Raw genomic sequence first — 288,358 nt, forward strand, 5'->3', positions numbered from 1 at the left:
CTCCCTACTAGAGTCTTGGGGCTCCCCTTCCCTGTCCCTCGTCACACTCAGCCAGTGTTCACAGCAAGTTAGCAGCTGAGGAAGAATGGATTTTAACTTGTCCCTAAACCTTCCCTTCGTCCATCCTCACTTTGCCCTCTCCTCATCCCCAAGACTTACATCAATCTCTTCCATCTGACAAAGTCCTCTTCTTCCATCCATGCATTGCCAGCTACTGCTCTGCCTCTCTTGTCTGTTTCCTCACCTCCCAGGAACTGCCTCAACCCCCCAAAACCCGCTCCTGCCTTCTAGCTCTCCTGACATCGCCTATGGCCACAGGCAACAGAAGCCCCTCCTCCCTGTGGAGGACCCTTTCCAGGCCCCATCCCATTGAAGCCAGCCGCCGCTCTCTCCTGGCTTATTCCTCGCCTCCATGGTGGTTCCTCTGCTGGTGCTCCAGGCTTCTGTCCTGGTGCCCCTTCTCTTTTCACTCTATCATCTCTCCCAGGCCAATCGCTCCCGTCTCCTGGCTTTAGTTACCACCAGCAGAATAACAGCTCCCAAATCCTCATCTCTGCCCCAACTTCTCCCGATCCATAATATACCCAAAGGCCTAGGGGTATCTCCTGATACTCACCATGCACTCAGCTGGAACTTCTGGGTTCTCCCTGGTCACCACATGAGACACCAGAATCATCCCTCTCTCTCTCAGCCCTACGTTCAGTCTGCCATCAGCTCCACCTTCTCTTCTATCGCCATTGCCTCTCTCCTGTCCTGGCTGTTGTCGGCCCTCACGTGAATTCCCACACCAGCTTCTGATCTGGTCTCTGCCTCACTCCACCACACCAATCTTCACCCAGCAGGCAGAGCCAGCTTTCTAAACCTCAAATGTGCCTCTTCCAGACTCCGTGCATCCAGGATGAAGCCAAAATGATCTGCTGGGTGTCAGCCTCACCTCCTTTGTTCTTTGCCTCAGACTTTCTTATCCAGCAACAGCAAGTTGTTTGATTCTCCCTACAACATGCTACTTTTCATCTTCCATGCAGCTGTCTCTTCCTATACCATCACCCACACCCTTCCCTCCCTCCAGCTTTTCTTCTAACTCCTGCTTATCCTTCACAGCCAGCTGCAGTGTTCTCAGTCTGGGCAGGTCTGTGCTTCCCACAGCCCTGATGTCATAGCCTCAGCATTCACAGTGTTGTGATGCCTCATCTCCTCCTGAAGACTTTAGCTCCCTATGGACAGGCAGGGCCGTGTCGGTTCCTTACACTGCATCAGTGGTTTAGCATAAGGCCAAACCCAGAGGAGCTTGGAGAATTTTTTATGAATGAATACATGGAAGGGGAAGACCACAACTTGGAGAGGTATGAAACCATGGAGAGTTGCTTAGAGATTCCACCCTTGTATTTACACCCTGACGAAGGTCTGGACCAAAGTGAGGAGATGCTGATGTGCTGCACATGCCTCCCGTGGTGGCAGAGGTTCGGGGAGAGTATGACAGGCTTCAGATAAGCCCATCGGAGAAACCAGGAAGGCAGATGGCCTGCAACACCAGGAAAAGCATACAGGGAAGTCCATTCCTGTCCAGAGGCCCTGGAGCTGTCTCTGATTAGAGCCCTGCCTCCAAACTCCTTCTCCAGCAGAGGGGAGGGGCCATTGCACAGGGTGCAGGGGTGGGGTGGGGGTAGCAAGGAAAGCTTCGCTGAGAGGAAGGCATCTGAGCTAGCCTGAAGGATGACGAGAGCTTACCATATGAATGACTGAGCTTTCAGATTCCTATGTTTTAAATGCTAGATGCTCAGAACACATCCCCAAGGTTCCAAATTAATCCCACGTAGTGAGCAAACAAGGCCAGAATGACGAGTCTTCTCTAGGACGGACAGGCAGAAGCTGTGAGGAGCTGGATGTCTTCTGACTCGGAGGATGAGGGGGTGATTCTAGCCATGTGCCTCAAACTCCAGCCTCTCAAACCAGGCCCTTGGGAGCTGGCAGAGGTAGTTTAGGGAGGGCTACACCAGTCCCTGCTCAGTGAGGGCAGCATTGGTAGGCTGCTTAGTACCCTTCCCCAACCTCAGTCACCCAGGTACAAGACTTGGCTCCAAAGACAATAGCCAGAACCCTCTAAGTTGCTGCAGGTGACAGAACTCCAGCCAACAGGCCACTTTCACCATCTCTGTGTGGCTTCCCATCAGGCTTGGGGGTGGGGGGGAAGGTCGTGGCTATACTGGGGAGAGAGTAGGGGCCTGGTAGCCGGTAAGCCTAAATTCTAATCCTGGATTCACCACTCATCACTGTGAGGCTTTGGGTATGACATTGGCCAATCCTGAGCCTCTGTTTCCTCCTCTCTAAAATGGGAGTAAGGGAGGTCCAAGATGGCAGCCGCATAGGATGACACTGAACTCACCCTCTCCCGTGAGCAAACTCAAATACATCCATATATAGAGAGCAATTACTTCTGGCAGACAACTGAGGGCTAAATGAAGAGCTTCTGAACGACAAATGAGAGAAAGAGACAGAGTAGAGAAGGCTGGGAAGATGCAGGAGCCCTCCGGGAGCTGTGGAAACTCTCTGGCCAGAAGAGCTGGTAAATTTCATTCCCCTTGACTTTGATAAAGCAGGCTGGAGTCTATTGGGGTGCTTTGAGCTACATGCAAGATCACTGCAGCATTTCCCAGCTACATTTCCTGGAGCCTTTTGCATTGGAACAAAGGGAGCAAGCAGGAACAGCAGGGTGGCACCACGTGCCCCTGGCCTCCTTGCTGGGAGCCACTCCAGCCTGACAAGCCAGTATCCCAAGTGTTATATGCACCTGCTAGGCTGCAAGCAGCTTCCCCAAACTACCTGGCACATAAAGCCTACACAGAGGTCACGTCTACACAAGACCATGTTTGGTATAACAATCAAGAGACAGATTGTATACAGAAGGCTAGGGAGCCATGGGAACCCTCCAGAAACTGGGAATTCTCAGGTGTCTGAGGTACTGGTGAGCGCCACTGTTTACATCCCCCTCCATCCATAGGGTGGGCAGGGGCTCTATCCAGGTGCTCTGTCCTGCCTGCGAGGTCATTGCAGTGAGTTCCCAGATGTATCACCTGAACACATTTCAGCCTCAAACAAAGACAGCAAGCACAATCAATAGGCTATTACTACATGCACTTGGCCACCCCACCTGGAGACACTCTGGCTAAGTAGGCCAGTGCCTCAGATGCCTTAGGCACTGCTCAGCTCCTACTAGCCAGTCAGAAACACCTGGCCTGCCAAAACCACCCAGCACACACAGCCTATACAAAGGCCACTTCTATATAAGGCCACTTTTTCAAGACGGGGAGAGATGGCTACTTTGTCTAATTCATATAAACAAACATAGAAAGTCAAACAAAATGAAAAGACAGAAGAATATTTCTCAAATGAAGGAACAAGAAAAATCCTTGGGGGAAGGGGAGAACTAAGGAAACAGATAAGTAATTTGATGATAAAGAATTCAAAGAAATGGTCATAAGGATGCTCACCAAACTTGAGGGCATTATAGAGGAACTTGGGAGAATGTCTACAAAGAGAAAGTATAATAAAGAACCAAGCAGAGATGAAAAATACAATAACTAAAATGAAAAAAATATTCCAGAAGGTATCAACAACAGATTAGCTAATACAGACGAATGGATCAGTGACCTGGAAGACAGACTAGTGGAAATCAACCAATCAGAACAGCAGAAAGTGAAAAGAATTAAAAAAACAAAACCAAAAAAAAAAAGAGGATAGTTTAAGAGACCTCTGACATCGTGCTCAAACATTCTCATTATAGGGATTGCAGAAGGAGAAAAAAGAGAGAAAGGAATGGAAACTTTGTTTAAAGAAATAATGGCTGAAAACTCTAACCTAGGAAAGGAAAGAGACATCCAGGTCCAGGAAGCAAAGAGCACTCCAAACAAGATGAAACCAGAGACCCAAACAAATGAAACTGAAAACACAACTTTTTAAAATTTATGGGATATAGCAAAAGCAGTTTTAAAGAGAAGTTCATAGCTATACAGGCCTACCTCAAGAAGCAAGAAAATTCCCAAATAAACAATCTAACTCTACACCTAAAGAAACTAGAACAAGAAGAACAAACAAAACCTAAAGTAAACAGAAGGAAAGAAATAGTTAAGATCAGAGCAGATACAAATGAAATAGAAATCTAAAAAAACAGTAGAAAAGATCAATAAAACTAAGAGCTGGTTCTTTGAAAAGATAAGTAAAATTGAGAAACCTTTAGCCAAACTCATCAAAAGACAGAAAGAGAAAGAGAGAGAGAGACAGAAAGAGAGAGAGAGAGAGAGAAAGAGAGAGAGAGAGAGAGAGAGACCGAATAAATACATAAAAGCATAAATGAAAGAGAAATTACAACTGACACCACAGAAAAATAAAGAATCATTAAAAAATACTATGAACAATTACATGCCAACAAATTTGACAACCTAGAAGAAATGGATATATTTCCAGAAGTATATCTTCCAAGACTAAACCAGGAAGAAATACAAAATTTAAACAGAACAATTACTAGCAATAAAATTGAAGCAGTAATCAAAATACTCCCCCAAAACAAAAGCCCAGGACCAGATAGCTTCACAGGTGAATTCTATCAAACATTCAAAGAAGAATTAATACCTATCCTTAAATTATTTCAAAAACACTGGAGAGAAAGGAAGGCTTCCAAATTCATTATATGAAGCCAGCATTATGATGCCAAAACCAGACAAAGACATTACTAAAAAAGCAAGTTGCAGGCCAATATCCTTGATGAACATAGATGCATAAATTCTCAACAAAATATTAGCAAACCAGATTCAAGAACACATTAAAGGGATTATACACCATGTCCAAGCGGGGTTCATCCCAGGGGAGCAAGGATGGTTCACCATCCATAAATCAATCACTGTGATACTCCACATTAACAAAATAAATGATAGAACCCATTCGATCATTTCAATAGATGCAGAAAAAACGACAAAATTTAACATACTTTTATGATAAAAACTCTCAACAAAGTAGTTATAGAAGGAACATAACTTAACAGAATAAAGCGTATATACAACAAACCCACAGCTAATATTATATCCAATGGTGAAAAGCTGAAAGCCTTTCCTCTAAGACCAGGAGCAAGACAAAAATGCCCATTATCACCACTTCTATTCAACATAGTGTTGGAAGTCCTAGCCACAGCAATCAGACTGGAAGAAGAAACAGAAGGCATCTAAATCAGAAAGGAAGAAGTAAAACTCTTATTATTTGTAGATAACATAATACTATATATAGAAAACCGTAAAGACTCCACCAAAAACTATTATAATTAAGAAATGAATTCAGTAAAGTTGCAGGATACAAAATCAATATATAGAAATCTGTTGTGTTTCTATAAATCAATAATGAACAATCAGAAGAAGGAATTAAAAAAAACAAAACACAATCCCACTTAAAATTGCTTCAAAAAGCACAAAATGCTAAGGAGTAAATTTAACCATAGAGGTGAAAGACCTGTACTCTGAAAACTATAAGACACTGGAAGAAAGAAATTGAAGATACAAATAAATGGAAGGATATACCTTACTCGTGGATTGAAAGGATTGATATTGTTAAAATGTCTTTACTACCTAAACTAATATACAGATTCAATACAGTCCTTATCAAGATACCAATGGCAGGGTGGCCAGTTAGCTCAGTTGGTTAGAGTGTGGTGCTAATAACACCAAGGTTGGTTGTTCAATCGATCCTCACATGGGCCACTGTGAGCTGCACCCTCCTTAAAAAATAAAATAAAATATTTAAAAAATAATAATAATAAAATAAAATACCAATGGCATTCTTCTCAGAATTAGAACAACTAATCCTAAAATTTATATGGAACCACAAAAGACCCCAAATAGCCAAAGAAATCTTAAGAAAGAACAAAGTAGGAGGTATCATGCTCCCTTATTTCAAACTATACTACAAAGGTACAATAATCAAAAGAGTATGGTACTGGCATAAAAACAGGTATATAGATCAACTGAATAAAATAGAGATCCTAGAAATAAATCCTGGCTTATATGGTCAATTAATCTACAACAAAGGTGGCAAGGATATACAATGGGGTACAGACAGTCTCTTCAATAAGTGGTGTTGGCAAAACTGGACAGATACATGCAAAAAAAGAAATTGGACCACTTTCTTACACCATGTACAAAAATAAACTCAAAATGAAGTAAAGATTTAAATGTAAGACCTAAAACTATATAACTCCTAGAAGAAAACATAGACAGTAAACTCTTTGACATCATTCTTAGCAATACATTTTTGAAAATTTCTCCTTGGCTCAGTTGGTTAGAGTGCGAGCTCTGAACAACAGGGTTCCTGGTTGGATTCACACATGGGCCAGTGAGCTGCACCCTCCACAACCAGATTGAAGACAAGGAGCTGCAGCTGAGCTTCTGGAGGGGCCTCTCAGCAACAAGGTTGCCGGTTCAATTCCCACATGGGATGGTGGGCTCCACCCCCTGCAACTAAAGATTGAAAACGGTGACTGGACTTGGAACTGAGCTGTGCCCTCCACAACTAGATTGAAGAAACAACGACTTGGAGCTGATAGGCCCTGGAGAAACACACTGTTCACCAATAGTCCGTCCCCAATAAAATTGAAAAAAAAAATTTGAAAAATGTTTGTATTAATACATTAAAAAAACAAACGAAAAAAAAAGAAAATGTCTCCTTGGGCAAGAATAACAAAAGAAAAAATAAACAAATGGGACTACATCAAACTAAAAACTTTTTGCCATGAAAGAAACCACCACCAAGATGAAAAGAACCTACTGAATGAGAGAAGATTTTTGTAAATGATACATCCTGTAAGGGGTTAATATCCAAACTACAGAGGGTGACAAAAAATGTATACACATTCTAACAAAGGAAAAAACGGTATTAAAATTGTAATAATATATACCGATAACAAAAGATGAATACAAGTCATGTTTGACTTGTGCAATTACAAGCGGTGCTCAAAGTGGTTACCATCAGCATAATTTTAATACAGATTTTTCCTTTCTTGAAATGTGTACACATTTCTTAGCACCCCCTGTATATAAGGAACTCATACAACTCAACACCAAAAAAAAAACCCCACAATCCAAATAAAAATGGGCAAGAGGACCTGAACAGATATTTCTCCAAAGGGGACATACCAAAGGCCAAACAGACATATGAAAAGATGCTCAACATCACTTATCAACAGGGACGTACAAATCAAAACCACCATGAGATACCACCTCACTCGGGTCAGAATGGCTATCATCAATAAATTAACAAATAACAAATGCTGGTGAGGATGTGGAGAGAAGGGAACCCTCGTGCACTGTTGGTGGGATTATAAATTAGTAAAGCCACTGTGGAAAACAGTAGGGAGATTCCTCAAAAAATTAAAAATAGAACTGCCATATGATATAGTAATTCTACTTCCAGCTATATTTATTTGAAGAAATCAAGAACACTAACTCAAAAAGATATTTGCACCCCTATGTTCGTTGCAGCATCATTTACAAAAGCCAAGATGTGAAAGCGTAATGTGTGCAACAATAGATGAATGGATAAAGATGTATATACATATACACACACACAATGGAATATTACTCAGCAATGAAAAGAATGAAATCTTGCCATCTGCAACAACATGGATGGACCTAGAGGGTATTATCCTAAGTGAATTAAGTCAGACAGAGAAAGACAAATATGTAGGATTCCACTTACATGTGGAATCTAAAAAAACAAAACAAATGCATAAACAGAACAAAAAGGACCCATCGATATAAAGAACAACCAGGTTTCCAAAGGGGTGAGGGGATAGGAACTTTAAAAATTAATCTTTAAAAAAATAAAATAAAACGGATAATTTCTACATTGTTCACCTTAAGTGGAATCATGGGCATTAAAATGTCTTTGAAAGGAATTGTACATGTGGGCAAGATAAATTATTGATGTAGTCTTTAATTGTAACCGTGAGGCCTACTTCCCAGACCGTGGTGCCAGGGATGGCAATCTGACTGCCAAGTCTTGGAAATCCTCTGAGGTGAGACTATTTGGGCTTAGGACATTGGTCATGGTGGAATGGGAGAGGAGTGCTAGCCTGGAGGGAGAGACCAGGCATCCACTTCCAAATCTGCGCCGACCCTGCTGCCTGGCTGCGAATGATTGCTTCTCCCTCAGCTCAGCTTCTTCATGGTAAAGTATGGCTGACCGTTGTAAGCATCCCGGGATGATTTGCTGGGAAAGTGCTCTGAGGCTCCATTCACCCCTCCGCTGGCTAACTAGAGTCGGTCCCCCTTCTTAGGCTCAGTGCCAAAATGCTCTAGGAGGGGGGCTGCTCATAAAAGCTCGAGGTGCCATAGCCGGGGCCCAGGGTCAGAAACAGTACAGTGCAGGGGAGAGGCCCTGGGGGCAGACAAGGGCCTGGGTGGGGAGGCTGAGAGAACTAGCCCTGGCTCTGGGAACAGCTCACCATGAGGACAGGGGACAGTCTCTGCCCCTTCTGCCTCTCAGTTTCCAACCCTGTAAAATGGGAAATTGTACATGTGGGCAAGACAAATTATTGCTGTCGTCTTTCCTTGTAACTGTTAGGCCTTCTTCCCAGACCGCGGCGTCACGGTGCAGTCACTGTGAGAACATGGGGAGACGACATGAACTCAGCAGACAGGGCTGAGGGGTAATGCACCTTATTTATTCATATATAACACCAAAAACGATACAGCTCATATTTGCAACTGTTTAGGTCTTTGTTATAAGGTCTTGATTGCTTTGTCTGGACTGGCCATGACCTTCAGCTCTGGGGTCTGGGCTAGGAAGACGTTCCAGTGACCTGCATGGAGGAAAACAGAAGACTTGTGTGTGTGGTTGTGTAGGGGTGTGTGGCGTGTGCGTGCGTGTGCACAGCAGAGGCACAACACCTGGTATGGGGAAAACAAGGTGAGAGGACTGTGTGGACCTGGGCTGGAGCCCACAGGGAGGAGGGGGTGGGGGTCCCCATCATACTCCCATATCCAGATCCCCTCTGGCACATGACCCAACCTTCAACCAACCCACAATTGGGGGCTGGGCTGGTTTCCTGATGCCTATTTTTGACCCTCCCATCTGTGACTTCCTGCCCCCCCCCCAGGCCCCACCTGGGTCCATCTTCCTCAGTGTAGTGGAGAGCAAATGAAGGGCATCAGAAGGAAGGGCTAGGAGGCTTTCAAGGGGAAAGGTTCCAGTAGAGGAGGAGGCAGCACTAGTGTTTGGGGCTCAGACCTCCCTCTTCTACAGCCCAAGACTAAATCCAGCAGGCTCAGCTTCACCCTCCTGCTCTCAGGCACCCGAGTTGAGAAATCTCTGGCACAGACGCCCACTGGATTCCTGTGCCGGGAACTGACGTCTGTGGCTGACAGCCCCCCTTCCAGGCACCAGTAGCCTGGAACTCCCCAAGAGGCCCGGGCCTCTAGCCAGGCTCTCTTCCCAAGCCCTAGTCCCAGACCGAGGTCCCACCTTCGTGGGTGCCGGTGAGCAGCCGGAAGTTCTGTGCCTCTCTCTGAAAGTCTTGCTTCCTGACTTTCTTGATCTGAATCAAGTGGAAGATACCTGAGGACAGAGACAAGGGCATGAGCAAGCGAGGCAGGGCCATGCACCAGGGAAATGGGGTGACAGACACGAAAGGGACCCAGTTACTTCCCTCCCCTCCCCTGTGCTGATCAGACACCAAAGCCTGTGGACTCAATATCTTAAATATTTTGAATCTGTTCTCCTGTCCCACTGCCACTGACCCCATTCAGGCCCTGTCATGTCGTGTTTGGGTCACTGCACTAGACTTCTGATCACTTTTATTCCTCCTCTAACCTGTGATCATTCGAAAATATACCTGTTACCCTGTCATTCCGCTTCCCTGACCTCCTGTCACCTCTCTGCTAGCCCTGCTCCGGCCACCATCACCATCCTCCTCTCACAGCACTCACCTGTCCACAATGTAGAAATGGAGTGGGGAGCAGGGAAGGGAGGGAGGGAGGGAGGGAGGGAGGGAGGGAGGAAGGAAGGAAGGAAGGAAGGAAGGAAGGAAGGAAGGAAGGAAGGAAAGCTGCCAGGCATGTACGGACTGGTCAAACTTTTTTCTGGGCATAGAACGTATGCTAAAAATCAATCGGTGTGCTTATTCAGACACCAAAACACTAAGCATCAGAGTTGTAAGCCCCCTTTCAGCGCAAGGCTCAGTTCACCAACCACGAGGGGCGTTGCCCGTGCTCCAGCCCTAACCAACCAGTTGGAGCCCTGAGGGGCCAAGCCTTCACATATGCCACCTCCTCTGCGGGAACTCCTCCTATTGCCAGCTGGGAAACTCCACTCATCCTTCAAGCCTTAGCTGGGAGTCTTCCTTGATCCCCCTCACCCTCCTCCAGGGAGTTATAACTTCCAAGAAGGAAGTTACAACTAACTACCCATAGCTCTTGGCATCCATTGGTGACTGTATCTATTTGTATTGTGTTATCATTGTGTCTGCTGGGAACTCCTGGAGGGCTTTCCTCTCTGGGTCCCCTGCATCTGGCCCACATTAGGCATGTAGAATGAATGAATGAATCCCTGGATGGGTGGATGGATGGATGGGTGGATGGATAAGCAAATATATGTGTAACCAGTCTAGGCCAGGCCCTGAGCAGGGATGAGGTATTAGTTGGATCTCCTGATGTTTGCATTCCATGGGGAGCTGGCCACGGGCACCACACATGGTGCTGAGGCCCTGAGCACATGGGCTGTGAGGTCGCACCAGCTGTTACCAGCAGGGTCTGTGGCCAGAAAGAACAGATGCGAAGGCAAGGCTTCAGCTAGGCCAGCACCACCCTCAAGGAAACCAAGAACTGGCCTCGCTTGTGGGAATCTGAGCGGGATCCCACAGAGGGAAAGGGACAGCACAGGTTCCGGGAGTGAGGTCCAGGAGGCCAGGAATGTCCCTGGGATCCCCAGCCCAGGTGCCAAAGACCAGATTGTGGGGGAGACTCACTCCAAAGACCCAGGCTAAGTCACAAGCATGAGATGGGGATGAGTCCTTCTGCCACAGGCCTGCCATTGCACATACCCCAGAACACAAATTGGACAGGAAGTGACAGGGATGCAGGCAGGTCCCCACACCGTAACCTATAAAACATGATTGAAAGGACTGGCTCTTGGGCCTGGAATCAAGAGCTAGACGGAGGGTCACTGTTGTGCCTCCTGCCCTCTTAAAGGCATACCAGGTCTGGGAGCAGCTGGACTCTATGGCCCCTCAGGGCAGAGGTGGCGCTGGTGGGTGCGTTCCAGGAGATAGGACAGGCTCAGCTCAATGTGAAGACGAACCCTCTCTGGACAGAGCCATCCAGTGTTGGAAGTCAATCACCTGTCTGGAGGTGGGTGGGAGTATGTGCACTCAGGGGCTAGAGACCCTCAGTGAGGCCACAAGGGTACTTCCTTCCTAGGTTGGGATAGGAATTGAGACCCCTAAGTCCCCTTCTACTCTGAAACTCCAGAATCAAAAAGACTCTTAACCCTAAGCCAACTCTCTGCTCAGCTTCTGGGCCCCGGAGCCGCTCCCTGTGGTGTGGCCTCACTTAGCCCAGGTTTCAATGTCCAGCTCCTCACTTTGTCTCCAAGCCAATTCTCCCCTTCCTCTCCCAGCGCTCAAGGCCGGCTGCTTTTACTCCTCTGCGTGAGGAAACAGTGCGGGTTTCCCACTGACAACTAGGAGAGAATGGGAGGTAGAGAGGCCTAAAGGCCACCCAGAGGGTCCGGAGACACAGAAGGGGAGGTTTGCTAATGACAGGATAGCAGGGCCTGGCATTGGGAAGTAGAAGAGTCCCCGCCACCTTATTTCTTTTCTGCTGGGCTTGGTGGTAATGAGATTGACCTTGAGCTATGATGTCCCCTCTGCACCATCCTGGGCACACTTTGGCCTTCCTCAAGCACCTACCTAAAAGCGTAAGGTCACCTCTGTGGAGGCAGCATTGGGGACAGTGAGAACTGGGTTTGAGTCTTTAGTTTACTGCTTAAACTGTGTGACTTTGAGCTAGTCATTTTACCTCTCAGACTCAGTTTTCTTTTTTGCAAAATGGGGCATTAATACATGCCCCTCAGTTTTCTTACGTGGGATAAATGAAGCACATTATACGTAGTGCCACAACACACCAATCACAGAGCACAGGACATGTAAGCATGGGCTGGGAAGCCAGAGTTTGAGGCTGTCTCTGCCAGTCTGCCAGCAGTGTGCCAATCCTGCCGTTCTAGCCCCACGTCCATTTTCCGTGAAGACTTCCCTGACCAGCTCAGCTCCCAGGGAGCTCCTACTGCACCCAGGTCACCTAAGGACAGAGGCTGGAGTCCATTACTATCTGTGGTCCTAGCATCTGGTGGGGGTGGGAGAGGCCCAGAGTAAACCAGGAGCCAGCACCTGTCTAGGGACTGACGGAATCTCAAGGTGCAAGAGAATTATAAATGTTACTGCACCTAACTCCTCAGCTGCTGGCAGAATCCCCAGCCAGCCCTTGCTGACACACTACCATGAATGGAGCTTGCTACCTCCCTGCATTACAGGAAGGCTCATGAGAAAGTGCTTCCTCTCCTTAGCCTGTTTCTCTGCAATTCTAACCTATTGATGAGGTGGGATGAGAAGGATAGTGACATTGTCAGCATCTACTATAGGTCAGGGGCTGTACCTGTTATTTCAGTTAATCCTCCAAAAACCCTCCTCCCCAATTAACAGAAGAGAAAACTGAGGCCCAGAGAAGTCAAGTGATTACCCAAGGCCACACAGCTAAGAAATGGCAGAGCCGGGATTCAATCCCAGGTCTGATTCCAAAGCCCCTGCTTGTTGTTCTGACCCCTGCGGTCAGTCAGAACACAACTGCTCCCTCTGCCTGGGGCAGTCCTTCAGAGCCATGAAGCCAGCGGTCCTGTCCCCCTGAGTCTTCTCTTCTCCAGGCTGAACAGCTCTGCTTTCTTCGTCCATTCCTCCTACGACAGGAGTAGAGCAGGGGAAGACCGCGAATGACGTCACAAGACATGGGCTCTAGCTCCTCCACTTACTGGCTGTGTGGCCTTGAGCCAGGGACTTCACCTCTCTGAGCCTCAGTTTCCTCATCTGTAAAATGGGGATAATAACGCCTAACTCTCAGGATCGTTGAGGATCAAATGAGATAATGAATGTGAAAGCACTTTGTGAACTCTAAAGTGCTTTACACATTGGTTATTATCATTGTATCATTTTTATTATCCCCTTACTGTCCCCTTCTTATCATCCCCTCTTCCCCTCTTCCCCTTACCCCCCAACCCCAGGCAAACCCATCAATAGAGAAAAGTGACCTTAGCGCTAATTCACACTTATAGGAGTTAGTTTGTTTTACCCTACCCAGGGGATGTATGTTTCTCAAGAAGAGCCAGAAAACAGAACCCTCGGCCAATTCCCTATCAAGGAAAACTCCTCTTGACCTTCATTTGGTGATATGAGCAGCCTGTTGAATAGGGTGTTTCTCAGCATGAGAAACATATTTTGATGTCAACTTACCTTGGAAGGATAGAATCTACCATACAGCAGAGGCTGAATGAGACTAGCTTCAGGCCCTCCTGCCTGAAAAGCTCTCTCCTTACAGAATACTGCAAGTCCACCAGTACACATCTCTAGTTCATCAGGGTAGGCATTCATTACTGTCCTGGCTCCTTGCAAGGTGCAACGACCCCTTCCCCCAGGAGAGGGAGCACTTGGAGGCCCTGGCATCTCAGAGTAGGTGAGCTTATCAGAACTGTCAGAGCATCAACAGAATCACTGTCTCCCTCTGTCTTGGAATCAGGGACTCCTAAACCTGGAAGGGTGGCCAGAGGCAGGTCTTCCTGGGCTAGAGGCACTTGAACAACAAAACGCTCCTAAGGCCCCTGGGGGGGCCAGGAGCACAGGAAGGGGGACAGATCAGAGGTATGCCCAGCTGGGAGTGGGCCAATGCTCACCTTTTACCAGCTTCCAGAGGTAGATGTCCACCTGTTCAGAGGCCTCACGCTCGAGGGCAAAGCGACGCAGGTTGTCTGGGCTTGGGGATACAGACGTGTGGACGAGGACCCGGCCTGGCGCCTTCGGACACCTGGTGGCACTGATTTCCCTGTGGCCAGGGTCTGCCTTGTCATCTGGGAGAGACAAGGAGCTTCTGAATGCTATCTCACCAACCCTGGTGGCTCAAAAAGAGAGACCTGATATCCCCCTCAGAGTCTTTACGGTACTTGGGAGACTGGTACTTTACTGGTGCCCGTAAAGACTTGGGAGTCTTTACGGTACTGGTGCCTTGGGAAGAGAAGGCAGTCTCTAGGGAAGGGGGTATCTCCCCCTTCACCTCCCATTGATTAGCATATCAGAAAACTTCTCAGCCTTCAGGGCCCAGCTCACCTTCCACCTCCTCTGGGCAGCCCTCTTGGAACAGCTTAGCCCACTTTGTTTCCTCCCACTGGTAGCTTCTAAAATCCTGCTTGCTTATGCCTCCCACTCATGCCCTTAATCCACACTGCCTTGCATTGCCTTGTAGTTGTTTCACCTGAGTATGTTTTCTCTTTAAAAGAGACCCACAAGGCGAAGGGCAGGAGCCATGTCCACCAAGTCTTTTGAGTCCCTCACACCAAGCTCTTAATGAACATACATAGAAGGAAAGGTTTGAGGTGATAATGATAGTAATGGTAGTGATGGTCGTGATGGTGCAAAAGGTGGTGGCAGTGATCACAGTGATGGCAACAGTTGTGGTGGTCGTAGGGCTGGTGGGGGTGATGGTGGAGATGGTGGGGATGGTGGGGGTGATGGTGGAGATGGTGGGGATGGTGGGGGTGATGGTGGAGATGGTGGGGATGGTGGGGGTGATGGTGGAGATGGTGGGGATGGTGGGGGTGATGGTGGAGATGGTGGGGGTGATGGTGGAGATGGTGGGGATGGTGGGGGTGATGGTGGAGATGGTGGGGATGGTGGGGGTGATGGTGGAGATGGTTGGGATGGTGGTAATTTTTTTTTGGTGCCAAATTAGATCCAGTCCTAAAGCCTTGACATCCTGGAATTCCAAGGACATTCTCCAGAACTTTCCCTGTGCCAACATTCCCTGAGTATTTTTCAAGGACTGAAGGACCAAGTCCCTATACACACACCCCCTTCTAGACTCTTACTTGTTATGAAGCACTTACGAGCTGTTACAGTCTTAACATTTTTAAGGGGAAACGGACTGGGGTCTGGTGGCAGAACCCAAGACCAGGCATGTTTGTGAAGGAGCCCAGGAGGGAGGCTCAGCCAGTCTCATAGAGAATTCAAGTTCAGCCCCAACTCCTCATGCGTTCTAGGCACCAGCCCATCGTGCTCCCTCCCTCACCCTGTCCTTATAGCTTATTACACTGATAAATAAGTTATTGCTTATGTTTGAATTTTGATTTACAATTCATAAAGCATTTTCACCAACTCTGTGTCTGAGGCTCAGAAAGGTAAAGAAACTTGTTTAAGTTCACAACACTAAGTAAGTAAATAAGTCAGTAAGCAAGCTAATAATGCAAATTCAAATTTCCTGATGTTAAATGCTGGGGTAGGTGGAGACGTAGGGTGATTATAGCCACTCAGTTATCTCATTTGTGAAATAACTGCATTGTGAGGATTAAATGAAATATGTGAAATCACCTGGGACTAGTAGGTTCTCAAGGCATGTTTCCTTCCTCTTTTTCTTCCCTGTTCCTCTCCTTTCAGCTTTGCCAACCCAGCCCTCGAACCCAATGTGGTCAGGACACAAGCTCCCCTTGCGTCTTCTGCCCCACCTGCCTTCTTTCCAGGCTGCGGGAACGGGCCTGACCCTCGCACCGGCTACTATTGATGCTCACAGGCTGTGCTTCTCAATCAGATACTCTGACTTTCCCTTCGGCATACTGATTAATCTTAGGGTCACATGACATTGTTGAAAGAACTCAGCCGGCAAGTCTAGAAGCCTGAGTTCTAGTTCCAGCTTCACTATGACTTTGCTGTGTGACTCAGGAAAGTCCCTTCTCTTCTCTGCGTCTCAGTTTCCCATATATAGATGACAGCTGAAGGAAGACAACAGAGGTCAAGAGCTTGGTCTTTGGAGTAAGAGAGACCAGGGTGCAAATCTCAGCTCTGCCACTTACAGCTGTGTGACCTGGGACAAGGTACTTATCTTCTCTTTCTATAAATGGAGCTAGATACCTGCCTTGTCCATTGTGGTGAGGATTATATGAATTCGTGCAGACAAAATACCTACCTGGCTCATAGTAAGTGCTCAATAAACAACGGTTATTTCTCTTAAAAGTCCTAATATCCTAAGATGCTATAACTTCATAGAATCCAGAACATTATTTGGTTCTATGTAGATACATCTGAGAGCCTCTGGATCTGTCCCTGTAACATAGATGGTTCCATAAGTAGTATGTATTACAAGTCTGGCATTTTCCACTGCTGTGCTCCTAACTTTCTGTGTACCTAAACACCCTGCATCCTATATCTCTGCCCGCGGCCCCATCCATGTTGGAGATGCTCCAAGCGTCTGTGCGCTGGGGAGAGAGACCCAGGGCTCACTCTGGCTAGCGCCCTCCCTGCCCCCAGCATCTCTTTGTACCTGGGCAAATCTTGCAGCACTTCCCGGCCACTTTCTCGGGGTGATGGCAAGGGTACTCAGTAGGGCAGGTCACCCGCTGGCAGTCCTGGTGGCCGTCCTGACAGGTGCACAGGATGCAGGGCAGGGGTCCGAAGGAGCGGAAGGCTGGGTGCCACACCTCCCCATGGGAGTACGTCTTCCCACCATGCACGCAGGCTGGGCCAAGGAGGGCAGGAAGGGAGGAGGGTCAGTGCCTCGGACTCCTGTCAGAGTCCAGGGGGCTTGAGGTGGCCCTGCTGCACCCATCTGGCCCAGCCATGCTGCCTGCAAATTGGAGGCCAGGGTGTAAAACTGGCCCCATGGCCCTGACATCCTGCCTATCTCAGCGCTCAGGACAGAGATGTGCCCAGTGAGGACTTGCTGAGATGGCGAGTCCTTCTCCTGCCCTCACAGCCCCTCTGGTAGAGCAAGGAGGGGCTGCTCTGATAGCAGGAGAACTGACATCAAGTTCTGCTGGCTGTGCACGTGCTGTCTGGCAGGCCCCTTCCCCTTTCTCAGCCTCAGTGTCCCATCTGTACAAAGTGGCTCTGGGACAGATGCCTCTGCAGCCACCTCCGCTCTACCAGCCAGGGTGCCCTGCGTGGGGCCACTGTCCTCCCACGCTGCTGCTGTCTCTGCCCATGTGGCCCCTTCCCACTCCATCCCGACTGTCCTCCTGCAGCCCAGCTCTGCTCCATCCTTCCCTTGTCAAAAACTTGCCCTCAGCACTTCCTTGTATTATAGTAATTTGTTTACATGTCTGGAGCCCCTCACGGACGGGGACCGTTTTTCATCTCTCTGTTCTGTGCCCCTCAATTCCCAGCAACGATACGGCAGGTGCTTCAAAAAAATATTCTACTGACCCGCAGTCCTGGTTCCAGGACGGGTTCTGTCTCTATCTCAGTACTCTGAAACTCAGTGTCCTCATCTGTGAAATGAGGGTTTAGACCTGATGCCGTTTCAGGGTACCTTCAGTTTTGATGGAACTAAGCCTGGGAGAGGATGAGAAGGAAAGGGGATGGCCTGGCTCTGGTCCTGAGTCCACAAGGTCATGGCCACGTTGAGATTGGAGAATCACTGAGTTGGGGGTACAGGAATGGGAGGTGGGAGCAGTCGGAGCCCTCCTTTCCCACCTCAGGGGTTGGAGGAGGTTTCAGTCCCCACCTTTCTTATGTTTCTCCTTCAGGACAATTTTGACTGTCGTGCTGCCTTCTCCCTTCGGTCGGAAGTGGCGAGGGACGAAGCCCCGAGGGGAGATGAGCCCACTGGGGGCTGGGGTGCTCAGGCTTCTCCTTCTCCCGTCGTCCCCTGAACACGGATCCTGGGAATGTCTCTGCAAATGGCAGGAAGGATGAAGATCACTGATAGGCTAGCGAGATGGTGGCTGTAGTGAGAAGCCTGAGGGCAGACACTCACATGACCTCCCAGTGAAGAGAGGGCACAGGCCAGGGACAGAAAGGTAATCCGGATGGGGTCTAAGACATTCTCAGACAAGGCATCTTGGAAAACTCTTCGAGGATAATGGTTTGGAGATCCAGCTTCCTCTAAGCAGGGCTGTCAGAGCCAGGACTTTGGGGCTGGAGTGAGCAGAGGGTGCTGAGGTCTCGATCTGGGAGACATAAGAGATCAGGGACCATGGGGACTTAATATTTAAGAAATAGAAGGTGAGAATGTAGCAAGGATGAGAGTCAGGAAATTCTTCTTTGTCTGAGAAGATTTAGGTGATGGGACAAGAGGACGGGCCCTTGACAATCCTACCAGACCCCAGAATCCCACAGGGCAGGAAGAAGAGCAGCAGGCCCCATCCAGAGACGGGGGTCTCCGGAGCTCAGGCTCTCTTTCCGGAACCCCTAGAATCCAAGATCCCATGACCAGGTCTTGGGAGGGCTGGCAGTGATAACAAAGGGTGTGTGGTGAGGGCAGTGTAATGTCATAGGAACTTTGCAGCTCATAGTTTGGGGATTGGCCCTCCAGGTTCTGGGAAAGGAGCCAGTGGGCTGGGGAGCTTTTTCTCCCCTTTGCTGACCAGAAGTCACTCACATTCCTTCTTCAACAGCCCCTTCCTGCCCCGTACATTCTCAGTCAGTCCTCTGGTGGCTGGACTAAGCCGACAAGAGCCCCCAGAGTAGAAACTGTGTCCCAGGACCAGCACAGGCCCAGGCACATAGGAAGCTCCCAGGAACACTTGTCAAGTGGAATAGAGGCAAGAAGGAATCGAAGAGCTCAGTCCCCCAAATGGCAACTTGCCCACATCATCCAGTAAGCTGCTGCTCAGGGCCTGGAACTAAGCCTGGGAGAGGATGAGAAGGAAAGGGGATGGCCTGGCTCTGGTCCTGTGGCCCAGAGGCCCCCACCTGAGAAGGCACAGCCTGGGAAGGGAGGATAAGCTGCCAGAGGAGAAAGGAGAATTAATTAGTTCCGCCTCTGGGGAATCTCTGGGAAGGGACGCCTCCAATCCCCCAGGGTCCAGGTGACCCAGGCCGAAAGAGCAGGTGGAATTGTTCATATTGTACACATGGCCCAGGTGTCTGTGTGTGAACTCGTTCTCCCTCCTCTTTCCTCTCCAACCACAGAGGGCTTGGCAGTTTAGCCCATCTTAATTCCAGACCAAGACTGAGAGGGGCCAAGACAGAGGGGGGAACAGAGAGTACCCCCTAGACAAAGAACTGGTACCTCAGGAGCTGGGTGGGGAAGGCTGACCCCAGTCAGAGGCCAATCCCCCTGGGGAACGTGCTGCCCAGAGGCGACCTGAATAAGGACAGACACGGGCTCTGGATGGAACAGTGTCAAAGAGTTTCCAGGGAAGGAAATCAGTACGTCTGAGGCCTGCTCCTGCCTCTGTGGCGCTTTTCCCCAGGCCCCTCCTGGCTCTTCAGTCAGGATGGCAGCCATGACAGGAGGCTAGGGAGAGGAGCGGGACATGGTGGGGTAATGGAGCTGACCCAGGGGACAAATGAGAAATGAGGACAATAACTAGTATTGCCTGCTCCAGAGTCATGGAGACTTAGGCCCTGGATGGCAGCCCGCCTCACCTCCTCTCCCCACCCTGTCAGTAAAGCTGTGCACTCACCACCCCACGGTGTGACTGTGTGGTGTCCTCTTCAGCTGATTTCTCACTTGACCCATCTGGAAACCCAAAGGGAAGTCGGGTCAGCCTCTGCCTCCTCAGCCTTGCTGGCTGGAACCCTGCAGGCCTACACCTCTAGGCTCTGTCCCTCCAAGACTTGGTGCCACTTCGGCAGCCCCCGCAAACCAGCAGGTCCCTTTGGCTCAGTGGGGACTTATTTCCCTTCTCATTGGGTTGCTGCTTCAGCTTCCACACACCTACCTCCTGGTCCCCATGACGACTGAACTGCTTGGCTTAGGCACGGCCTCTTGTTCAGCGCCCATCATGGATGGCCCCAAATCCCATCCCTGCAGCCTGATTAGCGCGGTCCTCTGGGCAGCCACTCTGCCCAACCACACTTGAAATCACCAGGCCTTGGTCAACACATTATAGTCCTGGGCACCCCCCTCCACCTTTTTTGCCCCTCCAGCTGGGACACCCTAGGACTCCTCCATCTCCCATCCCCTGAGGCACCAGGACACATGGCCCATTGGAGGCCTGGGACTTCTGAAAGCCCAGAGTGGGCTTCTCCCTCCCTAGCCCCTGCTTCACATCCAGTCTGGCTCCCCCCAAGCATTCTTGGTTCAATGACCAAGATCACTGCAATTAGACTGTCCCTTAGGAATCCTTGAGGCCAACCTCTCAGTGCATGTGTGACATAGATGAGGTCCACAGAGGGGAAGGACCCTGCAGGAAATAACTGGAAGAACCAGGACAAACTGGAGTCCCCTGGCTCCTGGTCCAGTGCCCTTCCATAACACCAACATCCAGGGAACATTCTACTGGGGTGTACACCCCTTCCAGAGTCTTGCCTCCTCCGGGAAGCTTTCCTGGACTACCCCAGCCCACAGAGAACAACAGTTCCACCATCTGTTCACTTCACTCTGCTTAAGCCTTTTGCCCTTCACAAGCTGATATGTTGGCCTATCTCTTTTCAGTACAGGGATTCTACCTGGGTTTTGCTTGACATGCATGCTCTGAGCCCAGTGAGCCCAAGCCTGTGCCCAGCTCTGCTGTGAGGAAGACAGGAGGAGACGGGTGCCTGCCTGTACAGACCTCTCTCCTGTGCCTCTTCTGATCCTCTCAGCCTCATGTGATCAGGGGGCCTTTGACCACTTGTTACAGGCACTGCAGCAGCACCCTCTCTTCACGGGCTCTAGCCGGCTTCCCTCGGGCTCAGCCTGCCAGCACCTGTCCTCATGCCTGTGCCTCCCGCCCCTGTCTCCTGCCCCCCACTTCTTATCCCACCTCATTTCTGCTTCTGCTCTCAGGGCAGCCTACCACCCATATAGGCACATACAAGGAAGGACCACAACGGAATTTCCACCCTTGGGGTAAACCTTTGACCAATGGGAGTTGGTGGCTGGTGGACAAATAAATTCTTACTCTTCCTCTACCACTACCAGACTTTTATGGGAAGCAGAAGATGACTTAGGGCAACAGGTCACACTTGATAGCAAGCAGAAACAACTCCCCAACACATTCTTGAGTTGCTTCTCCCTTCTTCCCTGCTTCACTCCCTTTTTCTCTCCTTCTTGCTCCCTGGAATTGCAATAAAAATGCACATCAGCCTCTGCTACAGGCTCAGCTTTTGGGGGGGGGGCGGGGCAAGCTAAGTCACAACCCTTGAGGAAGGAACGGTCTGCTATATGCTGGGTGTTCCCCAAAGTCTCCCCAGCTCTAACCGTCCACGGCTGAGTCCCTAGGGTGGGGAGGTGGGCACTGCCAGATCTAGGGACAGACTCACCTTTGCAGGCCTGGCAGCAGGAGGCAGGCAGCGGGAGGGGTGCGGGGCAGCCTGGTTCTGGGCACGTCATGAGGCCGCAGTAGATCTGGCCCTCCTGGTAGACAGAGCAAACAGGAGCTGGGAGATGAGCTCTGATGAGGACCAGCCTTGGGGCTAGGAGAGTCCCCTGCCCTGGAGGCATGTGGCCTTAAGGAGACCCTAAGGTAGGGGAGGGAGGGAGCAGTAGAGCATCCTGGGCAAGGGCCAGCCAGCTCAGAGGAGGGGTCTTTGTACCCTCCCCACTCTTACTCCAGGCCCTGAGGTAACATTCATCCTTTAGCTTCTAAAGCATTTTCACAGGCTCTCACAGCCACCTGCTGAAGTGGGATCTTCCCGTCATACAGATGGAGAGCGCCTGCAGAGGGGCCTGGGCTGCCTGAAGTCAGACATAGTGGGGCAGAATGGACTAGCGCCCAGTCTTCAGACTTTTCCTACTGAAATCAACATCCTTTGGCCTGCAACAGGGGGCCCAGCATAGGGGACAGGGATGGGTTGGGGACACCCGGGGCTCATCTTGCTCTTACTGAAAACCCTAGGTCCCCAACTTGAGAACCCAGCCTAGAGAGGCAAAACTTCAGGGTAAAGGGCCTTCAGGGAATCAGGAGGACCAGATGACCTTAGGTGAGTCACTTCTCTTCTCTGGGCCTCAGTTTCCTCTTCTGTAAAATGGGGACACTCCTGTCTGGGCTGTAAAGATCAAGTAAGGGGACTGTGTGAAAACCCTTTTTAAACTATAAGGCACACTGTACCTGGGAGGAAGTGATATTACCTAGAGTCTTTTCCCTATTCCTTTTCCAATGAGTCTCAAAAATAAGGATTCTGATCCCTCAGATGAGGCCAGGTGTCAAGCCAGACTCATATAAACAGGGATGAGAACAGGGAAGCAGTGACCCAAGTATCCAGGGAGAAAAAACAATGCTCTCACCACTTCACCACCATTCTTTCTGTCTCTCTCCACAACCCCCTCCTAATCAGGCCCTTGTCCCTTTATAGGAAGCAGCACAATGCAGGGAAAGGACCATGGGGTTTGGAGTCATGTGACCCTGGGTCTGAATTCTGGCTCTGCCACTTAACTAGCTGTGTGACCTCAGGGAAGTTGCTTAACTGCTCTGGGATTCACTTTCCTCATCTGATATCCTTCTCCTAGGGTCATTGGGATGCTGTATATAAACACCAGGCATTGGAGGCCTGGGACTTCTGAAAACCCAGAGTGGGCTTCTCCCTCCCTAGCCCCTGCTTCACATCCAGTCTGGCTCCCCCCAAGCATTCTTGGTTCAATGACCAAGAACACTACAATTAGACTGTCCCTTAGAAATCCCTGAGGCCAACCTCTCAGTGCATATGTGGCATAGATGAGGTCCAGAGAGGGGAAGGAATCTGCAGGAAATAGCTGGAAGAACCAGGACTAAACTGGAGTTCCCTGGCTCCTGGTCCAGTGCCCTTCCACAACACCAACATCCAGGGAACATTCTACTGGAGTGCACTCCCCTCCCGAGTCTTGTCTCCTCCAGGAAGCTTTCCTGGACTACCCCAACCCACAGAGAACAACACTTCATCCATCTAGTAGGTACAATGGACTAGACCACTGCAAGAGGCTCAGACCCCACAACAATAATCACTCTTGGGGTTGACTTCTAAGTCACCCTCATTATTTGTAAGTTGTTTGCAGCACAGATACTGTAAGGTTAAGAGCTTGACTGATGGGTCCTCTCACTGAACAGATTGGGAGGCAGGCCTGAAAGAAATGACTCGCTCAAGGTCACACAGGAAACCACGGCAGAGCTGGAGCTCAAATGTGGTGTCTGACACTTAGTTTAGTCATCCCTCCCTCACATCACTGCTAAATCTGATTATTTTAAACAGAGAGGACGTTGGAGACCATCTGGTCAGACTCCCTACACACGCAGAGGAACTGGCACCCAGAGAAGTTTGGTGATCAAGTAGTAAGGACATCAGGATGGCAGGAGAAACTCCTGCCAAAGCACAGATAAGGAGCTAAACCCAAGGGTAAGGATGACATGCTGAAAGCCACCTACAAACCTATAGTGGGGCCACACCTAGGACCCAACCCCCTACTGAGGAGGAGGGAGAAGACTAGTTTCTAGGTCAGGCCTTGTTTGGCTTCAGTCTCTCTGTGCCCTGCTAACACTGCAGAGTCAGCCCTGACTGTCCCTAGGCCCAACTCTGACCACAGCAGGGCGAGCTTAAGTAGTTTCAAATTAAATTCCATTTGCTCCAACAGTCTGGCTCTGTCTCTGTGCCCTAGGGCTGGAGTGCAGAGTCTACTGGGGGAAACAGAAATGGGCAAATGCCAGTGCGAGGTGCCGGGTACTATAACAGGTAGCTCAGGAAGGTGCAGAAACCCAGAGAAGGGCAGGATGTTCCAAATCCCAGAAGTTCCCTTCCCCCTGAGCCTATTCACTCTCACTTTGCTTTGACCAGGAAGAACACTTTCCCCCCAGTCCCTGCCACCACACTTTGCAGGCCGGGGCTACAGGGAAGGTAAGAGGTCTTACGGTACAACTGCAGAGGACACACTGGTTGGGCAGGCGGGAAGGGAACAGCTCATGGGCACTGAAGATCTCTCCATGCTGGTACATGGTCCCGTTGTGCTGGCAGGACTTTGGGGGGGCCCGGAGACCAGAGGGGGTGTGAGGTTCTGCAAGTGAGAGGAGCAAGGGGAAGAAAAAAATAAGGTTTCACGTGGACCTCAGAGCTTTGCCAGAATGAACTGGGCCACTTTTCTAAAGATTTTGCATTTCATCTCACCTTGGCATTTAAACTGTGCTCTGGCCTCAGCCTTCCCAGACGGCCCCCATATCAGCTAACCAAGAAGAGGTCCTGCGGACACCTGCATCTAACTTTGTCATTCCCTCCCATGGCCTTTCCGCACCTCGGGGTCTGAGCTGGTCCTGACCAGAGCAAGAAGGCAAGACCAGAAGCTTCAGCTCCTCTGAGCCTTACTCCGTGGGGACCTGCATTCATTCATTCAATGCTCAGTGGGCATCCATGGAGAGCCTCCTGGTACCAGGCAGTGTCTAGGTGCTGGGGACACAGTAGTGAACAGAACAGAGTCCCTCAGGGAGTGACATCCCAGGGGAATCAGCTCAGATGATGACCTAGTGCTTGGTGTAAACTCCTGTCATTTACTGGCCATCACAGCCTTCCCCCCCCCATCACCTGCCCATTAGCCAGTCCTCTTCCAGCCTTGTCGAGGGCTAAGCCTCTAAGCTTCTGGTTCTGAGAGAACCTAGTCATTCTCTCAAGACACGTTTACTAAACACCGTTACTGTACCAGGTACCATGTGCCGCACAAGACTCTGCTCCTCCCATCAAGAAACTCACAATCTAACTGGTAGAGAGACAAGCCATGCACAGTGACACTGTCACATATAAGGGCTAGGGCACCGAGGAGAGGCCCTAACTCAGCCGGGACATGGGGGTGGGGTGTGGTCCGGGAAGGCTTCCTGAAGGAGCTGATGGCTGAGCTGAGTTGTGAAAAACATGCAGAGCCAGGCAGGCGAAGGGGCAGGGCCAGGAAAGAGAGCAGGAGACAGGAGCATGTGAGGAAGACGGGGCCTGAGCCAAAGCACAGTCAGCAAGGAGCGGTCAGGACTCCTGGAGTCAGCCTCAGACGGGGAGGAGGCACGATGCCCTCTCACTGGGCAGGATGAAGTTCAGAGCCCCAGCTCTGGGAGGGAATCCTGAGCCAGGCATCTCTGTGACCCAAGGCAGAGCCACGGTCAGATCCTACTGGGGTCCCACTTGGAAAAGGAGCCCCTCTATACCCACTCTACACAGGTCCCCAGCTCACAGGAGAGCCTGGTTCCAGAGCCTGGTGGCTGAGGCCACAATCTGAGCCTCCCTTCCTCACCTTCTTGACGCTTCTAAACATCGATTCTTCACTTAACACCCTTGCCCCCCACTCTTCTAAGTTGGCCTCCCCACTGGCTGCCTCTCATTGGCCCCGTGGTTGTGCCAGTTTCTTCTCAGACCACCTCTCCTCTCCTCCCTGTCTCTTATCTTTACTCCCTAGAATGCCAGTCGTCAAGGCTCCCAGAATCGTAAAATTGTGGAATCCTAGACCTTTAGCATCAGGACACACAGCGTCTCTGAACCTCAGCACGGGGAGGAATCTCGGAGTACAAGTACTCCGGCTCCTTCAGTCATTCCCAGTCCCAGGGCCGTGATCCGGGGTCTCCGGCAGGTCCTCCTAGCTCCTGCCCACTCATCTCCACTTACACAGACACGTCCGCTCCCTCTGGGTCTGGCCAGCCAGAGACACTGGGGCCCAAGTGTGCCATCAACAGGCCTCGTATGCCCCTCTTTCCTTCAGCTACTTTCCACGTTTTCTCTCTCCCTCTGCCAAGCACAGCTACTTACGAATGAGAAATGTGTTTTTACCCCAGCCCTCCTGGGGGATCCAGGATGTTTCTTCCCTGGAGCACGTTTGTGTCTCAACACTTCTGATGGCTAGAGACTGTCCCTGTCATTCCAGGGGCTTCCCCCTGCCAGAGGCCTGCATCAGGAATGGACGAAGGGTCAGCGAGGCTACTCACCCACACACCGGGGACAGCACTGCTGGGGCTCAGTCACAGGCTGGGGGCAGTGGACAGGCGGGCAGTGCAGGCGGTAACAATTCACATGGGCACTCTGAAGGGGACACAGGGGTCAGTCTTGGTTCCAAAGAGCCATTGCCTCCCACCAGAACCCCCAGCCCCATCTGCGGGACACTGCGCTCGTTTTAAGTCTGTGATGGGATAAAAACAATCAACTCATGTGTCCAGTCTTTCCTCTTCCCCTGCTCCCATCCAGGCGCACCCATCCAGGACCCTCCCCCACCACGGAGGAGGGCACAGTGTGCATGGGTTGGCACAGCTCTTGTGTCCCCTTCATGGTGTGTGAGACATATAAACAAAAGCTTTGAGTTGTATTTCAACATTGATCTTGATTGTGCTGTTTTAACGGCAGAGCTTTGTTCTTTGTCCTCGGGGCCTGAGCTGCATGTGACTCATGAGGGTAGGTGACAGGAATGGGTAGGAGACTAGAAACCTGATGTGGAGAAGACTCAGGGTTTCGTGATCTACTCCCTACATCCCTGGGACACTTGGGTGACTCTGCACAAAGCCCTTGGAGTTGGCAGCAGAAAAGGAGAGGCCACAGAGTTCTTATGCTTTTTCAAGTAGAGCAAATGACGGAGAAGGGAGCAGAGAATCCTACGCAGGAAAGATGAGGAGCCTGACGAGAGAGGCTACCACCCGTGTTGGCAGTATGTCGGCCTGTCCGAGGCTTCCACGCCTCTGTCTCCCCTTGGTTGTAAGGGTCGTTGCACTGTGCCGTAAAGAACCATTTACTTCTGTCTCATCTATTCCACCACACGTCCCAAGAACAAGGACCAAGCCTCACTCTACTCATCTCGGAATTGTCAGCACAGGGCCTGGCGCCAAGCTACTGCCTGCTACAGTTTGAATGAATGAATGAAGGATGAATGAGAGCCAGGAGAGGACGGGCAGATGGTCTCTCTTAGATGAATGGAAGCAGCTTTGTTTAAACTTTGAAGCTGGCAAGTTTGTTTCCAGCCTCCTTGTCCATCTGAGTGCCCTGACAGCACTTCTCCAGCGACAGCTGCTTACCCGGTGGAAAACCATGGACCAGGCCCTAGTCGTTCTGGAGTCACTGCTTCCCAAGACGGCCAGAGGTGGTCGCAGTGCTATAGGGCACCATAGAGGCCACAAAATTGGTCTGAAATCCAAAGGGGCCTTCTAGAGGCCTGGCACACGTGAGTACCAGATAAATGTCCAGAGGGCGAACTGAACCCCTCAGATAAGAAAGCAGGATGGAGTGAGGGCCTGAAGAGTTAGAATCTCTCGATTCTTGGCCTTGAAGGAACCCAGGGATGAAGAAAATCAGTGACATACAGTAGGAAATAAAATGGAGACAGGCTAAAGGGTGAACAGGCAGGGGGCCTTGCAGCCACAGGGGGCCTCTCGGGAAAGTCGTAACGACCGTGCATTGATTGGCACTAGCTGGGCGCTTTATGTGATACAGAAGTGCATTGTCTCATTTCATCTTTTCAACAACCCTAGAGGTAGATACTATTACCCACACTTTCAAAATGAGAAAAGGGCCTCTGAGAGGTTAAGTTGCCTAAGATGACACAGCAGGTAAGCACTGCCTCCAGGGCTGTGTACTTTCCACCAGGCAGGGCTGCCTCTGGCGGGCTGGGCGGGGACACAGGCAGTCACTCAGGATTAGCTGTATGACTATTGGCTGCCAGGGACCAGGCAGTGAGTGACACTGACAAGGCATCTGCTCTCAGGAGCTTACCTCCTCACCTGGGGAGACAGACCATAAAAAATAAACAAGTAGGAACAAGACCATTTCAGATGTGAAATGTATGATAAGAATCAAACAGGGCAATGTGACTGAGTTAAGAAGGTTAGACTATTTTAGACACCGCAGTCAGAGAAAGCCACATGAGGAGGTAACATTTCTGTCATGAACTGTGAGATGAGAGGAACCATTTGGGAGAAGATCCAGGGGGAGGACTTTCCAAGTGGAGGAACGACAGGTATGAATGAGTTTGATGAGTTGGCGCAGGTGAGAAATGAGGTTGGGAGATCGGGTGGAGGTCAGGTCACGCAGAGCCACAGCAGGGAGTTTGAATTTTACTTTAGGTGCAACGAACAGCTGTTGGAGGGTTCTAAGAGCTTCCAGAATGACACAATCAGGTTCATGTTCAGAAAAGATCCCTCTAGCTGCTGTGCAAAAGCTGGATTTAGAGAGGGGACAGGAAGGTTCAGGTTGGGGAGACTCAAGCAGCATCCAGAGGAAGGTGGCTTAGATTAGGGGGACAGTGATGTTACGAGAAGTGGGATTTCAGGGTATATTTTGGGGGTACTGGGATATCAGCTACAGCCCTTTGGATTGAGGAAACTGTATGTGTGAACTCGGGAGGGAGAAATGAATTAGCTCCAGTGGATCACAAAACTTGGACTTGGTCAACTGGACCACATGATATGTCTGGAATTTTTCTGTTATGGTTTCCTTCCTGTTCTTTGGCTATATTTCATAAAGTTCTTTTTGAAAAGCAGATTGGCCTCAGATGTGCTAAGGAAAACCAAGGGGAGGCAGTCGCAAGGGTTGTGTGCCCGTGGCGTCAGTGTTCTACCTGGGGCCAACATGGCAGAAGTGGCGTGGAATCAGAGGGAAAGGTCCCAGGAGGAGTGAGACCCCAGTGGTCAGAGGCAGGAGAGGGACTGACCCATGCCCCCTCCACCTCCCAGTGTTCCCTCAGAAGCCCTTCTCTGCTCCCGCCGAGCTGAAGATTGTTGTCAGAAGGGAGGCTCTTACTGGCCTTCGGCATTCCTCTCTTGGCTTTGCGCAGGGAAAGAGGGGGCTTAAGGTGCTGGTTCTAGTTGGGAGCTAAGTAGCCCCTCTCCCCAAGCAGCAGCACCAGATAGATAGAGCTGAGGACGTCATGCCAACCAGGATCGGCCTCAGGCAGTTGAGCTAACGGCCAGGGCGCTTCACTCCTTCCTTCCCCACCTCTCCTACCTCATACCTGGCCTGCAATTCTGGACCACGTGGGGGCCTTATTGATTCCACCCAGTTGATTATACAAAGCCCTCTGGAGGGTGCTGGGTTGCGAGTGGAGTGGCAGGAGACAGAGATGAACAAAAAGGCATGGTCTCTGCCCCAGTTCATTCAGCCTTTGGCAGGACACCAAACAGGACATGAGGGAGTGCCCAGGAAGACACATCTAATAGGTGTAGCAACTGACAGACACAGATAACTATTATAGTTGGCCAACAGTGATCAGGAGAAAGGGACAGAAAGACTCGTGTGGGATCCCAGAAGAAGAAAATACTTGCAGATGAGGGACTGAGGAAGGCTACCAGTGGAGGTGGCATTGGGCCAAAACCTTAAAGAACAACTCTGTGGGCCAGAGGGACTGGGGGAATGCATCCTAAGGCAAGGTGGCAGGAGAGGGCTGGAGGAAACAGTACGAGGAAAGGAAGGCATGGGAGGCCAGGTCAGAAAGGCTCTGTCTTCTGCTGCACAGGAGACAGGGAACTGGCACCAGCATGGGTGGCAAGACGGCTGGGATGAGAGATGGGAGAGCCAAGTCCCCAGCACGGCCTGGCCCCTGCCCTGCAGTGTCTTAGCTCTGAGAGGTATTGAATACTCGGTAGTGAAGTTGCATGGCCCCAAGTCCCTCAGCTATCGCTAACAGAGTATAATTCTAGGAGGCCTGGTTCCAGAATGCCGCTGACCTCTAGAGTCAGGCTGTCCTCCCTACCTCTGGGTGACTGCTCCCAGACATACCTGACGCAGGTGGCCATGTGGCCAGAGGAACCTACCTCAGAGCAAGTGCAGCGCAGGCAGTACATCAGGCCCTGTGGCTCCAAGTAGGGGTGCCAGCTCTCGCCGGGGGAATACCTCTTCCCATGGAAAAGGCAGAACATGTCTGGGCCTGGCAAAATGACCAGTGCTTTGTCAGTCCCAGGATGCTCCAGTTCAAAGACCATCCCTCAACCCTCCTGTCTGGTTCTAGAAAGGATGTTATCTGGACCACTCAGGCAAAAGTGAATCTGCTGGATGTGCTCTCCCAGTTAGGGGGCCAAAATGTCTAATGAGTTTGAATCTCAGTTTGACCACTCACTTGCTGTGTGACTTTGGGCATGTTACTGCCCCACTCTGAACCTTAAGCAGTTAAAGTGCTTTACGGATTTAAACTGTGGTATAAATGTTAGTTATTATGATTAGATGAATAATCTGAGGCCCAGAGAGGATAAATTACACCTCTAAGGTCAAACAGCAAGTCAGTCACCAAGCGGGGGTGACAGCTCAAGTCTCCTGACTCACAGTCCAGTGCTCCTTCTGCTCTCATAATCACACTTCCTTCCTCTTCTTCATCTCATTTTACTTATTTATTTACTACATCTCTGTACCCTTCCCTCCCTTGGTCTCTGCTGTTCCTTTCGATTCTCTCTCTCTCTCTCTCACCTACCTTTTGAATAAAGCCACTCACAGCAGCTTTCCTGCTTTCACACTGTACTGTGTCCCTATATCTCATTCAGATGGAAAGTGCCTAAATTGGGAAAACAAAGTGTTGCCTAGTGAAAGGTTAGAAAACTGACTTTTAAATATCCTTAAAAATAGTGAATAGTGATTGCACGGTCAATTGATTATTGCGTATGTGATTGCACATCAATTATTTTTGTAATCTGCCTATCAGTTGTCAAGGTGTAGATGAATATTTCTAAGAATGACTGAAATAGTTTGTTTTGTTTTGTGGGTTAGATACCACTCCTGCAATCCTGCTTACTTGAAATCTCCACCTCTCACCTCCCATAGCCAACCAATCGCCCAGCCTTTTGGGTTCTCTCTAGGACACACCTGCCCTCACCTCTTATCCACTCGCCACCTACCTGTAGGTCGAGACTCCAGGTCCAGCTTGCAGCCCCTGGTCCCACTGCTCTGCCTCTTGTGCTATCCCTGCCCCTCAGATACCTGGTGATTTTTACCACCCGGAAGGGATGGTGCTAACATTCCTATGGGAAAACTCTCCATTATCTAAAGAAAAATCTGAGCTCTTTTAAGAAGGAACTGGGAGACACAGCCCAAGTGAAGTGTCCACAAAGGTTTGTTGAATTAAATGAGATTGAAATGTGGAGAAAGGAACCAACACTATTGACTATCTTCTCTGTAAATACATTACTTAATTATCTCATTAACATTATTGTTTTGAGAATTAAGTTGAACGATGCTTGTAAAGTGCTTACTTAGCCCAGTTCCTGACACGTAGTGTTGAATGCTGTTATTATGCTAATCATGATAACAATGACCCTGCAAGATGGATATTATCATCTTGAATAGACATTTAAACTCAGGGAATCCCAGAGCACTGAAAGCAGCACACACACAAAGCAGGAATTGCCTCTCAGAGCTGGGGGTGGGCTGGAGCTCAGCCCGTAGGCACACAGCTCCAGAGCTGAGGAGCTCGAGGGCCATTCCCAATTGTCAGAAAGTTTCCTTTGTAAGAAGCTGAAATCGGCCTCCTTCTGGCTCCTGCTCTGCCTCTTGGGCCTCCCAGAACAAAGGTTTGAGGCCATGGTTATGTCCTCAGAGTCTGTGTTTCAATGGCCACTTGGGACCAAGGGACACATGCTTAGTTCCCTCCCCACCCCCTCTGAGCCCCCAAAGTAGAGGAGGGGAACAGACAGCAGATCCCATTCCCAGCAAGGCCCCGGCTGGCCCGTATCAAATGAGCTGTGTTTATCTCTCAGCCTGGGCTGGCAGAGAGGGCGGGACACAGTCCCAGCTGGGGTGCTTGTCAGAGCCAGCCCAACTCTCCAAGGATTGAATAATGTCTTTCTTCTTCAGTCCCCTCCCCCCACCAGGGAGCGGGGGCGATTGCAACACTACCATGGCCTTAGGTCTCAGCCTTGTTGCTGAAGAAACCCTGTCCCACCTTCCTTGGGACGGCCTGTAGCCTGGCCCCTGGGCCAATTGGCACCCCCTCCCCCTCCCCGCCTGCTCAGAGCATGAAGACAGAGGGAATGCCTCAGCCCATGGCCAGGCCAAGAGGCCCCTTCCCCCTACCAACAGACCTGGCAGCAGTTGAGAGTGTGGGGGGCCTGGCAGGCCATCCCTCAACCCCAGGAGGCCTCCTGAAACCACAATCCCCACCTCACCACGCCCTCCTAGGTGAGAGGCACAAGGAAGGGTGGCATTGCCTGGAGCTCCCTCTTCCTCTAAGGAGGTGAGTGCCCACGGCCATGCCAAAATCAGGCCAGAGGAAGAACTGCCAGGCCGGCGGGGGTGTAGGGGGCCTCTGCCTCTGTCCCTGCAGTTCTGGCAAGAGCCCCAATACTTGCACTTGGCTGGTGAATGGAGCACTGGCTCCTTATGCCACAAATTCACTGTGTGACTTTGAGGAAGTCTCTTCCCTTCTCTGAGCCTCAGTTTCCCATCTGCAAAATAAGTGTGTGTGGGGGAGGGAGAACTTTGATCTTCTAAGGTTTTCTGCAGTTTATGAAACCATGATTTCAAAATTCTAAGACTCCAAGGTTCTAAGTTTCTAAGATTCAAGATTTGAAAATTCTGTTTCTAAGAGCCTACACTTCATTAGAACATGAAGCTTCTAGAATTGTATGATTTTGTGGTTCTGAGATTTGATCATTTTAAGCTTCCACCACCTGGGATGTGTTTATGGTCCCATGCACCCAGACTTTTCAGAGGCTCCCAGGCGGGTGGATAAGGTTCAGGGAGCCAGTGGGGCCTATCTTGAGTGACATGGAGAAGGAAGCAAAGTTTGTCTCCCACATCCCTTCCCGTCCCTTCTACTCCCTTTGGCCTTCTGTCGCCTTCCAACTCCTGCCCTGGCCTTGGGCCTGCCCTGCTTCCTCTCCCCACCCTACTACTACATCTCATCTCACCCACCTGTGTCTACATCTTTCTCCTCAACTCAGGGGGCCACGTGGGCCCTCTGTCAGAGGTCTTTCAGAGTTAATGGCCCCTGGCTGTCATGTCTAACCTGCAAAAAAGACTGCTAGTGAGGGAAGTTTTTTAGGAGGACTGTTGGCCCTGTTCCAGGCTTTACAGAGATAGAGAAGAAATGAAGTTGGACAGGCTTCATACCCCTCAAAACCCTTCACTCAGTGAACACGTCTATTTAGTCTAAAGATCCTGGCTTTGGAGTCACGTAGGCCCGGGTTTAAATGGGATCTGCAGTCTGAATTGAGATAAGTTACTCAGCCATTTCAGGCCTCTGTTTCCAGATCTGTTAAATGGGATTAGTGATGATCTCTATCTCTTGGGCTATAATAGAATTAAATCAGATAATATATGTAATACGCCTAGTGCCTGACACATATTAGATGCTCAATTAAAGGGTAGGTAAAACAGACAAAAAGCAGACAAAAAGGCACTGACCCCAAACTTCCCTACCAGTCTGTTTCTCACGATATTTCTTTCACTCCCAGAATTCAGTGAACAGCCACCAGGCAGCTATCAGGGCATGAATGTCACGGTACCTGCCACTGATGTCAACCCTCCCAGGTCATGTGTATAACCTCAGCAACGCTGTTTCCTGTGGCTCCCTGCTCTCTCCTAGCCCCACTCACCAGCCAGACTCCTTCAGCCCCACCTGGTGCCTACACAGACCTCAGTCCTTGGGCTGGGATACAAAGAGGAAAGTGGGCCAAAAAGGTTGGAGTAGAGAGTGGGAGGGTGGGGGTGAGAGGTCCCAGATAAGGTTAAGAGAGAGGCAAAGGCTCAAGAAGGGCCTCGAGAGCCCAAGGGCAAAGGAAAGCCATGGAAAAGCTTTATACTGAGGCGTGCCAGTTAGCACGTTTGCATTTTAACACGGTCACTATGGTCACAGGAATAGAAGATGGATTGGAGGGCAAGACTGGAGGCAGGAGACCAGCGGGAGGCTGTGGCAAGTCAACTGTTTGAGCTAATGCTGGCCTGGACCGAGATAGAGGCAGTGCCCATGGGCAAAAGTGCAGGTCTGAGGAAGAATCAGTGGGTACGGTGGGCAGGCTCTGGGACAGACTGGACACGGATGGACAGAGGGAAAGAGCCGTCAGGATGGGATTGAGCTTTCCGGCTGGAACACATAGGTGAGCACGGGGTACTGATAAGCAGTAAATGTACTGATCATTAGCGATGATGTTACCATCATTAGTAAGCGTAATGTTACTTCCTGCTAGTTACTAACTGAGTTTTCAGTAGATCGAGCCTTATACATGTCCATGGGCCTGGTCCATGGCTAAGGAAGACACAGTCACCACGTCAAGGCGCTCCCAGCCTAAGGAGAAGACAGATACATGTAATAGACACAGTTTGAAAATTCTGATAGTGGAAACATAGGCTCTTCAGGGAAGGCTTCCCTGAGACGATGCCCAGCCTGGATCTCGACAGAGCTAACAAGGTGCCAAAGGGCAGCAGGTGCTACATGCAAAAGCAGGAGTAGAGTGACCATCGTTCACGCAGGCCACTGCAGGTGGCGGGGGTGGACTGGGTGCCAACTCCTCGTCCCACAGGAAGCACCCACTTGGGTAGGCCCCAGCTAGAGCTCTTTATCTAGCTCGACACTGACTTTAAGTGACTGGACTTAGTTGGCCTAACCTGAGTTCAGGGCAGCAATATTTACCAGACACACTCCAAATGTTATCAGGTCACCTCAGCCTGACATAAGCTGGCTCCCGCCTGCTTTTCCAGAAAAACGCTCTGCGATAGCCCTGTTCTCAGCCTCACTCCTCCTGCTGAATTTCTCACGCTTCCACCACCCCCACCAGGCTCCTTCACACTTCTGTGTCTTCGCACATGCTGTTTCCTCCGCTTGGAAGGGGATTCCCCATCTCCATGGTTTGACCTTCTCCTTCTCATTCTTCAGAAGCCTGTTTAGGTGCCACCCTTTCTGTGAAGCCAATCCAACCTTCCAGGCCACGGGCCAAGCCTTCCTCAGGGCTCCTACAGAACTGAGTTCAGCCTCTCTTATGCCTCTCATCACACCGGATTAGAAGTACTTATCAAATGGGTTCTTCTTCCTTACCCAACTGTGAGCTTCTTGAGAGCAGGAACCAGATCTCATTAATTTTTATATCTCCAGGGCTCCACGCAGAGCCTACATAGAGGTGAGGCTTGATAAATGAATGTACAATGAAAGAATGGAGTCAAAGAGAGGGGAGGTTCTGGCAGAGGAGGTGATTGATAGCTCTTATTCCTGAAAACCGTTTTCTTTAACAAGAAAAGAACTTCACTATGTGATAAGAGAGCCAAATCCCTCTTAGCACTTTGATCTGGCCACCTAATAGGAATTAGCCTTTGACCTCCCCCTTTCCAGATCTTTCCATCAGAACTCCCAAACCAGCTGCCAAACCAAACACTACGTACAAAATGTCAGGAGCCTGGGCAGGTAAGGGGATGAGCAATTCCATGATCTTCACATGTAAGTCAAAACTTCCAAACTGTCCCACCCAAGGTCATCCCACCCTCTGCCTTGAAACTCGCACGCTGTGATAAAGGTCTCGTAGCGGGTAGTTAGGAGTGAGTAGTGTGGCTGGGAATTCTTTCAATAGGAAGCAGAAAAGATAACCAGAAAGATGCTCCCCGTAGGGGGAGGCTGGAGGGGACCAGGAGGGGCTGGGGTGTGAGAAGAGACATCTGGAACTGTGGCTGCCACGTCCCCAGCCTGCAGTAACTCAGGACACCTGAGTGAGCCAGGCTGCCAGGCTGCGCAGGCATGTTTACATCTTCCCCTTGCGCCCACACAGCCATACTTTCTTTATTTATAGTCTCCTTTTCACCCAAACAAACTTGCTCCCCTCTAAGACATGAGCTCTGCTCTGGGCACTGGTACCCGATGTGGGAGGCCTCCTAAGGGAATCAGAAGTGCAAACCTCAGCTCCTCAGTAGCTGAGCTGTGCAACCTAGAAAAAGGGTCCTCCTTTCTTGGAACCTGACGCCTCTTATCTGGCATGTGACAGATGTTCGGGAGCATAGAATGACCTCATCAAAATCAGAATCATCAAATCAGGAGAGGCAGCTGTCACCTGACAAGGGTCAGGGGGCAGAGAAGAGACTGTTTACATTCTATTCTGCCGTGGACATATATAGATTCACAGAATCTTAGAAAGTTAGGGACTGAGAGATAACATTCAATCCTCTACTTGACAGATGTGAAAAGCGAGTCCCAGAAAGGGACCGGGACTTGCCTAAGGTCATCGAGACTTGCCAGCACAAACTCCAATGCCAGTCTTCAGATCTGAAGGGGGTGCTTATAGAAACACCCATCCTCTCAGGGACAGGATCAGAAGCAGTGGCTTTAGATGGCAAAGAAAAGGACTCAGGTGAGACATAAGGAAGAATCTGGACGCTAAGAATGGGTAACAGAAGCATACTGTGGAACAGACTTTCGTGGGATGGGTTCCTGCCCAGAGGCAGGGGCATGCCTGAAATGCTCTCCGTACTGCACCTCCCAGGGACACGGCTCTCATGCCAGTCCTTTTATTTGGGAGTCCAAGGGATTCAACGTCCCTCTCCCAGAACCCGGCGCCATGGCCAGTGGCTGGGGGAACTTGAGAGGCCAATCCTGGAACAGGTGCAACAGCTGGAGCAACTGCACAGCTGTTGCCCAGCTCCCGCTCAGCAGTTTGTAAGCGAGTGAGTGAGACAGAGACCTCTACTGGTGAGAGAGGGGAAGTGCAGAACCACCCAGACAAACCCAGAGAGGGGCCTGCCTGGAGCCAGATGTCCCGCCTTTACTCAGGCGCCGGCCATCCCCTCATGTATTTCTATCTGGACAGGTGGATGGGGATGCGACCAAGCTGAACAGCAGGGCAGGGTCCCCACTGGCGGGTGTCCCTTTACATCCACTGTCCCAGGTACTTTCTCCTGGTGTCTGAGGGTCTATCTACTCTTCCCTGGGGCTCTGGAGGAGTGCCAGGCTGCAGATCCACAGCCCCCCAACTCCCTTTTCCAAAGGACTCAGCAGACTCAGAATCAAGGCAACAGCATCTTTGGATCTTAGAGTCTTAGACTCATAGGATGTTAAAGCTAGAATGGTCCTCAATGATCCATCTGTGTCCAACCATCTTGCTTTATGGCTGGGGAAACTGAGGGGGCAGATGAAGGCAACTTGCCCCGCATCACGGTTGGAATTGGTGGCAGAGCCAGGGTGGGAGACCTGGCCTTCTGATTCCAAGTGTGTCCTTTGCACCACATCGTACCCTAGGAGCTCCCATCCTGCCCCAGCTCTGTTTCTGGGGTCTGAGATTCTGTCACCTGGGAACAGAACTTCAAGTCTCATAGTCCAAGCTTCGAGTCCTTTGAAGAAAGAATAGAGAGATCAACGTTTTAACTTGATAACGGACTCTCCTCAAAGCAGGATCGGATGGGGGGAGGGGAGAGAGAGCAGAAGCATGTTTAAAAGGTAGAGGCAATTAGTAAGGGGAGGGCACACAGGAGAGGAGCTGATATGGGGACAGGGCACTGGAGAGGGAGTCAAGATACCAGGCAGGTTCTTGCTCCATAGAGGGATGAGTGCCCCAAGTGGCCGACATCCTGTATGCGCGCGACTCCACCTGGGGCCGGAATCAGTACTGCTAAGTGACCAAGTCAGGGACCTGGAATTGGGGTTCAATCTGTGGTCAGGGTTTGAGGACCAGGGCTCAGCCTGTCACTGGAGATTCAGTCTGGGTTGGGAATCACGACTCAATCTGTGGATGAAAATAGAGCCAAGGATAGAATAACCTTTGTTTGAATAGCCTTGTAATTAAACTGAGAAGCAAGCTGCCAAGCGTGCTCACAGGCCCTTGGCATTTGCAGGGCTGGGCCACCTCAAGAGTCTGACCCCACACAGACTTGAGAATTTCCATCTGTTGGCACCACTTCTGAAAGCACCTAAGATATCACCAGGAGATTTCTTACCCACAACAGGCCTGAGGTCTTATTTAAATGAAGTCAAGCACCTTCGTAAGAGACTTTCAAATAGGACCCTGAGAAAGAACTATAGTATTTACAGATTGTCATCTGTAGACAAAATAAGTCTCAAAGAAGGGAAGTGATTTGTTCCAATTCATACAACCAGGAATTGACAAATGAAGAACTACAAGCCAGGTCTCTATTCTTTCCTTTAATAAATTTTCGGTGTGAACTTGGGCAAGTCACTCACCCTTTCTGTGCTTAGTTTAATTATAAGTATAGGAAAATTGAGGGGTAGAAGCAGATGACTTTCAAAGGCTCTTCCAGCTCTGACATCTCAGAATCTTAACACACCTCTCTGGAGGCCAGTTCACTTCAGCTTAATTCAACAAATCTGCTCCAAGTTATTTTCTTGTGTGTCTGGAGCTAAGCTGCAGACTGTTGGAGAGCCTGAATACTGGCAAGACCCAGTGAGAGGTATGACCCGAAGGCCATTGGAGGCACAGATCAGAATGGATAGGGTGGCCAGGGCAAGTTTGCTGAGAGGTGTGTCTAAGCAAGGTGAAGGGCTGACAAGGTATGGGAGGCAAAGAGGAGGGGTGTGGGTAGGACATGAGCAATCCTGCATCACGATCTGATTCTAAGGCAACTTTCCAAGATGTATCAAGGACAAGGATATCTGGAGGAACACCTTGGGGGCTAAGAACAATGTGCCAAGTGGAAGGAAGGCAGGCATGGAGGGCATCCTGTGCTAAATCCCTTTTAAGAAACAACAGGTAACTGTTAGGCGGAAACCTCTAGGGCTCAAGGAGGGGGAGGAGACATTTACTGAGTACTAGGCATTGTGCTGGGCACTTGAACACAGTCACCTCCTTTCATCCTCCCAAGAACCCTTTGGGTTCCAGGTGAGTATCTGTCTTGGACAGATGACGACATGGAGGCTTAGAGAAGTTGTGACTTATGAAAAGTCACACAGCTACTGAGGGGCAGAGCTAGGACTTGAACCCACACTGAACTCTTTCCATTACTTGTTCCTAAGGGTTTCTATGAGTCTCGTGCTGCTGGTAGCCCACAGACGACCAGACACACAGCCTGCCTTCTTGAGCAGAGACAAGAATGAAACAAAACCCAGCCCCACCAGCTCCAGAAAGTCATATGCAAAAGAAAGGCAGATATGGGGGAGGTGAGCTGTGGAGAGGAGAGAGCACTAGGGTGGGAGCTAAGAAACTGGGGTCTTTATCCAGGCTCTGCCCAGTGTAACCGGGAGCAAATCACTGCGCCTCCTGGGCCTCAGTTTATCAGGTGTTTCAGGGTTTGAATCAAGCTCCTTCCTTCTTATTAAATTTTGGCTTTGTTTTCCATTCTAAGAGATTGGCAGGGGATGGGGAGAGGGTCTACCAGACTATTTTGGGGGCAGTGAGGAAACTGAGGTCCAGAGAGATTATATAAAGTGTGTGAGGTTATGCTGTGTCCAAGTGGAAAAACATGAATTGTGGAATTGATTCTTTTTAAAGAACCTACCATGTACCAGCTAGTTGCTAGTGCTAGTTGTTTCATGTTTTCTCTAATTCAATCCTCACAACAGTCCTGGGATTTTTTTACTCCCATTTTATAGATTAGGAAACTGAGGCTCAGAGAGGTGCCATCCATGCCTGCCTCCCACCAGCCAGTATTCAACAGATCTGCGATAATGAATACTTGGCTTTCTCACTGTGCCCTGCCACCTCCCAGGGTCTCACAACTCCAAATCAGGGCTCCTCCCAGACCCTGTGGGGCAGGGGGGTGGAAGCACAGGATTTGGAATTGGAGAGTTCTGGCTTTGGATGGCTTACTAGCTCTGTAAACGTGAGCAAGTTTCTTCTAAGTTTTCTCATCTGTAAAATGCAAATGATACCCACCTCTAGGGAGTGTTGTGGGGATCAAAAGAGATCCAGAGTGTTATACTAGTTAGCTCTTCTTTCTTTCAACGTGCTCTCTTTAAATGCTGTAGCCTTTTCCTCTTCATCCCACTCTTGCAACCAAACACATGGGACTCTCTACTAGAATAAGCGCCCTCCCACCCCCACCCCCAAAGCTCAGTGACCTGCCCTCCCTCCCACTGCCTTCAGTCCTCCATCCTCAGGTCCAAGGCAGCAGCCCCCATGGCTCTGCCAAGTTCCCTCCAGTCTCCCAGCCCATACTGGTCCGCAGAGGAGCTCCACCCTTCCCACACAGGTGCTGCCTGGATGGCAGTCAGTACACTTTGGGGCCCCAAGTCCTGGTACTTTCCTGCACATCCCAGGGGCTCGCATCCCTCCCTCTACCCACCCAGCGCCACCCCCCACCACCTACTTACGGGCTCGAGCATGGGAATCCAAGGGAAACCAGAGCAGCGCGAGTCCCAGCAAGGAGGAGAAGACCCTGCCCTCGGGAACCATCCTTCCTTCCCCCAGGGTCAGGCCACCAGGCGCTGAGCCAGGAGGGGAGTCGGAGACAGTGAGATGAGGGGGACACTGAGGCACAGGGGCACAAAGCAATCCACAGCCCCAGGGGAGGCTGCTGCCACAGAGAAGGGTCGAGAAGGTGTTGAGGACAGAAAGCGAGCTCTAAGGTGGGAATAAGAGGAAGGTGGAATGAGAACAAGAGGAAAGGAGGAAGAGAGATGGAGAGATGAGGAAGGTACGGCAAGGGGGAAAGGCAATAAAAGCGAAGGAGAAGGTGAGAGGGAGGGCAGAAGAAAGACCGGGGAGGACAGGGGTCTGCAGAGCGCTCAGCGTTGGGCGAGGCGCGCGGGGCCGGCGGGCTGCTCCGGGCGCGCGGGCTAGAAGCGGCCGGCGCCCCCTGCTCGGTGGGCTCGGGGTCGGGCCGCGGGGTCCTGGGGCCCGGCGGGGCGGCGGTCCCGGCGGCGGCGACGACGCGGCGGCCACGGGGGGAGGCTGCACTGGGACCAGCTGTGCACGCCAAGGGCGCCAGGCGCCGCGCTCGGGCGCATTTGTACTTTGCCGCGGGAAGCAGGCAGCCCCAGCCTGGCGCTGGCCTAGCACTGGCGCCTCCTCTGGGGCACCGCGGGCTCGGTGGATTGGCCACCCGAGAAACAGGCCCACTTTTTCTCCTCCTCTCTCGTGCCGGTCTCCGGGACCGACGCTCCAGGCGCGGCGCCGAGAGGAGGCGAGGGGGCTAGGGAGGGGGAAGGGGCCACCCGGGCCACGGGTTTTAACCCCTGACTCCCCGCGACGCCCAGAGTGCTGGAGGACAAAACCCAGTTAGGCTTCAGGTGGAACTTTCTGGTGAGGAAGGATGAGACGTCGGGGTCGCAGAGGGAAAGCCGGCGGTGAAAGGACAGGCGCTCAGGTTGGGGCGCTGGGTGGTGCGTGCCCAGCACTCAGGGTCTGGATGGAATCAGGACACTTGCTGTTCTTAATTCTGTTTGTGGTCTTGGCCACTCCACCTCAGAGCCTGTTTCCCCATCTCTAAAATGGGGATCTTAATATCGTCAGTACCTTTAATACTTTTAAAATACTTTAATACTTTATCTTCCCACAGTTGTTTGGCTCCTACTTACCATTGCCACCTACCTTACACCAGTGAAACGAAATGAGATAATGAACGTCAAAGCACTCAGATCTGGAAAAGTAGGATCATAATTCCAAGCACCTAGAACGCCCTTACCAGTTCCTCCTCTGTACTCACACAAGCCATGACCAGGTTGAAACCAGCCCAGTTGGATCCTTGACTCTTAATCTGGAAGTCTTCCTCTGTTTTCCCCATTCCACTCCCAAAATCAGGATACAGTCTCTCGTTTGCCTTTACAGATAAGGCCTGCACCCTTCTGAGAGTGTGGTGCATATTCAGTGGACTTCAGTAAGAGCTGGTTGTCGAAGTGTTCTTTCCCAACAGGTGAGCTCCCTGAAGGCATGGCCCCGAAGCTCCCGCCCTCAGCCTGCGGTTGGTGCTTCCTACTTGTGTTGAATGTGTGTGTGAATTAATAGGCTCCTAAGAAGAGAACAACCAGCTGTCCAGACAAAAAACACCAGACTCAGACATCAAAAGGGGAGCGTCCTTGTTCTGGCTCTCTCCCTGATTTGCTGGGACATTTTGGGTAAGTACATCCATCCTTGCTTTAGACCTCAACTTCCTGTGAGTTTCTCTTGCAGAGTTGCTAGAATTCCAATGAGGGTTAGAGAGATCACTGGAAGGAGTAAGAAATGAGATGGGATGTTGACCCACATCCCACTTGGGTAGGGAATCACATCTCCACGTTGAAACACTTCTGACTTTCTGGATGTAAAGATGTCTTCCTGATCTAAGGCTGGGGTCCCCACTCCACTGTGCTACCATTCCGTCTCCTCCAGGACAGAAAGCGTTGGCAGCAAACAGTGATCCCAGAAACGGCTTCCCCCACGCTCCCAGGATCAAGGACAAACATGACCTGCCCCGGGTGCCCTTCAGGCTTGTCTTCTCCCATTCCAGCCTGGCCAGTCTCGTTGTCTCCCTGAGTATACTTCAACAGACAATGAAAGCTATGTGTGCCATCATGCGTCCCTTTTTGCCTTGGCTTTCAGGGAGCTCAGAGTTAACTTAAGTGCTTAATTACAGGAAAAAAAATCTCATCCCAAGGACCGGGGACAAAGGTCTTTTCTCCATCTTTGTTTAAAGTCTGCTCTACACAAATATTCACGTCTTAGGTATAAGGGGTGGATAAAGATTGGCCTCCCCTACATCCTGCCCATTCTGCTTCAGGAAAGGTCTCTACCATGAGACCAAAAATGGTCTCAACCCTCCTCTTCATTTTTACTAGAGTTCAGGCCATCAGCCTACCTTACCAGATTTTCCTAACAGCCTCTTAACAAATCTTCCACTTCCCATCTAGGCCCCTCCAATCTATTTTCCTCACACCTGTCTTAGGAATTATGTTGATCATTTCTACTGACAAATCTGATCGCATCACTTGTCCACTGAAAACCCTTACTGGAAATAAAAAATAAATAACATTAAATGCAATGTGTATCCTAGATGGGATTCTGGGGGCAGTAAAAGGACATTAGTGGAAACACTGATGAACAAAAGTCTATACTTTAGCTAACAGTAATGTACAAATATTGGTTTCTTAGTCTTGACGAATGTGCCGTGGCTGTGGAAGATGTTACCACTAGGGGAAGCAGGGTGAAACAGGTACGGTTCTTAGATAAGAACTCTGTACTATGTTTGCCACGTTTCTGTCAATCTAAAATCCTTCCAAAATAAAAAGTTTATTAAATAAATAACAGGGGGAAAAAATTGCCTTTCTATCATTTACAGATTAAAATCCAAAACTGTTAGCATGCCCATTTTGCCTCATACTTAGACCATCACCACCTACCTTACACTTTCACCTAACACTCACCTCCCCAAACTGGCCATTACATTTTCACGCCTCTGTATCTTTGTATGTTCTTTTCTGCTTGGACTATCTTTCTTCTCCTTTTGTGTAGGGAATTCCTTTTTACTTTTCAAAAGTCAGTTCTCTTCATCCTCCCCCCAAAACCCTTCCCTTTCCTTCTGGTGAAGTGGGTCAAATATATGGTGACATAAAGAGACTAGACTTCCAATGGTGAGCACACAACAGAGTGTACAGATGTCGTATAAAAAGTTGTACACCTGAAATTTATGTTATTAACCAATATTATCCCAACAAATTTAATAATAAAAAAAAGTTGGCTCTGAGTCACTTCCTCTCTGAGGCCTTCCCTGATTCCCCTTAGCAAAGCAAATTCTTGGTAGCACTTTGCATTGTAAGCTATTGGAGTGTAAATATTTATTTGCATTTTGGAGTATAAATATGTATTTGCATTCCGGCCTGGCACTGTGAGGACAGGGGTCTTTTTTCATTTCTATCTATATTTGCAGCACATAGCGAAGTCCCTGACGCACAAAGATACTGAATAAATAATTATTTCTTGAATGAGTGTAGACCTCAGTGATTTGAAAGACATTATTCTTTCATGGGAGAACCTTCAGCACCCCTGTTGCCCTCAGCTTTAATCAATGATTGACGTAAGAAATAAGCACTTGAGGAAAGTGTGTCTTCTGTACAATTGCTTTTGAAGATGGTTGTCTGTATAGTATTTCATATACTTTAAGGAGACTTGATAAATTCTTCCAAAATCTTTTCCAGACATAAAAATGTATCTATCCAGAGTCATTTGTTGCACCAAGTTTGTCTGGCACCTGCTTGCTTCCCTCTTAGGAAACTAGCTCACTGCCTTCCAAGGCAGCCCATTGCGCTGTTGGACAGCTCTGTTAGAAAGTTCTCTCACTCACAGAAGTCTGATTCTCTGTGACTCCCTGCGTCGCTCCTAGCTCTGTCCCGAGGGCTACACAGAGCAAGCCAACTCCTTTTGTCTTTGGAGAGCTCTACAGAGAATCCCTCTTACTTACTCTCACCCTTACCAGTTTTGGCACCTGGACCCTTCATGCTGGACTCTTCATTTCTTTAGATGAACTTTCCCTTTCTTCAGATGTGCTGAGCTGTTTCTCCCCACACCTCTGCACATTCTGTTTCTTCTAATGCCCTCCCTCTACCCACTCTTATTTGTCTAGCAAGCTTATTTTTCCAAGGTCAAGGTAATTTCTACCTGCTTCGCTCATCCAACAGTTACTGAGTGTCAACCCTGTGCCAGGCTCTATGCTAGGTACTAGGGACGACAGACACTGCTGCTTATAGTCCAGGTTCTTGCTGAAGTCTCTTTCATGGCCTCTGAGTTAGCTTCTCTCTCCTCCATGCTTCTGTTATCTCCATTATAGCACTTATCATATTGTATTATCAAAGGTTACCTCCTCTAAAGTGAGTTCCTCAAGAACACAGACTACTATTTATCTAATACTTCCCTAGCCTTCAGCACACCGTTTTGCACACAGTAGCTACAAAATAAAGGTTTGTTGAATAATATCCTTGTTTCTTCAAATACTCCTCCAGTGACATTATTTGTGGTTAAAGGCCTCCTCCTGGGCTGCAGTTTGCTTTATTATGTAAGATTAGGATAGCATTAAAGATCATAGAGATCAGTGTCAAGGAAAGCCTTAACCCAGTCCACTTAATTCTGTAAGATTCTAAAAGCAGATTCACCATAAGAGAGTTAATATGAGAGGTCTACATAATAGAGATGCTACTTCAGTGGTATGCTGGTACATGTTTAACAACCTGCTCTCCAGGAGGAAAAAAGCCCTGTTTTATAGCAGTTGCCAATTTCCCTGGTGTAAATACTCCCACCATGGCCAATTTCAAGCTACCAAGATGACATCATTGAATGTAGGTTTGAGGAGAGAGGCACAGTAGGACACGATTTTGTAGTATTTCCATCATACAGATACAACAGATGTAAAAAATTTCAAGAACATTCACAGTAAAATGTAGTAAAATAATTAGGTGATGAGTTTGACTGTTTTATTTTTTATAATTAACTGTATTTTAAAAAATTTTATCTATCTATTTATTATTTATTTATTTATTTATTATTTTTTAAGGAGGGCGCAGCTCACAGTGGCCCATGCGGCGAAAGAACCGGCAACCCTGGTGTTATGAGCACCATGCTCTAACCAGCTAAGCTAACCAGCTACCTGAGTTTGACTGTTTTAAATATAACTCATTTAACTGTAAGCTCATATAATTGCATGTTTAGTCATAACTGTGTTTAACAACCAGCTTGCAAAATTCCTGAAAACTTAACATTCTGCTCTCCTGAGCCCGTACAAACCAGTTCTAGTACATTGCCTTTACTCTTTTTTTAACTGAGGTATAACTGACATACGACGTTATATCAGTTCACATGTACAACAAAATGATTCAATATTTGTATATATTGTGAAATGATCACCACCGTAAGTCTCATTAACATTTGTCATCATATATAGTTACAGAATTTTTTTTCCTGTGATGAGAACTTTTAAGACCTAATCTCTTTCAAATATGTAATACAATATTATTAACTATAGTTGCCATACACTGCCTTTACTTGATAATGTCCTGAAAGGGGTGAACAAACTGATTCTTTAAAGCCGGATCCAATTTAGATACATTAGGAGGAAAGTCTTATTTAAAGGAGCCGTCAGAGTTAATTTATTTGTAAAGTGAACAATCTCCATTCTACTCTCGCCCTTCAGCTGGGTCAGAGTTATTTAGCCACGTAACAAATATTTATTTATAACCTATCGTGTTTCCCTGAAAACAAGACCTAGCCGGACCATCAGCTCTAATGCGTCTTTTGGAGCAAAAATTAATATAAGACCCGGTGTTAATTTAACATAATATAAGACCGGGTCATATGACATGATATATGATATGGTATGATATAATGTAATATAATATAATAAATATTATAGGACCGCATCTTATATAAGACCGTGTCTTATATAAGAGTCCAGCGTGAAGGGTCCAGGTGCCAAAACTGGTAAGGGTGAGAGTAAGTAAGTAAGGTCTTATTTTGGGGGAAACACGGTACTATTATTTTCAGACATCTTCCTTTAGATTTCCAGATACTGTACATATAGTTGACCTAAAAAATGTTTGTAGCATGGCTGAGTGAATCCTCAACACCCCCAAATGATGCCGGGTAAATTGTGGGTGCTCAATAAATATCTGTGTGAATGACTGAATAGTATGAGTGAATGAATGTTGATTAGTACGGGTTCTTGTGTGGCTATGTAAACATCCCCAAGTCTTTTTTCTTCCTCAGTGGGTCCTCTCTTCCTTAGACAGCCAGCACACAGAAATTCTGATGAAGAAGGGAAAAAGAAACCAGGATAGGGGAACACATAGCCCTTAATTTCACAGAGCACTCCTGAGGGAAACTGAGCGGGGACAAAGTGTCCTTCAGTAGAAGACACTGAATGGGATCATCCTTCATCCAGGATGATTGGTGGCCTAAGTTCTGCCACCAACCGGAGGCCTCTGCTATTGCAGGTGTCATCACTAACCAAGCACCAAGGAGAATGGAACTTCTGCTCCTGCCTCCTCCACGCTCAGGGGGACTTACGGAAAGCAGTGTGTCCTGAGACTTCTTTCCACAGGTCTATGAAGATGTAGCAAGAGTGCCTGAGAACAGTGCCAAATAACTTGGGTCCCACAGCCATATGGCAGCAGGCATTGTATCCTCTCAAAGGTGGGAATGAGGAGCCACCAGAGTTAGCTTTTAAAAATGGAAATCAGATCATGTCACTTCCTTGTTTAAAACCTCTTCATTGTGCTTAGAATAAAATCCAAACCCTGTACCCTATTTTATAAATCCCTCTATGACCTGGTCTCTGCCTCCCCTCTTTCTTCAGCCATTCTCCTGGGGCTGGCTCTGCTCTAGGACATGGGCCTTCTTTCCGTCCCTGGGTATAGCACGCTGTCTGGACCCTCTGCAGGGACTCTGCCCTTGAGGTTTCTCCTGCTTGGATCGCTCTTCCCTCAGCTTTTCCCCCAGCTGACACTTCATTCAGCTCAAACGCCACTTCCTCAGTGAGGTTTCCCTGTTCCTATCTATCTCATCATATCCCCCTCTAGTCATATTCTATCATATTGTCTTGTTTTATTTCATGTCACTTAACATTGTCTGAAATGTGTCTTGTATATTATCTGCCTCCCCCATGAGTATGAAAACAACATGATAGCCTAGACCTTAATTCCTTTTTTTTTTAAATTTTCTTTTTTATTGGGGAAGGGGTACAGGACTTTATTGGGGAACAGTGTGTGCTTCCAGGCCTTTTTTCCAAGTCAAGTTGTTGTCCTTTCAATCTTAGTTGTGGAGGGTGCCGTTCAGCTTCAAGTTGTTGTCCTTTCAATCTTAGTTGTGGAGGCTGCAGCTCAGCTCCAGGTCCAGTTGCCGTTGTTAGTTGCAGGGGCCCAGCCCACCATCCCTTGTGGTAGTCGAGGAATCGAACTGACAACCTTGTGGTTGAGAGCCCACTGGCCCATGTGGGAATCGAACCGGCAGCCTTCGGAGTTAGGGGCAAGGAGCTGTAACCGCCGAGGCTACCTGGCCGGCCCCTAGACCTTAATTCTTGATCACCGCTATATTCCTAGTTCCTAGAACAGGGCCTAGCCCATAGTAGAGGCTTACTGAATGTCTTTTTTTGTGTTTTTTTTTTTAAATAAATGGAGGCTAGAATATTTATCTGGATTATCTGATTCATGTGAGGAATGAATGAACCTTAAGCTCAAGACCCTGAATCCTTGGCATTCAAACACAGTAGTATTTTCATCATTATTATTACTACCCTCACTTTTATTCATCTCACAACCATCATTATCAACAAGTGCGGCATGGCACTTGGCAGTACTTACTGTCTGTTGAATAAATGAATGTATGAATGAATGAATGGACCTCAACTTTACTGCTAATCTCAAACTTCCTTTCCAGTCTTATTTATTATAGTTGTTTATTGACATATCTGCCTTCTCCCTTAGATAATGAACTCCTTGAGAGCAGGGACAATACATTTCCATCTCTTTATTCTCAGGAATCATTGCTGGGCCCGTCACATAGCGGTTTCACAGTCTTTGTTGAAATGCTCCATCTGGTATGGGCATGGACCACCTGCAGAGCCTTGGTGCTAGGTGCTGGAGGAAAAGATATACAATATTAGTCAAAACATGGTCCCTGGTCCGGAGGACTTATAATCTAATTGGAGAGACAAGTCCTTTTCACAGAAAAGATGTCACTGAAAACCAGTGTTTTCTGGAGTTAAATATGAGACCGGAGAAGCTGTAGTCGAACACACGTAAGGACTGGAGTAGCCAGAAGACTTGGTTTCTGGTTCCTACTTTACCATCAACTCACTACGTGGCTTTGACAAATTGTTTCCCTCCTTTAGACCTTGGTTTACTTCTCTGTAAATGAAGAGGTTTGATCAGAAGTCTTACATGATTTCTAAAGCTCGTTACAGCTCTTGACATTCTGAGTGTGACTCCATGGAAACTGGGTGGAAGAGCCCTTCGGGAGAGCTCAGTAGTCTCGGTTTGCCCCCTGGTGGTCACTCAGCGACATCACAGTCCTGGGAGCCGGCTTTTCCCAGGAACGCAGATATCAGAGCTCAGAGTCTAGTAAACAAAGAACTGTGGGACAGTGGCCATTCTAGAAGAAAACCAATCAGGCTTCTCACTGGATAATTGGTGTAGAATCCTATCCTCCTGCAGGACAAAGGAACTTGGGAAATCGTGCTCTCCGTTCTCAGCCTCCAGCAAAGCCCACCTCATATCTGTTTCTTTCCAAACTAAAGGAAGTCAATCTTTGGGACGCTGTTTTGTGGCCCGCTGGCTTTTTCTTCTGCTTCCATCACAGTGCTCTCGTCTGAGGCAAATTCTCCATTCTGGCCATAAATAACTATCCATTTATTTATGACATATTGGGGGTTGGAGCAGGGCCATGAGCCTCTCCTCTGGGGTACTTGGTCCAGGCAAAGTGAAGGTAGTAGTAGAAGGATTTCTTTGGTGAGATGGGAAAAAGAGATAAGACACAGCTAGAATAAGACATGTTCTTTCTACTGTGAAAGTTGATCAATACTAGCTGAGAAAGGCTTGTCTTTTAGGTGTTTCACTCTGAAATGGGGTTAGGGAGGGCCATTTACCCAGTTATTTCCTTATTCTCTATATGTTAAACTTACAGGACTTTTTTTTTCTTTTATAAGTATGATCTTTGAGAGCTTAAAGGACTTCTTAAAGTCACCTCTATTCCCTCAAATAAAAAGAACTAAATCAAAGAAGGAATTGGTTGATTGGAATCGTGGGCCAGAGTCTAGAAGAAGAAAGATAAGGACTTTGGGGATAGAAAAAAAGAGAAAGAAAGTCCAGGGGAATGGGAGGGAGGTATAGAGAGATTCTAGGGGAATTTATAGGTATTTAGAGGGTAAATTTAAAGAAATTAAAGAACTATTTTTCTCTACCAATTTGCTTGTTAACCAGAATTTTGTCCTTTCTGACAATGCCCTGTACTTCGAAACTTGCTAAACATTAAAAGCATATTTAAGGGGATAACACTCATTCATTCCACAGCATCTGGAATGTGCCAAATATTGTACCAAAAGCTGGGCCCTCCAAAACTGGCTCAGCATCCATACCTTGCCCATCTTGTTCACTGCTGAATTCTCAGCACCTATATTATCCTGCCACATAGCAGGTACTCAATAGATTGTTGTTGAATAAATGAATGTTTCTCCAATGATATCTCCACTCCATTGGGTAGGATGAAGTCTGCTTAGATTATTTTTGTTCCTCACTGGTAATTATATGATTGAGAGTAAAATTCTTATAAAATACAAATCCATAGCATTCTTGTAACAAAAGAGAAGGAACTGAAGATAAGCGTGATAGTAAGAATGTAGCAAGAATCTTTAAGGCAAAAGGGAAGGGGCCAAATCTCAAGGGGAAATCTGGCTTGAGGGAGGAGGAGGACAGGAAAAAGATGCCACCAGAAAAGACGAGGAGGGTAAAGGAGAGGTGGTATGGTGCGGTCTGAGGGATTGAGCCTCCTCCTTCCTAGATGTGTGAGGTCTCAGGATGGACTCCGTGCCTGGAACGAGGTGGAGATTAGCTTCACATCTGAGTCTTTCATTCCAACAGGAAGAAGCTGGCGCCTCCAGCTGGAGAGATAGAAGGAAGGTTTGCAGTGCTGTGGATGAGGAATGCTGGAGGGATAGTGGTGGTATATGGACCATGGAGAGCTCCCTAGGTAGACACACTATGATAGGGATGGCAGGGAATTTTGGCAGCGATGCAGTCCTCTGAAAGTATGGCAGGAGGGGCAGAGCAAAAGCAGCTGGAGAGGAAGCCTTAGTAGGTGGGTGTGGCTATATTGCTATCTGGTCCAGTTGGCAGCCTGGAAGACTGCATTAAATTGAGTCTGTGAGCCCCTCTTCCCTTGGTACAGTTGGGGGATTAGAAATAAAGCAAAACATGACACTCGGGCTTGTTCTACTCTAGGCTGTCAGACTAAGCTTCTCAGATCGTTTTATAACTTAGAAAGCAGCCTTGACAACCATTTTCAGGTGACACTTTAAAAACAGCAAACCAACGTCTCAGAGTACTGTGATACAAACAACAGAATTTGTGAGTAATCTAAGAAAAAAGAGAATTTACTGAAAGGATACAAAGAGTTGACAGGAAGGCTGGAAAGTCGGATATGGAAAATGGGTAGTAACCTAGGCAGGGCAGGCAGCAGGCACCACAACCAAGTTCATGCCTCAGGAACAATCTGGCGTGGTCTCCATCACCATGGCAGGGACACCACTGTCCCATCCCCAACCCCCAAGGGACCCACTGTGGTTGGACGATACTGTCTCTGTTGCTGTGAATAATTCTAAATTCATGAATATGTCTTACGTCATTCCCTAAAGATTCAAAGTTCAGAGAGGAGTGGCCGGGTGGCTGAGCCTAGGTCATACGTCATGTTTGGACTGCTAGAGGGCAGGGAGAAGAGTATCTCCCTGCTTCAGCTCCCTAGCCAGCAATACCGCATAGAATAGGGCATTCACGAAAATAGGAAGAAGGTTTGAGTGATGACAGTAAACAAAACAAAATAAAATGTCCACAGTGCCCTCTTCTTTCAGGCTGCTTTTCTTTCTAGTTATTCTTTTTTTGTCAGTTGTCAGTTGTGATCAGAATCTCAGGATCCTAGGCGTGACACTTTAGAAGCATCCTCTTCTCCCTCATTTTCCCACACAGCGAACAACTCTCCAGATTTCTTAGATTTGCCTTGCCTTCTGTCACTGCTACTGCTTTAGTAAGATTACTTTGTCAACAGCAAAGGAGGAGGACAAAGGGACTGGAAATTGGGAGTCAGACTTCTAGAATGTCGGAACTAGGAGAGACCTTTGGATTTATCTATTGTAGTGGTCTTACCTGGGAGTATTCTTTAGAATTCACATGGCATTAAAAACAGTACACATGCTGGCATCCCATCCTCAGTTTTGGGGTTCACTAGATCTGAGGTAGGACTTTGGCGGGTGTATGGATGGGCATGTGCAAGGACATGTGTTTCTGAGGTGCATCCCAGGTTGAGAACTGCTAAAGTCAAATGCCCTTGTTTTAAAGATGAGAAGACTGAGCCCCAGAGAAAAGTCATCTATTTGAAATCACATACAATGAGTTAATGAAAAGGGGAAAAGGGCCAGGACCAATCCCAGATCTCCTGGCTTTTGGTCCAGTGCTATTCAGACCTCTTGCTTTTTTTCCCCTCTGCAAAAGGAAATTTCCTGTCTTTATTTGTATCCAAGAAAGCATGCTACACTTCTGTGGTCCAGCTCCTCCAACAGTAAATAGGCTTCAGATTAAGAGCCCCAAACTCTCAAGAGTGAACAGCCCACCCCAAGAGCCCTATTTCTAATGGTAGTTGGCTTGATCTCTGGAACACAGGCCTCCCTTGTCAGAATCTGGGCAAAGCGTCCTAGAGAACCGCAAGTGGGGAGTGAATGAGGAGGACCCCTGGATAAAGGACAGTCTAGCTGAGGCCATATTTCTGTGTCTGCCAGGATTCTGACTGTGTGGGCCTCTGTAAACACAAGTCCTTGTTTCAATTACTCATTGACCCTTCTTCAATCTTTGACTGTTCTTTAGCCATCTGGTTCTCATCTTGGGAATCCACTTCTTTCTTTTTTTCTGCTCTCTGACTTCCACCAATCACTCTGCCTTGGATTGGTTTACCACCACCTCAGGCACTGTTTCCAGGCGATCTCATGGAAACCAACTCAGGGCCTCTGATGCCTTTTGTTCCATTATGTTGCTTTTTTGACTTTGCTCTCCTTACAAAAACTAGTGTTTTCCTAAAGATTCCCAACAGGAAATGCCATTTGCTTCAAGCCTTCCTGCTCCAAATCTACCTTAGCGCAAAGAAAACAAAGGATGGGAGAATTGCTATAGCAGAACTATCTATCAGAGGGGAGCCATTCCTTCTCCCATACTCTCTGCCTCCAGAAAGGGGGATGGCATCAAATTCTCAGCACCTCACCTGGTGACTAGCCCAAGTAGGGATGACATGGTCAGAGCTGTCCTTTAGGAAGCAACTCTAAGAGCTGTGGAGGATGGACTGTAGGAAGAGAGGCTGTGGGTAAGGAGACAATCCATTGAAGCTACTGCAGTAATCTAGTTGAGAGATGATGACACCTGAATTGGGCAGTAGAGGAGAGGGTAGGTAGGAAAATAGTCATTTTGGTGGGAGAATTGATAGGACTAAGAAACTGACAGATGTGGGAGGTGAGGAAGAAGTCAAATCAGTAGGTTTGGAGCTTGATGAATTGGGGAGATAGTATCTTTAACAGAATGAGGAAAATAAGAGCTCTTTTGAAGGGAGGATAGAAGACAGTGATTTCAGTTTTGTACATGAGGGATGCAGACATCCAAGATGTTGTTTACATCAGGCAGTTGAATATGCACGGTTGGATTCAGAAGGTCTGGACTGCAGGTATCAATTTGGGAGTTTCAACTGGAAGTGTGAGGTGGAGGTGGGGGGAACAGGCAAAGTGAGAGAAGAGGCTTGAGGCCTGAGCCCAGAGCACCCATATTTAAGCACAAAACAAGGGGGGAGGGCTCAAGGAAGGAGCCTGAGAAAGAGCTGTGGGGATGGGAAAAAAACCAGGAAAGTATGGTTTTCCCAGCGAAGGGAGGGGAGTTTTCAGGAAGGGATGTGAGAAGGATCGGAAGATGAGGACTGACAGGAAGCTGTTATTTTTTTGGTAGTTAGTTTCTGGTCACAATAGGCCTACTCTCCGTCACAACAGCAACCCTCACATCAAATGAAGCACCCAGACAGGATTCTGGATGATTTACATACTTCCCACTCTCTTTAGCCTCTCAGGGCCTTGCAGGATAAATAAATGTAATTACTTCATGAAGTTTAATGTCGCTCAGATTGTTCCAAATAAACCCCCGTTCTCAACTTCATTTGATTCAATAGAGAAATTACAAAGACTGTAGAAGGAGACTGAAGACGGATAAATAAAGTATAGCTAACAAATGTTAATAAGGTTTCACCTACCGCCAACCAGGTCCGGGAAGAAGCTGTAGCCCCGCCCTCTTATGAATATGTAGATAGCGCTGCCCGCCGCCCGCTGCCCCGCCCTCTACTCTTCTCCCTCGCAACGGACTCTCCCCTCAAACGGGAAACAAGATGGCGGCGGCAGGTCCGAGTACTCGGGCCTCTTCCGCGGCGGCAGCAGCAGCTCTGAGTCGGCGGGGCCGGCGGGGCCGCTGTGACGAGATGGCGGCAGCCAAGACTGGGGCCCCGGGCTCGGCCTCTGGCCCCGCAGTGCTGGTGTTGCAACCGCCGTTGCTGCAGCCGCCGCCACCGCCGCGGCCAGAGGAGTCGGGCTGCGCCGGGTGCCTGGAGACCCCGGGGGAAGCAGCGGCCCTGCCTTGCGGCCACTCGCTGTGCCGAAGCTGCGCCCAACGAGTCGCCGACGCAGCGGGCCCAGGTTGCCCGCGCTGTCGCGCCCGCGGCCCGGGTTGGGCCCGCCGTCGGACCCGCGACGACGGCCAGGCCGACGCGGAGGTGCTGGGCGAGCGCGCCCGCCGCGGCCCGCCGGAGCGCTGCCGCCTGCGCCGGGACGGGGGCGCGGCCGCCGCTGGGCCCAGGCCGGAGCAGGAGCCGCGCGCCGTAGCCGCGGAGCCAGGTGGAGCTTCCCCTCCTCCCCTTGGGGTCCGGAGCGAGGCCGAGCTTGCCCGGCCCGGCCTGGTTCGAGGGTGGAGGGTCCCAGGCCCTGCTTGAGCGGGTGGAGAGTTCTCGTGGGGTCGGAACCGGGCTCTGCCCATGTACATTATCTGTTTCGGAATTTTGAACTTTGGAATGAAGTACGGGCACGATGGATTTGGAGGGGCATTGAGGGGATCCTGCGCCTTATGTAAGTCAGAAGTTGGGAGAGAACCATGGCATTCTTGTAACAAGTTAGGGCCAGGTTGGAATTGCTGTGTGGAAGGAGGGTACTAAACTTCGTTCGCATGGGGCCCTGGAGGATCAGAGAAGTGCTTGGTTTAGTGTTGGGTGAAGAGCTTGGGGTCGAATTGCTTGTGGGCCTGAATGGATCGGTGAGACGTGTGGAGTATCTGGAGTTTAGGGAGCAGGTTGAATTGGAGGATGTGAAGGGAGCTTTTCAGACTTGAGGGTAGGGTGGATTGAGGGAATGAGCTCACAAAATCTTAAAGAATGCATGCTTAACATAGAGCCTGGCACATAGTGAGGAAGCAATAAATGACGGCTATTTATAGTTACAATAACTAATAATAAGCTACAGTAGTGCTCGACCAAAAAAAAAAAAAGTTGGATGGGGTTTAAAAGTTCAAGAAACGGAGATTGGTTGGCGGGGGCTGCTTCTATCTACATGGCAGTGTAAGTTTCCTGCTATCATCGTAGCAGTTAAAAAAGTTTCAGGATTGTTGCCTTCAACTTCTTTGCCTTTCTCACCTCCCGCAGCCTGCCACTCGTGCTGCTAAGCTTGACATAAAGTGCCCTGTTTAAAATACAAAACTGTTATAGCTTAAATTGGGACTCTGAGACACACCCACTTAACACATCTACAGCTCTTTAATAAAAAATGCTTACCTAGGTTTTCAAGAAACATAATCTTTAGGGAAAGACTAGGTATATTTACACCTTTTGTGTTGGGAGTTCTGCCATGTGTTATTTTCAGTCGGGTGAAGGAGGCATTGCTTGTTGATGAAAGTGCAGTCCCTAGAAACTACAGGTTCCAGAATGCAGTCTGTTTTGATTTCAAGCAGACACCTGCCACTGTCCTAGGATATCTTACTTTTATTTGTGGCTTATTTTCTATGCTCCTTATTATTCCTTTTAAGCTTCACAATATCCTTATGAGATAGGCACTTTTATTTCCATTTTACAGATGAAACTGAGGCCCAGAGAGATTAAGTAACTTGCCTAAGGATGAAAACCTAATACCACCTGATTCCTGCTCAACTCAGGGGTGAGGGACTCCTCAAACATCATCTAATTCATGGATGCTGTGTGATGATCTCAGGTGCTATTTAATTTGCTTCAAATTCTGAGATTAGGCCAAAAATTAAGAATATTTCTCTGGTCTCCTTATTAGTACTATTGATTATATGGTCAAATTGGATAGAAATTCGTATTTTTATTTCTAAAGCCTGGACTGCCTGTGAAATGATCGGGTCTGAAATTTGAATCATGAGAGGGAGTATCACTTGATGATTTGTGTGAACTTTTCCCCTTGAAGAAATTTATCATAAAGTGTATCAGTGATTTAGGAAAATCTATAAAATGAGATTCCAAATTAGGGTCTATTGAGTCACTGAGTATCCACTGAGTATCCAATTACTTTTTATGTTCATATGCGGACCATAATGAAAAATATTTTTCTTTAAATGTTCTTGTGTTTGGGTCATTAAGTGTACATAATTGTATGCTTATTAAGTCAAAGCATTATAGGAGAATATTGCTGAACAGGGCTTGGGAATTATCTTCTAGCTTCAGTGGGTTGTCTGGGCCTCTTGAGGTTATATAAATATTTTTTTAATTTAAAATTTTAATTGGTAATACATTCACATAATTTAAACAAAAATATAAAGTATACAGTGAAAATATTCGTCCTGCCCCTTCATTTCTCACTCCCACCAGAGATTCTTGTTTATTCTTCCAGTTTATTTATGCTTATACATGAAAATTAAAATATATTTTACTTATACAAAAGGTTTTATATTACACACACTGTTCTGTAACTTGCTTTTTTCATGTAACAATGATGGAAGTCTTTTCATTTCCATGATGGAAATCTTTTAATATATGTACATAGAAGTTTTCTTCATTCTACTTCATAATTGCAAGTAATTTCATTGAATGGATGTAACATGGTTTACTTAATCATCTATTAGTAGGCATTTAGGTTGTTTCTAGTCTTTTGCTATTAAAAATAATTGTTTATAAAATTGTTATATAAGTGTATATGTGCATTTTTATGGAGGGTCACCTGTAGTTTTCACCAGATTCTCAAAGGGTTGTAAAAACATTAAAAGAACCTTTGTTTTAACTCAGGTCCCTCATTCTACAGAAGAGAAATGATGCCCAGAACAAAGTAGAGTGACCAACTAAAGGTCATCATCCAGTTAGTAGCAGATAAACAAGAGCTGAAAGGATAATCCATTAATAAGGGCCTAATTCACAGTTAAATGCTCATATGGCTTTTAGTAGGGAAAACTGAAAATACCACTTTCATAAATATTTACATTGCACTTTTAAGAGTGGGAAACAGCAACAGAATGAGCAATTTTAGGTATATTTAGAAGTATATTGCTTTGCAGTAATCTTTTGGCATAGTTAGGTCAACTGATGAAAGGTCAGGCATGCTTTATAATACTTGAAATGAAATTCTGTAGTAAATACACTGGCGTTTAAGTGAAATTCTCACAATTTTTTTTATTTTGTTGAAGCCCTCCAACTCTTTTGGAATTGAATCATATAAAATAAGTGCAAGAGTCTGCTTGCTGAAAATTTTGGTTGTGCCCGTGACATTTTTATTTTTTGCCAGCTTCTTGGCAAGCTTTAAGGTTCAGAACCTTAATGATTCCTGTGTACAATGTTTTATTTTATTCTTATATGCATCGTCAGTTTGCTTTTGGATGTAGTATCTGTTGATTTGTGCAAGACTGTGTGAAGGCTAAGTCGATGATCATTTCAAGATGAACCCAGATTTCAACTTTATGTTCTTTCAGTATTTGTAGCTCATTGTATGTATTGACATATTAGGTATTTGGACCATCTTGAGCATTATTCAGCAAGTATGTAATAATGCCAGCTGTGTGTCAGGCACTAGTCTAGGCCTTTGGGAGACATCAGGGAATGAAATATTCAAAGATCTTTCCCTCTTGGAGCTTACATTCTAAATTTAGAGACAATCCTGGCCCATTGATTTTACAGAAAAGAACATTTTTGTAAAATCTGCCTACACGCAGGTGTATGTAGGTAGATTTGTGTATCTGTACAACAGCAATAATTAGGCCTCATTGATAATAATGATTGTTAAGAATTCATTTAGCCTTATGATTTGAAATCAAGTATTCTTGATTATTCTAAATTACACTGCCTTTGAAATTGAAACCAAGACCTTTTTAGGACAGTTTTCTCCTACCATGGGTGATAATTAAAGAGAAAAGCTAGACATAGGCTGATGAATTTTTTTAAATTGTCAGTTTAAAATGTTTATTTGTAGTATTGAAAGTGCGTTTCAAAAATTTAATAGATCAAAAAAATTGAATAGTGCCTCATTTATCCCTTCCCTTTACCCCACCCCAGTCTCACTGTTCACTTAGGATTAACATTTATACATTTAAGAAATTTCCTCTTTCTGTGAAAAACAAGTAGTTCTGGTTTATTACTCATTTGACAGACAACGTTTGCTATGTGTGCAGCCTAAATTGCATTTAGGACTAATGAATAATGAAATCATGTGATTGTAGTGTAAAAGGACAAGAATTTCCCTCACCTGTAAGGATTTGTTTTAAAATGTATAAAATGACTCAACTTTTTATTTTTAATGACACATACTCTAGAATTTGAGAGTGTCCTTATGTGTTATACTCATGCAGGAAATATTTGCCATGTGCTTATGTTTTTTTTTTTAAACTCAGGATGAGATTACTTCAACAAGTAAACATTAATCACCACTGAAGGAATAGTTCCATTCTTTAGAATTCAGGATTGAACAGCAGGAACTTAGGAGGTATTTGTCTTTGTTCATTCATATTTCCACTCCATGTCAAAGTGAATTCATTTATATCTTAGTTTGTGTGCATGTAGTATGTGGAATACGTTTGTCAGATTTCATTCTACTACTTCAGTGAGCATTTTGGGGGCACACATTGTGTAAGATAATACAATAAAAGAGATGAATAAGAGATGGTCCCTGTTCTTTAAGATTACACAGTCTGGTTGGGGAAACACACCTTATCAAATAACAATACAAAGTGGTAAGTGAGGTAAATGCGTGATGCCAACAGAGTATCGGAATGGGATAACTGACAGTCTGGAGGAAACCTGAGGAAGGCATTTGAGCTGAATGTTGAAAAGATGAGTAGGAATTCACCAGGTAAGGGAGAAATGAATGGACATTTCACGCAGAAGAACTTATATATACAAAGGTGCTTGGCATATTCAGGGACTGACTAGAAATTAATTAGAGATGGAGTGGGGAAGAAGAGAAGAGACTGCAGAAGTTAGATCTTGAAGGGCATGGTGTGTCATGCTAAAAGAATTTGGGACTTTATTCTGTAGACAGTGTGGAGCTCTTAAAGATTTTTTAATCAGTGGAATTACATCATCATCATGTGCTTTAGAAAGGCAGTGTTGGTTGGAGTGTGAAGGAAAGATGTGAGTAGAACTGGAGGAAGGGAGTTGAGTGAGGGGACTATTTTAGTAGTTCAGGCAAGAGGTAAAGGGGCTGGACTGGACTAAAGCAGCAACTGTAGGGATATCTCCCTTCAGTCATTCATTAATTTAGTAACCACTCAGACGGCCTTCTGAGTGCTAGGCACTGGCGCTACAAATAGAAAAGAACGATTCTGTTTCTTAAATGCAGTGTAGTTGGGAAGATTGGTATATAAACATGCAACTGAAATGTTGTATAATAAATGCAATTGTAACTAATGCAAGATATAATTGTAGGGCCAGCCCAGTGGCTCAGGTGGTTGGAACGCCGTGCTCCCAATGCTGAGGTCGCCAGTTCGATTCCCATAGGGGCCAGTGAGCTGCGTCCCCCTACAGCTAAGATTGTGAACGACGGCTCTCCCTGGAGCTGGGCTGCCGTGAGCAGCCGGAGGTTGGTGTGGGCTGCCGGGAGCTACTGTGTGCTGCCAGGAGTGGCCGGTGGCCAGTGTGAGTGGCCGGCAGCTGGTGAGAGCTGTTGTGAGCTGCTGTGGGCGGCTGACCAACAACCGGCGACCGACTGCCTCAGCTGGGGGCCAGGGAGCTGTGTCCTACACAACTAGACTGAGAAACGGCTGGAACTGGATTGGGGGGGGTGAGGCAGAAGAAGGGGGGAAAAGACATAATTGTAGAAGGCAATATAGTATAAACAGAGCAAGTTCTGAGACGGACTATCTGTGTTGGAATTCCAGCTCTGCCATTTATAGTTGTGCGTCATTGGGTACATTGCTTAACCTCCAAGTACCTTAGTTTTCCCATTTTGAAAATGGGGATAGTGTTAGAAAAATTGAAAGGTTGTTGTTAAAGACTGAATTTTCAGAATGCTTGAGGCAATAAATGTTATTTTCACAAAACGAGAATGCAGCTTCAGTGAAAGGCAGACACTTGTCCATGAGTATTCAGTAGGTGGATGAGGGCAGGATAAGGATGAGGGAAAACATTACATTTAAAGGTATAGGAGTATGAAATAACAAGGGGATCTAGGGATTATAAATAGGAGTGGATGGAGTATAGAGTACATGAGGGAGCGTGGAAGGAGGTAAAATTGGCAGAAATAAGCAGTTACTGGATAATAGTGGTCTTAGCCATGCTAAGGAGTGAAGACCTACTGAGGAGTTTTAGAGTTCATGTTTACATTTTAGAGAGATCACTCCTAAGGGTATAATGTAGCAAATGGATTGGAAAGCCCAAATTCTCTTTTAGCAAGATTGCTAACAGATAAGCTGAAGACTCTTCTGCTATAAATATCCAGAAAAGCTGGATGATATGAAACAACCTTTTTTTTTTTTTTTTTTTTTTAGTTTCAGGTGTACAAAGCAACGTAATAGTTAGACATTTAAACCCCTCAAAGTGATAACCCACCCTGCAAGCTACTACCCCTCTGACATCTTATACAGCTGTTACAATACCATCGACTGTCCTCCCTATGTTGTACTCCACGTCTTGTGACTATATACACTTATATATTTAGTTGTAGTTGACATTCAGTATTACTCTACTTCAGCTCTTCAGGTGTAAAGCACATTGGTCAGGCATCTACACAGTTTGAGACGTGATCCTCCTGATAAGTCCAGTGCCCATCTGGCACCTTACATTGTCCTTACAACATTGTTGGTTATATTTCCATACTGTATTAACTATCAATTTATATTTCTTAATGCCTTCACTTTTTTCACCCTGACCCTAACCCCATTCCCATCTATCACCCTGATAGATCTAGTACCTATCTGGCACCATACCTGGTTATTACAATATTGTTGACTATATTCCTTATGCTGTAATCTGCATCCCCATGACTACCCAATTTGTTCTTCTTAATTCCTTCCCCTTTCATCCATCCTTAACTCCTCTCCCATCTTAAAGAAGTCCCTCTAAGAGTCCTTGTAATACTGGTTTGATGGTGATGAACTCCTTCAGCTTTTTCTTGTCTGGGAAGCTCCTTATCTGTCCTTCAATTCTAAATGACAGCCTTGCTGGGTAGAGCAATCTTGGTTGTATGTCGTTGCTTTTCATCACTTGGAGTATTTCCTGCCACTCCCTTCTTGCCTGCAAAGTTTCTGTTGAGAAATCAGCAGTCTTATGGGGGCTCCCTTGTAGGTAACTAACTGCTTTTCTCTTGCTGCTTTTAAGATTCTCTCTTTGTATTTAACCTTTGGCATTTTAATTATGATGTGTCTTATTGTTGGCCGCTTTGGGTTTATCTTGTTGGGACTCTCTGTGCTTCCTGGGCTTGTATGTCCATTTCCTTCACCAGGTTAGGGAAGTTTTCTGTCATTATTTCTTCAAATAGGTTTTCAATTCCTTGCTGTCTCTTCTCCTTCTGGTATCCCTATAATGCGAATGTTGGTATGCTTGATATTGTCCCGAAGGCCCCTTAAACTCTCCTCAATTTTTTAGATTCTTTTTGCCGTTCTGGTTGGGTGTTCTCTGCTACCGTATCTTCTACATCGCTGATTGGATCCTCTGTTTCATCTAATCTACTGTTGATTCCCTGTAATATATTCTTCGTTTCCATTATTGTATCCTTTATTTCTGACTGGTTCTTTTTCATGGTTTCCATCTCCATTTTTATGAGATCATTGATAGAATTCTTTTAAACAGTGTTTGGAACTCTGTGTCTGAAAGATTGCTTATCTCCATTTTGCTTAGTTCTGTTTCTGGAGCTTTGTTCTGTTCTTTCATTTGGGACATGTTTCTTTGTCTCCCCATTTTGGCTGCTTCCCTGTGTTTGTTTCTATGTATTAGGCAGGGCTGCTTCGTCTTCCAGTCTTAGTGGAGTGGCCTTATGTACTAGGTGTGCTGTGGGGTTCAGTGACACAGTCTTTCTGGTCAACTGAGCCACGTGCTCCAGGTGTTGGTTGTGTGTGCCTTCCTCTTGTAACCTGTTTTCCTGAAAATAAGACCTAGCCGGACAATCAGCTCTAATGCACCTTTTGGAGCAAAAATTAAATTAAGGTCTTATATTAATGTTTGCTCCAAAAGGTGCATTAGAGCTGATTGTCCGGCTAGGTCTTATTTTCAGGGAAACACAATAGTTGAGCTTTGATTGATAATTGCACATCAATGTGAGGGACTGACCCTCGGGCTCACTGGTTGTGAGGACTGGCCTTGACTACAGCGGAAGGGTTGTTGTGCAGGGGCTGACCCTACTGAGCAGGATCTGCCTCAGCAGGACTCTGATGCCTGCCCAATCCACCCCTTAGGTGTGTCATACTTGGAGACAGCTAGGTGATCTCCAGCTCATTTTGAAGCTGGCCACTAGGGGCGGCAGCCCCAGGACCACCTTGGAGTGGATCCACGGTAGGTCTACTTCAGCCACAGCGCATGCTCCACCCGGGGCCATCTAAGGGGAGTCTGAAAGAAATCGCAGATGGCGGCTGCCTGTGTTGTGCTTGGAAGAGCCTTGAGAGGCCAAGCTGCGAACCAAGGCCAGCTGCCGCTAGTGCCGGCTTAGGGCTGCTCAACCAGAGAGACAGGACACGCTCAAGCCAGATGCTGTCTGTCTGGGTTCCGCGGACCTTTGAGAGACCCTAGGAAAGTGCCGCTTGAGCCAAGGCAAGTGGTCTGCATGAAAAAGCCACTGAAAGCAGCCTGGGTGTGCCCGAAAGTTGGGCAGGGCCAGGTCTCAAATCGCCAGGGCCTGGAGAACGAATGGCAGAGACTCAGGTCTGGCGGCCGCCTGTGTTCATGCGCCGGGAAGGGGGAGAGCTCAACAAAGAAACAATGGCCTCTGCTAGCTCCTCCATCCAGGAGAAAGCCACCTCTCCAGCCCCCATCCCAAAGCCAGACAACTCAGTTCCCCACTGTATGTCCCTGCCGCCTTTCCAGCTGCTGCCCCAGCGCTGGAGCTCAGAGCCAGTGATTCTGTTGGTGGGTAAGTCCACATGTAGTCCCTTTAAGAGGAGCGCCTGGGAGTGCAGCCACACTCAGTCACACTCAGAGTCCGTCTCACTCAGTCACAATCTCCGCTGGTTTTCACAACCAGAAATTATGGGGACTTCTCTCGCCAGCACTGGAACCCTGGGCTAGGGTGGGGCTGGTATCTCTCACTGTTTTAGAGGAGGGGGACCCCCACAGTCGAAATAGTGCCCCCATCTTTACTGGTCACGCGGATGTGGGACCAGCCCGTGCTGCGTCTCTGAGCTGCCTACCAGTCCGGAGGTGGCTTCTTCTACAAGTCCTTAGTTGAAAGGCTTCAGTTCAGCTTGATTATAGGTGATTCTCAATAATGGTTGTCTGAAACAATTCTTTGAAATGTATTTCTGAGCTTGTAGACAGGAAAATCTACAGGTTCCAGAAACAAAATGGAACTAAAAACCAAAACTGTAGTAAGCCCTTAAGCTCACATGCTTGTGTTGCCCTGGAGCAGGGCTGAAGGGTAGAGTGAGGGGTTATTTCTGGTTTTCTATTTCTAGCTGATTACATTTTAACCATGTGGAGGGAGGAACCAAAACTAAGAATTCTGCATAAAGCTGGGCTCTTGATCTTGATGTCCTGCTTTCTGAGTGAAAGGGTGGGCTAGAGAAAAATCCTCCCACTGACACAGGCAATAAAAAGAATTCTTGTGTTGATTTGCCTGGGTTCTATGCAAAGAAATGGGGAAACAGCTTACCTGAGAAGTATAAGACTTATACTTTGCTCATATTTGGGATCTGAGTTTATATTATATGATTCATGTATTCCTATGCTGAGAAATTAATATAAAAGCTGGCTTCAAGCTAGTGATACCCCTGGGTTACCTGGAGAAAGGAAAGAAAAGCGAGATTCTCAGGCCTCAAGGGATTCTTATAGAAGAAATAAGCCCAGCTGAAGATGAATTTATAATTAAAAATAACACACAAGAAAACAGTTTTTTATCAACAATGAGAGCAGATAAAACGAGGATGATAGCTCCAAAAACTGAGATAGTAGAATGGCAGTTTGAAAGATAAATTAGTGTATTTTAAGTGATTCAAGAATTAATTGACATTCTAAGAAATGAATAATACGTTATGAAACAGGCACATTTGAAAAAGATATAAACATAATGAAAAGTGTAGTCAGGTTAAAATACTCAGTAAATAAGCAATAGTCTACACAGATGAAGAGAAAATCAGTAAGCTGGGAGTTAGAGATGAGGAAATCCTGAAAATGCAAAACAGTAAGATGAAGGAAAATATGAAAGAAATGAAACATCAGGAAGACTCAACATCTATTAATTCCAGAAGGAGAAAAGTAGAACGAGAGAGACATGGAACTTAAAGAGGTGACGGCTTGAGAATATTTTGGCATTAATAAAAGACATAAATCCTTAGGTTTAAGACTCATGAATCCTTGGCAGGAATTAAATGAACAGAACAAAACAAATCTCAACAACAAAATGCATTACAGTGAAACTGCAGAACAATAAAGACACTTCAAAAACCAACCAGAAAGGAACGACAGAGGAGCCACAATCAGACTGAGAGTAAACGTCTCTTAAAAGAGAGACCAGAAGAAAATGGACTGCTGTCTTCAAGTGTTGAGAAAGATCTGAATTTCATACTCAGCTAAGTTATTCAAGGTTGTGGGCAAAATAAAAATATTTTCAGATAAGTAAAAATATAGAGAATTTACCACAGTCTCTGAAAGAACTTTTATACTAAAGAATGTACTTCAGGAAGAAAGAAATGTAACTTAGGGTATTGAGTAGTATATAAAAAGAAGCCTTGGTGAACAAAGAAATTGGTAGGTAAACTAAGACAACATTGACTGTATAAAACAAAAATAATTATGACTAATTTGTGGGAGCTAAAACCAAAGTGGGACTAACACACCAGAGAAGGATAAAAATGTAAGCTGGGAGGAAAAGTGATCGGCATTAAAGAGTTCTAAGGTTCTATATATAGTTCAGGAGGAGGATAGAGATATTGATTAACTTTAGGCTTTCAGTCAAATGCATATTAAAAATTTAAGGGTAACCACAGAAAGAAGAGAAATACGATGTATAACTTGATCTGTACAAATACAGAACCATACACCTCCCAAATTAGAGAATATACATGCTTTTTAAACAAATGTGGAACATTTACGTAACTAGGTACAAAGAAAGTTTCAACAAATATCAAAAAGTGATGTGTATATATATATATATATATATATATATATATATATATATATATAAATCATGTTATCTGACTCAATACAATAAAATTAGAAATTAATAGCAAATATAGCCAATTCTCCCACCTCCAATCCACGTTTAGAAATTAAAAGGCATAAAACAAAAACAAACTTCTATATAATGTATAGATGAAGAACAAAATCATGGAAATCGGAAAATATTTACAGTTGAATAACAATAAGAACACTGTCAAGATCTGTGGAATACAGCTGAAGCAACACTAAGAAAAATTTAAGTGCCTATATCATATTTCATTGAATCTTAAGATACCATCATTATAAGATACACTAGTTCCAAATATAATGCTTTTTTATCACTTAGATTTGTTTATACTTACTGAAAGAGCTCTTATAAATTTATGTAAACATAGATTTAGCATATTGTGTATATATAAAAGAAAGTCAAGTAAATTAGAATATTTCTGTGACAATTCAAAGTCTGATTCTTCTAAATCATTTTTTGACTGAATCATAGGGGTTTGTGGTTTTCTACATAGTATTTCTCACTATGTCTGAGAGTATTGGTGGTACAGCATTTCTTAAAAGAGTACTCCACCGCCATCTCCAACATTTTCTTTCAAACTGCTGACACCCATAAAGTTTTGAGGCTGATACTTTCTTGAGTTTGTGAGAAAGTATCAACAAAAGGTTTTCAGATGAGACTCATAGTTCTTCCCCACATGGTCTGTAATACTCGGTTTGTTGGCTAACTTGAGAGGTTACAGTTGTCCAGTGACACTACCAGGAATAACCACCAAGTCACTGCATTTTTTTTGCAAGCTTATTCTTTGTCTTACGTTCATACATATGTAAGCGATGACAGTGGCATTATCACTGCTGCCTGGCTGACAGTGATAGAAGATTCCAGTTGAAACATCCCAATTTCAGAGATGTTAATATAAAAAAACTAAGTCCTAGAATCTATAAAGTATTTGAATAGAAGAGAGGCTGAAAAATTAAGTGGCCAACCGAGAAGTTAGAAAAGTAATAGCAGATTAAACCTAAAGGAAGTAGAAGGTAGGAAAGAATAAAGATAACATAATGGAATAGAAAATGAGAATTAATAAAACCAAAATCTAATTCATTGATGATATTAACATAGGATCTATATTATAGACAAAATCTCTGGCAAAATTCATCAAGGAAAAAGCAAAAGCAAGAAGGCCTAAATGTTAGAAGTGAAAAAGGGAATACAACTACAGATATAATAAAGATTTTTAAATGCTTATAAATGTAGAATATGGAAAACTTTATGCCCATGAATTTGAGAAATTGTATAAAATAGTTAATTTCCTAAAAAATATATCCTATCACAGCTGACTCAAGAATAAGTAGAAAATGTGAATAGAAATGAACTAAAAAACAAATTGAACAGATAGTAAAATCTACCTACTGAGTAATACATGGATGCAATGAGCAAAATCCAGAATATGGAAACTGCAGGAGAGATGGCCATTTTCTTCCATAAATATGTGAAGAAGAAGAAGAAGAAAAAGCAATAGAAAGGAAACCTGTAAAAGACAACCAGTTTAACTATATGAATTTATTTGTTTCCTGATCTGTAAAACTATAAAAACATTTGACAGAAATTGAAGACTGGTTGGTTGGTTGTTGGTATTAAAGGGTATTAAGGTTTTAGTGTGACAATAGTTTTCTGGTTGCATATTTTGAGTCCTTATCTTTAAGAGGGATGCTAAAATGTTTATTAGTAAGGTGATATGAGTCCTGGGATTTGTTTTAAAATCATTCTAGCGTCGAGGGGGCAGGTAATGATTAAGGGAATAGATGAAATAAGACTGGCAGTGAATCGATTGTTGAAGCTGGGTGATGGATATGTTGGCGCTCATTATACTGGTTTCTCTAATAAGTATTTGAGACTTTTACGTAATAAAAAGCAGAAATTTCTATTAAAGAAGCAGATGGTTTTACAGGTTACCCAAATATTGCAGGACGGATAATCTTTGTGCAGACTATTCCAGGGGATAAAAGAAAAAAGTTTCCAGACTCACTTGGGCAGCCTTTACAGCTTGATACCAAAATCACCCAAAAACAGTACACGAAAGAAACGAAAAATACAGGCCAATCTCATGAATGTAGACTTCTAAAATCCCAAATTAAATATACACAAATTTAGTGTATTTTTTAAAAAATTGCAATCAAGTAGCATTCTTGGAATGGGAGTTCATCAGAAGCTAATGTAATTCACCATATTCATAAACCAAAGGAGAGTAAAACCATATGATCAGCTCAGGAGCTACTCGAAAGAGCATTTGACAAAATTTACCATCCATTCATTATTTAAAAAGCTAGAACACTTGGAATAGAGGGGACCTTTTTTTTTTTTTATTTAAAGTGGAACTTGTCAGTAAGGATGATTAGTGGCTAAGAACAGTAAAAATTTTGGAACACATTGCTTTATCAAATATTAAATTATTGTAACTATTAATTAAAACAGTAAGGTATTGGTATCAGGATAGTTGAATAACCAGTATTAAATAACTAAAAGAGTACAAAACAAAAATAGAGTCCTATAACATGCCCTCGTATATTTGAATTTGGTACATGACATTGGCATTGCAAATCAGTGGCGCAAAGGTTATCCTTTTCAGTTGTGGGTAGTTAGCTAACTTACAGAAAACAGGAAAAAATAGATCTTCAGACCATCCGCAAAAAGATGATACCAAATGGATTCAAGATCAAGCTATAAAGCTTAGAAAATAACGAGGAGTATCTCTGAAAATGGAGTAGAGAAGGATTTTTTTTAATACAAAAACAAAACCCCAGACAAACAAAAAACAAGGCATAAAAGATCGATACTTTGGCCACATTAAAATAAAAAAATAAAAAACTTTTGTATGATAACATGATATGAAATAAGGTGAACTGCAGGGTGGGAAAAAATATTTGCAATGAAATAACTGACAAAAAAATTTATGTCCAGAATATATGAAGAACTACAAATCACTCTGACAGACACCTCACTAGAAGTGATGAGGGGATTTGAATAGACATTTCACAGAAAAGGAAAACTGAAAGGCCAATAAACATTTGGAATGATTCTCAAATGTCATTAGTAATCAGAGAATTGCAAATTAAATGATGAGAGGCCATGAGACTATCGTAATTTATGATTGATTGATTATAATTAATGGAACCTACATGTTGCTGGGGGAGTGTTAACTGTTGGTATAACTATTTTGGAGAGCAGTTTGGCCATACCTAGTAAAGCTGAAAAGGTACGTTCTTTGCTATGTGGTGATTCCTTTTATAAGTGTCTGTCCTAGCAAAACACACACACATACAATGGGTTATTAAAAAAATATTGCTCATTACAGTACTATAGTACTGGAAAAAGTAGTAACAGCTGTCTGATAGGAAAAGCAATAAAGAAATAAATTATGGTTGAGAGCAGTATTATTTGTCTCACCAGAGAAAACCATTGTTAGTAATTGTGTACTTCCTGTCAGCCTTTACTAGTTTTTTTTCTATGCGTAAATATTATATGTGGCTTTTTAATTATTAGAATTAGTAAAAGAAATGGTTTTACTTCAGATATGTAGGGTCAGGTTGATAGTTAATCACTTAGGTGTTTTTAGAGACTGGGAAGTTTCTGTTGCGTCAGGATATCTCACATGTATCCTGTAGTATCTGAAATTCAATCCATATTCTCTTTAGGTCTCTTATTGTTGTTCTTTTAAGATGTAGGTACTTCTGAGAGAGAAAAATCAACTTGTTCTGTAGGGTATGAAGGATTTATCAGATATATGCATTGTTCCTTAAACTTGGGAGTTTTGGAGAGAGGAGAATTAGTATTTATGGAATTTATTTTGTATTAGATCCTATATGTTAGACCTTATAGTTTGTTTACTATACATGTATATAGTGCCTACTGTGTGTAAGGCATTGAACTAGGTGTTTAAAAAAGATGGACTTGAAAAAAGCAAGACTGTATAAAAAGGAGGAACATTGAAGGAAAAGCGATCTTTCATACTAAATAAGTGCTTCAGTCCATTTTAGAATAGGTTAAAATAAGTGTTAGACAATTGTGATGGAGATATGAAAGCAAAGCATAGTGTTTGCTGATTATTCATACTGATGAAGATGATGCGAGGCGGTCCAATTTCAACATCTCACTATTTCTGTATTCCAGAGGAAACGGACAGTATTTACTGTGACGGCAGGTGTGCGCTCAAGCTGAGCAGGCTTCTCCCAGACTGATGCCTTCAGTTAAGACTGTATTAGCTGTTTTGATTCGAAAGATCCTTAGTTCTTAGGCTAAAGACTCTGTTTATCATATTACAGCTACTTATTGAACTCTTTTGTGCCTCCATTATAAATTAACCCTGGGGTACCGTGGAGGTCTTGCTTGGTGACTTGATGAAGAGTAGTTTTGGTAGCGTGGTGGGGAAAAGGGCCCTAATAGAGTAAGTGGTTTGAAGTAAGAAAGTAGAAACAGCGAAGGTATAGACTATTCTTTGAAGGAGTTTGCTGTAAAGAGAATGGGGTGGGGTGCGGGGGCGGGCAGAGAAATAGGTCAGGACCTGCTGGGGGACAGCAGCTCAGGAGTTTTGTAAAGATGATATTAAGTCATGTTTGTGTGTTAGCTTTGTATATTATCACAGTAGAGAGGGAGAAATCGATGGTGCTGGAGAGAGTGGAGAAAACTGAAAGAGCTAAGTTCATGAAGAGGTGAGAGGATGAGGTCTGGAACACCAGATATATAATATCTACAGAGGGGTACTTCTCCCATTCTGGTGACTACTCATTGCTTCTGTTTTTGGACAGTTTTAATTGTTTGAAAGTTAGGTTTTCTAGTGACTCAAAATCTGCTTCCCTAGTTTCAGTGTTCACGTATTTCAAGACCATGATTATTACTATCTAAAATTTTAGGTTAAACTTCTCAAATTCATCTCTCTGGTTCTCTTTCTCCTTTTCTCACCGTTCTGGCCATACTACTCCATTATTTAGAGTTCTTGGAATGTAGTATGCTTTTTGAAACCTTTCTGACCTTTTGTCACCTCTGATTATTCTACCTGAAATACTCGTCTCTCTTATCCTCCTGTCAAATCATACTCATCTTTTAAAGCCAGGTGAAGCACAAGTGCTCTGTGACAGTTTTTCTCAAATAGGAGTCAGTTACCTGCCTTTGTGCCACCACGTGAGTATGTGCATCCCTCGTGTCACTGATTTCACTTCTGTGTTTGTCTATCTCTGGTCTACGCTGAACTCTTTGAGGTCAGGGATTATTTCTTTGTGTATTCAGCACTTAATATGGTACCTAGAATGTATTAGATACTCAGTAAATGTTTAATGAAGGGAAGATTCCTAACAAAAATCCTTTTAAAAAAGTTTCTGGTCACATGTCATGATTCCTTTACCATTTTGCTCATCTTTACATATGCCTCTCAGAACTGACCTTCATAGTACTTTAAATCATGGCTGGCCAGGGCAAAATGTCGCGGGGCTGACTGTCTCCCTAGGCTAGAGGCTAAATTCTTATTACTGCTACCAAACCCTGCATTGGCCTAGCTCATACTGAGTTTGTAGGCAGCAAAACTGCTGAGTTTGTAGGCATCAACTTCTCTTAGGCAGTCGTGCTTACCACATGTATGTATAATTCAATTTTTAAGCCTGAAGACAACTTATATCCAATTTTGGTTTTTATTTTTCTGAGTAGCAGTAGACTTATTGTTCCTTTGCTTCCTTACATTTTGTTATTTCTCTTGTGTTTTGTCTTGTGTTTGGTTCTGTTATAAAGCTATTATAATAAAACCTCAAAAGATTGGGTTCCCTTAATTTGGAGTTTACTTGGACTTTGCTAAAGTTTACTTTTGCCTTCATTAGAAAGAAAAGCTTTACTAAATTCAACTCCTTTCAGACAACAAACTCTTGAAACGACCTTAGTCCAAAATGGTGCTGCTATTAAAGCACTTTTGCATTGATTCATTCAACAAAAAATATTTTTAAGCCACTGAGACACATACCTATCTTTAACGAAATCTAATTTGGGGAGGCAGAGGCAGAGATAAATAATTGTAACACAGGTAATAAATGCTGCTACAATTAAGATAGTGCAGAATGCTATGAGGGCCTACAGGAAACTAATGTAATTCTGAGTCAGTGGGAAAAGCTTCAGAAAGGAGAGGGCTATAGACAGTATTTTGAACTAATCATCATATAGTGAAAGGAGAAAAAGCACTCTGGGCAGAGGAAGTGGCATATATAAAAGTCAGAGGAAACACAGGGTATGGCATATACAGGAATATAGTAAGATGTGTGGACGCTGGAGAAGCACAAAGTATTAAGGGAATGGTAGAAAAGGTGGCTGGAGTGGTAGATTGGTTCCTGTTTTTAAATCTTGGAGGCAGAGGAAAGCCCATGAAACTTATTAAGCAGGAGGATGATAGGGTCAGGTCTCTGTTATGAAGAATTAGGGAAAGTGTTGGAGAGAGATGGAAAGACAAGAGTCTATGAGACAGAGAGGCCAGTTAGGCTACCATTTAATACACACACAATCTGTACCAAGTAGGTATTGGAAGATTAGATGAGATAACCCTGTTAATGTAGGTGTTACTCCCATTTTATGGAGGAAGAAACCGGCTTAGCAAGGATAAATGCTGGTGGATACAAAGCTGGTGGGTGGTCGATTTGCACGTAGGTTGGTATGGTTCCAAATCCTGCACTCCTCATTTTGGTGTCATTCCATCGTGTGGACTATTGTGAATGATGCTTTGCCTCATACCGTGCAGAAATAAGTTCCATTGGAACACAGCCAGTGAACACAGGGTTGTGGTGGATACAGAGAGGGTACAAGCACATGGTCTCGGTCTGCGTAGGTCTGCAGGCCTCCATCTCTGCAGCATTCCTGCACTCACATTTGCTTCTGTGACCTTTTGTTGTGTGCCTCATTTTGCTTTGACTGTAGTGATCCAGTGTGGGCTGCCTAAACTATGCCTTGTTGTTTGGGCCATTTCTGGATTCAACAAGGAACCTTATTTACTCTTGTTGAATTACCTGCTTTTGTAAATCCCATTGATCTCTATTCTCTTACTTTGTGTTTCTCTAATCCAGGTGTTTTCGTCAGTTTAGGCTGCTATAACAAAATACCTTGGACTGGGTGGCTTATAAACAACAAACATTTATGTCTCACAGTCTTAGAGGCTGGGAAGTCAAAGATCAAGATGCTGGTAGATTTAGTGTCTCAACAGGGCCAACTTCCTGGTTCAGGGACAGCCGTCTTCTTGGTGGAAGGGGCAGGGAAGCTTTCTCGCGTGTCCTTTGTAAGGGTGCTAATCCCATCCCCGAGGGCTTTGCCCTCATGACCTAATCATCTTTCCAAGACCCACCTCCACATACCATCATATTGGGGATTTGGTTTCAACGTGAAGTTTGGGGGGACAGAAACATTCAATTTATAGCACCAGGGGTTGGTAAACTAGTTGGCAGGCCAGATCCAGCCTGCTGCTTCTTTTGGTAAATAAGTTTTATTGGGAACACAGCAGCCATACACATTCATATTGTCTGCGACTGTCTTCATGCTACAACAGCCAAGTTGAGCAGTTGTGAAGAGACCTTATGCTCTACAAAGCTGAAAATATTTACTATCTGACCATGAGTCTATACAGCCTCAGACCGCTTAGGACTCCTCATTCTTTCTAGATCAAAGTACAAATCAGGTTAATTCTTTAAGCTAAGGGAGCAAGATGCAACTTGGAATTGGAATATTATTTTTATTAGCAGTTAATTTAATAAGTAAACACCTTCCAGTTGCCCCACTAATATATAGAAAAAATATCTGGCACCATTTTTTTTCCATTGAATTCTTATATTTTCTTATAATTCTGAGAAATTCTATCCTTGTAAAATTTAAGTAGAATTTTTCTTTTTCCTTATAGGAAAATATCTAACATTTAATGAGTATCAGTTACAAGCCCAACACTACCAGGCATTACATTAAATCATGTCATTTAATCATAACCATTTGAGGAGGGTATTATTATCCTTTTGGAAAATGGGGAAACTGAGGGCTAGAGAAGTTGTAGCATGCCCAGTGTCAACACTGATAAGTGATGGAGTCTGATTGGTCTCCACAGCTCAGGGTCCTTCTACTTAGAGAAGTTATCAGGCATACTCTTGTGGCTGCTATATATTAAGAAAAAATGTTTAACTGATTGACCAACCCAGACCAACAAATTCCTGGGAGAGTTCCTGAAGGAGCTCCCTCACACTGAATGCAGAGAAGGTTCTGCCCAAATACGACACTGTAACCATATAAAATTAAAGAATACCCTATTCCCCAAGCCTGCTGGACAACTGAGGTTTTATTTTTTTATCAATAGTCTTGCCATATTAATAGGATTACATATATTTGGTTGTATTATTGTTGTTGCCAACAGAATAAAATTTAGATTCCTTAGCCTAATGAAGGTTTTCTAGAATCTGGCCCCAACCTACCTTTCTGGCCTATACTACTCTCCTATATAAACTTTCTGCTGTAGCAGAACATATTTATTTACTACCCAGCCTCCACACTGAAAAAAATTTTTTAAATTGTGGCAAAAAACACATGACATGAAACTTACCATCTTAACCTTTTAAATGTGCAGTTCAGTAGCCTTATCACATTTTTGATCATGTTTTGTTGTTCATGTGAATTGCTCTTCCTTCATCTTTTCCCTTATCTAAGTTTTACCAGCGAGACTCAGCTTCATCCCACCTCCTTAAAGCCTTGCCTCTCCTTTCCAGCTTTGTTCTCTTCCTCCTACAGACGGCTGTGGCAACATCTGCTTGTAAGAGTCATTTGGCAATTGTTTATTTTATGACATTGCATCTGTCATCATCTCTGTAGTTATTTAAAACTGTTTTAAAAGTTTTTATGAATTTGTCTTACCTACTAAGCTACGTATAAATGCTTTGGGGAAAGGGTCTCATACCTTCTGTGTATTTTCTCTTCCCACAAGCCTCCCTTCTTCCCCACTGCTCATTCCCTCTTTAATTTCCTAGTCTCTGGTAACTTTCCATTATTCGTGTACATTTATATGTGATAACTTGCTATATTATCACTAATATTTCCTTTTTCTCCCTTTGTGACTTCTGCAATTATATCTGTTTCTTTTTCCATTCGTTAATGTCATTTCTATGTTTGTTTTTTTCAAGTTTGAAATTATAAGGCATATTTCAGTCTGGAAACTTGCATCTCATTTAACTTAACTGGTTTCCTATCTTATTAAAGCAATGTCATGTTATTAAAAATCTTTCTATATAATTTTAATGGCAGAATAATAGTTTATTGTGTGTACTATCCATAATTAGCCTAACCATTCCCTCAACATTGGACATTTATTCTCAGTTTTTGTTTTATAATTATGAATAATGTTGCAATGAAAATATTTTTATATAAAAGTTTTTCTGTATTTTAGATTATTTTCTTTAGACTCCCAGAAATTAAGTTATTAGGTCAAAAGTTACAAACATTTTATGTCCTTGGTATTTTATGTGGGCTGTGACATTTTGATTTGATTAGTCTTTTGCCAAAGGATAGTATTAAAACATAAACAATGTTAAGTTAATATAGTAGTAATCTGTGGTGTTCATTATGGTACTTAAGTAAGCAGCCTTAAAATTTGATACTAACATTTTATTAGCTTTTCACTTTTTCTCTATACTTCCTCTTCTTCCCAGGTAAATACTCTTTATATTACCAGCTGTGAATTGTTACTGGTCTTGGGAAAGTGGGTAAATGAACAGTTGCATTAGTTTAAGACAGTTGGTACTTGGCTGGCATCTGCTCTCTTAGAGAGTTAGAAGGACGAAAACGAAAAACTAGATAAAAGGGAGACCAGGTTAGTTTGGTTTTAGAACTCAGTTGTGGCTCACTCCCCATGTTTCTACCTTTCTACTACTTCTGGTATGCTTAATTTAACATTAAAATTTCTTCTTTTGCGTATTCCAGTGACATAAGACAGGTAACCTGGAGAGTAATACGGATAATGGTGCCTTGTTTCCTGTGTGTCTCTGCCCTTACATATGTTTTGCTACCTCTTGGTGTTCTATGCACCACTTAGGTGTTTAGTTTATAACTTTGATGTTCTGTAGTTGTGTCACTCACATATGTGTGTCTTTCTGTAGTAAGATTGTTTCTTTAGGACTTGGACAACATATGTTCTACCTTTATTATATGCTTTCTTGACTTTCTCCAAGGAATATTGTCTACATCTTCCTCACTGCTCATTTTCTCTGTAGTAATGGCTTGTGGTTTCATGATGAGATTCTTGTCTTCTCCAGTGATTATGAAGAATGTAGATTTTGCTTCTGGCTATGATGGAACAGATTGAAGCAGACCAAAACTCCTGCTGAGAATAACTAGAAAAGCCTGATTTAAAAAAAAAAATCTATATGAAGGCATTGGTAAGTTGCCAAGGCAACCGGGACTTCAGACATTTGTGGATTCTTGGCAAAGGGAGAGTGCAGCTATTAAGAGGCAGAAAAACCAGCAGAGCTTTTCAGGGGGCTGGGGATATAAAAAATTGTAGTTCAGGGCTGCCAAGGCAACCAGAACTTGAGAGGCCAAGATATCCGAGAGAAGGGGGTGCGTCCCCCCTCCACCTGCTTTTTTTCTCTTGAGGCATTTGCTGATTCTTAATCTATGCAGGGTAAAAGGCTAATAGGTTTCACAAAAAGCTACTGAAAAGCAAAGCGCTTTTTAGCAGTTCTTCAGTGTTGAGGAGAAAAAAGTTCAGGACCTTCTAAGGAAGGCAAGCAGCCTTGGTAAACACCCTCAGTTGGACCATTGGAAGCCTACAAACTAGGGTAGAACTAGCTTTACAAGCTTTACAAAGACTGCAGCCAGCCTTGAATCAGCTCCTGATTGGACTGGGAGGTGATCTGCCCTCATTCTAACTGCTTGTCAGAGAACATGGTGAATCCTCTGTAGGAGTATCATCCAGAACCTCTACAGTTTTCCATACACAATGAATGGCATTCTAACAAAAATTACCAGGTATCTGAAGAAACCAGGCCAGGAATAAAAACAGGCAGTGTAGAAATAGATTCACGGTATCTAGTTATCTGATAATTTATTCAGTCAGTCCCTAATTGAAGGACATTTCCAGTCTTCAGTGTCGAGGGATCTGCAGTGAATATTCTTGTTCATACATCTTTGTGCACATGTATGACACATCTTTAAGATAAATGATGCCCTCGTTAACTCTTGCCTTTATCAAACTTTGGTCTTTGCCAGTCTGATACATAAAAGCGTTTTGGTTTAAAAGATTTTAATATTTTGAATTATGAGTGAAATTGAACAATTTTAATGTTTATAAGTCATCTGAACTTTTTTTTTAAATAAACTGCCTGTTCGTGTCCTTTGCCAATTGTTTTATAGGATCAGGAAGCTTTATTTATTTTAATTATTAAAAAGATAATAAGACATAGTAAGAGCACAGGTCTTAGAGCTGGATTGCCTGGGTTTAAATCATAGGTCTTTCACTTATAGCAGTGTAGGCTTGGGCAAGTTAAATGCTCTGTGCCTCAGTTTTCTCATTTGTGAAATGGGGATAACAGTGTCTCCCCACTGGGGCATTATGAAGATTAAATGAGTTAATAAAGTGCTTAGAAATGGGCCCGGCATAATGTGCTACACAACTGCCAGCCATCATAATGGCCCGAGGGCAAATAGCTAGTAAGTGGGAGTATTCAAAAAAGACCTAGGTCTTGGGACGCCAAGTCCAAAGCTGTTTTTCATTCTGCTGCACTGTTAAGAAGGATTAGAAACTCAAACATAGCCAGGTACCAAGGGACGATTACCTTCAGATTTAAGAGTTGTCAGGATAACATCTTTCCAGTACAGTTCAGTGAGGTCCTTTTTCTATTTTTATATTGAGTGTGGATGCTTTGACAATGAATGGCACTTCATTCCTGAGAGTTTGGTACAATTTGCAAAATGCATGTCTTGTAGTTTGTTTGTTTGCCTTTATTAATAACCAGTCACCTCACCCCAGAGAAAAGCCTTTTTAGGAAGCATCTTTAAGGAAGTGTAGCTGCTCATACAGTTTACATCAGACTGAATGCAATACTCAGCTTAGGTCACTGGCCACAGGTGTGAGTCATTCTTCAGGCATCATGTCTTTAGAGAGTTTCTCTTGCTGTTAAACATAGTAGCAGTCAGTGGACAGACATCAAGAAAGTACTTCAACATTGGATTTATTTACAAATATCAAGATATTCAGCATCTCAATGACACCTGAAGAAGTTGCTAGCATTTCTTTTCTGTGAGGTGAAGGGTGAGTGGTTGTTTCTGTGCTCCTGAAACACTTGAAAATTCCTGTAGAAACTGGTGGAGGAATGGCTGGATTTGGGACTAACTCCTCTGGACTAAGGAATAAGGAGGTAGTGTTGCCTTTTCTGGTTCTTGTGGCATCTTGTTGCCCTGCTTATTATTATTTTTTAAAGAATTTATTCTTTAGAGCTGTTTTAGTTTCACAACAAAATTGAGAAGAAGGTACAGTGACTTCCCTTATACTTCCTACCCCCACACATACATAGCCCCCCCCCCCCCATTAGCAATGTTGTTCACCAGAATGGTAAATTTGTTACCAGGATAAACCTACAACAATATAATCACCCAAAGTCCATAGTTTATCTTAGGTTTCACTCATGGTGTACATTCTGTGGATTTTGACAAGTGTATAGTGACATATAATCATCATTATAACATTATACAGAGTATTTTCACTGCCCTAAGAATCCTCTATGCTCTACCTACACTCCTCCATCCCTGGCAACATTTGGTGAATGTAAACTGGTATTCCATTCCTACCCCTGCCCATTTCCTTTTACTCTCAAATAAGTCAAGGCGTAGTAAGATTTCAGTCAGGACGTGGAGTTCCTACTAGGTCTTAGATATGAACTTTAAGATATCTTAATAAATATCCCAAAGTGAATTTAGCTTTTCATATAATACATGAATCAAAGCAGCTGGATCATTATCTTTGTTTCTTAGAAATTGTTGCAAATCAGACTAAACCACAGCTTTATCTCACTAACACCAGAGACAATTTTACAGTTATTGGATTGTACTGAATGCCACTCTCCTGGCTGAAATCATTACATTCATTTGATCCTCACGATAGTCTGGATAGGTATTATTCTGACTTTACAGAAGAGGAAGTTGAGATTGGCTTATCCAAGGCTCTGGAAGCTTTTAAGTTGGGGATCGAACTTTTAGCTTTGTATTATTTACACTGTATAATGAAGATGTTTAAGCTCTTTGGACATTTTGTCCTAAATGTCAGCAAGAACCATTTTAGAGAAGCAGATTTTCCAACAGTAAGTAAAAATTATCATTTCTACCAGGCTATCATTAAAATATTTTTGGTCCCTTGTGTTGGATAGTAGACTTATTTATAAGCCTGAATAAGATTATGCTCCTCCTTATGTTGCTCCCCAAATACAAATAAAGATTTTGAATTTTTGTAGATGAGAAGAATCTTATACTTTGCACCAAAAGAAGCTATGATAGAATTTGTTATTACATCTTGGTCTGAGGAAGGTCTTTCCAAATATGATACAAAATGCAGAAACCATAAAAGAGAAATGATTAATATAATTACATAAAAATAACCACTATAAGTAGTGGAGACAAATGATAAACTAGGATAAGGATTGCTATTCAAGTGACATAAGGCTAATTTTCCTTACATAGAGAGAGCTTTAACAAAGCAAGAAGAAAAAGTTAACTCAGGGGGAGTAAAGGAAATTCATGTACCTTTCATGTCAAAGAAAATGTAAGTTACTCAAACATAAAAAGTACTCAACTTTACTCATAAAATAACTATAATGTACATAAAATTTCACCTGTTACATTGGCAAAGCTAAAAAGTTTCAATACTCGCTGTGTTGGAAAAGGTGTGAGAAAATGACACTTGGATTCATTGCTGGTGGGACTATAAATCAGTACAGGCTTTATGAAGGAGGAAGAGCCATTTGGGATTGTCTGCCGGAACTGCAACATGGTCTTTTACCCCAGCAATTCTGATTCCAACAATGTCATCTACGGATATACTTGCAGGCATGCAAGGTCATTCCTTATAGCATTGTTGTAATAGTCTCTGGAGATTTAAACTCACCTTGGTATCTGTGTTTTGGTCCTCCTCTTTATTCTTAGTATTAATTTGTCTTCTCTCTTTTTTTTCTTAGCCAGTTTTACTGGAGGTTGGTTGATCGGTCATTCCATAGTACCATGTAGAAAATGTTAGAATCAGCCAGGTTGTTAGTTTTAATCAGCAGAAATCTATTCTGGCAAATTTAAGCAGAAAAGGAATTTATTGAGAAACAGTATTGGATAAACCACAATAATCAGCCAAGTAGCTAGAAAACGTGACTTGGAAAGTAGCTAGGATCCAAGAGCAAAGTCTATAATTCTTTGAAAATTTTTGAAACTTCTTTGTGACTTAGTGTATTTTTAATTGTTCTTTGTTTACTTTAAGGAATATATATATTCTGTTCATTGGGTGCACACATACATATAAATAAGATCAGGTTTGTTAATTTTATTCAGTTTTTCTATATTTTTAATAACTTGGTCTGCCTGATCTAATTATGGTGTGTCAAGTTTTCTTACCATTATTTTAGATTTATTAATTTCTCCTTATATTAGTTTTTGCTGTGATGTATGTTCATATAAGTTCATGATTATTATATCTTCTTGATGGGTTGCGTTTTTAATCATTACGTAATTTCTCTCTTTATTATTAATGCTTTTCTCTTGGTTTTGCTATGTACTAAGGTCTGTGGCCTTGAATAAGTCATTAACCTTTCATTTGCCTTATTGTAAAATGTGTATAATACCTACCTTATAAAGTTTCTGTGATGTTTCACTGAGAAAATATGGATGAAGTCTCTTACATGTAATAGGTTCAACATAAATGGATTGAAAGTATTTTTTTGCCTTAAGAGTTTTGCTTTTCCTTCCCTCCTTCCCCTTTTAAAGCATCTAATTTGAAATACCATTTGCCTAGAGTTGGAAATGTGCCTAAAGAATATGATTAAAATAGTCATCAGGACTTTTTTTTTTCAGTGGGTGAAGGTAATGGAATTTTTTATCCCCCAAACCCAGGGTCTAACATTTGTCTTACACTTGGCAGATCTTTAAGCCACTGTTTTCCGCATTTGGGTTAGGTGCAATATTTCTAAGTATTGCCCACATTTCTCAGGTGTACTCAATAAAAGTCTAAAATAGTTGAGACAACTGAAAAAGGACAAAAGTCAACTTTTTGAGGAGCCTACTTTTCTACAACAAATATTTATCAACCTCAATGGGATGTAGAGTTATTAGTAAGTCAAAATAAATACTGTTTCAATCACTAAATATACATAGAGGTATATAGAGGTGTCATCTGCATTTAAGGAGGTAGAAGTATGTGTACTTTCCCTTCCTTTTTGATAGCATTTAGGACTTAACCTTTTATTCCTGTTCTTAACTTGGATTTTTATCATCTGTTTATATAACCAACATGTCTTGTTTGCCTTCTGTGGGCCTGGATATCTTGGATTTAAAAATAGAGAGAAAGGGGAAAAAACAATTTCAGCTGAGAAAACAGCATAAAAGATTTAAAACTATGATATATATATATTGTAACTAGATAGTCAAGGGCTGAGAGAGACTGTGCTTTAGAAAGCTAAGGTTATGCTCAAGACTCTGGAGAACCTTCAATGACAAGTTGAAGAGTTTTGACTTTATTCTGTAGGCAGATCAAAACCACTGACGAGTTTGAGGACAAAAAGATCAGGGTATATACTGAAAATATTTACGGATTGTGTACAGGAACATACTCTAATGGCAGTGTTGAAAAGGAAATAGAAAAATATAGTACTATGAATAAAACTTCAGCTCATTTAAAAGGTTACTTGGTAACACTGAACTGAAAGCTTTAAATACAGTTTTTTCCTTGAGGGTCTTTTAATATGTTACTTTACCAGTGAGGCCCTTCCAGACCATTCCATAAAAAATAATCTCTTTCATCCCACATTTAATTTCCTCCATAGCACTTAGTACCGCAAGTTGTATTATATACATGCATTTATTTTGATTATTTATTTACTGTATGTTTCCGTTCACAAGACGGTAAACTTCATGAGAGCAAGGACTTAATTTTTTCAGTGCTTCTCCCCAGTGCTTAGAACTGTGCCTGGTTCACACCCTTTAACACGTATTTGTTAAATAAATTAATACATTTTCAAATTAAGATGACCACAATTTTTAATGTAGTTTATAATGTGTGGACAGCAATAGAACAAAGTGTTGGTTCCTTCCTAGAAAATCCTGTTAAAAAGTGTCGTCTTTTCTTTCTTCCAGAGTTTATATTCAGAACACCAATCAAATTAAGCAAGCCTGGGGAACTTCGTGAGGAATACGAAAGCCTGAGAAAGGTATAGTATACATATTATGATGCCATTCATTTTCTTAAAGTAAATAGAAATAATGACATCAAAGAAAGTTTGATTTACTTTGGGAGTTTGATTTACCTAGGGGTTTTTAAATTTACAAAGCAGAGCGTGTCTTTTTGCACACTACCTTCTATCAGCAATTAGATTCTGTAGCTATAATGGAAGTGGAGTAAAACTTAACTAAGAACCCCTTTGAATCTGTCCTTTCAAAGGTGAAAATTTAGCTCATAGTGCCTGTTACACTTCTGCTGCAGTTAACTGGCCACCAAGAGTGATATTCTTGGCATTTAGGTATTAGTTAAAAGCTAACATTTATTTAATAATAGCTTATATTATTTTTCCTTATCTTGCAAGGTTCTTCTAATTACATGTAACTGGTATTATCTTTTTTCGCTTTCACTCTGTTAAGTACTCCAGAAGAACTGTAATTTAGGCAAGTGAGGGTGTAGTGGATTATTGTAATTTCCTAGAGAATGTTTACTGTTGTGAAAGCTTTTAGTTGTGTCCACATTATCTTATTCTTTTTTTTTTTTTAAATATGCAAGCGGGGTTTATTAGTGATACATTCTTAGGGAAGAGAATGGGCCTAGCTGAGGTGGGGGAGAGAGGGAAAGGGAGAGGGAGAGTGAGAGAGAGAGTACACCTGGGCGAGAAAGCTGGCTCAAAAATGGCGAGAGAGTTCTTGTCTCAAGGACTTAACCACATTATCTTATTCTTGATGTTTTCAAGCTAATTGTCTAGGAATCACTTAGACAATTGACTTCAAAAAGGCTGGTAGTAAGAAGTGTGTTACCAGATTCTTATCATCCTTCCCCAGCCCTCTTCCTGTAGCACCATCCCTTACCCACCTTCATAAATGATTAGATAATCATTCTACACGTGGATATTTAATATTTTATAAAGGTAAGTAATCCACTTAATCTGAATCAGATATCTTCATAAAACAGAGGGGAGGCAATGACATTATTGTAGCATTTTATACTGAATGAAAAAATCAGTATTAACAAGGTCATGTTAACGAGAAAAGATAATAGAAAACTGCTTAATTACATTCTTTGACCCTTTTTAAATGAGCGTCAAATATTGACTTGGGTCCTCGTGCTCCTTTTATATTGGTATTGTGATATTTTTTTTGTTCGTTTTTTGAAAAAACATTTACAAAGCCTTTTTTCTATATTGTAAGAAATTATTCTTAGGACCACATCAAAGGAACCACAGATTCCTCTTAAATAAAATTCCAGAATATGCTGATCCTTAATTCTAATATATCTTTTCAGAACTTGGAGAGTATGGACATTTTAAAGCTCTCAGCTTAAAGATAAAGAGGAAACAAGGACTTGGAAGTAGAAAAATGAGGCAAAGCAGAAGGCATAGTAAGAGTAGAGATTTTTATAAGCCTTGGGAGAGAGGAGAAACCTTGGGGAACTGTACTTTTGTTCCTCCTAGGAGGGAGGAACAGGAAGATGGTTTTAAAAGGGACTGATGATATAATGTTATTGAGTGAAGCTAGGACAGTCTCATCCTGTATAAAATGGATTGGGTTTGCAAAACAGTCACCTGTGTTATTTGGGTTAAATAAAAGTTAGTTATAGGTCCCTCTCCCAGGATTAACCCAAGTACCCAAGTTAATCCTGCATCCATTGTACAACTTGGAAATTGGAAATTCAAGTCATAAAATCAGAAGTTACTAATGTGGCACATCCATATGTTGGAATACTGTTTAGCAATGACAAGGAATGAACCACTGATACATGGTACCACATGGGTGAACCTCAAAAAGATGCTAAGTGAAAGAAGCCACATACAAGAGACTACATATTGTATGATTCCATTTATAAAAAATATCTAGAATAGGCAAATGTGTAGAGACACACAGTAGATTAATGGTTGATTGGAGCAGGGGGTGGGAATGGGGATTAGCAGTAAATGGGTATGAGTGATTTTATTATAGGCGTGAAGATTTCTGAAAACTGATTTAAGGTGTGTCCCACAACTTAGTAAATTTACTAAAAATCGTTAAATTATAATTCATCCATTGAAATGGATGAATTATATAATGGGTAAAATACACCTCAATAAAGTTGTAAAAAATATTAAAAGACACTAGACATTTGTATGGAGAACTTGATAGAGAAAAAGATGTCTCTCAGAATGCACATTTTCTGAAACAAAACAAAGTAAATATATAATTATCTGGATGAATCTTTAGGGGAGGAAGGTCTTTAAAAGTTTCTACTGAGCAAGGGATGGTAAGTGGAAATCAACTCTACAGAACTCATCATTACTAATTTGATGTGTAACATACTACTAATATACTATTTATTTAGTATACTTTTATTATTTTGTATAAGTGGCAGTACAGACCTTTATAAAGGCTATAAAAAGTTAGTAATAAATTTTATTCCCTTAATTCTAGTTCTTTTAAAAGATGTTTACTTAATAATCATAATTTTCTAACCTGTGGGGTAGTGTTATGCTTATTGGGATTACTATGAGTTTCTACATTTTGATTCTATGAATAGGTTTATATTTCTAAATATGTTTAAAATTTTCTTCTTGCCATGTGTTATAGTTGTCTTTTGTAAATAAGAAAAAATAACACAGGAAATGCAGAACAAAATGTGAAAATTCTTATTTCCCACTCTCTTCCTCAGAGGTAACTGGTATCAACAATTTGGTGTATATCTTAGATCCTTTATCTACTTACACACACACACACACACACACACACACACACACACACACACACACACTTTAGTCTTTCTCAGTATAAATGAGATCATGGTGTGCATTCATTTATTCATCATGTCCCTACTGTGTGCCAGGTAGCGGGGATACAGTGCTGAAGAAGACACCCAGGGTTCTTGCCCTCAGGGAGATTCCATTCTAGTGGGGAAGACAGACAATAAATAAACAAACACATATTTAATATATATTAATAAGACAGGAAAAGGAGTTTAGGAGAGTGGAAGGGAAACTTGAGGAGACACAAAAAGACTGTTTTATGTTTTAGATAGAATGATCAGGAAAGATCTCTCAGAGAAGGCAACACTTGAGTTGTGACCTGAAAGAAATGAGGGAGCAAAGTAAAGGTATGAGGAAAGAGCATTCCAGGCAAAGGGAGCAGCAAATGCACATGCCCTGAGACAGAAACAAGTTTGGTCCGCTCAAGGAACAACGTGACTGGAGCTGAGTGCAAATGGTGGGTGGGAGGGTAGTGTGGGGATTTGGGAGGAGATGAGCTGGGAGAGATAGAAGGGCCAGATCAAAGAAGGCCTAGTTGACCTGGTAAGGAACCTAAATTCATTTTAACTGTGACAGGAAGCTAGTAATACTATCTGGCTTACACTTTTAAAAGGTCTCCGGTTGCTGTGTGAGGAATAAACTGTAATGAGCCTAGGAGTTAGGAATTCTACAGAAGGTGCCAAAAAAATGTATATACATTTTAAGAAAGGAAAACTTATTAAAATTGTAATACTCAATATATACCGATAACAAAAGATGAATACAAGTCACGTTTGACTTCTGCAATTACAAGAGGTGTTCAAAGTGGTTACCATCAGCGTCCAGACACTTCTGATTACGGAGAACTGCTTGAGCAACGTTGACCAAAGTGTCCACTTGTATACATTTTTTGGCACCCCTGGTATTTACTATGAGTAGTAGAAACCCCAAAATAATGACTCAAACAAATTAGCAGTTTTATTTTTCTCAAGTAATAACAACAACAAAAAAAATGGAGGTAAGTAGTCTAGAGCTGATATGGCAGCTCTGACATCAGGGATTCAGGCTACTTTGGTCTTTCTGTTTAGACATCTTCAAGTGTGCCTGTCTCACTGTGGTGTAAATTGGCTAATCCTCTAGAATCACATCTAGACAAGCACACGTCAGCTAAATTGGATCCTTTTAAAGAGCTTTCTCCGAAGCCCCACCCAGTGACTTCACCTTTATTTTATAGTCCAGTGTCACAGACTTCCTTTAGGTGGCAGGGAGGCTGGGAAGCGTAGTGTTTTAGCTGGGTACATTAACTTCCAAGTAAAATCACAGTTCTCTTATTGGAATGGAAATAAGACCGAGTTGGACACTTTTGGAGTAAGCAATGTGTTGGGTTTAACGAGGGTTAGGATTTTGCCAGAATATGTCCGATGGAGAAATGCAGTAGACTTGAAGATGGATACAAACAAGTTGTTACAGTTTTGGACCATGGTTATTTAAGGAGGGAAGAGGTATATGGTGGACAGTGAAAGAGTCACATAGCCAATGGACTGGATATTTTGATGGTGATAAAGAATTGTAAAAGTAGGGCTACTAGCACACAAGTAAAGTTTGAAAGCTAGGAAGTGGTGGTCTAAATGTGAGAGGCTTAAAAGTGAGACCGGGAGGTAGTTTACCATGTTTCCCCAAAAATAAGACCTAGCTGGACAATCAGCTCTAATGTGTCTTTTGGAGCAAACATTAATATAAGACCCGGTATTTTATATTACATTAATTACATTATATTAATTATATTGTATTATATTATATAAGATCTGATCTTATAGTAAAATAAGACCAGGTCTTATATTAATGTTTGCTCCAAAAGACGCATTAGAGCTGATTGTTTGGCTAGGTCTTATTTTCGGGAAAACACAGTAGTTATTGGACATGAGAAGGTTTAGGGTATGATCACGGGAATAGATAACTAAAGTAGGATGGAAGAAAAGATTTATGTAGAAGGAAGTGAAGGAACTGGGAGAACATACTGATATTGAAATCTTCAGGAATGATCACTGGAGTAATTGGAGAGAAACTTAGATGATAAGTTTTTCTGTGAATTAGGGGAATTGACAGACAGGTAGGTAGGTGACTGCCAGAGAGAGGTGTGGGGGTTACAGTCTGATGATAAATACTTCAAATGAGCTAGGATTTTTTAGGAATAATATGATCTATCATGTAACTTGCTTTTTTTCACTAACAGTATGATTTTTTGGGGGAGGGGAAGGAGCTTTCATACAGATACTTTTTCATCCTGAGTGATATTTCATAGTATGGATGAGGCATAATTCACTTAACCATTCCATTATCATCGGTCATTTAAATTGTTTCCCATTTCCCCCAATTTAAAAGAGATACTGCACTGAACACACATGAACATATGTGAACAAACACCTCCTTTAGGTTAATTCCTAGAAGTGAAAGTGCAGGGTCAAATGGTATATACACTTTGTATGTTGGTGGATATCAACAAATTACCTTTAAAAAAGACTTTTCCAATTTATTCTCTCACCAGCAGTAAAAGAGAGTCCCTTTTTTTCAAATCCTTGCCAAACCATTATCATTATTTTTAATATTTTGCTAATGTGCTGGATAAAATGATAAATCATTTTTTTTCAGGTTTTAAGTATTTATTTACAAAGTTCTTACTACAACTGCTTTTAAAATATAGCAGTAAAGAGTCATTTACTATTTAAAAGAGGCACATATATTGATATCTCCTTATTTTAATTTACATTTCCCTGATTACTAGAGAGAAGGAGCATCTTACGTTTCTGGTTATTATATGTTTTCTGCTTTTTATAACCTTTAGATATGAAAACCAATTCTATCTTTTGGGTATTTTTTATTTTGACTGCTAATGGCATGCTTTTTCTGTTTCTTTTCTGTGCTTTTATAGATGTAGTCTATGAAAAAGAAGTTTTCTGACATTTTATGAGGTTTTAAGTGGAGGGAGGATATTAGCATTTACTCAGTCTTCCATCTTGCTACATTGCTTAAGGAATCATTCTTGAAAAAAAAATGTGTGTGTGTACAACACGTACACACACACTTTTTTTTTAATTCTTTTTTTTATTAGTTTCAGGTACACAAAACAATGCAATAGTTAGACATTTCACTCCTCACAAAGTGATAACCCCCTCCCCCCTAACCTACACATTCTTGTTATATTCTTGTCTTGAAATGAAAAAACTTGGGGGGAGAAATTATTTCAATATTGATTTCATTTTATATTTCCATTTTATATGAGATTGTTAGTCATGTTTGTCTTTTGAAATAATAGATTCATCTCTATTAAGTTCTATTTATTTGTTGGATTAAACTTATTTACACCATTATTTCTTCTGCTTATAGACTTTGTTAGGTGCTTAACTTTGACCACGTGGTTAAATAATAGTTGCTTTATGTTAGAGTTGGGAACCTATGATCCAGCATGCTCTGGTTTGTCTTCTTTGAATCCCTGGTGTCTGGAAAGTTGAAGGTAGGGGGAAAAACAGACTTAGCTTCTAGACTGCTTATTTCCCTGGTTTCTATAGTGGGAAAGATGAACTGCTTTCGATAATTCTGTGGATCACATGAGTGGTTTAGGTTTTCTCTGAATTGGTTTACTGACCTATCCATTTTCTTTTTTCTCCCTCTCTACTTTCGTTTTTGAAGAGTATTTTCTCCCCATTGCTGGCTAAATTATTCAGGTAGTAAGCATGCAGTTCTTAGTCCTTAGAGTGCCCAGTAATCAGATACGGTCAATGAGTTGCTGAAGTGAATAATATCTCTATAAGGCAGACGTTAACTTTTGTGAAGGAATTTTTCAAAGGTAAGTAAACTTTCAGGACCTAATTATCTATGAAATTATATATCTTTAAAGTCCCTTTTATTGTCTTTCTGCCATGAACTTTAAAATATAATGTACTTCATTCACACATAAACATTTCACTTAAATCTCACTGGCTATGCAATGCATCATGAGTTGAAGGTTGAGCTGGCCTTACTCCCCGCCCCATTTTTAAAGTTTACTTATTTTACCTGGTAAGTTTAAAATATGTTCTGTCACATTGCAAGAAGCAGCAGATTATTTGCTTGTTTATATAAATTTTTTTCCTATTAGATTGTAAAATCTTTCAAGATGGATCTGTTTAGTCTCTTTAACTCTCCACTGCATCTAATGTAATATCTTGGACAGAGGTATTCATCAAATGCTGACTGAATTGAATTGTTGCTCACGTAGTTGCAGAGCCCCTTCTTTTAAGAGAAATGACTTGTGTAAGGACATACAGCTGGCTCATGATAGGACTCGATATATTTTGATATATTTTAAGATTTCTAGAGGTTTTTTTTGCTACATTTGTTTTTCTTTCTTCTTCCTCTGAAATGTTATTACGTAATCTTTGAGGGAATGCTGACTTTTGCATGTATTGACTGACATGCCTCTTTCTGGAACCAGAAAATCTCCTAGTACATCTTTAACAGCAGATAAGCTACATAGTACTAAGAAAGAAAAACTCAAAAGAATAAGTTTTAATTTTGACTGCATGGATTCTCAAAATCTAAAAATGTTAAACATGGTTTTTTTTCCTTTTGCTGCTAACAACTACCCAGGTGAGGAGAAACAACTTTACCAAGTCATGAGCCTTTTAAAGAAAATAACACATTTTGTAAATTCAAAACATGATCAAATTCAATTAGAATAGCAGGTTATTCAGGTTATTTCTGCAATGTGCTGTCTTTCCTTGTATCTCATTTATGAGAGGAGAGGATCAGTAGTTGTAAGATTACAGTATTAGTGTAATATTTGTATGGTGTAGAGAATAATTTAAATGAAATCATTTCAATGCTACTTGAAAGCCAGACTAGAGAATTTTCTAGAAGCAGTTGCAACTCTTTTGTCTCTAGTACAAAATAAAATATTTTGTCAAAATATTTGATGAGGGTTTTAGTAAATTAAAATAGCTTTATTTTTATAAAATGTTTATGAAAATAAGAATTATAAATGCTATGAAAGAAGTAAGTTCAAATTGTAAAAAGATTTAAAGGGAAATTTACCAGTAATCCTGCCAATCAATAACCATATTTAAATTTTTATCATAAACTTAAGCTTAAGACCTTTTACAAAATAGACTTGGGATCACAGTATATACAGAGGGTGCCAAAAAAATGTATACACATTTTAAGAAAGGAAAAATCTATATTAAAATTAACGCTGACGGTAAGGTAAGTATATGTGTTTTATTCTAAACTCTAAGGATGGCTAGTTAACATCTGAAGTACTATTAGGTTGGTGCAAAAGTAGTTGCGGTTTTTGCAGTTGTTTTTAACCTTTTAAATTGCAATTACTTTTGCACCAACATAATAATAGGGAATACACACTCTTGAGTAGTAGCATTTAAAAGACTAATCTGAACCTTCACTGCATAGGCTCCTGTGAGCTCTTCAATTATTTCTGTAATCACTGAGTACCAAGTGAGGTTTGTTGACTAGCATAATGGACGTTATAAATGATTTCTAAATTTCTGATTTTTGCAATATTCAGACAAACAGAAGTTGAGAGCAATAAAATGAACCCCTGTATACCCATCACCCAGATTCTACAGTTATGAATGTAAATAATTTTTCATGGTGAAGTATTTTTCAAGACGTGGATTAATTACAACTATTGTACAGGCATCTATGCTCTTGCATGAACAGGATTTAAGAATTTAGTGAGCTCAATAGCAAGTTCCTTCCATGGAACATTGCCCTACGGGTAAGAATTCTGTTTGGCTGTGTGTTTAACTATAAGTGGAAAACTCACCTACCTGATTCTGACCAGATTAGTTGAATCCTGCTTCATTCAAACAGGCTTTGAATGAACCTGCCATGCAAGATGTTTGTTGTAGTATCTAAAATGACAGAAAACTAGATGGAACTTCATGATACTTATAGAATAGGTTATGACTTGCAAAAAAAATTTTAAGGGGTATAAAATATATGTAGCATAAAATTTGCCATTTTAACCATTTTAAGTGTACAGTTCAGTAGGCTTAAATAAATTCACAATGTTGTACAACCATCACTGCTATCTTTTTCCAAAAGTTTTTCATCACTCCAAACAGAAACTCTGTACCCTTGAATCAGTATCTCCCCATTCCACCATCCCCGCAGCCCGTGGTAACCTAACCTACTTTTTACTTCTACAAATTTGCCTATTATAGATATATAAGTGAAATCATACAGTATTTGTCCTTTTGTGTCTGGCTTATTTCACTTGGCACAATGTTTTCAAGATTCATCCACACTGTAGCATGTTTTAGTACTTCATTTCTTTTTCATGGCTGAATATTATTCCATTGTATGTATATATCACATTTTGATGGACACAGGTTGTTTTCACTTTTTGGCTGTTGTGAGTAATGCTGCAGTGAACACTGGCATACAAATATTTGAGTCCATTTTGAGTTCTTTTGGGTTACTGTATTTTGCCATGTATAATACGCTCCTGTGTGTAATGTGCACCCACGTTTTGGGCCCAAACTTTCGGGGAAAAAGTCTTTCATTTTAATTTTTTAATTCAAATTTTTATTTGTTTACATCTAGGTACTTGTTTTTGTTTACATCTAGGTACTTGTATTGTAAAGGAATTTTAGCATTTATTTTTTAACATTATGGTACAAGAAATTTTATGTAACAAATAATTACAAAACACATGAACAGATACGAGGTACAAGAAATTTTATGTACCGGTAACAAATTTATGATATTTAGCATCATGGATGGGCAAGAACTCTTCGTATTTGCAAGTTCGTCATAAATTCAACAAAACTGATTATCGTATTCCAGGGTCTTTTGCATATGAATACCATTATTGATTTCTAGAGTTACACTTTTAACTCATAAGCATAAATAAAAGAATTAAAAACATTTATATAGATATGGAATTAGTACTACCTATGTATCATGTGCATCCTTATTTTTCCCTCACAAATTTGGGCCAAAAAGTGTGCATTATACACGGCAAAATACGGTATACACCCAGGAGTGGAATTGCTGGGTTGCACAATAATTGTAATTTTTTGAGAAATCGTCAAACTGTTTTCCACAGCAGTTGCACCATTTTACATTCCTACCAGCAGTGTATAAGGATTCCAGTTTCTCCACATTCTTGCTAGCACTTGTTTTTTTTTTTTTTAAATAGTCATCCAGTGGATATCTCATTGTAGTTTTGATTTGTATTTCTCTAATGAACAATGATGTTGAGCATCTTTTCATGTGCCTATTGAGTTTTTGCACTTCTTTGGAGAACTGTCTATTCAGGTCCTTTGTTCAGTCTTGAATTGGGTTGTCTTTTTGTTGTTGAGTTGTAAGAGTTCTTTATGTATTGTGAATATTGAATCCTTATACTATATACTGGGGATGTCAAAAAAATGTATACAAGTGGACACTTAGTGTTGCTTAAGTAGTAGTTTGCTATAATCAGAAGTGTCTGGACACTGATGGTAACCACTTTGAGCACCTTTTGTTAAGAGCAGAAGTTAAACGTCACTTGTATTCATCTTTTGTTACTTGAGTAACAAATATATTGAGTTATATATTGAGTATTACAATTTTAATAGTTTTCCTTTCTTCAAATGTGTATGCATTCTTTTGGCACCCTCTGTATATGATTTGCAAATATTTTCTTGCATTCTATAGGTTGTCTTCAATTTTTTTGTTAATGTCCTTTGCACATAAGGTTTTAGTTTTTATGAAGTCCAGATTATCTGTTTTTTCTTTTGTTGCATGTGCTTTTCTGTTTGGCTTTTTCACTCAGCATAATTTACTTGAGATTCATTCACTTTGTGGCATGTATCAATGGTTTATTCTTTTGTATTACTGAGTAGTATTTCACCATATGGTTTTGTCAGTTTGTTTTATCTATTTTGCCTGTTGATAGACATTTGAGTTGTTTTCAGTTCTTGGCTATTACAAATAAAACTGCTATGAACATTCACGTACTAGTCTTCATAGAGATGTTTCCTTTTTACTTAGGTAAGTACTTAGGTCTGAAATGTCTGGATCATGTGGTAGGTGTATGTTTTAGTTTTTTAAGAAACTCCCAAACTTTTCCAAAGTGATTTTACTATTTTAATTCCTACCAATAGTGTATGAAAGTTCTGGTTTCTCTCAGTCTTTGCCAACATTTGGTATGGTCAGTCTTTTTAATTTCAGCAATTCTAATTGGTATGTAGTGGTATCTTATTGTCGTTTTAATTTGCATTTCCCTAATGACTAATGATGTTAAGCATCTTTTCATGTGTTTATTTGCCTTTTGTGTGTATTCTTTAGTTTAATGTCCGCTCAAACGTTTTGCTTTGTTTTTTTTTTTAAAGTGAGTCATGTATTTTGAGATTTTTACATATTCTGGATACAAGTGTTTTATCAGGTATATGCTTTGCAGATATTTTTCTCTCACTCTGAGTTAGTCTTTTCATTCTCTTATAGTCCTTTGAAGAGAAGTTTTTAATTTTCAAAATTACAGTTTATACATTTTTCCCTTTGTGCATGTGTACTTTTGGTGTTATATCTAAAAATTCTTTGCCAGCTCAAGGTCACAAAGATTTTCTCCTATGTTTTCCTCTGGAAGTTTTATAGGTTTAGGCTTTATGTTTAGGTCTATGATTAATTTTGACTTAATTTTTATCTAGCGTGGGGTAGAGATCCAATTTCCTTTCTGTGCTTATGGATATCTCAGTTGTTCCAGCACCATTTGTTGAAAAGACGCTCTTGTCCACTGGAATTTCTTTGCACCTTTATCAAAAATCAGTTATCCATATACTTGTGAGTTTACCTCTAGGCTGTATATTCTATTTGTACCATTGATCTATTTGTTTATTTTTACACCAATACCATGCTGTCTTGATTATTGTAGCTTTATAATAAGTCTTGAAATCTGGTAGTGTTAATCTTCCAACTTTGTTCTTCTTTTTCAAAGTTATTTTGGCTATTCTTGGTTTTCTGTATATCAACCTCAATTTTAGTATCATCTCACCAATTTCTACAAAAAAGCCTGCTGGGATTTTGATTGGGATTGCACTGAATCTATAGATCAATTTGGGGAGAACTGACATCTCGATAATATTGAATTTTCAGACCCATCAACATGGGTCTGATTTATTTATTTAGGTCTTCTTGAATTCTCTCAACAATGTTTTGTGGATTTCAGTTTCCACATCTTTTGTCAGATTTATCTTAAGTATTTTACATTTTTTGATGTTACTATAAATGGCATATAAAAATTTTCCATTTCTAATTGTTCATGTGAGTATATAAAATACAACTGATTTTTATATTTTGATATTCTATCCTACAACCTTGCCAAACTCATTTAGTAGTTCTAATAGCTTTTTTGTAGATTCTATGGATTTTGTGCATGGATGATTATGTTGTCTTCAAATTATGACTATTATTATTGGAGGACTTTACTACCAGATTTCAAGACTTACATAATACTAGTCATCAAGATAGTGTGTATTAGCATAAGGAAAAGGCATATAGATCAATGGAATAGAATATAGTCCTGGAACAGACCCACTTATATATAGTCAGTTAATATTCACAAAGGCACAAAAGTAATTAATTCAGTGGCAAAACAGTAGTCTTTTCAACAATGGTGCTGGAACAAACTGAATATCCTATGAATAAGTAAAAGTGAATCTTGATCTCTGCTGTATACAATATACAAAAATTAATTCAGAATGTATCATAGATTAAATGTAAAAACAAAAACTATGCAGAAGGAAACACAGAAGAAAAAAATTTTTGACCTTGAGGTAGGCAAAGATTTTCTAGACAGGAGCACAAAAAATCCTAATAACTGAAATAAAAATTGATATATTAGACTTTATCACAGTTAAAAACTTCTACTTATTAAGGAAATAAAAAGGCAAAGACAGGGAGAATGTAGTCTCAAAATGGATATCTAACAATGGACTTATATCCAGCATTTATAAAGAACTCTTGCACCTAAGTAGTAAGGTTAAAAAAATAGGGTAAAAGGTTTGAACAGATACTTCACAAAAGAAGATATGCTACTAAGCACATGAAAAGACACTCAGCATAATTAGCCAGCAGGGAAATAGTTATTAAACCCCAGTGGGGTATCACCTTACATACTCCAGAGTGGCTAAAATTAAAAGGCTAACAATTCCGCATGTGAGAATGTGAATCACCTGGAACTCTCACGCATGGCTAGTTGGAATATACAGGCACACTCCATTTTATTGCACTACCCTTTATTGTACTTCACAGATGTTGTGTTTTTTAAAAACTGAAGGCAAGACTCTCCAGCAAAAACAGTACAACTCACTTAATTGTGATTCTTGCTTTATTGTGCTGGCCTGGAACCCACCCACAATATCTCTGAGGTATGCTGGTAAAGTGGTATAACCACCATGGGAAACGTTTTGGCAGTTGCTTTATTAATTTAAACATATACTTACTGTGTGATCCAGCAATTCCTCTTATAGCTATTTTACCCAAGCAAAATAAAAACATCTGTCCACAAAAAGACATGAATGTTCATAGCAGAATGTTCTTAACAGCCCACAACTAAATACAACCCAAATGTCCAACACTTGAATGGATATGCAAACTGTGGTATATTCATATAATGGAATATCAATCATCCATAAAAGGAATATCTTAATAATAAACTCAGTAGCATGATGAATCTCAAAAATATGTTGAGTGAATGAAGGCTGACACAAAGGAATATCACTGTATGATTTTATAATAGGCAAAACTAATCCGTAGTCATAGTTATCAGATTAGGGGTTGCAGAGGCCAGAACGGTCTGGGAGATTGATTGCTAGTGGGCTTGAGGGGGCTTTCTTGAGTGGTAAACATGTTCTATATCTCGATTAGGGAGATGGTTACATAGGTATATACATTTGTCAAAACTCATTGAGCTATACATTCTGTATGTGTTCGTTTTATCATATGTAGATTAAGTCTTCCCGTAGTTGATTTTTAAAAAAATCAATTCTTATTGTAGATCTAAATGTGAAAGGTCAAATAATAAGCTCCTAAAAGATAACATGGGAGAATTTCTTAAAAAGGATATAAAAAGCACTAACATTAAATTAAACTGCATTAAAATCTGGAACTTCGTATCTTCAAAAGGTACTACAAGGAGAGTAAAAAAGGCAAATTACTGTGTTAGAGGGGGGAAAAAAGTATATGTATACACACACACGTATATGTATTTTGTAGAGTAGCCCCCCTTTATTTGTGGGGGATATGTTCCAAGAACCCCAGTGGATGCCTGAAACTGCAGATAGTACTGAACCGTAATACATTGTTTTTTCCTATACATACACACTTATGAAAAAGTTTATATATCAGGCACAGTAAGAGATTAACAACAATAACTAGTAATAAAATAGAACAATTATAACAATAAAATAAGTGTTACTTGAACACAAGCACTGTGAGATCCCAACAATCAATCTGATGTGGCTACTAACTGACTAACAGGTGAGGAGCTATACAGGAGCATATACTGGACAAAGGGATGATTCACATCCTGGGCGGGACAGAGCAGGACAGTGTGAGACTTCATCGTGTTACTCAGAACCACACGAAATTTCAAACTTACGAATTGTTTACTTCTGGAATTTTCCATTTACCATTTTAGACCATGGTTGACTGTGGGTAACAGAAACTGCATAAAGCAAAACTGTAGATAAAGGGGGGACTACTGTATGTATATGTATGGTTTTTTTTTCCCTTGAAAATTGCCTCATATCCAAAAAAATATAAATAACTCTTACAAATTACTCGGGGAAAAGCCCAAATATCTAAAAGGAAAAAGGAGAACTTTGTAAATAGGCACTTCATAAAAGAGGATTTCCAGATAGTAAACATACGAAAAGCTGCTCTATGTCTTTAGTCAGAAGAGAAATGCAAATTGAAGTCATAATGCAGTACAAATATAGACTCACTGGACTGTCTGAAATAGACAAATAGTGATGAGTGTTAACAAATGTGAGAACAACTGTCATTCTGCCACACTAGGGCATGGGAATGTAACTTGTACAACCAGTGTGGAAAACTGGCAGCATACCCATACCTTATGACTAAACAGTTTCTTTTCTAGAATATATCCCACAGAAAAGCATGTGTGTCAGGATACATATTCACAACTGTTCATAGCAGTTTATGTGCAAATAGCCAAAAATTAGTAACTACTCAAATATCCATCAGCGATAGAATGGTTGAATTGTTTTGTAGTCAAGCAATGGGATACTATAAAACAAGGAGAAAGAAACTGTATGTACCTACCTGGATGCATCTCACAAATAGAATGGAGACTGAAGGAAGAGAGATTTAATACACATACAAGATTCCACTTATATAAAATTCAGAAATAGTAAAATGATTTTTTTAGTGTTGGAAACTGGGATTGTGGTTACTTTTGGGTGAGAAGTAGGCACAAGGGGTACTGGTAACATACCAGTTTTTTGATCTGGGTGGTGGTTATGTGGATATGCTAATTTTGTATAATTTATCATGCTTTACAGTTATGATTTGTACATTTTCTGGGTATAACACTTTGATTTTTTAAAGTTTATTTTTAAAAATTAGGGCAAAGTAAAGATATTTTTAGGAAAAAATTGCATGGTATTATTAGTAGTGTGACTGAGTATGAGATTACAGAAGTCAGTAGTTTTTCTCTAGTAATTAGTATCTGAAAGGGAAGCAATAAAGTCACTGCGCTTACAGTAGTGGGCAGCTTCATGGTTACAGCCTGAGATGCTCTTGTTTGAGCTCCTGCTGCTCGCCTCTTGCCTCTCAGTCCTACAGCTTCTCTGTTGTTGCTGCTGCAGTGCCCACCGTGGGAACGTACTCCAGTCCTACAAACCAGTGTGAGGGGATTTAACACCCGTGGAACAAGCTTTAGTCAGTGGGAGGTGGGAGTCAATAGATACATGCTTCCCTTTTTCTCCTGTCTCTGACAGTCTTGAGATGCATTTCTTAGTTTCTCATTTTGTCCTCTGTAGCCAATGATTGGGCCAGTTGTCGCACCCCGTTTATTGGGTGTCTTTTCTTGTTATGCTACTCCATCCTTAACTCCTGCTCCCCAATAAAGTATTCATACATAAGCCTTCTTATCAGACTCAGCTCAGTCCACCATCTAGCCCAAAATGTCAGTAATGCTGATGTCGAGAAACCCTGGTATCTGAAGCCACTGGCTTGTTTTAAAATTCAAGCTCTTCAATATTCAATCACTGTGACTTTGGGAAATAACCACTGAGTGTTGATTTTTGTGTCTATAAAATGATAATGATAGATACAAACAGAGCCCTTAAGGATTAAATGAGGTAAGCTCTATAAATGCAATGCCTGGGACATAGAAGAGTTTAATAAATAATAGCTATTGATATTTCTTACTAGAGTTTATATGCTACTTTCTGAGGTTCTCAGAGGCATTTTTCCCTGAGTATAAAAACTCTTTCCTAGAGACCAAGTTCTCAAGTCCTTATAAATAACCACAAAAAAATAACTTCTGCAGAATTGAGTATAGAGAAAACAGCAACATGATTCATGTGAGGATTTAAATGGATATACGGATTTTTCAGTTGTGTAAACTTTTAGCTTTAAGATGATGCTGTGTTAGCAGACACTCAGCCTTGCAATGAAAAGGTGGTTTTGCCGGCAACACAAGTCTGTTGTTATAAACTTTGAGAACAGCAATAAACATTATTAGGAGGCTGAAGGATACATTCTAAAACACTTAGGAAAGCCCAAACAAGAACACAAGAACACAAGAGAAGAGGAAGAAAAGCAAATCCATAACCAAGGAGAAAGCAAACGTGAAGTCTATGCTAACTGCCCACGTGAAAGATCAATGCCTTTTAATGATCTTATTGATCACTTAATGATCTTTTAATGATCTCACTTACGTACATAATATGTAAATTCCATTAAGCACTAAACAAGTTAACACTAAAATATGTAAAACAGAAAATTTAATAGTTTTTTTAAAATAGGAAAAAGTATATATATATAGTTGGGCGCTATCCTGTGCATTTAGGATGTTTAGTAGCAATCCCTGGCCTCTAGCCACTAGATGCTAGAACACACACCTCCCCACCCCTAAGTTGTGACAACCAAGTGTCTGCAGACATTGCCAGATGTACCCTGAGAGGCAAGATCACTAGTCGGACTGCGATAAATCTTAATTTGAATTCCAGCACTAGGGCTATGACTCTGTGAATTTGAGCACATTACCTTACTCTTAAACTTTAGTTTCCTTAAGTGAGATAAGGTATGTACTGGTATAGGGCTTAGCGCAGCACCTGACACAAATAGTTCAATATAACAATTATTGCTAAACCCAGTTCTCTTTTGTGCCACTCGGTCTCTCCATCCTCTAAAAGTGAAATGCCCTTGTGTGTAGCCTGTGGTCAAGTCGTTAAACAAGAATTTCTCAGTAAGATTATTAAAAGGCATCGATCTTTCCTGTGGGCAGTTAGCATAGACTTCACATTTGCTTTCTCCCTGGCTATGGATTTGCTTTTCTTCCTTTTGTGTTCTTGTTTGACTTGGGCAGAGGTGGGAGTACCTTATTTCATTTGAATCTGCTCCTGACATTACATTGTGTATGGTGTTCTTTAAATATTCATAACCTCTTGAATTAGACTTAATGTGTTAAAGACTAGTTCAGGCTTACAGGAATCAGACCTGTAGAAATTGGAAAGGTAAGATTAAATCTTTATTGTTGTTTTGTTTTTTTCACCGAGGCAACAACCAATTAAAGTATTTATTTTTTAGCTTTATTTTTTTGCAAGTATTTTGCAAATGTTAGTAGCCTGTAATTGCTTTGATACATATTATGTCATTTAAATTTTATTAAAACCCTGGGCAATGAAAAGAGAATAACAGATTAGGAAAGGGAACTCTTGATGTACTGTAAGTACACAGCAAGACACTACATTAAGTACTTTATTATCTCATTTACTTATAGCACTATTTGCAAAGTAAGTAGCATTATCCCTGTTTTGTAGGTGAGCATATGATGGTTTATTTGCCAAAGATCATATAGCTGGTAAATAAGTGACAGAACCACTAGAACCCAGGTTTTTATTCCCAAACCTATCTTGTTTTCGTAATGCCATGCACCTCCCCCAAATGAGGAGCATATGCCTTTGCCTTAAATTTCTTCGTAGGTCATGTATCTTGACCTATTCTCTGAATCACAAAATAGCATAAATTGTAGGAACTGTGATCAGTCATTTTTTTCTGTTACTACTAGTGCTACAAACCTGTCTTCCCTAGCCCAACTTCTCTGGCCCTGTGGCCTCCATCTCTGCTGCTCTTCTGGTCCAATACATTTGTATCTGGCTTATGGGAATAAGAAAGATTTTAGGTTCAACCTTTTTTGGCTAAATGAACAAATTATTTTTTGATTATGTGTATTATCTTATTTTATGGGTTCATATTGCTCAAGAATTCAGAGCAGTTAAATCTTAAGCCATGAAGGGTAGGTTTGGCAAGAGTCAAGTAAAAGCAAACATTAAAAATTAAGAGGCCTTTATATCTAATAAGGAAAATAGTATCAAAACTGCCATGTGATCTGTTTGTTCTCATAGACACTTAACGAAAGATGTTTTTAAGTCAATAATTGCCTAAAACTCTACTGTCTTGGTATGATTTGCAATTTTAGCTGAGAGAAGAAAAGTTACAAGACGAGAAAACCTCTGAAGATCAAATCCACAAGCTGTTACCAGAGGATACAGAAACAGGGAAAAGGAAAATGGATGAACAGAAAAAAAGAGATGAACCACTAGTACTGAAAACAAATCTGGAACGTGTAAGTAGATCATCTTTTTGATGGACATCTGCCTCAGAATCAGTAATTAGCCCAGGTGGCATGGATCTGCAAAACCAGTAACAGTCATTGACTATGCAGCTTAAGAGTAGTCAGGAACTTAGTGTCCAGATGAGAGCTGGAGAAAATAATTTATGAATGGGACAGTGAGACTTGTGTGGAAAGATTAAGGGAACAGTGGGGAAAAGGATTGGAGGAAAAACCTAGTATACTACTTGTCGTAAGTTTTATGTGTGTATTGTCATTTTGACTTATGTGTTGTCATTTGACATTTGAGTTTTGTATGTCTTATATCCTCAACTAGAGTTCCTGAAAGCTTGACTTTTACTTCCTTATTTTCTTTATAATGCCCTAAGCAGCACAGTGGTAGATACAAGATATTAGATTATATGAGATTAGATACTTAATTTAAACTTAACCTAATTACACTTCTAATTGTGCCTTATCTTGCCTGACTTTTTTTCATTACTTATTTACCAAGCAAATTACTGGAAAAGGTTGTAAGTGGTTTAACTTACATAAGAAAGTGCTTTTGGAGGGTCTACTGAGTAGCTCAGATGGGTAATTACGATTTTTTTTTTCTTTAGTAAATCATATTGGATTGTACATCTTTTATTGCTTGCTGAATGTACTTAACATATCTTTTAGAGTCATAGCTTTTAAAATAGTTTATGATTGAGGCTTGTTAGTATTTCCATTATATTTCCAATTAGCCAGAATTAATAAAGCTTTACCGTATAAAAATACAGACAACACAGAATAGAGACAAAAAAAAAAAATCTCTGGATCAGAAGTTTGCCTCTTAAACAGGTCCCAGCATGAAATAACTTTGGCCGTTATTTAAGTTCTCTGTGCTTTTGATTTACTCTTTGCAAAGGCATTTTTCCTGAATTTCAAAAATTTAAATCATTTAAGCTTTCTTGGATTGATAGTATTTGCTGATTGTCAACAGGCATGTGGGGCTTTTAAATTCCAGTTATAATAATCTTTATCATTTAATTATTATTAAAAATAACTTGTTTTTATTGGTAATAGCCAGTTATGCAAAATGTTTAGTGCAAAAACACATAAAATCTGATCTATGAACACTTCGTGTTTTAGATTTTTGTGATTTTTACCCTTTTTCTGTTTGCTTTTCTATTTCTAAGGACTTTTAAATGGGTCTGATTTTGCTTTAAATGTCTTAAAGAGTTTTTGGTGTTGAACAGATAATTTTGTTTAGTTTAGCCAAGGCTGAATTCAAATTGAGACCAAAGAGAAGCTCAAGTAGACGTCAGTGGAAAGCCAGCTGAAGGATTATATTTTATATAGACAGTATTATGATTAAAGCTGGACTATTTCCCTCTCCTTCCCCTGAAACCTCAGTGACTCCATGTCCTGTATGGTCATTGATAGTATTTGCTGATTGTCCAATGAGAACTCTTCACGCCAGCATTCAGGTCCTTAGTGTTATTCTAGCTTCTGTTTCCATCCTTTCATCCCAAAACTTTAGGGAATGCTAGATGTTGCTTTTCCGCAAATATGTACTCTGTATTTTCCCTCCTTAGAGTCTTTGCTCTCCCATCTTTATTTCACTGAAATGTCACCCAATTTACCTGTTGAAAGGCTATTCATTTTCCCATGTCCAGTTCAAAAGCTGTCACCTTCCTGGAACCTACAGAGATTCCTCACTTGTTTCTTCTTTCCCATCATCCACTCTTCCCTCCCAGCTTCCTTCCCTGTACTTTGTAACTTTTACAGGACTTATTACATTCTCCCTTACATTATGGTTATTTGTGTGTTTGTTTCTCTACTAGATTTGTAAGTTTCTTGAGTATAGGAAATGTCTTACCTATTTTTAAATCTCCCATAGTACCTTGCATAGCACAAGTGTTTGATACATGTTTATCAAGTTGAATTCAAATGGAGGAAGGAAAGTGCTTATTCCAGAATCAGAGATAGTCATTTGTTATTTGTTCAGAATGGAAATAAAATGGGCAATGTTTAATTTATTATAATTTATTGTGGTATAATTAGTATCAATAATAATGTGAATTATTGGAAAACAATTTGGTATAACAATTATAGTTATACCAAAGATTATAAAACAAAAAGTGAAAAACTGCTTGTCATCCCATAACCTAGAGATAACCCCATAAACATTTTAGTAAATATTCTGCCAGACTTTCTAAGTGCTTGTGTGTATATCTGTATCTATACAGTATATATATACACACATATATATGTACTGTGTATTTTTTCTTTTTAGAAAATACAACCCAGTGTACTTACTGTTTTATAACTTTTTTTTATAAACTTAAATTGTAGATGTCTTTCCATGTAAATAAAGAATCTCATATCATTATTTAGTGGTCTATTAGTATTTACTGTAGAATTTATTTAACTTAATTAATCCCCTATTGATGATACTATATTTTGCTATCTAAAACACCACTATGATGAGATTTACTTGTGTTATTAGTTCCTTAGAATAAATTACCAGAAGTGGAATGACCAGGTCAAAGGGAGTGTCCTTTTCAAGACTTGGTACTTATTACTCATTTGACCTCCACAAAGTTTGTATATAGTTATACTCCCATCGATAGTACAAGTACCAATTTCCTCATACCCTTGCCAACTCTGGGTATTATTATTCTTTTAATTTTAGGTACAACATTTTTTTAAAATATCACTTTGGGGATTATATTATGCATGTTTATACCATTTTAGGAATCCATAGTGCTATGGGCTTATTTTTATCCAAAGGGAAAGATAAGAGGTAAATATTTTCCTATCTTAATGGTTCTAGGTTTTTGGGGGTGGAACTACCGTGTTTCCCCAAAAATAAGACCTAGCAGGACAATCAGCTCTAATGCGTCTTTTGGAGCAAACATTAATATAAGACCCGGTATTATTATTATATTATACTACACTATACTATATTATAGTGTATTATATTATAAAGACCCAGTCTTATAGTAAAATAAGACGAGGTCTTATATTAATGTTTGCTCCAAAAGACGCATTAGAGCTGATTGTCTAGCTAGGTCGTATTTTCGGGGAAATGTGGTATAGAAAGATGGGGGGGCACTTTCTGTAATTATTTATTTATAATAATAAATTTATTTTTCAACAATTAAAAGGAACCTAGTGTATATATTATAATACTAAAGTTTTTTCTTAAAAGATTTTAGTATTTAAATTGATAAAAATAAAATCTATCTTTCATTGAGCACTTACTAAATGTACTCGGTGCTTCTAATGGTTTATCACAATCTGTGTGGTAGCAGTCTTTATTTTATAGATGAGGAAACTGAGGCTCAGAAAGATAAAGCAACTAATTTGCAGTGACCATGATAACAGAACTGGGATTTGAACATTCTTTTATTTGGTACTGAATTGATTATGTAGAAAGACCTAGATACAAATTGCTGTTATTTATTCCGTTGAGTCTATAGATGTCAAATCTTTTTCTTTTTTTCCAGAGTTAAGAGAATATCATATAAAATTTGAGAATGGGTTTGTACTATTAAAAAGTTTCTCGAGTGTGTAGTCTGTACAGCAGGGTTCTTTAAGGAGTGATACCCTACAAAATTGAAAAGCTTCTCTGCAGGATGGCTGGTTAGCTCAGTTGGTTAGAGTGCGGTGCCCTTAACAACAAGGTTTGATCCCCACAGGGGCCACTGTGAGCTGCGCCCTCCACAACTAGATTGAAACAACTATTTGACTTGGAGTTGATGGGTCCTGGAAAAACACACTTAAAATAAATAAAAGTTAAAAAAAAAAATCTCCTTCCCCTTCCTATTTAAAAAAAAAAAAAGAAAAGCTTCTCTGTAAATTGTAATCCTTCAGCTATTTCTCAAAGGCTAACTTAGGAAACGTAGCCTATTGTATGTCTGTGCCCCTCGGCCTAGAGAATAACAAAGCATTTCAGGAATGCAGAGTACTCTGAGCCATAAGACCATGCCTTGCAGGCCTGTCTACAACTTTCACTTTGATAGTCACTTGATTCTATTAGATCACTGGTTCATCATGAGATGATTAGACATTTTTTGTTTACCTGCTCTCTCATGGTATTGGGAGTCTTAAAGAAAAGATGGTCACTTGCTCTGACAGAGTTTGTCTAAAGCAGAAGACAGACTCTTAAAGAAAAAGCTCCAGTTCAGTGTGACTGGTTGTTCTCTCTAAAAAGACTCTACTATTGAATCACGAGGCAAATCATCACTGTATGTTGTATGCAAAGGCACGTGTAAAAGCCACTTCAAATGTAAATTGAAAGACTCAAAAAGAGACTCTAAAATAAAGTTAAGGTAAAGGAATGAGTACCAACAGATGGTACTGACTCGAGGGGTATGTGGAAGCCTTTGCAGAGAAAGTGACACTTAAGATGCCTCTGAAGGGCCAATGAGTATTTTATAGGCCGACATGTGGAGGGGGAATATCAGGCAAAGGAAATAGCATGTCCAAAAGAATAGAAGGTTTGAAAGACTGTGATGATAGCTGTGGAGAGTAGAAAGTAGTTTGGTTGTACCAGAGCTCAAGATGTTCCCTGTGTGGGAACTGGTGTGAGAAAAACTGTGAAAGAAGGCTGAGTCTAGTTTTGAAGGTTATTGTATAATGCTGAGGTGTTTCGACTTGATCTTGAAGTCACCAGTAGTAAAGCAAGATTCTATGTGTGCTTGATAGATAGGATGGAAGGGAGGAGATAGAAAGGCTGCACAGAGTGAAACCAGTAAGGAGATCATTGCAACAGTCCCGGCAGAAGATGATGAGAATCTAAGGAAAAGCGAAGAGTGTACACAGGAAGTTAGACCTGAGAGACCTTTTAGCGGTAGAATGGAGTCGAGTGGAAATAGCATGAGGCAGTTTGGAGACAGATGTTCTGGATCTAAGTAGCAGCATTATCTACTTATTAACTCTCCAATCTTACTCCTACCTAGGCAAATTAACTACTCTGAGCCTCAGTTTGTCATCTGTAAAAGACAGGTAATAATCCCTTCTTAACAGAGCTGATATGAAGAGTAAATGAAATAAAATATTTAGATGTGTTGGGGTACTCAAAACCTCTAGACCAGGGGTGTCCAAACTTTTTTCAACGTTTTTCACCAAGGGCCATATGCGGTAAAATACACAAACAGCCGGGCCACTCACTCGAGGTGAAGTACGTATTGCCGCACCTGGTTTATTTAAGTAAACTAAACATATTTTTGGAATTTGCTGCGGGCCAGTTAACAATGGATCGCGGGCCGCAGTTGGCCCGCGGGCCGCAGTTTGGACACCCCTGCTCTAGACAATGTTATCATGGCTTCGAAGAAAGGGAAAGAATCCTAGATGACATTGAGGCTTCAGCTGGGTTGATAGTGTGGCTTAGAGAAGGTAGAGTTTGATTTGGGATATGTTAAGTTTGAGCTACATTTGGGATATCCGGATTGGGATCTCGAGGAGGCAGCTGGAAACGTCGACTGGAGCTCAGATAGAAGTGACGTATAATAGAGATTTGAAACAACAGCTATGGGAGATTCAATGGGAACCACAAATGGACAGTGTTGTCTCCCTTGTCTCCTGCCAGTGTCCTGCGCGTCTCTCAGATTCAGAGAATGAAGAACCTTCCCGAGGCAAGATGACACAGACACATCGCTCGGCATTTGTTTCCAAGAACAACTCCTACTCCTTAGCTTTCCTGGCAGGGTAAGAGACTGATAATGAATTCAGTCAAGGTTCTTTCATCTTGGGGTATGAGACAAAAGACTGGGGGAGCAAAAGTATTTGTTGTAGCTACTTTGGGAGAGGTGGGAACTGGTTTTCAAATATCAAATAGGGACAAGGGGCTGACCTGCGTTTTTAAAGAAAAGTAAATTTTATCCATTTCTGGTATCTTCAGGGTAAGACTGTGATAATTGCTTGGCTGCAAAGCGTGAACTTTCCATCCGGGAAGGAAACAATTAGGCCTTCCTCAGCTGACAACATCCATAGATTCTCTCTGTGGACTTTTTTCTCTTAGTAGGAAGGGAGACCAGAGTTGATTTTATTTTTTAATGTCTAGAACTTATAAGAAAATATATCTTAATATATTTCAAGAAGGCAAACTGCAAGTTCTTAAGACCCTTGCCAAGGAACCTCTTGATCCTTTAGACTTTTGCAGGCCCTAAGGAGGAGAGGCGGGAGGAACTGGATTAGATGTTGGATGATTGGGGAATAATGAAGGGCTAGATGGAAGGAAGGAAGGAAAGGGAGGAAGAAATGGAAGAAAGTAGGAAGGAATCATTCATTCAACAGACATTTTGTAAGCAGCTACTACGTGCCATACTCTGTTTTAATATAAAGATGAAAAGACAATCTTTACCCTATTTTGTTATCTATTTTTGTTTATAGCTGGCATTGCTCACCCTTATTTCTAGGATTCCTCTTTCTTTCCAGTAGCACTGTAAAGTAGATCTCTTGCTGTCTCTGTGGACACACACCTGGACCTTTTTATCAAGGCTTTTTATTGCTAGTCACTAATATGACCCAAAAAAAGCTACCAAGTTTAAGAATGTTATGAAGTATATACTATTGTGATCCCCGATGTAGTTTCTGTATCTGAATGTTTTTTGTATATAGTCTTTTGGAGCACTGATTTCCTGTTATTTCTAAGAGTAAAATTCACTAACTTCACCCCTCCCACCACCCCCAAATGCCACCCTTCTCTAGGTAATGGTAGCTCCTTCCAGGAGGCTCTTTCCTAGAATATTTATTCACTTATGACATTTGTTGAATGGACATTGTATTGTAGCCACTTAAGCTTGATTGATGTAATCAGGACCCAATAAGTAAAGATGTAAACCAGTGTACTTTACATTTATGATGAAGATGAAACTCTGGCTTGTGCAGATGAGCTTCAACTATAGATGCCCTCTCAAGTTAAAAAAGATTGCGTGACTAAGAATTGTCAGCTGCTGATTGTGTGTATGGATTCCCTCCCACCCCATTTATAGCAGGCATATCTTAATGATTGTAAGAGGGATCTACTGAAGAGAAAAGATCATATCGTTCTTCCATTCAAGTCATAATAAATACTTACTGAAACAAATAAATGTTGATTTGGGCAATCTATGATTAGTTAATTAATATCTCATAATTTGGAATGACTTGGGGAAAAGGCCAAATTACCCTAATTAGTTGGAGTGGATATTAAACAGGTGAATTTACTTATAACCTGTTCCAGTCTCTCCCCTTGTAATTCATTCTTTTAAAGCTGGTAGCAGAAATGAAATATAAATAGACCCATACATACATACATACATACATACATACATACAAATCAAGCTGGTATCAGATTAACACGTCATTACTTAGACATGCCTATCAAGGAACTTAGAAAATTCTTCTCTAAAGGGTAAAATGCAAAGCCTGTTATGGTGGGGTGTGCTTTTGATTATGTGTGGCTCTGGAATATCTGTAATGTATCTTGTTTTCCTGCTCCTTGGCCCATCCTTGCCCTTATCCTCTATCATTGAGCAACCATGGAACTAATTGATAGGAAAATATTCACTTAACATTTTACTGCAAAGAAATGTTTGTGATTAGTATTACACATTTCTGGATTTCAGTATTCATGTTTTCCAAATATCCAAGGTTGTGGGCTGAGTTCAGTTATTAATACAGTTATTAAAACAATTGGATTTGCTTGGTAGGAAATAGTTTGCTGATGTCATGGAAATCTTAGGTTGGAAAATCTATTATGGTAAGTAATACTGTGAATTGCATCTCTTATTTAGTCAACATGCTTTTTTCGGTAGGTAAGAAAAAAAGTTCCAGTTGCAAACGTTGACAATGAGATGTAGCATATGGATATATTGAAAAAGAATTAGCTTGGTGGTGGTTGCACAACAGTGTGACTGTAAACTTAAAACTGTTAAAATTTACCACAAAAAACAATTAGCATTGTTAATAGTTTTGGGATATTTCAAATGTATTTTTTTCTGTTAACAACAAAAGGTTTTCTCTGAAAGCTTTTTCCTAAAGAGTGTTCATATGTAAAAGCTTTTAAAGTTTTTACAACTACTTAAATCAAATAAATCTGCATTTGTTTTACTTACCTACTTTGTAAACTTTTCTTTCTTAAGCCCAAAAGCATGGAGGTAAAAGTAAAATAGGCCTGATAGGATGGTTATTTTGGAAGGAATCCATGAATAGATTCTGGTTATGTGTCTTGCCACCAGCTCAGTCTATTTTCATTTGAAAAATTCATAGCAAAGAAGGCTTTGTAGCACTATTAATGAAGTTCGATAGCCCTTTGAAAATGAAACTTTTAAATAAGCAGACAGAGGAATAGTTAACCCTGGGTCGTTCCTAAGTTAATCTCAAAATGTATTAGTTGAAAAATTAATTTGATATATAATTGTAAAGTTAAACTTTTATTTCAGATATCTGAAAAATTGGTTGGATGGTTGGTTGGTTTTCTAAATTTATTTCCCTTCACTCCTAATTCTCTTCTTCCCCACTAGAATCAAACAAAAAACCTGGTTGCAAATTTTTCTAAAAGCTCATCCTGGAAAAATTTTCTCTGTTGAGCTAGTGTCTTGTAAAAGCTAGATGTCTAATTGTGTTTTCCTCTTTGCTTTGGCTGTGAGGAAGTATAGGGACGGACAGAGGTTTCAATTCTGTCATCATGGTTTTCCAATATGTTACAGAACAGGAAGTATTCGTCCACCTGGCACTAGCAGAGTCGAAGTGTTCCGAAGTGTTCCGGTGTTCACGTTCTGGTTATGTCCTGCATAGTCTTTCGGTTCCATGGGGGTGGGGGTGTGACTTTGGTTCTGGGTGCAGCTGGACGTCAAAGTTCTCTCCTTTCAGCTGTATGACTTAAGTTTTGGTTTGTTGTCTCTGAAAAGCGACTCCATATCTCATTAAACAAGATAGGACCATTTTGAGCTGGTTCTGCAGTTACAGATTCCCCCTTTTTGTTGTTCATTCCTCAATCTTAAGGGAAGTAGGGCAGCTGGGTCCAGGTTCAATTAAGATGGAGGATTAGCTTCAAGACAGAGTTTGATTTGTTCACCCATTTTTTTGTACCCTTTATCTGGCTCTTACAATTTCATGTGACCACCTCTTCTACAGTGGTCCCTAAGCCTTAGAGGAGGCATTCTGGGTGTTCAATTTACAAGATGAGACGATAGCAATCATAGGTAGGGGTAACAGAAGGCCAGGAGACCTGTACCCTAATATGAGATAAAGAATAAAGAGTAATTTTCGTTATTTCCCTCAGGACCCAAACTGTAACGATCATCGTGATAAGTGTTGGGGAGCACGTCTAGTTGCAGTTTGGAATTGTAGGGTTCAGGAAAAGGGCAATTTTAGTTATCAGTGATTCCAAATCAAACGCTGGGATAAAATTTGGAAACATATTTAGAGTCATAGGCAGATAATGGAGGAAACTAGAAGAATTCAGGAACCAGTCCAGTTTACAAGTAGAAAACAAAACCAAGCCCAAAAGACAATGAACTGCACTAGACGCTAATATCCACAAGGGTATATTAAAGTTTCTACTGAAACAATTTTTGTCTCTAAAAATCACCCCCATTTTTACCAAAGATAGTTGAATTAAGACTAACTTATTTGCAAAATAAGTCTAGTTTCAATAAACTTGGCCTGATTATTTGGATAAGTCCAGCAAGAATAGTAATTACCATATAGGCACTTTTAAATCTGCTTTGCTGGAATTTTTTCATAAGTAATCTTCAGATTGAACTTAAAAAGGACTTTCAAGGCCAGAAAAGCCAAGGACTTATAATCAAAGGACGCCTGCTATGCCTCTAGTTTGGGGCAAATTCCTGTTTTCTCGAGGTCCCCGACGTATCCTGAAGTTCTTTCATCTAATTATAACAAGCGCAGTGGCACCGTCTCTGTCAACTTCTTGTATGCAGTTGGCGGGTTTTGTGCAGGCGGTGACTATCAGGCACGTCGTCCAAGTGGTGAAAGTGGTGGGATCATTTGCAATGTGAGCAAAAGACCGTGGTAAGCGGCCTATCTTAGCGCACGTGGTGTCCTCCTGTCCACAGAGCATTTTAGCCGACTTCAACAGGATCAACAGGGATCACTTTAGCTGGGACACACTTCACTCTCCAGCAGGACGTATCCTGTCCAACTTGGGGGAAGTTGCCAGTCCAACCCCCGTTCAAGTGTCCCCTCCCCTGGTTCAGTATCTTGAGGAGCTCTAAACAGTAGCTGAACACTGGCCCTTTATCAGCTCTGGCGCTAAGGCATCAGGCCATAGTCTTCACCAGACATGTCCAGAGGAACTTCCTTTGCAGCAGTTCCTAAGCCTTGGTAAGGAGCCAACCCCATACTATTACTGGCCAAATTCATTCTTCTAACTTCCTGGGCAATAGCCTTCGCCCACCCATGCAGGGTAGAGGATTGTTAAAGAGCCCACAGCTACTGGTTAGGGGTATAAACCTAGGGGCTTAAGGAATGGAGCTGCTTTGTACCGAATTGCAAGTATTTACATGTGCCTGGTTGGGCGTTGTTGTCCTGCATTACTAGTATTTGATGCCTTGGTCTACAGCTCCCGAGCAACACGTGACCAGGGCACAGATACCACCCTGTTCAGCTAGGATATAAACCAAAGCAATTCAATTACCTAATACAACCTTGGCCAGAGAGTCTAAGGCCTCTTTTGAGATACTATGGCTTGAGCAGTCTCGTTGGCTATTATTCCTAAACTTATTGAAAGATTACTAATCATGTATTCGTGGACTCTCACTCACAACCAGGGAGGTAAGGTCCTGTCAAATGTTGGCCTTCCTGATAGCCAGATAGACAGTCAGAATATTGGGCAGCTTCCCTTTTGAGTCGGTTAAATAAATTTAAAGGAAGCTAATTAAATTTTATATGTACAAAGGAGATGGTTTAAAGTGAGTAGAATTTTAGAAATACAAGCATGTAAAGTGGAAGACAAAGATGTACAGAAGAGAGTTGTGCATCACTTATCTTTTGTTAGTTGTCCTTTAAATAGTTAACTTGAGATCTGTTAGGGGCTTGCATGAGTATTCCTACTGTTGGGACATTACTATGGCCAGGACATGTCCCCCTTCTGATTTCTGGAAGCCTTCTGAATGAATTTTTGTTGGTGGTGTGGCCATCCTGGTTGTTCATAAGAGCCGATCAATTTAACAGAGGAATGGATTGTTAAAAGAACTTAGTAGGGTCCCACCCACTTGGGCTCAGCTGATCATCAGGATGTTTGTTTTTCCATGATTTTAATAATACCCAATCTCTGGGACGGATACGATGAGAGATACATCAGTTAGGTACCTCATCCTGCTCGAAGCAAACTTAAGAATAGGTATTAAAGTTAGACCTAAGGACTGCCTGTACATGACATAAAACTTAAGATGGCATGGTTATAGATCTGATTAAAATGCAATTGACAGAAATTTGCTTTTCTCTGTAACATTTTAAGATAAATGAAAATATTATATCACAACACTGTAGACTCTTGGAGATTATAATCTCTAGAACATTCATTTAGTAATAAGAGTATGTATACACATACCAATACAACATAATTATTTCTTTATTTGACAAAGCTTCCCCTGTAATTTTAGTATATCAAATAGGCCTGATTATTTTAAATTTTATTTTACAGAGGGAGAGAACAAATCTTTGAGGCATTGCAGGAACTCACTGGAATAACCCAAAACCATTTCCAGATTAAGAAAAGCCTCCTTTTAAACCCTGAACTCTGGGAAGTTTGTCAAAATATATCAAAAATTTTAAACATTTGACTAAATAGGATCGTAAATCATTATGAAGCAATACTTAATTATCCATTTAACCAAAGTGACAATAACAAACAAATAAAGAAGTTTACATAATTGTCAACAAAACTTAGTCCTTACTATTGAGGAGATTTTTTTTAGGTAATCAAGGACCTGATTAAGACAACATAAAACACAGAAAATTATTTTAATAAAACATAGGATCTTTGCTTCCTAGGCAGAAAACTTCTTCACAGTATCAGTAGCAGACCAATAGTCCAAGAAACTTAGTCCCTTTTAGCAGAGAGAGGAAACCAAACTAATTCTGCATCAGCTTACTTTTGATACTACCTTTCAAAGGATTCCTTTTCCACAACCCTTCTACAACGCCCCCCACCCCTTTCCCATTCTGAAACTAGCCTCACTTCAGGACAAAAGCATTTCCTCCTTTCCCTCAAAAAACAAACAAACAAACAAACCTCCATACTGTGTATCTTTCTTCTTCTTTTTTTTTTTTTAAAGGAGGACACAGCTCACAGTGGCCCACGCAGGTATTGAACCAGCAACCCTGGTGCCTCCAGCACCACGCTCCAACCAACTGAGCTAACCAGCCACCCCCTGTATACTTTTCTTTACTGAAAACATTTTCTTTCACGTGAATTAGAATTCTTAATCCTTAGAAACCTTAATTTCTAGTGACAACTAAAAAAATAAGCAAATTAGCATTCTTTAGATTGGTAAATATATGAATACATTTCATAACCTCTAGAAAAATAGGCTTTTGTTGGCAATTATTTACAATTTTTTTAGAAACTTTTTTTAATAAAGTACAAAACATTTATTAACAGATCCAAATTTATCTTTTAGTTTCTCGGTAATAAGAAGCCAAAAGTAGGTAAACTTAGACTTACCTAGCAATTAATGTTTCAGTGTTTCATATTTTGTGGAAATATCTAGATATTCAATAATTTTTATTATTTAACTTAGTAAAACTCTAAAGTTTCAAGTTACCAGAGATTTGGAAATCCATTTAAGAATACATACAATATAATTATTGCCAGAGTTAACCTGAAAGAAACTTTTAATCCCATTTACATTTTTTTAATATTCTTGCTCCTAACAATTAAGTTTAGATTACTTATGAAAATTTTATCATACCAGGTTAATTTCCTTACTGACAAATTTTGCAAGAGATTTCATGAACTTAGTTGACTAATAAACTTGGGTAAAATAAATGTATTATTTAATGCTGATGATTGTAAAAATATGCTTACTTAAACCAAACTCAAACCAGCTTTAATGTCAAATATTTTACCAGATCACGAGATTCTAAAAGCATTTGGGTTAGTTTGTTATTCGAGGCCTGACAATTAAGTTCACAAACATCCTAGAAAAAGTACTACATACCTCATTGCTGAATATCACTACGGTCACCTTCGAAGTACGCCCCTTGGGAAGCTGTGCACCGATGCCAGCGCTTAGTCCACCCTTCAAAGCAATTTTGGAACTCTTTTTCTGGAATGGCCATCACAGCTGTCATCGTACTACCCTTGATGTCTTGAATGCCATCAAAATGTCTTTCTTTCAGTGTTTCCTTTTTCTTCAGGTAAAGAAAGAAGTCATTAGGGGCCAGATCAGGTGAGTAGGGAGGGTGTTCCAATATAGTTATTTGTTTACTGGCTGAAAACTCCCAAACAGACAGTGCTGTGTGAGCTGGTGCGTTGTCGTGATGCAAGAGCCATGAATTGTTGGTGAAAAGTTCAGGTCATCTAACTTTTTCATGCAGCCTTTCCAGCACTTCCAAATAGTAAACTTGGTTAACTGTTTATCCGGTTGATACAAATTCATAATGAAGAATCCCTCTGATATCAGAAAAGATTAGCAACATCGTTGCTACAAGTTCGCAAACTTAATTATCAGACCTCTGTATTTTTTGAGAATTCTCCTAAGTGCTTGTTTGTTTAAGCCAATCTAATATGACAAATTAGCAATATCATCCCGTGGTAGAAATATGCTACATCTAGAACATACATACGTAAACATGCATAAACATACAAACATAGACAAAGATCTCATAGCTTTCATTTTAAAATGCTAGCTTTTATGTCCCAGGTATAATGCAAACTCAGTAGGAAAACTTGATCCAAATTATGTTTTCATAGATGGACTAAGTTAAGATTTTTGTTCAGATGGCCAAAGCTTTATATGCTGAACAACTCATGTAAAGACATTTTACAATTAATTTATAATCAGTCATATTACAGAATCCATTCCATTGTCCCCGAGAGGCCCGAGGTCCTCTCTTTCAAAGGTGCCCTTCAGACAAACAACAGAAAATGGTAAGTGAGTGCACGCGATAAAGCTGGAAAGCTCAGAGGTAGAAGGAACGGCTTCAGAACACCTGAATTTAAAGTGGCAGGTGTTCCTAGAGGAAACTGACGCTGGGACGGAGCCTGAGCACAAGATGGCGGCCACCCCACGTCAGCCCAGGACGGCTGCTGCCACATGTCTGGAGACAAAGGTGGGGGAAGGGAAGGAGACGCCTCAGGCGCCATTTTACCCCACAACAGGCCAACCGCCAAAAGAGAGGGCTTTTTCTGTGCCCCCTCCGAACAAGGCATGAGATGAACTCTGGGAATTGAGCCAGGGCCACGGCGGTAAGAGTAGCGAAGCCTAGAACCCACTAGAACCCAGGGCGGTGTGGGTTAAACGCTGACCATGCGCCATATGGATTCTTCTTGAGCACCAAGTGCACGTGAGCGAGCCCCGAGACCCCGCCGGCTGCTTTACCACGTACTGTGAAAGCCCGGGAGGACAGTGTTAAGTCCCCAGTCCCCTGGGAAGGGCACAGGAAGCCAGAGGGAGAGAGCAGTACCTCTCTTCTGCAGGGTCAGAAGGCTCTCAGGAAAGAAGCTCGGTAGGTCATGGAGAAACTCAGTTCCTAAAAGTCAAATCATTTAAAACAACACCACCATACAATATGCTTCACTCACATTCATACATCCTCACCCCCATACACAATTTTCAGACCTAATTTGCCAACTCCAGATCAAATTCAAAACTGGTTTCAAGTTTAAAACAAAATTCCATGACCGGTTTCAAACATACCAAATGATTTCAATGCAGATTGCCGGGGAAACTTCTCCAAGCCTGTTGTTCTCTTATAAAACCAGTGGGAAATTCCCAGCCCACCAAAAGGGAGTTTGGTGTCGTCGCACATGAAGTTACTCACCTAGAGACACCTTCCAAGCCAAGTACCCAGTTTCTTCCACTGCAAAATGAAAGCGCCGTAGGTCAGCCACGCGATCAGTGGTGAGCACTGCAGGTCCGTCCTGCGACACTCAGCCCAGGCAGCTGCTTCGATGGAGCCTGGAGAGACCGCCACTGGCCAGAGGTCGCCGAACCTTAGGCGGAACGCCCACTCAGGGCGACGTCCCTTTGTAGTCACCATTTTTGTTGCAGAACAGAACAGAGTTTGCCCACCTGGCACTCGCAGAACCAGACACTAAACTGAGAATTTGCAGTAGAGAAAGACTGGCTATTTTATTATGAATGGTGCTACCCAGGACAATAGGAAAACTAATGCTCACAAGCTCCCGAACGCCCAAATCCAGGGTTCGGGGCAGGTTTTTAAGGGTATAGCGGGGATCGGGTATGCGGAAGCGCTGGCGGGGAAAGTTTTAATTGGAAGATCTTGGAGTTTGGCCATTTATGGTAAGGGACGTCACCACAAGATCTTCCTGGACAGCAGATCCTCTGATTCTGAAAGGGTGCCAGTGTTCAGTTTCCGGTTGTGTCCTAGTCCTTTGGTTCTGTGGGGAGCTGGAGGGGCGGGACTTGGTTCCGGATGTAGCTGGAGGTCAAAGTTCTCTTTTGCGCAAGCTTCAGATGCACGACTTGTGGTTTTGGTCAGTTGTCTCTGAAAGGCAACTCAGTACCTCATTAAACAGGATAAGAGCATTTTGCAGTGGTTCTGGGGTTGCACGTGGCCTATAATTGTTTAAAAATATTTTTTGGTATACTCTTCCCATATTTATTATTATAAATATTCCCATAATAAATATGGGAAGAGTATATTAATGTGGTCTTTATTCTCTATTAAGGCTCATTCTTTATGTATTTTTACTGAAGTCATTTAAAATTCTTGGAAATAGGGAATGACCATAAAAAGAAATATAATCAAACCACTATCCTCTTTCCGGTTTACAATAATAAAAAGAAAGTGATGTACTAATGCCAGTACTGCCAGTCCGTAAAAATTGTATCTTAAGTAAATGGCGCCTAGCAGAATTGCTGGCACATGATAAAGTACTGTTGCTGCTATTTTGTTATTTTTAGAAAGTGGACTCTTAGAGCCGAAAAGGACCATAAATATTATCTAATTCTTGTTTTATTAATGAGAAGACTAAAGCCCAGAGAGAGAATGTGGCTTGCCAAATCTTAAACTGCTAGGATAGTGGGAAACTGAGTTAGCACTGAGGTTTCTTGGCTCTTTCCACGGTTTCCCATTATTCCCCATGGCCCCATACATCCTGTGTTGCCTCTGCCCATCTTCCCACTAGACTTGAAATCCTTTGCAATCAGGGACAACATCTTGTTTACCATTACATTTGCAATACTTAGTGCCTGGCACGTAGTAGAGGCTCAGTAAATATTTGTGGAATGTTTGAGTAAGATAGGTCTCATGCCTGTGGGTAGGTAAACTGGGGCTTTGTCAGAATTGTCAGACTTGCAGCACAGGGTCTTGAGAGCAGGCTCCGGGAGCTGTGGAGGAACAGATTCGCTGGTGGCTGTTTTTTAGACTAGGTTCCATAGGATTAATATGGGATTTAGGGAGATCTAGTAACCACATTGATAAAGCTTTTATGCTGTAAAGTTCCCTTTAGCCTTCTACTGCATTAGCAATAGCTTATGACAATATGTGTTATAGATTCTATGAAAGAAAAATCTGTGTCCTACTGATTAGTAATGAAGCCTTAATTAAATAAAAATTAGCTACATTATTTTGTTTTCTAATGTCCAAAAGCTTGAGTCTATGGTTCAGAGTGGGGCACATCAGAATAGACCCAACAGAAGTGGCTGTACTTACTATAACCTGTGTGTGTAAGGAGAGAGGGAGACACAGACAGACTGACAGACTTGACAATGTTAAATGCACGCCCAGTAAGTATTGAAGTCAGTTAAAATACTATGCAGACTTGTCCCTCTTCCTTAAAATGAACAAATGAAAATACAAATGCCTTTTAGGTAACAGATACCAAACAGACACATAAGTGATATAATACTGCAGGACTAGCTCTAGAATTGATTAAAGAAGGGAAAGCCGGGGAAAGGGGGTACGCTCGTCTAGGGGAGGTTTTAGGGAAGTAGCAGCGTGAGCTTGAATGAAATGAGTTGACCTCCTTCAGTCTCATCTATGGAAAATGCCAGTGGTTATGCCCTACCTACTGGCTGGGCAGGGAATTTTACTGAATGATTTCTTAAGATTCTTTCCACCTCAAAACTGAAGTGTCTAGAAGTGGTTTAAAGCAGTTTCAAAGGGTGGAGGCATAAAAAGAAAGGGGTGAGGGCAGTTAGAAAGTTTTGTAAAGATGTAAGGATTAGGCTTAGCAAGTTGTGTGTAGGGAATAGTCAAAACAATAACCGTGAGGGAGAGGACCCTATAAGAGAAAGACGTAGTGAGTTAAAAGAGTCAGGGCTTGATGATGGCCTAGGACTTGTTGACGGAGGGAGGGAGGGATCCACCTAGGGGATGAGCTGGTTATTAAGAGGACAAATCTTGTTAAAAGTAACGGCACATATTTGGAAAATGAAGATAGCTTACGGAGAAGTGAGGTAGAACTTAAGGAGAGTGGCAGGTTTTAGAGGTGTCAGTAATTCTTTGACATATTAGAATAGAAATATTCTGGTAGTTTTCAGAGGGACGAGGTGGGATGGTGAGGGAACTAGCCTTTCCCAGCGCTTCCTGCCATGTCGGGTACTTTACATACCTCGTTTCATGTAGTTCTCACATTAATCCTACAGGATTTGTAATATTATTCCCATTTAACACCTAAGGAAAATGCAGTTCAAAGAGGTTAAGTAACCCAAGAACTTTTCAGTTCAGTAGAGTAGCAGAGATGGAACTGGAGCTAAAGTCTCTTTTGACTGCAGACCTATGCTCTTTCTATCAAACCATTGTCAGAACCCTGTGACAAAAGGACTTGTGCTTGGCTCTTTGTCTTGAAATGATCCACCTTTGCAACAGAAAGCTGTCTTTCTTCTTTTTGTTCATAATTTATACCCTGTCTTGTTCTAAAAAGATACAAGGTTGCTACAGAGATGGGTAAGAAGCTGTCCAGCTTTCTTGCTGTTTGAGGGGAGTCAAACCTCTTTGCATTACACTAGGCCTTTTCGAATACAGCTGTGGAAAAGTGTTCCTATTCACCCGTAATCGAATACTAGTATACTCTTGTGTCCAGAATAGGCAAATGTGTAGAGACAGAGAACAGATCAGTGGTTGCTTACGGCTGGAGGAGAAGAGGGAGTTTAGAAGTGATAGCTAAAGGCTATGAGGTTTCTTTATGAGGTGATGGAAATGCTCTAAAATTGATTGTGGTGATGCTTAATAACTCCGAATATACTAAAAACTATTAAATTGTACACTTAAAAAATAGAGGGTACTAGTGTGCACAAGGCAAATAACCCAGGTCATAAATATGCAAGGGAAGGATTGTAACAAAATTTTACCCATTTCTGGGTGCATGGCAGCTACAAGTAGGCCTGAGGAAGCTGGTGGTTTCATTCAGATATTGGAGGGGGCGCAGTGGGGAATGCGGGATGCTCACACACCCGCGCCAGGGCGGGGAGGAGGGTCCTCTCCAGCTTTTAGCTTCTTGGTGGGACTCAGGTCTTCCAGGCCTGGGAGTTCGATTGAGAAACGAACTTGTTGTGGTATGCGAGAGTGGAGTGATGAGTGAGCAATTGAGAGCACAAGCTGTCTAATGTTTTATATCTTGTATTACCATTTGAAAACCCTTTAAGCAGTCTTTTATAAGCAATAAATCTTCCAGCTTTCCAGCTGCATGTTTATACTGGCTGTCCCTCTTTTTCTTTGTTTGTAAGTCAGACTCATTGTGGTTATGGGTATTTTTAGGCTAACCAGACATCCCAGAAACCATCTGGTCTCTTGGTAGTGGAAATTTTAAGCCATTTGCCTTTCAGACAATGCTGCTTTCTCTTGTTTATGACTTCATGACACGTTTGTAAGAGAGAGCTTCCCTAGCCGTGCTGGGTCTGTTCTACGGCAGAGTAGGGTAGAATGTAAGGTCAGTATGGTGTGGTAGAAAGCACAGGCCTTAGACTCACAGAGATACAAGTTTAAATCTTGGCTTCAGCTGTGAAACCTTGGAGGGATCACTTCCCTCAGTTCTTTGTAAATTGAGGGTGGTAATACATGACTCACAGGGTTTCCGTATGGATTAAATGAGATACAATATGTTTGAAACACTTATCACAGTACCTGACAAATAATAGTTTCCTAATAAGTGTAGAAGTTTCCTTTCCTTAAGGAGGAAATAGGCATTTCTGTACATATTTTGATTAATTTATAAGAAATTTATTAAATATATCCACTGTGTGCCAGGCACTGTGTTAGGGTTTGAGGATACAGAAATTGGTGTGTACAAGATGCAGGGGAGTTACTTCCCCTATTTTTTTTTAACTTTATTTATTTATTTATTTATTTATTTATTTATTTATTTATTTATTTATTTTTTAAGTGTGTTTTTCCAGGACCCATCAGCTCCAAGTCACGTAGTTGTTTCTACCTAGTTGTGGAGGGCGCAGCTTACAGCGGCTCGTGCGGGGATTGAACCGGCAGCCTTGGTGTTATGAGCACAGCGCTCTAACCAGCTGAGCTAAATGGCCACCCCCACTTCCCCTATTTTTTAGCGAAGGTATTGTTTGAGCTCTTTCAGTCCGCTAAGAACATTATCAAGTTCACTGCTGTTGACTCTTCTCAGCCAGCATTTTGAAGCCTCTTAACGTGACCAAATACTACAATAATATCTGTATGTTGTGTTTATGGTTTATACAGTATTTTCACATTCATGATTTTGTAACTGTTCATGTGAGGATAACGCAGTGAGGGGAAGGAGTTATATAGGATCAAAGTTTTTGTATGCTATTGAAATTGAGTTGCTATTAATTTGAAATAGATTGTTGTAAATTAAGATGTTAATTGTAATCAACCCCCAAGGCAACCACAAAGAAAATAACCTTAAACTTACAGAATATTATATGTCAGTTATATCGCAGTTAAGCTGGAAATAAAGAAAAACCATCCAGTTTGCAAAGAAAGAAGTAAAATTATGTCTATTCACAGTTGACATATTATTCATAGGAAATCCTAAAGAATTCATGAAAAAAACTATTAGAACTAATAAATTAGCAAAGTTGCAGGATATAAGATCACCACACAAAAATCAGTTGAATTTCTATGCACTAACAGTGAACAATCTGAAAATGTAGTTAGGAAAGCAATTCCATTTGCAATAGCATCAAAAAGAATAGAATAGTTATGAATAAATTTAACCAAGGTGGTGTAAGGCTTGTGCACTGAAAACTAGAAAACATTATTGAAAGAAATTAAAGAAGACCTAAATAAAGGGAAAGACCTTCTGTGCTCATGGATTAGAAGATGTAATATTGTTATGATGGCGGTACTCCCCAACTTGTTTTACAGATTCATTGCTATCAATACCTATTCAAATTACAATCCACTTTTTTACAGAAATGAAAAGCTGATACTAAAATTCACATGTGGAATTGCAGTGGATCCCAAATAGCCAAACCAATATTGAAAAAGAGCAAAGGTGGAGGACTCGTGCTTTCTGATTTCAAAACTTACTGCAAAGCTATAGCAATCAAAAGAGTGTGGTACTGAAACAAGAGTAGATATATCAATCTTTGGAATAGAATTGAGAGTCCAGAAATAAACTTGTATATCTGTGGTCAGTTGATTTTCGGTAAGAGTGCCAAGACAATTCAGTAGGACAAAGAATAGTCTCTCTGCCGATGGTGCTGGACAGCTGGATATCCACATGCCAAAGAATAAAGTTTCTCCCACCATATACAAAAATTAAGTCAAATTGGATCAGATACTTAAAAATAAGCATGAAAACTACTGTGTTTCCCCGAAAATAAGACCTAGTCGGACAATCGGCTCTAATGCGTCTTTTGGAGCAAAAATTAATATAAGACCCAATCTTATTTTCCTATAATATAAGACTGGGTGTAATATAATTACAATATAATATAATTATAATATAATATAATATAATTAATATAATATAATACCGGGTCTTCTATTAATTTTTGCTCTAGAAGACACATGATAACTGATTGTCCAGGTAGGTCTTATTTTCGGGGAAACAGGGTATCTAGAACTCTTAGAGGAAAACTCAGGAGAGTGTAGCTCTCCTGTAGCACCTGAGCGCTGTGGTGCAGTGGACCTCGGTGACTGGATGCTCCTGTGGGTCGGGATTATTGTCTCATCAGTCTGGCTCTAGTGCTTTGCACAGAGTTGGTGCTCAGTAAAATCTGGTGACTAAATGAATAGAGGAGACAATGACAGTTTCAGCCTTACAGGTTCACCAAAGAGATTTTAGCTCATCAGAAATGACTTTGGTGTCTTTGTTGTGCTTGAGTGCTGTAAGTGTGGGTTTCCTTCCTGGGCCTTGTCTTTCACCATAGTGGAGTTAGGGGGTATATGCAGAGGTTCTCCCCAGCAAAAGGTGGTTGTCATGTGTGCATCTGATACCTAGGGCATGTTGCCAATGTCTTTAAATTTGATTCTGTTACTGCTGACAAAATGGATCGTAGCCTGTTTGTTAAAATTATATTAAGCTAATTCTTGTGGAATGTTTAGACCTTAGAGTATAGATCCAGCCTTAGTTTGAACACCTCTAACGCCATGGATCTCCATGCCTCCCAAGGCAGCTATCAGTGAACTGCTCTGACATTGAAAGTTACGAAGTTTTTTTCTTAGGTTGATCAGAAAATCTTTTCCTCTAAGGATCCACTTGTTTCTCCCATGGGATCATGTCAAACAAACCATGTATTTGAAATAATAGTGCTGTCTCTTTCAGCTTGATCCGTTCCTCTTGACCCAAAGTATATGTTATTCACCCCAGCATTTTAATCTGCCATCCAGTTCACTTCTGGGTGGCTTACTCCACTGAGAGTTCGTGTGAGTTCTGGGAATGCAACTGGATATCAGTACTATTCTAGGGAAAATACAAACCAGCCTGACTTCTAAGCAGCTACCTTTGTCAGGTGATACTGAAGTTTCCTACCTGCTCCAGCGTGCACCTCCCACTAGATATTACAACGCTCACATTATTTGTTTAGGCTCGGTGTTGAATTTCCTTGGTAAAATGCAGACAGGTGATGTAGGTTGGCCACCACTTTCTCCTTTATAAGTTTTCTCTGAGCCAATCCTTTAAAAGTCCTTTGCTACAAAAAAGTAGATATGATGTATTCCATTCCAAAGCTAAATATGCTAGAACTATTCGAGGAAGTAACTTCTGTTTGCGATCATATGCATGGCTATGTGTCCACCTTGACTTCTGGCAAATTCTTATTTATCCTTCACAATACCAATGCCACAGAAGGGCTTTTTCACCCCTGCTCTCATTCCATCCCAGGTAATTACCAACTCCCTCTTTTATGCCAATCTGTCTTCTAGGCACACTTTTTGTGTTGTACCTTTTCACTGTGTTGTGTTGAATTATTTATTTGTGTGCCTCAATGGACTCTGATTCCTTGAAAAACCCAGACGCTCTTCTCTGTGTTTCCAGTGCCTAGACAGTACTCATCAGTGACTGGCATATAGAAAGTGGAGGATAAATGCTTGTTGAATAGAGTTGCAACACAGGTATAGATCAGTTGCAAGCCTTTGCAAAAGCACTATTTTGGTGAGAATACACGACACGGGTATTAAGCAAGAGTTCAGGAGTAGAAAACAGAGGTGAGTAATAGGATAACCAGGAATTCCTGCTTCCAGCCTGTGGGGCAGGTGACAGCCAACTGCACCTAATTCTTACCCAGTAAGATTAAGGTTAGAACACATGTACTGTGGGAGTCGGTTTGGGTTATAAAGTCACAATGTCATGCACGCATAAGGCAAAACAAATCATGTGTTCTTGAAATCTCTTAAATCACCAGGATTTAGGCCTTTGGAAGCTCAAATGTAATGGATTAAGGGAGAGACTACATTGAATTTTGACTCCCTACATAAAAATCTAGTGCACTGCTGTGCATTTTGTAAGTACTTAAATACTTGTTTCATGGCTGATTTAGATTGTTTGGGGAGACATTTGAAGGAAAAAAAAAACCCTGTTGTTTCCAAAGGTGATTTAACACTGTATCCACCCTATTAAGGAAGGGAAGTGTCCCTCCATCTCTCAAAGCATGAGCAAAACTGCAGTTGGTCTTGTGTCATTTAAGCAGATCTAGTTTGGAAACAAAGGCTTAAACCAAATGTCCCCCTGTGGAGAACTCTCTCATTTGACAGGATTTGTTCTTAGAATGTGTTTTGTTAATAAATTAACTCATTTTCTATTGTAGTTGCCCAAGGGAATTGTCTTTCTCGGTGTGTGGCTTTGAAAGCGCAGAAGAGATTGGTTTTCCCCCCCTTAGCTCACACCTGGGCTACTTTTGACTATTGGTCTTTTATTTATTCTTTTTTAGGAACCTAAATTCCAAGGTGGAAAGGAGTCAGAGCTGCAGTGACACTGCCCAGGACAGAGCAAAGAGCAGACTCAGAGCAGCCCCAGCCAGCAAAGCCAAGGTATAGTCACATGCAGGCTTCTGGGGCTCTCTGTCCGTCCCATGACCTCCTGCCCAGGGCCACTAAAGAAACCATCCAGACAAGATGAGGTGGAATGGGTCCCAGGCAGGCCAGCTATGCTGCAGAACTGTACAAACACATGTGAAGGAAGAGAGTTGGAATTAGTCAGATGGGTGGCATGAGGGTTTGCAGAAGAACATTTTCAAAAGTTCCAGGTGAGTTTTTTTCCTATAGATTTTCAGTTTTATTAATTGTTTCAAATGCGTAAGAATTTCTGTCAATGGTGTACATTCTAGGTTAGGGATTTCCCCTATTTCTTAGGTCAACATCACCCTATATCCCTTTTCTTCCCCTTCCCCTCCCTATTCCCTATACCATTCTGAAGGAATTATGAAGACACACACACACACACACACACACACACACACACACACACGTGCGTATAATCTTTTCAATCTCTTTTAGGTCACAACTATAACCCCATCCTCCAACCCCATCATTGGTGTCCTCCTGTCCACTCAAAACAACCGTTGCCTCTCTGCCCCCGACTTAACCGTTGAAAAGCGCCTGCCCTTCAGCTCCCTCTCGTCCCTGGCCTCCCTGCATAAGCCGGAGCGCTCCATCAGCCCTGAGAGCAATGACAGCATTTCCGAAGAACTCAACCATTTCAAGCCCATTGTCTGCTCACCATGTACTCCTCCCAAGAGACTCCCCGATGGCCGCGTGCTAAGCCCGCTCATCATCAAGTCGACACCCCGCAACCTGAACAGGAGCCTACAGAAGCAGACTTCTTATGAGGCCAGTCCTCGGATCCTCAAAAAGTGGGAACAGATCTTTCAGGAGCGGCAGATCAAAAAAACCCTTTCGAAAGCCACCCTCACCTCCCTGGCTCCAGAAACAGGGGAAGACTTGCTGGTCTCTGAAGTTACGCATTCTAGCAAGGAGAAGCCACTTCTGGCTTCAAATACAAAACTGTCCAGTGGGCATGTACTCTCTGAGTACACTGCACCCACCCCCGCTGACCTGGATTATTTCCCCTCTGTCAGCCAAACGAAAGCAGAACAGGGCAGTGATAGTAAAAGGAGCACTGAGATCCCATTGGAAACCTGCTGTTCTTCAGAACTCAAAGTGGGAGCCAGTGGGCCTTCTGTGGAGAGAGAGCAGTTTGAAGGGTCAGGGTCAACCCCAGATGCCAAGTTAGACAAAACCTGCATAAGCACAGCCACGAAAGCCTCGACAGTTAATTCAGTGCTACCCAAAAATAATGTTTTGGGTGGGGTCCTCAAAACAAGGAAACAGCTGAAGACAGCCAATCATTTTGATCTACCGAATGGTGTTCTGACCGACAACCTCGGTGAAGAGCCTCTGCCCTCCTTGCGTCGGGGCCGGAAAAGACACTGTAAGACCAAGCACTTGGAACAAAATGGCTCCCTTAAGAAACTGCGGCAGAGCAGCGGGGAGGGGGGTCTGGCCCCAGCAGACCCGGCGCTGCGGGAGATGGAGCAGAAACTGCAGCAGGAGGAAGAGGACCGCCGGCTGGCTCTGCAGCTGCAGCGCATGTTTGACAATGAGAGGCGGACTGTGAGCCGGCGGAAAGGAAGCGTGGATCAGTATCTCTTACGGTCCAGCAGCATGGCCGGGGCCAAGTAGCACCCAATGAATAGTGTTACCTATTTTTAAGATGTCTTTGGGCTTGATCACTTATCCTGAAGAGCTGAGTGTTCTCACTTTGGGTTTCTTTGAAAGGCAAAACACTGTCTTATGTGGTTCTGAGAGGTGCCAGGGCATTCGTGGGCTGTATCTGAGGAAACCTCCTCTGCCTCCCTGGGACCCAGGCCAGGAGTCCTCCCCACCCGCTAAGTGACCCATGCCTGAGGGCTTCTGGGCCACACCTGGCAGCACCCACCTGGAACGAGACTCAGGAGCACGATGGCAAGGGTTAGAAATGGTGGCGGGAAGAGGGGATGGATACCTTCTCAAACTGGTGGGCCTCCTGACTTCTTTCAACCGGGTGTGTTTTTTTAAATCAGCCTTGCAGATAAAAATGAGTTTCATCTTTTTCAAAGAAGTGGACCAGTCTAGTTCTCCGGCAGATCCAGAAAGGTTATGTTCCCCCTTCTCCTTATCCTTGCCACAAGTAAATATATCTAATGAAATCAGTTGAGTTTATGCTTCTACAAAAGTTAACTTACATTTCCTGTTTAAAAAATAACATTTGATTAATGCTATATAGTTGACAGACCATACTCACAGCCATTGTTTAATTTGATCTTCCCAGGGGACCGAAGATGTAAGTGGGATGAGCCCTGTTTTTAGATGATGAAACTGCAGTGCAGATGTTTAGATTTTCTCATGTGCTAAGTGGCACAGCCCGAACTCACCGCCGGGTCTCCTGACAACAGATCCCATGGCTTTTCCACACGGACAGGTTGCCGTAATGGACTGCAACCCAAGGGCGTGCCAGCGGAGCCTGGGGAAAGCCGGCTAGTCATTGAGAACCTATCGTGCAGAATCTACCTGCAGATAATTGAGATGGACTGGAAGTATAGTCATAATACTGTACATTTATCGTCACCCCCACAGTTTATAGCCTTTTGTTTTCCTGGGGATTCCACCCTCTGAGATAAAGGACAGTTGGAAATCATTGTTACTCTCCACATGGCCAAGGGTTATCTGCAATGTTGATCTAAAATCCAAAAATTTAGCCCAGAAGTCAGGCAAGAACAGTGCTGGAACTCCGTACTATGGAAACAAGGTATCTAGCTGGATGCAGCTGGTAAATTCAGTCCCATGGCCCTTTGGGGTTTATTTTCCTTAGCAGCTGACACCATGTGTCTTTTGCACCCCTGGTGGTGCTTGGTGCTTCTGCCCGTCTGGGCTCATTGAGAATAGGGATTAAGGTTTGATTATCGGGAGTCTCAGATGGGCTGGCATTCCCTGTGCATGTACAAGCTGTTACTATAAAGTCCTGTGACTGGCATTTTAACAAACCTTTCAGAGCTTATATAGCCCAGTGTGTGTTGTCCCCCTCGAGCGGCCCCCAGCAGGTGATACTGTATAGTTTTTCCAATGATATTGCCATTGGTGAAAATATTTCTGAAACTGCCCTCAAAGTCTAGAAGCATAGACTCCTAAAACGTTAGAACTGGAAGGGACCTTAATGGTCATCAATTCCAACTTCTTCCTCTTATTAAGACAGAAGCCGAGATCCAGAACAATGACTCACTGATCAGGGTCACTAGGGATTTACTCCTTCCCTTCTTCTGCTTCTTCTCAGGAGATTTACCTCCCTTCTCTGAGCAAATCTTTAATCTTTTGGGGTTCTAGGAGAACTTTAAACTAGCCAGACGCTATGTGAAGCCTCTAGAAGAGAAGGTAGGTTAATAAGAGGGTTTGGAGTCATAAATGAGGTGCAGGTATGAAGTGGTCAGAGCCATTTTTTTTGGCAGCTCCTAAACAGTTCCGAGAGAGAAGTTCCAGAGAAGTCGTAAGCATTGTAGTGATCATTGAGATCCGTGGAACCTCCTTAGTGACTGCTTTGGTGGGGAGTGTCACTCACCTGAATGTATGTATTCTGTGTTCTCTGTGTCTGTGCGTGCACACATGCAGATGTATGTTTGAAAAACATACATCAGTCTCCTTACTTCATATTCGCACCACTTCAGTTCTAGTCCTACCAGCAACATATGCCCTCTAAAGGCTGTTGGAGGGCATAGTGGTGCCGAGATGGAAGGGTTGGCACTGGTCTGCAGAGGACGGAGAGGGTGACTTATAATATAAATGCCCTTAGAGAAAACATCAGTTACTGCCATTTCATACCATTCCTTTTCGATCTTAGTAAATAGTACTGGGAGGCTAGTCTCAGTGGTAGTAGCAAAGACATTTATTTTTCCACTTGCCACCTTTTTCTATATCTCCAATAATTTGAAAAAAAACACACTTTTCAGTTGGAACTGATTTTTGTTTATGGAAAAAAAGATAAATATTTTTAATAGAAAAGATATATATTTTAAATATTTCCCCAAAGTAATACTTTCATTTTAAGAAATTGCATAGCAGTAGCTACAGGTGCAGAGTGAAAAGCTGCTTCTTGTTAAAGCGTATATTCCAAACTCTGGCTTCAGCTTGCTGCCTTTCCCCCTTGCACCTGCTGTGATGCCCACAGCGGCATTGACAGTTGTTCTCCAAACTTCCAGCTGAGCAGTAGTCCTTCAGACATAGGCAGAGCAGTTTAGGTTGAAGAGGAGGAGGCTTAATCTTTAATCTGCTTGGCTTTGGGGGAGGAAAAAACCACTAAGGTATTATCTGTATTTTAAGACGCTTCTCCCCACACTTAATAACTAAAACCTGAACACTTTTTCTTTCTGAAAAATGTCCCTCTCTTGTCGCTTGATTGTGAAGTTGGTCACAAATGGAGTTGTTGACATGAATTCTTTGAAGAAAGGAGACAAGGAAGGAAAATAGAATGATGGGGAGAGTTTCTGAGCTAGAATGAGAGATGCACTATTTAACAAAACAAATGTATTTCTCACAAATCATTGGAATCCGATTCACCACACAAATTTCCCATGTCCTACTAACTCTGTTCCTTCTGTGTATGCATTCTTTGTTTTTTCTTATTAAAGGAGAAGTTATGAGAGGTTGGAGGATGGAGGTCATTCTGATGAGAAACCTAAGAAATGTGGTGCCCTGAGAGGGGGGATTCTCAGCCCTTATCCATAGGGTGGGAAGACGCTTGGGGAACAGGTTCATGACTCCGCCAATTGTATCTGCTGGAAGAAGTCATCTGGGCCTGTTGGGTTGGTGTCAAATCAGGGGAGTATGTAAGCAGCCCCTGGCCCTTTTCATAGAATTACCTCTTTTTATAAGGTTAATTCTTCTTGGCTGAGGCTTCCCAGGAAAACCTTTTGTAAGTGGCTTCATTTATTTTTCTTATTTTAATTTTTAAATTTTTGCCCGGAGGGAGCACCGGTGGTGAATGCCTTCTCTCTGTGTTTTTTGTCCATTTTCCCTAAAAGAAAAATGCCCTTAAGAGATTAAAGCTGCTTAATGAATTGCTGTATGATGACAAACTGACTCAAGTGGGAAGCTGCCACTGTGCTTGACTGGTGAAGCCGATGACCGAAGGCTGTGCTGTTCGTCCTTTCTGTTCCATTTGACAGACATTTCCTGAGCTTCGAACTTGTGCCAACCTTATGCGGGGTCGTGGAGATACGGACATGGAAAGGACAGTCTGGCTCTTGTGGAGCTCAATGTCCCATGGAATGTATTTGAATGTATATGTTGCTGGAGGGTGTGTTCACAGTCTTAGGAAAGGCCACTTAGCGATGATCTTGGGTGGTCCCGTTCGAGGTCCTGTCCAGCACCGAGCAGGCCGCCTCGAACGTGTTAGATATCCCGTCAGTGTGTCAATTTGATTGCAATGCCGCTCTCCATTTCCTAAGTAAGTTTACCAGAGGAAAATGAATTCTTTCAAACTCCAGTGGTGATAGGATAGTAAGATCTCTTCAGGAGCTGCTTTTAGCAGAAGCCCCAAGAAATGAGGCAGGTTGTGGGTCACCCGTATGGTCAGGGGAGGCCCACATCTCAACTCTGTAGCCTCCCCACTGCTTCCCCAAGTCAGACCTCTCAACCGAGCCGGTAGCAACCTGGGACTCCTTTCCTTTTTCCTGCCTGGCTTTTCATTGAGATGGAAGGCAGCGGGAGAGGAAGGAAAGAAAAACTGAAGGCTGGATCATAATCACAAAATGTTATATAGCTGCAACGGGCATAGAAATCATCTAAGTCAAATTCTCCCCCTTGCTGCCCTTCTTTTTTAAGAAATTAGGAACTTGATGTTCAATGCCCTGTGCCCTGTTTTTCACTATAGTTTTCTAGGGTCTAAATGAATAGTCCTTTAAGTTACACACACACACCCAGTTTAATAATGAGGGGGACACCCAAATGATTTAGGAGGCTTTTTGTTTCAATGGCTTTTCTTCCTGATTTTTTTCAATTAGAATAAAAATGTACCTGTGTCCCCTGAATACACACCCAGGTTGGGGAAACCCCTAGAGCGTGAGCAATGTGAATGTGAAATCTTGGGAAGTGATATATTTTGATTGGAATACTCATTTTAACTACCAAGTGTTAAAACCCACCCAGCCCTTCATTTTTCTTTGAAAATCAAGAACTCCTTAGGGACTTAAATCTTTATTGGCCAGCCTTTTCCTTCAACCTGTAGAGTGGTCTTTTGGCCTGGTTTTTAGAAGTGAAGCTAGTTGCTTATAAATTCTTGGGACTCAAGGAAAAAGTGGGTCTGCTTTTTGCGGGGGAGGGGGATTCTAGGGAAAGAGGCTGCAGAATAGATTTTTCTCCAAAGATGATCCAGAAATGAATCTTTTACATGATTATTATTCACTGTAACTTTCTGAAGAAGATTGTTCTACAGAAAAAGAAACTTAGAGATATACAGAGGTCACCCGTTTAGAGATTGGTTAAATTGGATGAAGGAAAAGTGCCAAGACTATGTGCACATTGTTCTATGTATTATCAGTATTCTTTTTTCTTCCTAAGAAAAATATTTACACACTTTGCTTTGTGAGTAAATGCTTCCTTAACGTCTTGTCAGTAAGTGTGGGAGGCAAGCTCAAACGTGGAGCAGGCTCCCTCCCTACCTTTTCTGGTGTCTTAAGAACTAGGTGGGACAAAGCCAAGGTAAGGCCAGGCTTGCTCATTTTCCTTTCCTCTAATAAGGGGTAAAAACAGGCAACGCACTCCTCACAGATGAAGCAGTTAGAGCTCAAGAGGAGCTTTTGGGCCCTGGCTCCAGATGGCAGCTGTCAGATTCTCCCCTGCTGGCCCTGCCCACCCTCCAAGCTGTGCCACCAATGGGAGCAGGGGCTCTCCCCCAGTGGATTTAACCCTTAGCCTCCAGCAGAACAAACACTTAAAGTCCTAATGAGAGAATGGATAACTGCAAGGAAAAGATGGTTATCTTAAATGCCAACTAATGGATTTTGGGGAGGAGAACTTGATGTGCTGCTTCCTTTCAGTTCTCTATACAGACACAGTTGTTTGTAGGGCCCTTTCCCCTGCCACCTAGAAATAGCAAATGGGTTATATATTGATTTTATTCACCCAATTAGAATTGGAGAAGGGGCCTGGGTCCTTGTTGCCTGCCAGTGTTGGCCACCTCCACCCACACTTATCATAAAGAGCATTTTGACAGAGGACTCAGTACAGGGCATGCCCTGTCAGGGATGCTTCTGCTGAAAAGGAAATGGCATGAAGTCAAATGGGATGATGTGTTGTTTATACAAACAGTACCAAAGTGCATTCTTCAATCTGGGTTTACCTGCTTGAGGAGAGGCCCACGTTGAGAACATCGTAAAGCAAACTCCTGAAAGCGATTGTTCTGTTTCTAGTCACAGTCGTATCCCTGTAGAGCTTTCTGAAGAAGATTGTTCTACAGAATCTCGGGCAAATCTGGGCTGAGCTTAGACCATGTGTGTTTGGTATTTGATGCTCTTTGCTCTGGGAAATGCCCCATGTTGGAATGTCTTGCTGCGGCATTCAGAACGACGGGAGAAATGAGCTGGGGTGGGGTTTCTTTCCATAGTGTACGACTGTGTCTTTTGAGTTCTAAGTTATTTCCCGTTTACAGCTGTTCTTTCCAACCATTCTTCTAATGATAGCATGAAGAACGAGTTTGAGTGAAGAGCAAATGTACAGGATGACGTCCTTGCCCATTACGCTGTACTCAGAATGTCGGAGGTTTAAAAATACCTTCTTTGGAACCACTGCTCAGGGTCTCATCAAAACCTCTTGGTGTCAGTTTCTCATCCAACAGAGAACAAATGTATCCCTGTTCCATCTAAACTTGTAAAACTGATTTGAAGGACTGATGTAAGAGTCCATGCCATACATGGTAAACCAGCACTTGAGGGACCTTTGAAATCATCTGGCCCAACCTCTTTCAAAGGAGGGTTGTTAAAATGATGTGCAAGAAACAAGGCACCTAGTCACACATATAAGAACAGAAATTTGATTGTCCCTTGGCCTGTAAAGTAACAGAAAATGCTCTACATACCACACTCATTAATTCCCTTACAATCTGGTGCGGTCAAAGGGGTGGCCCTCACAGGTGGGGAACTGGCCCTAACTGTCTGCAAGCTGGGTCCTCTGACTCCAAAGCCACTGATTGCTTTTTCTGCTGCCCTGACTCAGATCAGCCTCAGCGTGGTGCCGTCTTCCTCCCCTGGCCTTGGCTAACAGTAGTGCCAGTTACTTTCTGGATTGGCTTTTCTCCCAGACTGGGCCTGACAGGGCTGGAGAGATGACCCTCCGTTGAGGGTGGGAGGTATCAGAGGTAGCAAGGATTCTGAGGCACGTCTGCATCTCAATCAATTCTTCTGTGGCCACGTCCTGCTCTCCCGGGGCGCTCACTGGTACCTTGGATAAATGACTAGGAAAACGAATACAGACTTTTGAAGAATCGGTGGTGGGAGAAACTATTTCTAATGGTTTCCTCTTGTTAGAAGATTGGAGAAGGCTCAGAAGAGTGTGGCAGCCAGCTTTCCATCTGCTTATGGAGAAGGAAGTGGGCTCTGCATGAGAACCAGCGGGGGGGCGGGGGCGGTGGTGGAACGAAGCAGCTATTGGCAGATCAGACGTCCTGGAGAGAGGGAGTGACTGTCCTGGCAACAGGGAGGGTGGGTACCACCTAAAGGCCTGATTAGTTAACAGTTCTGGTTCATTTGACAAACGTAATCTGAGGCTTTACTCACTGAGACGAGGACTAGATCACGTCTCTTCAAAAGCACAAAACTCAGGAAACCAAGCAACTGTTTTTAAACACCAGAAGGACCCACAGAAATTGAAAACCCCCTGGGTGCTACTGGGAAGGTTAAATGAACTGCCCTATATCATAGCAACTAAGAGAGGGGGGTGAAAATTGAACCCTGGGAATGTGACTCAGTGTGGATTACTCCTGATACAGAAAAGAACTGGATACAACAGGTAAATGTATGCCTTCCAGAGATGCAACAATTCACCTGTATGGGAGGGTGGGGGAGTGAAGAGTCTGATACTTTGCCTTAAAACAGCAGGCGGGTTGGAGTGCTGTATCTCACTGATTCGAATGTGGAGGTTTTCAGGGAATGCCAAGGTAGTGCGTGTGCGAGCACGCCCAGCACTGGCCTTCGCCACGGCTGTGTACTCCTCTTAAGACAGCGGGCCTGAACTGTTCCCCATTGTGCCGACACATTCATTCAGTCTTACTGAGTGCTTCCTGGACTCAGGCCCTGGGCTGAGCACCAGAGGTGTTATTTCTTAGTACAATGCAATATGATGCCCGATGTGAGACTGGGTCACAAAAAAGGAAAGCCCACTTCAGTTCAGGACAAGTTCAAGGACACACTACCTGAGCGGAGGCTGACAATGAGTAAGAAACGTCGGCTCCTATGTGGTCTTACCTAGGTCTTCCTAGATGAGTAGCAGAGGCCCTGTGTAGCCTCCTAGGGGCTTCCTTCCTGCGAGGTCTACACTGACATGATTTGGTTCTACATGAGGGTAAAGGGGCCAACTCTACACTCTGTAAACAGCCTTCAAGATGGAGAAAATTATTAATATCAGGAATGCAGAATGATTCTGGCAGCCTGGAACTCCAGGCTGAGGCTATGATGATGAAATGTAAAAAACCCTACGTCAGATATGAAAGGTCAATTTCAAGTATAAAAAAGGGACAGCAGTTCTGATATTAGTAGTCTGCAGATAAAGGCTTAATAAAACCCAAAGGGATAATGCATTGGTTTTAAGAATAAGGAGGCAAATAAAATGTTCAGCTGTATAAAAATGTCCCTTCCAGAGAAGGGAGGGGGCAGTGCTGCTGTCTGGTGCATTGGACACAGCTGGAGTACTGCATCTAGGTATCCTGAGTAAGGGGAAAACCCAAGTCTAGGACAGGCAATCAATTTATTCAGATGGCATGCTGCGTGGAATAACAGAAACTTAAGTGTTTGTCCTGGATAAGGATAGCCTCTGTAGGATGTTTTCCTATCGGTGAAGGGTTGGCCCGGCTGGCCAGAGAGAGAGATACTCTTGACCAAAAAGCAGAGCTAGGACTATCGAGGGACTTAGGCAGCCAGCTTAGCCCAATGGCTAAAACTGTCCTATAGCTTTCCCAACAAAGGAGGGGAAGGCCTTTGGAGGGAACGAGCTCCCTGGCATGAGATGTGCAAGCAGGAGCTTAATGGTCTGTTGTGGAGTTTGCCAGGTGCTTCCTGCCTTGAGGTTGGGATAGGATGTTCCCAGGAGCCTCTTGGGTCTGAGAGCCTATGGTTTGATAGTGTTTTGTTTCTGGCTGAAGGGAACAGTCCATTTCGCCAGAACTGGAAACTAGCGAGGTTTACAGTATGAAAGTTGGGGTGGATTCTCCTTCCTGACAAGGAAAGGTAGTTTGGGGCCCCAGGAGATCCAAGGTGGTGAGTCAGCAATATGCCCCTGCACTGGAGTGCGCTGTGAGTCACTCCTGTCCAGGTGCCTGTGTGAATGAGTGAGATATGACTGTGTAACTGGATATGTGTATGTGTCTGGTATGGTAAATACTGAACTGGCCACAGGTGTGAGACAGTGTGGTTGAGTATGACAGTATGCAAATATTCTGTGTCCTAAGAGTCTCACGCTCGAAATACGGCATATACTCCATGCTTCTATTAGATCTGTGGCTACAAGACTATATTTCTATTATCACCTTAATTACAACTTAGGTTGTGGGAGTTTGTGTTTTGCTGAGGATCCTTAATCCTTGTGCCACTGCTTCCTGGCCCCTGGGAACTGCAGTCCCGCTCTCCAGGTCAGAGCTGTAGGCAGCTCCAGGAGAGCAGCCTTAGGAGCAAGGGTTATGCGTAGCATCCGTCTCTGGAATTCAGCCCATGGCCTCCCCAGATCCCCTGCAGCGGGGCTGACTACTAGGCACGCGAGAATGGGGCAACCCCACAGGCTGCCTTGGCCATAACTACTTTACTTACTGCGAGCCTGGGCTGGCCTTGCACAGCCCTAGGGTGTGTTTTCGAGCCACAGCCCACCGTGTTTGCATTTGGGACTTCAGTTTGTGTCCTAGATTAGAGGACCTGGGAAAACTCCATGTGAGGCCTCTCCTCGGCCTGTCCCAACTTCTTGGCCGTGGCTTTCTGATAAGGGAATTCCCAATCCTCTCTTCCCCCTCACCGTATTTGCCCTCACAATGGAAAAGCTGCCCATAAGGAAAAACACCCTTTCTGGGGCTCGATGGCCTCAATTTTGCCACCCGCTCCCAACACACACACACTTCACTGGCAGTGGGTGAGTTAACGCCTCTGAGCCTTAGATTCTGTGCTCCTCTTCTGTTCCATCCACTGCGTTTTCCATCCTAGCGCTCCACACAGCTGGGTTGGACTCGTGTGACTCAGGCAGGTTTCCCACAGCCTCTAGGGAGGCGCATCAACCCGGGATCTTTCCCCAATGTGATGGCCTGGCCCAGATGCCAAGAAAGAACGTAGGCTACCTGCTCTCTGCACCCCCTCTTTATTGCTGCTGGGCCAGGTGCTGGGTCCTGCAGGGCCTGGGGAGGGGAGGTCCTGACAAGCTCCCTACTCTGCGGCCAGCCTGCAAGTTTGAGCTGAGCTCCGAGGCCCAGGCCCAGCCCAGCCGCGCCGTCAAAGATACGCGGTCGGTTGAGGGTGCGGAACCCCGGGGGAGGGCATGGGGCGCAGGCCCGGCGGCGCACAGGGCCCTGTACGCAGCTCTAGCCTTTTGAATCACTAGCCGTGGGCTCCTGGCAGAACTCATCCATGAACTGGAGGAAGCGGCAGAACTTAGGCCGGCCCTCGCTCAGGGCCGGGCGGGCAGGGGGCGGCGCTGTGGCCCCGAATACCGTCCGCAGCGAGCAGTGCACCAGCTGCCGGTAGCGCGCCTGAAACTCCTTCAGCAGCCGCTTGGCCTCCAGGTACTGCTTCTGGTTCACCAGCCGCCGCTCTGTCCGCTGGCGCAGGACAGCTCCTGCAGGGAGAGAAGCCGGAGGGGCAGCAGGCTTGCTCTAGGTGTAGCCCAAAGCAGTGGGAGCTGGATCCAGGACCCCCCAGAAAGTGGGATGGGGTGGGGAAGGACGTTCAGGGGACTGAAAAATAGCCTGCAGCTTGGGACATTAGGAAGCCAGCAGCGTCCCCTCCTGCTTGTATCTCAAGCCTTAGTTCCAGTCTGTGACATGCTGTGTGTAACTCCAGGCAACTCCCCGCCTCACTCCGGCCTCAGTTTCTCCATCTGCACATGGGAAAAGCCCTCCCTGCTCTGAGACAAGCCCTTTGCCTTATCCCAGCAGATGAGGAAACTAGATCTCGTGTCCTGGCCCCTGAGGGGGGGGGGGGGCGCGGGGGGGGGGCAGAGCCATACCTAGTGGAGCCTCTGTAATGTTCTGGGCGTCCCGCATGCGAATGAGGACGTCATCCAGCAGCTGGGCGCGAGTCTTCCATGGGGGCTGAACAGGGATCCTCTGCGCCTGACAAGGTAAGAGAGGGGGGTGTTATCCCAGTGCTCAGACTTTCCTGGCCTCACCTCCTCGGGCAGGGGAGCACTTGGGGGCACTGGGGGAGCATGACCTATGGCAGGCCCCACGGTGACAGCCACCTCTGTACCTGTGGGGATCCTGAGGCCCATCTGTGCCCTCAGTGAGATGCAGTTTTACCCGTTTCTCCTTGGGAACATGGTGTTTCTGAAGAGTGTCCCACTTGGGCTTGGACGAGTAGTGCAGGAGCGGGCGCTTCAGCATGTGCTGCAGGGCCTGGGTGTTCTTCCGGATTCCTAGGGCGGCAAGGCAAGGTGCAGCCAGGCGCGCCCCCTCCGCAGGGCCTCCCCCAGGTCCCTCAGTGCCCACCCCATAGTGGCCCTGGATCAAAGGAGGAGAAGCCCCACGTTGCTCCCTGATCTGTTGCAGTATCACAAGTCCCATCGTTCCTTCCGTGACTCCTGCTCCCCTATAAGCACCGATCCTAACGGCAAAACAGCACTGGAGTGGGGAAAGGGGCTGATCGCATAGGTTAATGTCACCCCCTTACCCTCAGGGCGGGGGTGGGGGAAGCACAGTGCGGGGACTGAATGCCAGTTCCTGCTGTTCGCACACCAGTCTGAAATGAGGGGCTCAGAGAGGGTGCTGCCTCCCTTGCCTCCAACCAAACAGGGAGGATTTTGGAGGTTCAATTTGGGGTTTAACTGGGTTGGTGAAGAGCTCATAAACCTGGCCCATCTGGAGAGACTTTTCCAGCCAGAGCTGGGCCCAGACTGGCTGGAATCTCGGAATAGCTATGGCTCCCCAAAGCCAATTAGCCCCAGGCTCCAAAGCAGGACCCCCTCGGGGGCCCTCTGACAGACAGAAGACAAAAGACAGCTCTGGTCTGGAAGCGGCACCAGCCTTGGCTTGGCCCTCACTTGACCTGGGCCATGGAGAGGCCCCGCCGTGGAGCCATTCTCCTCACATACCCTTTGGCTCAGTGAAGGCTGGATCAGGCTTGGCTGTCAGCAGCTCCTCGTAGCCATGGTACTTGCTGGGGAGGGAAGCAGATGGAAGCTTCCTCTGTGTCCTCTTTCCCTTTCTGGGCGCTGGGGATCGGGGTGGTCTTTGGTCTTTCTCCACCTTTGAATCATCCCTCTGGAGAACGGAGCAAGGCAGCTCACTCACCTGTGCTCAGGAAGAAAAATACATTCATTCATTCCATTAGCACTTCTCAGCATCAGCTCCATGTGCATCCCCGCGCTGGGCCCTGTGAAGGGCAAGAACCAAGACTGGGGTGAGAGAAGGCGGTCATGAAAACAGACAATGACCATACGCCTTGACAAATGCTGTAACAAGCGTTCTGGGGGAGTCCACAGGAAGCCCGAACCCAGCCTGGGGTGCCAGGAAGCTTCCTGGAGGAGGAAGTGATGCCTCAGCCTGAGCTGAGTCTTGCAGAACCAGGAGAGCCATCCCCAGCAGTGGTGGGGGAGGGGTGTGGGCTGCAAGTGATGAGAAAGGAGGACTTGCAGACAAGAGATAGCATGACGCTATTACAACAAGGCACGCAGGTAACAGCAAGGGGGACTTAACACTGGCCGCGCTGGAAGGCGCCGGGAAGACACAGGCAGCTGGAGCAATACATCAGGGCCCGGGTCAGCAAGGGCCTTGAAGTGCCACGCTGAGGGTGTCTGTTCTGTTTTTATTTTCATTCTCACTGGATGGACGGCAAGCCATGGAGAAGTTTTAAGAGGGTGTGTGAACACTGTCTGAATTAGCCTACCCCGATTGGTTTTATAAGAAACATCTTTATGAAACCTACATTGCATATAGGGATGTAGTTATACTCATTATTAAAACTTATGACTGACTAAGAAGACCTATAACAAGTAGAGACTGAATTAGCAATTTAAAAACTTCCCACAAAGAAACGTCAAGGACCAGATGGCTTCAGTAGTGAATTCTACCAAACATTTAAAGAAGAATGAACGCCAAACCATCGCAGAGTCTTCCAAAAATTAGAAGAGGGAACACTCCCCCCTTGTACTTTGAGGTCAATATTACCCTGAAACCAAAACTAAGGAAAGACTTCACAAGAAAGGGAAACTACAGATTCATATGAATATAAATACAAAAATCCAAAAAAAAAATAAAAATAAAAATACTAGCAAATGGAATCAGCAACATATAAAAAGGACTATATGCCATGACCAAGGGGGATTTATCCCAGGTAGGCAAGGTTAGTTTAATAACCTGGAAAACAAATAATGTAATATACCATATCAATAGATAAAAGACAAGATAAAAGACACAAAAAAAGACAAAAAAAGACACATGATCATTTCAACAGACACAGAAAAGGCATTTGGCAAAATCTAACACCCCTTCATGATAAAAAACACTCAACAAACTAGGAATGGAAAGAAATTTCCTTAGCCTGATAAAGGACATTTATGAAAACCCCACAGATAACATAATTAATGGTGAAAGACTAAAAGCTTTCTGGTTAAGATCAGGAGGATTCCTTTCAGCAGGAATAAGACAAGGATGCCTGCTCTTGCCACTTCTACTCAACATTGTACTGGAGGTTATACCCTAGGCAATTAGGCAAGAAAAGAAAATGATTTTATTTTTTTTCCAATTATGATTACTTAATTGATTGTATTGCTTTGGCTGCTAGGAAGCTCAGAATTGCATTTTGGCAATAGACCTCTATTATGAGTACATGATGTGCATGTTTGAGTGACAGAATAACCCTTGGACTTTTCTTGTCCACATTTTCCTTTCATACAACTCTCAATTTTTTCTTTTTTATTGCTTATTTGTTTATACTCTGTTTTATTCCAAAAAGGTTCTGTTATAGTTCACAAAGATGCTTTTACACTGTATGAATTTGTATGTCACTATAAGTCATCTGTGGAGTGCATAAGAGATGGATGGATAGAGAATTAGACATAAATGTGTGGACAGATGGACATGTTAGAAAGATCTGGCAGATTAGAGGCGCAAGACTGGAGGTAGGGAGATCAGGGAGGGCAATGGTACAATAATAAAGTTCAAGGGGGCCTTGCCAACTCCCCCAGCCTTGTATTTCACTTTGCCTACATGTCACCGTTCTGTTGAACTGACACCGAACCATTCATGTTCTGCACGTACCATTTTAATTCCCTTCCTCTGTATCCTGCTTCATGCTGTTCCCTCTGCCCAGATTGCCCCTGCTGCCCATATCTTCACCTTGTTACTCCTACGCAGCCTGCCAAGCTCATCTCATTTGAGCCTCTTCCAGGAAGCCCTCCTGGTCTGGGGCAGAGGCACCCCCCGTTCCTTTAGGCCCACAGCCCTGGCTTTCTCTCTCAGCACGGCCTGCAGGCACTGCTGCTGTCCATCCCCCCGGAAACTGAGGACACCCTGAGGACAGGACTGTGTCTCATCCATCTGTGTTCACAGGATCAGAGGCATCACCAGAAGCGAGGTGACCTTCAGCAAACAAGCAGAGGCCGCGCAACCCTTCCAAAAACAGGTCAGAGCCACACCCCAGCCAAAGCCCAGGTGCTGTCTGAGCCACAGCACCACGACTTGTCCCCATGGGTGTCCCTACAAGTAGCCATGGATCAGTGAAGCTTCCAGAAGGGACCTGCAGGCCCTGCCAGGATGCTGTGTTTGCTTCCAGCTGCCTACAGCAGCCTGGCCACCCGAGGGCTGTGCAGGAACCTGTGAGGGCTGGAACAAATGGGCAGGGGCAGGCGGAGCCGGGCACCTGGGTCAAGAAGACGGACTCTGTGCTCTTGGCTTCCTGATCTGATGGGTGCTCCGAGCTGAGGTGGCCGGCGGTGTCGCTCCGGTGGGATGTGGTCTCTTCACTATGCACCGTGGAGTCGGAGCAGGTGGGAGGAAGCGGCATGAAGGTCTGGTGGGACTGGGGAAGGCTGTCCAGACTGTCGGTGGGCATCTCGGCCGCCAGAGAAGTGCTTCTGGCAGCGGGCAGCTCTTCAGCCAGCTCTGACTCGGGCATCTCCTTTGAGGGAGACTCGATTGTGGTCACAGGGAGGTGATGGAGAATCAGAGGCTGCTTTGGCACCTTTGGGACTTGGGTTTGCACCTGTCAGGGGAGAAGGGGTGGTTTGCTTCCTAATCAGAACCTCTCCTCCTGGACCTCACCGGCTTAAGGCCACTGTGCATAGTGCTCAGAGCACTGGGTGAGAGCTCACAGGGGGAGGGAGGGAGCAAAATCACACTCACTGGGAACTGTGATGTGCCCCGCGCATGACCTGTGGTCTTTTATACCTCCAACTACGTGGTGGATAGTCACCCTCATTTTATAGGTGAGGAAATGGGCTCGGAGAGGTAGAAATCACTTGTCCAAGCTCACAGGTCTTCATTGGCAGAGCCTGGACTGTCTACCTCCTGTCCTGGGCTCCAGACCTCATCCTGCATCCCTGACTGTATCACTCGGGCCCTCAGTAGCCTTATTCCTCTGATGAAAGTTTAACACAGTGTCCTTTCCTCGGGGACTCACAGGAGGGCCTGGGGGCGATGGGCCTGCATTTTCTAGAAGGATGCTGGTCCCTGCATCTTATATAAAGATCCATAAGGCAAATCTCTCTCAGGGTTCAGGACCAAGGGAATAACTTCCTTCCTGCCAAATCGCGCAGCTCCCTTAATTAGCAAAAGCCTGTCATCCTTCTTCCCTCCTTCTTGGCCTCAGCTGCCAGGAGGGAGCCACGTGCTCAGTTGCCCTCAGGGGCTTAGTTCTTCTCTTCCTCCCTAGTTGATTTTATTTTTTGTTAAAGGTATTTGTCCGCTTATACCTATACTTTGACAGACAATGTAGTGTAGTGGAAAGATCCCAAGCATTGTTGTTAGAGAAATGTGGGCCAGAATCCAGTTCTATCCTGTGAGCTTCGGTCACCTGCCCAGGAAATGGAAGAATAGACCCCGCCCTGCCTATATTGCCGTTCTCCCTAATAAGATGATGAATGCAAATGTACTTAACAAACTAAAAAGTGTAAAGGATGGCTGTTTTCTAAGCGATGTTTCCTTTTTGAAAATATGTAAAACTTTAGTGTTTAGACTTGAAGCCTCGGGACCCAGTCGTTTTTCAGAACTCACGCCACAGTGTCCAAAACACCAAGTGTCACCATTTGCTGGCTGATGGGGAAGGGGCAACAGTTATTCCTCCCTCCCACAGGTCTGTGGAGTGCCGGGGGCATGCCCTTTGTGTGTGCCACCACCACCTTCCCAGCCCCTTCCCGAGGGAACACTGGGTAACCTAGAGGTCAAAGGTTGACAGTCCCTGGGCCCTGTGTCCCAGTGAGCTGGATTACTGATCCAGTGTTCTGTCTTCCACCTGTGTTCTCACACGCAAAGGGCTCGCATAGCTTCTTGGTTACATGTTGGTGGGTCTGGGCCTGCCTGGCAGGTTCTCCATTTTCCTGCAGTTCTGTCCACGCCTGGTCCTGCGGGACGGCCAGCAGCCTTCGTCCATGTGATTGACTGCGTAAAAGGCCCAGAGTCTGCTGTGCCCACCCAGCCCATCTCTGGGCGCACACTGGCGACACACAGGCATCTCCAGTCTAGCTGAGGGCCTAGCCACAGTCTCTGTCCAGCCTGCACGGGAGCTTAGATGGTGTTTGCCTGCATTTACAAATTGATTTGCTTCTCATTTGGCCACTGGCATTTGTGTTTACACTCATCAGTCGGACCACGAGAGGTCCCCTGGGCCCTAAAGCTAACTTTTAACAAGTTATTTTACCTCTCTGAGCCTGTGTCCTCATCTGCTGTGAGGCTGAGGGGACAGCACACGTGACGTGCTCAGAGAGTACTGGGCACGGTGCTCCATACGTGGGAGGAGGGCTGTGTATTAGCACCCGGCTCAGTCTGCTTTTGTCTCTTCCCAGCTGGCTGATGGGAGAGGCGGTACTGGGATCCTTAGAGGAGGCAACAGGGGACAATGGTGGAAACCCTCTGAATTTCTGTCTTTTTCTGGCTTTAAGTGCTGCTCTGGTCTCCTGGGGGCTCCAGACAAGAAAAACCTTGGCTGGACAGAGGCAGGCCGCAGAGGGGGTGGCAAGGGAAGACCTGCACTTAACTTCTGGTGCCAGCAATGCCTAGTCCAGGAAGACTAAAGTTCAGGAGGGAGGAGCATTTCACAGAAATTCCTGAAATCCATCAGAGAAGGATTTCACCACTTTATGGCATTCCAGAGGGCACCTCTGAGACACTGGCTGGGGCATGTACAGAGGGAGCAGACTGCTCTCCACATAAGGAAATGCTTCCTAAGACTCAGGCAGGAGACGTGGATTCTAGGCCTGGCGCAGCTATTCACGAGCACCGCATATATACCTGGCACTGGCATGGGCCTGGGAGCCTCTAATGTATTTTCCTCTCTGTTGCTTCATCTAGTCAGCTCAGCAGCTCTGAGAGGTTTTCGAGTGGAGAAGCTGAAGCTCAGAGAGTGAAATGCTTGCCCAAGTTCAGGCAGCTATGGAAAGCGATGGAGCCAGGCTCATGCCTGGGTCTTGGGACTGATTTCTCCCCACATCTCCACAGCTCCTTCTCCGGGACTCAGTTTCTCTGTACAATTAGGGGGTCAGACTCCATGATATCCAAGCCTCCTCCAGACTCTGCCTTTTGGGTCTCTCTGACGGACCGTCTCATCCCTCCTGGGTATATCTGTATTAATAGAGCGCGGAACGGAGAAGACAGTGCTGCTACTAAAAACCTAGTGGAGGGATTCCAGGCCTCGTGCGAGAGTGCAGCTCTAGTGCCAGGTTAGTCTACACTCATGAAAACAGGCTCCACTCTCTCCGGGGTTGGGGAAGCCTTACCTTCCGCGAGTCCTTCCGAGACATCAAAATATGATGCTTAGCCTTCACTATCTTCCTCCGAACTAAGTGGATCCCCAGCCGCTCCTGGAGGAAGGTTTTTAGCAGTGGAGGGACCCCTGGCGCCATGATGGGAAAATAAGATTATGATCAGCTAACATTTACTGGGGACTTACTACGTGCCAGGCACTATTCAAACTGCTATACATATATTAATCTACCTAACTCTCATACCAACCCTAGAAGGTAGGTCCCTATATTATTCCCATTCAATAGGTGAGGAAACTGAGGCACAGAGAGGTTACGCCAACAAAGATAACGTGCAGCAAGGATCAGAACTCTGCTGGTGTCACTCCAGGGCCCCTAACATGACTTCAGCCATCTCATTTGATAGTGGGTTCCACAGCTGACACAGCACCCACTGTCTTCAGTCTGCTCTGGGAGGGGCATCCCCCCAACTGGGAAATGAGGTCACAACAGACCTGTTCCACAGAGCAGGATGTCACTGTAAGAGCTCATACAGGATCTAGATAATTCTATATTCCATTCCCGGCTATGCCTCTTGCTTGCTGTGTGACCTTGGGTAGATCATGAACCTCTCTGATTCTCTGTGTCCTCCACTGTGCCCCAGGACAAGAATGCCTGCCTCTCGGGGTTGCTATCAGGATGAGCGGCTGTGGAGCAGCCACTGAGCAGTGTCTGTTGTTGTCTCCATCCCCTTTGTCCACCCGTGACACAGAGCCAAGCCCTGGGCTTGGCACTGGTAAGGCGAGGATGAGGGTGCCCGCACCGCTTCCTGGACACTGGGCGGGGGCGGGGGCAGCTTTATAGGTAGACACCCTACCTCGCGTGTGGGCCACCAGGGGGTTGTTATGAAAGACGAGCTCAGAGAGAGATGGGAAGAGAGCTACCGGCAGGATGGCATCTTCCTTGGCAATCTGGAAGGCATGCAGGAAAGAATCAGGTGGACACCACCCCCACCTCTGCCCAAGTGCCCCGGGCGCACACTGCAGGGCTGCGTGCTTGCGCGGGTGGGGGCGGGGCTGGGGAGCGAGGCTGCTGTGCCTGGACAGGCAGGGCTCAGTCCTGGACGGCACCTTATCCCTGCAGTTTCACTTGCTCACTGCAGAGCACCTGGCCTGGCCCCGCTTGTCCGAAATTCCACCATCAGTGTTTCACGTTTCAGAGTTAAAATATTTTTCCCTTCTCCACACTGGTCATAGAGCCTATACCAAGCGTTGAGCATGTTGGTGACAGAATAATAATAATGAAAACAATAGAGCACTCATCTCGCAAGGCATCTACAAGGTAGGGAGGGCTCTGATTTTCACTTCAAATACAGTCTGCCTGCCATGTCTCCTTCCCCAGGGCAACCTCTGACACCCCGCAGTCTGTGAATAGTGCTCCCGATGGTCTCCTTCCCTGAGGCCTCTCCTGGGCACTGATCTGGGTGGGACAGGGGACAGGACGGAGGGCAGGGAACCCACTCATCTAGGGGATAAGCAGAGCCCTCGGTAAGGGAGACCTTATGGCTGGTTGGGGCCCAGAGGCTGCTCCGCCCCTGGGAGGCCAGCCTCTGAAGGGCAGAAAATGCACGGTCCCTGTTGAGCAGCGTGTCTCGAACAGCTGGGGACTACGTTGGGGAGTGTCTATTAGCAACAGAAAAGTAGGAGAGCCATCAGTATCACAGGGCCAGGAGCGGAGCAGTGACGTTCAGATCAGGACCCCCCCCCCCCAGGTGCTCAGTTCTGAGGGCAGGAAGGAGGAAGCCCGGCACTTGAGGAGCTTCACTGGGCAGCACTACATGCCCAGTGGGCTATTAGCCTCATCACTGTTTTTCATTTTTGTTCATTCAATCAATACATATTTACTAAATGCCTACACGTGCCAACACTGGGTTGGGCCTCAGCAAAACAGGTACAACTCTTGTTCTCATGGAGCACTGCCTAGTGAGAAACAAGCATTAAAGAAACAGTAACATGAAGGGGAGTCGATTTACAACTGTGGTTAGTGCCATAAAAGAGAGGCACACGAAGCACAAGGGTGATTTGACCTAGTCAGGGAGATCGGAGGAGGCGTTCCTGAGAGATCTGAGGATAGGTAGGAGGTGATTAGTGAATGCAGTGGGGGGTGGAGTACGTGGCAGAGAAACCTCGGTATTGACCAAAACCATTCCCTCTACTTTCTGGGCACACAGCTAGACTGTGCATCTTCTTGCCTCCCAGGCAGCCAGATGTGGTCATATGACTCAGTTCTAGCCAGTGCAACCTGGGTGGCAGTGATCAAGGCCATGTCCGGGCAGAGCCCATTCACAACCGCCTGCATGATCCTCGGCACCTCTCAGCACCCTCCCCCTGCTCAGCCATCTGTCCACCAGATGCACAGGATCCGACCAAGGGCTCTTAAGGCCCTATGGGATGACAGAGCCGTAGCCAGAAGGGGCCTGGGTCTCTGAAGGATCGTGTGGGAGGCCACGAGCCAACTAGCACCGTCCACAAAGGATTTTGTAAAAGGAAGAAATAATTTTTTATGGTGTTAAGTCACTGAGATGTCTAAGTGTGTTGCAGCAGTTTGTATTACTTACTCTAACTCACGCAGAGAGGAAGTATTCCATGCAAAGAGAACAATGTGTGCAAGGCCTAACAGCAAGGAAGAGAGAGGGATTTAGAGGCTAGTGTGACTAAAGCAGAGATAAAGGGTGTTGGGTACAAAAGGAAGCTGGAGATGCAAGTAGGGGCCAGACCAAAACTAGTTCAAGAGACTGGTCCTAGGAGAACCTTTTAGATGAATTTTTAGAAATAGGAGGACCTAAATTTGACAAGACTTGGTAATGGAGGAGATATGGGTGGGGAGGAGGGACGTAAAGGAGACAGAGTATCAAGGATGACAACTAGGTTTTGGCCTGAGTAACTGGATGATGGACCTATTCCCTACGATCCAGAACAATGGAAGAACATCACATTTGAAGGGAAAGATCATTAATCACCTTGGACGTGTGTACTGTGAAGGTACCTTTAAGACTTCCAAATAGAGAGTCAAGTAAACAGTGGATACACTGGTCTGGAGTATAGAGGAGGGGTCCACAACTGGGGTTACTAATTTGTGGGTCAGTGGGTATGTGAAGCCTTCCCCATGGAGAGAGTACCGAGTGAGAGGAGAAAAGGGACTCGGAGTGGGCTTGAGGAACTCTAACATTTGATCACCTAGACCAGGGCTCGGCAAACCTTTTCTATCAAGGGCCAGATAATAAATGTTGCAGGCTTTGCAGACCATACAGTCTATGTCATAACTACTCAACTTTGCTGCTGCAGCACAAAAGCAGCCATAGACAATTCATAAACAAATAAGTGTGGTGGCTCTTTTCCAATATAACTTTACTTATGGACTCTGAAAATTGAATTTCATATAATCTTAACATGTCATGAAGTGTTATCCTTCTTCTCATTTTTTCCAACCATTTAAAAAAGTAAGAATCACTCAGCTTAAAGGCTGCATGAAAACCAGGGTCAGAAGTTACAGCCGTTGGGCCAAATCTGGGCCCCCATCTGTTGAATAAAGTTTCATTAGAACACTGCCATGTTCATTCATTTCTGTACTGCCTTTTGTGCTACAAAGGGAGAGGTGAGTAGTTGCAAAAGAGTAATATATTTACTATCTGGCCCTGTACAGAAAAAGTTTGCTGACTTCTTATCCAGACTGGAGAAAAGGAGGTGAGGAGGATGAGCCTACAAAGAAGCCTAACATGTGTTGATAGTTAAATAGATAATGGTGAGTAAAGAGGGTACAGAGTCTCTTGTATGCAAATCAGATGGTCAAGAAGCAATCACAACAGAATGGGGGATGGAAATTTTAATTTAATTTTGTCAGGACGCAAAATTCCACCCGTCCAAATCAGGCGGCTAAAATGTTGAAGTTACAATTAACACTAGTAGAAAGCTGACAGATACCAGGACATGTATGTCATGTTTTCTGTGAAATTAAGTCCCAGCTGAAAGACATGGGTTTAGGATTCTGGCCGGTGTAGTAAGCAGAATTTGGCTATCAAGCTGGCTTTTTCCCTAGAAGGTAAGTTGAATGCCCCTGGAAATAAAGTCAGGTACCAATGACAACTTGAAATTTCTGCCCAATTTAATTGGGTTAAGGGGAATGTAACTTAATCTGTCAACTTTATGAACTAAGTAAATACAAGCTAAAGGTTGAGTGAAAGTGATTATTTTACTTTTGACACAAAATCACTAGATTTCTGAGTGAATATTCTAGATGTATAAGTTCTCTTTGAAGGTAGAATGGGTTTTAAAATTTGTAACTTTAATGTATGGAATGTTAATTTCAACTTCAATACCAGGAGCTCTGAGTATTCCTCAACATGCTCAAAATATCATTCATTCATCTAACAAACTCATGGAGCATTTATCATGTACCAGGTGCTATTTTAGATGATGGAGATATAGTTGTAAGCAAAACAAAGTCCCAGTTCTCAAAAAAGCCTATGTTCTGGCAGTAGACAACTATTAATAGACAAAAAGATATATGTCGGGTGGTAACTGTCACAAAGAAAAATATCCTTTAAAATCTCATGTGAGAGTGCAGAAAAAAATGGAAAAAGAGCTGCTCCCCTCCTCACAACAATGAAAAAAGCGGAATAACTTACATCTTAACTTTTCTTGAATCCAACAGACAGCTAAGGTCTCAGGGTAATCAAGTGGCCTGAAATCTAAGGTTAGATGGCACCTCAAAGGAGATATGTATGGGACATAGACACTTGCTCACCTGCAGCAGAAGGTGGAAGGAAGAGATGGTGAGTGCCACACAAGCATTTAAGAAGAAATCAGCCAAAAAATTTAATGAATTGCTAAAGGCCGAGTGTGGGCTAGAGTAAGAGACTAGAATTCCTGAAAGCTGCAGACACAAGAGGAATTCCCACCCACTTGTGTGTGAAAGACTGGTCGCAGGGAGGGAGACTGGAGAAAGCCTTCCTCCAGGCATAGCCTGGAGGAGAGCAGCTGCCATGCAGAAAGGCAGGAATTCTTGCCAACCCTTCTTCCTAGTCAACAAAAGGCTTAAGTTGCTGAGGAAAGTCAGCAAACCCTGTTGGGCCCAAGGCCCTGCATTAAGAGTGGGGTGGGGGAGGAAAACAATTAAAACCTGCTACTCCTGGGGTAGGGGCAGGAAACCAACCAGGGCCCACTACATTAGAGGTCTTCTCCTGCTGGGAGAGGGGTAGGACCACTGAGAAAGGCCCATGCTTGAGACACAGGAACCCAGTGCCTACTTAAGACTGGGGTTGGACCCTCCCTTTGGCTGCCTACTACCAGACTAGCCAGCACTAGGTAACAAGTGAAAACAGCACTGCTGGACGAGGAAAAAGAGTGTGGACATAAACCCCTCAGGTATAGGAACCCAGGGAAGGCTGCAAGCTGAGGATAGAGCAGGAACAGTGAGAAAAATGCTCTGGCACCCCAGCAAGAACCAACTGTACGCTGTTTCAAAGAGATGTGCTTTAAATATAAATCTATAAATAGGTTGAAAGTAAAAGGACAGAAAGATATATACCGTGCCACTAGTAAGGTTATGCTGTGTAACTGTATTAAAATCAGACAAAATAGACATCAAGACAAGGAGAATTAGAGACAAAGGGTTTTAATAATAATTTTAATAATAATAAAGGGATCAACACATCAGGTAGATATAAAAATTCTAAATGCATATGTACCTGATAGGAGAGCTTCAAAATACATGCAGCAAAAACTGAAAATTAAGGGAGGAAAAAACAAATCCACAATCATGAATGGAGATTTTAACACACAGCTCTCAATAACTGATAGAACAAATAGACAAAACAACAGTACAGAAAAGATGAGTGACACTACCCCCACCTTAACTTAATTGACATTTATAGAACACTATCCCCCAAAACTGTAGAATACATATTTTTTTCTAAATGCACATAGAATGTTCATGAAGATAGACTATAGGGTGGACCATAAAACAAGTTTAAAGAGATTTCAGAAGAATGAAATCCTACAGATTATGTTCTCTGATCACAACAGAATTAAATTAGAAATAAACAACTATAAGACAATTAGAAGAGCCATATATATACAGAAATTAGCTCACTTCTAAACAACCCATAGGTCAAAGAAGAAATCACAACAAAAATTTAAAATGTTAATTGAATGAAAATAAAAACACAAATCAATTTGTAGGACACAACTGAAGCTGTGCTTAGAAAGAAATTTAGTTTATATGCCTATGTTAAAAAGATAAAAGGTCTAAATCAATGACCTAAAATTATACTATTAGGGAAACTAGAACAAGAGGAGCAAATTAAACTCATTGTGAGTAGGACAAAAATAAAGAGAGCAGAAATGATTTTTTTTTTGAGCAGAAATCACTGAAATGGAAAACAGACATATAATAGAAAAGTCTAGCAAAACCAGCACCTAGTTTCATACTAATAAAAAATTCAATAAAAGGGATCACTTCTAACTATTTTGGATCAATAAAATAAAAGACACAAATTACCCATTTCAAGAATGAAAAGAGGGATCCATACCACATCTATGGTCCGTACAAGGGTGAGAAGACCATTCAATGAGGAAAGAAGATGGAGTCTTGTCATTAAATGGTGTTGAGAAAACTGGATATCCACATACAAATGAATGTAGTTGGACTCCTATTTCACACCATATATAAAGATTAACTCCAAATGGATCAAAGACTGAATGTCAGAGCTAAAATTATAAAACTCTTAGAAGAAACACTTGGAGAGTGGAGCTGTACCAATTGCTTGCCTCAGAAGGAATGGAAGCAGAGTACCTTAGAAGTTGCCTGCATTTCATGCTTGAATAGGGCTCACTGAATGGTGTTTACAGGAAGTAAAGTGCATGGATATTGGAAAAACATTAATATGTTAACATAAAACAGGAAAAACCCATTAAATCTGTTCCATGGGCTTTACAGCTGCTGTTCCCTAGAACATTTTTCACTTCACTCTACCCTTAGTCTTCACCTCACTAAACTCATCGATTCAGATCTCAGCTTAAATACCACTTTCTTAAGAACTTTCCTTGATCCCAAATATTAGGTTAGACCCCCCCCCCCCGTCATATACTTCATAGCACTGTGAATTTCTTCATAATTCTAACCATGTATATTGTGATTATTTGTCCAGTATCAGTCTTCCCTCTAGACGACAAGCCCCCTAAGGGAAAAGGCCCAATCTTTCTTTGCACGGCTATATACCCAGTGCCCAGCAGAGCCTGGCACGTGTGCTAAACAAATATCTGTGACTGAATGGATGGACTCCTGCCTTGGCCTCCACTCCCCCCATCCTGAGAATTCCTGAGCCCCCAAATCTGTAGCGCAGGGAATTGGAGGACTGGCCTTTAGGCGTCCTCCTCTCCCCTCTGTGCCCCTGAGGAAACAAGCAGAGAAGCAGAAAGTCACCTTGTTGTAGGCCAGGCTAAGGTACCTCAGCTCTGGGAAGGGCGGGGCCAGCGTCTGGTTCCTGGGCTTCAGTGACTTCACAGGAAGAATCTCGAATGTGGGCGGAAGTGCACATACCTTGGTTGTCTTGGAAAAAAATGTCAACGTCAAAATGTCTTGATGAGAAAGAAGAAGAATGCTGCCTAAGGGCCAACACACCTTTCCTACCGTGTGTGGTGGGAGGAATGGCCATTGTAGAGAGGCCTGGCCAAAAGAGACATCTAGGGTCATAAAGGGAGATGTCCCCAAGGGCCCAGAGTTCTGGCTCTAAGTTCTCTGAGGGCACATGGTGAGCTAATTCCCTGGCACCCGAAGTTCTAGTTTCAAGTTCTCTGAGGTCAAAGGATAATCCAGTGGTGTAGATGTCAGAGGTTCTTCGCCCCGCCTCCCACCCTCTGTCCTACAGCGGCTTATCCTGAACTGGACCCTCCTTCTACACAGTTGGGCTGAAATTTCTCCAGAAGGCAAAGGGGCAGGTGCTCGCACTATTTATAAGGGGACTTTTCCTAGTTGGGAGACGGAGAGCAGAAGTGACCTGAGCCTTGAACACCTGGTCTGATAGGTCAGCTCACGTCCTACAGTGGAGGCTGTTCATTCTAGGATGAAACAACAGCTAAGGTGGGGCCTGAATGTGGCACAGTGCATCTGGGTCATGGCTTCTCAGCACAACCAGCTTGCCTCAGGGTCAACATGTCTGATCCAGCAAAACACGGAAATTGCTGGATTAACAATGTCTAACTCCGTTCACTCACTGATTCCTTGAGTTAAATGGAACCAAAGGAAATTACAAGGTAGACGGTGGGCTAATGATTGGGTAGATGAACTGGATGCTGTCTCAAGCTCCATTAATGGACTAATGTGTACTTCGTATTGTAAATGATAAACCAACATTTAATGCCTCAATCATTGTGCGCTTGGGTAGAGAGCATGTACCTGGAGAGAAAAACGGGTTTCCTGAAGGCTGACGAAAGTAAAGTGTCCAAGCCAGTGACACCGAGCATTACGCCCTGGATAGTGGTGTATCTGGCAAGGACCACTCGCTTTGGGGGCTCTCATGAGGAGATCCTGGGGTTCATCATGGGGCAGCCTCACTTCAGTGCCAGCCTGACCACTTGAGGCAGCAACCTCAGCTTACTGACCAGCATCTGAGCACAGTGAGAGCCAGCCTGGGCCTTGTGAGGTCAGGGACCTGTCGTCTGTGCCCTGCGGCTTCTCCACGGGCCTGCGCCGCACGGGGCCTGTGGGAAGTTCTCAATGAAGACTGTTCAATGAATGGGCGGGATTCCTCAGCGTGATATATATAAATATATCTCATGGCTCCACTAGCTTGTTTTTGTTTATTAAAATGGATGTTCTAATTCAAGGACACAAATATAAAAGGCAGTTCCTACCTCTGAGGTGGAAAATCTAGGGTAAGATGAGAACACAACTTCTGAAACAAAAGAGAAACAGAACAAAGGTTGGTGAGAGCATGGAGTGACCTCCAGAGAGGCCAGGGTCTGGGTCTGCCTTCCTCTGTGTACAGCAGGGTGCCTCCAAGAGGGGGTCCTCACTGGTCCTCAGCTCCAGTGCCAACTGGGGAGAGGAGCTGGCTGTGCCATCTGTCAGGTAGTAAGCCCTTTGCACTTAAAATAAAATCCAAAGTCCTTGGCCAGGCCTCTGAGGTCCTGCCTGACCTGGCCGCTGCCTACTTTTCCAATCTTATCTCAAGCTCCTCTGTGCCCCTCCCTCACTGTATTTCATCCATACTGACTTGGCAGCACGCAAGCTCGTTCTAGCCTCGGAACTAATGGGCAGTCAATACCGATCAGAAGGCAAATCAATTGTCTTAGAAAAGAGAGATGGATATAAGAGATATTCTGGCAGAGGATTTGAAAATACTATTTGTTAATAGTAGAAATAGAATGTATCAAGATAGTGACTTCAGGAGAGAGACTAAGAATAACCAGCAGCACAACTAAGGAAGAGGCTGCAGAGTGATTTCACTCTTGGGACCATCAGAAGGAGATGAGCCAATAAACAGCTGAGCGCAGCCTAATAAATCGAAGCACCTGCTGGACTAGATCCTGCGCAGGTGCCACTCACCCACCCTTGCTCTGGCTAACGAGCCCCCTTCCACATGTTAATATCATACTGAGAGAGGTCACCGAAAAATGAACCACCATAGGGGTGGCCCACCATATGGCATAACTTCTCCTGTGACGAGGGGCTGGAAAGGAGCTCGGGAAAGGTCTGTGCAAGGAACAAAGTAGGACTTAGCAGGAGGATGGGCCATGGTCCCAGTGTGGGTGCTGAGGAGAGAGTGCCCCCATGTCTAGAAAGATGAGGTGCAGCACGCTCAGCCTGAACACAGGTCCTAGCCGCTCCCCCCAATCTCAGAAAGCAGCCCCAGAAAACAGAACCTGTGTTCTAAGGTCCTGATTGGAGATTGTTCAACAAAAAGATGGATAATCAAAAAGACTCTCATAATAGTTGAGAAAAATTAACACTGTGAAAAAAAGTCATGAAATATGAAAAAACAGAAGAACTAGCATCTGCAAAAAAAACACATCAGAGTTTAGTTAATAAAAAGAATAAAAACTTTGAAATAAAATAATTAGTATCCTCTGAGAAATTAAAAAGGCTATTTCATTCCTAAAACAAAAGCTATTACCAATTTTGTGAATTTAAAATATGACAATCAAATAAAAGACTTAATAAATGTGCTGGATGAATAAAGAGACCTAGTTGAAGAGCTAATTCAGTTTTTTTTTTTTTTTTTTTTTTTTTTTAAGGAGGGCATAGCTCACAGTGGCCCATGCGGGGATCAAACCGGCAACCTTAGTGTCAGTAGCACACGCTCTAACTAACTGAGCTAACCAGCCACCTCTGAAGAGCTAATTCATAAACTGAAAGACTAAGCTGAAAGACGCTCTCAGAATGCAGTGCAAAAAGGCAAAGAAATATAAAGTTAGCAGAAAAGAGGAATAGAAGGTAAATCCAGAGCTTTCAGCATCTGATGGAATTTCAGACAGAGATGACAAAGAGAATGAAAAGGGGAAATTAAAGAAAATTTCTCCAAGGTGAACAAAACCACACATCTTTGATTGAAAGAACCCTTACAGTACTTAATGTAAAAAAGAGCTGCACATGTGGATGCATCTTAGTAAAACTTCCAAAGGATAAAAGAGATTCCAGAGAGCAAAAATCGGTTTCCTACAAAGAGGTGAGAATCAGATTGGCATCAGACTTCTCAGTGGCAACAATGGATCTAGGGGACAATGGAGTAATATCATCAAAGTGTTAAGGGAAAATTATTTTAAAGCTAGAATTCTCTGTTCAATCAAACTGGCATTCAAGTAGATAAAGGTGATTTTGAATAATTTAGGGACTCAGAAAATCTACTACCTGTAAACTGTCTTTGAAAGAATCATTCAAACAACAAAATGAAAAGCAACACAGAATAGGAAACTATCTTTGTGACTGTGAGAAAGGGAGCTACTTCTTAAATAAAAATCCAAAGGCATAAACCATAAGGTAAAATTCGATAGATTGGTTGTTATGGGCTCAATTGTGTCCCCCCCAAATTCATATGAACCCCTAACCTCCAGGGCCTCAGAATGTGTATTTGGAGATAGAACCTTTAAAGGGGTAATGAAGGTTAAATGAGGTCATCAGGATAGGCCCTAATCCAATATGAATGGTCTTCCCATAAAAAAAAAAAAGGAGATTAGGATACAGACAACACAGAGGGACGACCAGGCAAGGACACAGCAAGAAGGCAGCCATCTATAGGCCAGGGAGACAGCACTCAAAAGAAACCAAACTTTGGGCACCTTGATCTCGGATATCTAGTTTCTAGAACTGTGAGAAAATAAATTTCTGTTCTTTAAGCCACAACCCGCGTTGTTCAAGGATCAACTGTACATGAATTTCAAGTCAGGCAAAACTCCTCTATAGTGACGGTGGTCAGAACGGTGTTATTCTCGGAGGAGGTACTGACCACATGGGAGGCTGGAAATGTCCTATATTGTCATATGAACGGTGGTTAAAAAAGTGCATGTAGGTAAAAGTTCAAGCTCTACACAATATTTCCATATTTTACTCTATGTAAGTTATTTCTCAATGTAAAATAAATGTTAAAGAAAAAACACAATGGTATTGGCACCGTAATGGATAACCAGATTAGCGGAGCAGAATATACAATCCAGAAATATACTCATGTGTTAAAGGGGTTTGGGTTTATAATAAACCCATTATTTCTTTCCCTGTTTGCCTCTGCCTGCTGCCACCTGGCTGCAGTCCTTGGCACAGTGGCGGCCATCTTGAGACTTCAATGGGAACCAGCCTACAAGGACAAGCAAGTGGGCCAAGGATGGCAGAAAGGAGGATGGAAAGAACCTGAGGCCCTTGAGAACATTTATGCCCCACAGAATTAACCATCTCTGGAAGCCTTACCTCTGAGATTCTTACTACTTGAGATTTAAAAAACTCAACTTTTGTCCGGACTTGAAAAGCATCTTAACTGAGAACCAGTTAGGAAGTCACTAAAATAACTCAGGTGAGACCTCCACCTCCCCAGGCCCAGCAGCTTGAGTGCAGCAGCTCCCCAGGGAGCCACAGAATAAACCCTCAGAAGCGTACTCCCACCCTGGGGCTAGAGACGCTGGACCAAAGGGCATCACTCACCCGTCCGGTCAACATCCTTTTTCATGGGCAGCACAGTATAATCTGGTTGCTCCTCTGAGGCCTCACACATCCATGACGCGGGCTGCAGCATGGATTGGGGCCCTTTCTGAGGACTCCCCGTGTCTCCAACCCAATTCCCCGACCCGTCGCGGAGCTGAACCTGCTGTAGGTACGGGATCCGGAAAATCCTGTTTTGGTCCAGGCTTAACTTCTTCAGTCTTCAGTTCAGGAAAGTGAATACAGAATCACAGAAATAATTATATCTCAGGGCCATTTAGCAAGCAACTTTAGGGAAGGAACACGGAATCAGTCTTGGACACTTAGTCCTCCTGTGTGACCTTGAGCCAGTGACTTACCCTCTCTGGGCCTCCATATCCCCATCTCTAAAGCGGGGATGATGTTAATTCACCTTTCAAGGTTCTTGTGAAGATTAAAGGAGACAGTGAAAATGGCCTGGCACAAAGTAGTATTCAGTAAATGGTAGCTAAATCCAAGGTAAATTTTCTAGGGATCTAAAGCTCAACCATTGAAGTGCCAGCACTTTCATTACTTGAGCCAAATAGCAGTTAAACTTAACTTTCTGATTCTGTTTTTTCCTGTCTCCTCTCTGAGTCAGGATCCTGTCTCCTCCTACCCTCCTTTCTCTTTGCCGCTTCTAATCCAGTCACATAATCAGAAATGCCCTTACTGATGCCCCACTCTTCTGGCTGAGCTACAGCTCAGAGGGGAGAAATGACTTACCCAGGGCCACACAGCAGAGGTAAGTAGTAGAACTGGAATTTAAACCTGGGCTTTTGCGCCAGAGCAGCACCCAGGGTGTGAGCAGGGCTGGGGGTGATAGAGGACCCTGCAGAGAGAGGCTTGTGGCTTTACCTCCTGAGCCCGGCCAGACTGGCAAAGCAAGTGGGGCTGGAGAGTTTGTTGTCATCGAGCATCAGTGTCTCCAGCGCCGGGAACCTCAGGATGTACCTCTTGCTTGTCAGCGATGTTACAGATGCCTTCCTGTGAGTACAAGGATCTTGGGTAAGGAGCAAGAGCAAGGGATAAGCTCCATCATCCCCAGGAAGAAATGGAGGATAAGGAATCAGCAAGCGGTCTAACCAGCTGGGGAACTTCTCTCGTGCAGACGGGGAGATGCAGTTCTCTCCCCGAATGACCCTTTCCACAACCCCACTCACATACGCAGTCTTCTGGATGGAGAAAGGTTACACACGCTCACTGACAGACTCAGTGAGACTGGTTGGGGCAGGATGGCGGGGGTGGGGGGTGCGGAGTGGGGGGAACTAGTAGTGCTCATGGAAAACACCGGAGTGAAGGAGGCATGGACTGAGTTGGGGGGAAGCACTCTGCAGGACGAACACTGCACATTTTGGGATCAGGGCAGACACCCAGGTATGCGGTATCACCCCAACGATTGGTAACCACGGGAGAACCCGGAGACAATGCCCTTGGCAAGGGCCACAGCTCTGCCCCCGAGTGGGGTAAGGAAGGCTGGCTGCACTGAGGCTCTCTAAAGTAACTTCATAAAATGCACACATCAGTAAGGACGGAAAGTCTCTTTTTAAACTCAAACTCTTTGAGGATTCCCAGAAACATCTGCGAGTGGGATTTAACAGGCTGAGGTCCTGAGTCACACAGGTGGAGTCACACAGGTGGAGCATTTTATTAATAGGTACCACCATTAATTTGACCTCATATTTGACCCCAGGTGGGTAAGGCCTAGGTAATTCTTTTTAAGTACACAAAGGCAGATGACTCAAATCATGTTTTCATTTTTCCCTCCAACTCCATCCCCTCCATACACCCACGTACACACACAAACACACTCACACATCCAGTCACGAATACATATAAACCACAAACAACAAGAGGAAGGGAAAGTAACATTTCTTCAGAGCCTACCAAACTCCTGGTGTTGCGTTAGGTGTTTTATGTATGTCAGCTCAGAACAGCACGGAGGAGGACAAGTGTTACCTCCTTCTCAGATGAGGAAACTCAGGGAGATTTGCCTCAAGTCTTACAGCTAGACAGTGGGCGCTCAGGCTTGACTCGAAACCCAGGCCTTTTTCTGCAGCACCCACTTGCACATCACGCCTTCAAGCTCCATGTGGATGCAAGGGTGGGGATATGGAAGGGTAGCTGTTGCCTGGACCAGAGAGAGCTTGATGAAGATAGACAGTGAGTTCAAAAGTCCCAAAGGACTGTAACAGTACACCCAAAGTTAGCAATATTTCAAAGGTGAGTTCAGAGAGGGTATATAGTCATTCATTCATCCATTCACACTCATGAATTTTTGTAACAGACATTTACGGAGCTAGGTCCTGGGAATACAAAAAGAGAAAGAACATCTCTCCCTCCCCTCCGGTGTCGACAGTGTTGTGCAGGAGGTGGACACACGGCACACAGGTACAAAGCTCTGTGGGAGTCGCCCCCTCTGGTGGGGAGGACCCAGGGAAGGCAATGTTTTAGCTAAACCATGAAGAATGGAGAGGGAATTTACTGTGCTCTTACCCACAGTGAGAGAGGGAGAGGGGCAGGGAGAAAAATGATCTCTTTATGGCTGATGCTATTCTATATGGAGAAGCTCTGGGCAGTCATGTTTCCCATCATGGGAACCGCTCACCTGTAAAGAAAAATGAGGCGAGTCATAGAGAGGAGAAGAGGTCCTGAGAGACAGGGTTTCCGGGCGCCTCCATAGTGCTCAGGACCTCCATGCATGTGTCCCTGAAGCACGGCTGTGAGATTCCCCAATGTTCTCCTAGTAAATGTTCTCCTTTACCGTTACTCTAATACTGATGGATGTGGGTAGATTAGAACCATGACAGTTCCGACTGAAAATGGCACAGGTCAGATGTGGTTTCAGATATGGTTGGTGGGAAACTATTCCCAGAGTAGGGAACAGATAGAGTTCCAGAGACACTCAACAGAGAAGGAAAGAAGCCTTTGTTCACTCTATTTCAAGGTCATAGATGACTCTTTTCCTCTTCCTGAAAGGACCAACTTTCATACACTGAATTTTTAATTTCTACCCGAAAGCGGTTACAGGCGGCTGCACAGCAGCTCTGTTGATTTATAGTTCATTGGCCAATCTTTATTTTACTCCAGTGAAATATAAAATAGCTAAGAAATAAGCCTTCAAAAAATTCCTCTCACACCCCATAATGGAGAAGCTGGCTCTGTCCTGGCTCTTGTGACAAGTTACAGTGCTTTGCCTTTGAAGTTTCACCATAATCGTAAGATAGAAAAGTTTCATTTCGTCTCCAAAACAGAAATCTTAAAATGGGGGCGAGGGGCAGTCAATATGTGGGTGAGGAAGACAAGATGCAAGGCTTCAGAGGAAAGCATCGGGCTTTCCTACCGAGCCCTTCTCACGGCAATTTGGAGAGAAAAGCTCTTCGCAGTGGCAGGAATCTGTTAATAGTGGAGAGGCCGAGGTTTCCAGCTGTTCCGAGTGGGGCTGATTTTTATATTAGGTTGGTGCAAAAGTAATCACGGCTTTTGCAATTATTTTTTTAATTTTATTATTTTTTTTCCAAGTCAAGTTATTGTCCTTTCAATCTTAGTTGTGGAGGGTGCCGTTCAGCTTCAAGTTGTTGTCCTTTCAGTCTTAGTTGTGGAGAGAACAGCTCAGCTCCAGGTCCAGTTGCCGTTGCTAGTTGCAGGGGGCACAGCCCACCATCCCTTGCGGGAGTCCAACTGGCAACCTTGTGGTTGAGAGGATGCACTCCAACCAACTGAGCCATCCGGGAGGCAGCTCAGCTCAAGGTGCCGTGTTCAATTTTAGTTGCAGGGGGCGGAGCCCACGATCCCTTGCGGGAGACAAGGAATCGAACTGGCAACCTTGTGGTTGAAAGCCCACTAGCCCATGTGGGAATTGAACCGGCAGCATTCGTAGTTAGGAGCACGGAGCTCCAACCGTCTGAGCCACCGGATTGGCCCCTTTGAAATTATTTTTAACACTTTAAACTGTAATTACGTTTGTACCGACCTAGTACCTTCTTTTGGCAACAGGAATTAATACCATCTAAAATCTGATAGATTTAACTTAATTTTTTTAGAAGCTAAAGCATGCCCCCATGGCTGTATTCAGGGAGGGGAAATCCGTGTGTCACATGAGAAGCAGCATGGGGACGGGGACGAGAAGCCCTGGGCCTTGGTTCTCGGGCTGCTGTTACTTTTCTTGCTGTGTCAGTTCTTGCTGGTGTTGAGCATCTCTGGGCCTGGTCAGTTCCTCTAGCTCCTATTAGGTTGGTGCAAAAGTAATTGCGGTTTTTGCATTTATTTTTAACCTTTTAGACCGCAGCTACTTTTGCACCAACCTATAATGAAGGGGGATTTCTTTTACTTCACATTGTAAGACTGGCTGAAAATATTGCTCAACAGACTGAACCAAGGGTTGCAGTAAACAAGATGAAATTTAGTAAGCTCTAATGTCCGTTCAAAGGTCAGATCAGTGTCTGTGATAAGAAACAGAAAACCCACCATGCCAAACTCGGAATGAAGGAGACATGGATTAACAGCTTGCCTGTGTAAAAAGAGGACTTATGATGTGGCTGCTAAAAAAGTAGTGCTCTTTTAGGTGGCGTTAGGAACACAGTGATGAGGAAAAAGGAGGTAACAGTCCCCCTTTGCTTTATGTTGGTCAAGCCTGAGAGAGCAGAATTGTGTGGTCCAAGGGGAAAGGGAATAGGCCTAAAGGGGGAGCTAAAGTATCAGCTGTCAGTCAAAACAAGAAAGAGAGCCATCTAAAGATGGAGTAGGTCAAACACGGTTCCCTTCACGTACTCACACAGAGCGAATAAGTGCAATCTATCCGGAAACAGACGCAAATAGTTCAGAATAGATGAAACGGGAAAAGGTGGCGAGAAAGGAGGATGAAGAAGCAAGCAGAGTCAGGCCATGAAAAGCCTTGTGATCAATCAATGGTAATGGAGTTTATCTTTAGAACACCTGCAAGCTGCTGAAGGACTTTTAAGTAGGGTGGAGACAGGGCGGTGGGAGAATCAGATGTGCGTTTTAAAAACATCGCTCTGGCTGATGGTAAAATGGATAGGTTCGGAGGTAAGAAACTGGAGACTCAGACCAAACAGGAGACTAACAGAAACAGGCAAGTTTGAGAACATTTTAGGAAGTACAGTTCATAGCATCTGGTGTTTGAATGGACATGTGGCGTGAGGGAGGGAAGAATTCAGGCTGGTGCTCGGGTCTCTAGACTGGGCCACTGCACAGTGGATGGAGAGCTGTGACCACCACGGAGGCCAGGGACACAGGAGGATGAGATTTGGATGTGGCCACGTGTGTGATGAGTTTGGTATGATGAGCAGGATATATGAGCTCAGAAGACAGAAGTGAGGTAGAGAAATAACTAAGACTTGCGGGGGGAGGAGACCATAAGAGTATAACGATTAAGAGAAACAGTGCGTCGAGAGGACAGCTGGGACCACCAACATTTAAGAGGCTGGCAACGACGAGGAATCCACAGAGGAGTGTGGACAGATGAGGGAGAAGAAAATGACAATAATGTCTGTCTGGAGCCTCCCGGCTTTCAAAGCACAATTATTTCAATTGATTCTGATGTAAGTAGGAGTACATTCATTCTCCCCATTTCATATGTAAGGAAATAGAAGTGCAGAGTGGTGGAGAACACAATACATAAAGTGCCTTACTTTATGTAACAAGACTTTCCACTGAAAACAATGAGAATAATGAATAAAATATAAAAACAAAACAGATCTATCCTTTAAAAACATGTAGGAGATGTGAAGAGAGGAAGGGAGTAGTAGTATGCCAAAATCTAATGATCCAGAGACAGAAATTGAGCCTAAGAAGCCACTTTTGCCTCCAGGATATTTGCTGATCTTGTTGAAACAGAAGGAGGGGCACGTAATTGGAGACCCCCTACCTGAACCTGGGATCCTAAAGAGACACACCCTCAGGGGAGAGTGAACCAGAACTACACCCATTCCCCTCATCCCACAGCCAGGGCAACGCTGCCTTGGAGTAAATAAAGGGGAGTGGGGAGGCAGACTGGTCCTCTCACAAAAGTGTAGCCCAAGTTTGTGTCATCAGAATAATTCAGAAAATATCAAGCTAGTTTAGTTTAGTTTAAAATGGTTCCATACTGCGTGCCCCTAGGTACCTGGCCAAAATAAATGGGAAGGTTTATAGTATTGCAGAATAAATAATGTGGGTTGGGGCAGCTTGGTGGCTCAGTTGGTTAGAGCGCAGTGCTCATAACATCAAGGTCGCTGGTTCGATTCCCACACGGGCCAGTGAGCTGTGCCCTCCACAACTAGATTGAAAACAACTTGACTTGGAGCTGATGGGTCCTGGAAAAACACACTGTTCCCCAATATTCCCCAATTAAATAATAATAATAATAATAATAATAATAATAATAACAACAACAACAAGGTGGGTCAACTCTTCCCCGAGTATAGATTAGAAAATCCAGACAAAATATTTATGTCAAAAACAATCTTCTTTAAGGTATCTGGGAACTAACCAGCCGTAAAAAAAATTGGGGAGGGGGGCAAGATTTGGAAAAAGAAACGCATAGGAGTTCATGCAACATTTGGGGCCACTTTTTCCCTAGGGTTGTGTGCTGATTCATTCCAGAAGTGGTGGAGAGGCTGAAAGCCTTACAGCCAAAACAAAGGGTCTAGGAGTCAATGAATGAAAATGAGAACAGCTCCTCTTACAATTACGAGTATACTTCATGATTCACCTGCAGCATTTTTGCTTCTCATTCCTGCAACTTTGAGCACTTCTGAGTTAGAGGTCTCAGTTTCCTGAGAAACAATGCTTTTCCAGGGGACACAAGAATAGTTCCACCTAACTGGAAGTTGAGTTTGCTACTGGCCCCCCAGGGTTCCTCATTCCACGGAACCAATAGGCAGGAAAAGAGGGGTTTCCTATGTTGGCTGGGTGATTGATACTGATTGTCAAAAGTAGATATGATTACTGTTATTCTTTGAGGACAAAAAGGAGTATGTGTAGAATACAGGGAATTATGTGTTGGTCTTCTCAGAAGGGTCATGTCCATTAGTCAAAGTTAATGGAATTTCTACAAGATTAAAAGAGTTCGGGAGAGGGATGGTGGTGATGGTTGCACAACAATTTGAATGTACCTAATGCCACTGAACTGTACATTTATTCTGATAGAGAAAGGAGGAGGGCCTGAGCTAGCCTTTGGAGTATGTACAGAATCTACCTAAAAAGAAAATGTAATGGTCGTGTAAGTGTGCTCTCTGGAGTCAGATCGACTTGGTTCAAATCCTGGCTCTGCCACTTACTGGCTTTGTAACTCTGGGTGAGTTATTTAACCTGTCTGTACCTCGATTTCCTTGTCTATAAAATTGGAATAATAATAGGACACCTACCTTGGAGGGTTGTTGTGAGGAGTCAATGAGTTAATATGTGTTAAGTGCTGAGAACAGTGTCTGGCACACAGTAAGCACCACATATGTGTTACTATTATTAACATACCATAAACCTCTGGCCAGAAGGCACAGCCTCAGCATGTGTGCAGAATGGGAATATGGAAAGCTTATTTAGAGGGTTCGTGACAGGGAATAGTCTGGTAAGAGCAATATCTACAAGTAACCAAAGACCAATCACAGGCAGGGAAAGTGACTAGCCAGACACCTGTTTCTCTTCTAATAGCACAGAGGAGCGGGGGACACCTATCTGAGGCCCCCCCATCCTTCGGGGCCCTGCTCCCATGGTTGCCTTTTCTGGGAGCTTCGGTAGGTAGCATTCTCCCTGCTTTGAGCACTCAGCCTGTCTTACAGAACTTCCGAGCTGCTATGGACTATTTCCTTGGACACTTGTGCCCAGACAAAGGTTCACGAGGGAACACATGGGGTGGAGGCTGGGATGTAAGACGTACTGCTCTGCAACAGCCAGGTTCGGTGGCAAGGAGGTGAGCCCGTTGCCTGTGAGGAGCAGGACGCGGAGGTGTAGCAGACTCCCCAGCTCACAGATGGCCTCCGCAGTCAGGCTGTTGAAGGAGAGGTCCAGGAACTACAGTGCAAAGATAAAAGATGGGGGAACAGAAACACGATGCGTGACAATGATGTTCTCACATGAGGCAGGAGCTAGCTACGGTTTTTTAACCTTCCAGGAGACCCCCACCCCCCAGAGGCTAAAACCCTCCTGACTCTCTGGGTTAACATTTAAGGTCTACTAGAGTCAGTTACCAACCTGTCTGCCAGCCTTAGCTCCCACTGCAAACCTTTGTTCATCCTTGGGTGCTGGCCAAGGTGACTCCTCGCCATTCCTTGCCTCACCCGATCTTTGCTTGAGCTTTTCACTCAACCAGAAATGCCCTTTCTTCATGTTTCTCAATCCAAGCCCCAAAAGACCAGCTCAAAAGCTGCCTCCTTATAAAACCTCTCCTAATTCTCCAGCCAGATGGAATCTCTTCCTCCTCTGACTTTGAGATGCTTTATCTACACTGCTCTGGGGGTCTTTCTCAGAGTCGGCCTGGTATCTGTGGAAGCTGGATAGGGGTCTGAGGAATAGGAATATTGGTCCATGGATGGGCCTAGCAGAGTCCTGCACACAGTGGTGGACTGGACCATAAACTCTCTGAGGGCAAGGGCCATGCCGCTATATCTCTGTATCTTATAACCTGGCTTAGGACCTGGCTAGTAGGTACACGTTAAAAAAAAAAAAAAATCAGCTGAAATGAACTGGCTTATGAGGACAATGATCCAAACTGTCACCCCATCATCCACCCTCTTCTAAATGACCACCTAGATTAATGAGATAGTTGACTGGGGTCAGGGAGCCAGTTAGGAAACTGAGTTTCTCTCAAAGACCAAGGCAATTGGGATAAATGATGTCAGCCCACTCTTCTGAGCCTCTCTAGACACTCACTTTAGCTCTTATGTACATGTCTACTTCCCTTCCACCTACAACACCCTTTGAGGCCGGTTTCAGTGCCTTACCAGCTGGTGCAGGAGCAAGGTCTGTGGTTGGCCACTTAAGTGTTACATAGTCAGCCTTTGTCTGGGTACAAGTATCCATACAACTGACCGCGGGTCATTGCAGGCCAGAGGACCAGGTTTGGTCTGACTACACTGTAAGTAATGAATCAATAGGCTCTGTAGACCTGGCTAATTGTGTGATCCTGGGCAAAGTACCTAACCTGAGCTTCCTTATCTATAAAGTGGAAATAATAATGGGCTTTTATGAGGAACTGTGTAGGGAAAGCCTTTATCTTAAGCATGGCATCTGGTACTAGGAAATGTTTGATGTTGGCTGTCTTCCTCATTGCCACCATCCCTGCATTCAAGGCCCCTATACTGAAGGCTGACTTTGAACCAGTCCTGCCTTCTGACAGTTCACAGCCTAGCCGGGCAGCTAGACACATATATGTGTCTGTTAAGTAGAATGCTGCTGGGAGCGATGTCTGAGCACAGACCAAATCGGGGCACAAGGAAGGAATGGTCAGCTCTACCAGGTCCAGGTGGGCTTCACAGAGCTGAGCTGTCCTCAGAGACTGGTTGGTATTTTGTTAAGAGCAAAAAGGCATGCAGTGTAGCACGTGGCCTGGATAGAAGCCAGGAGGCAGGAGGCAGCCTTTCTCATTCCGAGAACTGCAAATGGTCTAGATATGACTACCTAGAGTCCATGTCATAAGAGAGAGTGTGATAAGACTGGACAGGCTATGACAGGTGCCAAGCACCTAACGAGTGCCAAGTTCATGACGCCAGCAGCAAATTCCAAGTTTTGAGATTTCACACAAAGGCGTGATCCCACATGGTAGGGGCAAAGAGAGAAGCCTTCAAGGAGGAAGACCTGGAAAGTTAGCTTGGATAAGCACAGGTAAGGGAGGTGGGGGAAAATTCTCTCCCTCATACCCACATGTGGGCAGTCAACAGACAATGGATTTTACCTCCTTAACATCTCTCATACTTGTTCCCTCCAACCAATTTTTCATATAGCGGCCATAGAGGTTTTTCTAAAATACAGTTCTGACCCAGCTACTCCTCAGCTCCAAACCCTATCCAGAGGATAAGGTTCAAATTCCTTAGCAAGGCTTCAAGGCTCTCCACGGTCTCTCTTCTGTGACCTCTCCTGGCTCATCTATCACGACACCCTACTGTGTCTCACTCTCCGTTCAAACCATACTGATCTGTTTCACCCATGTTCTAGCTCAGGGGTTGGCAAACTAAGGCCTGTGAGCCAAATCCAACCTGCTGCCTATTTGGTTTGGCCTATGAGCTAAGAATGCTTTTCACATTTTTAAATGGTTGAAAAAAATCAACAGAAGAATAACATTATGTGAAAATTATGTGACGTTTTACTGGAACACAGCCCTGCTCATTTGTTTATGTATCGTCCGTGGCTGCTTTCCTTCTACAACAGCAGAGTTGACTAGGTATGACCATATTTTAGGCTTTTAGAAAAGCCTAAAATATTTTCTGTCTGGCCACCTGCAGAAAAAGTTTGCTGACCCTTGTTCTAGCTGCTTTGGCTATTTAATGTTAGGTACAAATTTGCTTTCCATAGAATTAAGGGCAGCTCAAAGAAATGAATAGCCTTAGAATTGCAGGTCACAGAATTTCACAGTGAGCCCAGAATTGACAGAAAGGGGAACTTAAGTCCCAGAGAGGGTGAGTTATTTGGCCAAGAAGGTATGCCACAGTAGTGGCAGCATCAAGATTAGAAATGAGGTCTCCAGACTCTCAGGGCAGGGCTCCAGCGGACCCTTTTTCAGACCTGGTTGCAGGGAATCAAATCATGGCAAAGTTAAGTTCTTCTAAATTGGCTCCTGAAGAATTCTACTCTGGCAGCCTTTCTGGCAAACAAGGGCAGAAGATTCCAAACCTGGCTACTGTATCTGCTGAGTCACATCACGTTTTATCACACATCAAAGTAGTCTACCGTGAGCTGCAAGTTCAGGACATTTGACAGGTTTATTATTTTTCTTAGAGAGAGTTCTTGCAAATCACAGAGAGGTGAAAACAAATGATTGGCCAAGATATTTGCTCTTCTCATTTATATTCTGCATTGTGACTTTGGTCTGCTGTATAAATTCCCTTGGGTAAGGCTGGGTTTGTTGGATAAATAATCTTCATTAGAAGCTATCAAACGATGAAGTAGGGCCTCCAAGAAGTCAATCATGAGGAACCAGTAGATCCAAGCTAGTCAGCTGTGGGGGCTGAGCCTGTAGTCATGTCTCCTCCCCATGGCCCACCGGCACTTGAAATACGGGTTTGAAATCGTAGGGGTGAGGAAGTCAAGACGCCTGGCACGCACGACACACAGGAGCTCAATAACTACTTTTTAAAAAGTAAAATAACGAATAAATGGAAGTTCTTCAGAAGCTGCCAGACCTTGTGGTCAGGGTAGTGGCTCCCTGTATCTCTGGAGCATCTGGAACCTGTTTCCCACAATCTATACTAACATCTGGTGCAAAATGTTTCTAACATAGCACAAAATTGCATCAGTTGGTGTAAATTTACTCTTTCGGTTTTACTGGACTTTCAGGAGCTATGCTTTCTGCACAAGTATGAGGACGACTCCTGTTTCAAATCACAGAAATCCCTGTTACCCTCAATATAACTTGAAACCACGGAGAGCAGGTACCATCACATTCAGTCAGTATAGCATGCTTTAAGAATGCAAAAATATATACTCCATTTTCAGGAAGATTGCCATCCCAAGCAGTTAAAACTTTTTAAAACTTTGGCGTATAAAAGACATCAACTTTCCCTCTGGCAATACCAACTCAAGTGAGGCTTTTGTGAAGAATGGCTGACCACGGATGTTTGCAGATTAAATAATTTAAGTGACCACCTCCTTGGGGTCAACCCCAAGGTTCATGACAGGCAGATATTTTGCTGAGGTTTGAATCGGAAGCACTTCTACTATAAGGCCAACATGTAGGGAAGAGTCGGTCAATCAGTGAGTGAGCCTGGCCCGTGCCCAGCCCCACACCTTGCTCCAGCTCTGTTCTCTACTCTCCAGGCACATAGACTCTCAGGTAGTTACAAAAGCTCTGTTTCTTTTTGAAAAGTAGTACGAAAGTTTTCATGGAAGTGGAAGAGGTGAATAACTCGAAGTACGAGAACATACATAGAAAATCCATGACTCTGGGAAATTTAACTTAGGAGAAAGCTGAGAATGCAAACAGATTTTTCTGTATTTTTGAAGCGGGGGTTTGGAGAATAGCTGTGTAGGCTGCAGAACTCATAGGAGCCCTATTTTATTTCACACTCATCTCTGGGCCTCTGGACTAGGCCTGTAGCCTTGCCTTATCCAAGCCCACTGGAACCAATCGGGCCCAGTTAGACCAGGATGGAATCAGTCCATAATTCTCTAGTTCAGCTGGTCCAATCTGCTGTGCCGAGCATTTAACCTTCATGGCTCTTGAACCCCCACTGGACTCAAATCACCCCTTAAACTCTCCTTCCTATAGTACTCTGTTGAAATTCACTTTTCTTCACAGACTTCTTTGGCATTTATTTTCACAACCGCACCACGCCATGGGTGTAATATATTCTCATCTATTTGCCACCACTGTCACCGCCACCGAAACCACCCTACCTCAGAGGACTGCCCTGAAGCAATGTTCTGGCCCTATGGCAAAGGCCCAGACAGCCCCTTCCCAATAGTTGTAAGCAGAAGAGAGAGACCCCTACACCCATTCCTAACAGGAAAACAGGTGGGCACCAAAAACTCCCTACCTCCAACTTACTTCCAAGAACTTAAAATCTCCAAATTTCACGTAGACTGTTTTGATGCCGTTAAATGCGAGCTCCAGTTCCTTTAAGGCTGGAAACGTGTGAAATGCCTCTATGGGGGGAGGAGAAAGAGAGAACCTGTGGCTTGTGAAAGACTTAAAAGATATTAACAGTGGTCATTTACTGGGCTCCCGAGTGGGTTAGGCAAGGCGCTGTGTAAGGTGCTTTATATACATAGCCTCTAAACCTCTACCAACCCTAAAAGATAAGGGTTACGACTTCCATTCTACTGCTGAGGATTCCAGGCTCAGCCAGGCTAAGTGATTTGCTAGAAATGGAATTGATGGTAAGTGGAAGGGCCGAGAACTGAATCTACATCTGTCTAACTCCAAAGCCCATTTAAAAATGTAGAATAAAATATAATAAAAATAATAATTTCTTATTATAAAACACACCACAAAAAGTAAAAAAAATAACACTGAAAAATAATCGTTCCATTTAATCTCAACACCCAGAGATAACTACTGAAAGTTCCATATATACTTCAGACTTTTTCTTATGTGTATACTGAAACACACATGTGCTTCTTTTTATAAAAATGGAATCGTACCATTCACATTGTACTGTAACCTGCTTTTTTTCCCTTAACACCGTCTCAAAACATATTGTGCTGGATAATGTCTGAATTATGGTCTATAGTATAGACATACTCTAGTTTATTTAGCCATTCCCGTTAATAGCTTTTAGGCTCTCTGGATAAAAGGTAAAATACCTTCCCGCTTCTGCATGATAACTGGACGTTGGGTTAACTGCCCCGCCCGTTCCTCTGGTAACCTGAAACCAACGGTATGGTAACTGTGTTACTAGGCAATATTGCTGTGGTGAAAATGACCCCAGATCGGTAAATCACAACAGGGCTCAGAGAAACTATCAATGAGCAAGAAACATGTGAAGGAGGCACCGTAACTGGGCTTCCCTGGGTGTGATGACTCCTATAGTTGGACATGTGCTTTGCAGGAACTCCAGGGGCTACGTCTATGGAGCGTTACAATGGCTATTTGCTCCTGTGGGGAAGGAGGTTTCTAAGCCAGAGTGGCTGCTGCATTCACCCAGTGAGAGCCTCGTTGTCTTGGACCCACGCTGGGGGCCACAGAGAATGGCTCACAGGAGGCTGCATGGACTGCTACATGAAAAGCTATGAGGACTTCAGGGAAGAGGAAGTGCAGATGCCGTGGGGCTGGCATACTGTGTGGAATTACTGCGAGCCTCCTAAGTGACCCTGGCGTCAAGCCTGTGATGGGCTTGTGCTTCAGCATGGTCGGGAGAGACTAATAAAAAGACTGCTTGGTAGACCTTTTAGGGTGTTTCCAATGAATATCCTTGTACAAGTGTGTTTCTGTAGAATACATTCCTAGAAGTGGAGCAACTAGATGAGAGGCAATGACTATTTTAAGAGACACCGTCAAATTGCCTTCCGGAGATGTTGCACTAATTTATTACACTTCTGCCAGCGGAACACGAGAGTATCCATTTCCCTACCAATGCCAGCTGTCATCAGTCCTCATGTGTGCCCATATTTGATAGATAGAAAATAGTATTTTAATGCTGTTTTAATGATTTGCGAGGTTGAGCATCTTTTCATACGCCGGTTGGCTTTTGTATTTCAAGTCCATGTTCCCGACAGACCACACTGTTTCCTCAAGGTCAGGGACTTCATCACATGCTTCTTTTAAAATACCCCTCACACTCAGTGGATTCAAACGGAGCTCATTCTGTTCCTCCGCGAACCTGCCTCTCCCCTAGTGCTCTCTGTCTCAGTGAATAACCTTGGTTCCTCCCTCTCTCCACATGTCCACTAGTCACCAAGTCCTGTTATTCCTGTCTTCTCCTAAGTCTCTCGCTCTGTATTCCCTTTACCCCTATTGCCACGGCCCTGGCTCAGGCCTCACCCCTTCTGCCTGGAAAAAGGAAACCGTCTCCCGGACTTCCTGGCCTCTGTCTTCTCGTATGATTCACCCTCCTCACAGCCACCACTGGGGACTCTCTATTTAAAAGCCTTCCAAGGCTTTTTTTTACCTGCGGGATCGAGCCCAAGTCACTTAGAGCCCTTGATAACCTAGTCCCTGCCAACCTTTCTAGTCCCCATTCTCTCCTGCCTGTATCCCTTGCAAACATACCAAGCCTCTTCAGGGATCCTGACCGGGCACTGCCTCCCACATCTGCTCTGTCAACCTGAAATGCCTCCTTACCTTCTAATGCCTGCGTCTCTCCTATTCATTTTTTAGGTCTCAGCTTAGGTTCTCTTCTCTCAAGTTTCTCCTGACACTCTGGACTGAGTTGATGTCCCACTTATATGCTTGTGTAGCATTTTCTGATGTCTTCTATCACTGACTGCACTTACTGTATTCTGCTGTAACCGTGTCTGAGCCCGTGACTCCCACCAAACTGTGACTCACCAGAATAGGAACCCGACACATTCATTTCTATAAGCCAAGCATTCATACCGTCCTGACACCCAGCAGGGGTCGCTGTGGATTTGCTGGATAAACAAGAAGGCTTTATGCTCCAATGGGAGCTCTTAGCGCTTAAAAATGTTATATGCCTATCTCACCTCAGCCTACCAGACATTCTGCCTTGGGGAGGAAAAAAAACGAAGGGAATTATCTCCATTTACAAACAGAGAAGCAACAGCTCACAGAGAAATGTTTTAAGTAGGTAGTGTCCACTCTGGGCTAAAATCCAGGTCTGTGTATACTCCAGCACCCAGCTTATTGCGCTCCATAAAAGAGATATGTGGCCAGTCGTGATGGGCTGACCGGCAAGTTCTAACATGAGTGACTGGCTGTGCTGGCCAAGAGGCGGAAGATAGTCTTCAGGAAGATAAAAAGCTCACCTAGAGGCAGCAGGTTTTCCGAAGCATTGATGTAAATCACGCAATGAAAATGCTTGAAATCTTTTTCCTTAGCCTGTGGGAAGGCATTTCGAAAGAATGTTCAGAAAAGTATCGTGAATGATGCCCTGAAGACCCATGTAACCCTTATCCAGCTTTCATAAGTCTGAATATTTTTCTGTCTTTGCTTCAAATTTCTTTAAAGAAATAGAACATTTCAGAGTTGACCTCCCCGCCCTCAACATGTCCCTCCCCAATTGCATTCTTTTCCCTTTCTCCTACAGATAACAGCGATCCTGAATTGGTGCTTATCATTCCCACACCTGTTTTATACTTGTATTTCATATATATGTATCCATAAACCATATATACAGAGGATGCCAAAAAAATTTATACACATTTTAAGGAAGGGGAAAACTGTATTAAAATGGTAATACTCAATATATACTGATAACAAAGATGAATACAAGTCACGTTTGACTTCTGTAATGACAAGAGGTGCTCAAAGTGGTTACCATCAGCGTAATTTTAAATACACTTTTTCCTTTCTTAAAATGTGTATACATTTTTTTGGCACTCTCTATAGTATTATTTACATGTTTTAAAACTATACATTAAATCATACTATAGATATCATTCTGCAACCTGCCTTTCTCACTCAACACTATTTTTTGAGATTTCCTTGTGTCGATACACATAGCTCTTTTGAAATTTATTTACGTCAATACTTTTAGGTCTAGTTCATTCATTTTCATTGCCGATCGTTATATAAGCAATCTCTCTTCATATCCATGGAAGGCCTACAAATCAGAAATATATGTCATAATATCCTATATATACATTAGCTGATGGTAGGTCACAAATTTGGCTCTGAGCTACCTGTTAGCCAATGCAAAGAGATAAACACGCCTCAATGACGTGAGTCACAGAGTAAGTTAAGAACAAAGCAGCCTCTTGGGAGAACCATGACCACTCCTGGCAATGAAACCTGACAGAAATTTCTCCTGTAGGTTTTTTTTGATGGGAACTGTCACATCATAAATCATACCCCAACAAAAGTCTACAGCAAATTCAAACCCATCTCCATAAGGCTATTTCCTTTCATGTACCTAACATGGGACAATGGTAAAACCAAATTTAGAGCAAAACAGTGTATCTAAATGTTGTTTCCACCCAATGGGTCCTTGTCGACCCTCCCACTCCCTTGTGACCAGCTTCCTATTCTCAAGGGAATGTGGACGTCCAATGGACAAACAGCCAGGAGCCACCTGAAGTCCGGCTCGCCCATCACATCTCTGCCGGCTGGCCTCACCTTGGAGAGCTTCAGCCCGCTCACGTTAATGCTGCACAGGTCCGACGGCTTCTTTACGCAGTGGTGCTTCAGCTGGAACACAGTGCAGATGGTCAGCTCTCAAGGCCCCAACAAAGTTTATATCATTGGCCAAGATAGCAAATGTCTGCCTGTGGAAGAAGGCAGCCTGCCTCGTCCAGTGGAAAGAGCCTGGGCTTTGGAGTTACCAAACTGCCCTCTCAGTTCCCCATCTGTGAGATGGAGACAGTCCCACTGACTTTACAGGGTTCTTAGGAAGATTCCTTGTTCTCTGTTCCTTCTATGGCCCCACTTCCTCTATCTGCCTCTTAAAAAATCTGTATTTCTGGGGCTTTACTAATCTCCTACATTTGCCATAATTTGTTCATTCGTTCATTCATCCATTCATTCACCCACCCATTCATTCACCAAATATTTACTAAGCACTACTTTATGTGGGTCATGTATTATGTTAAATATATCAACAAAATTCTAATTTTAACTAAGCCCCTTGACATAAGTATAATTATCTCCCTTTTTAAATGAGGAAAATGAGGCTGAGAGAGATCATGTGCCTTGCCTGGGTCCTACAGCCAGTAAGTGACAATTCTCTGATTTGAATCCAAATTTGTCATCACTAAACTCTGTGCTCTTTTTACATGTTACCCCTCATAATTAAAAAGTTGGAAGAAAATCTTAGCTTTGGAGCTTCTGTTTCTGTTTAACCAAATTTCATTCTTTTTTTTCCTTTTATCATTTATTTATGGTATCTATTATGTTTAGACATGGACCTAGGCATTGGAAAGATAATGAAGAAAAGGTAGAAGTAGTCCGTGCCTTCATAGAACTTACAACTGCATGAAAGCCAAGTAGCAAGCAAGCATTTATAATATGATAAATATTTTAAAGGAGAAATTCAAGACGCTATGGGAGTCAATAACCCCAGTCTAGAAGTGAGAAAATATTTGAGGAAGTAATATCTCAGCTGAGACCTAAGAGCTAAGTAGGAGTTGGTTCCATGAAAGTGGGTGGCAGGGGTTATGAAAGCTTTCAAGGCAGGGAACAGGAAGGTGCTTTAGAGAGGATGAAAAACAAGATAAGGCTAGGGAGACAGTCATTAGATCCTTTGGGTCCATGTTGCCTCCGTAAAGGAGCGTGGATTTTATACTACAGTCAATAGAAAACTTTCAGAGGTTTATTGGCAGGGGGCCAATAGCAATTTTATAAAAGCGGCTACATCTGATACACATAGGAAGGATAAGAAGACAGGTGGAAGGGGAGAGACCATATACAAGACATCGTCAATTACCTTCCCTAGAGCCACTTCTCTACTTCTTCCTTGTTAAAGAACCCCAATGTTACCTACATTTCTCTGAGTAGATATGTCCTTAAGTCCTAGCTCCAAGCGATAAGTCTTGACTTGTCTATTCCAATCATGGAGGTCACATTCCCCTACCTGTTGGGACATGTGATCTAAGTCTGGCCAATGAAACACCGGCTGCTGGGGGTAAGAAGCTAGTTCTGGGAAGCTTTTTCTTACTTTTAAAAATAGACATAAGACAATGACAATCCCTTTTCTACCTTTGGATGTCATCCGTTGTATGTGATGACCAGAGTTGCTGTAGCTGTCTTGGAATCGTGAAGGTCATGAGCCCAAGATGACAAGTTAACTTGCTAAGGATATAAGAGCAAAAGGGTGGAGGAACCTGGGCCTTGGAAGACGTTATACCAGTAAATTAACCTATCTCGGAATAACGATCCTCTGTCTTCTTTTTCATGTGAAATAAAAGCATCCTAGTTGGTTTAAACTAGTTAGGAAGTTACTGAAGTAGTCCAATAAAAGATTATGGCAGCTCAGATTAGGGTGGTGGTAGTAGAGATGAGGAAAAGAATACAGAATTGACAACTATTTAATAAAAATGCCAGAGCTTGGTAATGGTGGGAGTAGGGGTGGTGAGGGAGAAGCCAGGATAATCCTGGGTTATTGGCTTGGTGACTGAGTAGAAAATAGTGCCATTATAGAGACAGTATAGCAAACACTAGAAAAGAGGTACGTTTTGGGACTTAGAGTAAGGGGATTGGTGCAGTAGGTCAATATGAGGGCCAGTGAAAGGGCAACTGTCTAAAAGGTGGGTAGGTATCCCATTATTCTGAAAAACTCTTGTTGCTTCTGCTATCCAAAGTGGCAACACGGCTAACAAGCCATCTCAATGAATGTAGAATGTATATGTTGCTGGAAACAAAGGGGGAAAGACGACCGCGATGGGGAGTGTTTCTGCCCCTTTCAGGGCTATTGTTTCAGTCCTCCTGACGCCCCAGTGAGAAGTGGACATAATCCTGAAAAGAGGTCCACAAGACGGCAAAAAGCTTACACCTCACCACTTGAGATGACACCAGCTGCCTCCTCAAAGATCTCCTTTCACATCTGATCTGTGCAGAAATCCATCTCTTGGGAACCATAAGTGAGCCTGGGAACAAAGCAGGCTGCCAGAGAGTTCTTCATAGGGAGCTATGATAACTGGACTGCACCTTAATATTGGCTTACAAAACGTGTCTTTCTTTGCAGAGCCAATGAGACATTGCACAGAGAAGATGTGAATTACCTGTGTAGTGTCTGACATAGCCACTCCAGTCCTCTGTGGAAAGCCTGCCCCAGGCACTGGGTAACATATCTGGTCAGCTCCCCAGGCCTTCAGCCAGACACTGCACCCACAGGACAAAGGTGGTGGAGTGTGGGAGCTCCCCAACCCGCCCCCCCAGAGAGATCTCCCCAGAGCAGCACAGGAATCTCTACACTATACTAGGTGCTGGAATGGGATTTTCAGTTTACTGTACCCCCTGACTTACTCCTTTGCCTCCCCAGGTCAGTTAAGGATTTTTACCTGATATAATGTAAAGGCACAGGCTTTCGAGTCAGTAGGCTAGAGTTCTAATTACTATCCATGGGACCTTGGCCAAGGCAAATTAACCCTCGGGGTCTCAGTTTTCCTGTGCACACAATGGCAACAACATAATAGGGATAATACCTATTTCACAAGGTGGATGTAAAAAAAGCCTGATGCGTAAAAAAAGCTTTGGGTCCCTACATCATCTTGGCTGTACTCAATTCACCAAGATCACTCTAATAGTTTGGGGGGGGGGGTTGGGGGCAGCTGTACCAGAGTGGAGCAGCCAGGACAGCCATCAGCGAATGCTGCCAGCCCTTCCAGGATGCATTTCCTCTCACCAGAAAAGCCCGGTCCAGCACGTGTCCAGGAGTGGCCACTTGGTTTTCCAATCGAGACCCTTTCTTCACTCTGACCTCATAAGAAATCTTCTTCTGGCTTTCCTGACCCTTTGCTGGTACTTCAACCATACCCTTGGGCTTCTTCTTGAGGTTACTTTTCCGAGCCACTAACCAGTGTCCTCGGCCTGTAGAGAAGATGAGAACAGTGAGCAAAACTTGTTCAAAGCCACAACTAGTGCTTTAATACTAGTATTATCTGTAATACTAAAACTAAAACTAGCTCTTCATTACCTAATATGCACCAGACACTGTGCTGCTGCTGGCAGCGGGGGGCAGAGGAGAGGAGGTGTCTACATACGTATCTCAATTAACCGGCCCCCAAATCCAGTTAGGACATGTTACTGCCCCCATTTCACAGATGAAAAGGCTAAGACTCAAAGAGGTGGAATGACTTGCCTAATTCCTTCCTCTACATTTTTGCCTCTAAACTCTAATTGTTCTTCAAGAGTCCAGATCAAGTATTTTCTGTACTGCGAAGCCTTTACTAACGCCCCCCAGCGGAGCTGATCATTCTTTCCTTTGCCAGCTGGTTACTCCCCCATTTGTCATCTCTCGGGTCAAGTTCAATGTGTGACATCAGTTCAAGGGGCTCCATCTTCCCAGACCTTACCCTGAATCCCATCATTAGAGGGGAAAGATTGCACCAGGAGCTCAGGATAAGAAAATGATAGGACAGTTGTCATTAAAAAAAAAAAAAAACCAATACCAGTTCACTGTAGAAAGAAACTAGAAAATATATATAAGTAGAAAGAAGAACATGAGGTTAACTACCATGTTTCCCCGAAAATAAGACCGGGTCTTATATTAATTTTTGCTCCAAAAGATGCATTAGGACTTATGTTCAGGTGATGTCATCCTAAAAAACCATGCTAGGACTTATTTTCCAATTAGGTCTTATTTTCAGGGAAACACGGTAGTAAACTCACCTAACAAAAATCATAACATTCTAGATTCTGTTCTCTCCATCGGCAGTTTTTCACTGCAAGGTATTCATTGCAATCTGTAATTATTTTATTCGTTCACTTGTTTATTGTCTTTCTTGCCCTCCAGAGTGGGAGCTCCACAGCGCATAGACTTTGATTCATTCATGTCAATATTCCCAAGGCCTGCACAGAGCTTACCGTACTGTGAGCGCTGCTGCATGAATGGCTGAAGGAACCCTGAGCCACAGCTCCTGCCCACAATCATCCATTCAGACCCTTCCTGAGCATCTCCTTTGTGCTGGGAGCTGAGGCTATGGAGATGTGAAAGGTGCAGGCCCTGAGTCCACGGGGCTCAGTAATGTAAGGAGTGCTGTGGAAGCCCAGCGAGCGGAAGCCGAGGGCATGAGCTAGATCTAGGAAGTTGAAAGTTGACTGAGTGGGAATGGAAAACCCAGGAAGCCTGGGCAGAGGGAAGAGCCCAGGTACGCAGAGGTCGGAAAGACTGGGACCACGCAGGCAGGCAAAGAGCACAGAGCTGTGGAAACCAGCTTGGTGCCTCTCACCACTGGCTCCCCGCCAGCACAGCCCACTACCCCTGCCGGGGGCTTTGCCCTGGCTCACCTGACCACTGCTATCCACTCTGCTTCTAGGATACAGCTCCTGCCCTATGTCTGATGTGAGCGAGTTCCCGTTCCTCCTCGGGGACTGACAGTCCAGGCACTGCATTTCCCCAGGCTGCCCCCATCTGGGGCATGGTCCTTTGTCCTCTCCCAATAGCCCTGACTCACGGAGACCGCAGTCAGAGTTGGTGCCACAGCCCCCAACACAGGCAGGAAGGAAGGTGTAGAGCGTGTCAGGAGATGAGCAAGAGGGAAGAGAGACGAGGCTAGGAGGTCAGCAGAGTGAGGTCCGAAAAGGCCGGGAGGACCAGAAGAAGGAGCTTGGGTTTTCATGGGGAAGGCTTTTAGCAGGAAGAGTATCCACGGGAAGGTTTCCCCCCCCACTCCATGATTTTTCATGCTGAGGTAATTTTAGACTTCCAGAAAAGTTGCAAAAACAGTACAGAGTTCTTATACACCTTTCATCCAGTTGCCCTAAGATGTTAACATCTTATATAATCATAATACAATGATTGAAACCAAGAAATTAACACTGGTATAATATTAGTAACTAATCTACAACCTTCTTTGAATTCTGCGTTTTCTCACTAATGCCCTCTTCCTGTTCTAGGATCCAATCCAGGATCTCATATTTCATTTCGTTGTCATGTCTCCTTAGTCTCCTCCAATCTGTGACAGTTCTTCAGTCTTTCTTCTTTCTTTCTTGTGTGATCTTGACACTTTTGAAAAGTACCAATTATTTTGTAAAATGTCCCTTAATTTAAATTTGTTTGATGCTTTCCCATAATTAGATTTGGCAAAACTACCACAGAAGTGATGCTGTGCCCTTGTCCACATACCATATCAGAGGTACACAATGTTAGTATGTCTTATTACTGGTGAAGCTTGATCACTCTAGGAAGATGGTGTCGGACTAGTTTCTGTACGGAGAAGTTACTATTTTTCCCTTTGTAATTAATAAAGATAACTTGAGACTATGCAAATATCCTGTTTCTCATCACACTTTGACCCATTAATTCTAGCATCTGTGCTGGTTAATTTTATGTGTCAACTTGGCTAGGCTATGGTATGAGTAAGTAGTTATGCAATCACATACTAATCTAGGTGTTGCTCTAAAGGTATTTTGTAGATGTGGCCAACACCTATCATCAGTTGATTTTAAGAAAAGGAGACCATCCTTGATAACGTGCATGGGCCTCACCCAATCAGCTGAAAGACCTTAAAAGCAAAGTTGAGGTTTCCCAGAGGAAAAAGAATTGTGCTGTAAGACTGCAGCATCAGCTCTTCCCTACGTGTTTAGCCTGCCTGCCCTATAGATCTCAGATTTGCTAGCCCCCATCATTTTATAAGTCAATTCCTTGAAATATGTAATGTATAAAGGGTGCCAAAAAATGTATGCACATTTTAAGAAAAGGAAAAACTGAATTAAAATCATAATACTCAATATATACAGATAACAAGATGAATACAAGTCACGTTTGACTTCTGTAATTATGAGGTGCTAAAAGTGGTTACCATCAGCATAATTTTAATATAGCTTTTTTCTTTCTTAATATGTGCATACGTTTTTTGGCACCCTCTGTATATGTGTGTGGATGGATGTATGTGTGTATATATATATATATATATATATATATATGGATGGATGTGTATATATATATATGTACGTGTGTGTATATATATACACATGTTTATGTATATATATACTTGTATGTATATGGAAACAGAACTAGTAAGACATATACATATATATATATGTATGTGCACACACATGCACACACACACATACACACGGGAGGTCTGACAATTAAGGTCGTCAACTTGTTGCAATGATGTTGCTAACCTTTTTTGATATAGAGGGATTATTCATTATGAATTTGTACCAACTGGACAGTTAACTAAGTTTACTATTTGGAAGTGCTGAAAAGGCTGCGTGAAAAAGTTAGATGACCTGAACTTTTCGCCAACAATTCATGGCTCTTGCATCACGACAATGCACGAGCTCACACGGCACTGTCTGTGAGGGAGTTTTTAGCCAGTAAACAAATAACTGTATTGGAACATCCTCCCTACTCACCTGATCTCACCCCCAATGACTTCTTTCTTTACCCGAAGAAAAAGGAAATATTGAAAGGAAGACATTTTGATGACATTCAGGACATCAAGGGTAATACGATGATAGCTCTGAAGACCATTCCAGAAAGAGTTCCAAAATTGCTTTGAAGGATGGACTAGGCACTGGCATTGGTGCATAACTTCCCAAGGGGAGTACTTCAAAGGTGACCATAGTTATATTCAGCAATGAGGTCTGTAGCACTTTTTCTAGGATGAGTTCGCGAACTTAATTGTCAGACCTTCGTGTGTGTGTGTGTGTGTGTGTGTGTGTGTGTGTGTGTGTGTGTGTGTGTGTATGTGTGTGTCTATGGGGGGGGGGGTGCCGGAAAACGTACACAAGTGGACACTTTGGTCAACGTTGCTCAAGCAGTAGTTCACCGTAATCAGAAGTGTCTGGACACTTTGAGCACCTTTTGTAATTGCAGAAGTCAAACATGACTTGTATTCATCTTTTGTTATCGGTATATATTGAGTATTACAATGTTAATAGTTTTCCATTCTTAAAATGTATATACATTTTTTTGGCACCCTCTGTATATATCTCCTATTGGTTCTATTTCTCTGGAGAATCCTGACTGATACAGCATCCAGAGAAGTTTCTTGCCTATAAAAACTATTATTATGATGTTTTAATAGTGATTTTTCTACTTCCTCATTCCTTCTACGTTTAACTGGAATTCTACTGTAAGAAAGAGCTGTTCCTTCTCCTTCACAGATTTATGTATTCAAATATTTATTTATATCATTATGGGCTCATGGATATTTATTTATTCTATGGTTCACAACCCAATTCTACCTTTATTTTGTTGCTCAGATTTTCCCAGCTTTGGCCATTGGAAGTCTTTCAGTTTGGCCCTTACATCTTTTCGACATGCCCCAGTCATTTTTCTGAGCGCTTCTTTACTTTCTGGCACCACTTGATGCTCCAGGCTCAATTTGTATTTTTCCTACCCCAGCCCTAGAAACAACTTTTCCTCTGAGGAGTCCTGGCTTCTTTTAGTGGAGAATGGAAGTTAGAAACCAAGATCTGGGTGCCAGTATGCTCTTCATGACTGGGGGATCGTTGCTCTCAGAGGACTAGAAAATACACGTACATATACTGACACACGCAGATGCACACGGCTCTATTTCTTTCTCTATCTGTCCATCTGTGTGTGTATGAGCGGGGTACGGGTGTGAAATCATGAATTCATATTGAGAGCTCCATGGGAGGGTCTTAAACTGGTGGAGAGCGAGAGAAGGTCTCCATGTGAAGATGAAATCGCTCTAGAGAGGTGGGGAAGACAGACTGGAGAAGGTCCTTCCAATATGACATGTACTGAGTGACCTGCAAGTCACTTCATCTAGGGTAAACAAAGGGTTTGTCTCCCTCGCTCTATTTTTTCAAAACTACAAATCCAACTCATTGAACCCATGTGTCTTTGGTAGTGTAGGCCTCCAGGTGTAGGCCTCTGCTCAGTGTTATGAGGAGTCCCTGCCCCAGGGGTGTTTTTAACTAGATAAATATTTGAAAAACTACTTAGTAGAATCAAGTTTCAGCTATTTTATTTAGGAGCTTGGCAGAATATAATGAATCACCAAATAAGAAACACAGAGAGGAAGATGGCTCACAAGAGAGGATGGGCACTGATGGCTAGAGTAGCTAGACATGTGGAACACGTGGGAGAGGAGCTGGGCTTTGTGGGATGGGAAGAGTTTAGATAACTGGAATGAGGGGTGGGGCATCCTGGGCAAAGAAAAAAAGCTATGTGAAGTGAGAGCATAAATAAAGGAATGGGGTTATACAAAGGATAAGGGGAGGTTAGACTCTGAAGATAGAACAGCAGGTAAAAGGGCCAGCAATGAGAAGTCACTGGACAGAACGGAAAATGGTTAGATGTGCACTTTAGAAGACTCCCAGAGGCTGCTGGATGCTGGAGGAAGATGGACTAGAAGGGATGGGACCAGGTGGGGCAGGGAACAGTAGTCAAGGGGCTGGGGAAAAAGAAGTGGATGTGAGAGACAGTCTAAAGCAGGAGCTGGGTATGAGGCAAAGGTACCAATTTGAGAAGTCACCTGACCTTCCTCTGGCATCCGAAGCAGATTTTTGGCTGGAAAGCAGTTGCTCAGGTAAGGCTTTCCATCGTCCATGTGGTAGATTCCTGAGGAGGCCATCTCCCTGAGAGCCGAGGAAGTAGAAGAGTGAGAAGGTGCTGCGTTGCTCTTGTCCCTACCCCTCTGAGCCTCAGTTTCCTCACCTGTAAAATGGGGGTAATAACACCTACCTTGATAGACAAATGAGAGAATCAAGTTAGAAAGGTGGTGCATGGTACATATTAACTGCTCACTAGCAATGTTCTTTAATAGAATTCAAGGAAGGGGGGGCTCACATTTTAGGCAAGACAATAGGAAAATAATGAGATTTGAACTAGATAAATAGGATTTGAGAGATGAATTGAGTTTGCTGATAGAGAGCAGGATACGCATTGTAAACAAAAAGGCCACAGGACTGAGGACATGGTGGCAGGCCTGTCTGGCGCAGTGAAGAAACCACCTCACCCAGGAAGGGGATGTGTTTGGGAGTCTTGGACAATAAGGCTGGACGGAAGGATGGTGCCTGCTCCTGAAGGACCTTCAGTGCCAGGCTAGGAGCTCAGGTTTCACCTTGTAAGTAACCGACGGCCATGGGGGATATCTGAGCTGGGGAGAGCCATGACCCAAGCTGCGCTTTAGAAAGAGAGGTCTGATAACAATAATGCTAGGTGAAATGGGATTCCATTAACTGGTCACTGAGTCATGACAATTCCAGCTCAGAAATACTGTTCCAATGTACTTTTCTCTGTCTCTCACTGCCTTCATTAACCCTTTCATCGCCGCTCACCTAGAATACTGCACATCTTCTCCACTGAGCACGAGGCCAAATGCTTGAGAGTGGTCTTGAAGGCCCCTGGAGTCCTGTGTCCCAACCTTCCCAGCTCCAGTCAGCCCTAGCCATCAGGTTCACAATCATTTTCTAGTCCCAAAACATTTAGTCTCATCTGCCTTTGTTCTTGGTGTTCCTTGGGCCTAATATAACCTTTTCCATCTTGTTCATCTGGTTGATTTCATCCATTAAGATTCAGCTCAAATGCCACTTCTTTTAGGAATAAATCTCTAATAAAAGATCTAAATTCCTTAAACCTTGAGCTCTTAGAGATTTGAGATTTTTCTTTCAAGGGATCCAGTCATTCGCAGACCTGCTTGGGACAGCTTCAGATGCTTTGGGGCAGTAGAGGTTTGGGAACCTATAAGCTCTTAGGCAGTGGAAGAAATATGGGGAGAATGTGGGGTCCTCAGATGGAGGTTCTGGGAACAGATTCAGTAAAAGGAAGGAGCAGAGTGGGAGCTGGGATCAGGTATCCTCAGAAAATGTTTCCTGGAAGTGACAAATATGAACAGTAGAGTGGCATAGTAGGAAGGGCAACAATTATGAAGACAAGAGGCTTCAATTTGAGTCTAGTTTCTACCATTAAGCTGAGCAACCTTGAGCAAATCAGTTTATCTCTTAATGCCTCAGATTTTTCACATATAAAATGACGATAAAAACCTAGGCCTTGGAGAATTGTTGTAAGAATTATCTGAAGTAATAAATAGAAAAGAAAAGGGCTCCTTTCTAGACCCAGCCCAGATGCCACCTCTTCCACAAAGCCTTCACTGAACCTTCCAGAGGGAAACAATTGCTACTGTGACTAAACGCTGGAGTATTTCTTCTGTATCTCTTTCGTGGTGGAGCTTTTCTACCTCATACGATTACTAGCAATCATGAGAGGGCTTCTTCACTGGTCTATGAACCTCCGAGTCTGGAAACACATCCGTTTCACTGTCTCCCTTCCACCCTTGGAGTACTCATAGGAAACACCCAATCAACATGCGTGAGCCAAATGAAGGATACAATGGTATTTCCGGGGCCCAAGGATTTTTATACCTATCTCTGAGTTCCCTAATTAGACTCTAAGCTCCTCCAGAGGAAGGACAGCATCTGTGATGTTCATCTCTTTATTTCCAACAGCTAAATACAACAGATGGCACACAACAGATTCCATAATTATCTGTGGGATAAATGAGTGATGCTGGCATCTCCTTTGGTGCAACATAGGGCACTATGAATTTCCTGATCCTTGACCACCTCAAAAAGGGTTGGAGGCCCCTCCTATATTATGTGTTCCCATGACAACCTGTACTTCTCCTAGTATATATAGTACTTATCATTTTATTGTAACAGTTTGCTCCCCTTAACTTCCCATCTGCTATGGGGACTGTGTGTGATACCTTATTCACCTATGTAATCCCAGAGCTTAGCATAGAGCCTAGAACTCACTAAAAATGTGTTGGGAAGATGAATGGATTGATGGATAGGTGGGGAAAGATCAATAGTCATTCAGTCATTCTGTCTTTTAGGAAATCTCTCTTGTGACTAACCACACCTATCTGCTAGATTGGTGAATGAATGAATGAATGAATGAATGAATGAATAGCTGGCTGGGAAATGTTAGAGATGATGGACTATTTGAGAAGGCTCAAGTAATTTATAGAACATAAGGACCTTGCTTCTGGTCTGTGAAGTACTTACTTGTTCTTTGATTTTGGGAAAAGTCCCTTGACTTCCTTTTTTGTTTGTTTCTTCGTAGGTTTCTTCACCTGTAAAATAGATATTATACTCCTTAGGCTGTCATTCAGAGCTCTTCATCTTTCTCTTATTATCCTACTGTGAACCTTTATCTACTTACACACACACACACACACACACACACACACACAGTAATGCTTCTCATCTGCATACATTTGCTGTCCTATTCTCCCTCTTCTTTGCCTGGCTCATGCAGAGAGCTTTCCTGCATGTCCCCTCCTCAGGTTGACGCTCTCTGTGCTACCCCCTCAGGCCCACCTCTCAATGGAGGCGATCTGTCCCACTGTATTATAATGGCCTGCTTACCTGTCTGTTCCCCACTCCAAATACCTCCAACCCCAGGCTGTGATCCCCTCTCAGGCAAAGCCTGGGTGCTATCTATATCTATCCCCAGCACCTCATACAGCTCATTGAAGAGGCTCAATGATTGTTTACTGAACTAAACTGAACCAGAAACACAATGCTATGGAGCGCTTCATTTTGTCTGCAAAGGAAGAAATAATGATCAGGGAAGTTTTCTCAGCGCAGGTGACATTAGAGCTGGGACTTGAAATACAAGAAGTTATAAAAAATGAACAATAACAAAAAGCTACAGGGGCATCTGAGTGGATTGTATCACAGAGGTGAAGAAATCTCATCTATTATTATTTAATGATAATTATCAGTTGAATGTTAGCTTCACTAACACAGATATTTTGTCAGTTTTATTCAGGGATATATCCCCAGTGACGAGAACAGTGATTGTTACTTAGTAAACACTCAATAAATATTTGTTCAATCATTTGGACACTTATGAGGGACTTATGGGAATAAAAAAAACAAGTGATGCAATGTAATAGAGCATAGTATAGTATAATCCTGTTATGTGATAACTCTAGGTCACTGGAGTAGAAGTTCCAACGAGAGTAGGAAACAGGTCTGTCGTGATCCCCCTGTATCCCATAGTACAGTTCCAGGCAATGTTGGTGCTCAAAATTTTCTGTGGGAAAAGGTAAATTAATAAAAATCCAGAATACTATTACGTAGGGAAATTGCAAAAGCAGAGTGGCAGAGGGAACATACCATGAGCTCTGATGTTAAAAAAAAAAACACACTGGCTTCTAAATAAGGTTCTGCTACATGCTATCTGGCCTCGGGTAAGTTCCTTGTTTTCCTCATCTGACAGGGCTGTTAAGAGGATGAATGTAAAGAAGATGTGGTACGTACAAACACATATACTCACACACAATGGAGTATTACTCAGTAATAAAAAAAGAATGGACCTGGAAGGTATTATGCTAAGTGAAATAAGTCAGACAGAAAGACAAATATCCTATGATTTCACTTATATGTGGAATCTGAAAAACAGGCTCATAAAAACAGATCAAACTGATGGGTGCCAGAGGGGAGCGGGGCTGGAGGGATGGGTGAAAACGATGAAAGAGAATACAGTGGTACCTCGGTTTTCGAACGTAATCAATTCCGGAAGGCCGTTCAAGTTCTGAAACGTTCGAAACCAGCCAACAGCTAGGCCTCAGGATCTTGCACTCAGCGGAAGCTGCATGACATGTTCGACTTCCGAGGCGTGTTCGAAAACCGAAGCATTTCCTTCCGTGTTTACGGCATTCATAAACCGAAATGTTCGTCAACGGAGACGTTTGAAAACCGAGGTACTATAGTCAATAATATTGTGATAAGTTTGCACAGTGACAGATGATTACTCGGCTTAATGATTACTCGGCTTAGTGTGCTGATCAGATTGTAAGGTATATAAATGTTGAATCACTACATTATACAACTGAAAACTAATACGTATAATATTATATACCAATTATACTTACATAAAAATATAAATAAGGGCACATAGGGTACTGCCCAGCCGACAGCAGGCACTCAGTGAATGAGTTCTCCACAACAGGAAAACATTACTAACGGCTAAGATGACAGTAAGCAGAGAGAATAACTGGTAGGTGCTGTAACAGGGCTAGATAAGGATGGAGAACTCATGTGCCCCTTTGGAAATGCTACATCTGAAGCGGGGGAGACTCTAACCTCTCATCCAAACTACGTTTCCAGCCTCACCTGCCTCCGGCGTCGTTTCCACCTCCGAGGCGTCGGAGGGGACGACGTCCCGGTCAGGCGGGATGCGCGCCTGTGACCCTCCCGGAGAACTCGGAGTCGCTCCACGGTGGCGCTTGCCACTACCTTCTCTACCCCCTTAGTAACCGCGACGCGGTAGCTAGGCCGTGTAGGCGGCAACCGCGGCCAGACCTTCTAACTACTACAAATCCCGGCAAGCCCCGCGGCCACTTCTGATGGCAGGCTCGTGTCAGCCAGCAGCGAACTACGGATCCCGATGGACTCCGCGCGGCGCGTCACGCAGTCAGCTTCAGCCAATCGGCTTCGGACAAGTAGGAGTGGGAGGGAGACGCAGAGGCAGACAAGATGGCGGCGGCGGCGGCACAGGGCGGGAGAACTGGTGGTGGCGGAGGCAGTAGTGGGGCTGGCGGTGGCCCCAGCTGCGGGACAGGCAGTGGCCGCAGCGGCTTGTTGGATAAGGTAAGGAGCCGGTCCCTGGGAACAGTCGAGACCTTGGGAGGCCCGGGAGGCGACAAGACCCTCTTTCCATCCCCGCCCCTCTTTTCTTCTGCGGCTTCCCGGGGGAGTCCCCGGTTTGGTTCACGGTAAAGCGAACTTTACCGGCTCTTGTAGCCCGCTATCTCCACAACTCAAACCGGGGTTCTTTCCTGTTTAGGTCTTCTTTCCTTCTCGGAAGTGTTGCTGGTCCTTCATGCTGGCTATCACAGCTGCTTAGGATAACTTGATTATCCCCACATTTCAACGTGTCTGTCGCTTTTTCCTCGGTGGTGGTGGGGGCTACTGTTGAATGTGCTCATTTAACCGATGGGGAATACTGAAACCCGAAGGAATGAAAGCAACTATTCGAAGTCAGTAGTCCCTAAACTCCCCACCACGACCACCACCCTTGCGTGTCGCTACAAGATTGCAAACTCCTCTTTGGCCTTTTGCTTATTGAAGTTTCTAGGCGTTTTACCCCGAACACTGAACTTATTTGTATCTTTGTTTCCTCTCACCATCTTCACCCTCCCCCCTTATTTTCTCCCCCTTTTCTGCCTTCAAGTGCATTCGGATTCATGAGTTTGCCGCTTTTTTAAAGCTGTGGTCCTAGCAGTAAGGGCTTGAAAGAAAAAGAAAAGAGAAAGAAAAACTGCTCCTGGGTTGGCCCTTCTTGTCCCTTGCATAGCATCTTGGAAGAAACAATTGCATGAAGATCTGGGTTCTAGTACTGGTTCTGCGTCTCCTTAGCTGTGTGACCTTGAAATATGCTGTTCTCCCTGTCTGTCTCCTCATTTCTGAAATGAGGGATTTAGCCTTGATGTACCCTAAGGTACCTGAGCCAGTTTGATGAGAAATGTTAAGCATGGGGTCTTGAATGTAGTAAACAGGATTTTTTACTTTAATTGAAAACAGCTTTCAGACCAGGTTTCAGGTGTCCATGTTCCTAACACATGGTAGGTGCCTAAGAAATGAGTACATGATCATATTGTGGGGTTCAGATCCAGATCTTTTTGCATCTCTTTTTTGGGTGTCACTGGTTTTGAATTACATGGTTGTCACTCTCTTAACTTCATAAGAGATGGGAACGTGTTCTGTAGGTTGGCATGGCAAATTGCTCCAAGCCATGTGAGAGTATTGGGAATGGATGGCCATTTTCATACACAAATCCTGCCTTCCTGCTGGGTGATCACCCCACAGCCTGTGCTCCTCCTATCCCATTGACTTCTTTTGTTCTTCCCTCTATTTGATCATCACCAGCATACATTAAGCATAGGCATATTGCTAAGGTAGTTATTACTGAAAAGTATATGGCATCATTGTATTATTGAAAGAACCTGGATTTGGGGATCATAAGATTTGGGCTCTGAAGTAGCTCTGCTACTTTCAAACTGTATGAAGACTTAATTAACCTCACTGAGCTTCCCTTTCTTCATCTGAAATGTTAGGGTTTGGGGGAGAATTAAATGAGATGATACACATGAACGATCTCTGTAACCTATAGTGTCGAATATAAATGTGTGAATGGCAGAGGAATAAATCAAGACTCCTACTGTCAGAAAGTACTCAGTGTTGGTGAGTATAGGACATGGGGTACCCTAAATATTAAACATAAAAGTATTTGGTGTATTTGAATTGTGTACTTTTATTTACAGAAGTTCAATTGAGAGAGGCAAAAGGATAACAGGGTGAGGGTCCCAGGGGATGACCTCATGGCTGAGAGGAGCTGGGACCTTATTTGGGGGTAGAGAGAGAGGGAAGGCATACACAAGTTAAGAATATACTTGAGCAAAGGTACACAGAAGGTGCATGATGTTTCTCAGGTAGTGAGTTGACTGGATGGTTCTCTACGAGACCTGTGGTGACAAAATTGAGGAGGGCATGGATTGCTTGAAGTAGGAGTAGGAAACTGTCAAACGTTTTTGAGACTAACGTGGCTTTAAGAAAATTATTCTGATAGTTTGGAGAGGTAGAAATTAAAAGCCTTTAATAAGGTTTTATACCAGTGTCTAGGGTTTTAAACCAGTGTCTAGGGTTTATATATAAAAAGAAAGACAAGTTTGAGTTCTAGTGCAGCATGTTAAAAGCTTCATGGCCTTGGATAAGTTACTTGGTATTATTGACCTTAAATTTCCATAAGTAAACAATGTGGATGCCCATATATACAGGCTTTTTGTAAATATTAAATTGTATACCGTGTTTCCCCGAAAATAAGACTTAACCGGAAAATAAGCCCTAGCATGATTTTTCAGGATGACATCCCCTGAACATAAGCCCTAATGCGTCTTTTGGAGCAAAACTTATTATAAGACCTGGTCTTATTTTGGGGGAAACATGGTAGTATTGGTAAATGTTGGTTGTAAAGAGCTGTAACAATAGAATGAAATGATGAGAACTTCCAACTTGAATAGCAAAAATAGGTGCAAGGCCCCATAAAGGAGCACTTGGAAGAATTAACCAAGAAGTGAAATAGAAAATAAATCAAGAGCTGTTTATGTATTTTCTTGGAAAACTTCATTTCTGCCTTACATTGCAGTGTTCCCCTTTTGAATTCTCTAACATTTGTGGCACATGGGAATTAAGCTGTCCCTTACTGACATGCCGTCTTACATTGTTATACCAATTTGTATTTGTCCAGTTTCCCATGAGAGGTTCTTACAGTTCTCTGTAGTAATCAATACATAATAAGTACTTGCAGTATTGAATTTAGTAGAGGAAAAAACTTCAGATCTGCCACCTCAGTCTTCAGAAGTAGCTTTAGCGATGACTTCTCTAATTGAAAACTGAGAACATGGGAAAAAACTGTTATTCTCAATGGAACAGGATCTGAATGAATAGAAAAGCTTTTGCTGTGTGGGAATAAGAGACTGTTACCTTACAATCTCTTTAATTTGATTTGTCTTGATTTTTTTGGAGGGTTTTTATTTTATTTCCTGCAGCTGCAGTTTCACTTGGTGTAAAGAAATGTAATAAAGAGATGCAAATGTGCTTACAGCTTTCCCCAAGCAGATGTGAATTTCTGCTTCTGTGAAACTGACTTTAAGAACAAAGCAATTCTATTTTCCTGATCTTAAAAATAGGTATGCAAATATAATCTTCCAGCCTCCATCACAGAGTAACTCAGATCATTGCATTAAGTTATTTTGCCCAAAATACATCAAAGCACTTTGTTCTACATAGCAGGCTGTAAAGAAACATTGATTGCTTAATTTATTTTTGCTATTAAAATTGATATATGGTATTAAACCATGCTTTCCAGAAGCTGTACCCAAATCCTTTTAACCTTGTACCTGGATCTCTGTCTCCTGGCCGGATTTGTTTTGGCTGTTAAAATTGTTTTGGCTATTAAAATGTGATATTAAACCATGCTTTCTAGAAGCTATATCCAGACCCTCTTAACCTCATAGCTGGATTTCTATCTCTGCTGGATTGTCAGTTTAATTTTGAAGTCCAGCTTTTATATCTTAGTAGTTGAGAACACAGGCTCTGGAGCCAGGCCCTCTGTCTGCCTTTGCATCCTGTCTCTGCCACTTACCAGGTGTAATGTTCTTGGGCAAGTTAATACATTTCTATGTCTCTCAGTTTCCTCTCAGTAAAGTGGGGATACTACATAGTAACTACCTTAAAAGGTGGTGTCTGGCACATAGTAAGTACTCAACAAAATACATATAGCTCCTGCTAACTAGCTATATATTCTGGGCTTCAACTTCCTTAGATAAATATTTTTCATAACATGATATGGAGACTGTCTACATCATACTCCCTTGGGGTTCTAATTAAAAAAATACAGATTTCTGGACCTCATCACAGACCTGAATCAGATTCTCTGGAGGTAGAGCCTGGACATCTGCATGTTTTCGCACAGGGCTATTTAGTCCTTCTACATTTTAACAATTACTTGTGAGTTGAGAATTATTGTCCTAGATGACTTTTTAAATACCTCTGGTTCTGACATTTTAAGTTTTTTTTTGTTTTTGTTTTTGTTTTTTTTAATTAATCTGCTTAATCAATAGTGGTTTTTCTAAAATGTTTGTAATGAGACCTTGAAGCTTATCCGTTCCAGCCTCATTCTATAGACACGGACACAGTTGGAGAGGGGAAGATGAAGTAACTTGCCCAAGACTGCACAGTGAGTTAGTAACAGTTCCGGAATCTGATTTCCCCAGTTTTTAACCCAGGTCTTTTACCTTACTTAGTACGTTGCCTCTCCTTCTGGAGCAGGCCATATGCTAACTAATGTAGTAATGGAAAGAACATCTGTTTTGAGATTGGAAAATTTAGGCTTAAGCCTTGGCTTTGTCACCCACCAACAATGTGTCCATAGATAGGTCTTGTGTCCTTTTTTACTCTCAGCGATGGTATCTTAGCTTGCCCGACTTGTGGGTGATATGCCTGTTTCCTGACCCCGCTCTGACAAAGAGAGTGAACAGTTCTGTGGCATTACTGGAGAGAGAAAGAGAATGTATGTTTAAAGAAACAAGGTGCTGGCTTTTTAACATTGTTTTGCAAGCTAAACTTTGAATAGCATTTCAAAACTCATTTCTTTATCAAAATATAAAACTTTTTTGTGTCAAAGGACATTATCAAAGTTTAAAGACAACCTACAGAATGAGAGACAATATTTGCAAATCATACATCTAATAAGGGTCTAGTATCTAGACTATTAAAAAAATCTTATAGCTTGATAATAAAAAGACTGTCCAATTTTAAAAAGAATAAAGGATGTGAATAGACATTTATCCATAGAGGACATGTAGATGGCCAATAGTCACATGAAACAAAAACTCAACATCATTAGTCATTAGAGAAATGCAAATCAAAACCACAACGAGATACCACTTAATACCCTCTAGCATGGCTGTAATAAAAAATAACCAGTGTTGGTGAGGGTGTGAGAAACTGGAACCCTCATATACTGCTGGTGGAAATGTAAAGCGATGCAGCCACTTTGGAAATCAGTTTATCAGTTCCTCAGAAGGTTAAACATAGAGTTACAATATGACTCAGCATATTCCACTTTAAATATAAACCTATGAGAATTGAAAATGTATGTCACACAAAAACTTGTATGCAAATGATCATAGCAACATTATTCACAATAGCTAAAAGGCGGAAGCAAGCCCAGTATCCATTGCCAGATGTGTAGATCAACAAAATGTGGGTATATCCATGCGATGGAATATTTGGCCATAAAAAGGAATGAACCTTGAAAACATGCTAAGTGAGAGAAGTCAGTTACAAAAGGCCGCATATTGTATGATACCATTTAGTATATGAAATGTCCAGAATAGGCAAATCTATGCGGACAGAAAGTAGGTTAGTAGTTGCTAAGGCTGGAGGGTGGTGGGGAGGGGAGTCACTGCTTGTGGGTATGTGGTTTCTTTTTGGGATGATGAAAGTAATTCTGGAATTAGATAGTGGTGATAGTTGCACAGCCTTGTGAGTATAATTTAAAAAATACTGAATTTGTACATTTTAAAATGGTGAGTTTTATGGTATGTGAATTATAGTTCAGTTTAAACTCTTTAATCTTTACAGTGTGTATGGAGTAATCTTTGAAGCTTCATATGATTATTACTATTAACTACTTATTCATTGTTATGTAGCACTGATATCACAGAAGTTAATAACCTCCATCTGCCCAGGTCCCTTTTTTAGCTGTTGCCTGCACCATTTCTCTGTTGTGACCTCTTCTTGTCAAATCTCAATAGTAGATTTTTGGTCAATTCGGTCAATAGTAATTATTAGGTCAATTTCAGTAGTATTTGACTCATTGATAACTTCTTTCTTGAAATATTTTCTTTATGTGGCTTCTGGAACACTACTCATCTCTAGTTTTCTTCCTCCTTCACTGGTCTCTCTTTATGGTTGTTTTTTTGTCTTCTTCCTGACCTATAAATATTGGCAAGCCTCTGGACCCCTCCTCTATCTACACTCATCCCAAAGAGATACCCAGTGTCATGGCTTAAATACCATCTATAAGCTGATGACTTCCATATTTATATTTCTAACCTGTACCTCCGCTGAGCCCCAGACTTATATGTCTAACTGCCTACTTGCCATCTCCGTTTAGCTATCTATTAAATATCATACATATGTACATATATAAATAATACTACTATTACAAATGCTGCTGCAGTGAGTAGCCTTGTGTATTATGCCATGTGTATGCAGATATGGAAAAGTCCCCTGAAGTGGGAAGTTGAATCCAAGGTGCTAAATTGTTTGCTATAGGTATTGTACCATTCTGAACTTCTCCCGATAGTGTGTGAGAATCACTTGCGTGTCAGCAGCACAGGATTTGGTAACCTTTCTCAGCCTCTATAGATGAAAGAAATTGAAGCAGGGTTTGCCCAAAGTCATATAACTCACTGGTGATAGAACTTGGTTTTTAATTCAAAAAGTTCTTTCCAGTAGACTACACTGGATTTTGCTGTTCACCTGTAGTTAAGACATGCTGGTAAAACATAAAAGTTGTTAGCTGACAAAGATGTATTAAATGAGAATTTCATTTTGTTACTGTCTGAAAGTCCCTGGATGTATATTTTCTTGAGTTTTGTGGTCACAGAATGAAAGGGTGACCAAGGGGAGCTCTTTCTATACTCACGTTTGGATAGAACGGGGATGGGATATGTGTTCGCACTGGTCTCTGTAGCCCACGTAGTGGTTTCGTTTGGGGCTTGTAGATTCTGATTTCTTAGCGTGGAGACTGGCGACATCATATGAGCCTCACCTGATTCAAGTGACCCTCGTCTCCTTCACCTTCATTTTCAAGTGTTTTGTCTTTTAGCTGCCCAACATCAGAAGGTAAATGTCACCTACACTTAAGGACGCTCTTACGGAAGTAGTTCATTTTCCTCTCAGTAAGATGCCATGTCTCTTGATGCGCAGCTCTTCTGTTGGTTTTACAGTGGAAGATTGATGACAAGCCTGTAAAAATTGACAAATGGGATGGATCAGCTGTGAAAAATTCTTTGGATGATTCTGCCAAAAAGGTACTTTTGGAGGTGGCTGTCTGTTAGCATGTGTACACCTGATGCCCACCTGAAGGGTTGTTTTCTTCTGTGACATAGAAATACTCTAGTTCTCAGTGTTAGGAATTGAACCAGAAAGCAGTTTCTAACATCCTTCCAGTGTCTGTAGGGGAACATGTGTTAAAATATAAATGTTAGCTACCTCACACTTCTCAAGTTCTCTAACGTTTGCACCCCAGAAAGCGGGTAGTCTTTGGTTTGGGGTGAATTAGCCTAGAGCCAAGCAGGCTGAGGTAATGTGAGACATGCATCCGTAATTGGCCATCTCTCCATTTCAAAGGGGAAAAGAAAATTTTAGCTTCATTCTAAGGAAAAGATTGAGGAGTTTTAAAAATTTATAAGAAGTTCATGAACTTTTTCCGGGATCCATTGTAAACAGCCGAGTCTTCTTTTGCTTATAGTGGTAAAATTCTGATTGGAGAGAACTATGTACTTGGTAATTTGTAATACATAGCTTTTATCATGGAAATGAAGAATAAAAGCAGGTTCAGGAAGTAAGCATTACTGTTACCTTGATTCCTTGTTCTTCTCACTAGGTACTTCTGGAAAAGTACAAGTACGTGGAGAATTTTGGTCTAATTGACGGTCGCCTCACCATCTGCACCATCTCCTGTTTCTTTGCCATAGTGGCTTTGATTTGGGATTATATGCACCCCTTTCCAGAGTCCAAGCCTGTTTTGGCTTTGTGCGTCATATCATATCCTTTCTTTATGCTCAGGTTTGTTTTCTAGTGACTGTTAAAATCTCTACTGATACCCTCCTGGCTCCCTACAAAAAACAAACTTTGATCTTGGGGCCTGCTAATGTTAGAATTTAACACTATCAGCTATGAGTATCTGTAAATTTATGTAGTGATGATCATTAATGTTTTAGATTTAATATGGTTATTTTATCTTCAATTCTATTTAGTTATTAATGTAGAGTTTATTATAATCCAGGTGTGCTCACCTGAGAGCAAAACACACAGTAATAGTGACAACCCAGCTTTTCCTATTTCTAGTGTAGCGCTTCTCCCACTAGGCCGAGTTGCTTCAAGCCACATTCCTCCAGGAAGTTAGGAAAGGATCAGATTTGGGAGGTTCAGATCTGCGTCGGGTTTCCTTGAAGCTGAGGAGCGGGCTGGGAGTTACTGAGCATGAGGTATAGGTGTAGCTTGTGTTTTAACAGTGGAAGTAAGAACCTCTTCTGGAGCTAGAGAACCTGGGTTTGAAATCCAAGCTGTTTTGTGATCTTGTGCTAATAACTTAACTTTTTTGAGACTGTTTGAATGTTGCTCATTTATAAATATGGGTAATACGCAGAATTATAAAGATTAAATGAGATCTTCTATAATGTGTTTGGTATATCATTGGCTCTGAAATGTTTTTCTTTCCCATATCCTTTTTATGATAAATGTAGAATTGTGTTTGTTACCTACCCAGCTTGATTATTTCTCAAAAAGCTGACTACATAGGACTTGTATTATATAGTTACTATTATCACAAAAGTAACACTCGTGCATGTTCATAGTAACAGTTTTCTTGAGGTTCCCACTCCTTCCCCCTCCAAGTGAATCTGTACATACTGCACTTTTCTTTCTTTTTAACTTAGAGATGTTGGATGTCTTTCCATATTGGATTATACATGTCTACCTCATTCTTAATAGCCACGTAGTGTTCTGAGAGTCTGCTATGTGCCATTACTGTACTAGCTGTTTAAAACAAATCTTTGGTGGGCAGTTGACTTTTCTTGACAATGTTACCACTACCTGAAATATTTCTAAAAACTCCACTTTGGGGATTTTTCTTCAAAGGCAGTTAGCAAGCCATTTAATAAAGCAGGTCCTGATCAAGAATGGTATCATCCAAACTGGTCCCAAATCATAGTCCCCAGGCGTGGCATCTATAAATCATCCAAATATGAAATTTTTCACTATTAAGGCAGTTCCAAAGAATAAGACAGTTCCCAAAGGAGTTCCAGAGAGATTTGAAGAATGAGAGCAACAGTAGTACAAAATATGGCCTCCAAAGAGAACTACCTCGATGGAATTTCATTTGTTCGGTTATATTTGTTTAAAACAAAAGAAGATCTTGCCATTTTTATAAGCATGCCAGTTTTACATATGTTAGTAATGACTACTATTATGTCTTCTGTGTGCTAGACACTTTAAAAATATATATATATATGTCATCTCTAAATTTCATGACAATTCTAAAGAGTCAGTATTATCCCCATTTTAGAGGTGACCATTAAGCCTTGGGGAAGGAAGTAATTTGTCAAGGCTACATTGGTTAAAAGCCAAGATTCAAATCTAGGACTGCCTCACTCCAAAATCCATACACTTTGCACTATACTTTCCTGCTTCTCACTTTCATAAAATTTAAATTGCACGATGTACACAAAGCTTTTGTGCCCGTTTCTTGCACATAGTAGGTTCTCAAATATGGTAGTTAATATGTCAAAAACTGAACATAATAATAAGCCTACAGGTGTATAGGAAGTAATTGTTCTTATAGTAAACTAATTTGAAGTCATTCTTCTAATGACCCTTAAAATTGGTTGAGCATGGTTAAGTCCACTGTGATTAGTTTTGTATTTTATAGAGAAATAAGCACAAGTCTTGACATGGAAGGTAACAGGATCTTATACATGTTATCCATGAACAGAAAAGATGAGAGCTGGTTTATGCCCTTTCCCTTTTTCCTTTCTTTCCTTTTGAGGTGTTCTTTGGAGAACTAACCATAGAGAGCCTTGCTTCTCTTGGTACATAAACATAAGGTTGAAAATGAAATAGCTAAATTTTTAGTGTTTTTGCAGCAAGACAAAACCCTTCTTCAGTAATTTTTGCAGCCCTCGCTTGTCAGTTAGTGTTATTTCTCTTTTGTGTGTGTTCGTTTGTTTCCTCCTTAACTTGATTTGAACGTATTTTGTGATGATGGGGATCCTGACCATTTATACCTCATACAAGGAGAAGAGCATCTTTCTCGTGGCCCACAGGAAAGATCCTACAGGGATGGATCCTGATGACATTTGGCAACTGTCCTCCAGTCTCAAAAGGTACGAGTGTCCTCACAGATTCTGAAGTCCCGGCATTGGATTCTCCGTGGGTGTCGGGTCGTTATCGATGACAGACTGTTACGTGCTCACACCATGCAGATCTTAGTGCTAGTTGTGTAAAATGAAGAGAGGTATGAAGGATCTAGAAAGTTTTTTCCCAGCATTGCAGTTCTGAGAGATTGCATTATCACAGCTGTGCCCTGAGGAGAAACTCTGGGGCAGAGTATTACACTTTGGTGGAAGAATGAAGAATGATTCTCTTTTTCCTTGTGGCTAATCAGCTGAGTCCATGAGAGTGCAGAACTAGAAAGGCCGAAGGTGTGAAGCCAGTTATTGTTGAAGAACCCCCTTAGCTTCTATTTCTTCTGTGATCCTGACTGTACTCTGTGCCATCAGGAATCTCTGAAGCAACGTACCAGGCAACTCAGAGAAGCACAGTTCAGTGTGTTTCTGATCAGCCCACTGGCTGACACCTGAGGCCTTGCTGGGTATACAGAACAGGGTTCAAATTCCAGCTCATTTCTTTCCAGCCGTGTGACTTTTGGTGCATCATGCAAGCTATTGGAGCTTTAGCAGGGTCAAAAATGACTTGTAGAGTTGCTGGGAAGATGCACTAATCATAATACCAGCAAATTTCTATTGCGTGTGTGGTGGGGCTTGTGCCGAGGGCATCATCTCACATAAACCTTCGAACAACTCATTTGATAGATGAGGACACAGGCCCACAGGGTTTAGTTAATTATTCCAGGGTCACAACAGCTCCAAAGTGAATTCCAGCCCACGTCTGAGCCCGGCATCCATGCTCTTAGTCACAATCCTGAAAACACACGGCATAGGTCCTAGCGTACGCGCATAGTAGGCTCTCACACTCTAAGTACAGTTATTCACATGTATGAACGTAGGTAGAGCATCAACGCCAAAAAGCTTCTCATTACCACCTTGGGGAGGCGCTTGTGAGGAGGGGCAGACCTTCATTCTGATGCTGCAGCTGAGTTCTCGCCTCCTCCTGGCAGGGCCTCAGCCGTCCTAAGTCCACACCCCGTGCCAGGCCCCTGAAGCAGATTTGCAGAATTCTGGACCCTTACAGCAGTCTTGCTTTCATTCTTCTCATTCTGACATGTATTTTTAAAACAAGCTTTATTGAAATATAATTCACATGTCATACAGTTTACCCATTTAAAATGTACGTTTCAATGGTTTCTGGTGTATTTGCAGATATTTACAACCATCACCACAGTGAACTTGAGAACATTTTCATCACCTCAGAAAGAAAGCCTGTACCCTTTCGCTGCCATCTCCGTACCCCTCCATCCCCCACAACATTAAGTAACCAGTAATCTTTCTGTCTCTAGATTCCCTGTTCTGGATATTTCTTATGAATGGAATCATATACTATGTTATCTTTTGTGACAGGCTTCTTTCACTTAGTATAACGTTTTCAAGGTTATCCACTGTAACATGTATCAGTATTTCATTCCTTTTTATGCTGAATAATGTTCCACTGCACGCACGTACCACATTTTGCTGATTCACTCATTAGTTGATGGACATTTGAGTTGCTCCCACCTTTTGACTATTATGAATAATGTTGCTGAAAACATTTGTGTCCAAGTTTTTGTGTGGACATGTTTTCAATTCTCAGGCTATACCTAGGAGAGGAATTACTGGGTCGTATGGTAATTGTTGTTAAATTGCTTGAGGAACTGCCAGACTGGTTCCCCACACAGCTGCATGATTTTACAAGCCCATTAGCAGTGTGTGAGGGTTTCGACTTTTCCATATTCCCTGCTGCTTTTTACCAACTGCCACATCGTTGGTGCCTGTGGCGAGGAAATACACCACCTCTGTTCCTTCTGATGGCCTTTAAATATAGACCCACTTCTCTTTCCTTGAAGAAAGCTCCTGGTTCATTGGCATGCTCTCTAACAGTTGTGTGTAGAAGTCTTGGCGATGCAGTATCCAAGTAGCTGATTATTCCAGTACTCTGGGCTCTCAGTTTTACTTTCTCGTTTCTGATTACCTGTATCTCGTTTTCTACCATGTCTTGAACACATTTTCCTGGACAGACCCTAGTCCTTGTTATTACTGATGACTAATTACCTTCAATAATTTCACTCTCTGACCATCACTTCCTATTTCTCTTGTTTACCTCCTTCTAGTTCTCTTTTCCTAACGGTTCTTCAGCCCCCGTTGGCTTCCATAAGTCACCACCTTTTCACTGTCCCTCTTCCCCTTACTTCCTCCTTACCCAGCTTCGATTCCATGGCATTTCTGTAGTCCAGTTACTCTCTCACTGTTCTAGAGAATCTTTCATATCTTCTCCTCTCTTCCCCTACCTTTGCTTTCAGCTCCTTTTGTTGCTGAAAAGATAGAAGCAATCAGCCCTCTCGCATCCTTACCTCGAGTGCTCATCCTGTTCTGGCTTCTTTCTCAGTTCCTGTGTACAGCTGCCTCTCCATTTGTCTATGAGATTCTTATCTTTTCTCATTTGCTTGCTGTTTCCCTTTCTGATAGATTATTCTTTCTGCCATACAGACATGCTGTAATTTCTCCCAGCTGAAAACCAATATCATTTTCCCCTATTCTGCTCACAGTCTTCCCATTTCTCTGCTTCCCGTTCCTTCTGTTCCTGTTATCTCTTGGATCTGCTCTTGTCTTCACTTCTCTTTCCTCATTATACTTGACCCGTCAGCAGCATTTGGCTGAGAGTGGATCACTCGCTCCTTGTTACACTTCTCTTTTTTTAACTAGGTTACTAGGATACCACACTCTTCTAATTTTCATCTCCCCTAATGTCTGTTCTTTAGTCTTCTTTGTGATTCTTCGTTATCCCCTTTCTCTAACTTTGAAACGCCACCTGTGCTTGTTCCTAGCACCTCTTCTCTATCTATATTCGCTCACTAGGTGTAATCTTATCTAGACTTTCAAGCATCTATATGAAGAAGATCTCTAAATCTGTATTTTCAACCTAGACCTCTACTCTGAACTCCAGGTATATCCCGGCTTTCTATTTGACATTGGATCTTAAGGAACACCTCAAAATTAACACATCCAAAACCTAACTCTGCTGTCCCTCATTTAAACCTGCTTTTCCTCCAGTTTTTCCTGTCTCAATAAATGGCCATCCTTTTAATTTCTCAGACCAGACCTCTGGAAGTGACTCCTCTCTCTCAGTTCTTCCAACAGTCTGCCAGCAAATCTGTCAGCTCTACTTTGTAAATATATTCAGTCTGACCTCTTACCATCTCCACTGCTACCATCCTCTCTGTTAGGTTCCTGTGATAATGTCCTAATGGACCTCTGCCGCTGCTCTCCCTGCCCATAGTCTATTGCCCGTACAGTAGGCAGAGTGATTCTTTTAAAACTTAAGGCAGATCAGCTCAGTCCTCTGCTCAAAACCCTCACTCAGAGAAAAAAACTAAAATCTTAAGTATAGCTTAGAAATCCGTGCCTTTCTATTCTCTGCACCCCACACACATATGCCAACACACCCCTCATCTCCTGCAGCTCTTAGCCTCTCCCACTCCGTTATGTTTTCATTAGCCTCATTTCTGTTCTTCACACATGCCAGGTTCTGGCCTCAGGATCTTTGCATTTGCTATTTCCTCTGCCTAGAATATTTTTTCTCCAGATAGCTTGTTCTCTCACCTTCTGTAGAACTCTGCTCAGATATCGGCTTAGTGAAGTGTTTTCTGCCTATCATATTTAAAAAACATATGTTTTTTATTTGATTGTTGGTTTCCTTACACACACAAGAAGTCCCAAAAGGCAGGGATTTGTCTATTGTGTTCACTACTCCATATCCTCAGTGCCTAAAACTACCGGACATGCATAGTTGGGGCTGAATAAAATATTTATTGAATTAGTGAGTAACTATTTCTAAAATGCATCATTAGATCCCAACTCATCAGATCATGTCCTGCCATCAAAGCCATGGAACTGCCGGTGGAACTGTCCGAAAGTCCAATGGTTTTTGAGATCTCAGCTGCGGTTGGTGAGAGTTTGAGAACAAATTTTGAAGTATTGAAAATAGTTCAAGGACTTTCATCCTAGCTCTCCCAATTGGGAGTAACTGTCTACATGACAGTTTATTGAGCTATGATTTTTTTTCCGCACTGGTTAATGATAGGCACTGTTTTAACCATGACAGCGATCCTGAAAAGTAGGTGGTAGTTTTCTCAATGTGCAGAAATAGGCTCAAACAACTGCTTTCTCTAGACCAGGGGTGTCCAAACTTTTTTCAACGTTTTTCACCAAGGGCCATATGCGGTAAAATACACAAACAGCCGGGCCACTCACTCGAGGTGAAGTACGTATTGCCTCACCTGGTTTATTTAAGTAAACTACATATATTTTTGGAATTTGCTGCGGGCCAGTTAACAATGGATCATGGGCCCCAGTTGGCCCGCAGGCCGCAGTTTGGACACCCCTGCTCTGGAGGAACTACCAGCTTGAGAATCCACTGAATATGCCCTAATTAAATGGAGGCAGAAACAGGTGGGGATTGTGGGAGAAATGTTAGCCTGCCTGAGGTTGATGTTATAAACCCTCTTGAATGGGTGGAAGTAGTAAAGTAAGATGCGGCTATAGAATCTCTGGAGTTCATGAAGTAAAAAACATCCCTGGCCTGGAGTCAGGTAGAACCTTGGAGCTAGGTTGGTTATAGGGTATAAGGACTGAGCAACCTGGAATTGGGAAACAGCTGTGAAAACTATAGAGTTCTTCATTTAGTCATAAAAATTTGATTGCCTACAAAGTGCCAAGCTAAGAATAGAAAACGAGAAAATCCTTGCCCTCAAGAATCCCTGAGCCCAGTGAAGAACGCATAAACAAACATCCCTTGAACAGGTAATTTCACGGACAGCATCAATCCTGTCGTTAGACCTGGCATGTGACAGGCACTTATTATTTGGCTATTGATTGATGGTGCTGTGGAAGACAGAGGGGAAACCAACTCCAACCCAGTTCGGGCGTGTTTAGGATGACTTTCCCAGACATGTTCATGTCCAAGTATAGGACTGACAATGGGAGTTAGTCAGTTGAGATTGGAGATGAGCGTCTGCTAGGAAGACGCTGCTAGCATAACAAGTGTGACATCCAGAGGTGAAAGAAGATGGTCCATATGGCTTAACAGTCCATAATAAGGTAAAGGGGCTGCACAGTAATTAAATCTGGGAAGACACGGCAACACCTACATATTAGAACTTGTATCTTGAAGGCGGTTAGGAGCCCCTCTTTTTTTTGGTTTTTGTTTTTTTGGAAGGATAAATCTGTGTGTAGGCATCTCAGCCCTGGTGTCTGTTGTTACTGGTTGAATCTCTGTGTTTGGTTTTTGATTTATTATCTCTGCTTAGGTTCGATGACAAGTACACTCTGAAGCTGACCTTCATCAGTGGGAGAACAAAGCAGCAGCGGGAAGCTGAGTTCACCAAGTCCATTGCTAAGTTTTTTGACCACAGCGGAACACTGGTCATGGATGCATATGAGCCTGAAATATCCAGGCTCCATGACAGTCTCGCCACAGAACGAAAAATAAAATAGCCAATTCTAAAAGTAGCCATCTTTCTACAGGATCATGTGAAATTACGGGGTGAGATTGAAAGAAGCAGAGAACTTAAAATGGATAAAGTAAGAAATGTTAAAAATATCCCTGTTTTGTCCTGAAATTGTAGTCCATTCTGTATAAATAGGATTTTCTAGCTCAGATGTGAGAAATTTTAGCTCTGATAATCTAGCTGTAGCCTCCTTGGTCTGCTGATTGCACTGTTTTTATTTGCTTTTCTGGAAAAGCATTTTTGCTAAAAGCCGTCCAGTCTTTCTCCTTCATATGTAGCAGGATAGCTTTGTGCCAGGCAGCATTTGAAAACTCAGGTTTTGAGATTGCTGCTCTGTTGCTGACTTTATTGTGTTAATTCCTGTTTCAACCTCTGCTTCCTTTGATTCAGGATACAACTTCTTGTGTACATCTTTACACACCATTTTTGTGTGTGTATATATCTGACTTGGAGAGAATTGGAGGGGGGGGGAAACACAGCTTTTTAATTTGTTTAAAACAGACCTGCCTGTTACATTTTGTGCTCTTAATCAATTAAAGAAGCGCCAATGACATTTTTAGTTTTATATTGTCTATGTTTTTCACTAGTATATCCATGTTGATTTGCTTGTGTCCTTTATTAACTGCCATTTTCTAAAATTTTTTTCAATAAAAGGAAAGAAGCTGTGAAAAAGTGGAGTTTTTGGTCGGTAGTTTTGATGGAAGGAGCAGAGCACCAAGTTAACAGTCTTACTCTGCTGCAAGTTCCTTTCGTTTATAGGCTGTTTTACTGATCACAGGCCCCTGAGAACCTGTAGGGAAGGAACTGCTAGCTTTCCAGTGACAACAGTGACACTCCGTGCTTTGTGTCAGGTAGTGTTCCAAGTACTTTCCATGTATTAGCTCACTAATGCTCAAAACAATCTTAAAAAACAGGACTCCTGTTATCCCCATGTTGTAGCTTGAGAGCAGAGGCACAAAAGTTGAATAATTTGTCACACGCTAGCGCTAGAACAGATTGAAACCTGGGTAGTCTGGCTCCAAAGCTGTGGGCAGCATCTCTCCCAGTATTTTCCCACTGTGGTCAGAGAAGAACGGGGCACCTGCCTAGATCCTGTGACCCATGGGAATATTGCCCTGGCAGAAGTACAATTCCAGCTAAACCTGGTACCTAAAACCAGGTTCAGTTTATAAAAAAGCACGCTTATCCCGTTTTCCTGACTTGGGAATGTTGCCCTATCTAGCGCCACACAGTGGGAGATTATGGGACATCACTGGATGGGAGTTGAAGCCTTGGATTCGATACTCGTTATTCCTGTCCACCTTGGGTAAGTCATGTACAGGTAACCCCCGTATAACACGGTTGTTAGGTTTAAAGTTCTGCAGTCAAATCTGACGACGTCCACGCTCGAATGAAAAATTTCAAATGAGATATGTTTTGCTCTTAAAAGCTCTTATCACGTTCCGTGTTGTTCAGGGATTTCCTAATTTTGACGAGATAGTTTTTGCTCTTAAAAACTCTTATTACGCTCCGTGTTGTTTGGTGATTTCTCTAATTCTCAAACTTATAGAAGTGCCGTGTTATATGGGGGTTACCTGTAATTCTCTGAGCTTCTAGTCCCTCTCCTCTTTTAGATGATAACCCTGTTCTGTCAGCTACTTGAAGCTTTTGAAGGGGTGTAATTGGATAATCGTAGTTTTACAATGAAGGACTTACTGTTAGACACAGGTCCCAAGGCCGTGGTGTACACAGGGAGTGACCCTCTCCACGGCGACTCCTTGGAGTTCTTCCACACCAGGTGTATCTTTTTCTGGACATAAACATGCATCTTCATTTTTTTAAACAAAAATTGAATTATGTTGAAATAATGTTCTATAGTTTGTTTAACTTAATATTTGGGAGTGCTTTCCCTGTCAGTATACATAGGTCAAAGTCATTTTTAAGAACTGCGTTACATTCCGTAGTAGAAACGTTTTTAATTGAACTCTTTCCCTGTTGATATGTTTGTTGTTTGTTTCTAGCTTTTCACTATCCCAAGGGAAGAGTGAGTTTGGGGGAGTGGGGGAAAAATAGGTTCTTAAGTGAGAGATAAGAGACCTGGGCTTTATTCTAATCTGTGACCTTGGGCAAATGCCATTCCTTCTCTAGGACTATGTCTGAACCTGTCAAAGAGGTTTTAGATAATGTATCCTTTTGAGATTATGAAGGCTCCTTACCTTCCAGAAATACCTGCATACAAAACATTCCTTAGGATTAAAAAGAGTATGAGAGCTATCATCTTTTCTATCTGCCCATAAGCCCCACGTAGAGATTTCTGCAGTTGCATGGATCTCTCAGGATTTTCCTGTGACTCCAGACACCAGTACAGGCGGTATCAACTAGCTGAAAAAGTGGATTAGCGTTTCGTCATCCGTCCCCATGCCCCATCCTGCATTTGTGGTATTTTAGCACAGGCTCCCATCACTTGAACAGGCTCACTCCCTCAGCATGGGTGCATTTTATGAGGCTGCAGAGTGTCTCTGGCCGGCTTTTGACAACCTGTGTCATCTGAGGGGTCCCTCCAGCCTGCTTTGAATGCTGCTGGGTTGCTCTTTGCCCTCTTTCGTAGGTCTGCAGCACCCCTCCCACCGGGACACCCTGACATCTATCACATTTTCCTCCTAGCTCTCAACTCCTCACACCTGCCTAACATGGATTTAGTCTTTTAAAATACAAGTGCTGAGGAGAGTGGGGGAAATAGCTAATGTTTTTCATATTTCAAGTTTCAACTGCTCATGTCTATTTGCTGTTTGGTGCTTTTTTATATTTTTGGAAACAGTCTTTTTGCTTCAGAACAGCCTTCGGGAATGGAAGAAAATGCATAGTTCCTTTGAATACACACAAGTTGTATGTTTCTTTGGGTCCAGATTCCTCCTCAGTTTAGAGCCCTTTTTCTTACCACGTCTCTCTACCTTATCTCCACTCCTGGCTAGACACACCCCACTCCCTGCTCCAAACCTTGTCTCCCTGATAGAAATCATCTGGGAAAACCTCTAATACCACATTCAGATTTTTTGTAGAATGAATCCTGTCCCCACTGATAGTCTGTTATCACGTAAAATATTCTTAAGAACCCAGCCTGAAAGCACATGTATGTGCTCAGATGGCTCCTCTGATAACCCTACTACCTTAAGAGTAATCAACAGTGATTCCGAACCTTTCGTTGTACCTCGGATCTTTTTGATGGTCTGGTGTTGGCCCAGACCATCTAAGAAGGACCACCGTGTGTGGCTGCAGGCTCTGAGTACTGGGAAGTAGGTGTGTGGATGGTTGCTCGCCTCTGGGCAGCAGGCCGCGGGTTTGCCCCGTTGTAACTGCTCACGCGAATATTCATCCTGAGTGGGCGCAGGCTCCTCCTTCAGATAGCAGTTATGGGGACACACACCTACACAAGTGTGGAAGGAGGGAAATTTCTGACTTCTATGGGCAGAAACCAGGCGATTGTTAGAGCTTTGGCTGGTTTGCTTGGGAGCGTAGGGATTCGGGTGCATACTGCTTATTAAGGAAGAATGGCAGCAGTGGGGTTGTCTTATAGCCGACGCCCTCTTACGGCATCATGCCAACCTTAGATCCGTTCAGAGACAAGACTAAAGGTCTCGGAATTTTTCGCAATGGGTCTTGGTTGCTGTGAGGCATCTTTGACCCTTTGGGGGAGGTTTCCCTTGATAAACGCTTCAGGGAAACCATCAATGAGTACTGAATAACATTCAGGCTCTTAGTGCCATGGATTTGGTTTATAAAGCTATTGAAGATGACCCACTGAAGACTGAGAAACTGTTGGGAGAGGCTGTCTGTCATGAGCCCTGAGTATTCCTGCATGTTCTTTGTGTGAATACCAGACCCTAACCACTCTTTTCCTGGGCCCAATCTCGGTGTTCTGTTGATAGTGAGCAACCTTGAGAGGTGAGGTAATGTCTCTCCTTAAGGAGCATGTTTGTCTGCTGTTTACTAGAAAAGTGTTGAATCTCCCAGTCGTAGGGTTCTTTGCCCGTGACACAACTCACTGCATGTGTAGGCATCCATCTCGACCTACTTTTGTCGGGGGGTCATGGGGAAATGGCACAAATAATCATGCTCACGTCACTTGTACTATAAATAATAAAGTCCTTTGTCTCTGATCCAGGAGTCTCGTGTCTTCTGCCTGTAACCTACTAAGAATAGTAGGTTAACTTGTTAGTTTGCAAGTACGATAACATTCTAGACCATAGACTACTCTGACAGTTTTGGTAAGAAGGATGGGATCCTGATAAATAATGGCTTTATAGAAGAGAAAGTACATGGGCCAGGTTAGGGGATATGAGAAGAGAAGGGCATGTCAGCAAAATGGGCTGATTTGACAGCTGTCACCCTTGCCCTAGACAATTCCTGGGGACTAGATATGTTATGTTTTTACTGACTCTCGGGCTCTTGCTAATGGCCTGGATTTCTGGTCTGTCACTTGGAAGACTACAGACTGTCAGATTAAAGATACTCTTCTTTGGGGCCACAAACTAGAAATGAGTTACAGCTATTAATGGAACCGTCTGGGTCACTCATTTAGATGCCCAGAGTGAGGGCTCATCACTTGATGAGACAAACTGGAATCAAGCTGCTGATGGAGATAGTACCACTCAGCTTGCCACCATTGTTGCCTGGGTCCATCGTCATACCAGATGTGGCATTACAGCCGCCATCGTAGCCTGGGCACAAAGTAAAACACTTATGTTTCTGATGCAGAGGCTCCTGCTGCCAGCCACACGTGACTCCTGTGAAAAGTCCCGTTTGTCTCGCCATGAGTGAGGCCATGTGGCAGACCTTTTTGCGGGTTAGCTGTGGTGCGTTCACCACTTGACATTTTTTCAGGTGACCGTGTTGCTATTCTACTTAAATCAGTCAACTCCAACCACACTGTTTTGGTCCTGAAACTAATCTGTCTTACGTGTTTTGTTTTCCCTGACCACATGCAGTCTGACAGTGGTGCAACCTTTATTGCAAAAGCCACTCAATGGTGTGCCAATAGTCAAGGTATTTGGTGGACCTTCTACTCTTCCATCCACAGGCATCTAGTATGGTCGACTGTTGGAACAGCCTATTCAAGAAGTGTACTCAAAAGATTTCTGGCTCTACCCGTCTTATCTCATTCTGGTCAATACACCTCAGTAAAACAGTTTGGTCACTAAATGTGCCTGTCCCCAGAAAACAATCACTTCCTCTTGACTGCTTTGTTGGGGTTCTCCAAAGAAACAAAATAAGTAAGATATATGTGTGTGTGTATATAAAAAGATGTATTCTAAAGAATGGGCTCACATGATTATGGAAGCTATCTGTAAGCTAGAGACCCAGGAGACACAATGGTATATTCCCAGCCTGAGTCCAAAGGCCAGAGAATCAGGAGAACCGCTAGTATAAGTACCAGCGCAGAAGGTGAAGACTGATGTCCTAGTTTGCAAACAGGCAAAGAGGGGGAATTCTACCTTACCCCCACTTTCATCCTATTCTGGCCTCCAACAGTTTGGATGCGGCCCACCAACTGCTGCAGAAGGCAGTTTGCTTTACTGAGTCTACTGATTCAAATAGAAATCTCATTCAGAAAAACCCTCAGACATACCCAGAATAATGCTTAACCAAATACCTCATGTTCCAAATATCTTAACCAAATATCTTGACGTCGTGTTCTAGTCAAGTTAAGACAAAATTAATTATAGTTGCTTACTGAGTAATGAGAAGGAGGGGTTGGGGACTGTTGTATAGATTTCTTCTGAAAATGTGTTGTTCTGCCCTCATCAGTGCTGGGCATGCTGTTTCCTTTGGCCTAACATAATCCCCAGGCCCGCCTGGTTGCCACACCCTCAAAGAGGCACCCTAGCCAAAAGGAGCCCTTAAGTAACATGTCATTCTGGTTTGGCCACCTGGATTCTTGGTTTGATGTGGTCCTAGGTTTAACATTTGGAAAATGTTATAAAAGGCTCCCTTTCCTCTCAGAGGAAAATGGCCTAGTACAACTCTCCCAAACTGTTTGAAGCCCCTTAAACTTGACTGACTGCTGGTTTTGCCATCCCTCACCAAATGACAGCACAATTTGATAGCCATTCCCTTTAACCTACTGAAAAGTCTATCAGGAAATTATGTTCAGCTCCTATACCTCTCATGCAAAACGTCACAACTTCCAGAACTTCCCCCTCCATTCTAGCTATTAGTCATCCTATGGGGTAGACAGATGCCACCTGGCTGGTGGTGTGGATATATGGGACAGGTTGGACTAATTGCCATCAGGCTGTATTTCGAAAAATACAGACTGGTTTTAATTATTCTAAGTGAACTAGGAACTCTGAAGCCTACGAGGTAGCCAGGAGGCCACATTAGGGACACTGCCAACCTGTATCCCCTGAATGATGTGGGTTCCATTGGGAGGTCCCAATAATATAAACGGGCATCATATATGCCCCCAGGATATACACAGGATATTCCTATGTGGAAGCCAGGCATGAACTTGCCTGCTCCCTGAAATCATGGTACCTTGCACCATAGGGAGAGTCTTCAGCAACTTTTAGATGTTTAGGGTAGCACCGGCAGTAGATTATGTAGCCATCAGATGACTGGAGATTGCTTCAAAATGAGGCTCTACCCTCGGTTACAAGGAGGAGCTTCCTGGAAGGGTGACTGACTCCTTTAGGCACACTGAAGGAGGTTGTCCCTATCTCGATCATCCTATCAGAAATGTTGATACAGAATTTGTACCTGACTAGCTGACGCCATCAATGATCACCTTAGCCCTGGAATGCATTCAGGTGAGCCTCAGCTCTCTGGCCAGTGTGGTTATGGATGTTAGAATTACCCTTAACTCCCTTGTGGGCCAAGGTAGAATCTGTAATTGCCAATATACCCGGCTGTACCTGCGTTAATGCCTCCAAGCAGGTACAAGGTCAATACAGAAATTAGAGAATGCCATCTGGGTTTCTAAGGTTGACCTTGATGGCTTATGGTTTGTTGTTTTGTGTGTGTGTGTTCTTTCTTTTTTATTTTATTTTGTTTTTGTTTTATTGGTGGTGGTTTTTCCAGCTGGTTCAGTCAAGGCCCATGGGTATGATTGAGGTGAGTTCTGCAGATTGGTCTCATCCTGTTGCTTGGAATTCTGTTGAAATATCCTTAATTAAATGCTGTATGAAACCATTAAAGTGGATTTGATCTTCATTTCTGTCAGATTAATTAGAGTGGCTGATGGAATAGCACACTCAGAAAATTCATCAGAAGCCACATGTACAAAGTGCTGTGGAGGCTGGAAAAAGAGTAAAATTGTTTTCGCATAGAGGCCTAGGAGGTCCTCACATAAGAAGTGAAACCTGTTTTATCTGTGCCATGAAGTAGGTCATGAGTATGGTCAAGTGTGCCTATTTTAGACATGAGGAACCTGGGGCACAGAAATTAACTTGCCAAGGTCACTCAGCTAGGAAGTGGGCAGTCAGGATCAAAGCCAAGATCTCTTCACCTCCAAATATAATTTGCTCCTAAACCTCACTGCCTCAGGCATAAGACTGAAACCATCAGTCAAAGAAGAATTGAGACATTTGTCATTAGCTTGAGGTATTTTTCTAAAATTGACTTCGTGATCCTCAGAGTCGATGATTGTGAGTTTGGAGAAGTCTGGTGAAGAGCCCTAGGCCTAGGACTTTGTATGGGCTACTGTTTAAAAATGAAATATTTCAGACATAACAGGCTTAAAGAATAAAAAAATGAACCCACTGACACCTTTAAAAATATTACCAATATGGGGTGGCCAGTTAGCTCAGTAGGTTAGAACGCGATGCTCATAACACCTGGGTTGCCAGTTTGATTCCCTGCATGGGCTAGTGTGATCTGCGCCTTCCACAACTAGATTGGAACAACTACTTGACTTGGAGCTGATGGTTCCTGGAAAAACACACTTAAAATAAAAGTTCAAAAAAAATATCACCAATACAATTGAAGTCCCTTGGATACCTTTCATCATATCTACTTTCTGCACTCCCAGAAGTAACTACTACCCTGAATTTGGTAGTTATTATTCCTATGCATTTTCTTCATACATATGTGTCCATTAACAACTTGTGGTATTGTTTTACATCTTTTAAAACTTTATATGGTATTTGGCTTAGAGTCCCCAAGAGCACCTCTATGTTCAGAAATTCTCTAGAAGGACTCACAGGACTCAGCATATAGTTATACTCACAGCTAAGATCTATTACAGTGATGTAATAAGGACACATCAGATCGTAAGAGAAAAAGGCAAGTATGGAGGCATCCATGTGTAGGCTTCCTTATGTTCTCTCCCTCATGATGGATGACACTTTCTCCCAGCAATGAAAATGCAACATGTGCCATGTTTCTGCCTAGGGAACCCATTAGAGACTCAGCACCCACAGTTTTTATTGGGAGCTGGTCATGTGGGCACCCTCTGCTTAGCATGTACCAACATTCCAGACTCCAAAAAGGAAAACGGGTTCAGCATAAACCATATTGTGTTCAAACAGTCTGCACACAGTCTACGTTTATTAGTTGGAATTCCATAGGAAAAGCTGTCCTTTCTTACCCATTTTTTCAATTATTCATATAAATATGGACTTAATAGGGTTTTATTCAGTGTTATAACCTAATACTATAATTTTCTTTATATATACATGCACACACATATATAATATATATTGTATATTAATGTATAATTAATAATGTACAATAATTAATAAATTGTATATATAAAAATCTGTATTATATAATATATATATATATATATATATGTATATATATAAATAAAATATATACTTTTAGTAGGGGTGGCCCAGTACTCTGGCTCTCTGGTCCTTTTTGTGAAGTCCCCTCTGAAGCCCGGAACCTTTGCTTGACGCTCAGGCTGCCCAGGGAAGTTTTAGGCGGTGATACTTGCTAACAGACCGGCAACCAATAGATAGAGTGTGGCGATAGGGGACTAAAGAAGGCGTGGAGGGGGCAGAAATGGAAGAGTGGGGGCGGAGCCAGGTTGCTGCGCGGCCGTTGGGAGCCGTGGTAGGCCCAAAACGAACCAAATTTAAGCCTGGGCTGGAGCGGGTTGTGGTCGAAAAAGAAGACAGGCAGGTTCCTCACCCCGGTGGGGACTGGACAGGGGGCTGGAGAGAAGAGGGACGTCCGAGGCTGGGAGGCGAGGGGGCGGGGCTTCGGCTCCGCCAGCTCGAGGGGGCGGGGCTAACTCCGGGTCTCGGCCAACCGCCGGCTCCAACTGCCGCCGGGCAGTGGCCAACGCGCGTCCCCGCCCATCCTTCCCCTCCTGCAGATCTCCGCGTCCCAGGTCTGTCCCCGTGCCGTTTTCTCCGTGTTTCTGTCGCCGTTTCTTCACTTTTCGTGGTCTGTGTCTGTGTCCGTAGTGTCTCTTTCCTGCCTCCGTTTCCCCAGCCTTGCTCATTCTCCTAGGCTTTGGTGTCTGAGACCTGAGGGCCTGCCCCCGCGCCCAGCTGTGCCCCGAGAAAGACGGAGGAGCCGGGGTTCTGCGCAGGTGAGAGGGGCTGGGACACTGGAGAGCCCCCCGAAAAGTGGGGCACTGTGACTGTGGGGACAGGTTCAGCAGCGCCATCTGGGCTTAGGAAATCCATTCTTGGGGGAATATTGAATCAGCCACCCCCAGTCCGTTAGGATCTCAGATATAACCAGAGAATATTCTTTGCCAAGTTCTATTTTTGTTTTCCTTCCACTGAAGCCAGACTTAAATCTTTGAATTAGCATCTTAAAGATGAAAGGGAACCGAGACTGGAAAAAACCTTTCTTCGGTACTAGAGAGGAGTCTGTGGGCTACAGGGAGCCCTGAGTTGGAACTTAGGAGACCCGAATCTTGGTCCAGATTTTGCTATTGACTCATTGATCCTGTGAGTCAATGAGTCAATAGCCACTCATTGAGTGGCCTTGTATAAGTTTATTCCTCTCTTTGGGCCTGAGTTTTCGAGTTTTCCCATCTGTACCATAAGAAGGTTTTGAACCCCAGAATCTCCAGAAACCTTAAGTATGAGCTGTTAAGAGTGAATACATGAGATAGGGAGATCTCCTGGGGTTCACTGCAGGCTGCCTGCTGCACTGGATTGATTGGAGTCTGTGGAATTACATTGTTCTTATAACCTGAGAAATGGTATTATCCTTATTGCAAATGAGGAAACAGGCTCAGAGGTAAAGTGATCTACTACTAAGTGTCAAAGCCAAGTCAAACTTAAAAGTTCATGCTACACTGTACTCTCTCCCAGTACAGTGAGGGCAGGGTGATTGAAAGGTGATTATATGAAACGGCAATTAATAATATGAGTTCTCTGCTAAAGTGAACAACTCCAAGACAGAACTGTATCTGGTTCTTCTCTGTCTCTAGACCCCAGCACAGGGTTTGTGTGAATAGTTTGGGTGGGGGTGCCGAAGCCACCATCTATGTTACCACTGTCTTCACCATGATCAGCGTAATCATAATAGAAACTAATGATAGCGACTTTAATTGTTATAGTGGTAGTAAAGCCATAAATGAAATTGTGAAGACATCAAAATTTATAATAAAGACTTTTATTTATGGTGCTTTAAACTTTCTAAAACACTTCCCAATGGTTTTTCATATTGAACATCTTAGGTAGGTATTATGATATTATTATCCACATTTTACAAAGTAGGGCATCCAAGACCTAGAGAGATTAAGTCACACAGTAAAGCACAAAGTTACACAATAAAAAAACAGCAGGGACATCAGTCTGGTCCCATATGACAAGTTGTACGTCTCCTTTGGTGCTCTCCCCACTTCCTCTCCCTTTCCTTTTTCCTAGTCCCTTCCTTCCCACTCCATGCCTAGCCGGTGCTCCATTCTTCTTATCACCCAGAGAATTCTTGTTTTGATGTTAACTAACCACATCTTGGCTGATGATTGTTTTGGTATTAAGCCATAATTAACGTGTTAGCTTATAATTAAAATACAATCTCTCCCAGAGGTGTGGGGGGTTTAAATGCTTTTAAGAAGGGGGATTGTAATTATGGTCATCATCATCATCCACAGATTTCAAGGAATAAAACTAGAATATGAAGTGACTGATAATCTAAAAATAATAACTGTCATATATTGAGCTCATACTATGTCATGAGCCCTGTAACAGCCATTTAAACTTTTTAACTTAATTCTCTCAACCACTCTACTGAATTTTATAAATGAGGATTCTGAAGCACAGAGAAGGTAAATAACATGCCCAAGGTCATATAGTCCTGGCCTGGTTCAAATCCTATGTTCTTAACCCTTATACCAGGTTGGCTCAGGGACAGATCTTTACTTAAAAGAAAGCCAGACTCTCCCTGGCAGGAGAGCCTGAACTGGGGGGAGAGAGGGAAGCTCTAGTATTGCGTGGCAGTCTGTTCAAATGGAAGAAGCCTAGACTTCGGGAGGTGAGCACACAATGCGATATACAGAAGATGTATTATAGAATTGTACACTTGAAACTTATATTGACCAATGTCACCCCAGTAAATTTAATTTAAAAAGACATTTTTTGACAGCCCCAAGCCTTACCCTATATATAGGGTGCTGGATAAAATGTTGTCAAAGGACTTGGGGAAAACAAAAAATGCAGTTCACCCTTGACTTTCAATTCTGCTATTGAGAGCCCAGAATTGGAGTGAGGGGAGGATTTTCTTCTGGACTCAGGAGACCACCTCTGCACACCCCTCATGAGAGTGAGCCATGGTTCTTCTCTCTTTAAGTTAGAATAGTAACTAAATGAATCATTGACATGCTATTAATGAAAGTTTGTCTTGATTGACACTGGAGGATGTAGCCAAAATCAGAGTAACTTTCCCCTTCAGTTCACCACCCACAACGCTACCTGAGAGCTCGGTCTAAAATGCATACTTGATCATGCCATTCATCTGCCAGGAACTCTTGAGTGACTCCCTATCTGTGGGACAAACACCTTAATAAGGTATCAAAGCCTCCCAGGACCTGGACTCCACTGACCCCTTCAGTCCCATCTCTGCCCACAGCTTTTGGCTCCATGCTAGTCCTACTGGACTACTGAGAGTGTCCCCACAGCTCACTCCGTTTTCTGTCGCCGGTAGGCTTTTCACATCCACTCTCTCTGCCCTTCTTCTTTTCCCCCTTCAATCGGCTTACCCACCATTTTTCCTTTAAGATCCAGCTCACCCATTCATTCAGTCATTTAACAAACACTAGTCGAGTGCCTGTCAATTAGCAGGCATGGTTCTAGGTGTAAAGGTGTAGCAGCGAGTAAGACAGACGTATCCCTGCCCTGTACAGAGTGTCTACTCTGTAATGTATATTAAACAAATACAACGTATGGATGATAAATGGCCTTGGGAATAGAGCAGGGAAAGGGACTTAGGAGCACTGGGCAGTTGTCGGAAGGCCTTGCTGATGGGGTGACATTTGAACGGAATCCAAGGATGTGAGGGAGTGAGGTCTGTGTCTGTCTGAAAGAAGACTGCTCCAGGCACAGAGTCCAGGATACGAGACAGGAGCTCACCTGACTCAGTTATCACCCCTCCCAAAATGCTCTGCTGCCTTGATGTGGAAGCTGCCCTTTTCTGTTCTCCTACATGTTCTCATGTTCACCTCTAAGTCACACTTATTACGTGATGTTGTACTGTCCATGTGTGTGTCTGTTTCCCTTACTTGGATGTGGGTTTCTTGAGGGCAGGGACCTCTGATTCCTGTCTCCTCAGCACCCATGTGATGGCCTGACTTGGACCAGGCGCTCAGAAATACTAACTAAAACAATGAATATGGCCTTACGGGCCTCGTTCTTACAGCCTGATAATTTTTACAGATGATTTGTAGGATAGGGCTTGGATGACAGGTGGTAAGAGGGGGGAAAAAAAGAATTCTAAGCCTGGTTCTGTCTGGTTGGCTTGATTCAATTTTTTTGTCCTCTTAGAAGTGGAATACCTGATATTCTTTGAGAAACGTACCTAGAGACTTCCATTTTTAGCACTATGGTAGGCGATCTAACGTGTAAAATGGTGAATAAAATATAACAAAGACCTGTAAGCTGAATTTGCAAGAAAGTAAGAGAAATCCCCAGAAGCCTAAAAACCAAGAGTGAACTGAAAACCAAAATAGTTAGCCCCTTAACCTGACCAGAGGTGTTTGCTGGTCTTATTTACCTAGAAGTTTGGGCTTTAATAGACCAGCTGTTACAGGGAATGAAACTAATGGCCTGCATGGGTTAGACCCAGGTTAGAACTGAGATTCCCGCATGAAGCCACATCCCTTGAAAATCTACACATTCTGATGGGATGGACTAGGGGAAAAAAACCTCACTGCTGACAGAGATGACAAAGAAGATTGCCTTTTATCCTCGGCTGCAGTGGAGGGGGAAAGTTTCCCTAGAGAATTCTTAACCACAGGCATTCCCTCATATAGATTTGGGTGTATATTTGTATTACCTGAATGGTCTAAAAACTCCAAGCCAAGGAATTGACATTAGAGGCCGTCTGGGCTGGGAATACCCCTGGATGCTTGGTAAAAGCGTATGCAGACTCTCTGGAAAGACACACTTGAACACAGGCTGCGTAAGAGTCCCACAGAGTCTGGAGGGTAGATTTGTTAAATGAGAATGCATATTACCTGCTTTGTGCTGTTGAGACCATGTTACTTTTGTATATGGAAAAAAAAAAGCATTTGAGTCCATCTCTGCCTCCCGGTGATCTCCCGAAATGGACTGATAGAGCAGAACTTGTATCCATGCCAGCATTTGGGTATGGACCCCCATTTAGCTGCCTCCTATCCTTGCAGAGGTCATGGAAGAAGTGACATCGTGCTCCTTCAACAGCCCTCTGTTCCAGCAGGAAGACAGGAGAGGGGTCACCTACCGGATCCCAGCCCTGCTCTATGTGCCCCCCACGCACACGCTCCTGGCCTTTGCAGAGAAGCGCTCCACGAGCAGGGATGAGGACGCTCTCCACCTGGTGCTGAGGCGAGGCCTGAGGACGGGGCATGCTGTACAGGTGACTCCTCATCCCAGAGCTGCGCCTGGGTCTCAGTTTCTCTCCACACTTGCTCAGTGCACTCAGAATCTGCGCCTTTCCCGATCAGTGCAGGAAAAGCCCTGTGTGGGGGCTTGAGGAGACAATAAAAGCAGTGGCTCTCCCTGAGTACCAGCTGTGTGCCAAGGGCACCTTGATCCTCACAGCTACTCTGTGGCATAGGAACTGTTGTCAGGCACGTTTTACAGATGAGGAGACAGGCTCAGAGAGCTCCCCACTTGCTCAAGGTCGCACAGCTATAACAAAGCAGTAGAATTAGGCCTCAAACTTGGCCTCTGACTCCAGAGGCCTCCGTGGTCTACTTTTCATTCATTCTCTTTTATCTTCGTGAGTCACCCAGGGAAGCAAGCATTGTTAGTCCAGGGTCGCTAACGAGGGATCCTGGAGCTCCAAGAGGTAGGCAGCTTATTCAGGACCACAACTAGCAGATGATGGGTTGGCGGTGCAGGGTAACAACGCCGTTCTGCTGCTCCTACTCCTCTTCCCACCTCCTGCTTTATGTGAGGTACATATTATTACCCCCATTTTACAGGAGGAGACGGGAAGTGACTTGCCACGGGCACACAACTAGTAGGTGGCAGAGCTGGGCTTGGAGCCCTTGTGCCTAAGTTGCACGTTTTTACTGCCTTTTTCATGGGGGTAAGAATGGTTGCTGCCCTTGGGCCTGTGAGCTACCAGGATTGTTTTCAGATCCCACTTTTTCTTACTGTTGCCTTCTTTTCTCTCCCAGAGCTGGCTGAAGGGAGGATCAATTGAGAAGGGATTTGAGAGTCTTTTGTAAACAGAGATTAATATATGTATCTTTATAGTAGGTACTTGAATCCCCCTAACCTGTGCTGCTTTTCTGCCTACAGAAATCTCACCATTAAAACTTCATGATCATAGGGATGCCTTGTTTTGCTGTTACAGTGCAAATGCTATTCTGCTGAAGGTGGGTCTTGCCAGCAACCCCTGTCTTTGCTTCTGATGACTTGCTCATAGTTCCCTGTGGGGAAGTTTTAGGGGATTTCCTGCTCGTTCACCTTAGCTTGTCATGAGACTTCTCATGGCTTCCCAGGACCAAACCTCTGCTTCATCACTGGCCTCCGAAGAGGCCCAGCCCTGCAGCCCCGCTTGGAGTCCAACTTAGAGTTCTAGCTCTTTAATTTCTTCCAGGGCAGGCATCGCCTGTGGTCATGGTACCCTGCTTTTTCTTATCACAGACAGTGGAGCTGTTAAGCAGTTTTTATCAGACTGTAGCTGTTGTTTAACCTCACTACCCAGCAGGCACACGCATTCACCAATGTGTCTCCTTTTACTCATTCTTTCTTTATTCACTTTTATTCTCTGATTTACTTAATTTAGAACCTTGAAATGGGAAGAATCATCAGCCCAACTTCTTTCCCAGTATAGAAGTCTGTATTTCATCGGTAGCTACTAATAGCTTGCTGGTTCAGAGCATGGCTTTGAAGTCAGGCAAGACCTGCCATTTATTGGTTGTGTGACCCTGGTTACTTGACTCTTCTGTGTTTCATCATTTGCAAAATGTAATTAATAATAGCAATTATATAATAGGAACTAGGAACTCAACATAAGTCATTTTCTGTAAATGGTCTGCTTATACAACTCAAATGAGGAACTTAATCCTGTGGCAACTGTTAACTTTACCTTGTTTTTGGAATGAGACTATCTATATTCCTCTATAATTACCCACCAGTCTTCTGGGGTAGTCAGTCTATAGATAATAAAGTCCCTGCTTTTGGATGTACCTGAAAGTGGTGTTCTATTTTTGGGGCTCAACAGCAACTTCAGTTCTTTTAGTAGCTTCTTAGGCCACAGTCTTAATTCATTTTCTGGGCCCTTGAAAACTGGGATTAGTGTCATTGGGATCTGATCTGGGATGCCAGTGTCCTTTTTCAAAGGATGGTATCAGCATTGAACTTGGGACTCTAAGGATCCAGCCACCCCAGCGATGAGGTAGCCCTCCCATCTTTCACGCAGCCTAAGGTAAAGTAACCTTTACTTTTTTGGTCGCTGCATAACACAGTTGGCTTATGTTAAATAGATGGCCTGCTGAAACCTCCAGGTCTTTTTCACATTTGTTCTTTTTTTTTTTAACTTTTAATTGTGGTGAAATGCACCTAACAAAAGTTTCCGTCATAATCAAGTATACATTACAGTATTATTAACCATATGTACATTGTTGTGCAATGGATCTTTGAATTTTTTCATGGCGTATGACAGAAACTCGACACGGTGAACAACTCATTTCCTCCTCTCTCAGTCCAGTAACGCTGTGCTACTTTGTTTCTCTGAGTATGATTACTTTGGGTACCTTACACAGTGTTTGTTTTTTTGTGATTAGCTTATTTCACTTAGCCAAATGTCCTCAAAGTTCATCCATGTTGTAGCATATGACAGGAATTCCTTCTTTTCTTAAGGCTGAATAATATTCCATTGTATGTTATCCATTCATCAGTGTATCCATTTTGTTTATTCATCTGTTGATGGACACTTGGGTTGGTCCCACCTTTTGGCTATTTTGAATAATGTTGCTATGAACATGGTGTGAAAATATCTGTTGGAGACCTTGCTTTCAATTCTTTGGACATATACCTAGAAGTGGAATTGCTGGATCATATGGTAATTCTATTTTTAATTTTTGAGGAACCACTATACTGTTTCGCACAGTGACTGTACCATTTTGTATGCCCACTAACAGTGCACAAGGATTCCAGTTTCTCCACATTCTCACCAACACTTACTTTGTTTTTGTTTTTGTTTTTTTGATAGTAGCCATCCGAATGAGTATGAAGTGATATGTCACTGTGGTTTTGATTTGCACTCCCATAATTACTGACAATGTCGAGTATCTTTTCGTGTGTTTATCAGCCATTATATTTGTTGTTCTTTACTCGTTTCTCCAGATTTTTAAGCCCAGGATTTGTTTTATCTCTGTCAAGCCTCAGCTTATTTATATCCTTTTGCTCCAGTTGCTTGAGATCATTTAGATTCTAATGCTTTCATCTTTAGTTGATGGTTTCTTCCAGCTTCATGTCAACTTTATATTAGACCTATCTGGCCCAAATCATTTTTTCCTCTCAGCCAAGTAAGGAGGGCTGACCTTCTGACTTTCCAATGACTAGCCTGCCCAACAATTTTTCCCCCTCCTGTTCCTAAAGGAAGTAGCAGTGCTGGTGGATTTCTTATATCTTACTGGGTCCTGCTCAAGGTCGTTGATCTAAGCAATCTTAATCATCCACATGGGTTTGTAGCTGGTACTTCTCATCAGAGACACATTCAGTGCTATCCCTAAAGTGTTGGTTTCTACATAGGATGCTGAGCAGACGTGGGCTCTATCCCAAGTAGAAAATTAAATCTGCTCCCCATGGGAGGGAGAGGAGACACATGCTGGAGGGGCTGAGTATTGTCTCCACCTGAGAGCATTTCCGTCACCATTCTTCTCTTCACTCCTCCCATCTTCCCCCTCCTTCCCTCCATCCCTCCTTTCTTCCTCCCTTTCTCTTCCATTCCTCTCTCCCTTCTCTCTTCTTTGCTCTTTTCCTTTCTTCTTTAACAAACATTTATTGAGCACTTGCTGTGTACCAGGCATTAAGTCAGGGGATGTTGTAGAGGGAGGTGATACAAAAGTTGATAGACTCTGGCCTCCCTTTGGGAGGAGTTTGCACAACTGAATTACAGAGAGAGCAGAGCTGTGCACAGATGTAACTGTCCAAAACTCCCACACAGAATCCACAAAGTGGCACAAGGCAGGTCCACTCAGAGTGGGGTGTTTCCTTGGAAGAAAGGGTTCCAATGCCTTTGGAGAGCAGAGAAGCTATTGTGTGGGGCATGGCATTTAAGCTGATTCTCAGAGTGGGTGGGTCAAAGGGGAGCAGAATCAAAGGTGATTTCTCCCTGGGTTCTTCACATCCAAAAATGATCTTTTCTTTCCCTGATTTGCAATGCTTTACCCCCTCTCTCTGATGGTATCTGTGCGGCTCTAGAGTTGGCTCTCTGGGTACCTTCCATCTCCTTGAGGCGGGCCTGGCTGCCCCCTCTCGCTGCTGGCCTCTGGACCTTGATTCCCTGAGAGTCACAGGGAACTGAGATCCTGCCTCCAGGGGTTTAGAATGCAATCAGACAGCAATGTGAACTTCTCAGGCACAGAGAGTTTCCAGAGAGGAACAGTGCCATTCGGGAAGATTTAGGATGCGGTCTCCCATCAGCAATCTGGGAGAGCGCCTGTGGAGGAAGGCGGGCTTCTATCCAGTAGTGACATTGACTTTGGCACATAGGTGTGAAGTGTTTGCAGGGCACAAGGCCCGCTGGTATAGAATGGGCTGCCCCACAGATAGTGAGTTCCCTGTCCTTAGAGTCGTTCAAGGAGAGACCGAATGTCCTTTAACTAGAAGAGTTAGAGTAGAATCCTGTAGGATGGGGTTAGCAGTATGGCCGTAGGAGTCTGAGATTCCGTGATCTGAACTTGGCTTAATAATATGTTTTGTCCATTCATGTAGGGATTACATTTTTAATCTTATTTTTTGTTTTGGATAGCTAATACAATCATATGGCTAATAAATCAAAACAGGATAAAAAAGGTATACATCTCATTCCCAGTCCTCTACGTTCCACAGGCAGTCACTGTTGTTTCTTACGGATCCTTCTAGTGCTGCTTCATACAGAAACAAAGAAACACAAGTATATATCCTTATTCCCTTTTAAAACATTTTTTCAATGTGAAATGATAACACGTATACAGAAAACAAAGCATAACATAAAAGTCAAATGCACAAAACATGTCAGCTCTGTGAACTGACAGAGCCAACCCTTGTGGACTCACCACTCTGCTCAAAAAATAGAATAGTGCCAGCACCGCAGAAGCTTCTCTTAGGTCCCCTCAGTTCTTCCCAAAGGTAATTACTATCCTGATTTATAGCTCTTGAGTTTAGTTTTGCTTGTTTTTAATCTATGTATGCTTCATGTTTGGCTCCTTTTGTTCAATGTTATATTCTTGGGGTTTATCCAGATTGTTGTGACAGCTGTGATTTGTTCATTTTCATTGTTGCATAGTATTCCATTGTATGAATGCACAACACTTAATTGATCCATTCTATTGTTGTTGCATATTTGGGTCAGCTATTACGTGTATAATAGATAATACTGCTCTGGATATTCTTGTATTTTTCAGTACTGTGTGCATGTATTTTTGTTGGTTTTCTACCTAGAAATGCAATTACTGGATGATAAGGTATGTTGATGTTCCACTTCAGTAGATAACGCCAGCCAGTTTTCTAGAGTGGTGGTTGTGAGAGCTGATGTACGTCAGTTTCACCCTTACTCCTGGGATTTAACCTTTTAAGGTCCCAACTCAAAGCCTGGGGTGTTTACCAGGGTCTCTATTTTTTGTCTTCCTAGCCCCGTAAGTCTGTCAGATGAATTGCTCAACTTGTCAACCATTGTTACCTCTGAGAGTTATAGAGATACTCCAAGGGGAAAGGGGACTTGAAATACTAGGCCAACCTCTCTGAATGAACTTCTCTCAGTTTTTGGCCTGTTATTGATTCTTCATTTTTTCTCTCTGGTGCTTTCAAACAGATGTTTTTGTTTTAATATTTTATCTATCTACTCTATTTCTTAGTGGAAGCGTTGGTTCAGATTACCTAGTTTGCTGTAATTAGAAGTCCCTTTTCTCCAATTTCTTATGCAAAAAGTAGCATATTGCAGACAGTATTCTGTATTTTGCTTTGTTCATTTAACAATATATTATGGAGATTTTTCCATATCAATATATGGAGGCTTTTCTTTTTCTTTTTTCACCCCTTGCATTATATGTTCATTTAACCAGACCCCTATTGGTGAATATTTGGGTTGTTGGCAGTATTTTGCTGTTTTAAGCAATGCCACCGTGATTAATCTTATACATACTTAATTTGATGAGCAGATGTGTCTTAGGATAAATTCCCAGAATTGGGCATGCTGGGAACTGATAAATGCATGTGTAATTTTGATAAGACTTATATAAGTGTTGAACTGTTTTGCACTCCAGTTCATATATGAGAGTGTCTGTTTCTTCACATTTTTTGCAAACAGTATTGTCAAAGTTTATGATGTTGCCAATTGGTTAGATGAAAAATACTATGTCCGTTTAATTTTAATTTGCTTTTCTCTGTTATATGTGAGGTGGAACATATTTTCATTTTTTTTTTCTTTTTCTGTGAATTGTCTGATCTTGCTCTTTGCCCATTTCTATTGGGTTTCTGGAAATTTTCTTCCCAATTTCTAATATTGTTTTTAAAGGATATTAAGGAGATTGGGCCATTTTTTTGGTTCTTTTTGATATGTCTGATTAGGCATTATTCATTTTATCCTTGCAACAACTCCTCTCTAAGTGTGTTATTCCATCCTCCATTTAACTGATGAAGAAACTGAAGTAAAGGAAGATTAAGTAACTTGCCTAAGGTCACGCGCTGTGTTGAAGGCAGAGTTGGGACAAGGTGTCTCTGTCTCTGCTTGTCTTTTTAATGGTGCTGTTATGAATTGCCTCCCTAGGGTAGGAGAGGAAGGAAAAAAATCTGTCTCAAATTTCCCTTTAATTGCCTAAAACTTCCATGTTTGCCTTGCTTTGTGTTTCTTGCTTTTTCTTCCTTCCTTCCCTTCTTTTTTGGGGACTTCCTTTCTTTTAAAAAATATTTATTTAACTCCTATCATGTGCTAGGCACTGGAGATACAAAATTAGAATAATTTGATTTCTACCCTCAAAAGATGCATAGTTTAGGGAGGGAGCCAGTCACATAAAAAGTATAATGTTATAGTAAGTACTATAACTCTTCTGTATGTGCAAAGAGGAACCCACTGATTGCCTTTGGTAGAGGAGGGGAGGGAATGGCATGGAAGGCTTCATAAAGGAGGTGACTTTTGACTTGGGTTTTGGGGGATGAGTTGGGCATCTAGACAAAGGAAGAGTGTTTCAGACAGAGGAGCCAGCATGAGAATTCAGTGACTACTTGGGACTTCACAATTTTATAGATTTCACAATTTTATAGATCTCTGAAAAGATCTAATGCTTTTAAGGAGCCTCACGTCTTCTTATTAGACTCTCACTCCTGCTCTCTCTCCTTACCCTTGTCTAGTGGGAACCCCTGAAGCCACTGATGGAAGCCATATTACCTGGCCATCGGACCATGAACCCCTGTCCTGTGTGGGAGCAGTCGAGTGGCCGTGTGTACCTATTCTTCATCTGTGTGTGGGGCCATGTCACCGAGCGTCAGCAGATTTTGTCAGGCAGGAATGCTGCCCGCCTGTGCTTCATCTGTAGTCAGGATTCTGGCTCTTCATGGAGCTCTGTGAGGGACGTGACCGAGGAGGTGATTGGCCCAGAGGTGAAACGCTGGGCCACGTTCGCTGTGGGCCCGGGTCACGGCATCCAGCTGCAGTCGGGGAGGCTGGTCATCCCTGCATATGTCTACTACATGCCTTACCGGCTCTTTTGCTTCCGGTTACCATGTAAAGCCAGGCCTCATTCCCTGATGATCTACAGTGATGACCTAGGGGCCACGTGGCACCACGGCAGGCTCATTAAGCCCCTGGTGACAGTGGAATGCGAAGTGGCAGAGGTGACCGGTAGGGCCGGCCACCCTGTGCTGTATTGTAGTGCCCGGACACCAAAGAGGAGCCGGGCAGAGGCTCTCAGCACTGACCATGGTGAATGCTTTCAGAGGCCGACCCTGAGCCAACAGCTCTGTGAACCCCCGCATGGCTGTCAAGGCAGTGTGGTGAGTTTCCGGCCCCCGGAGAGCACACGTGGGTGCCAGGACCTTACCAGCAAAGACGAGCCTACCATTCAGCAGAGCCCTCTGCTGGACAGCTCACAGGGGCTGGAGCGGAATGCTGGAACAAGGTCAGAGTCGTGGCTCTTGTACTCACACCCAACCAATAGGAAACGGAGGCTCAACCTAGGCATCTACCTCAACCGGACCCCCCTGGAGGCTGCCTGCTGGTCCCAGCCCTGGATCTTGCACTGGGGGCCTTGTGGCTACTCGGATTTGGCTGCTCTGGAGGACGGCTTGTTTGGGTGTTTGTTTGAGTGCGGGATCAAGCGGGAGTGTGAGCAGATTGCGTTCCGCCTGTTTACGGACCGAGAGGTCATAAGCCACGTGCAAGGGGACTGCCCCAGCCCTGGTAGCAACTCTGAGCCAATTGAAAACGAACTGGCTTAGGATCCAACCTTCCACAGAAGGGAAACCATAGAAAGCAACCACAGCCAGGATAATAGAGACTGTATAGTAACAGAGGTTACTAAAGTCTACAGGGAATCCCAAGGCTCCCTGCCTTTTTTTGACCTCTCCAAAGAGCAAAATGAAAATTTTGCTAATAGCTACTGCAATGGAAATAACACTGACCTGTGTGGCTTGGGAGACCATGGTGCGATCCTCAGCCGGCTACTGGCTTGCTTTGGGACCTTGGACATGTGGCCCGAACTCTGGGCCTCGGGTCTCCATCTGTAAAGTGAGAGGATTGGTTCTGTGATTTCTCTTCTTCCCATCGCAGGGAAAGGCAGAGTGCCTGCATGCTCCATGGTTAGCAAGTCCTGGCTGCATATAGGACTCCTCTTTTCAAATGCCTCACCGCTCATGCAAGTGTGAGGATACAAGCAGGTGTCACGGCATGAAGAAAGATCCGATGGTTTGTTCAGTTTTTAGTAACAAACACCCACATCCTTCTGATCATGCTCAGAGCTCTACAGGCTCTCTGTCCTAGAGGAATTGGGCAAAACACTAGAATCATGAGGCCACCTACCTTCTCCAGCTTTGTAGCTCTGCGCAACCTTCCCTTCCTCAGCTAGAAAGCGTTATTTCCTAGGGAGACAATGAGAAGCTCAGTGCTAGTGGTCATTGTTTCTGATGGCATTACTCGTAGGAAAGATGAACCTGAAGTTCATTTATTAGGATGCTCCCTGATAGGAAAAGGACATGGGTTAGGACTTTAAAGTGTTGGGCAAAACCTCCCGCAGCCTCTGCCCTCAAGGAGCTCACAGTATGAGGCTAGAAGAGAGAGAAAATTCAAGGAAATAAGTGCAGCTGGTGGGACAATCTGTAGACATTGGCTCTAAGCTTGTGTGACAGTCGCTTCTGGCATCACTGTCGTCTTGCATCTTCATTGTGCCTGGAGTCATGTGACCCAGGACTTGGCCAGGCTGCTGGGTTTCCCCCAGATTTGTTGTTCTGGCCCAGCCACTCCCTTTACTGGAGGAGGAGGCCTCTGGACCCGACCTCTGACGTGGGCCTGTTGGTTTGGACCTACTGAAATAGCCATTTGTGAAGTGGGGGTGCTCAAACAGATCTGGGGCAGAGCGTTGCCAGTGCTGGGTGATAAGCAGATGACACCAGATTGGATGTTCTGATTGTACTGTTCCCCCCAAAGCCTGTGATTGTGAGAGAAATTCTACCATGAAGGATTTCTTATTCCTATTGTAGGAGGATAATGCCATAAACTGGTATGAGTGAAATATATGTGGTACTAGGTAATGCCCCAGAGAGCAAGTCCTACTGGTGGGACATAGGCTAGGAGGCTAGGGGTTGCATGTGTACCAGTCAGATGACAGAAGAGTCCTGTAGGAGGAGAGCAGAGGTTAACTTCACCTGCTTCAGCGTATGGCTTACACCCATGTCTTAGGGTAGCTTTTAAAAATTCCCTTAGCGGCTCATACATTGGCCAGTTATGTTCCCAGTGCTCAGATGTGATCATTCATTCACTCATTCCTGCATTTATCTAAGTATTCTTGAGTGTCTGTGCATCATGTAAGGTGCTTTCTGTGGCCATCCCTCGTTGAAAATCATGTGTGGCTCTTCATTGCCTACTAAAGGGTGTTTGCAGTTAGCCTGGCATGTAGGACCTTCAGTTGTTGGGTGAAATGATAATTACTTATCTGTACTTCTTTATATGGAGCCCACTGTCAAAGAAGACCTCTGTCAAGTTGGAAAATGGAGGGAGTGGGGGTTTCGGGGTGGGCAGACTTGGTGGCGAGGGAGCAACTGGGACAGGGAGAGGATTAAAAAGGCAGCCCCCGCCTGAGTCGTAGAAACTTCTTGTTCAGGAAAGCTTTCCTGAGCATTAGACTCCAAATAGACTGAGGAGGAGGGCTACGTCCTATAATCGGGGCTCAGGGGTGGAGAGAATGAGAACGTGGGCTTCTTTGGGGCCACCCAAGAAGGGAGTCAGGTAAGGGACCTCAGTCCCATGCTAGCGTGGACCCCAGATGTCGGGTACGAGTACTCTTAAGATGTCTCACCTATCTCTAAATTGCTCTCCCCTTTCTTCCTTTTCGCCTCATGTTGGCTTCTGCTTAGTGACTAGCACTGAAACTTCATAGGCAAAGGGCCTGTGTGCACATTAAAGGGATAGCAAGAAAAGAGGTTTGGGGACAGACGTAATCCAGAGTGAGAGTTAGAGAGAGGCACAGAGTGGGTGATGGCAACTCTGAAGAAAAAGAACAGCATATAGGAGTCCTGGCACCTTTAGGAAGAGAAAGGAGCGTGAATAGGAGACTTAGGCTGGAAAGATGGCGTAGGTGGTGGTTGCTGTGAAGAAATAACCACAGGCTGGGGCTGCTCCCTGCAATGTGTGGGACCAGACGGGGCTGCACAGGGCAGCAGGGTAGGCTGCAGATAAATTCTTACCCAACCCCGTGACTTGAAGCTGGCTCAGCTTGTCCGTGTTCCAGGTGACCAACCAAAACAGCTGTAGGCACTCCCGCTGTGTGCCCCCCTGCTGGGCCCTGTGCCGGTATCCTGGCAGCCCATGTCAGCCCCTCGCAGGTGGTAGGATGGAAAAGATGGGGCAGGTGATAGCAGCTGTGAGGAAAAGAGGAAAGCAGACTGAAGGCCTGTAAACCAGAGGCATGAAGAGCAGACCACAGGGCTGTGGTCCGTTGCTCCCAGGTGCCCGTCCCCTTTCCTTGGACCCTTAGGATGGATCCGTGCAGCACACATGGTCCAGTGCTGGAAGCGCAGGGTCCTCCCACTAGCCTTCCCCTCCACCTGCTGGTCCTGCCCATGCCCCCTAACTCCTGCTTCCTGGAAGCTCCTGAGTTTCTGATATTTACCCCAGGCCTTTGTCATGTGGCCCTTGTTATTTGGATCTTTTTCCTGGTCTCCAGTCGTCAGATATCCACAGGATATCATGCAGCTGGAGCCACTGGTAACAGACATTGCGCCCTGCCTGTTGGGCAGCCCAAGGGACCCACAGAGGCCCGCTGAAGCTGCACAGCCTCCTCCCTGGGACACTGGGATTCAGTCCTCCCACTTGGGCCAGTTAAGGCTGCTCTGTCTTCTCCAGGAGGCCATGAGTTTTCCCTACTGCAGTGTGCGCTGGACGTCACGCCATCCTTCCCGTCTGCCTGCCGGAGTGCAGTCTGAGCCTCCCTGTGGTCCTTACCTCGCCCCGCTGTGTTGTTGTCACCTGTGTTGTGCCCTCCAGGCCTCTGCTTGGCTGTGAACTCCTTGAGGGCCACGTCTGTCTGACTCTTCTCTGTCCTTTTCCTTGAGTCACACTGACTTACTATACATATATGCGTTTTCTGTCATACTCTGAATTCCCTAAACATAAGGACTGTGAGTCCTCTGCCCTCTGCACCCAGCACAGGGCCTGGCAAAGGTGTTAAAGCCCCTTGGCCTTCTGGAGCTGCTTGGCAAGGCTAGAGGGAGTTCTCCTGCAGGGAGGAGGTGTTGTATCCCTCTGGGGGTTCATAGCTCGAAACCTGTTGGACGTGCACCCTAATGAGGCTTCTCCGTGCTGGCCGGCTTCCAGGTCAGTCAGCATTTCCTGGCAATGAGCTTTTCTCCAGCTGGAGTTTGGTCCTGCCTGGATGTCCCAAGGATCACAGCCCAAGCCTAAAGCCAAGCCTTGATTTGGGGTTCTCATTTCACTGGTATTCCCCCTTGTGTCTCTGGTTGGATTTTCTGGAGGAATTTAACTGCCACTCCTCTGGGACTCAGAGGGAGATGCTGGGCTCAGCGTGTTCCATGTGTGTCTTGGCTCCGTGATACCAGGTGCCAGAAATGCTCTCTGTACGATAAAAACCACCATGACTCTGAAACAAGAAAGGTGAATAAACAGCATAATTCTGGTGACCGTTGGTTTTTCTTGTTGTTAAGGAAACAGATCGTTATCATCCTAATACTTATATCTAGTTTGTACTCAACTTCTTTCAAAGAATGGATTTGAGGCACTTTCTTGCTTTTCATAAGAACTTTTACTTTCAGAAAACTTTATTAATAATAATCCTTTGCACTTTTACACATTGTTCCTAGAACATAGTTCCCAGTTGAGGGAAGCAGGACTGACATGGCCGTGACTGTTTTGATTGCATATTACCTTAGTTATTGGAGGTGCCAGGATGCACAGAATCTCACCCCACCCCCACCCCTGCCACCATTTGACACCAGCCCCAGTGCTTGTCACTGCATGTCTTATTTCCTTTTTCAAAACACCTTGAGATTACTCTCAAATTGTAACAGGGGAGGCCATAGATATTTGCCTCAGTGAAACAAGGTGATAGCTTTAACGTAAGATTTTTGCTTGCCTTTCTGTTTGTTCCATTGGGATGTTTATTCCTGATTCCACCAATTGTTTCAGCAGTTCCATCAGTAGGTCCGTCTGCTTTGTAAAACAGATTGACTATTGCGAAAGTTTCGAATGGGCATATCTTACATCATAACACTGAGTCACGTGATGAAAGAATAAATGCAGTTCAGGGAACTGTTCACTTCTGAAAATCGTTTTACCATTATATAATCAGTTTTAAAAATGCAGTGATCTGTTCTGTGTGTTTTGTTAGATTGCTTACTGTCTGAGGGACCCTCAGGGGTTGAGAGGAATATGCACTACTACATAAACTTAGGAGCACAATTTATGAACCTCATGTTCAGTAAGACATTGAAAACCTCTGGACTGTTTAAGTAATTACATTTGATTAATTCAACTGCCTTAAACATAAATAACATTTACAAGTTTAGTATAGCTGATTCTTTTCAACATTTCAAACCATAAGTAGTAGATAAAATAAATAAATCCAATGATCATAAAATATATCCCCCTACCAAAACGGAGTACAAAAGAGTTGATGCCTTGGATTTAACTTTGTTCCTTATTATACCTTTTGGGACTTACAGCTTTTAAACTTCCTTAGAGTTTCGGTAACTTGACCAGACTCGCCTCCCACCACCACCTTCCTAGGGATCTAGTGATAGCAGATCCAAAGGGAAAAGAGTACCATTTCAGACAAACTCTCTTTCCACTGGGAGCATGAAACCGGGAGATTGGCGGCCTGGAACCACAGAAGGCCCTTTTATCCTCCTCGGCAGGTGGAGATCGCCTGTGCAGGAAGCCTGAGAGAATGGAGCCAGGCGAAAACAGTCCTCATGACGTCCACTGGAGTCCTCCCTGTTATGGGAAATACACTCCCCAACTTTTATTTAATTTTTGTTTCTTAAGCATATGTGAGTTGGATGTATATATAGCTTGCAACCAAACGAGTAGAAATGCAGATTTTCACAGATGATTTGATTAATTGGTACCACAAGCTATTACTATCTGGAGCAGCGCTACAGTCATGAGAAATTAACTTTTAACACTACAAGTCTACTAAAGTCTGACCGACAGTATTATCTAAGGGGTCCATTGCCAGGAGAGACATTGGGATAGAATGGAGAAAGGACTGGCCCGGGAGGGGTTGGGAGTCGGGTCCTTGTCTTAGAACTTGCCAGGGATGCGATGGGCCCCTTTGTGCCAGTCACTGGCCCTCTCTGGGAACCCGTTTCTTCAGCTATAGCAGGAGCACAATGCTTGCTGTGCCACTCACCAGGGAGTGCTTGGGTCTGATGAGCTAGTGAATCCTCAAAAGTGTGTAGGAAGCAGTGCAGGGTCATGTAAAGAGCAGATAAATTCCCTGTCACTCATTGATCTCCATTATCCATCAGCATTGGCATCATTTAACAGCTGACTGCTGCAAAGGAGGGTGATGGATAGAGAGGAGGGGAGCAAGGCAGGGCCCCCTGAGGAGGCGCTCCGAGGCTGGACAGACGTCTTGCCTCACCTCCACCCCCGTGTCCTCAGAAAACTCCCAACCTTCTGACTTTGGCCCAGAACTTCAGCCCCCTTACTATCAGCTTGGGTAGAGAAGAGGGAAATCTCAGCTCCAAGTAAGAAGGGAGTTTGTCTGAGTCATCTCTGTTCTCTGTGGCCACCAGAGACCCAGGCCGAGCACAATGTAGGAAAGAAGGATGCCAGGGGAATAACATTGGTAAAGTACCTACTTTGCGTTTGAAGTTACACATACATTCATTTCATTCAACAACCCATTTTAGAGATAATAAAGTTGAAACTCAACAAGGTTGCATGATATGTTCCCAGTGTCACACATCTGTAAGTGATGAAGTCGGATCTGATTCCAAACCCATATTTTTGTCACATGGCAACGAAGAGGCAGAGCTGGGGATACGTTGCACATTGATGTGAGGCAGAGTTAGTGCCTCTGACGTCCTTGGAACATGGTGGGCATTCAGCATAGCTATGTCGTAATAACAGGTGCACTGGGGTGGCCTCAAACCAACGCTCCCCCCCTTCTATTTCATCCAAGACAAATGTGGTCGTTTCTTTCCCTTGGATGGAAACCCAGATCTAGCTGGAGAATACTCTCCAGCACCGCCAACCTTCAAAGCATCTTACTTCCGAGACCCAGAGTCATCCTAAACATAGATTTTGTTGTCATCAACTAGGAATAGAATCAGAAGTAAGAGCACGGATTCCCTTGAGGGGTAAGCAGAGACCTTGGCAGCAGGTGAAGCTGACTTCGTGCTGAGTGCGAAGGTCAGGGGCTTGCAGGCGCTGGGCAGGTGTCTGAGCCACACGCTGGAGACAGCAGCCCGGCCTCTGCCGACCCCGTGGGCCAGTCCCTGGAGCTGTCCCCAGGGGCCAGGTCTGAGCGCATCACAGTGTGGAAGGGCCTCCACACCTTGTCGCTAATCTTTACAACAACCAGGCGAGCAAGGCCTGATTGTCCCCAACCTACAGACAAGGAAGCTGAGCCTTGGGAAGGTCACGTAACATGGGCAAGTGGCTCAGCTATTGGACTGGTGCAAAAGTCACCGCAGGTTTTGCCATTGTTTTTAACCTGTTAAACCGCAATTACTTTCGCATCAACCTGCTATTCTTTATCTGTAAAAACTAGGATAAAGGTATCTCATAGGGTTGTTGTGAAGGTTATGTGAGATAATGTATTTAAACTTAAATAGAAGTTTCAAAGTATCTGGCACATGGTAGATATTCAAAAACTGGGAGCTGCCGTAATGGTTACATTTCCCTGTGGGAATGCTCGTCGCCGATCACGTGTATGCAGTGTGTTAGCAGTACTTTTCAAGCTTATGTGTGCATAGGAAGCACCTGGAGAGATTTAAAAACTAGGCTCCTGCCTCCCTCCACAAAAATCGAATTCAGTAGGTCTGGGGTGGGGCCTGAGAATTTGCATTTCTAACACGCTGGCAAGTAGATGCTACAGGTGCGGGAGTGGCATTGTGTTACGATACTCACCTCTCCATCTGGTACCTCACCTACCTCCTCACTCTCTTGCCAGTGGTGGGGGCAGATGGAACAGACGGCTACTAGTAAGGTACCCGTGCAACCAAGTTTTGGTTCCCAAATCAGTGTCTAACTTGGCTCTCTAGCCTGCCAGTCGGCTGGATCTTTCCTAGGTCAGAAACTCAGCTTTCCCATAGCACTGTAATTGCCCGGGATTCTTACTCATAGTCTTGCCAAATCTCATGGAGATGAAAGGTGACAGCACCGCTTGGACACAGACCCCGGCCTGTGGGCACAGGGTGCTTTTCCATCTGCATAGCAGGTTTGCAAGACTCCTGGGTGCAACCAGGTCTGGTAGGCAGTGCACAGAGAGGCCTTGGGACTTGGCTCTGTGACAAGGGGTTTTTTATACCTGCAAAGGGGACAGTGAGGATCTGCCTAGGCCGTGAGCTAATCCTGGGCAGTTGCCAGGGTCTGACAGTGAAATGTGAGATTCGGGGTCAAGGGGGGGAGGCTACATGCAGCCATCCGTCAGTAATCTGACCCCATGTTGGTCCACACTGTCAGGTCCTGCCCTTGGCGGCCACACTGTGTGTGACTAAGTCCATGAGGCAAAAGTCCTCATTACTTTCTCCTGATGCCCCTCTTAGCTCCCTGCCCTCAGAGTCCCCAGACTCAGATTTCTTTGGGGTCAAGACATTGGAAAATGGTCAGGAAGCTGAAGCACCCTTCTTGTTACTCTATATGCCTGGCTTGAAAGTTTGGGTGTTTTGATTGAAATTGGATGATGGTCATGGAGTCTGGGGTAAGGCCAAGTCTTCTGGGTAGGTATGAGCTTTGAAGGGAGGGTGCCGTGCCCTTTTGTTCATCGCATTATTTCATCCCCTAGCATAGTGGGTACTCAATAACGTTTGTTGAATGAATAAATGAATGAATGAATGGTCATTCCAGTTTCAGTCATTTACAGAGTAGAGAACCTCCAAAATTGGGAACGCAAAGGTGGGGCTTAGGCGGGATAGGACAGCCCTGTCTGTCCCGACCCCACTCCTTTAGCTTGAGACTTCATGGCGTCTAAGAGACCCGAAGGACGATCTTGGTGGGCTGAGTTAAAGTGAAACCAAGACTCCGGGAAGTGCTGTTAAGAGGACTGATCGCAGCCTGGGCTGAGGACACCTTTGCCAGCCCAGCAGCCCAGGTTCATACCGTGTTCTGTGTTGTTCCTCAAAACCTTTCCTAAAGCCTGACCTGAACACTGCAGCCTGGTGGCCTTGAGGGAGGGATAGTCGGCTGGGCACACGTGACCCGGAGCCTTGGAAGTGGAGAATGAGGCCCGTGTGCTGGTGGCAGCAGGGATCAGCGAGAAAAGACCCAAAGGGGAAGTTGAATCTTGAAGTGAGGCCAGAGTCTGGTGGGTCATCTGCCTTCCACCCCTCAAGTGAAGGCTCCCCGTGCAGGAAAATAACTCTCCGGAGGGTGGGGTCAGGTGCTTGGGGGTAGGGCTCCATAGTTGCTTTCCAGGCCGGTGAGTATCCCAGTGCTTCAGGAGTTGCAAAGGGAGAGCACAGGAGATGATGGGGCAGGTCCTCATCAGCCCTCCCGAGCCCAGTGGGGCCTGACAGGATCTGCAGCTGCGGATACACTTACACTGGCTGATCCTGCTAGCGAGAGACAGATGGGTTCGAGCTTCAGGGGCTCAGATAGGTGATGTGTTTGGGCGGGGCTGCTGCTGTAGGTGCCTGGCCAAGAGGCACCTGGGCCTGAAACCCGGCCACATGGAGTTCCCCAAGCCATGCACCTGTAAGGCTGCAACTCCCTCGAGGGTGCACCTTCTAGTTAGTACAAGGTTGACCATTGGAAAGCCTGGGTTTGGATGTCTGAGGTAGGGCTGAGCTCCGGCTGGGAAACCCCTGCCTGGCTTCTTTGGGGGGTGCTGTGGCCAAGGGCTGGCTGTCCTGTTTGCCATGTGTGGAGAGGTTGGCCTGGGTCTGGGATATGTCTGCCCTGCATCTAAACATGAGTGCTCTAGACCACGCTCAAAAGAGGCCTCTGTATTTCACAGTGGGACCTCTGTCCTCTGGGTAGAAATTAGTACAATATTTTTTCTGTGAAGACTGAAAGGTAGGGAGGGTAACACTTAGGTGACATTTAGGAGAAGGTAATTCATTGGATAGAGCAAAATTATAGGAAATTAGTGCTATGCTGGGAATAAAGAGGCAGCTTAGAGCAGAGGTAAAGGGTCTTCGTCCTGATTAGATGCTGATTCTTTCTTGTTTTTTTAGCCCTCCCTCCCACAGCTCCCTCTTTCCTTTGTTTCTTCCGTAAAAATCAAAAACAAAAAACAGCTGAGACCTTGGGCAATTTATTAAACTCTTTGAGCCTGCATTTGGACACAGTAACACGAGGACTCGGTGTGTTTGTGTGATGCAATGGGACAGAGACGGCCAGCCTGTCCTCTCCCTCCCCGAGAAGGGGCCCAGTGCGGGTGAAGGCCGTGGGCCCACTGCGTACCGTCAGGGCTGCCCAGTCGCTCCGCGCTGCTCCTCCAGGACAGGCATGGTTACTGCTTTGTACAGGAGAGGAAGCAGAGGCTTCGACATCGACCAGGTGCCTTGTCCACGGTCACACAGCAACTTAGTGACGGAGCTGAAGCTGCAACCAGGTGGTCCAGAGACCCTCTGGAGTCAGCATTTCACTTTTCTGAACTTCTGTAACCCCGGAGCTGTCCAGGGGTGGGCTAAGACCACTTCCCCACACACAGAATGACAATCCTAGGTGGGGCCAGCGAGAGAAAACTGAGGAGCAGGGATCTCTGCGAGTGACTCCCCTCCACTGTGTCTCCTGGGCTTGGCCCTCGCGCTGAGTCCTGCTGGAACAACATCCAGGTGGGTCAAACTTTTCCTGCAGGCCTGCCCAAGACGGGTACACCAGTGCAATTCTTTAGTTTAATGCTCACCATGGCCCTGCAAGGCTGGCGTCATTGTCCTACCTTTGAGATGAGAAAAGTGAGGCTCGGAGAGTGGCGGTGACTTGCCCAAGGTCATTCAGTTCAACTCTGGCTCTGACCTTGGAGGCTCCCAGACCAGGGCTGCGCCTGTAGCTCCGTGGCACTGCCAACATTGACCACTAGGTGGCAATCTCCCCCAACTTCCTGCTGGTCACACACTGGAAGCTTAAACAGCAGGGCCTGTGGTTGGTGACAGAGCAGCAGACTGTGCCAGTTTTTCAAAACTGCCATGAGGCCTCATTTTTTAACTCTGTTGTCCCCAAGGGGAACCTGATGTCAGGAGGGGCCATGGCTTTCTAGAGGAGAAAGTTCTGTGTGTGTGTGCATGAGCCCACGATCTGCTTCAGTCCAGTTCCATTACAGACATGTGGCCCTGCTGACCACGGGTTAGCTGAGACGGTGGGAATGATTGTCTCGGCGGCGCAGCGCTCTTTCCCTTCTGCTGCCTCTGTGGCCAAGGCCCTGTTCAGAGATGGGAGCCGCGTTTCTCTTTGTGTTTCTTTTCTTCTGTGTTCTTTGTGTGGAGCCTGGGGACTGCTGCGATCTTCCAGGCCTGCCTGCCCCCAGGAAGAACTGGGACGGGGCCCTCTGAATCCTTCCTGGAATACCTCCCCATGCTCCCTTCATTGCTGCTGGCTGGAACAGACCCCTTCAAGTGGGAGTCCTGCCACTGCTAACTCTCCCGGAAACTGTCCCAGGCTCTGTGCTGCTCAGGGGCAGCCCAAGGGTGAGCCTGTGGGTTCCTGGCTCAGCAAACTTTCTGCAGGATAAGAGGGCAAGGTCCTCCTTCTGGCAGGTTTGCTCCGAGTCTATGGGGAGCTCTGGAACACGCTCCACTCCCATCATGGCAGTAATGTCTCAGTGTGAACAGAGCACTCTTCATAAGGCTGTGGCTGACTCCTCCCCTTTTCCCACAGAAGTCGTGTGCGTGTGTGTGCGTGTGTGTGTGCGCGTGTGTGTGTACATGCACACTTCTTTGCATCTCTCTTTGCCAAGTGTGGTCTTACAGCCTGTTGTCCTCAGTTTGGGGCCTTCATTGCAGTTCCACAAATCAGAGGCCTCAGGGAAAGTCCTACTCTGCATCCCGTCAAGTAAAGACCATGACAGCTACCTTGGAGGACCCTGAAAGGGTTTCCTTCAGAACTGAGGAAGACTGGGGGCCCCTCAGTGGGGCAGGGACTTGCCATTTGAACCCTGTGTCCCCGGCACCCGTGACAGGGCCCGCATGGAGCAGGCATCGGGAACGTTACTCACAGGAACGAAGGGCCCTGATGTGACCCACCCAATCAGATCAGGTCACCTCTCAGGGCAGGAAGGGGTCCCCTCCCCTGTAGCTCCCCACATTCTCCTCCACAGGAAGGGGGAGGGTGGAGGACAGAACCAATATTCATCAAGAAAAGCATTGCACGGCCATTATTTCAAAGTTTCCAAGCTTTTCTCAGTCTCATGCCTCCTCCTCCATGATTTTTGCTAAAGCCATGTATGTATTATTCATATTTTTCTTTACATATTTTATGTATATACCTAATGTCATTGTCTCCTAAGTTTTTATAGGAGATTATATCTTTTTTTATATAAAAAAAGGTTTTATATCTTAGTTATATTTTTTCCTAATACGCACTAAAATAAATCTGTAGCTATTAAAAAAAATAGCAGAGATCACCAACAAAACTCCTATGTGCCTTCAGTGAGGTGAACACCACACTTAGGTTATTTAATTTTCCCAAAACCCTATGAGGGGTTATTTCCGTTTTACAGGTGAAGAAATAGAAGCTCAGAGAGGTGAATTGACTTGGTCAAGGTCACACAGAGTCTTCTGATCTTGGTCTCACCACCTACAGATAGGAGAGGGGAAGAGAGGAGTGAGTGCTTAGAGGGGGTAAGAGTGGGGGGTGGTGCAGCTTCCAGTGAGAAATGAAAGAAGGCAGGGAAGATGGGGGCACAAGACTCCACATCAAAAAGGCAAATGACCTGAGTCTCAATGTCCTATGCATAATAATGGCCATGAAAATAGCTGCAGATTTGCCTGCATTTGTGTGACCAAGATTTATTGTGCCAGCAACTCCTGTAATTGGATGATGAAAGCACTGCAGCTGGGGCTGTTGGCTGGAGATTAATTATTAGGGGGGACTAGGAATGGCCTGGATGGTGCCCCGCAGTGGAGACGTAACCCACTGGGACAGCAGACAGGCAGACCTGAGAAATCCAGTGGACCCCTCTCCACTCAGCTGAGACCCAGCAAGGGAGGCGATTGGCCTAGAGCCAAGCCGGTCCACAGCAGCTCTTCTTCAGAGCTCTTCTCTGAGTGTGGCTGGTTCCAGGGAAAGATAGATAGCCAAAGCAGCAGGAGGTTGCCTGGACATGGAGTCATGAGGCCTGAGGGGAAATCCCAGCATTGTCTTTTGCTGGCTATGCAGCCTTGGGAAGGCGACTTAGTATCTCTGAGCCTCAGTTTTCCCAGCTGTAAGATGGGGATGATGGTGCTGACTTTACCAGAAAGTTGTGAGGCTCCAAGATGATTGCGCCCTGTGTAGAGCTGGGACCCACTCTGGAGAAGCTTATGTTCACCCCCACTGCTCAGGTCTGGCCCTTGTCCCCCCTGCCTGGGTCCTACAAGCCCCTTTACCCTCCTCAGAGCCTTAAAATTTGATGCCCAGCCACTGTGGGCACTTACTGCATGAATGGCAAGGTTCCTCAGGGGATGGGAAAGCCCAAAAGGGACTAGGGGTGGGGCATCCCAAGAGGAAATCCTGAGGGGAAGGCAGATTTTGGAGAACAAATCAGTCCTGAGTCCAGCCTCCTCTCCAAGCTAGGAGAGCTTCTTGCTGGCATCTCCCACTTTGCAGAACTCTGGCTGGGTTTTAAGGGGTTTGCTGTCCCCCTCTTCCAGGGGCGATAAAATCTGAGGGTAAGAGCTGGGGATAATGAGAAGGGACCTGGCTTACTCGGGGCTAAAGAAGGAGCAGGAGTGGGCTCTGGAGAAAGAAGTCTCTTGGATTCTAATTCTAGCTCTGCCACTCACCAGCCAGCTGTGTGTGACTTCATAACTCATTTCCCACCTCAGTCTTAGTTTTCTCATTTGCAAAATGGGGATGTACTTTATTTGCAAATAAAAATGGGGATTTCTTTAGTTGCAAAGAACAGAAAATCACCTGAGTCCATTTAGACAAAGGGGATTTGGGGAAGGAGCCAGCTTTGGGGACTGGAACTGGACTTAAACATTGGGAAGGACAGAGGCCACTGGGGGCTGGTGCCTCTCCCCACCTCTTTGTCAGTGGGTCTCTGTTGCTATATGCTCACCTCCTCACTACTCAGGCTGATTCCTTCCTTCTCCTCTTTGCTTCACAGCCTCTCCTTCCCGAGAGGCCCTGCTCTCCCACAACTTGTGTTTACACATGACCTCTTATGGCTGTAACTCAACTCCACCGTTCCTCCTGCTGAGCCACTTTGCAGTTCTCACTACCAGATGCCCCAACCTTCCCAATTCCTATGCATGACAGAGGCAACCTGATTGGCCCTGCTCATTTGTCCTGCCCGACCTTACCAGAGACGGTAGAACAGTTATGGTCGGCACCTGATCCGGAGGTCACGAGGCCCTCATAGGTCTGTGGGAGAGACAGGCCCCTGCACTGACTGACATGCCTCATAATAGATGGGGGGTTGGGGGTGGAAGAGCTCAAGTACACAAAGTGGAGCCCGCGGCACTTGGCAAACTGTAAGTACCCAGCAATCCACCCGTCATACCATAGACCTTTCTTCTGGCCCCTTCCTCTTCTCTGCGCCTTCAGGGAGGCCCCCAGCCTTGGATCCCCTCACCTCTGCAGCTTTTCTTGGCCTCTCTTCCTCTCCTGGCCAGCTCAGTTATCCCACCCAAACCCTCTGCAGTGCCCAGTACTCCCCACACGGCACCCCAGTAAACCTTCTTGCACTTACATCTCCAACCCCAGCTCTGCTCTCCCTCTCAGCAGACCTCCTGTCAAGGTCTATGTCACTGGGAAGGAAGTAGGTGAAAACTGTAAGTCACTACCACTCACTGAGCACCTCTAAGTGCCTGGTCCTGTGCTCAGTGTGTTATCTGTTTGTTAGAACTCTTCACAATCCCTCTTGAGATGAAGCCTTGTCCAGATGAAAAAAACTGAGGTTTGGCATGGTAAAATGGGGTGAACCCAGCTCTGTTTAACTCTCAATCCTTGGCTGAAGAGCAAAGCTGCTGGTGTGAAATCTATTATCATTCCTTCCAAGCGGAGTTTCCATAGTCTACACCAATACTTACCAACATTTCCTCCTCCTCTCTAGCTTTACAAGATAAGTTAGCTAACAGCTAATTTGTGTTGACCACTGAAAGCTAACCTAAGCACAATATCAAGCACTTAATATCTATCTGCCAGGCACTGTTCTGAGCACTTTACATGTATCCACTCATTTGAGCTTCATCATAACTCTATGGGATACGTACTGTCAATGTCCCCATTTTGGAACTTAACTGCCTTAGGTTAAGTAATGACCAAAGTCATGCCATCCTGATCAAAGCCAGACCATCTCACTATACACCCCAAGCTCTCACTCATGACGGTGTACAGTATAGTGGCCATGAAGCTCTCCTCACTCCAGTTTAGGGCCTTGAAGCCTATTGTCTGCTCACTTCCTTCAGAAACTAGATCGGTTCCACCAATCACTGCCTCCCCTCTTAAGCTCTCTCTCTTTCTCCACTGGCTCCTTAGCATTCAGCATGTTTATCTCAAAATGTCCTCCATCCTATATTACTCTATAGCTACTCGTTTTTCTTTTCTCATTGTCACAGCACAGCCCATTTTCTTGAGTTTCTCCACTTGCTATCTACACTTCCTCACCCCTCTTCACACTGGCTTCCACTCCTCCCACTCCATCTACACTGCCCTAAGCATATCGCGATTGTGCCCCTACATTTCCAGAGGGAGGAATAAAATGTATGCCCATCAACAGTCTTAAAAATCACCTGTCAATCAAACATGAAATCAGCTATGTAAATTGTAAAACATATTACAGCTCTAGTAGTTCTGCAAAAATTTTTCATCAAGATTAAAAAGAGTTGCAAGGACAAACACTGAGTACTTTGGCATAACCCAATTGATGATGACACTGGAGTCAAGTCTTCTCCATCCAGCTCAAGTTTTGCTTTTCTGCTCACATGCACTCTAATATACCCAGCCAACGTGTCATTCAAGTGTCAAGAAAACAGCCTAAGTGTCTTTAAAGGCAACAGACTGACATTTGCACTGTTTTATTTCACCAGGAACACACAGTTCTTACTCTTTTTCACTCATTTAACATTCATCCATGCTGGTTGTGACTTCTTTCTTGGTAACTATAATTATTAGAAAACAACATCAAAATAAGTTTTCTTTTCTTCTTGGTGGTTTTTCAGTTACCACATCTCCCTAACAGTCTTTATGCACTTCTCAGCCTTTCTCTCTTCCTCCTACAATCTTTTTTTTCCTTCCCTTTATGTCTCTGTCTCTCTTCCTAACACTGCTACTTTCCTCACCTGGCTCAGGATTTCTGGGAGAGGCTGGATAGGAATCACTAGTGTGGATCAAAAGATACTCCCCTCCCCGCCCAAAGCCTAGTGCAGAGAGATAATTCAGGGCCACGTGTAGAGTATGTATAAGCCTCTCCAACCATCTGGCTACACTGTGCCCTTGAAGACTACTTTGTCAAGGTTCCCAGCGACTGCTGCTTGGAGCACTCACTGCACTGTTTTCAGCTTTCATGTTACTGACTACTTGGCAGTATCGGGGACCACTTACTCCCTGACCTCCCTGAAACAATTCCATTCCTCCTGAGCTGACATTACATTGCACCACCCTGATTATCTATCTAGCTTCCTGTTGCTCATCCGTTAAGGGTTGGAATTCTTCAAAGTTCCAACCTCAACCTTCCATTCCCTGTGCATACTCTCTCTAATGACATAAATCCACTCACACAACTGTCAACCAGCCAAGACCAAGCCCCTCTGCTGCTCCCAAACCTGCTCCTCCTCCTGTGCTCCCTCCCTGTAGAGAGGCCTTCTGGCCAGAAGCCTGAATAGCTTCCTTGAATCCTCTCAGTCCTTTGCTTTCCACATCCAATCAGTCCACAGAAATCAGATGAATTCCATACGCCCTTAGACTCTCTGGAAAACTGTGCCTCCCTTTCAGGAAAAAGAACACAGTAAAGGAGTATGAGCTTTCTGGTTAGAGAGACCTGGCTTGAAATCCTGCCCCTGCATTTATTTGTTATATGACTTTGGGCAACTCTAAATTCACCCAGGGCTTAATTTCCTTATCTACAAAATGGGGGTAATCACTACTGTGATGAGTCGTTGCGAGGATTAGAAGCAGTGATGTAAGCACCCAGCACTGTGTCTGTCGCATGGTAACACTTAATGACAGCACTCATCAGGATGACAGTGATTGTTATTGTCCCTGGGTTCACTGTCATTGCTCTAATCTAGCACATTGTCTTCTCTCTCCTGGACCATTGCCTCAGCCTCCTCACGGAACCCCCTGCCTTCATTCTCCATCACTAGCCCCAAATCTGCTTTTCAAACAGTAGTTGGAAATACTTTTTTGAAAATGCAAATATGATAATGACACTTACTTGCCTAAAACTCTTTTGTGCCCCATTCTATCTACCTATGCCCCAGCCATACTGCAGGTATCTAAGCACACAGCCGTGTTTATTCAAGTAGGTCCTCTGCCGCTGCTGAATGTGTCCTTTCCCCCCTTTGCCTCCCTCTCTACCTAGCAAATCCTCACCCTTCGTGCCCAGTGCCAACGTCTGCCCCCCCTTCCTCCATGGGATATCTGCTTATTTGGAGGTGGGTGCCAGCTCCTCGGGGGCAGGGAGCAGGTTAGATTCTTCTTTGTGATGCCCGCCTGCCTACACAGGGTTTGGTGCATGGAAGGGCCTCACAGAATGTCTTCAGACACTTGCCCACGGTCACACAGTGGGTCAGCAGCAGGGCTAAAGCTCGAACCCAGATCTTTTGTCTCCCTGCCCAGGACTCTTTCCCCTACACATGTCATTTTGCCCCAGTAGAGAGCAGGAACCCAGGGCTGGTGACTTGGGATGGGGGGCCTCTCCACACGAGGGCAGCAGGTGACCTGAGGACACACAATGCATCTCAGTGCTGCACCTGATAAGTGGGGAAGGATAAAATTATCCACTGCCTACGTCCTGAATCTCCCCATCTGACATGGACTAGAGATAAAAAATGAACGACACAAAATCCAATCTTCCTCGGTGCAGAGGCTGGCAGGGGTGTGGTGGGGGTGGGACTGCTCGTTTCACAGCACATCTCATATTTATTGGCTCATAATTGAAGGCAGCCTGGAGATATTCCTGCACTGGCCCCTGCAAGACAGATGGGGGCACAGTGACTGCTGAGGGAGGGAGTCAGGACACATGTCCCCACAGGACTGCAGCCGTGCTGGACTTCCCCCCAGGCTGCTGCTCTGGCCCGAAGGTCCTGCTTCTGACACCCTCTTGTGATGACCTTGGGTCAGACCCTTCCTTCTCTAAGCCCATAATTTCAGGCTTCTGGGTTTTATTACCAGGGTATAGGATGTATTGGGATTTGAGAACATGTGGGCTACTAACTTGCTGTATGGTTTTAGGTGAATCTTTTTACCTCTCTGGGCTTGGTGCTTTCTCCTTGTCAACAGGAGAGGATGCCTCTCTTTTCTATATGAAGACTGAAGGGGTTAGGTTGGCCTACAAGCAGCCAGGTTGCGCATTTTAGCAACAACACTGGAAGGCTCCTGTGGGGGGAAGGGAAAGGAACATGAAATGCTGCCAAATATTAAGAAACAGCCATGACTCCCAATTGCTTCTGGGAACAGTCCAGATTCCCAAGGCTTGGCATTCAAGGCTCTGTGCCACCTGCATAGTCTTACTGCTGTCTGTGCCATTGTGGGGTAAGGATCTGGGACTGGGAGCCAGACCAGTCTCACCACTATCTTGCCATGTGACTTTGGGCAAGGCGTTGACCATCTCCAGGTCTCAGTTTCCCCGTCTGTAAGATTTCTGCATGGGATTTATGAGGCAATTAGGGTCTGTAAACACAAAGCCAGCCAGCGACTAAGTTCTGCTGTTTCTCCGTCTAAGTGCCTCCTTAACCCGTCCCTCCGCCGCACCGATTATGGACGTGCCTTTCCTCAGTACTCCTCTTTTCTTCTGGACCAGAGCGGAAGACTCCTTGCTGGGCTCCCAGCCTCCACACGCCCCTCTCCATACTAGAGTCAGAGTGACCCTTTTAAACCAGGTAGCTGACTAAGCCGGTCCCCTACCCTGTGCCCTTCCTCAGTGACCCACTGTCATCAGGCGAGCTCCTTCGATTGGTACTTAAGATCCTGCATAACTTGGCCCTGTCTTGTTGTTCTGTCCCCAACTGTCTACACCTTTCAGGCTGGCCTCCTCACTTCCCTCTTCCATGCCTTTGCTCCCTCCCAGCCCCTTTCCCTCCCATCTCTCCAGCTCTGACACCTGGCCTGGGCTTCCCCAAAATGGCCACTAGGGGGCCCTGGGGCCCTGAGTACAGCACTGGGTGGGGTCAGCGTTGTGCCTAGGCCCCTCCAGAGTTCTGGAGTTCTAGCCCCACCCGGAACCTGTTCCATGGAGTCCCCAGGGCCTCACGTGAGTGATGCTGCCTGTTCTGCCTCCTGCTACTGTGACTAGAGAATGTCTGAACCACAGGGGGCCCAGAGGTGACCTCTTATAACCCCCATGGTACAGATGGAGAAACTGAGGCCCAGAGAGGGGCAGTGGCCACATTGCAAGTCAGCAGAACAAGGGCTGGGGATCCCCCTGTGCCTGCTCTCTGGGGTGGGGGCACAGGGCTGGAGTAGGGTTGCAGAAGAGACAGGAATTCCAGGGGCTTGGGTGGGAGGGGGCATCCCAGCCTCCCACTCTGCCCTCAGTGGCTGGGGTGAGGGAGCTCTGCAAGAGAAACTTCGGGGTGGGGGCGAGGCTTCTGCTGATGGAGTCCCCATCTTCATCGGGCCCCTCGTCAAGGAGGAGGCTTGGATCATGAGGCCAGCGAAGGACAATGAAGCTTGAGGTGGACAGAGGCCACGGGGATGGAGAGGAGATTATGGATTTGAGAGATCTTCTGACAGTTGTGTCCAACCCAAGGGACACAGCAGGTGCTGGGTTGAGGAAAGAGGGGTTAAGTGTATGGCTTAGGTTTGCCCTGGGGGCCTGGGGTAGTGGTAGGAGGGTACTAAGAAGCACGTTTCCCTATAGGGGAGTCTGTGCCCAACCTTGAAGCCCCCTCATTAATCTTTACTCACTGTTCCATCCACTCATTTATCCATCCATCCATCCATCCATCCATCCATTCATCTATCACCGGGGCCTTCTCCTTTGCCGAATCTCCATATACTGGGGACTCAGAAAAATGACCCATGATGACCCCTATCTTGTGGAACCAGGGAGATAGACCTGCTCTCCTTCACTCTCCACCCTAACAGGCCCTTTGTTGCTAGTCTTCACCCATGGGAATGTCACAGATGTGACTACCTGGCATTTCTTCTCAGAAAGTTACTCGTCACACAGACTGGGGCTGGGGAGAGAGAGTCTCCATCCTGCCTGGCGATCAGTATTGAAGAGTTACAAGTCTTGGCCATTGAGAGTTTCGTGATATTGTTGGGTACCTGGACGCGGGGGCTCAGCGCCTCTCCCCAGGTGTCCCAGCCCAATTTCCCTCCCTGGGTAGGACTTGTTCCTACCAGGTGCAGCCACCCGTTCAGAAACACGAGCTCCTCTGCTAGGTGTCAGGGGCACTTGGTTTCTACCCTTGTAGCTGACAGGTCTGGAGATGGAAGACAGGGACGCTTGCGGGAGAGAAGATGAAGCTAAATCATTGCAGTGGTGGTGGGTGGAGAGGAAGGGCAGGATGCCAGCGAGGCGGAATCGGCAAGAGGACGAGTGGTTCCCAGGGTCTTGGGTGCCCAGGGATAAGGGTGGCCAGGTAGGATGCACCTGCCCTATTGTGTTGTTTCACAGGGCACTTGTTTAAGACAACAAGTTCTAATGAGAAAGACTGACCCCTCACAGGGGAAGGGCAGGGAGATTCTTCCCAGGTCCCGCTCCGCCTTCCAGAGAACCATTGTCTCAGGGCTGAAGTCACTGCTTTGGATGAAAGGCTATTTTATGCAGGCCCAATGTGATGGTCTCATTAAATGGCACCATTCGGGAGCTTTTCCAAGTGTGAGGTTATTAGTTTCCTAGATATAATTTTATAGGAGGAATATGGCCAAAATAGAACCTCGTCAGTCTAAAAGCTGAATCAGTCTATTCAAGATGCAGAATCAAATGCTACCTACATAGCATGTCTGTCAGTGACATCATAGCCCTGTGTTCGTTCCGCAAGTGATGACAGGGCCCTGTGAGCTAAGCTCAGGGCCCGGCTCTGGGAATCCACCGTCCAGGCCTACATTTCCTTTTGTCTTTATAGTTTCGTTTTCACATTTCATTCTTTAACTTGCTTAGGTTTTATTTGGGCATATGGTATAAGGTGAAGCTCTACAATGATTTTCCCCCAAGTTGGACTGAGTACACATGCATTATAATCTAGATCAGACTTTTCCAGAGTGATTCTATACGATACTGGTCCCGTAAGATACTCAGGTGTCAAAGATCTATAGTCAAAAAGTTTAAGAACTGTTGCATCCCTATAACCTTGTTAGAGATTCACAATGGACATGGACGTAGTGAAGGCTCTGAGGAGTCCTGCAGTAAGGACACTTTTGTCTGGTTTCCTAATTTTATTTGGCTGCAGAACCTGTTCTAATAACAACTATGAACGCACTGCAGAATATCACTTTGTAGTAAAGATGATAGTCGTGTAGAACCGAGACTGAGGCCTCCTCGGCCCCCGATCCAGCTTCTCCTCCCTTGTGGACCTGGCGTCTGGCCAGGATGAATGATAGGCACACGCCCAGTTCTGTTCCAGGGCTCACAGTGCGAAGAGCTCTGTCAGGAGCCACCAACCGTGGGTGTTCCACAGAGGACAGGTGGCCTGTCTGGTACTCGGCAGAGGCTTCAGAGAGGTATTTGCTCTGGGCCTTGAAGGACAAGCAGAAGTGTGTGACAGCAATAGCTCTTGTGAGGGCAGGACCTCCAGTGGTGACACCCTGCCAGGTCAGTGACACAGACGATGCCTCTAGAACCATGGGACAGAAAGAGCTGTATGAACAGGGATGCCCAGGTTAGATGCCCCTGGGGAAGCCAGGTGAGAACACACGTGCCTGTGACACGGGGCAGTGGTGGGTGTGGCTGTGCAGCCAGAGCAGGTGCTGGGAAGGGTACTTAGCATTCACTTTCCAAGTCCTGGGTCTGCCTTGATGAGGCAGGTTCTCCTGGGGCCTCATTACGACAGTTGGCACAGACCATACATGTGACCCTCCCAAGGCCTCCCTTTCCTTGGGGAGTCTGCAAAGTTCCTTTCTTGTCTGGAACAAATAACTGGGGAGCTGGAGTGGAGTGAGAGGAGAATGTGGGGACCCAGGTTCCTAGGGATTAATTAGGGCCCTTTAATGAGATCTGTTTCCCCTCTGGAGGCCAATTAAGGTATTTGGAAACTTGGGTGGTGGGGAGAGGGGAGTAGGCCCTGACGCAGGCCCATCCATCCTCCACTGGGTTGGGTCCTTCTGTGGGGAGAGTGACCTCAGGGGTGCCCTGTGCACTTACAGGAAAAGCACACGTGCAAAGCAAATCCCAGAACTGTTTCATCATCTAAGAGCAGAAGTCGAGTGTTGCATTGTATGAAGTGCGTTATCCTCACCACAGAAAGCACCCTCACCCCTGCAGTATCGCCGTGTGCTGGGTACTCACTGGAGGCCACGCCCTCGGCGAGGCCTTTACATCTGTGATCCACCAGCCACGCACAGCGTTCCAATTTTTCCACATCCTCACCAGCACTGGTGGTTTTCTGGGGTCTTTGTTTGTTTTTGATAATAGCCATCCTACTGGGTATGAAGTGGTATTTCACTGTGGTTTTGAGTTGCAATTCCCTAATATTTAGTGATGTTGAACATCATTTCCTTGTTTCTGGGCCACTTTTTTTTTTTTTTTTTGGCATATCTTTGTTGGAGAAATATTTGTTCAAGTCTTTTGACCATTTTTAAATTGGTTTGTTTGTTGTTGTTGTTTAGTTGTAACTCTTTATATATTCTAGATGTTAATCCCTTATGAGATAAATGCTTTGCAAATACTTTCTCCCATTCTGTGGGTTGCTTTTTCAGTCTCTTGATAGTATCCTTTGATGAAGAAAAGACTTTCATTTTGATGAAGCCTAATTTATCTGTTTTTTTCTTTTGTTGCCTTTGCTTTCATTGATATATCCAAAAAATCATTGTCAAATCCAGTGTCATGAAGTTCTTCCTCTAAGTTTTCCTCTAAGAGTTTTTTGCTCTTAACTCTTATATTTAGGTCTTTGGGATAGGCAGTTTTTAAATCTTAGTTCATTTAATGAACATCAGTGGAACAGCTACTAAATGATGGATCCTGAATCAGGTGCTTGAGGATACAATGAAGAACACAGCTCTTTAAGTCAGGCATGTTTTCGATAAGGTATTTGAGATTCAGAGAAACGAAGTAAGCTGTCTAAGGCCACATAGCTAATACGTGGGAGAACTATGAGTCCACTCTGGGTCTTTTGACTCCAAATCTGCTCTCCCGTGCAATGTCCCTCCCATGCTTGCCCACCGCCTACAGCTCCTGAATGCCCAGGAACCAAGACCATGTCCTCCAATAAGGCCCCCAGGCTCTTTGTTGGGCCAGTCCACATTTCCAGCCTCATCTTTCCTGAATCACTTTTATGTACCCCGAACGACCCCGTAGCCTGGGCTCGGCCAATGACCATGCCCTCCGCTTCTCTCTTCTTTGTCTCAAACCCGCTCCCACTCAAAGGCCCAGCTTACGACCCACCTGCTCCGAGAAAACTTTCCTAAACTTTCAGCCTTCACACATCTCTTCCCTTCCCACAAAATGCAAAGTCTCAGTATTCCATTTCTGTGTGTCTTATTCAGATCTTTCTAATAGTCGAATCAACATCAGACTTGGAGTCAGAGAAACCTGATCTTGAATCCTCGTTCTGCCACTTGTAAAGTCACATCATCTCTCAGGATCTCAGTTTCTCCCTCTGTAAAATGGAGGCAGCAATTCTTACACTGCCGGTTTGTTGTGAAACTCAGAAATCGTGACCTAAGGCCCTGGACACAGTGCATGGTCCAGAGCAAGTGCTCAGTGACACTGGTTATTAGTTCTCTGTCCTTCTCGCCTCCCTTCCCCATCCATTCCCCTTTCCCCGTGTCCCGAGTGAGTCTGCTCTCCTCAACCAGAACACAGGTGTGTTCCCTCCAGCAAGTCTGGTTCTCTTGCTGTCATGGCCTCACAGCAGGAAAATCACCCTGTGTTCATCCCCTCCCCCATCCCCTTCCAGAGAAAGAAATGAGGCCCATAATGGGAAAATGACTTACCTGAAGTCACACTGTTAGCTACGTCTATCACCTATGTATCTGACGCCTTATTTTATTAATAGCACTAGGTAAACTGTAATTCTCTTGTTTATTTATTTACTTGTTGTCTGTGCTCTCACTTGAATGTAGACTCCACGAGGACAAGAATTTTGTCTTGTTCATGTCTCTATTTCCTGTGCCTAGTTACAGTTTTTTCTTTATAGATGTTTGTTGAATGAGTGTATGTTACCAATTTGAGTCAAAGGAAAAGGCAGTGTGGAAAGTAGTTCATTCAGAATGCCCACCGAAGGCGGCCCTTTTTAAGAGCATTGAGATCCCTGCATCTGTAAAGCACCTTTTTAGCATCCTAGAGGGTCCGATTTAGATGGCCCCTTAAGGACATCTTGGTCCACGCCCTTCATCTTACAGAGAGAGAAGAGACGGGTAAGGACTCGGTGAGGGACACATGGCAAAGCTGAGACAAAGCTTCATTGGAACCCGGGTCTCCTGCTGCCAACATAATGACAAATGTCCAGCACAGCAGCCTGAGTGAAACGCAGGATCTATTGGTTCACCTAACCGGGAAGTCCAAGGGCATAGTTTGATTTCAGATATGGCTGATCCAGGGATTCAAGTGATAACTGCTCTCTTTGCTCCATCTCTCAAAGAATCTGTGCTTCCCCTGAGGTTAAGAGGAGGGGCATTTGATGAGCAGTGACAGCTTAATGGAAATGAAATGGATCTCAGCCAGGAGACCTGCGTCGTGGCTTCAGTTTTTCTTTAATTTACTCTGAGTCCTTGGAAAACACATCCCCTCACTCTTTGGGCATGAGGATATTCACCTATATGACGTGGCATCTGATGAGATGATTTTCAGAGAGTGGGAGGAAACGAATGCTGAATGACACCATGTGCCAAGGGCTAACCTATTTATTAAGCTACTAACCATGCTAGGCCCTATGAGAGCTGCTGGGCATACAGAGATGAAAAACACCCCGTGCCTATCCACACCTGGCCTGGTGTCTAATGAAGACTACATACAAATAATAACAAGGTAATTATAATTCAGTGTGATAAAGGCTATGATTGGGAACCTCTTATACTAGCTAAAAACGGGTAACAACTACAAAAAAAAATTAATGCTTTTTTACAGTAGTAACACAAATGAGGTTTATACTGTCAAAAATGACTGCCATGTTTGTTGAAAAAATTAAAAATTTGAATAAAGACATAAAAGCAGATTTGAGCAAATAAGGAGTTTATCAAATAAGTGGGAGGGGTAGCATAATGCAAAAATGTATTGCTACATTTTTCAGGTAGCGATAATATTCCAAAATTTAAAGGGAAGAATAAAGACAAACAAATAGGTGAGTAAATTTAATATGTATAAAAAAGGTGAGAGGGTTCCTGAATTGGATAGGTAAAAAGATATGCTGCAAAGCTATAACAATAAAATAATATGGTGCTGGCATAGCCATAGGCAACTAGATAATAGAACAAAATAGATAGCTCAGAAGTAGACCAGGTGTACAGGAATTTGAAATTGATAAAGATGCACTATACAACAATGGGGAAACATAGATTTTAAAGATGGGTTTGAGAAAATAAGGCTTCCCATATGAAGAAAAATAAAACAGAATTCCTACCTTGCATGTTAAACAGAGAGGCATTTCACATGGATTTAAGATATAAATGTGAAGATAAAACTAAGAAGCTAGTGAAAGAAAATGTTGGGAAGACCTCAACAGTGAAACAGTGGTAGGGGAAAGGCTAAAAGCTCACATACCAAAAGGGAAAAAAACGTGATGAATTTGAGTATATCAAAATTAAGAATTTCTTTTTGGTGAAGGACAGATTACAAATTTGAAAACATATTTGCAATATTTTAAGTTGCCAAGGAACAAACATAGAGAAGTCGTGAAAGTCGTGAAAGCAATAAAATAATACAGGAAATCCAAAGTAAAGGAGCAAAGGTCCTCCATAAGTAATTCACATAAGGGGAACTGCTGGCCTAGCAAGTATTTACAGACATGATCCAGTAGTAATCAGAGAGATGTACATTAAACAGAATGAGGTACCATTTTAGCCTGATAAGGATGGAAAAAAATGAGACACTTGGGTAATACTAAATGTTGGTAAAGATTGGGGAGATGGGAACTATATAGTCCATTACTGCTGGGAGTGTAAAGGAGGCAACCATTCTAGGAAACAATATCAAAATACAGTCAATTCTTGTTATTTGTGGGAGTTACGTTCTATAGAGTCACTGTGAGCCCTGAATTAGCAGATACTGAATCATTCAGTTAGGTTCTTGTGAGCCTTTGGTCACAACATTTTCATTCAGCTGATCAAATACATAACTTGTTTTGTGTTTTTTTCTGTTTAAAGTCACCTTATTTAATATATATTGTTGATTCAGCAATACTGAACGTGGCCAACAGCACTCGTGCCTGAATGAAACTTATCTAACACATATGTTTTCTCCATAAGGCGGATCACAGATTTCGTGCGTAGGAGCCCTAAATGACACTTCAACACTATGCTTGGGTACCATTTTAAGCAGCAAAATTACAACAACAAAAAACAAAAAAAAAGCTCAAAAATGCAAAAACATGGCACTAAATAGACCACGGAAAGGACACTCATCTACAGTATGAGCTGAAACAAGAAGGCAAAGTGTTGCCTTGTTAGATTTCAGCTGGGAGCCTGCACGTGGGTAACTCAGATATTTTGCTGCTCTGGGCATGTCCATGAGTGACTCTGAAAGTGCCATGAGTGTTGGTTTTGGGGTTGATGAATAAGCACATTTTCAAATACAGAATCTGCAAATAATGAGGAGGGATTATGTTTAGCTAAAGTTATGCATGCCCTATGACTAACCTGACTCCTTGTTATATATTCTAGGGAAAATCCTCCCTGGGTCCGTAAAAGGACACACCCAAGGACATTTAGGAAGGCACGTGATACAAAAGTTGGAGGCAATTTACGAGTCTTCTACTAGGAGAAGAGAAAAATAAGATGTGATGAAATCATACTATGGAATATTATACATCAATTGGAACCAATGAAACTAGATGTATCAATAGCAACGTAGATCTAAAACACCAGCACTGGTGGCCAATGTCAGACCTAAGAGGTGTTGTAACTAATTTTTCTTGTAAATCAAAAGTGTGCCATAGATGCATCACCCGCACTACCTATTTTACTGTGCATAGCTTTTGGTTCACCCAACACATAGAATTGGTGCTCAACGTGGAAAGGGGAACAGGAGGTAATTGGGAGAGGGTTACAGGTAAAGAGGGAAGAATGAAGAAAACAAGCAAGGAGCTTGCACAGACTAATGGGCATAACGCGCTCAGAGCTCTCTTTTCCTAAGGTCCCCAAATTAAAAAGTGCCCTGATGGGAGAATTACCTGTACGCAGTGCTGAGGGACACATATGAATGGCATTTCAGGGTGAGGTGCCAGGGCAGGCTCCTCCCAGGAGATGATATTTCAGGAGAAGCCTGAGTAAGATTTCAGCTGAAACAGACGAAAAGAAAGAGGGCTTCAGGAAGAGAGAAGAGTGAGCTGTTGGTGAGAATGAGAACTTGGTGTATTTGCAAAACTGAAAAAAGTTCACAATTGCCAGGAGAGAGGCAATGGCAAGATTTGAGGGGAAAGAGATCATTTAGGACCAGATCACAGAGAGCCTTTCATGTATGTTGAGGGTGGTAAGGTGACCAGATTTGTGTGTCAGAAAGCCCATTCAGGCCACTGTGGAATGGAGGGCAGGGGGACACAGGCAGCGGCGCCAGTGGAGCACCTGCTGTGCTCATTCAGGAGAGAGAACGTGGTGACATCTGCACTAGGGTCAATGAGGTGGGGATGGAGAGGAGTGGATGCAGTTTAGAGATAGTTGAGAGATGAAATTACCTGCTCTCACTCGAATCGTCACGACAGCCACGTGATACACATGGGGAAACGATTCCTCTAAGTGGACCAGGCTTCGAATGCCTGCCCTCCCACCCCGCTTTTTAGGGCAAACTGCTCCACTAGTTCTTGTGTCCCTGTTAAGCCATGTGATTAAATTCTGTACATCTCCTCTGGTCACAGCTAATTGGTCCAGGGGTGGGCATCTGACAAAAGGACAGCCAGCCCCTAGGCTACTCAGGGACCTATGACCTATGGCCTGGTTTGAAACTATTTTTTAAATATTTTTTATTGTGGTGAAATATACATAACATAAAATTTACCATTTTAAACCGGTAAATTAAGTCCACTATCCAGTGGCATTCAGTCCGTTCACAACGTTGTGCGACCATTGCCACTGTCCATTTCCAGAACTTTTTCATCATTCAAAACAGACACTCTGTACACATAAAACAGTAACTCTCCCTTTCCTCGTCCCCACTTTCTGTCTTTATAATTTGATTATTCCAGTACCTCACATAGATGGAATCACACAATATTTGTCCTTTGGTGACTGTATTTCACTTAGCATGTCTTTGAGGTTTACCCATGTTGTAATGTGTCAGAATTTCATTCCTTTTTTTTTTTTTTAGGAGGGTGCAGCTCACAGTGGCCCATGCGGGGATGGAACTGGCAACTTTGGTGGTATTAGCACCATGTTCTAACCAACTGAGCTAATCGGCCACCCCAGAATTTCATTCCTTTTTAAGGCTGAATTATATATATAGCTCACATTTTGTTTATTTGCTTATCTGTTGATGGACATTTGGGTTGTTTCCTGCTTTGGGCTATTGTGGATAATGCTGGTATAAACATAGGTGTACAAATATCTCTTAGGGCCCTCCTTTCAATTCTTATGAATATATACGCAGAAGTGGAATTGATGGATCATTTGGTAATTTTATGTTTAATTTTCTGAAGAGCCACCATATTGTTTTCCACAGTGCCTGTACCATTTTTTTTCAAGGGTTCCAATTTCTCTGCATCCTCACCAATGCTCGTTATTTTTCATTTTTTTTTTTTAAGATTTTTTTTTTTATTGGGGAAGGGGAACAGAACTTTATTGGGGAACAGAGTGTACTTCCAGGCCTTTTATTCCAAGTCAAGTTGTTGTCCTTTCAGTCTTAGTTGTGGAGGGTGCAGCTCAGCTCCAGGTCCAGTTGCCGTTGCTAGTTGCAGGGGGCACAGCCCACCATCCCTTCCGGGAATTGAACCTGCAACCTTGTGGTTGAGAGGACACCCTCCAACCAACTGAGCCATCCAGGAGCTCAGCGGCAGCTCAGCTCAAGGTGCCGTGTTCAATCTTAGTTGCAGGGGGCGCTGCCCACCATCCCTTGTGGGACTCAAGGGATTGAACTGGCAACCTTGTGGTTGAGAGCCCACTGGCCCATGTGGGAATCGAACCGGCAGCCTTCGGAGTTAGGATCATGGAGCTCTAACTGCCTGAGCCACCGGGCCGGCCCCTATTTTTCATTTTTGATAATAGCCATCCCAATGGGTGTGAAGTGGTATCTCATTATGGTTTTGATTTGCCTGATGGCTAACGATTGATGCTGAGCATCTTTTCATGTACTTATTTGCTGTTTGTATCTCTTCTTCAGAGGAATGTCTATTCAAGTCTTTTGCCCATCTTTTAACTGGGTTGTTTGGTTCTTTTTGTTGTCGAGTTGTAGGAGTTTTTTTTAATATGTTCTGGATATTAATCCATTATCAGATATATGATTTGCAAATATTATTTCCCATTCTGTGGGTTGTCTTTTCACTCTCTTAATGGTGTCCTTTGATGCACAAAAGTTGAAGCTATTTTTTAAGTTGGGAGATACAGAGAGACTCTTCCAATTAGCAGGTAAGGCTACAGGTGAAAACATTATTGTTGTTATTTCATCTCCATTAATGAAAAATATTTAGGCAGAGCCACAAGGTAATAGTGAGTGGGGGTGGAACTTAGCCTGGGATTCCATATCACTATGATCCACTCTCCACATGATTAATTCATTGTTCCATCTGGAAGGGGAACTGAAGATGAAAGAATGTCATAAGGTTCATCCAGAGACACAGGAAACCAAAGCCCTGAATGGATACTGAAACTGACACTAGAAGAGAAGTTGCACAAAACAGAACTTCAGTGGTAACGTGGGGATACTTCTGGTGGTAGTGGAGTAGAGAAAAAACAAAAAATTCCTCTCCACATCCTTAGGTTAAGTTCTAATAGCTCATGAAACTCAGAGGCAAGGTAATTTATTAAGGTCCCCTTTAGACCTTGAGAATTGTGGTCCTACTGAGGTCTAGATGTCAATTTCAAGGATCGAGGAATAGAAGCACTGCAGATTCAATAAGGTTTAGACAGAAGAACATGAGTCCCAATTCCAGTAGCCCAGTGTCAGTACACAAGGAAACCTTCTACATCCTGCTTCAGGAAGCCCTTTCTGACTATAACCGAGGATCTCTAAGACTGCTAGAAGCTGAGTCCAGGAACAAACCCTACCTTTTGTTGAATTGCATCATCAATTGAATTTTCATCTACATTGGGTTTATGCTTTGGGGAAATGGTTAAAGTTAATACTCTGGTTGGCAAAACCTTAGACCCGAGGAACTGGGGTGGGAATATCCGTGATGGGCCAGAGATGAAGATATCGATCCCCGGGTTTTCCCCAAACACTTTTCACTGTACGTTCTATATGTCCCTGGATGGACAAACCCCACAGGTGTTCAAGAGGAAATGTGGCATAAGGGAAGAAAAGAAAGAGCCTGGGCTGGCCACTAAGGCCAGAAAGAAGAATTCCTAGGACCGTATTTTGAGAAAGACAAGAGGTCATGGACACAGCATCCTCCTGATAAGGGGAAATTTCTCTACTTAGCTCCCCATTGTCATGGGTGGAAAAACTATAGTGTGACTGAGAATGAATGTTTTCTTGCACACATGGGTTTGGTAAGGGACACCACTTGCCTAAGCGTAAACTTGAAGAAGCTCTTTAATGACATCATGAGGGTATAGATACCAGAGGTAAATTTTCTGTGTGATTGGTATAGAAATATTGGTAGTGGCCATGAATTTTTCACGCAACAAGGATTGAAATGGTAGCAGTGTCAGATGTTTTCCTTGAAGGGGGTTTCTAAGTAGCTGTTCTAGCAAATAGGGCAAGACTGATTCCCATTTATGTGTCAGCAGTCCTGGAAACATCTAGAAATATTGGAAAAAGAGACCTAAGGGAAAAGGCTGAATTTCTTCCTGGTGAAATACTTGGAGTCTCTGAGAATAAAAATCCTTTGAATTCATGGAAATGTGAACACAATTGTATTTATAGTCTTGTGAAATTTGGGAGTCATAACTTAAAAACTAAATAGAAAAATATCATCCATTTTGTCTGTGAATTAAGGGAAGAAAATCATTATTTTATCACAGTGGAGGGATACCTAAAACTATATTTTGAGAATTATTATTCTAACTATCTGGCTGCCTGAATTCTCCATTTTCCCCTCTATTGTTATTGGCGTTTGTGAGTAGACCAGTTACATCTATGAATCAAGATTTCCTAGTATTCTTTGGGCCCCCTGGACGTGCCATTTCGGTGATGGCTGCTTTGACATCCTTGTTCCTCAGCGTGTAGATCAGAGGGGTGAGGACAGGTGTGAGAATGGAGAACACCACGTTGCCCATGATGTGGAAGTCAGGGGGCAGGTCAGCTCTATAGGCCACGTAGGCTATGGCAATGGATGAGTAGTAGGTGCCAACCACCAGCAGGTGGGCGCTGCAGGTGGAGAAGGCTTTTGAGCGGCCTTCTCGGGAGCTGATGTGAAGCACTGAGGCCAGGATGCGGGCATAGGAGAGAAGCACCAGGAGAAGGGGCAGGAAGGACACCACCATGGCGATGCAGAAGCCCATGAGGGTCTGGGGCGTGGTGTCAGAGCAGCAGGCCTGGACCACGGCCAAGTGGTCACAGAAGCAGTTGTAGATGTGAGCAGTGCTATCAAAAGCCATGTGGGAGGTCTGCACCACCGCTGGGATGGGCAGGAGGAGGGCGGTGAGCCAGGCACTGGCTGCCAGTGCAGCGTTGGTCTGTGGGGTCATGAGGACAGGGTAGTGCAGGGGCGGCAGATAGCCACATAGCGGTCATAGGCCATGACCACCAGGATGAAGGCTTCAGAGCAGGAGAAGCTGTGGAAGACGTACATCTGCAGGAAGCAGGCAGGGAAGCTGAGAGTGTGGTCCCCAAGTAAGAGTAGGGACAGCATCTTGGGGATAGTGGACATGGTGAAAAGGATGTCCAAGGCGGAGAGATTGATCAGGAAGAAGTACATGGGCTTGTGGAGGCTGGGCTCTGCCACCACAGCCACCAGGATGAGCAGTAGAAGAGGAGAAAGACAAGAAGGTAGGAAGGAAGAGGGATTCTGGCAGAGGGGGGAAGCCGTACGGTAGAAGATGACCAAGTAGTTCTCTGATCTGCTACAGGCTGTAGTCTGCATGGCGGCTTAAGCTGGATGCCCAGTGGGTGGGTAGTGAAAACATCCGGGAACCGGGCATATCTGGAAAACAGAACAATCTGGAATGAGAATTACATAACGATCTCTGTATAATTAATGTAGCCACATGTATTTACCATCAGGTTTACAAGAGAGATGACCGACCCTATTCTCATCCTATCCCTCTTCCCTCTTTCCTTTTTTAATCAAATATGCAAAAATTACCAATGGTACACAAAACCATGTGTTACGTGCTCAGTATGTACTAGACATATTCAACAAGACAGACAAGGTCTCCAACCTCATGTAGCTGAAATTCTGGGGGTAGAGAAAGACATGAAGCAATGAATCATGTAGTTACTTAATTGCAATTGTGTTAAGTGTCGTGGAAGAGTTTCTGCGGCTCCTCTTTCCCGTGTCCCATGTGATCCTTTTGGGGGTATCAGATCTTAAACCAGGCCTCTAAACTCCTTTCTCTTTTGGCATTTACTTTAAGTTTTTAAAAAGTGACATCTTTGTCACCACGTTACTAGGGCAGGCGGATTTCTCCAAGGTTTACAGCAACATGCTGTCTCCCCACCATAATTATTAACCAGGGAACGACTCCTTTCGCTCTTGTTTTCTTGGTGCAGTGGTACTGTTTGTCTCCACCTAAGTGGAGTAGTCTGTATCCCCTCTCTGGATGTGGGGCTCTGTGTCACGATACAGTGAGGGAGTGACACTGAAAATGTTGTTGGAGGGAAGAGTTATTCCTGGCTGGAGTCTGAACTGATAATGAGTTCTCCCACCATGAGGTAGCAACAGAGAATCCAAGACAGTATGTGTGTTACTCTATTGAACTTGCCTCCTTCATGGCTGCGGCTGTTTAAGCGGACACTCTTGTTGAACCACTGCACGCCCAGCAGTCTTCTGAAGTCTCTGGTCAGAAGTTGTCATGTGACCTGGGCAGGCCTGGGAGGCCTGGCTCATAGAGCAGAGGAACTAGAGATCTGCTTGCAGTAGCTGCTCAGAAGCAAAAGGACCCCGTCCAGAGGAATCAGAAGCGAGTGTTTTCAAACCACAGACCTGGGGGGGTTTGAGCTACCAGAAATCCTGTCTTCATCCTATGCCTGAAGTTTAGAATTGTCCCTCGGATGAAGTGACCCCTCAGGCCAGTCCAAGTCCACACTGGTATGACTGTCTCACCGATCCTGATGATTCCATAAGCCGTGTCCCTGTGATTTTCCTTTTCACCTCTAATTTCTCTCTCTTCTCACAGCTCTTATGTGTATAACCACCAATGTGAAAATGGGGAAAAAAATCCCTTTTATTTTCAAGGCCAACTAATTCCCCCCTCCCCGCCCTCAAGGCCAGAGACTGAGCAGGGGCTTTCCTAGGTGCCACAGGACTGGATGTAGAGTCACCACCGGAACTCAGGTCTTTGATTCCCAGGGCAGGACTGTTTCTTCTACGCCATGTTTCCTGGAGAACCCAGAAGTTCAAGTTTACAAGGGAGAAAATATTAGGACCAAGGTTTTCTATTTCCTTTTCTGTTTCTTCATTGATAACATCAGATGAATCTACATTTCAGATTTTTATCTCAGTCTCTATACGGTAAGTACTAAACTAAGAATGGGTATCTGGCAATGAAAATCCTTGTTTGAAATAATGTTCCAGAAGTCAGCCCCCAGGACCTAGCAAAAGAGTGAAATTGCTTTGTTCTAAATTGAGAGTGTTATCCCTTAGTTAACTGAACACCATTTAATTTCAGTCACCAGGTTTTTTCTCACATCCAAAGGGATGCAATCTGTGCTGCCCTGGACATTTCTGCTCTCAGAGAGGCTAATGGTCCCAGGTGAGGCACAGTAGGGAGTCTGAGGGGCAGAAATGCAGAGGGCCAAAGCCAGAGGGGTCCGTCAAGTCCAGCTGCCCCTCTCCTGCGTCCTCTGGCCCACGGCTTTGCGGATGGAGGTAGGGGATGCCGAGACCCTGGTGGAGAGGTGGTACATGGCTTTTCACTGCCAGGCGGTGCTGGACTATCCAACAGGCAGATCAGGCGTGTGCTGATCTTCACAAGGAAGAACACCAAAAATACTTTCTGAAAGAATTTCACATTTGATATTTCAAAGCCCCATTCTTGCTTTATTTTGAATTACACACTACAGGTGTAATTCAGGTGAGTGACACAGCCCTGTGCCTAGTGCCCACAGGGAACTGGGTGTAAGGCACAGAACTTGCCTAGGAGGTTCTCCTTGTCAGGATTGTTTATGAGCTGGTTTCAGTGCTGGAGGGGACAGAGGACAAAAAACCCAACCTGACACTACACTCTAGTACATCATCACCTCATCCAGCCCTGCCAGGGAGTGGTTATGCCCCTTCAACAAAAGGGAAACTGAGTGTTAGAGCGTGACAGGCACTTGTCCAAAGCGACAGCTGGTGAGTGGTGAGAGCAGAGGTTGTTCTGGAGCCAGCCTGCTGTCAGGAGCTGAGCCCCACCTGGCAACCCAGAGTCCTGGCTCCTGGAGAAGTTCTGCCACTTGCTGCTGTGACTTTGAGCCTCGGTTTCCTCATCTATGCAGTGAGGTTCTAAGGGAGCAGATTTATGAGGGGTTTCCAATTCAATGAGATCTTTTTGAATGCCCGCTCTGTATTCAGCAGAGGGGGCACTCCAAAATGGTCCACATCCTTGTGGGAAAGGGCAATGGCTCGCCCACATAGTGAGCACCTGCTGCAAGCCGAGTTCTTTGCCTTCATTATGTCACGTGGACCTTAGTGCTTAAGTGTGTGGCCTTGAGAGTCTGAAAGGACTGGATTGCAATCCCAGCTCCTACCTCCAACTGTGTGACCTTGGGCAAATCACTTCCCCTCTCTGAGCCCTTCGCCCTCATTGTGACCTCCCGGGCTTGTTGTGAGTCTTTATGGGAAGAATGCTTGGACAAAGCTTACACAAGCACCTGGGACATGTCAGAGTGCGAAGTGTGCTAGTGTTTCCAGTGGTTCCTGCTGTCCTCAGTCTTGCTTTCCTGTGCAGCGCCCTTGGCCACGATGGTTTGAGTCCACGTGTGAGCGTACTCCCGTGCACGGACCCGCCGGGGCACGTGGTCCGAGATCCCACAGCCCATGTGTGCACATCAAGCTGCATCTTGGTTGCCGGCCCTTGTGCACACCCAGTCAGTCTTTCCGATCCCTGGCCCAGATTTCTAGGCTCTGGCCTCCCCACCCCAGCTTTCTCTGCCTGTCTCTGGGCACTCCATTCGTGGCCCTTCTCTCCTGTGAAGCCTGGTCCACACTGCTGTTTCCTGTGCTGTCTCTGTGCAAGACCTTGTTGAAGGCTGAGCCATGGCCCATTAGACCCTCAGCCCCTCCTTTCAGGGATGCCTCCTGGGCTCCTTCCCTCAAGATGGTTCGTTCTCCCTCAGACACCATCGCTCAAGGATCAATTCCCTGGCATCTCCTGGAGCACATATGAGAGGGTGGAAGGATGTCCCTGGGCTTTGCTGACCGTGAGGAGCACACCGTTAGCAGCCCTCAAGGGCTCAGCACTTCACTGCAGGGCTGTAGCCTTCATTCTTACTATGAGTCTGACTGATACCCATGGGACGGATCAAGTCTACCTGACTTTGCCTCCTCTTGCTGTTTTGCAACGCTTTTCTTATCATGGGTACCCTTTGGTTAATAGTTACCGGGGACACGAATATCTTTGTGCCCATTCTGAGAGATCTAATACCTTAACACTTCTCCAGATCTCCTCTTTACCAATCCCCTTATCTTGTTTTTTTATAAGTTCCTTCCTAGCTCAGCAAAACATTAGTCATTGCCCATAAACTTGTATAAATCTATACTTCTTTCCATTTCACCTTCTACCAAGCAAAAAGCCAGCGGCGTTGCCCAAGTTTCTGCCCACTGATGGGATTTACCTTCTTATGGATCCTTCAGGGACCCCCTGAATGGGGCTGCAGGGCTGCAGCAGTCCACTTTTGGGTGGTCTCAGCATATGGTGAACAACTTATTGTAAATCAGGTCTAAATTGTTTTCTTCTTGAAGGAGTTGGTTATAGGAAATTTCCCATGAGGCTGTATGTTAGGGTTGATGGAAGGCGTCAGTACAAGCAAGATGAAGATGGTGTCATGGGAATCTGAGCCACCTGCTCATGAAATTTACTTGTGTCTTCAGGATTTACTTGAGCTAATATAACATTTCTCACTTGCATTGATGATGGGATGTTTCCGTACGTATCCAATTTTATATTTTGTTTTTTCAAATGAATACCCAATACATAAGGGACAACTTGAGACCCATTGTCGTGAAGATCCCTGGTCAGGCATTCAATCTGCACCAGGCCAGGAACTACTTCTCCAAAGGAGAATAGTTATCTACAGAAAACAGTACAGGTTCACTGTAAAATCCTAGGACTGGTGCTATGATTCTCCTATTCATAGTGTATCTTATCTCAAAATTTCAAAGAGGACTTTGAAGATTTGGCTATGTCAGAACAGCCTGTTTGGAACTAACCTTCCTGCCAAAAACAACTGTATCCTGGACAAGATGTATAAAACAATGGTTTGAAGGCTTCAGAGAGCAAGCAATGGCATGCCTCGGAGAAATGCAGTACTTGAAAGAAGGAGAGCTCAGGAGGTGAGTCCACATGACCCCAGCCTCTTACCTGAGGGCATTTCCCAATTTGCAGGGCTGGAGAGTAGAGCTCAGTTAGAAAAGAGAAGTCGCACTAGGCTGAGGAAATATGGGGTTGGGATTTGGGTAACCAAAGTGGCTGGATCTTGAGGGGCAGAATGCTGGATAAGAGGGTACTGCAGAGAAGGAACATCAAATCTACATACAAATTCCCTTCAAGTCATTGACCAACTCCTGAGGTGTGCATAGATAGGGAAAGACTTGGAGAACCCAGAAGAATACAGCTGGGAGGTTACAGAGCTGCAGTGAGATTTTAGCACCCACATGATTTTGTAGAGTCGGAGGTTGGAATTCAAGCCCTATCTAAGTGGATGGGCCTTGGTAAGTCCTCCAGGACTTCAGTTGAGACCCTGGAACTGCCAGGCTCTAGGAGTAATGGCTAAACCCTATAAATAAAGACAAATTAGAATAGATGAGGCATAAGAATGTACAACCAAGCCACAACAAAGATGATCCATTGGTATTTTGTTTGCTAAAAGAATACAACTCTCCTTGAAGGAAGATAAATCATCTATAGCTTAAAAAAATTTTTGTCTTCAATGTCCAGTACCCAATCAAAAGTATGAGGCCAGGTTAAAAAAAATTTGAATAGATCAAATGAGACAAAGAAAGAGTAGAACAAAAACATAGATATCATAATTATCAGACAAGGACCTTAAATTAACTATAATGAATATGTCCCACCCCCCGCCTTGCAAAATAGAGGAAAAGATAGACAAAGTATAAGAAATAAAAAATTTCAAGAGAGAATTGGAATCTATAAAAAAAAAAAAAATAAAATGAACATTTCAGAACTGAAAAATATAGTGTGTGAACTTAAGAACTTTTTGGATGGGTATAAATAGGAAAGGATGAGCAAAAGAAAGACAGGTTAATAGAAAATAATCAAAGTGAATCACAGAGGACAAAAATAATTAGAAAAAAAAAAAAAGAGCCCAAAAGCTTGTGAGTCCTGTTCAAAAGATCTGAAATGCATGCAATTCAAATCCCAGAAGTAGAAGGGAAAAAGAATGATACAAAAACAATTTGCACAGATAATGTCTGAGAAATCTCCAAAACTGGTGAGAAATCAACCTACAGATTTAAGAAGCTCAGCAAATCCCAAGCCAAAAAATGAAAACCCACAAAGGAAACACAATGTATCATTGTCAAACTTTTGAAAACCGAAGTTAAAGGAAAAAAAACTAAAAAATAGGCAGAGAAAGTAAGATACTTTTCCTTAATGTAGCAACAATAGGAATGAGAACGACCTCTCAATAAAAACTATGGAAGCCAACAGACTGTAGAATGACATCTTAACGTGCTAAAAGGAAAAACCCTCCTAGCCTAGAATTTTATATTCACCAAAATGTCCTATAAAATGGAATTCATATTAAAATCTCTCAGTAAAGTGTGGGATGGAAAAGAACATCCTCAGCCTCATAAATGGCATCTATGAAAAATCCACAGCTAACATCATGATTAATGGTGTAAGACTGAATGCCGTATACCCTAAGATGAGGAAGTAGACAGCCTATCTTCTCTCACCACGTTTATTCAGTACTGTGCTGGACATCCTAGCCAGTGCAAAAAGGCAAGAAAAGAAATAAAAGGCATAAATATTGGAAAGGAGTAAATAAAAATCGGTTATTCATACATGACATGATCATATATGTGGAAAATCCTAAGGAATCTAAAATAGCTACTAGAATTAGTAAGTGAGTTTAGCAAGATAATAGTATGTCTACAAAATCACTATACAAAATATCTATTTATTTCTGTATACAAACAATAACCAATTGGAAATAAAAATAAAAATATCATTTGTAATGGAATAAAAAAACATAGAATTGGTGATAAAGTTAACAAAATACTTGCAAGACCTGTGTTCAAAACTATAAAAGAGTGCTGAAAAAAATTAAAGAACTAGATAAATGGAGAAGAAAACCATAATTACAGATTGGAAGAATCAACATTGTTTAGAGGTCAAATATGTCCAAATTGTTCAATAGAATCAATACGATCCCCATCAATACAAGCAGACATTTTTGTAGAAATTGAGCAGCTGATTCTAAATTTACATGGAACTACGAAGGACCTGGGAAAGTCAAAACAATTTTGAAAAAGAAGAAAAATCGAGAGGACACATGCTACATGATTTTCAAAATATTTATATGGAAAAAAGTGAAATTTGATCCTTAGCTCATACCATATACAAAAAATTAATTGAAAATGTTTCATGAACCTAAATATTAAAAACTAAAACTATAAAACTTCCAGGAGAAAACATGGAGGATAACCTTTGAAAGGTTGAGGTGGGCAAATATTTATTTTATTTTTTAATGATTGGTTCAGGAGTACAAAACAACATAGAAATTAGACATTTACCTACTTCACCAAGTAGTAACCCTAACAAGTCTACTATCCATCTGACTCTGTACACAGCTATTACCATACCATTGACTATATTCCCTGTGCTGTACTTTACATCCCGTGACTACACACACACACACACACACACACACACAGAGACACACACAAGGTCAGACAATTAAGTTCGTGAACTTGTTGCAACGATCTTGTTGCTAATCTTTTTTGATATCAGAGGGATTAGTCATTATGGATTTTTACCAACTGGACAAATTGTGGGCTACAGTCAGGTCGTCTAAGTGTTCATGCAGCCTTTTCAGCACTTTCAAGTTTACTATTTGGAAGTGCTGAAAAGGCTGCATGAAACAGTAGATAACCTGAACTGTTTGCCCACAATTCATGGCTCTTCCATCACGACAATGCACCAGCTCACACGGCCACTGTCTGTGAGGGAGTTTTTAGCCAGTAAACAAATAATTGTATTGGAGCACCCTCCCTACTCACCTGATTTGGCCTCCAAAGACTTCTTTTTTACCCGAAGATAAAGGAAATATTAAAAAGTAGGCATTTTGACTACATTCAGGACATCAAGGGTAATATGACAACAGCTCTGATGGCCCATTCCAGAAAAAGAGTTCCAAAATTGCTTTGAAGTGTGGACTAGGTGCTGGCTTTGGTGCATAGCTTCCCAAGGGGAAGGTGACCATAGTGATATTCAGCAGTGAGGTATGTAGCACTTTTTCTAGACTGAGAATAGGTGTCAATTCTTTTTTGAATGTTTGGTAAAATTCACCTGTGAAACCATTTGGTCCAAGAGTTTTGCTTGTTGGGAGCTTGTTGATTACTGATTTGATTTTATTAGTAGTAATCAGTATGTTCAGATTTTCTGTTCTTTTTGATTCACACTTGGAGATTGTATTCTTCTAGGAATTTATCCATTTCTTCCAGATTGTCTAATTTGTTTGGCATATAGTTCCTTGTAGTATTTTTTTTATTATTATTTCTGTGGTGTCCCATTGCTACTTCTCTTTCATTTCTGATTTTATTTATCTGGGTCCTGTCTCTTTTTTTCTTGATGAGTCTGGTTAAAGGTTTTCAATTTTGTTTATCTTAAAAAAAAAAAAAAAACAGCTCTTGGTTTCATTGATCTTTTGTATTGTTTTTTTAGTCTCTATTTCATTTATTTCCACTCTCATCTTTATTAGTTCCTTCCTTGTACTCACTTTAGGCTTTATTGTTCTTTTTCAGTTCTCTTAGGTCTAACGTTAAACTGTTATTTGAAATTTTTCTTGTTTCTTAAAGTGGGCCTGCATTGCTATGAATTTCCCTTTTAGGCCTGCTTTTGCTGTGTCCATAGATTTGGGGTCATTTTGTTTTGATTTTCATTTGTCTCATGATATATTTTGATATCTTTCTTGATATCATTGTTGACCCATTCATTGTTTAGTAGCATGTTATTTAGCCTCCATGTGTTTGTGTGTTTTTCATTTTTTTCTTGTAATGATTTCTATTTTCATACAATTGTGGTCAGAAAAGATGCTTTATGTGATTCCAGTCTTCTTAAATTTTTTGAGACTTGTTTTGTGCCCTAACCATGTGGTCTATCTTAGAAAGTGTTCCATGTACACTTGAAAAGAATGCATATTTTGTTGCTTTGGGGTGAAACGCTCTAAAGGCATCAATTAAATCCATCTGGTCAAGTGTGTTATTCAAGCCACTGTCGATTTTCTGTCTGGAAGATCTTTCCGTCAGTGTCAGTGAGGTATTAAAGTCCCCTGTTATGATTGTGTTTACTTTTTTTTTTTAAGATTTTTTTAATTAAAATACAGCTAACATACAATATTATATTAGTTTCAGGTGTACATCATAGTTATTCAAGAGTACCCACCTAGCTCTATACAGTGTTGTTATTACCACATTTTGATTTTATTCCCTATACTAAAGAAGTGATCACCATGATAAGTCCGGCAACCATCTGACACTGTACCACGCTATCACAATTTATTGATCTTTTCCCCCATTTTTAAAATTTTCATTTAGAGTTGACATTCAATCTTATTTTATATTACTTTCAAGTGTACAGCATAGTGGTTAGACATTTATATAATTTAGGAAGTGATCCCCCTAACTGGTACCACCTGGCACTATACATAGTTATTACCATATTATTGATTATATTCCCTATACTTTATCCCCATGACTATTTTGTAACTACCAATTTGTATTTCTTAATACCTTTATCTTTTTCACCCTGCCCCTAAACCCATTTCCATCTATTAGCCTGATAGATGGTGTAGCTATCTGGTACTGCACATAGTTATTACACTATTATTCACTATGTTCCTTATGCTATACCGCACATCCCCATGACTACTGTACAACAACCAATTTGTACTTCTTAATCCCTTCCCCTTTTACCCATCTCTAATCCCTCTCCCATCTTAAAGAAGTCCCTCTAAGATTCCTTGTAATACTGGTTTGGTAGTGATGAACTCCGTTAGCTTTCTCTTGTCTAGGAAACTCTTCATCTGTCCTTCAATTCTAAATGATAGCTTTTCTGGGTAGAGAAATCTTGATTGTAGATCTTGCATTTCATCACTTTGAATATTTCCTGCCAATCTCTTCTGGCCTGCAAAGTTTCTGTTGAGAAATCAGCTGACAATCGACCTACCTTGTAGGTAACTAAACCTCTTTTCTCTTGCTGCTTTTAAGATTCTTTTTGTATTTTAACCCTTGCATTTTAATTATGATGTGTCTTGGTGTTGGCCTTTTTGGGGTTCATCTTGTTTGGGACTCTCTGTGCTTTATGGGCTTGTATATGTATTTCCTTCTTCAAGTTAGGGAAGTTTTCTGTCATTATTTCTTCAAATAGGTTTTCAATTCCTTGCTCTCTCTCTTTTCCTTCTGGCACCCCTATAATGCAATTGTTGGTATGCTTGATGTTGTCCCAGAGGCCCCTTAAATGCTCCTCAATTTTTTGAATTCTTTTTTCTTTTGCTCTTCTGGTTGAGTGTTTTCTGCTACCTTATTTTCTACATTGTGGTTTGATCCTCTGCTTCATGTAATCTACTGATGATTCCCTGTAATATATTCTTCATTTCCAATATTGTATTCTTTATTCCGACTGGTTCTTTTTCATGTTTTCCATCTCCATTTTTATGTTTCATATCTCTTTGTTAAAGTTCTCCGTGAAATCAGTAAGCATCCTTATAACCAGTGTTTGGAACTCTGAGTCTGATAGATTCTCTCCATTTTGTTGACTTCTTTTTCTGGAGATTTATTCTGTTCTTTTATTTGATACATGTTTCTTTGTCTCCCCATTTTGACTGCTTCCCTGTATTAAGTAGGGCTGCTATGTCTTCTCATCTTAGTAGAGTAATAGGATGTGCTGTGGGGTTCAGAGGCACAGTCTTTCTGGTCACTTGAGCCACGCACTCCAGTGTGTCCCTTGTGTGGGTTGTGTGTGCCTTCCTCTTATAGTTGAGACTTGGTTGATAATTGCAAATCAATGTGAGGGACTGACCCTTGGGATCCCTGGTTGAGGACTTGCCCTTGACTACAGTGGAAGAGTTGTTGTCCAGGGGCTGACCCTTATAGAGCAGGATCTGCATCAGCAGGATCTGGTGCCTGACCAATCTCCCCTTGGGTGTGTCATTCTTGGAGGAGGCGGGTGATGCTCCAGTTCATTTTGAGCTTGCCACTGGGGGCGCCAGCCCCAGGACCACCTTGGAGGGGATCTGCTATAGGTCAAGTTCAGCTGCAGCCAGTGCCCCATCCAGGGCCACCTGGCAAGAGCCACAAAGAAATCTGCAGCTGGCTGCCACCCTTGCCAGAGCTTGGATGTACCTTGAGAGGCCAAGATGCAAACCAAGGCTGGCTGCCACTAGTGCCAAGCTTAGGGCTGCCCAGCCAGAGGCACAGATGCTCAAGCCAGATGCTGCTTGTTTTGGTTCCGCAAATATTTGAGAGTCCCTAGGAGAAGTCTGCTGCATGAGCTAAGGCAGGTAATTTGTACAAAAAAAGCCACTGGAAAACGGCTTGAGTGAGCCTGAATGTTGGCAGCGTGGGGTCTCGAATAGCCAGGGCGTGGCAAACAAACAGAAGAGACTCAGATATGGCAGCAGCCTGTGTCCACACTCCGGGATGGGGGAGAGCTCAACATAGAAACAATGGCCTCCACAAACTCCTCCATCCAGGAGAAAGCTGCCGTCTCAAGCCAGATAACTCAGTTTCCCACCATATGTCCCTGCTGCCTCTCCAGCTGCTGCCCCCGCACTGGAGCTCAGAGCCAGTGATTCCATTTGTGGGTAAGTCCATGCACCATCCCTTTAAGAGGAGCACCTGGCAGTGCAGCCACATTCTGTGACTCAGTCACAATCCCTGCCAGTTTTCACAACCAGAAATTATGGGAACTTCTCTCCCTGGGACTGGGACTCTGGGCCGGGACTTCTCACTCCTCTGAGGGGTGGGTGGGGGACCACTACAAATGAAATATCCCTCCCGATCTTTAATGGTCACAGGTAGGTATTGGACCAGCCCGTTCTGCATTTCTGCCACTCCTGCCAGTCTGGAGGTGGCTTCTTCTACACATCCTTAGTTGTATGGCTTTGGTTCAGCAGGATTTTAGGTGATTCTCGATGGTTTTTTTGTAGTTTAGTTGTAATTTTGATGTGGTTGTGAGAGAAGGTAAGCACAGTGTTTACCTACTGCACCATCTTGGTATTCCTTCTAATTGCGTTGCTGTTGATCTCTGCCTTTATGTCAGTGAATTTTGTTATATATGTGTGTGTGTGTGTGTGTGTGTGTGTGTGTGTGTGTGTGTGTATGGGAGCTCGTATGTTGGGTGCATAAATGTTCACTAGGGTGATGTCCTCTTGTTGGATTGATCCCTTTATTATTGTATAATGTCCTTCTTTGTCTCTTATTACAGTCTTTGTTTTAAAGTCTATTTTGTCCAATATAAGTATTGCTATTCCAGCTTTCTTGTCATTTCCATTTGTGTGAAATATCTTTTTTCTTCCCTTTGCTTTCAGTCTACACATATGTATGCCTTTGGATCGAGGTGGGTCTCTTGTAGACAGTATATGGTTCTTGTTTTCTTATCTATTCAGCTGCCCTATGGCTTTTGATTGGAGCATTTAATACATTTACATTTAATGTTATTATTAATAGGTACACAATTATTGCCTTTTTATTGTTCATGCTTTTGATCTTTGTTTGTTTGTCTTCTCTTTCTGCTTAAAGAAGTTCTTTTCCACATTTCTTGTAATACTGGCTTGGTAGTAATGAACTCCTTTAGCTTTTTCTTGTCTGGGAAACTCTTTATCTTTCCTTCGATTTTTTTTTTTAATTATTTTTAATTTATTGGGGTGACAATTGTTAGTAAAATTACATAGATTTCAGGTGTGCAATTCTGTATCACATCATCCATAAATCACATTGTGTGTTCACCACCCAGAGTCAGCTCCCCTTCCATCACCATACATTTGATCCCTCTCACCCTCATCCCCCCCCCCCCCACCCCTTACCTTCTGGTAACCACCAAATTACGTTCCCCAGATTAATATTCAAGCCCGTGGCCATCCTATGGTCACCGATTGCCCTCCAATCCCCTCACCCTCCCCCCCACCCCCACCCTCCCGCCCATCTAGCAACCCTCAGTTTTCCTCATTGTCTCCCAAACTGTTTCTGATTAGTTCATTCACTTATTCTTTTCTTAGAATCCGCAAATAAGTGAGATCATATGGTACTTATCTTCCTTCGATTTTAAATGATGGACTTGCTAAGCAGAGTAGTCTTGGTTGTAGGCCCTTGTTTTTCATTACTTTGAATATTTCCTGCCCATCCCTTCTGACCTGCAAAGTTTCTGTTGAGAATTCAGCTATGCGATAGGAGCACAAAGCTATATGTAATTGGTTGCTGCCTGTGCTGGACCTGAAGGCTTGTGGGGACAGCGTCACTGTGAACAGAGGCTGGCTGCCACTAGTATTGTGCCTTGGGAAGTTTAGCAAAAGGCCCAGGGTCACCTTGGCCTGTTGGCACCAGTCAGCTGCCCGTAAGGGTCAGCTGTTGAAAGAAGCTCCTTAGGTATGTAGACTGTGCTGGTTGACCTGTATTGAGCATGTCCCTGGTGATGCAGCACTACCTGGGTAGGGCGGGGTCCCAGGGAGTCATGAGGCATTGCCAGTGCTGTGGCAAGACTAAAATTGGCCTGCATGGGAGCCCCTCCCAAGAAATACCCGAAACAACAAACCCAGAGGCCAGCTTCAGACCACACCAGAGCACTACCTGGTTAGCCCACAAGCAGCACACCCAAAGGGTGGTCTCAATAGTTGCAAGAGCCTGAAGGGGCAAACCCCCCTCTGTGGGGTCAGCCCCCACACAGCAGCTCATACATTGTGGGCATAGCCAATCCTCACAGTCAGTCAGCCTGAGAGTCAATCCAACATGATGTGCCAAAAACGATCAAGGCTCAACTACAACAGGAGAACACACGCAACTCACTCAAGGGACACTCCTGGAACACATGTACAGGAAAACAGGAGGACTGTGCCATTGGACCACACAGGACACATATTAAATAAGGCCACCCAGCAAAGAGTGAGAGACGTAAGAGATCTTCCTGGAAACAAACACAGACAGGCAGCCAGAATGAGGAAATGAAGAAACATGTCCCAAATAAAAGAACAGGAGAAACTTCCAGAAATACAACTAAATGGTAAAGGTTAAAGACAAAGAGAGAATCTTAAAAGCAGCAAGAGAAAGACAACTATTGACTTACAAGAGAGCTCCCATAAGACTATCAGCTGATTTAATTATAACGTGTCTTGGTGTGGGCCTGTTTGGATTCATCTTGTTTAGGACTCTCTGCACTTCCTGGGCTTGTATGTCTATTTCCTCTACCAGTTTAGGAAAAGCGCTCAGTCATTATTTCTTCAAAGAGCTTCTCAATCCCTTGCTCCCTCTCTTCTCTGTCTGGTTCTCCTCTGATGTGAATGTTGTTACACTTGATGTTGTCCCACAGGTCCCTTAAACGGTCTTTGTTTTATTTTATTCTTTCTTTTTGTTGTTGTTGTTCCAATTGGGTGTTTTCTACTATCTTATCTTCTAAATTGCTGATTCAATCCTCTGCTTCATCTAATCTGCTGTTGATTCCTTTGAGTGTATTCTTCATTTCAGTTATTGCATTCTTTATTCCTGACTGGTTATTTTTTTACAGTTTCTATGTCCTTCTTTATGCTTACGATCTCTTTGTTGAAATTCTCACTAAGTTCATTAAGCATTCTTATAAGCATTGTTTTGAACTCTATCTCTGGTAGGTTGAAGTACCACTTCACACTCACTAGAATGTCTAGGGTTAAAAAGACTGACAATATCCAATGATGATGAGCATGTGGAGCAACTGGAATGATAATACATTGCTTGTGGGAATAGAATGCTTTACAAGCAGTTGTGGAATGACTTTTGAATCAAACAAACACTTACCATATGACCCGGCAATTCCACTCCTAGTATTTCCTAACAGAAATGAAAGCATATCTCCTCACATATGCATCAAATTGTTCTTCAAAACTTTATTTATAATAGCCCCAACATGGAAACAACTCAAATGACCATCAATCAGTGAATAAATATGTTGTAGATCCATACCTTGAAATACAATGAAATAATTCTAGTAATAAAAAGCATGAAGTATTGACACATGCAACAACATGGATGTCTATTGAAAACATACTGAGCAGAATCCAGACACAAAAGAATACATATTGTATGATTCCACTTATATGAAACTCTTGAAAAGATAAATTGAATCTGTAACTACAGAAAGCAGATGAGAGGTTGTCTGGAGCCTGAGTTGAGAAGGGAAATTGACTGGAAATGGGCATAAATAAAATTTTGGGGTTGATGTAAATAGTCTATTTCTTGATTGTGGTGTTGGTTCCATATGTATATAGTTTTGTTAAAACTCATCAAATTGTATACTTAAAATAGGTGCGTTCTATTACTTATATTTACCTCAATAAAGTTGATTTAAAAAAACTACATGCACAGGGGAGGTAAAGAGGGTAAAACAGAGAAGTTAGAGGTATTTTTCGTCTGGGTTATTGAATGGCCATGGATTTAATGAGTTAATGAGAGAGTTAATGAGACTCCAGGAATGGAATGCTAATAAGCTAAGAGTATGTGGTAATGAGATAACATATTTGGCTATTTCCTGTAGTCTCTGGGATTATATTCCTACCAAGCAAAGGCCAAGCCTTAATGAACTTGGTAGCTATTGCCTAGAAAAATTTTAAGGGAATAAAGAATGTATTCATAGAGGCGAGAGTTGATTATTTCTTATAGAGTGTGATTGAAAAGCTCCACTATTAGATTGGCCACCAGGAAGTAAGTAAGAAACTATAGACCTGTCATGGAATGTTAATAACAGGAGAACAGATGACCAGTCCAGAAAGAGATCACAAGCATTGTCAAATTGCATCCTGAGTTCATTCCCCAAATGCAGTGTGTTTTATAGTCAATGTTAATTTCTTAATTAGCAATCTGACAATTGGAATATGGATATCCAAGTAGAGTTAGAGGAGTTGAGAACACCTGACACAGGCAGCCTGTCTGAAACGTATCCTACTTGGCTCTCCCAACTCACACACTGGATAAACATGTAATGTTTCTCCTTAGGAGGCCATTTCAGATGCTATGATTGTAATACAAAGGTAAGGGGGTGACAATGTGCAAAGAAATTTCATGGAAGAAAGGTGCCCATTGCCCCATTTTAAGAGTTTATTTTTATCAAAGTCTGTGACATGGGCCATTAAGGAACAACAGTGGCCTTCTAGTTTTTTCCAGCACCATTTCTTAAAAAAACATTCTTTCCTGAGTGAAGATTCTTGGTACCTTTGCTGAAACTTGGTAAGTTTATATTAATAAACATTTATATTAATATCAGAAAAGGCAGATTTCAGAACAAAGGAATTATTAAGTATAAAGAGGAACATGAGATAATCATACAGGATTCAATTATCCAAGAAGACATAACAATCCTAAATATATCTGCTCCTACCCTCAGAGCTTCCAAGTACATGAGGCAAAAACTGATGAAACTGAGGGAGAAATAGACAAGTCCACAGTTATACTTGAAGACTTCAATATCCCCCCTCAGTAATGGAATGAATAAGCAGACAGAAAATCAGTTAGGTTAGAAGTGATAACAGCACTATCAAATAATTAGACCTAATGACGTTTATAGAAGAACTCTTCACATAACAGCAGAATTACAACCTTCAAGTGCACCTGGAACATTCACCAAGATAGACAATATTCACCAAGGTAGAGCCGTTAAATAAAAGAGTAGAAATCATACAAAGTATATTCTCAAACCATATGAGATAAACTAGAAAACAATAACAGAAAGATGTCGGGAAACTCCTCCAAATATTTTGAAATTAAACAAAACATTCTAAATAACTCATGAGTCAATTAGGAAGTCTCAAGGGACATTAAAAACACTTTCTGAATGGAATGAAATGAAAATATAACACATCAAAATTTGTAGGAAATTGCTAACACAGTAGTTACTTGGAAATTTATAGAGTTAAATACTTATGTATTAGTAAAGAAGAAAAGTCATATCAACAATTTAATCTTTCACATTAAAAAACTAGAAAAAGGGGCTGGCCCGGTGGCTCAGGCGGTTGTAGCTCCGTGCTCCTAACTCCGAAGGCTGCCGGTTCGATTCCCACACGGGCCAGTGGGCTCTCAACCACAAAGTTGCTGTTTCAACTCCTCGAGTCCCGCAAGGGATGGTGGGCTCTGCCCCCTGCAACTAAGATTGAACACGGCCACCTTGAACTGAGCTACCACTGAGCTCCCGGATGGCTCAGTTGGTTGGAACCCGTCCTCTCAACCACAAGGTTGCCAGTTTGACTCCTCGAGTCCTGCAAGGGACGGTGGGCTGCGCCCCCTGCAACTAGCAACGGCAACTGGACCTGGAGCTGAGCTGCACCCTCCACAACTAAGATTGAAAGGACTACAACTTGACTGGAAAAAAGTCCTGGAAGTACACACTGTTCCCTTCCCCAATAAAAAAATCTTAAAAAACAAAAACAAAAATCTAGAAAAAGGAGATCAAGTTAGACCAAAAGTGTGTAAAAGCAAGAAAATTACAAATATCAGAGCAGAAATCAATACAATTGAAAACAGAAGAACAACTGAGAAGAATCAATGAAACTAAATGTTGATTCTTTGAAAAATCATAAACTTGATAAACCTATGGCCCATTGACAAAGAAAAAAATAGAAGACACATTACTAATATCAGGAATGAAAGAGGGGGATATCCCAGACATTACAAGGATAATAAGGAGCACTGCAAACAATTCCATATCCATAAATTCTATAATTTGGATGAAATGGACAAATTCCTTGAGAAGCACAAACTACCAAAACTCATTCAAGAATAAATAGATAATGTTAAAACTGCTATATCTATTAAAGAAATTGATTTTGTACTTAAAAATTTTTTCCCTAAAAGAAAATTTTAGGCACAGATGGTTTCACCAGAAAATTCTACCAAACGTTAAAGGAAGAAATGACAATGTTCTATACAATGTTTCCAGAATATAGAAAAGGAGGGAAAACTTCCCAACTCATTTTATAAGAGCAGCAAGCATTACCCTAATACCAAACCAGACAAAAATATTACCAGAAAACTACTGAACTATATACCTCATGAATGTTGATGCAGAAATCCTAAACAAAATATTCATAAATCAAATCCAGCAATATTTAAGGAGGATAATACATCACAACCAAGTGGAGTTCATCCCAGGAATACAAAATTTGTTCAATGTTAAAAAAATCAATCAATTAAAAACCCATCATATTATCAGAGGAAAAGAAAAATGTACTTAAATATAAACCTGACAAAATATGTGCAAGATCTGTTGGCTAAAAACTACAAAACACTGATGAATAAAATCAAAGCAATTTTAAATAAATGGAGAGACATACCCTGTTGATGGAGTGGAGGACTCGATATTGTTAAAATGCCAATTGTCCCAAATTTGATCTGTAGATTCATCACAATCCTAATTACATCCCAGCAAGTTGGTTCGAAAATTATTATGAGCAACTAGAATAGCCAAAACAATTCTAAAAGAGAGTAACAAAGTTGGGGAATTCACAGAACCCAATTTCAACGCTGACTATAAAGTTACAGTAATCAAGACAAGTGGTATTATCGAAAAGATAGACATATATAAACAGTGGGACAGAATACAGAGCCCAGAAATAGACACAAATATAGTCCACTGATATTTGATGAAAATATAAAGGGAAACTAATAGGTAAAGAATAGACTTTACAGCAAGTAGTGCTGGAACAACTGGATGTGTATATGCAAAAAAATTTACAAAATGAATCTCAAACTAAACCTCACACCTTATCCAAAAATTAACTCAAAATTGGAACAAGGACGTTAATGGCACTTTAGTGTAGTTTTGATTTTTACTCTTTTTCTACAGTAGACTGAATATCTTTTCGTTGTAAAAAAGACTATTATGTTTTTCTGTCTCTACATAGTTCGTCTATTTTTATATTGGAATGTTAGACTTATTTTTCTAAATTTTTAGGAACTCTATATATTATGACCATTTGCCCTTTCCCTGTGATATGAGTCTTGTGGTTTGTTTGTTTTCTGACTTTGCTTATAAAAGATTTTTGCCATAAAGATATTTTTTTAGAGAGGGTTTCTTGAATTAGTAAGTAGTGGAATATTTCGTGCAATTTAAGACTTCCTATAAAGGTCAACCTATTCCATTGCACCAGGGGAAAAGCTCTGGACCAAAGTATGGGAATCACTGTTGGAACAGTCCACTCAATGTTGTTTTGCCACTCTGTGTTCATTAATTTATTCATTCAACAATATTTATTGAGTTCCTAACCCATGCTGGGCACTGTTATTTGGTGTCCTGAGAGCGGAATTAGCTGCATCTAAAGGCCAAGGGCTCCTATCCCAGATGAGCTCTTGAGACATGCGATTTTGGTAATGGCTGCTTTGACATCCTTGTTTCTCAGAGTGTAAATGAGAGGGTTGAGGATTGGTGTGAGAATAGCATACGCTACATTACCCATGATGTGGAAGTCAGGGGGCAGTTCAGCTCTATAGGCCACGTAGGCTATGGCAATGGATGAGTAGTAGGTGCCAACCACCAGGAGGTGGGAGCTGCAGGTGGAGAAGGCTTTTGAGCGGCCTTCTCGGGAGCTGATGCGAAGCACCGAGGCCAGGATGCGGGCATAGGAGAGAAGCACCAGGAGAAGGGGCAGGAAGGACACCACCATGGCGATGCAGAAGCCCATGAGGGTCTGGGGCGTGGGGTCAGAGCAGGAGGCCTGAACAAGAGCCAGATGATCACAGAAGCAATGGTAGATGTGATTAATGTTGTTATATGCCATCTGGGAGATCTGCACCGCTGCTGGGATTGGCAGGAGGAGGGCGGTGAGCCAGGCACCGGCTGCCAGTGCAGCGTTGGTCTGTGGGGTCATGTGGACAGGGTAGTGCAGGGGGCGGCAGATAGCCACATAGCGGTCATAGGCCATGACCACCAGGATGAAGGCTTCAGAGCATGTGAAGCTTTGGAAGAGATACATCTGCAATAGGCAGGCAGGGAAACTGAGGAAGCGGTCCCCAAGCAGGAATAGGGACAGCATCTTGGGGACAGTGGTCGTGGTAAAGAGGATGTCCAGAGCAGAGAGGTTGGTGAGAAAGAAGTACATGGGCTTGTGGAGGCTGGGCTCTGCCACCACAGCCACCAGGATGAGGGTGTTGCCCACCAGGATGAGAAGATAGAAGAGGAGGAAAATAAAAAACACAAGGAGAAAGAGGGACTCTGGCAGAGAGGGGATGCCCACCAGATAGAAGACCGGTGAGCCATCTACTGATCCATTACAGGTTGTGGCCTCCATAGTGAGACAGAGCTGGATTCCTGGGAGATAGCAGCTGGAACATCTGGACACTGGGAATATCTGGAAACCATAGAAACAAAGGATTTTGGAATGAGATTCTATGATGTTTACTCTATAGTTCATATAAGCGTAATGACTTAAAACCAACTGTAGAGGACTGAAGGTGAGCTGTGGCATTCACTTTCATCATGTGAACCCCAAATTCCTACCTTTCTTCTTTGGTCAATTATTAGTAGGTCATTAACTAATAATCTACCAAATGGAAGTCATTATGATGCACTCAGGTGATGCAGTGATGAAGGTGAAGAAGGCGGGCAAAGTTCCTGTCTTCTTAGAGTTTGCATTTTACTGGCACGAATCAGATCTAAACAGGTGATTATTGAATTACGATGGTGACAAGTGCTTTGGGAAGGTTTCCGCCGATCTTCACCCTAGCTGCTATTCCTGCTCAGTAGATGTTCCTGATAACCACTAGCCTGTGGACCTCCCTAGTCCCAGCTAAGAAGGTTCTACAGTCATCTGGAACCTTAGGAGTCTTGTGAGTCGTTGTTGCCACAGAGGAACAGTTTTCCTGTGACAAGTGCCCAAGGCAAAAGCCCCTGTCGCAGAGGTTGTTCTCCCTTTGGTAAGGAAGGGGAGATGTGTGCTTCTGTTCTCAGAACCGGAAGTCTTCAAGGGAGGGAGAGCCATGACCTGTCTAATATGTTGGGGCTGTGCCTCTGAGGAAGCAATTCAGGAGCAAGTCCATCATCACCTCTTCAACCCTCATGATTGTAAGTGTACTCCCTCCCTGGTTTTTCCAGAAATGTCCTGTTTCTCTCAGGATAAAACATCTCTCACGCCATTAAGCATAAAAATACCCAACCTGGACCTTTCCAGCCAGCCTGTATCTTTACAGACAGAAAGGGCAAAGGCTTGCCCGAGATCACACGACCTGTCAGTCACAGGGCCCTGCCCGAGCCCAGGCCTCTGACTCCCAGACTGGGGCTCTTTCTCTAAATCATGGTCCCTGGAGAATCTGGAAGCGTCAATTTTCATGTGGGGAGACATTGGGGTAAAGATTTTCTCTTCCTTTTTCTCTATTTCTAAGTTGATATTGTCAGAACCCACCATAACTTTCTATTTGTTCTTTAGTTTCTTAAGTGTGGTGGGTGACTTGTTCCTGTTAGGGAGTGGAGACTAGTAAAATTTCTTTCTAAACGCCACATGGAACAGGACCCTTCACTGAAAGAAAAGAAAAGTGTTCTAGAGGACAGCCCCCATTACCCAGGCAGGAAAGCAAAACTGTTGCCACCTCAACTGAAAGGAGTTAACCCTCAGCTGACCAGATTCAACCTACCTAGGCCAATCACCAGGTTTTGCTCGTACTCAAATTGATGAAAACTAGTTTCCTGCATTGTTGTAAGAGCTCAGAGAAACCAATTTTAGATTAAATGCCACTGAGTTAAGCTGAGTTGGGGTTTGAGAGGCAGAGACAGAATTCAGAACATCAAGTCCACGTGTACCTGCCTCCTCCCTCCTCTGCCCCACTTCCATTCAACATCTGGAGAGACAGATGCTAAGTCAGAAGGCCAGAAATAAAGTGCCTTCTCAAGGTCAATCAACAAGTTCACGGCAGAGGTGGGGCTTGAATCAGTGTCCTGGCTCCAACCCAGTGCTCAGAAGATTCTTATGAGTGAAGATGATTCCGTGCCTGCCATTCAAAGCCCACCTTCTTGCAGCCTTATTTCTCTGTAGTCAAGGGCAACTCCATGCTGTTGCCTTGTTCTTCGGCCAAAGTCAGCCCAAATGTTCTAGCCTCCAAGGGCCTTCATTGCACTTGGCTGGCCCAGGGGCCTCTTTTGTGGGCTCTCCCAGTTCCTGCCGCTTTCCTCTGTCATCACTATGATCACACTGGGTTTGCCCCTGTCTATTTATGCGTCTAGGGCTCCACCAGACTGAGAGCACTCGCAGGCCTGTCCTGGGGCCTGATCGTTGCTATTTAACCAGGCACCCCACTCTTCCCAGGGGCTCAGTGCTCCAAAGACAGGAGCCCAGAATGCAGCTTTCCCACTGGCCTGGTTTTGCTGCTGAATTATAAAACTGGAAGGAAAGGGTCATTGTCAATTAACTAGTTTTATTTATTTATTTATTTATTTATTTATTTATTTATTTATTTATTTATTTTTTGTCTTTTAAATAACCTTTATTCAAAACTTGAACAGGTCTAAGGACTTAGAAATGTAACCACAACTTGTTATTGATAAGTTGAGTATCGGGCACAATTTTAATAGAACACTTACAGTTCATTTTGATCAATATGTCATCTATTATTTTTGTAAACAATACTAAAATACATACTCCTTTTTTATTAGTTTCAGGTGCACAAAACAATGTAATAGGCATTTATCATTTGTATCCCCCACACTGTGTCAACCCCCCTCACCCCATGGCAATTAATTAGTTTTAGCCTAACCCCTCTCTTATACAGGTGGGGGACACAAATGGGGGCTCAGAAATGGGCTGTGATTTGCCCAAGGTCACACAGTACGTGGGCCACAGAACCAGATCTACACTATCAGCAGGCCTGGAGCATCATGTAGAGCCCAGGATAACTCAGCAATGAGCCCAGGCTGCCCCACCTACTTGGAGCCACGGGACAGACCAATCAGCTGAGGTTGATGTCTCATCCCCAAGGCACCAAAGCACTTCCCTTCACTTAACTTTTATTTTGGCAGCGTAGCCGAGGCACCCGACAAAGCATGTGCTTCGGGTGCCATCCAGATAGGAGCACTGAAACATGCTTCTGAAAGAATTTAGTGTTTGACACTTTTAAAAAGCATCGATGTAGCATCCTAGTAAAAATCAGAAATTCTCTGGACTTCTTTACGTTGATTTTCTGGTTTAGATTAACTGACTTTATTTTGAATACGTATTACAGGGATGTGTGTAATGCTTAAGGATACTACCGGTATTGTTAGGAGACAGTTTCCTTGGTCAGGATTACCTACCAGCCAGTTACAGTGCTGGTGGGGGACAGAGACGGACAGAAAGAACAAGTACCTGAATGTCCAACCTGAGGCCACACGTCACGTTATCATCTCCTCTCGTCATCCAACCTACCAGGGAGTGGTTATGCCCCTTCGACAAATCAGAAAATGAAGGTCAGAGAAGGACAAGCCCGTGTTCAAGCCCATGGCTGGTGAGGGATGAGAGCAGAGGTTGTTTTGGATTCAGCTGGCTGCAAAGGACTGAGCCCCACCTGGCAACCAACTGCTCCTGGACCAGCTCTGCCACTCACTTACTGTGGCTTTGGGCCCCTGAACCTCAGTTTTCCCATCTGTAAACTGAGGGCTTTGAAAGACATGATCTCCATCAGCTCAATGAACATTTTTGAGTGTCCCCTCTGTGTCTGGCCCAGTGAGGGGTCAGAGATGGATGTCATATGGCCCAACCCTTTTAGGAGAGAGAGCGAGGGCTCTCCCATTTATCAAGCCCCTATTACATGCTTGATTTCTTACAGTCATCGTGTCATTACACTTCACTACAACTCCCAAATCCATGCCATTCTCTCACGATATTTCCACTATGTTGTTTGTTTGCATAGAAAAGGAGCAAGACATGTATGAATTATAGACTTTGGGTTCATTAGCTTTGGAGTTAGAAAGACCTGGGTTTCCATTCTGGTTCCATCCATCACGCTCCACTTTCCCTTTCTGGACTGCAATTCCCTCATCTGTGACTCATAACATTGACAGAGATCTCATTCAATGTTCCCCTTTTCTGTCCTGGTGTAGGCCTCGCCTCCTGGTGAGAAAGTCTCTCATCAGATCATCAGCCTCCTGCTTGTGACTGCACATCCCTTCCTGTCCTGCAAGTTGTCTGACCCGGGGGTCATGCAGACTGTGTGTGCACACTGGGACCCTGACACTCACACATCCGGTGTGTGATCCCAGGCTCCTCACCGCGACTCTCCATGCCCCTGGCCTCCCTGAGCTGCCTGCCCACCCCAGCCTTTGCCTACTTCCAGGCACGCCCTCCCTGCCTAGCTCACCTGCCGAGCCCATCCACCTTGGTGTCGTCTCTGGAGTCAACACACTTGGTTGGCTCTGGGGGAAGAGCCAGGTAGGGACTGAGACGGCCCATTAAACCCTGGAGCCTGGGCCTGCGAGGACCTCTCCCTCCAGTTGGTGCCCCCACGGGGCCTCACGCCCACCAGCTGGGAACAGCTTCCTGGGGTGGAGCTGGGGATTTGGCCCTGGGCTTTGCAGATAATGAAAGCAGCATCATTAACAACCCTCACAGGTCCCAGAACTTTATCACCAATGGGGCACTTGGATTCCTGCTTTCCCATCTGGTCTCACGACAACCAGGGAAGACAAGCAGAGTCAGGATGGTTGTATTTGACATTTGAGGAAACCAAGCTTTAATGAAGTGAAGTGACTTTTCTAAGGTCACATGAGTTGGGGTGGCAGAGCTGGGATTTAGACCCAATGCTCCAATCCCAGTTCAGCGGTTCCGCAGCACATTATCTAATGGCTGAGACCTGAGTTCTTTCAGTTACGTGACTTGGACAAATCCCAGGACCTCACGGAGTCTCCTTTTCTTCTCTGTAAAAACGGGACACCAATACTCCTTATCTCATGGGCTACTGGAAGGTTAGGTGCTCGGCCCAGTGTCTCCCACAGAGTAAACATTCAATGAGTGACAGCTATTATTTTAATAAACCCAGATGGTAATACCCTCGACATGATTGGGATATGCTACTGCTGTTATGCAATGAGGAACTTGCGAAGGTTCCGTGGAACGATTGTGAGCTGGAGGTCTGTGCCCCAACCCCAGGCAGGGCCAAAGCCACATCAGAGACCATCCCTGCCCCACTCCGATGCTCTCCTTCAGCTCCAGAGCTCTCTATTTCTGACTTTGCGTAAGATTTTAAACAATTTAAAACATTTCACAAGTAATGAATAGATCTTATTATAAAATACTTAAATCAATACAGAGCTTTAGTGAGTAAAGAGTAAAAGTTTTCTTCACCCCAGCCTTTTCCCATATTTCACTTTCCCTCCCCAGAGGTAATCACTGTTACCGATTTGGCGTGTTATTTCCAGACCTTTGCTAAACGTGCGCGTGACTCTGTGTCTGTGTGTGTGTGTGTGTGTGTGTGTGTGTGTGTGTTCTTTTAACATAAATTGAATCATTTTGTACTCATTGCATCACTTGTATTCTAACGTAATAAGTCTTGGACTCTTTCTATGTCTGATCCACTTCATTCTTTTAATCTGGTATCTGGTATTTCATCGTATGGATATGACAGAGATTGTCTATAATTTCCCTGCTGATGGACATTTAAGTTTCATCCTATTATTGTTATTATGAATAATATTATAACTAACACTTTTAAACATGCTTTTTAGGGTACATGTGCCCAGATATTTCTCTGAGATAGACAGATCCTTAGAAGCAGAAGTTGTGGGCCCAGCAGTAAGCACATTTTTGACTGGAATAGAGTGTGCACGTGCAGGGAGCGACGCAGCTTCGGGCCTCGAGGCTTTGAGAACACGGACCCACGGCAATGGCTGAGCTGACTGTGCTACACGAGTGCCCGCTGCTGCGCCAGGACCAGAGGATAACCGTGTGTGCGCGATTCGGTCCAGCCCGCAGAGAAGACTTCCATCATAGATCTCTACTGACTGTGGACTTACAAACGGCAGGATGCAAGATGACTAGGCCGTTGGTGACACAGGACAAAACTTCATGGAAACTAAAAAATGGTACCCCCTCCTGATCTAATAAACATGATGGAGTCGAGGACGGTTTTGAAGGTTTCTTTCAAGGAGCTACAACAGGTGGAGGCAACAGGAATAGAGGCTAAAATTCACTAAAAATGCCTTGTTTCATAATTTTGACTTAAAATGATCATAACTGTGACTTTATGAAGATTCTCATTACTATTTGCTGAAATATTCACTGTCTGCTAACTCCTTTGCTTAAAGTTCCATTTAAGCTCTGCATCTTTATCACAATTTTCTAAGGAAGATTTTCTTCCCTTCAATATGTGCCACAAGAAGGTCACTGCCTGCTCCATTCCCTTTTCTGAGCATGGTTTTCCTGTCTGCCTGTTTTCGGCTGTGGTGGTTGTGGTGGGAGCGGCTATCCCTGACCCCTTTTTGACCCACGTGAAACTTGAAGGGGACTGAGTGTTAAAGTCCTTTGGTTTCATTGAGTGTAAACTCCATTTTTGGATGCTAAAAAGCAGTCTCTCCTGACAGGTAGCAATAGGATGCCACACCACATCCTGTCAGCACTAGAATGAAATCTCTCCTCCCATGGAAGCCGCTCAGGGTTTCTGTTCAATGAGTCCAGATCCAAACAAACAGTACCAGGAGCCATAGGTCAAAATATTTATGGCAGCCATGTTTACCTTGAATTAAATATCACCCTCTGTGCTCCCGCCTGGCCCTGTGCTTCTCTCAGAAACAGCACTCAAAACACTGTCTATTTCTGCCCAGGTCTGTCTCCCTCACAAGACTGTGAACAAATTGAAGGCAGCGACTACCCCGATTTATCTCCGTGTCTCTAGCTTCTACTGCATGGTCTAGCCCCTCCCAAACACTCAGTAAAGCCTTCTCAAATGAATGACCAAATGGGGAAAATTCATTTTGGCAGCTTGATGCTTACTGCGAATGTGAAAACCACCGCAATCCACTGTACCCGTGGGAAGACCTGGACTGAGCACTGAGAACTGCTGTTGCCGACTGTGCCCAATGGAACGATGCCTTGTAAGAGTTTATTAGGGAATATTACATTCACATGAAGTGAAACCGTATAAAGCCTAGATACACAGTTTAATCGTAAAGGAAACCCCATGTCACATCATTCAGGGGAGAACGAAACATGACAACACTTCGTAAAGCCTTCCGTGGCCCTCCCTGATTACAACCCTCTCCCTCTCCTACAGAAATCACCATGATTCTGGCTTTTATACGACATATGCCTTCTGTTTTCTTCATAGTTTATGACAGCTGTGTGCGTTGATAAAAAATATAGTTTAGCGTTGCCTGTCTTGAACCTTTCTGTCGCTTGAATCATGCTGTATATATTCATTTAAGTCTTGGTTTTGTGCTCAGCACGATGTGAGATTTCTCCATGTTGTGGCGTGTACTTGTAATTCCTTCATATTTCATGGGCGCGTACTGTTAACCTTTTACAAACATGTCACAAATTCGAGGAACGCTGCGGTTCTAGATGGTAGAGTATGTGTATCTTCAACAGTATAAAATAGTGATAAGTGTTTTCCAAAATATTTGCCCCAGTGAACATCCCCCGTCAATGTATAAGAGTTCTGACGACCCACATCCTTGCCAACCCCAGATTAGAATGTCAGAATTTGACATTCTAGCCGGTGGGATTGGCTTCTAGTGGTATCTATTGTTCTTGTAAGTTGTGCCTCTTTTACTAAACAGGTTGAGCACTTTTTCCTCTATTTATTAGACATTCATTTATTCTCTTTTGTGAACTATTTTCCTCATTTTTCTAATGGCTTGACTCTCTTTTCTAATTTTTTGAAGTGATTCTTTATATAGTCTGGCTATGAATCCTGAGTCCTTTAATTGGTTATATGCATTGAAATATTACTTCTTTTGTTCTGTAGCTTGGTTTTCCACTCTTTTTATTGGTGTCTTTTGATGAATGGAGATTCTACATTTTAAAGCAGGCAAACTTTTTTTAAAATTAAATTTTATTGGGGTGACAATGGTTAGTAAAGTTACATAGGTTCAGATGTACAATTCTGTAATACATCATCTACATATCACATTGTGTGTTCACTACCCAGAGTCAGTGCTCCTTCCATCCCCACATATTTGATCCCTGTTACCCTAAAACAGGCAAATTTATACTTTCTTTCTCCAGGTTTAGATCTTTTAAAAAATCTTCTTTAAGAAATATTTCCTGCCATTATGGAAGGCAGTGTGGAGGTTCCTCAAAAAATTACGAATAGAATTACCATATGACCCAGCAATCTCTCTCCTGGGTATCTACCAAAAAAATATGAAAACATTTATACATAAAGACACGTGTGCTCCAATGTTCATTGCAGCTTTGTTTACGGTGGCCAAGACATGGAAACAACCAAAATGTCCTTCGATAGATGAACGAATAAAGAAGTTGTGGTATATATACACAATGGAATACTATTCGGTGGTAAGAAAAGATGATATAGGAACATTTGTGGCAACATGGATGGATCTTGAGAGTATAATGCTAAGCGAAATAAGTCAGACAGAAAAAGGAGAGAACCATATGATTTCACTGATATATGGTATATAAACCAAAAACAACAAAAGAACAAGACAAACAAATGAGAAACAAAAACTCATAGACACAGACAATAGTTTAGTGGTTACCAGAGGGTAAGGGGGGTGGGAGGTGGGAGATGAGGGTAAGGGGGATCAAATATATGGTGATGGAAGGAGAACTTACTCTGGGGTGGTGAACACACAATGGGATTTATAGATGATGTAATACAGAATTGTACACCTGAAATCTATGTAATTTCACTAACAATTGTCACCCCAATAAATTTTTAAAAAAACATAAAAAAAGAATAAACAGATAATGTTAAACTGCTATATCTAATAAAGAAACTGATTTTGTACTTAAAAATTTTTTCCCTAAAAGAAAATTTTAGGCACAGATGGTTTCACCAGAAAATTCTACCAAACGTTAAAGGAAGAAATAACAATGTTCTATAAAATGTTTGCCAGAATATAGAAAAGGAGGGAAAACTTCCCAACTCAATTTATAAGAGCAGCCAGCATTATCCTAATACCAAACCACACAAAAAATTTACAAGAAAACTACCGAACTATGTCCCTCATGAATGTTGATGCAGAAATCCTAAACAAAATATTCATAAATCAAATCCAGCAATATTTAAGGAGGATAATACATCACAACCAAGGGGAGTTCATCCCAGGAATACAAAATTTGTTCAATGTTAAAAAAATCAATCTATTAAAAACTCATCATATTATCAGAGGAAAAGAAAAATGTACTTAAATATAAACCTGACAAAATATGTGCAAGATCTGTTGGCTAAAAACTACAAAACACTGATGAATAAAATCAAAGCAATTTTAAATAAATGGAGAGACATACCCTGTTGATGGAGTGGAGGACTCGATATTGTTAAAATGCCAATTGTCCCAAATTTGATCTGTAGATCACAATCCTAATTACACCCCAGTAAGCTGGTTCGAAAATTATTATGAGCAACTAGAATAGCCAAAACAATTCTAAAAGAGAGTAACAAAGTTGGAGGATTCACACAACCCAATTTCAACACTAATTATAAAGTTATAGCAATCAAGACAAGTGGTATTATCAAAAAGATAGACATATATAAACAGTAGGACATAATACAGAGCCCAGAAATAGACACAAATATAGTCCACTGATATTTGATGAAAGTGTAAAGGCAAACTAATAGGTAAAGAATAGACTTTATAGCAAGTAGTGCTGGAACAACTGGATGTGTATATGCAAAAAAATTAACAAATGAATCTCAACCTAAACCTCATACCTTATGCAAAAATTAACTCAAAATTGGAACAAGGACGTTAATGGCACTTCAGTGTAGTTTTGATTTTTAGTCTTCTTGTACAGTAGACTGAATATCTTTTCGTTGTAAAAAAGACCATTACGTTTTTCTGTCTCTTTACATAGTTTGTCTATTTTTATATTGGAATGTTCGACTTATTTTTCTAAATTTTTAGGAACTCTATATATTATGACCATTTGCCCTTTCCCTGTGATATGAGTCTTGTGGTTTGTTTGTTTTCTGACTTTGCTTATAAAAGATTTTTGCCATAAAGATATTTTTTTAGAGAGGGTTTCTTGAATTAGTAAGTAGTGGAATATTTCGTGCAATTTAAGACTTCCTATAAAGGTCAACCTATTCCATTGCACCAGGGGAAAAGCTCTGGACCAAAGTATGGGAATCACTGTTGGAACAGTCCACTCAATTTTGTTTTGTCACTCTGTATTCATTAATTTATTCATTCAACAATATTTATTGAGTTCCTAACCCATGCTGGGCACTGTTATTTGGTGTCCTGAGAGCGGAATTAGCTGCATCTAAAGGCCAAGGGCTCCTATCCCAGATGAGCTCCTGAGACATGCGATTTTGGTAATGGCTGCTTTGACATCCTTGTTTCTCAGAGTGTAAATGAGAGGGTTGAGGATTGGTGTGAGAATAGCATACGCTACATTACCCATGATGTGGAAGTCAGGGGGCAGTTCAGCTCTATAGGCCACGTAGGCTATGGCAATGGATGAGTAGTAGGTGCCAACCACCAGGAGGTGGGAGCTGCAGGTGGAGAAGGCTTTTGAGCGGCCTTCTCGGGAGTTGATGCGAAGCACCGAGGCCAGGATGCGGGCATAGGAGAGAAGCACCAGGAGAAGGGGCAGGAAGGACACCACCATGGCGATGCAGAAGCCCATGAGGGTCTGGGGCGTGGGGTCAGAGCAGGAGGCCTTAACAAGAACCAGATGGTCACAGAAGCAATGGTAGATGTGATTAATGTTGTTATATGCCATCTGGGAGGTCTGCACCGCTGGTGGGATGGGCAGGAGGAAGGCAGCCAGCCAGGCACCGGCTGCCAGTGCAGCGTTGGTCTGTGGGGTCATGTGGACAGGGTAGTGCAGGGGGCGGCAGATAGCCACATAGCGGTCATAGGCCATGACCACCAGGATGAAGGCTTCAGAGCATGTGAAGGTTTGGAAGAGGTACATCTGCAGGAAGCAGGCAGGGAAACTGAGGAAGTGGTCCCCAAGCAGGAATAGGGACAGCATCTTGGGGACAGTGGTCGTGGTAAAGAGGATGTCCAGAGCAGAGAGGTTGGTGAGAAAGAAGTACATGGGCTTGTGGAGGCTGGGCTCTGCCACCACAGCCACCAGGATGAGGGTGTTGCCCATAAGGATGAGAAGATAGAAGAGGAGGAAAATAAAAAACACAAGGAGAAAGAGGGACTCTGGCAGAGAGGGGATGCCCACCAGATAGAAGACCGGTGAGCCATCTACTGATCCATTACAGGTTGTGGCCTCCATAGTGAGACAGAGCTGGATTCCTGGGAGATAGCAGCTGGAACATCTGGACACTGGGAATATCTGGAAACCATAGAAACAAAGGATTTTGGAATGAGATTCTATGATGTTTACTCTATAGTTCATATAAGCGTAATGACTTAAAACCAACTGTAGAGGACTGAAGGTGGGCTGTGGCATTCACTTTCATCATGTGAACCCCAAATTCCTACCTTTCTTCTTTGGTCAATTATTAGTTAGTCATTAACTAATAATCTACCAAATGGAAGTCATTATGATGCACTCAGGTGATGCAGTGATGAAAGTGAAGAAGGCGGGCAAAGTTCCTGTCTTCTTAGAGTTTGCATTTTACTGGCACGAATCAGATCTAAACAGGTGATTATTGAATTACGATGGTGACAAGTGCTTTGGGAAGGTTTCCGCCGATCTTCACCCTAGCTGCTATTCCTGCTCAGTAGATGTTCCTGATAACCACTAGCCTGTGGACCTCCCTAGTCCCAGCTAAGAAGGTTCTACAGTCATCTGGAACCTTAGGAGTCTTGTGAGTCGTTGTTGCCACAGAGGAACAGTTTTCCTGTGACAAGTGCCCAA

The 288,358-nt window shown here is 43.7% G+C and overlaps 8 protein-coding genes across 15 annotated transcripts; 3 read left to right on the forward strand and 5 right to left on the reverse strand.

Annotated features, from left to right (window-relative positions):
• Positions 1 to 8,684: 8,684 nt before the first annotated feature.
• CHRDL2 (chordin like 2) lies at positions 8,685 to 40,895 on the reverse strand. 3 transcript variants are annotated; one of them, XM_033120355.1, is made up of 12 exons: positions 40,287 to 40,665; positions 29,878 to 29,990; positions 26,074 to 26,167; positions 24,031 to 24,173; positions 21,476 to 21,569; positions 19,693 to 19,748; positions 17,787 to 17,955; positions 16,605 to 16,799; positions 13,972 to 14,145; positions 13,057 to 13,111; positions 9,502 to 9,594; positions 8,702 to 8,839 (listed from the first exon to the last, which is right to left on the reverse strand). In XM_033120355.1, the coding sequence occupies exons 1-12, from the start codon at positions 40,366 to 40,368 to the stop codon at positions 8,749 to 8,751; spliced, it is 1,359 nt and encodes a 452-aa protein (XP_032976246.1). In that variant the 5' UTR covers positions 40,369 to 40,665; the 3' UTR covers positions 8,702 to 8,748. The 3 variants fall into 3 exon arrangements, with proteins under 3 accessions (XP_032976244.1, XP_032976246.1, XP_032976245.1); XM_033120353.1 differs by lacking the exon at positions 13,057 to 13,111 and having other exon boundaries at positions 8,685 to 8,839; positions 40,287 to 40,895; XM_033120354.1 differs by lacking the exons at positions 13,057 to 13,111; positions 29,878 to 29,990 and having other exon boundaries at positions 8,711 to 8,839.
• Positions 40,896 to 53,974: 13,079 nt separating this feature from the next.
• Positions 53,975 to 130,633, forward strand: RNF169 (ring finger protein 169). The gene is made up of 6 exons (XM_033120352.1): positions 53,975 to 54,550; positions 81,821 to 81,894; positions 100,346 to 100,492; positions 106,059 to 106,177; positions 123,964 to 124,063; positions 124,529 to 130,633. The coding sequence occupies exons 1-6, from the start codon at positions 54,049 to 54,051 to the stop codon at positions 125,711 to 125,713; spliced, it is 2,127 nt and encodes a 708-aa protein (XP_032976243.1). The 5' UTR covers positions 53,975 to 54,048; the 3' UTR covers positions 125,714 to 130,633.
• Positions 130,634 to 135,591: 4,958 nt separating this feature from the next.
• XRRA1 (X-ray radiation resistance associated 1) lies at positions 135,592 to 186,247 on the reverse strand. Of its 3 annotated transcripts, none has more exons than XM_033119075.1 (19): positions 186,093 to 186,247; positions 183,975 to 184,042; positions 181,447 to 181,544; positions 175,669 to 175,853; positions 172,446 to 172,517; positions 171,137 to 171,209; positions 168,258 to 168,355; positions 163,437 to 163,570; positions 156,419 to 156,547; positions 155,546 to 155,763; positions 152,269 to 152,309; positions 150,839 to 150,964; positions 144,234 to 144,327; positions 143,393 to 143,508; positions 140,323 to 140,664; positions 137,555 to 137,753; positions 136,764 to 136,879; positions 136,472 to 136,577; positions 135,592 to 136,081 (listed from the first exon to the last, which is right to left on the reverse strand). In XM_033119075.1, the coding sequence occupies exons 3-19, from the start codon at positions 181,538 to 181,540 to the stop codon at positions 135,828 to 135,830; spliced, it is 2,397 nt and encodes a 798-aa protein (XP_032974966.1). In that variant the 5' UTR covers positions 181,541 to 181,544; positions 183,975 to 184,042; positions 186,093 to 186,247; the 3' UTR covers positions 135,592 to 135,827. The 3 variants fall into 3 exon arrangements, with proteins under 3 accessions (XP_032974966.1, XP_032974964.1, XP_032974965.1); XM_033119073.1 differs by having other exon boundaries at positions 150,956 to 150,964; positions 186,093 to 186,155; XM_033119074.1 differs by lacking the exon at positions 181,447 to 181,544 and having other exon boundaries at positions 186,093 to 186,111.
• Positions 186,248 to 186,439: 192 nt separating this feature from the next.
• On the forward strand, positions 186,440 to 202,884 carry SPCS2 (signal peptidase complex subunit 2). Its single transcript, XM_033120651.1, has 5 exons — positions 186,440 to 186,569; positions 193,499 to 193,582; positions 194,158 to 194,318; positions 196,523 to 196,657; positions 202,012 to 202,884. The coding sequence occupies exons 1-5, from the start codon at positions 186,456 to 186,458 to the stop codon at positions 202,196 to 202,198; spliced, it is 681 nt and encodes a 226-aa protein (XP_032976542.1). The 5' UTR covers positions 186,440 to 186,455; the 3' UTR covers positions 202,199 to 202,884.
• Positions 202,885 to 211,521: 8,637 nt separating this feature from the next.
• On the forward strand, positions 211,522 to 232,519 carry NEU3 (neuraminidase 3). Of its 4 annotated transcripts, none has more exons than XM_033121187.1 (3): positions 211,522 to 211,729; positions 215,996 to 216,207; positions 223,359 to 232,518. In XM_033121187.1, exons 2-3 carry the CDS (start codon positions 216,001 to 216,003, stop codon positions 224,442 to 224,444), a joined length of 1,293 nt encoding a protein of 430 aa, XP_032977078.1. In that variant the 5' UTR covers positions 211,522 to 211,729; positions 215,996 to 216,000; the 3' UTR covers positions 224,445 to 232,518. The 4 variants fall into 4 exon arrangements, with proteins under 4 accessions (XP_032977078.1, XP_032977080.1, XP_032977081.1 ...); XM_033121188.1 differs by lacking the exon at positions 211,522 to 211,729 and adding an exon at positions 217,101 to 217,177 and having other exon boundaries at positions 216,080 to 216,207; positions 223,359 to 232,519; XM_033121189.1 differs by lacking the exon at positions 215,996 to 216,207 and having other exon boundaries at positions 223,359 to 232,519.
• A 23,240-nt stretch (positions 232,520 to 255,759) lies between these two features.
• Positions 255,760 to 256,700, reverse strand: LOC117029742 (olfactory receptor 2AT4-like). The gene is given in 2 exon segments (XM_033118933.1): positions 255,760 to 256,328; positions 256,331 to 256,700. Coding segments are annotated over 2 exon segments (939 nt in total).
• Positions 256,701 to 275,682: 18,982 nt separating this feature from the next.
• LOC117031112 (olfactory receptor 2AT4) lies at positions 275,683 to 276,713 on the reverse strand. Its single transcript, XM_033121455.1, has one exon. The coding sequence runs from the start codon at positions 276,677 to 276,679 to the stop codon at positions 275,708 to 275,710; it is 972 nt and encodes a 323-aa protein (XP_032977346.1). The 5' UTR covers positions 276,680 to 276,713; the 3' UTR covers positions 275,683 to 275,707.
• A 10,085-nt stretch (positions 276,714 to 286,798) lies between these two features.
• Positions 286,799 to 287,770, reverse strand: LOC117031219 (olfactory receptor 2AT4-like). Its single transcript, XM_033121646.1, has one exon. The coding sequence runs from the start codon at positions 287,768 to 287,770 to the stop codon at positions 286,799 to 286,801; it is 972 nt and encodes a 323-aa protein (XP_032977537.1).
• Positions 287,771 to 288,358: the final 588 nt, after the last annotated feature.

This window comes from Rhinolophus ferrumequinum, chromosome 11, assembly GCF_004115265.2.
Source record: "Rhinolophus ferrumequinum isolate MPI-CBG mRhiFer1 chromosome 11, mRhiFer1_v1.p, whole genome shotgun sequence".
Lineage (NCBI taxonomy): Eukaryota > Metazoa > Chordata > Mammalia > Chiroptera > Rhinolophidae > Rhinolophus > Rhinolophus ferrumequinum.

Bases quoted from the DNA above. Each gene is read 5' to 3' on its own strand.
- NEU3 (XM_033121187.1), top strand. From the start codon at position 216,001: ATGGAAGAAGTGACATCGTGCTCCTTCAACAGCCCTCTGTTCCAGCAG. The intron at 216,208-223,358 runs GTGACTCCTCAT...ACCCTTGTCTAG, and splicing joins GGACGGGGCATGCTGTACAG to TGGGAACCCCTGAAGCCACT.
- SPCS2 (XM_033120651.1), top strand. From the start codon at position 186,456: ATGGCGGCGGCGGCGGCACAGGGCGGGAGAACTGGTGGTGGCGGAGGC. The intron at 186,570-193,498 runs GTAAGGAGCCGG...TTGGTTTTACAG, and splicing joins GCAGCGGCTTGTTGGATAAG to TGGAAGATTGATGACAAGCC. The intron at 196,658-202,011 runs GTACGAGTGTCC...ATCTCTGCTTAG, and splicing joins CTGTCCTCCAGTCTCAAAAG to GTTCGATGACAAGTACACTC.
- LOC117031219 (XM_033121646.1), bottom strand. From the start codon at position 287,770: ATGGAGGCCACAACCTGTAATGGATCAGTAGATGGCTCACCGGTCTTC.
- XRRA1 (XM_033119075.1), bottom strand. From the start codon at position 181,540: ATGGCCTCCTCAGGAATCTACCACATGGACGATGGAAAGCCTTACCTG. The intron at 168,356-171,136 runs GTGAGCTTTTTA...CTCCCCCCATAG, and splicing joins GGAAAACCTGCTGCCTCTAG to AGGCATTTCACACGTTTCCA. The intron at 150,965-152,268 runs GTAGGAACTGCC...TTTTTTTCCAAG, and splicing joins CTAGATTTTCCACCTCAGAG to ACAACCAAGGTATGTGCACT.
- LOC117031112 (XM_033121455.1), bottom strand. From the start codon at position 276,679: ATGGAGGCCACAACCTGTAATGGATCAGTAGATGGCTCACCGGTCTTC.
- CHRDL2 (XM_033120355.1), bottom strand. From the start codon at position 40,368: ATGGTTCCCGAGGGCAGGGTCTTCTCCTCCTTGCTGGGACTCGCGCTG. The intron at 17,956-19,692 runs GTGAGTGCACAG...TGCCATTTGCAG, and splicing joins CACAGTCACACCGTGGGGTG to AGACATTCCCAGGATCCGTG. The intron at 14,146-16,604 runs GTACAAAGAGAT...TGTCTCTCCCAG, and splicing joins GTGCTGCAAGATTTGCCCAG to ATGACAAGGCAGACCCTGGC.
- RNF169 (XM_033120352.1), top strand. From the start codon at position 54,049: ATGGCGGCGGCAGGTCCGAGTACTCGGGCCTCTTCCGCGGCGGCAGCA. The intron at 81,895-100,345 runs GTATAGTATACA...TTGCAATTTTAG, and splicing joins AATACGAAAGCCTGAGAAAG to CTGAGAGAAGAAAAGTTACA. The intron at 106,178-123,963 runs GTAAGAGACTGA...ATTCTTTTTTAG, and splicing joins TCCTTAGCTTTCCTGGCAGG to GAACCTAAATTCCAAGGTGG.